At 39.0% G+C, this 269,530-nt stretch overlaps 4 protein-coding genes across 8 annotated transcripts; 2 read left to right on the top strand and 2 right to left on the bottom strand.

Annotated features, from left to right (window-relative positions):
* Positions 1-49,578: 49,578 nt before the first annotated feature.
* Positions 49,579-111,978, top strand: LOC146004984 (uncharacterized). 3 transcript variants are annotated; one of them, XM_083144075.1, is made up of 7 exons: positions 49,579-49,735; positions 59,782-63,875; positions 66,882-67,093; positions 69,731-69,906; positions 71,240-71,450; positions 73,184-73,327; positions 104,830-111,978. In XM_083144075.1, exons 2-7 carry the CDS (start codon positions 59,987-59,989, stop codon positions 105,007-105,009), a joined length of 4,812 nt encoding a protein of 1,603 aa, XP_083000201.1. In that variant the 5' UTR covers positions 49,579-49,735; positions 59,782-59,986; the 3' UTR covers positions 105,010-111,978. The 3 variants fall into 3 exon arrangements, with proteins under 3 accessions (XP_083000201.1, XP_083000203.1, XP_083000202.1); XM_083144076.1 differs by lacking the exon at positions 49,579-49,735 and adding an exon at positions 49,858-49,876; XM_083144077.1 differs by lacking the exons at positions 73,184-73,327; positions 104,830-111,978 and having other exon boundaries at positions 69,731-69,910; positions 71,244-71,372.
* LOC146004566 (uncharacterized) lies at positions 80,936-100,711 on the bottom strand. Its single transcript, XM_083143435.1, has 4 exons — positions 100,583-100,711; positions 91,874-92,068; positions 85,684-85,926; positions 80,936-81,986 (listed from the first exon to the last, which is right to left on the bottom strand). Exons 1-4 carry the CDS (start codon positions 100,691-100,693, stop codon positions 81,807-81,809), a joined length of 729 nt encoding a protein of 242 aa, XP_082999561.1. The 5' UTR covers positions 100,694-100,711; the 3' UTR covers positions 80,936-81,806.
* A 12,901-nt stretch (positions 111,979-124,879) lies between the features above and the next one.
* LOC146004986 (small integral membrane protein 13) lies at positions 124,880-137,100 on the top strand. The gene is made up of 2 exons (XM_083144078.1): positions 124,880-125,481; positions 136,300-137,100. Exons 1-2 carry the CDS (start codon positions 125,412-125,414, stop codon positions 136,434-136,436), a joined length of 207 nt encoding a protein of 68 aa, XP_083000204.1. The 5' UTR covers positions 124,880-125,411; the 3' UTR covers positions 136,437-137,100.
* Positions 137,101-152,185: 15,085 nt separating this feature from the next.
* p130CAS (Serine_rich_CAS and FAT-like_CAS_C domain-containing protein p130CAS) lies at positions 152,186-266,243 on the bottom strand. 3 transcript variants are annotated; one of them, XM_083143973.1, is made up of 5 exons: positions 265,967-266,243; positions 183,024-183,167; positions 179,694-179,846; positions 162,243-162,372; positions 152,186-157,488 (listed from the first exon to the last, which is right to left on the bottom strand). In XM_083143973.1, exons 1-5 carry the CDS (start codon positions 265,994-265,996, stop codon positions 155,693-155,695), a joined length of 2,253 nt encoding a protein of 750 aa, XP_083000099.1. In that variant the 5' UTR covers positions 265,997-266,243; the 3' UTR covers positions 152,186-155,692. The 3 variants fall into 3 exon arrangements, with proteins under 3 accessions (XP_083000099.1, XP_083000098.1, XP_083000100.1); XM_083143972.1 differs by lacking the exon at positions 265,967-266,243 and adding an exon at positions 231,618-231,901; XM_083143974.1 differs by lacking the exons at positions 183,024-183,167; positions 265,967-266,243 and adding an exon at positions 231,618-231,901.
* Between the last annotated feature and the right edge of the window lie 3,287 nt (positions 266,244-269,530).

Genomic DNA, 269,530 nt, shown 5'->3' with positions numbered 1-269,530 from the left:
AACTAAAATCTAAAAATCAAGACAACAATGACAAAACAAGACAAAATATTAATGGTGGGGTGTAAATTGAACCCGCCTTCTGAATATAGAAAAATATTATTTTTAGAAATGTCTTTCTAATATTCGTGTTTAATTTCTCTATATATTTTTTGACGTTTCTGCAACTCTTGTTTAATCGCGACGATTGGGGTGGGTGATGATTAGATGAAATTGATGAAGAGACTATCAGAAAGAACTCTTCATGTCCAGATCGGGATTCGAACATGGGAACTTCGGTGGCGAGGTCACTTAACGTACTCGGTCACCTAAATCTCCAGTCAACAATATGTCATCCGGTCCCCTCAGCTAAGAGTCAATCCTTTGGTGCTGTAAATAGGTTTTCACAAAATAACTTTTTGGGGAATAGAGAGGAGAAACGAAAAGTAAGAGAAGGGAAATAAATACGAGAGAGAGAGAGAGAGAGAGAGAAATAGAGAGAGAGAAGGTATAGTAAGATTAGAGGGAGAAAAGGAAAGAGTGGGATATGTTAAGAAAGTGAGAGAATGTAATATGAAATTGAAATAGAGAGAAAATGGTAAACAAGAGGGAGAGAGAGATTGATTGATTTGCTATATTTTACTTCGCTTTTTGTGCCACTTTTGGCTAATTTACGAAGATGGGGATGAGTGATGACATGATGAAATTGATGAATGGACATAATAATTCCCTTTATTACATTATTACACTACATTACATATTGAATTTGCATTATCATATAACTATAGACAATTATCAACCATAAGAAACCAATATACACGTATCACAGCTATTCAATACATGTTATAAGGGGAAAACCCCCGAAGTAAGCCCGCCTCCTCCCGCATACGTTCGAGGGTATGCTCTTATTGTCCTGGTTCCTAAAAATATACCAGGACGTCAGTTGCTCCGAATTTGACGGTTCCCCCGACTTAATTTTCTCTATTTGATTGCATTTCAAAATAGGTATAATAATAAATTGTAATGCTATACAAAGGAATATATACATCACATAATTGATGTAGACAATACTAACTAACTAACTCCCTAGCCTTCTTAAACCCGAAGGTTCATGGCTGCAGCAACACAGGCCTTCCATCTGTCCCTATCTTGAGCAAGTTCTATATATTCTTTTCCATCTCTACCGATTTCCCTTAGGTCCATCTCAACGTTGTCCCTCCTCTGTTCTGGGATCCAGAACAGAGGACATGAACCTCGTGAGTGACATTACATTACATGTACACATTTTTTTAAAAACCAATTGTGAATAGTGTGAATATAACATTTTCCATTATTGTATTGTTTCTGATTTCGACTCTTATGTTTACAGGACAGTATTAACAATATTAATAATAATATTTATAATAACATTATCAATAACTTCTTCAATAACATTCTCATTAACACTTCCCGGGCAGTGAGAGAGTCATGCATAATCTCTGAGTCGCAGTGGATTCCGTTCCGGCATTCCAGAGCGGTTTGATATACAAGATCATTTTCTTCATGAAACTCACAGAACCCAACTCACAAGTCGTGGACAGTCATAAACATCCATGTCCAGGCCAGGATTCGAACCCGTGACCCTTGGCGTCGTAGAGTGATGTGCTAACCACTCCACCACGGGGGCCGGGAGAGAGTGAGAGAGATATGGAAATGGTAAACAAGAGAAAGAGAGAGAAGTGAGACAGAACAGATAAGGATGAAGAATCAGGCCAGAAGAGAAGGAGAGTGGTATTAAGTAATTAATTCTGCCTCTGCGTACCCTGAATACCCTGAATTTCGCTGTGGAGACAGTCCTAATTAATAAATAGGGAGCGGAAGTTGATGAAATGTCATTTTTTTTTCTGACGTCTCGGACACGATGCCCATTAAATATACACAATATTACACTTCGTCTAGAACCCAAAAAAAGGTAATTTTAACGTGCATTTTTTTTGCATTTTTTGTCAATTTTCAGGTTTTTAGGTCATTTCCCCCGATTTTCGGCATTTTTTCGTCATTTTTTGCAATATTCGGTGTATTGGTTCGTCATATTTTGTCACTTCCTTCATTTTGGTAATATTCTTGAGTCTTTTCACCAAAGTTTGCAATTTACGAGCAAGAGAAGTGCTAAACTGGTGACAGTCTTTGTTGTGTCGGGAGAAACTACCTTTGTTTTTTTTTTGAAAGCAAGATTTCATTTTGTTCAATTTCCTTTTCATTTCAATTAACCTGAAACTAACAAATTTAATGGTAATTTTTTGCATTTCTTACGTTATTTTTTCCATTTTTTAGGACATTCTATAGGTCATATACTTTTAGGTCATCAACTTCCGCTCCCTATTAATAAACAAGATTCCCTCACATCTCAGATCCCATCGCTAACTGGAGGCCTCTGGGGCAGCCGTTTACAACAAAGTTTGGCGATTGTTCCGCGATCAATATCGCCGTCCGCTCCCAGGTGATCCCCTTGCACCGGCCCTGTTTGTGCCTGAAGCGAGACTTCACACGAGCCGATACGAGAACGAGATTCGCAATTTCCAAAAGTTAAGCTAACTTACAAAGCAATGTAATCAGTAGAGCAGCACCTTCAGGTGCTGCACCTACAAGAAAATAATATTGGGCGCTTCCATATGTGGAGTCTTCTTCGTCGGGTTCCAACATCCACTTTCTGTACACTTTTCGGTCCAAGGCTGGTTTTCGGACTTCAGGCATTGTTTTCCCTTTCTTCTTTCCTATCTTTTCCACATACTCTTCCCATTGAACTCTTGGTCTTCCTCTTCCCCTCTTGCCTTCTGGTCTGGCCTCCAGCACCTGTCTCCTCCATTCTTGTAACGTGTCCAAACCATTGCAGTGCCTTTCTCTCTATTGTTTCCAATAGTGGTATTTCTAATCCTATCTCTTCCAGTCTTTCCTACTACTTTTCGTAGGTATCTCATCTCTGCTGCTTGAAATCTGCTATTCTGTTTTGGTAATAATGTTAAACTCTCTGTTCCATACAACAATGTGGGAATGTCTTGTAAATCATCATCTTCCTTTGTTCACTTATTTCCTGTTTACCAATTAAAGTGTTGTTGAGTTGATAGTACACTTGGTTTGCCCTTTGTACCCTATTATTCACTTCTTCATCCATTCTTCCATCTGACGTTATGATTGTTCCTAGGTATGTGTATCTGTTTACTTGTTCCAGCTGCTTCTCTTTCCACTGTATAATTAGGGGTGCACTTTCTCTTTCTCTTGTCACCGCCATCAGTTTACTCTTATCTATGTTCATGCTAATTCCCACTAATTTGCACCTAAAACACCCCTCTGCACCTGGACATGACTTTTGCACCTATTCTGCCCTTACAATGTACGATTATATGTGACGTTCTGTAAATCGAGGGAATTTTGGGAAGAAATGGGAAATTTTTGCCTTGTGGGAGGGAAATTCTTCCTGACGATAAAAGATTAAGCTTTGAGTTCACCAACATAAAAAGATACAGCGTAATTCACTACAACTCATTCCTTTTGTCTTCAGAAACCAGTGACAGGGATGAGTGAAGGTAAAGACTGAAGGATTTTGTACTGGTGGGTGTAAAGTATATCTTCATTTCTCACAATACTTTCTTTGTAATGTTTAAAATGAAAGATGTATTTGAGGATTTCTTCATTTTTTTTGCACCTATTTTGTTTTTGATTTCTTGCACCTTTCTTTGCACCTAAACGGTCAAAAGTTTGCACCTGAAGATCCGGGCTCTAGTAATCAGTAATGTAACTGAATGAGAGCAAAATATGCTTTGTGTGTGTGGAAATTAATATGGATGTTCTTCTTAAAGAGAGAAATAGGAAGCCGTATGAGATTTTATGGAGAATGCTTGCACAGACGTTGTTACAAGTACTTTCACTGACTGATTTCTGCGTGCTAGGGAACTACAAGTCCATGGACGTATTCAGCAGGGGGGGGATGAGGCACTTGCACCCCCCTTGAAAACGAGTGGTGGAGAATTTAATTCGGTTCATTCTGCTTTTTTATATAGCGGAAGTAAAATAAATGTTATTCCCTTTTCAAATATTTGAAAATGAAGCTTTGCCATAATTTCGAATTACATAGAGTCACTCGGGGGGATATGCCCATCCGGGTTAAATGCCCACCCCATCGTATCTCGCGCAACGTTAATGTTATGGCAACTCTGCAACTCTTGTTCGAAAGCGCCCTCCGTGGTTAGACGAGGCAGCAGGTTTGGAGCTTGTGAGGAGAATCTGAAGCCATCCAGGGTTAATTTTTGAGGTAATAGTTTTTAGGACGTTGCTGTATTAACAGTGTGCAATAATATTCCCAAGAGAGAAAGAAAATGAATTATATTGGTGTAAAGATCAAGAGTCAGGGAAACATGTCTGCAGAGTGAAACTGCCGCATGGTGCTCAGAGTTGCCAACCCAGTGATTCAATTTTCTGCTTGTAGCTGTGGGGTGATATACCCACAGAAATTAAGTACAATATGCCCAAGGGCATTGTTATGATAAGAAAGGACCACAATGTGACTGGATCCAGTGTATTCGTTGTAGTATGTGGATGCATGAAATATGTACCAAATTCACGTCAATGTGTCCAAAGTGAAATGCAATTTCTCACAAATGAAAACAGTAAAAGAGGCTATGGTAAATTCAAAATAAATGTTGTTAGAAACGCTATGTTCTGTTTACGAAACAAACTTGAATAATCTTCCAGATAATGCTGTGTATTATTTTCCTTTAAATATGTCATGTCAAGTATTACAACACTTGTTTCTTGTATTGGGCATTTTACTCTGAACACGGGGTGATTTGCCCAAATTTGACGTTCATCTGTTTAATTTTCTATGGTTATTTTGCTATAAGACTTACAGTAATAAAACGTATAGGTAACAATAACAAAGCATGTAGCTTTCATTTGACATCCTTTTCATTGCGACACTCCTTCATTTCGCGAAGCCATAAACCGCCCAAAAAAAAAAGTTGGGCGTATTCCCCCGAGTGACTACATACCTTGCCCTCTCTGGGAAACTTGTCTTTCCCTATTCCCCTAGATATAAGTCTGGGTACGCCCTTGTGCAGAATACCTAACTTATACTCCGTGTGCGCCTACAAGTAAATGTGCCAACGTCTAATGGCACATGTAACATGCGGGATGGCAATTAACGAATCCATGTAAACGAGGAAACTTCTCTCTCTCTCTCTCTCTCTCGGAACCAAAGATTTACCTCCATTCTATACGCTTTCACTTTTCCGTGCCCGTATATACATACCGTTTCTGCTCTGAGATTTGTAGAGAGGCAAACCAAATTGTATTCGGAAAGTTCAAAAGAAACTGAGTTACCGTTACAGGTATTCTGCTAAAATAGTAACCCACTTACTTTCTTCGGGGTAACAAGTAACTCCTCTTAGAACTCCTTGCGCGAATGAACTGCTCGTCCCCCCTCTCCTTCCCTCGAATAGAACCTTAAGGGGTTCCTTAGTTCTTCATGTATACAACTTAAATTCTGTTCAGTTTGTGCTTAAAAGGCCTTTCTCTTATTTGTTGAGGCCATCTTCACGTCGAGTGAAACTCCCCTATACTCACCAGTGTTTGGAACTAACTAGTTATTTGTAACTCATTTACAAGTAACGGGTACTTTTTGAGGAATTGTAACTGCAACTAGTTACTTTTAGAATCAAGTAACTACTGAGCTACTTTTTTTGCAATATAAGTAATGTTAACAAGAGTTACTTTGACGACATCTAAATTGTTATCTTAAATACTTGTGAGAAGAACTGATGTACTCAAGTCTCAACTTTCGTCCTGATTTACGTCCTCACTTGTGTCATGACTTACGTCGTGAATTTTATTCTAATTTATCCCCGCTTTAGTCCCGAATTCAACTCTGAATTCCGTTCTGAATTCAATTTTGAATTCAATCCGGATTTTCGCCATGAATTCAGTTGTGAATTGAGGATTGAATTCAGGACTGAATCCTCGATTTGGTTCTGAATTCATCCCTGAATTCCGTTCTGAATTCAATCTTGAATTCCATCCTGAATTCCAACCTGAATTCATATCCTCAATTCCGTCCTGAATCCAGCCCTGAATTCAATCCTCAATTCAGTAGATAAAATTTGCATATGGCATATTTATAGGGAATATTGGGCTTGAGAGTCTCCAAAATGCTATCACCCTGAAGAATGTTTTTTTGAAGCACGGAAATTCTCACGAGTATTTTAATTTTGGATGTCAATATTCCTAAGTCATAAATGCGATATATGGCTAGGGTGACCAGACGTCCTCTTTTATCCGGACATGTCCTACTTTTTAGGTGTGTGTCCGCTGTCCGGGCGGATTTTTTAGAAATCGGTAAATGTCCTCCTTTTTTGGAAAGAGTATACCATTGACCATAGCAAATGTGCTACGCAGAGAATGCTTCCACATAAAACGATCATGATTTAAGGCTTATCACTTGGGGAACGTTAAGTATTTCAACAATGGTCACCTAGCATCTGGGAGCTGAACACGATCACTGACTTGAGTCATTAGTAGGGTGCGGATTTATAGGCAGTAAGAAAGCACCCTAAAATTTAAAAAAAAAATACATTAAAATAGGCAATGAATGTGAACTTATTTCAATTTTCTTCTTACAATGCACAGTTATGCTGTATTAGCACTTCAGTTTATACACAAAAGTGCGCTAACGATTAACAAACTATTAATACTCTCTTGATCGATATACACATTTGCGGGGAATCGTCAGTTAATTAATTCTCACAAAAGAGCTTGCGTTAACGACTGTACGAATTTGAACAAATCATGAAAAAACGATTTGCACCATTGTAACGAAAAAAAATATTTTACATCAATGTTCCAATTGAGACCCTCAAATCTGGCGAATACCAGATATCAGTCGGTACAACAGCAACAAAGCCTTCTTTAATGTAGAGAATGCCAAAGGCATGTAAAAAAATAGGCATTTGTAGGCACTATAAAAATGCGTTTTTTGATTACCATGAAACGAACTTTAAACATTAAAGCCTATGTGTTACTACAAAGGAATTAAAAAGGCAAAATTCCACACCCTAGTCATTCCTATTATTCTAAGTTCTAACTCGTTGCTTCGCCCTCTGAGACTGCTGGAACGTATGTAGTCTGGGCAGTTTCTTTTCGATTGATTCATTTGCTTTATTTTACTTCGCTTTTCATCCACTTTTGGCTAATCGCGAAGATGGGTATGAGCGATGATATGATGATTTTGATGAAGGGGCACTCACAAAGAACACCCATGCCCAGGTAGGGATTCGAATCCGGGACCGCTGGCGTTGTAGCGCGGTGTGCTAACCACTCCACAACTGAAGTCGGTCAGTTCCTTTTCGAGTTATCCATAGGCAATACAGAAACGGGAAGTGAAAATTTTGATTATTAAGTAATATTTACTTTCATGAAATAACGAAGCGAAAGTGTAAATTCAACAATGATCTTGCAAGAAAATATATGCAGAAACGAATATGAGGTAAAGTGTAAAGTGGCTGTCACTTTCCCCTGCTGTTGAAAGAGTGCTAGAAATGTTCGGGGCATTAAAATCATATTTCTCTAACCAATCTAAACTACCTAAAAATTTAATTCGGTTTTTGGAAATAAGTTAAAGCAAATCTTAATTGTTACATATTCTTTGTCATTTGTTAAATAACTGATTACATTAGGAGATTGCTTTCGTTGCTTAAAGGTAAGAATAAGTTATTGAAAGAGATCACCTGAAAAGTATCTGTGAACAAAATGTTGGTGAGATTTTTTTATATTGCTTAAATTATAAGTAACAGCAAATGTGTTGCAATATTTTGCTATGTCCTCTTTTTTATGACTTTGTCCTTCTTTTTCGCCGTGCTCTGTCCTCTTTTTTCAATGTATGTGTCTGGTCACCCTATATATGGCGACAGTATTCGTGTTCCAAACACTGACACTCGAATCGAACCTCCGCACGCCAGTCAAAGTCCCATTAAAGCGGCAGAAATCCTCGCCAATATAAAACAAAAAGAGATGAACAGCGTCAAAAGCTTATTTGCAACGTTTTATCATATCTAAATAGGATATCCAATACTAAATCTACGTAATTACTTTGTCTTCGCACCTCACTGGCGACATTACGACGAGACTCGCAAATCTCGAGTGGAAGAAGTACCTTGCAGCTTCGCAATCCGACGCCGCCTGCTAGAAATACATGAACGACTTCCTTTTCAATTTACCTCAACAAAAGACAGTCTATTTCCAGTTCCCTACCCAAGTATTCTACGTATACTCGTTGGACTGATCCTTATTGATCCAGAGAGCGAGAGAGAGAGATAAGGAGATACCCCACGTGGGAATCAAAGGAGGTACCATATTCGGCCACGTGGCTCTTTGAACGAGGTGGAGAAAAGGAGGCTTTAAGGTGAAATCCAGTGTCCTCTTATTTATCTCTATGTGTTTAATGATTGTGCACTGCTAGAAGTAACTCATCAGTAAAATTATTATTAGTATTGTCTTATTATGAACGTCTCCTTTTAAATTGCCCGTACAGCTTGACCAATATGAGGAAAACCACGGCAAACTCACGAACTAAGGTGCACAGTCATTTGTTTTCTTCTCTCGCCCGTGTTCAGTTGTACAGAGCGTTTACCTTCACTCAACCATACACATAAGCACGGAGGATATATGAACGAACACCTACTTCTCATATACCAATTCTCAAACTGTGATGTTCAATGTTAATGTTATTAATGTTGCTTTAACTTATGCATGCTTGTTTTTATATATATATTGTTATATTGCTCTTATCGCGCTGTATACAAGACTTTGTATCTAAAAAGGAAAAAGAGGGAAACAAATTGTAACAATACCAACGAAAATGAACAAGTACAAAAATGGTGATGGAAGTGGTGAGATTTCCTAAGCCATGTACCGTATTTGTTTTTAATGTAACGATTATCGATAATTACATCAATATTATTTGCATTGGTAATCGTTCTGTAAGTTTAAGCGCAGCGGCGGTTATCTGATACACACACTACACTCATACAAGTCATAGCACGTTGAAAATAGTACATGAGATATTATCATTCACGTATCATTTACGTATAGCTTTCAATCTGCAAGACAAGAGAAGATCTAACGAATGTTGTGTTGATTCTAATAAAGTTATCATCTGTGCAAGAAATCAAGTGACATTTTGGCACTTTTCAGGTAGCTGTCTGTTGATTGGGAGTGGCATCAAGGCCCCCAAATAACCTACAAAAGAAATTTTCAGAATCGTTTGGTTTTGTAAGGCTGTTCACACGTCTAGCTGGACAAAAGACAATTTTCGCATTTGTCTACATGGGTTAAATACTTGTTAATTTGCAAAGGAGTTGAACCATATTACATGAAACTAGGCTCTGTATTCCAAGAAATCACACTGAACAATAGAAAAAAAGGGTCTCACTAGCCGACTACCTGAGTTCCGCCTGCCAAGTTGTGCAAGCGATCGCGTCATTCGTCTGAGTTTGCTCGATGAATGCGGTCTCTTTCTGTGTGCTAGTGGTGATTGTGTGGTGTTCGTATTTGCTTTCGTGTTTCAACGTAAGGTTACATTTGTTGGTGTATTATTATATGTATTAGTTTAAGCATGAGCACCATCAGAAAAAGTCACGTTTATTTCTGTATGAGAAAACGTATAAGTCAGTTTGGACTAGAGTTTTAGTACATTATATCGCATTATACAGATCTGTTAGCCTAGTTTTCTGAAAGAGTTACTTGTTACCTACACAAATGATGTTAATTTGTTTGCGAATGTTTACGACACTCGTACACTTTTTTTAAATTACAGAATGACTACGCAAATTTCACGGCGGAATTTTTTCGACGTGTGGTATACCTTTGGTGCGTGTGGTATATATTTGTTGTACCTCTATATATTTGTACGACTATGTAGGTTCTTGTTTTTATATCTGTGCTTTGATTCATTGATATTCTTAACCGATTTAACGCCAATCATTGTCATATATGTTATTATTAGTATGAGATATTTTCTTGAAATATATGTCTCAACCCTTGTCAGTGCTTTTGTATTTCATCTACAACACTCTACGGCATATATAACTTACATATTGAAGGCTAAATAATTTTGTCCAGCTAGATTACGAAAATACCACACTGTGCGTCGAGGGGAAATTTAGGCGAAGGAAGGAGGAGAGACGGAAATAAAGAGAGAAGGAGATATGGAAAGATAAGAAGAGAAAGAAAGGCAATGTAGAGAAACGGCGGGAGAATGAAGATAAAAAAGAAAACGATGAATATAGAAAGATGAAGAAAGGAAGGACGATCTGAAGAAGTAAAAACAGAAACAGAGTAAGAAGGAAAAGAGGGGAAATATGCTCAGAAATAGGATAAAGAAAAAAGACCGAGAAACAGAGGAGAGGAAAGAGGCAGAAAGAAAGAGGAAGAGCGAAGAGAAGAAGGAAAGGCGAAAAACAATCTTAGTGACCATCATAACTCGAACGAATTTCCCCAGTGACGGTGCTACCTCTCGGTTTCATGCAATGTTTCCGATTTGCATAATAATGTGAAAGATGGCTCAGAGATTGGTAAAATCGGTGAGAACACAAGTCACCGTACAGAAATGTTAACATTTGACAGACCGGCCTCCGTGTCAGAGTGATTTTCACAGCTCGCTTCGATGCCAGAGGTCATGGGTTCGAATCCCGGCCTGAGCATGGGTGTTATTTGTGATTGTTCCTTCATCAATTTCATCATATCATCACTCATACTGGGCCTCCCCGATGGCCAGGGGCGGCGCCAGAAATTTTCGACCGGGTGGGCAGAAGCTCCTTATTGATAGATTAGGGTGGGCAGTATAAATGTAAGAACATACGTATATTGTATATATGTGTATGTAAGACGTATGTATCCCCCTCTCTCTTACACTTCCGATTTTCCTCTTACTTCTTTTCCCTTTCCTTTTCTTGTTTTTATCTTTTCTAATCTATTGTCGCATCTTAATCCATTTCCTTTCGCTTTGTCTCTGATGGACACAATTATTTCAAGGAAGTGTTTACCCATGCGCAGCCATACATTGTAATCAGTCACAGTCTTTCATGCATGTTAATACAGTGAAATAAATGTGAATTAGGTTTAAGCTTGTGTTGCAAATACAAGGCACATACTTGATTTTATGTATTCGGCGTCAATGATAGAAAGTGCGATGGTAGACAATCGTGAAGTTTCTCGTAATTTAAATGCATGTTCCTGAGCATAGTATTTTCATCGTATGAGTTTTTGACTGAAAGAGTTTTCTTACTCCTTGGGGGTCACGTTTCTTAGCTTACAAGGTTTGTACAACTGACAAATCTATCTGAATGTTTGTAGTAGCGGCGATCGGGCGCCAACATTTGAGGGGCAAGGACAATATACTTTTTCTTGGTAGAAAAGGTTTAGCATAAAGAGGCCATAGTGGGGGGGGGGGGGCAAAAAGAGGCAAAACGCGGCGGGGGAACTGCATCCCCCACTTCCCGCTCCTCCTTTGTTCATTGTTTATGAAGTATTCCTAGGCTAATGAAAGGCTATTTTCACAAAATATCACTCATAAGTAATAAACAAGTAAGATTGAAAAATTTGTTCAGAATTGAAGAGATTATTAGCTAAGTTGCTATTCGTTTTCTCAACTGTCATGTTACTAATGCGGGAGAAGCAATACACGTATGGTTGGTTACATGAACATATTTTTTGAGGTGACAAAATTATTTAGGACACAAGGAATTCATGGAAGTTAATCACCGTACCAGTAATAATTCATCTATTTTTCATAGATGACTTAGGTTGTATGGTGTGACCATTTCGAACACACTAGAATGTCAACCTCTACCCTGTGCAGCATACCCTGGAAACTTTCTTCTTTCAGTCCCTAGCACTTGGAACCATTGTCAAAGTAATAATTTATGGGGGTTTGTATTTTGAGTGTCAGCATGTGTTTGTTTTCGCCCCTTCGTTACTTTCATGTAATCACCATTGAACCTTATCGTCGTCATTATCAAAATTAGCAGAAAAATGACTTTAAATAAAACAAATCAATTACAGCTTACTCTTCCAAAAATGGAGTTTCATTAGCCCATAGCTCTTAGAAAGTTGAGGTGGTAGTTTCAATTGCACAGCGTTTCATTAGTGGATCGAGGCAGCTAATTCCGTGAACAATGACGTTGTTTTCCGAAAGTCTCAAATATTTGTCTCAGGGAATCACCCTCTTAAAATGGACGCATCTTCTGTGGTGATAAAATGCCACGTTTGGTGCGAGTTCTTTCTGTATACTTTTCCCTAATGGCATAACGCTGTCGCATTATAATGAAGAAGTCCTGTGTTCGACTCCCCCCCTCCTTTGGTGGAAGCACAATGCACACTGGTTCGGACTACACGGTAAACTGTAGGTTTAGTCCCGATTAGCCTATCTGAGCATAAAAGTGGGCTTAAAAACAAACTAACAAAATCGTCTTCTGGATACTTCGTGACATAACGTTTTTCCTTTACTTCAGCTGCGTGTACAGATTCTGTTGATATTTTCGGTTGATTAATGTGGCCAAATTTATGTGTGGGCCGAGGATTTCTAAATAGGATAAGCCACTCATTAGTAGATAATTGAATAATTCTGTATAATAATTTTTCCATACATAACTGGTTTATTAAAATTTATTCACTGCAGTATTGTAGTGATTATTGTGATTCCTTCTTATTAGTAGAATGAATATAAAGTTGATATTTCGCATACCATATTGATATTTGAAGATAACAGGTATATAAAAATTGTAATGCAATAAGAAAAGGGACACTTCTGGAATTTCAATGCAGAGCTAATTAAAACTATATTATACTCTCTAGCATACTTAAACCCAAAGGTTTATGGCTGCAGCAACACAAGTCTCCAATCTGTCCCTATTCGGGGCAAGATCAATCTAATCTTTCCCATCCTTGCCGATTTCTTTTAGGTCCATCTCAACGTTATCCCTCCATCCTTGTCTTGGCCTTCCCACTGGTCTCATACCATCAGGTTTACCAACAAGAATCCTGTAAACTATTCTTTCCTCTTCCATTCGTGTCACATGGCCTGCCAATCTAAGTCTTCGTGATTAAATTATTCTAATAATAATTTTAAAAAGTCGAAATAAACAATAGTGTTGCCGGAGGAAGTATCGCTAAGATGATGTTTTTATTTGTTTTTCTTGGAGATTATTTTAACCATACCCAGGCTGGGATTTATATACGTATGTGGAGGCCTGGAGCTGCAGTCCTCAAGTTCAACCTAAATGCTGATCTAATCTTGATTTTACCCTGCATAATTTTGAGCCTCCTAAGCCTACTAACTGCTTTTAATCATGGAAGTATTCATTTGATCACAGTTTTTGTTTCAATAGCTCTAGTATTTACTTTCACTTTCTAATGACAAAATTAGCTTTTTATGGGTTGATAATATGTGAACATTTCTAACATAGATAATATTCACAAATAAAATATCGAAACATTCATATAGCTATCTCCAAGTATATGTACTTATTGAATTTGATTGGGTGGGCAATCGGGTGGGCACAGGAATTTTTTGGGTGGGCGCTTGCCCACCCGTGCCCACCCCTGTCGCTGTCCCTGTCGCTGTCCCTGCCGATGGCGCAGTGGTAGCGTCGTCGCCTTGTAATCAAGGGGTCTCGGGGTCGATACCCGGTGGAGGTACAAGTGGTTCGGATCCCACTTTAAACTGTAGGTCCAGTCCAGATTAGCTTTACTGTGCATAAAGTGGACTTAAAACACCAAATCAATAAATCATCACTCATCCTCATCTTCGTGATTTGACAAAAGTGGCAGAAAAGCGAAGTAAAATAAATCAATTAACATTTGACATTTACATAGAAATCATGTATAAAAGTATAGAATTTTCGGTGTCGGGTGCTAATTTTCAAGAACTAGTTTGAGCGTAGTTCGTAACTTTTCTTGGTTGTTTTTAGACCGCTGTAATTGCCCAGTTGCGTTCTCAACAAACAAACAAATGCTGAGCAGGGCTTGTTCTTGACAACACCAATTTCCTGCCTATTAGCCGTCCAAGGTACGCCACTATAGCAAAATCTCTTGACCGTGTATCTCAAGTGTGTTGTTCATTTTCTTCACTAGTGTAAGTACAGCTTTATATGTCGATTGTTCCATTTGGAATGCAGGCGCTGATAACGAACTGGTGTAATGAGAAAGGCATGTGATTGTGTTGTCAAACCCCTGTTTACCTCATAACTTCTGTTGGAGTCAGTCAGCCTGTTGTTGATATCAGAGTGGTGGCCTTCCTCATAGCAGCCACACCCTCGGAAGGGGAGCTCGTTGTTTGTAAACCTTCGCTTGCACAAGCACAGGAACGATAGCTTACGTCTTATCTCTTCCTCGCTGCTTCTGAATGACTAACTTTGTCTTCCCCCGCCCCCTTTCGTGGAATTGCTTCTGACTCTCACGTGGTGTGGTGTCCATTGTCCTGCGGAATTCCTCGACTTCATTGCTTACGGAGTCTTGTAGATTATGACCAGGGAATGGATTTATGTGCTAATCCATATTATATTTAGTTATTTTAATGTAACTAGGGTGTTCGGGGAAAAAGCACAAGACAAAATATGACAATTTTACAGCAGGTAATTTTTTATTATTCTTTTAATAGTAAACATTACATGTTGGATCATAGTGTTTAGAGAGTGCCTCCCCGATGGTGCAGTGGTAGCGTCGTCGCCTTGTAATCAAGGGGTCCCGGGTTCTATACCCGGTGGAGGCACAAGTGGTTCGGATCCCACTTTAAACTGTAGGTCCAGTCCCGATTAGCCTTACTGTGCATATAAAGTGGACTTAAAACACCAAATCAATCAATCAATCAATCATAGTGTTTAGAATCTTTACACATGCCCAATATCAAATTATACATAGAATATGCACCTTAATTGGTTGACAGACAAAAGAAAGCCTTTTCCAAAATATCCTAGAAATATGTCACAATTGTGAAAACTGAAAAAAAGCAATTTTCATTAAGGAAGCGGCTCACCTAGCTAAATAAAACACATTAGCCTTACGTGACATTACTTTAAATGCAAGATTCAAACACATTTTTTTTTACCAAAACAATGCTGTTGTTGTTCATTTGCTTTATTTTACTTCGCATTTTGTGCCACTCTTGGCTAATTGCGAAGATGGGGATGTGTGATGACATGATGAAATTAATGAATGAACACTCACAAACATCTATGCCCAGGCCGGGATTCGAACCCTAACCCCTGGCGTTGTAGTGAGATGTGCTAACCACTCCACCACTGGGACAGGCATCAAAACAATGCATATCTGAAGTTTCTTTTAAGTGCTGAAACGTGAATCTCCTGTTCACCCAAAGACATATTTACATTGACTGAAACTGCGTTGAGCATCGCATGAAATAATGGGAGTATATTATTTAAAATATGCAATGGATTTCATAAATATAATATATTAACAAACTAACCAACTCTTTAACTTTCTTAAACCCGAAGATTCATGGCTGCAGCAACACAGGCCTTCCATTTGTCCCTATCCTGGGCAAGATAAATCCAATCTTTTCCATCCTTACCGATTTCCTTCAGGACCATCTCAACGTTGTCCCTCCATCTTCGTCTTGGCCTTCCTACAGGTCCCTTACCATCAGGTTTCCCAACAAGAATCCCGTAAACTCCTCTTTCCTCTCCCATTCGTGCCACATGGCCTGCCCACCTAAGTCTTCTTGATTTAATTATTCTAATAATATCTGGACATGAATACAAATTATGTACTTCTAAATTATGTAACCTTCTCCACTCACCTGTCTCCTCATCCATTTTAGGTCCAAATATTTTCCTAAGGATCTTATTTTCAAATACTCTCAATTTATGTTCCTCTCTCAATTTCAGGGACCAAGTTTCACACCCATATAATACTACAGGCAAAATTACTGTTTTGTATATTTTAACTTTTAGTTTCTTAGATACGAGAAGACAAAAGTTTATGAAGAGAGAAGTAACATGCATATCCTGAATTAAGCCTACTTTTTATTTCCTCCTTAATATAATTTTCATTTGTTAATATTACTCCTAAGTATTTGAATTTCGAAACTGGTTCAAACGAGTTGTTATCAATAATTAGATTTTGATTATTACCTAACACTTGGTTTCGGCCTGTAAGCATATATTTAGTTTTCTCTTTGTTAACCTTAACAAAGGCTATTTGTTATAAATATAATATATATGTAGGTTAATATTTGAAAATATGAAAGTTATATGTAATAGTAAATAAAACATGTGTCAAAAGCAAAGAGCTATGTAAAAATTATATGGTAAATAAGAGTAGTATTTTTTGAGCTTACCTGTACACACCACGATTCTCAAACTTAATGCAGGGGCCTCCCCGATAGCGTAGTGGTAACGTCGTTGCCTTGTAATCAGGGGGTCCAGGGTTCGATACCCCTGTGGCAAATAGCACAGTGGTTTGGATCCCACTTTAAACTGTAGGTCAGGCCCCAAATAACCTCTCTGGGCGTAAAGTGGACTTTAAACAACAAATCAAGCAAACATTATACAAGTTAATATTGATTTTAGCATTATATGAAGATATGTATTTACACTTGACATAAATCCGTTCCGCTTGTTAAGGGACGTGGCAACCCCATCGCACAGTGGCTTGTTCACTGCAGTTAGTCAACCAACAGAGTGAAATGGTCAACATTTTGCTTTGTTGGGATTTACAGAGCTGTCCTGTCATGGTTCTATGAGCGTCCCACAATCGGCAGAGGTAGGGTACGATTGGTGGACTACTATGTGGTCTTCCCAGCTAGAACAGCGGGATTCGCTGACCAATGACAAGTGCGGTCCTCAATTAATATTGGGGGTTTGGCGTAGAGCTGACAACTCTAAGAGTTATGTCAAGAAACAGTAGCATGACTCCATGGCTGTCCCTAAGGTAAAATGTTCCGGAGGAAAAATAGTTCCCCATTCGGATCTCCGGGCGGGGACTACTTTGGGAGGTCCCTGGACTAAGGATAAGATCTACATTAGGAATAAGGATATTAAATTAGGCACCTGGAATATTCTGAGCCTTTACCGGCCTGGGGGCATTTCGGTCTACAGTGAATGAGATGGTTACGTATGAATTCCTGTCCAGTTATTATTAGAATGATTAAATCAAGACGACTTAGGTGGACAGGCCATGTGGCACAAATGGGAGAAGAAAGAAGAGTTTACAGGATTCTTGTTGGGAAGCCTGATGGTAAGAGACCAGTAGGAAGGCCAAGACGAAGATGGAGGGATAACGTTGAGATGGACCTAAAGGAAATCGGTAATGATGGAAAAGATTGGATTGACCTTGCCCAGGATGGGGACAGATGGAAGGCTTGTGTTGCTGCAGCCATGAACCTTCGGGTTTAAGGAGGATAGAGAGTTGTTTAGTTAGTTCTTAGAAATGTATTTTGTTATAGACCCAAATTAGTATTAAGCCGTTAGTATACGATTCATTTGTCATTGAAATAGATAGTAGTGTATATTGATTGTTTCAAAGTCATACTTAGTAGGTATTGTTTTTTTTTATCAATTGAATATTATTTTTTGACATATTTTGACAATTTTTTGTCGATGTTTTAGCGTTTGACGATTTTTTAGTGCAATTTTCATCGCTTCTCATTTTTTTCCCACTCATACTTGGTAGGTATGCATTTGTAGCTTTTTTTTTATCAATTGAAAATCAGTTTTTGACATATTTTGACAAATTTTTGTCGATGTTTTAGCGTTTAGCGATGTTTTTGTAAAATTTCCTATTTTTTTTTCCTACTCGTACTTGGTACGAATGCCACGATCTTACGTGATATAACTTAATTTATTTATTTTTTTTTGTGCTAAACTACACGAGAGCCTCTACGTGCTTTGACCTACTTTAGAGTAGAACCATAAAGACAGAGCTGCAACCGAAAGTGAGGCTCGAAGTGAGGCTTGGTGAGGCTGGATTTAATAGTTTGCTTTTGTAAGACATAAGCTTTATTTTTTTGCAGTGCTGCCAATATTTTACTCGAAATAAAATCACCAAGGTTTTTTTCTTGGTCTAACCTATGTTATTGAACTGCGTCGTCACGTCCAAACCTGCATGACTTCCGAACACTATTGGTTGTATTCATATTTTTTCTTACGTATAGGTGTATATGATGAATCCCCAAACAGATTTTTCCTAAGTCTTACTGTTTCCAAGATAACCCCACTTCCGGTTGCTATTTTGGATTTCTGAACATAGGTTCTATTCATGCTTTTTCTCACGTATAGGTGTACCTGACGAATCCGCAAACAGATTTTTTCTAAGTTTTACCGCTTCCAAGATAACCTCATTTCCGGTCGCTATTTTGGATTTCCGAGCATAGGTTCTATTCATATTTTACTTACATATAGGCGTATGTGACGAATCCGCAAACAGATTTTTTCTAAGTTTTACTGTTTCAAAGATAACCTCACTTCCGGTCGCCATTTTGGATTTCCGAGCATAGGTTCTATTCATATTTTACTTACATATAGGCGTACATGACGAATCCGCAAACAGATTTTTCCTAAGTCTTACTGTTTCAAAGATAACCTCACTTCCGGTCGCCATTTTGGATTTCCGAGCATAGGTTCTATTCATATTTTACTTACATATAGGCGTACATGACGAATCCGCAAACAGATTTTTCCTAAGTCTTACTGTTTCTAAGATAACTAGTAGTGCAGGTTGGGGAGTTGAACGTCCTCTTGTGGTGAGCTGAAGTGGTGAGCTTGCCTTAATGGATTTCTATCGTAAGGCATGAGCTCTATTTGATAGCGCAGTGTTGCTAGCTTCTTACTCGAAAAAATCACCAAGGTTTTTGGGGTAACCTAACCTAAAACAAGGAGCTGGCAATTTTTTTCTCGCAGTGTTGCCAACTCCTCACTCGAAAAAATCACCAAGGTTTTTTTTCTTGGTCTAACGTAACCTAAAGCAAGGAGCTGGCAATTTTTTTCTCGCAGTGTTGGCAACACAATGTTTTTTTGCAACAAGTTATTACGTAACATTGTGATGACTCATATCTAATGTTTTTTGTTGTATTAACTATAAGGGAGTAAATTATTACACAACATATTACAACAAGTTATGATGTAATGTGATGAGTCATATCTAATGTGACGTCTTCTGATTGGTTAATTATTACAGGTGTTTTCAATACGGTCTGCGCTTTTATTATATAAGACGGCATACACTGCAGATCAGTCAGTCTCGTGAGAGCAGCCGAAGAGTACGGACGTCCTGTTGCAGTGCTTCTTGTTTTTGTAAAAAAAATAGGTATTTAATTTTTTTTGAAGCTACATACCATCTATTATTTCAAGTTCAAAGGTGTTTCACGTGGTTTTTCATAGTAATTTCGACCAGATTGAATTTTGACGTGATCGTGCATTTTCTATTTCACCTCAAGAAATTCTATATAAATAACATACCTGAAAATTGTATCGCTATATACTAGATTTTTTGATTTCTGTGATTTTCGAAAAAGCAATGGCATCCACCACCAGTTTCAATTGTAAAAATGATAAAACTGAATGTGTTACTTGTGGGAAGCTAATCTCAAGGAACAATTTATCGGTACACAGGGCAAGATGTGGCGAAACAGGTTCGAGAATTAATCGTTCGTTACCTTCTAAGCCTTGTGCTCGATGCGGAAAGATGATTAGCATTGCAAATTTAAGTAAACACCTCAAAATTTGCAAACCATCGACCGGACAAGCATCGAAAAGAAAAATCGATAATGCAGATACGGAAGCTTCTACTTCCAAGCAAATTAAATTATCCAATGAAGGCAAACCAATTAGATCTGCATTCAACGACCAACTCCAGGATTTTTCAATTAAGTCAGAACCAGGCCGTGACATCCTTAGTTTCTTGGACGAAACGAAAACACCTGTACTAAATATTTTGAAAGATAAACTTGAAAACAACTCTATAAAAGTATATGTTGTTCTGTTTTCCGAATACGAGAAAGTCGATGGCACAACGAGTATTTTTTATCATTGTACAAAAAATCAGACTCTTCATTTTGCTGACGTTGAAAATTTGGACAACTTTTATTATAAAGTTTCCAACGAGCTGGTTAAGAAACACGACGATTTCGAGGCTAAAGGGTCGGGATGGTCTCTGTGTGGAAGTCCTCACACGTTAACTGTTTACGTGAATCGATTCTCGCCTCTTCGAGCTTCCAGCTACGTTCCTCTTCCACCGAACATTCAACACAAGAGGGCTGTGTTAAATATACAGAACAGCGATAACAAGTGTTTTCTCTGGTGTGTGTTGGCTGCACTGCATCCTGTTTATTGCAAAAATAATCCAGAACGGATTTATCATTACAAGCAATACGAGTCCGAATTTGAAAGTGTAATGTCTGACATCGAATACCCGGTGACATTGTCGGATATAACAAAGTTCGAAAATCGTACAGGAAAACGCATCGCTATTAATGTGTATTCCTTCACGTCAGATAAATATCTCGTGCACCCTGTCAGGATAAGCGATATCGACGATGACGATGCTTGTGTAATAAATCTCCTTCTTATTTCCAACGAGGATGATCATCACTACACGCTAATTCGTTCTCTATCACGTTTGGTCAGAAGTCAAACTACCAAGTATGCAAACAACATCGAAGTTTGCCCGAGATGCCTAACCACGTTCGACGATCGAAAACAACTCAATTATCGAAATTACACCGGACGTCAAATTGCTATCGAGAAACTTGCCGAACATAAAATTTATTGCGGTGACAACAGACCGGCTAGAATGTTGATGCCCGAAACGAACGAAGTCGAAGAATTCAAAATGCACAAGGCATTGTTGGAACATCCCGCAATCATCGTCGCAGATTTCGAGGCGTTCCTCAAACCACTCTCCTACTGCGAACCGGATCCTGAAATTTCCTCCACAACGCCGTACCAGCTTCATCAACCTAATAGTTTCGGCTATGTTGTTGTGCGACGTGATAAAATGAATGAAGCATATATATACCGCGGGCCAAATGCAATCGAACACTTCCTGGAAAAAATGGTGGAGGAGGTTGAGGTAATTGGTAGCGTACTGCTTACATCAAAACCGATGGCACCTTTAACTGAAAATGAACTTCAAAATTACAATTCCACTGAGGTGTGTCCGGTATGTGATCAAAGTTTCACTGATGAGAACAAAAAAATATTCCACCACGATCATTTCAGCGGAAACTACATAGGTGGAATTTGCAATACGTGCAATCTTAAAATCCAGAAACCTAAATTCATCCTCATATTCTTTCACAACGGAAGCGGATATGATTTTCACCACCTGGTGAGACATCTTGGCTACGATCCGAAACGTATAGCTGTCTTGGCCGAGAATGAAGAACGCTATATTAGTCTCAGCAAGCAAGTGTCGATTCCGGGAACGAAAAATACAATCGAGATGCGCTTCCTGGATTCGTATAGATTTCTCTCTGCAAGTCTGGATGCTTTAGCGAACAAACTCACCGACGATCAATTTAAAATAACTGGAGCTAGTTTTCCTAACGTAGACATAGAACTCGTTAGACGTAAAGGGATTTATCCTTACGAATACGTTAGTGATAATTCTAAATTTAACGACGACGCTCTTCCACTTCCAAGAGAATTTTACAGCAGACTCAGAGAGAAAGGAATCACGGACGAAGAATACCAACATGCGCAACTCATGTGGGAGAAATTAGGATGTAGGACACTCGGAGACTACCACGATGCCTATTTAAAATTAGACGTGACGATACTCGCGGATGTTTTTCAAGCGTTCAGGAAAACGGCAACGAATATTTATAAATTAGATCCAGCGTATTTCTACAGTCTACCGGGATTAGCGTGGTCGGCAATGTTATTCCAGACAAAGGTCAAGCTGGAACTGATATCGGACGTTGACATGTTGCTATTTATCGAAAGAGGGATACGAGGTGGAATGGTGCAATGCGTACAGAGACATGCAAAAGCTAATAACGTACACATGAAAAAAGATTACGATTCAAATCGAGCATCGAATTACATCTTCTACTCTGACGTTAATAATCTCTACGGACATGCCATGGTACAGAAACTTCCTTACGGGGGATTCGAATGGTTAGATCCCACTTCGATAGACATTATTCATTTCGACGATAGCGAGTGTGGTTTCTTCGCAGAGGTAGATCTCCAATTCTCCGACCACCTGCACGACACGTTTTCGGATTTGCCTCCGACTCCCGAAATCAAATGTCCACCCGACTCGGTTCAAGACAAGCTTTTGTTAACATTGGACCCTAAACAGAGATACGTCGTCCACTACAAGAATCTCCGGTTTTTGATTGCGAAGGGTGTTCAGATAGTGAATGTTAGACGAATACTAAAGTTTAAACATTCCACGTGGTTAAGACCTTACATAGAAATTAACACACAACATAGAACAGCTGCCACTTCTGATTTAGACAAGGACTTCTTTAAATTAATGAACAATGCGGTGTACGGAAAGACCATGGAGAATGTTAGAAAGCACGTAGACGTGAAATTAATTTCCGATAAGAATAAATGTCGGAAGTGGATAGCCGATCCTAGATTCAAGTCGAGAAAAATTTACAACGAGAATTTGGTACTTTTCAACCTAGATATAAAATTGATGAAATTTAGAAAACCAATTTACGTTGGTGCAACGGTTCTCGACTTGTCGAAACTTTACATGTTCGAATTTCATTACGACGTGATGAAACCCTTCTACAATGATAAGATATCACTTTTGTACACGGACACCGACAGCTTGTGTTTCTTAACCAGCTCGTTGGAAACTTTATAATAAAAGTTGTCCAAATTTTCAACGTCAGCAAAATGAAGAGTCTGATTTTTTGTACAATGATAAAAAATACTCGTTGTGCCATCGACTTTCTCGTATTCGGAAAACAGAACAACATATACTTTTATAGAGTTGTTTTCAAGTTTATCTTTCAAAATATTTAGTACAGGTGTTTTCGTTTCGTCCAAGAAACTAAGGATGTCACGGCCTGGTTCTGACTTAATTGAAAAATCCTGGAGTTGGTCGTTGAATGCAGATCTAATTGGTTTGCCTTCATTGGATAATTTAATTTGCTTGGAAGTAGAAGCTTCCGTATCTGCATTATCGATTTTTCTTTTCGATGCTTGTCCGGTCGATGGTTTGCAAATTTTGAGGTGTTTACTTAAATTTGCAATGCTAATCATCTTTCCGCATCGAGCACAAGGCTTAGAAGGTAACGAACGATTAATTCTCGAACCTGTTTCGCCACATCTTGCCCTGTGTACCGATAAATTGTTCCTTGAGATTAGCTTCCCACAAGTAACACATTCAGTTTTATCATTTTTACAATTGAAACTGGTGGTGGATGCCATTGCTTTTTCGAAAATCACAGAAATCAAAAAATCTAGTATATAGCGATACAATTTTCAGGTATGTTATTTATATAGAATTTCTTGAGGTGAAATAGAAAATGCACGATCACGTCAAAATTCAATCTGGTCGAAATTACTATGAAAAACCACGTGAAACACCTTTGAACTTGAAATAATAGATGGTATGTAGCTTCAAAAAAAATTAAATACCTATTTTTTTTACAAAAACAAGAAGCACTGCAACAGGACGTCCGTACTCTTCGGCTGCTCTCACGAGACTGACTGATCTGCAGTGTATGCCGTCTTATATAATAAAAGCGCAGACCGTATTGAAAACACCTGTAATAATTAACCAATCAGAAGACGTCACATTAGATATGACTCATCACATTACATCATAACTTGTTGTAATATGTTGTGTAATAATTTACTCCCTTATAGTTAATACAACAAAAAACATTAGATATGAGTCATCACAATGTTACGTAATAACTTGTTGCAAAAAAACATTGTGTTGCCAACACTGCGAGAAAAAAATTGCCAGCTCCTTGCTTTAGGTTACGTTAGACCAAGAAAAAAAACCTTGGTGATTTTTTCGAGTGAGGAGTTGGCAACACTGCGAGAAAAAGGTTGCCAGCTCCTTGTTTTAGGTTAGGTTACCCCAAAAACCTTGGTGATTTTTTCGAGTAAGAAGCTAGCAACACTGCGCTATCAAATAGAGCTCATGCCTTACGATAGAAATCCATTAAGGCAAGCTCACCACTTCAGCTCACCACAAGAGGACGTTCAACTCCCCAACCTGCACTACTAGTTATCTTAGAAACAGTAAGACTTAGGAAAAATCTGTTTGCGGATTCGTCATGTACGCCTATATGTAAGTAAAATATGAATAGAACCTATGCTCGGAAATCCAAAATGGCGACCGGAAGTGAGGTTATCTTTGAAACAGTAAGACTTAGGAAAAATCTGTTTGCGGATTCGTCATGTACGCCTATATGTAAGTAAAATATGAATAGAACCTATGCTCGGAAATCCAAAATGGCGACCGGAAGTGAGGTTATCTTTGAAACGGTAAAACTTAGAAAAAATCTGTTTGCGGATTCGTCACATACGCCTATATGTAAGTAAAATATGAATAGAACCTATGCTCGGAAATCCAAAATGGCGACCGGAAATGAGGTTATCTTGGAAGCAGTAAAACTTAGAAGAAATCTGTTTGCGGATTCGTCAGGTACACCTATACGTGAGAAAAAGCATGAATAGAACCTATGTTCAGAAATCCAAAATAGCAACCGGAAGTGGGGTTATCTTGGAAACAGTAAGACTTAGGAAAAATCTGTTTGGGGATTCATCATATACACCTATACGTAAGAAAAAATATGAATACAACCAATAGTGTTCGGAAGTCATGCAGGTTTGGACGTGACGACGCAGTTCAATAACATAGGTTAGACCAAGAAAAAAACCTTGGTGATTTTATTTCGAGTAAAATATTGGCAGCACTGCAAAAAAATAAAGCTTATGTCTTACAAAAGCAAACTATTAAATCCAGCCTCACCGAGCCTCACTTCGAGCCTCACTTTCGGTTGCAGCTCTGTCTTTATGGTTCTACTCTAAAGTAGGTCAAAGCACGTAGAGGCTCTCGTGTAGTTTAGCACAAAAAAAAATAAATAGGTTAAGTTATATCACGTAAGATCGTGGCATTCGTACCAAGTACGAGTAGGAAAAAAAAATAGGAAATTTTACAAAAACATCGCTAAACGCTAAAACATCGACAAAAATTTGTCAAAATATGTCAAAAACTGATTTTCAATTGATAAAAAAAAAGCTACAAATGCATATCTACCAAGTATGAGTGGGAAAAAAATGAGAAGCGATGAAAATTGCACTAAAAAATCGTCAAACGCTAAAACATCGACAAAAAATTGTCAAAATATGTCAAAAAATAATATTCAATTGATAAAAAAAAACAATACCTACTAAGTATGACTTTGAAACAATCAATATACACTACTATAGATCGTTCGAGACAAATGAAATGCGTTGAACAACGTTCTTGTTGGAAATCTTGAAAGGTGTGAAGTTCCACTCGTACACTGCCAAACAAAAACTTCACGTCCGAGTCCAAGTTATCAATTTAGCACAGGTTTTTCTGTCATCGTAACGATATTTAAAATAGTGAAAGTACACAATTAGAAATCGTTATTAGTAAAGAATAAGCAACTCTAGCAAATATAATTCAGTACAACGCTATATATGTACAGGTATTATCAGCTGAATCCCTATCATTAAATAAATCTGTAGGTTCAATTTTTCCACGTTTTGTAATGCCCAGTACTTCGTAAAATATATTGTACCTGGTCTGTTGATAGTTACAATTTACTGCATGATTACTTATTGTTACAATGAACAATATCACATTGTTTTGTAGAGAGTGAGAGGGCATCTGAAATGAAAAGAAATTCCTTACTTTTGTTTAACATGGATATATTTTTTATTATTTTAATGGTAGTTTCTACATTTGTTTTGACGACACATTAGGAGTTCGAGCTGCCCAGCCCCCCCCCCCTCCGCCGTGCGCACGTCTATGCCAATGGACCACAATCGAATCATTTCGAAGTTTATGTATTACTCACAAACCACTTCAGACACTAAGTTAAAATTTGAAGTTCTGAAAGGCATCTGAAACAATACTTGGTTACGAAATAGATTATAATCTCATTGGGCAGTTCCTTCGAGAGTCAGCAACCAATGAAAACCTCTGGCCGTGGAGGGGTTACGTAGTGAAAGCTTCTATTTACCCTCCATACTCGTACTCACAGAATACTGCTGGTCACTGCATCCCGTATCATTGCAGTTGACTGACGTAGGTTTGAAACCTGCCAAACGATACGGCCTCATTTTTGTTTACACGCTCCCTAAGCACCACACGCGCCGCAGCCCAAGTGGCACGCTGCTGAAGTCATACGAGTAATGAACATGATGACGAAACAAGAAAAGAAAGGGTTACCATCCTTCTACATCTGCCACACATTGCTCCGGTTTTAATTGGTTCGAAGTTGTGACGTCACCAGAGAATTTCTGTCGGGTGGACGAAATATTTGCAGGTGGGGTTTGCTTCGGTGGTCATAGCTGCTAAGATCAATATTTTTCCGTATCTATTTCCTTCCCTTTTTGTTGCTCTCTCTCTCTCTCTATTTCTATTCCAATCTCTCTTTGTCTTTTCCTTCTCTTTCGTTATTTGTTTATATGTCTTCAGGGTGTGAAATCAATGAAAACTGGTGGGGGAGAAAGTTCTTCATCTTCAAACCCCCTCCCCTACAAACATATGTGTATATTATACGATATACATATTTTTATTGTTATTAAAAGTAAAAATAAATTATATAATAATAATAATAATCCGTCGCGTAACAGCCCATGAAGGGCCTAGGCATACCTAAATTACTCAATTAAAATATATTATTATTATTAATAATAATAATACTATAATTATTAATTACATAAAGGAAATTAATTTGTTACTTTTATACATATCAGATATTGCAAAGAAGCTAATTTCTTTACTAAGTGGTTAAATATATTAAATAAATTATGAAATAGTTCTACTGGTTTTGTTTTGTAAGTTTTGCTTTAGTTCTTGTTTATGTTAATATAAATCAATTAGATTTCATAGTTATTGTTGTTTTGCATTCTTGTCTTATTTTTATTGTGCGTATTGATGTAGATTTGTTAACGATTTCTTGAAAGATAATGCATTCAATACTCACAACTACACTAATTTGTGTGCGTTTTCGATATTATTCTTAGTAAAGTATATTTGAAATTAAAATTAATTGCTTATATTTTGTTTGTTATAACAAAAAATCTCCCCCCGGAAATTTTTGATGGGGGGGATTTTTGAGGCGAATATTGTTGGTGGGGGGAAATCCACCCCGCCCCCCAGGATTTCGCTCCCTGTATAATGTCTTCCTTTCTTTCCCTATCGTTCCTGCACTTTCTCTTTCTTCCCCTCTTTGTTTCTTACTTTGTTTTCAGCTTTGTGTCGATCTCCATTTTTCTTTTTACCTCTTCATGCTATCACTTTATCATTATATCTCTCTGTCTCTGTTCCTATATTTTCCTGCGCTTCTGCAGGATTATTTTTGTGTATCACGTATACCTCTTGGCTGACCTGATTATATCACACTTGGCCAGAGCTTTATCTGTTACGAAATTACTAGTTTAAAAAATATATATCTTAAAAACAACCATAAGATTCTAAAAACAAACATTCATACCGGAGAGCACTGAAGTACCCCACGCACATGCTCTATTAAAATGAAACTAATTTCATTGGAAATGAGGCGTAGGGATGTCATGCTTTTTTATGTTTCGAGACATGCAGGGAACGTTTTCCCTGAAGCATCTCGTTGGTTCTTTCGTGAGAGGCGACCCTGATCCCTTCCTTTGTGGCAGGCACGCCGAGATGACGAGAAACTCGCAACCAGGCAGCCCCACCGCCCAGAGAAGCGACGGCGACTGGCCGGCGAGCCTCGGCTGCGAAACGAATCCACTACGTAATCTCCTTTGCTGAGTGTCGGCGAGGTCGTTACGAAGTGCGTACCAGCCTGTTGCTCTACCTGCGCCGTTCCCCCTCCTCCAACCACCCACTCTCATTCCTCGAAGACGCCCAGGGAGAGGAGGTGAGCCAGCGGGACGAACATAGACCCTACTCCTGGCAGATGGGCAACCCTTGTCCAAGAGACATCTTTTGCACGCACCGAAATATCAGAATGATATAACTATTACATTTAAAAAAAACAACAAAACTAAACGCCATCGCCGCTGTTTCCTGGTTTCCTTTCCAAACAGCTCTCGAATTATCCTCACGATGCGGGATCACCCGGGAATCGAACCCGGAACCACTCTCATCAAAGGCGAGAGCTCTAACCATTTAGCCACGCGGGTGCCCCGACGTACGATGCAATGTTTGTTCCATTTTCTGACATTACACGAAATCGGGACCTCCCCGATGGCGCAGTGGTAGCCTCGTCGTCTTGCAATCAAGAGGTCCCGGGTTCGATACCTGGTGGAGGCCCATAGTGGTTCGGATCCCACTAAACTGCACATCCAGTCCCGATTAACCTTGCTGTGCATAAAGTGGACTTAAAACACCAACTCGACATTACATGAAATCAAGAGGCATTCAGCCCATAGCAAATTCCAAGCACCACAAGGACTGTTTCGGTTTGTTTAGAACAGTAGAATTTTGGTAAAAAGAAAAATTGGGAGTGGGGAGCCCGACAACTTCATGACTGGGTACGCCAATGGAAGAACATAACACAAACCCCACCGACGAATAAACTATTCTTCATCAGCGGAAAGAACGTAATCAATGTAAAGAAAAACACGTGACGTATATTTGCTTACCTATTGGTTAATTTTTAACTCGTCCATAGATAAAAGCAGCACAACTCCATTACAACAGCAATTCAGCCTAAGTTATCGCAAATTAATAAAACTTAGAAATGTTACTCATACCTGCTTCCTTCCCTTAATCATCTTTGTAAATTATCCCCCCCCCACCACAGGTCCACCTGTGTATTTCTACTTTATTTAGTTCTATTTTAAATATAAAATATAGTAATGTAAAAAATAGTGGCGCCTAGGTGGCGCTAGGAAATTTCAACGAAACATTGTTCTCGCTATTGTTTGTAACAATTTGTAAGCTTCGTCTCTGCCACTGGAAATGTGTTTGTGAAATACAGATAAGATTTTTTTTCTTTTTTTAATCGTGTGTGATAAGATAATGTGGCAAGTTTCGCTGCTATTGCGTCTCAATCTCCATGTTTTTCCATAGCATTTTTATCACATGTGTTGGTTGTGTCATCGTTCATTAAGAAAAAAATAATTATTCCTGCCAGCTTTTGCAATATAGTTCATGCAAAGATTGATTGATTGAGTTGGTGTTTTAAGTCCACTTTATGCACAGTAAGGCTAATCGGGACTGAGTTCATGCAATGACAATGCAGTGGTCATCAGATATGACCATGGGCGTCCGGAAGGGGGAGCAAGGTGGGCCGTGGCCCCCCTGTGAAATAAAGTCAACCAAAAATTATATATTGCACACATACAATTTCATTTCAGCCACAATAATATGTGTTAATTATTGTACGAACATGATACATTCCAATTTAGGCAATATTTTTTTAGGGAACAATAGGTATTGGGGAAAATGTGCTTTGCCCCCCCCCCCCTGGGAAAAAAATCCTGCGGACGTCCATGGATATGACTGATAATCACCAGCTTGCAATTGTACATGGTCTATTTCAGATTCTGCAACCATGTTGCTTGTTTTAATTTACGATAGACAAACAGGCCGATGTCTTTTCCACGCACGTCACGTCAGCAGTTTCTCAGGGCGACTTGCGAACTGTAGATCTGTGGATCGCCCTCACATTTATAGTTGCGAGAGAGGACATGTGTATTCTCCTACAGGCTTGCGTACATGCACAGCGTAGTTTATGGTAAACAGCCATATTTACCAAACGAAAAACTCAATATGCTGACAAAGGCAGAAATTTATTTTATTATAAAACATAAACTAAACGTAACGTTTCAACCTTCTAGCAAAGTCTTCTTCAGACTCTGCACCAAGTACAAATGTAACAAGGTACACAACAGGACGATATATATACACAAACATTACTCCCTTCCAGACTATTAGAAAGTAGTTCTGGAACAATCTAGCAGGTGGCTTTCCCTTGTCAACTGTACTTTCACCTGAAAGAGAATGTGGTTGGACTCTTTATCTCACGCTCTTTTTCCTTCATTGTTCTTCCTTCTTCTCTCCTCTTTCTCGCTTGTCCTTTCCACTCTTTCTAACACCTTCATCCATTCTTTGTTTATCTTCAGTCCCCCATTCCAGTTCATTGTGTCTTCTTCACCTTTCTTCTCTATTTCCTTGGCCTTCTTCCATTTTCTCACTAGTATTCTCTTCTCCCTTCCTATCTGCTTAGCCTCATCCCACTCTATGTCATGTCCTGTTTCTCTCGTGTGTTTAAATATCGTATTTCTCTCTCTCGCTCTTAAGTCATACATCATCCCTATGTTGTTTCAACCAGTCTTTCAGCCTCTTTTTCGTTTCTCCTATGTACACACTCTGAGACATTCTTTACATTTCACTTTGTAGATAATCCCTTCCTCTTCCTCTTCTCTGTTTTCCTTTTTCTTGTTTGCATTCTTCTTACCAAACGTTATACATGTAATACATATTGAGTGCTTGTTTAATTAACAAGATTTTGTTGCCTGTTCGTACGGTCACTTGTATTTTTTTATCTGTATTTTGGTTATTTAGCACCGCTTTTCTTCCTATTTTGGCTAATCGCGACGACGAGGATAAGCTATGATTGGATAAAATTGATATCATGGAAAGGAGACCACGGACTAGGCCTCTGAGCCTGCCACGACCTCTCGAATAGTCGCTCTTTTATCCTGACACTATTGGAAATACAAATATTTATGTATTGTGCATTTGAGTTAAGCTGGTCACATTTTTATCATTTCTCAATTTGAATTTATTACTTTATAAAAACCGTATACCGAAAACTGTAAGATATAGTCATACCAGTAGAAATCCATAATAAAATGAATACCATAATTATTAACTACTATAGTTGTAACAAACTATTAAACACTAGCAATTTTATAATAAAAAATAATTCAAAAACTAAATACTGAGAATGATAACAAGATTATTCTCATCATTTGACCCAACATCATCAATTATGAATTTATCACTAAATTGAACAAGAACATTCCTGGGATTATTAATAATTCCTACTCCGTTTTGATTAATACAATCACGAACCTCTATAATATATTATATAATGATACTACAGTTACATGATATTAATGTTTAGAGTTCCCAGCAAACTAAAGAATATATAATACAACAGAAAAAAATGTATAGGTTTACATCTAGAATTTTCTACACACGCATAACAAATACTCCCGGATTTCTTTGGGAACCTTACATTGCAGTATATGGCATATTCGAACAGTAGGATTTTATTTGTTACCATCGAACCTAATTGAGAATTTGTAGTCAGCACCTTCCAATTGTTAAAATTCAAGTAATTTGGTTTCGGTATCCTTTCAGCTGGAGACCAGTGTAATCTGCCTTCTACTTTGAAAGTGCACCCTAGTTCTTTTCTCAAATGGCAGGTGTTTAAATATTACATAAATACAATCACAAATGTATAATAAAGAATAAAAAAATGTATAAATATAGCTATATGAATAGGGAAAGAATGCACAGAGAAAATATTTTGTTTGAAATAACCAAAGAATAATTTCTGGCAATCAAATGATTGTTTACCAGTAACAAATTCCTTTATTTGTCGTGCATATTTTTTCAGAGTTATCAAAAACTTTAGTTAAAATTATAAAATGTAGTGAAGGCAGTGGCGTGCCCAGGATTTTCGAAAGGGAGGTGTTATGTACTTTTTTTATGTAGTTAGTCCTCATTTTGCCACATTTTCCTGCCTTTGACATTATTTTTTGTAGAAATGCTGGGCCGAAAGAGGGGGTTATAACCCCCACCAACCTTTCCTTGGGCACGCCACTGAGTGAAGGCTACATTTTTCTTTACGGTTAGTGTTTTGTTAATACAAACAAATCACTTTTTCACTGCTTGAACTTTCAATTGTTGCTTTAAGTCCACTTTATGTACAGAAAGGCTAATCGGGACTGGATTCGAACCACTGTGTCATATGCCTCCACTGTTCTTTTTCTGTGTGTATAATATATGTGTTACTATAGTTTCGTGACGCAGCGTCTTACTGCCCTTACAATCTATGGATTTGTTGATTTTTAACGCATTTTATACGTATTTTACACGTCACGTAGAAAACCTATTTATGCGGCGTAAATATCCAACCCTGGTGGGAGTCGTTATTTATTTATTTAATTTATTTATTTAATAGAAGATTCCAAATACAGCGTTAGCCATTTTACATTGGAACGATTTTATAAAAAAAGGACAAAAATAATAACATAATACAACAAAAATAATAACATAGAAAAATTACATGTGGTTAAGAGACTTACATATTTTTAGTTAACTTTCTTCTAAAACGGTCCAGATTTTCAAAAATGTCTATTTGGCTTCCTAGATTAGTATATTGACTGGGCAGTCTATAGAACAGAGAGCGCTGGATGAGGCACAATCTCGGCTTCTGAGAAGCAAAAAGTTGACTGCTTCTTGTTGAGCGGGCAGGCACACGAAAGTGAATTTCCTGAAGAAGGCGGTCACTTCTGATGTTGCCATTCACTATGTTATGTAGAAATATATGGTCAGCCAGGAGGATGGACTTTTGCAAATGTTTTGTGGACGGAATTCGGTGTCGAACAATGGCCAGGAAGAAATTTAGGACGGAATTAAGTCTATCTGAATTTGAGGGGCATGCCATAGACCAGATCGGAAAACAGTATTCAATTTTAGGTGACACAAAAGATTTGTAAAAGGTGCTGAGGGCAGACAAGTTGTTTATTTCCGTGAAACGATAGAGAAGACCCAGCATACGCATTGAACCCCTTGTGACTGCAGAGATGTGCTCAGAAAAGGAAAGTTTCTCGTCAAATATGACGCCCAGGTCCTTTTGTGCGGCAACTCTTTGAACACAATTATTTTTTATGAAATATTTAGTATACATAGTGGTACGCATTTTCCAAAATAGGTCCAGATTTCACGTTCTGAAAATGTGAGTTCGCAGTGAGGTTTTTATCTATCTTGTCTTCAGAGACCGATGACGTAACTCGCCCTCATGAGTCACGCTTCAACGCCAAAATACCCCGTTGTGATGTCGCAGCGCGGTCTGTCATTTCACAACTCCGCGCAACTTCTAGTCCCGGATAGAACACTCACACACATCACCAGGGTTGTTAAAGGTTCTGGGTTTCGCTTTTGGACCGAAATCTTTTTTCTCGCACTATTTAAATTCTGTACAAGTTGCGCATTGTTTCATTGAGAAAAGGTTCGTAGACAGACAGTATTTAAATTGATCCGGAAGAAAGGTTTCTGGACCGGATTTAAATTGAGTCGAAAAAAGATTCCTGGACCGGATTGAAATACTTTACAAATAAAAAGGTTCTTTACGGTCCAGAACCCATTTACGCTTGCTGATTTTCTCTCCTGGACCGGAATTGAATTTATTTAAAATCGCTGGACATTTAACAACCCACCACTTCCCTTCAGACAAAGGGCAATTGAGGGGTCAGCTGGTAGAAGGACATAACTCGAATTACGGCGTTTGTCCGTAAAACGGCTGTACTACATACTCTGTGGTGACGTAGGCCCGTAGCGAGGGGTAGAGGGGGCTGAAGCCTACGGGACCATTCAAAGCTCTTTTCTTTAAAAATACAACAAAGTCGGAATGTGCGACTGAGAAATTTACACTTTACAGGGAAGGGGGACGAAAGAACATACAAGGTGTTACTCGACCCTTGTTTCCATTGGAGATTTTCAAGTGATGAATCGACCACTAGATATTTCTTTTATGGGGTCACCGCGTGAAAATAGGTGTCACCATTCAACTCTATATATGACGTATACTCTGTACGATCACGTCACAAGGTGATCTCTATCAGAAATCCTTTTCGATTTTTGAGATTGAGCAGAGATTGATTTAGATTTGTTTCTACTCGGAACACACTGCAGATTGTATTATTTACTTTCATTATTATTCTTAACCTTTTTTAATATTTTACTTGTAGACTTGTATTCTGGTAACACACTGCTGGAATTTTCTGTTTCCCACAGTAGTAGGAATAACAGATTTTAACGATGTTCTTCAGACACTAAAACATATCTGAAATAGACTTAAATGTGCTAATTTTTTTTCTAAATCAGAAATACAAACTACAAATCTTTAAATATAACCTATATTATTTTTTAATGAGTTCTTCTTTTCCTCATGCAAAAATTTGTAGGATGTAAATATCGCAAACCATGCCATAAGAAGAAAATATCGAAGGATGCACACAAAATGTCGGCGCTAAACCACAATCCTGCCTAGGGCGCCAAAATATCTAGCTAGAGGGCTGCCTAAGAACCACAAAAATATTATGTCGGGGGGGAGGTACTCTTGAGATGCGTCCATCTTCCATCCCAGTGCTGTCAATAGCAGGACGGGCGTTGTTAGTTAAAATGGCGGCCGTGTTACGATCTAACAAATATATCGCCTAATAGGAGTGAATGCAATGGCGGTGGAAATTAATTGCATAAGGAAAAGAACGAATATTTGATTTGTGTTATTTAGCGTCGCTTCTCTTCTCCTTTTGGCTAACCGCGATGAGGATGGGTGATGATATGATGGAATTGATGAAGGAACACTCACAACGAACACTCATGCCCAGGTCGGGATTTGAACCCAGGACTCCTGGCGCCAAAGAGAGCTGTGCTAACCATGGACGTCCGCAGGATTTTTTCCATGGAGGGGCAAGAGAGATTTTTTTTCCAGGGGGGCAAACAAGGCATATTTTCCCCAATAATAGTGTTGTTTCCTCAAAAACATTGCTTAAATTTGAATTTACCATATTCATGCAATAATTAACACATATTGTTGTGGCTGAAATGAAGTTATATGTGAAAAATATATAATTTTTGAAAAACTCAATATGCTGACCAAGGCAGAAATTTATTTTATTATAAAAAAATATAAACTAAACGTAACGTTTCAACCTTCTAGCAAGGTCTTCATCAGACTCTGCACCAAGTACAAATGTTACAAGGTACAAGAACAGGACGATATATATATATACACAAAAATACTCCCATCCAGACTATTAGAAAGTTGTTCTGGAACAATCTAGCAGGTGGCTTTCCCTTGTCAACTGTACTTTCACCTGAAAGAGAATGTGGTTGGACTCTTTATCTCACGCTCTTTTTCCTTCCTTCTTCTTCCTTCTTCTCTCCTCTTTCTCTCTTGTCCTTTCCACTCTTTGTAACACCTTCCTCCATTCTTTGTTTATCATCAGTCCCCCATTCCAGTTCATTCCAGTATTTTTTATAATAAAATACATTTCTGCCTTGGTCAGCATATTGAGTTTTTCATATCATGGAAACAAGGCTTAATGGTGTTATACTTTTTGGTTAACTTTGATTTTCCAGATGGGGCACGCCCCCTTGCCCCCCTTCCGGACGTCCATGGTGCTAGCCACTCCTCCACTGAGGTCGGCAAGAGGAACAAAGGTAGAAACCGGGAATGTTTTAACATACAATCGAGGAAAGAGTATATCAAGCTGTGCTTACATAAGCACTTCTGGAAGAAAGATGAGTAAAATACCATATTGCTGTGAGAATGGATATCGGGTACATGGTCATTCCCAGAGGGTGGAACTCTCAAAGCTTCAGAAACATACAAAACAACAACTAGCTATGATTTTACTTTGTGGAAGTCCACGACATTGATAGAGACAGGAAGAAAGAAATCATTCCAAGAGCAGTAAGTTTACTTAATACCAGAAATAATTGAAGATGTCAAGAAACTTCCGAAATTTGTCAACGATGATGAAAAATGTTGGTTTATTAAGATTTTTTGAGAAGCAGAATCTAGTGGTATGGCACTCACCAATTGATTACAAGAATAACGAATGAATCTTACCACACTTTTGTTGGAGCTATATTTAACAATGACATTGAGATATGTCCAGGATGCTTCAAGTTAAAATGATAGCGTGAAACTACATGGGATTATTTAGTTTAAATTTTGTGATAGCAATCTAGTAAAATTCATATTTTTTGTAAAACAAACGTTTTAATTATCTTCATTCAGGGTAAATAAAAATCATGATTTTTATTGTGTTTTCTTTATTTAAATCGATTTTTTAAAAAAACACGCTTAAAATTGATTGTTTGATTTTTGGCCCCATTCATATAGATATATGTTTTATATAGAAAGGCTTTGTCTAGTAAACGGCCCTGTAAAATATTTGAACAGTCTGATTAAAGCAAATAAAAAATATACGTAAATATTCACTTTTCTGTTTCTGATATGGAAATGTTTCTTGAGTGTGTTAATGAAACTAATAGTAATTAAACAATGAAAATATAACATTCTGGATGTACTCTATAATTGTAATTTAAAATATTAACTTAAATATTTTTATAGTCTTTGTAGCGGAATTTTGGAGATTTTTTAATGATAGTTTGAAAAATATCAGCTGCCATGTTTATTTACAGTTTAGTGATAATGACACTATTTTTTGTTTAACATGATTAGTAGTTTGTATATTTTTCTACACAAAATGTTTGCTATTTTTGCCTATAAAAATTATTGAATTTTAAATCAAGAGAAATGTGTTTACATTTTCTTTCGTATGAGCTTCACACCATCAGTTCATATATTTTGTTTATTTTATTTTCCTTTCTTAGAGCCTAAAAAACACCATTAAATGATTAGGAGATTATTGCACTTTCACCAAAATTGATTCTGATATCTACATAATCCTTATGTACATTATTCTATAAATGATTTCTTTAAAGTGATTGAAATCAATCCACCTTGTTGTGAAGTAAGCAGGAATGTAGCTTTCCGTATGGAAATATTAATTGTAAATATAGAAAATCCACAAAGTTATCAAATATATTTGTTGTTTTTCTGGCATCTTTTCTAGAAAGGGGGTGTAATTCAAAATTTTGCAACGTTCATTTCTCGTACGATATTAAAAAGTTAACTATGAAAGTCATTGCAATCACAAGAGGTTGTGTGTACCTACAATGTGCAGGAATATTGTTATATTCCAACAAGAGATGCAGCATGCAGATAGCTTACGTTGAATGTCTCCAAACTATGTCATTTCATTTGCACCCTTCTTCGGCTAACACTTCAATTTCGGATGTTATCCTGGTCGAATTGTGCCCGATTTCGGATATGTTTACGTCCAAGCCTTAAATACAACTTGAAAAATTTGCTACGTTTTCACCCCCACTAAAAGGAATATCTATGCTTGAGTTATGGACGAAACTTAGAGTTCTCGGGAGTGGAAACTAAGAGATTCGTGTTGCCTCGGCAAAAATGCAGAATCCGTTGAAATGAGTTTAAAAAATGTGTGAAACAAATGAACAAATATGAGGGTTTACATTTACATTGCCGCTCCTAATTCAACGAAACACTCAGAAACAGTCTAAAAATGCAATCCCTAATCATGATTACAACGAATGAAGGCCCCTGTCCACGTAAACCCTGTGAAATTTCTTGTAGATCGTGAAACCCGCCGGCAACAACGTGGCGAGTGGCAGCGAGCGCCTGTGCGTTATGCAACCCATACTAGCGCCACGTTCGTCTGGTGGAATGACGACGAGGTTTGGGCGCGAGTCGGGCTTTCGGCGTGGCGAGCGAGCCTCTCTCTCCGCGCTGTATGTTATAGTATTTACTTACTGCAGTATTCAACGCCGTGTATTTCTCCTTACACGCTAACCGCAGCGATGAGTGTAGTGGGAAAATGTAAGGAAAAAATGTAGGGACATAAATTCCACTGTTTATGTTTTGGCGTGAGGAACATCTATTTGCAAGGGTACACTGTCTAGAATGTCGTATTTTCTTAACATGTCATTATTTTAGTATGGTTATTGTTACTAATGCAATAGAGGGAAATTCCTTGCAAATATATCCATTTCCTTTTAATACCTGACTTTACGCTGTAAAAAAATTGTCTGGATAAATGACAGTGTAAGATCGTTTTTAAAGTATTACTTAACGACCATTATTTAGTCATGCAATATTAATGATTCAGTTTTTAAAAATATATTTGTGGTGTACTCAACTGCAATTTATAATCATTCTGTATCTTTGTTTATGATGATACAATATTGAAATTTAAATAAAATATAGTTGCGTATACTCTAGCGGTATACCGTTTTTGTAAATTAACTAATTAGTTTAGCCGGTTCCCGATGATGGCGTAAGAAAGTAAAATTGAATTAAGTCATTTAACATGTACCTTACCAATCTCTCCCCGCAGGATGTAAATTATCTCTAGTTCAGACGGTTCCCGATGGTGGCGTTAAAAAAGCAATATTGAATTCAGGTTTTTATCTATATCTTACCAATCTTTCCCCGCACAGACAGTTCGTTCTTAAAGTATTAACGGCCATTACTTAGTCATGTACTTTTAACGATTCAGTTAAATAATGTTGGACTCAAAGTGCAATTTATAATGATTCTGTATTTTTCTGCATGATGAAAATAAATAACTGTTACGTACGTTTTTGTAAAGCAGGAAAATTATCGACATTAACGATAGACTATTGTACATTTTACGCTAACTTCTAACAGAGTGGCAGTGTATGGCATCTAAAACTAAAAACTAAACTCAGTGACGCAACAAGCCTGTGACACCCAAGGCCTGACAAGAGGAGCTTTTTCATTGGGTGATGCGTGGTCAGCGGATCGAGTCCCATCACTGCTGTTTCCTGGCTATCGAAGCTGGGTCAACGCCGAAATATTTGGCGCTCCCAGGACTCGAACCCGAGACCTCTCGCACCAAAGTTGAGAGCGCTGTCTATTTGACTTAATTCTCTACTTCATAAGTCAGGACAAACACAAATATCCATGTTTTGCTCGGTATTCGAACCCAGGAGCACCATGCTAAACCCAGCGCCACGAGGTCTATTACACGTGCCTCCCGGAAATTCTAACTATGCCTCCTCCCCCCAAAATAATTTCGTACACTGGAAATAAGCGAACAGAACCTAAAATGATAAATTCACTGGCCCAACAAATTCTCTCCCAGAGTCCAAGTTTAAAGCTCAGACCTTCTCACGTGACCCATACGTTAGCAGTTCCTTGTCCTGCTGACAAAAGAGCTTGCTATTCCGCTTCTACCAACGCATGTGTATGCATGACGGGCTGGCATGTTTAAACATAAGGCGAACTTTCTCTACGCATCTCTGTGTAGAGCGAAGCATTGTTTCTGCAGCCCTTCGTGTATTTTGTCGTTATGGCTATAGAAGGTACCCAGAAGAACTGTAGATAAAGATTCGATTCGAATGAATCAGTTTAGCATTGACAGGGCCTATAGTAAGAAAAAAGAATCCACAATAATAATATGCACAAAAATAATAATGAGCGACTTCGTTTTTCATCAGCCAGAACTAACGTCCCGTATAACTAATTTGCAATTTTCTATTCACGCGTATTTCGACATAATTTGCCCTTGTAGAACATGTGTTTCTATGCAAATTAATTAGAAATAAAGTAGATAATGAATGCATGTTTTTTCCTTTTCATGTAATAATAAAATAATACCGTTATTATTATTATTATTTCCTTTATTTGACCCAACTTACATATTGATCAGTGATTTTATCCACACACACCCAACACTCCTTTAAGACGCCCAAAATTTCATGAATACCCCTAAAATGTTTCACAAAGATCTTATTTATGGTTGCTTTGTCTCTAAATGTACTCTTACACACCTTCCCCACCCGGATGGACATTTCTGTATAAATCCCTGATCAGCAAACATCTGAACTACAGACAATAAAGTGTACGAACATGCTGATGGACAATTTACACGGTAATACTCATGGATCCCATGAGTATTACCGTGCAAATTGTCCATGACTATTTTCATTCATATTTCTCTTGCATTTTATGTGTTTTTAAGCGATGGTTGTTTTTATGTATGCTGGTGCAGAAGTTGTCAACAGCTTGTTTTGAGTGTTCTTTTAATTCTTGAAGCTTTTAATGGGTCAAATAAAGTGCACGAACATGCTGATGGACAATTTGCGCGGTAATACTCAAGGATCCCACTGTACGTGGATCACCTCTTTAAATGCAAACGTATTAGATATTCACATGCAATCACCTACACCATACATTTGCATGTAAGAACGTCATATTTCCTATTTTCTTTAATAATAATAAATAACAATAATAAATTTTCTTTAATCAGTACGCTTTGCAGTATACCTCGTATTCCATCCTGTAAAAGCAAAGTATCATGCATATATGTAACGTGTAGGTGATGTTGTGGTATTATGTTTCATATTTATTAATGTTTTATTCTATCTCTTTTTCTTTCTTGCAAATATTTTCACAGGTCTTTGTCTAAGTACACAGTACTGTACTTATATAATGGATAGAATGTCGTCGGTGTTACATAGGCAGTGCCTCTAAGAATCCAATGGGCAAAACATAAAAAATAACGTTATTATGTCGCCCATAATAATAATTGAAAATTTTAATGTAGGACTCAACACAAGTTATACAAATTCCAATGTTACATTGAAATTTAGGTTCAGATCTCCATGATCCAGGTGTTATTAGAGTGTGCTCGAAAACCAGAAGTCCTGGATTCGAAAATTCTAAGTTTCTCATCATGTTCATTATTACCTGTTCACTTTTATTTATTTTATTACGAAAAATGCCTCTTGTATTGCGACAGGGCGGGCCATTGTCCCCTCTACCCCGTCTTTGGCGGCGCCCCTGCAGAGTAATTTGGCAAAAATTTCCAGAACATATCTGTGGATAATATAATCAATGAAACTTTCTGTAGGTTCTCAGTTGACACCTTTGAAGCGTATCCTGATCCATCATATTTCTTAATTTAGCAGTTATCAAAACAAACTATTATTTAAATTAGTTCATTATTTTGATTTGTAATTATAAATAGGACTGAATCAGTGTTTATTACTACGAAAAGGAAGTCAAATCGTTGTCAATTTCCTTAGCTATGGTTCGAATGGTCTGCCATGTAACTGAAATTTTCGAAGTTAATCCTCCCCCACCCCATCCCCTGAATTCATCACAGAAGCTACTCCAATTATATCCACGACGCAACGTGAGACAATCTTCAACTTTCTACGCGATCAATTCTTGTCAATTGACGAATGAGCGTGTTAATTTTTACAATGAAAAAAATATCTCTCTTTGTCGGCGATGCCTACCAGTGGAGGAGGTATTCTCAGGTGAACTCTGATTCGTTAGGTTCCCTTCCTCTTTCCTGTTCCCTTTTTGTTTCTCAAAATTCCTTTCTTTCTCAATTATCCTTTGAGTCGTTCTATATTAATTTTTTCTTCTCCCTCTGTCTTTTTTCTACGTTTGTCTTGCTTTTCTCTCCCTTTCTTTTCTTCTTTTTCTCTCTCTCTCTCTCTCACCTTCTCCTCTTTCTCTTCTTTTCCCTTTTCATTTGTCCTTCCTTCCCATCTTTTTCCTTTGTCCCCCCTCTCTCTTTCTTTTTTCTTCTTTACTATTCTGTTTCTTTCTTCCCCTCTCTATCCTTATTTATCTGTTTCTCTTCCTTTCTCTCTCCCCTTCTTTCTCTGTTCATTTTTCCATCTCTCTCTCTTTCTTATTCTGCTTCTCTTTGTTTTCCTTTCTCACTCTGTTCCTATCTCCCTCTATTCCCCCTTCCTGTTTTTATTTCACCTTAAATGATTCTGAAACCCGTATGCTATTTCGGTCGGCATGAGAGTGTGCTGAGGGTAGTTAAATGTGGGCTACAACCAGTGATGTGCGTCTACGCTTAAACAACGATTGTCTACATTCTACGTGTAGACAATGTAGACTATGTAAACTATGTAATCTACGTAATCAACGTAGACAACATGGCGCTCGTGCAAGGTAGAGGGAGATTATTTCCGTAACATCTTTGGCAGTTTTGCATTTGAAGCTTCGGAACTAGTCACAACTCTCGAAGCAGCCAATTAACCAAGCGTGCCGCTGACGTCATCTCAACCCAGAACCTATCGCTAGGCCCCTTGCTCACGTTCTACACGCCCACTAGGCTCGCTAGACAGACTCGCGCAGTCCGCTGATGTTCCGAAAGTAATTCGACTCTACGCGCATCGTTCTAGAAGCAGCAACCAGCATCAGCAGGTGGACATAGAGAGCGTGAAGCATTCCTCTGTACAGAAATAAGTGTTTTAAGTACTTACTTACGTTCAACCAATTCACTAAGTATTAATTGAACTGCAAAATGAACTTGTCGTGAAATGCGATGTCCGTAGAATGACAAGATTTGTTTTACTTCTATTTCCATCCTTTCACACGTGGAAAAATCTGCTTTAGAGACATACACTTTCCTATGCAGTAATAAGACAAATAAATATTTTTAGCCTTTCCTTTTGTCAGTGTAAAAAATAATGTCAATTTTCACTATGGCTGTCATTTGATTTTCTTCCGGTAGTCCCTTTTTACCTCGTTAGTGAAGATTCGATAAATTTGATTACGTCGGATGGTCTTTAAGTTGGTTATAGGCCCAGATTATCGACATCTTTGAAGAAAAAATACTCTTTCAAAGACCACTCGGATTTCTTTCTTCCCTGTTGTTTGCATTGTCTACAGTAGACTATGTAAACTATAAGTCAATGTAATCTTCGTGTAGATTACGCGTAGACAACGTATGTAGACGTAAACGTATAGTCTACGGCACATCACTGGCTACAACCCACCTTCGGTGACGACCCCCCTCCCCAGACGCCCATTTATATTTAAGGTGTAAATTTGAAATAAATATAAAATGCCCGTATTTGAAAGGGAATTGTGAGACAATATGAATGCTATCATTCTTAACAATAACAAGAAGAAAATTAAAATATATTAAAATAAACTAAGAGGTGGGGGAATATAAGAGATTTTATATTTACAAATATATGTAATCTCTCTCTTTCATGTGAAAGAATATGGGGCAGAAAATACCCTCCCACCTCCTTTAAGTCGTTGTCTATGTTCCCGAGGCCTCCCCCATGGCGCAGTGGTAGCGTTATTGCCTTGTAATCAAGGGGTCCCGGGTTCGATACCCGGTGGAGGCACAAGTGGTTCGGATCCCACTTTAAACTGTAGGTCCAGTCCCGATTAGCCATACTGTGCATAAAGTGGACTTAAAACACCAACTCAAACAAACAAACAACTCTATGTTCCCGACAATTCCACGTTTCACGAATACTTTCTGAATCTTAGAATAGGCATATTTTCAATTTCCTCTTGCTTTAAAACAGGTTGGATGGTTTATGTGGAACCATTATTTAAATTAAATCAACAGTTGTTTGCGAAGTTCACCAACTGCTCCTTCTTGTTTGTTTTCTTTTGTCATTTCTGTGGCTCTGTCTTTTTCTGTGTGTCCCTTTACCTGTTACTACGTATTTGCCTCCCTTATTCTCACTTTTCCCTCTATTTTTCATTCTCAGTCTACGTCTTTACCTATCCTTCGCCATTCTGACATGATTAAATTGATGAATGGACACTCACAAACATCCATGCCCAGGCCGGGATTCGAACCCGGGACCCCTGGCGTCGTAAGTCTTGTTTCCATGATATGAAAAACTCAATATGCTGACCAAGGCAGAAATTTATTTTATTATAAAACATAAACTAAACGTAACGTTTCAACTTTCTAGCAAGGTCTTATTCAGACTCTCCACCAAGTACAAATGTAACAAGGTACAAAGGGATAAGAAATTATAGGAGAATGTGATAGTGAAAGGGTAGTGAAGGTGCTGGAAACCATTTGGAATAACGGTTACAGTATAATGGGGGATAAAATAATGTTAATGAGTGAAGTTCTAGCCTAAGCCCAGCATTGGCTGAATTGGTTATGAATGAATGGGAAAAGAAAGTGATAGAAAAAGGAGGTGACAAAATAATTCTGTTATGCAGATATGTGGACGATTGTTTTGGCATATGGAAGGGAACGAAGAGGCAGCTCGACATATTTTCCAAAGAAATACAAGATGAGGAAAGAGGGATATTATTGGAACTTGAAATAGAAGAAGAAGACAAGTTAAGCTACCTTGATATATTGATGAAAAGGAAGAGAGGACAAGAAATTGAAACCGCTTGGCATCAGAAGAAGTGTGCAGCAGGGGTAATCTGCCACAAAAGAAGTGATGTAACTGAGGTGACAAAAATAAATTTTATAAAGAATATGGAGGACAGAATCAAGAAAATATGCACAAAAGAATGTGAAAAAGATGGCAAAATAAATAGCCTATGGAAACAGCTGGAAAAGAATGGCTATGAGAAGGAGGATAGACTGGACATAAACAGAAGAAGGAAGAAAAGAGGAAGGGGAGAATTGGAAGAGAAAGAAAAAGAGGAAGAGAAAGAGAGAAGGTTTTGAATAAGGAGTATGGGGAAGACAACAGAAAATATATGCAAAGTGCTTAGGAAAGCGGGCATTAAAACTTACGGGAAGGGAGATAGAAGCATCTTGAGAAGAGAAGAGGAAGCGATTATCTACGAAGTAAAATATAAAGAATGTCAGAGTGTGTACATAGGAGAAACGAAAAGGAGGCTGAAAACAGGTTGAAACAACATAGGGATGATGTATGACTTAAGAAAGAGAGAAATGCGATATTTAAACACACGAGAGAAACAGGACATGACATAGAGTGGGATGAGGCTAAGCAGATAGGAAGGGAGAAGAGAATACTAGTGAGAAAATGGAAGGAGTCCAAGGAAATAGAGAAGAAATGTGAAGAAGACACAATGAACTGGAATGGTGCACTGAAGTTAAACAAAGAATGGAAGAAGGTGTTAGAAAGAGTGGAAAGGACAAGAGAGAAGGAGGAGAGAAGAAGGAAGAAGATTGAAGAAAGGAAAAGAGCGTGAGATAAAGAGTTCAACCACATTCCAGATGAAAGAAAAAAGTTTAGCTATATCGCCTGTCAGGTGAAAGTACAGGTGACAAGGGAAGACCACCTGCTGGAATGTTCCAGGAAAACAACTTTCTAATAGTCTGGAGGGGAGTAATGTTTGTGTATATATATCGTCCTTTTTTGTACCTTGTTACATTTGTACTTGGTGCAGAGTCTGAAGAAGACCTTGCTAGAAGGTTGAAACGTTACGTTTAGTTTATGTTTTATAATAAAATAATTTCTGCCTTGGTCAGCATATTGAGTTTTTCGTATAGGGATGTGCTAACCACTATGCCACGGGAACCCGCTCTGGGTGCGAAATCATTGAAGACTGGTGGGGGGAGAAAGATCTTAATCTAGAACCCCCACCCCCTCCCCACAAACATGCATATAAATTATACGATATACATATTTATAATGTTATTGAAAGTAAAAATAAATTACTAAATTAAAAATATATTATATTTAATTACACAAAAATAAATAAATTTGTTAGTTTTAAATATGTATATCAGATATTATAAAGTAGCAAACTAAGTCCTTTACTAACTGGTTGAAGATGCTAATAAATTATGAAATAGTTGAAGTTTATTATGTGTAAGTTTATATTAAGTTTTTGCTTTATGTTATTATAAATCAATTAGATTCCATAGTTATTATTATTGTCTTGCATTCTTGTTTTACTTTTATTGTTCGTATTGATGTAGATTTGTTAATGATCTTTTGAGAGAGAAAAAGCATTGAACAGTCACAACTACACTAATTTGTGTGTTTTCGATATTACTCTTAGTACAGTATATTTGAAATTAAAAGTAATTGTTTATGTTTTGTTTGTTGTAACAAAAACTCTCCCGCCGAAAATTTTTGGTGGGGGGGATTTTTGAGGCAAAGGTTGTTGGTGGGGGGAATCCCCCGTCCCCCCCGGATTTCGCACCCTGCCACTCTCTCTCAATCGGTCTATCTATTCTCTGTCTCTCTTACCAATAGGAAACGGATTTATACGTATCAAAAAAGTGGTGGATATGTAAATATATATTTAGTTATTTTAATGAAAATATGGAATTAAATATGGACGTACATTAAGGAAGAACATTTTCATCCTGTTAGATATTATTTTGGATTTATCAATTGAATTTCAAACGGTTGCTACAATGATCAACATAATTATTTGCAGAGAATTCAGTATCAAGTGCTGTGGTAAGGATCTGCCAAAATATGTAAAACGGAAACTGAAATTGCAAATGCTTACATCAAAATACGGAGGTTGTTCGCTTTATATCCGACCATTTTCGATTCGGTGCTGCCACCTGGCGTGTCATGCTGGAACTATGGGTCTGCTGGCGGGAGTAGTGTTGTGTCTGACCTTGTAGGTGCGTGAGTGTTGGTAGTGAATGTTATCAAATGGCGCCGAAAATCAACCGGTATTGGGAGGGTTACGTAATGGCCCTTTTCCATGCTAAGTTTTCATACGTACGCATTGTGAAACAGTGTCGGGAGAATGGGTTAACACTCGGGGTGACTACTGCGAAAGCTATTGTGGCCCATTACACACAACAGGCTCTCCTTGCGAAACATTCACCGACGAAAACCACCAGGAGAAGGGTTGCAAGCCGTCTACACCAGGGGTTTCCAACTGGCGGCCCGCGGGCCGCATGCGGCCCCCGTTGCCTTTTTTGCGGCCCGCGAAGCCAGTTTGCAAGAAACATTAATTTTATTTATTTTTATTAAAATACGTTCTATTTTTACTGAAGGAACGAAAGCTCTGTGAGAAAGACAATATCACAGGTAGAATTTATTTGGCAGTCAATAATGATCATCAGAAGAATCTAAAGTGACGTAACTTTCTCTTCACACCATGCATTCCACCCTTTCGCTATGCGGAATGAACTCCACAGTTTCCGCGAATGCTTCATTCACTCTTTGTATTTAGAAACAAACTGCAGAGCGGCGCTATAGAGATCTGTTTTACTACGTACGAAGTACGAAGAGATTTCCAGTGTTCCTCGGATTGTACTGCGACTGATTGTTCAAGTTTGTGCAAATATCGAAATGAGCAATATCTCCAAGAAACGTAAGATTGAAAATGAAAATAGCTTCTCTCCAATTTGAATTGTGTGATTTGCAAGGCGACGTGTTCCTTCAAACTAGGCAAGAAAAGCGGCCAGAGATTTTCAAATACCTTTCAAAGGAACGCTTTGCAAACCTTCGTAGTTTTGGACAAAAAATGACATCGATGTTCGGCAGCACATGCACGTGTGAAAGTGTTTTTTCTTCAATGAAGTTCATTAAGGACCGCTACAGTTGCCGACTAGCAGATTCTTCACTGTTTCGCCTTCTGAGACTTTCAAAAACAGAAATTAAAGTGGACATTCCAACTTTAATAAAAGAAGCACATCTACCACAATTTTCACATTGAACACTTACTATGAAGGATTCTTATTTGTATGGTGTGTTTTTCATTTCTTTCAATTCATCCATAAGTATTGGGTTTTTGTGAAATAAATTGTAATTATACAATTTTGATTTGCGATTCCATTGTTTTTATTGCCTCATTTTAGAAATTTAGGTCATGCGAAAGTACTACATTTTCAGTTCAGTACTTACAATTTCTGTAATTTTTAATCCCCCCCCCCAAAAGAAATGCGGCCCGCCAATCAACTGTTGGATATAATTTTGGCCCTCGGACCTCTTGAAGTTGGAAACCACTGGTCTACACCACCTTCTACCGCGTCACATTGCCGAACGTAAGACGAACTGCAGGAAACTGTATGAAAAGTACATGGCGGTTTCCAAATGGAAGAAAGTTGTCACAATGGATGAATCATATGTCTATCTCACTGCTGGTGGTCACATTCGGGCGATCACATACCGTGACATTGACGGCACGGGGCGCAGCAACTTTGTTCGTCAGTGCAGGGAAAGTGTCCCTCGTGGCTTTATGGTTGTGACGGGATTCGGATATGAGGGTAAGTTGATGATACGCAAGGTGGACAAAAACGTGAAGGTGAATGCCAGATACTTCCAAGACTCCATTCTGACACCTATCTATCGGAGAAACATCCCCAAATTGTATGGAATGGACGCGAACCAGGTGATGATCCATATAGACAAGGCTTCGAGTCATGCCGCTAGAACATCACTACTTTTTTATCAGGAAATGCCAGAGGAATTAGGAATTCGTGTCATTCCGTTTGAAGACATTCCTGTGAAAAGCCCAGATGCCAGTCCAATGGAATTTTGCGCATTTGGACTGTTGAAACGACGTCTTCAACATCGCCGCCCGCGCACCCTGGATGGTCTATGGAAAGCTTGCAGGGAGGAGTGGGACAGAATTCCCATGCCTGTCCTGCGCCGGAGCTTGCTGCAATGGAAACTGCGATGCCGGGCGATAGTCCACAATGCTGGGGGGTCCAATAGAACACGATCGGTGGTGGGGGCGCGGTATCTCTTAGGTGAGTACCCGTCAAAAATGGTCGGATATAAAGCGAACAACCTCTGTACTCATTATTTCACTAATGCCAATAGATTTATTTATTAATTTCAAATTTTGATTTTCTCCCATGTACTACAGCAAACATGAATAGATTTTATGGTAAACCTGTACAATATCTTTATTTCACGGGCAGGCAAGCGAAAAGTTCTGGATTCCAAAAGTAACATGATTTCATATTATTTTTCTTCATTGATCATCATCATCCATGAATATCCCTGCGACTATCCTAAAATCAATTATTTTCTAAGGAGAAGTTGCCTCTGATTAACTAAAAACTGTACTTAGTTTACAGTGTGTTCCTCTTTAGATTTTTGTTTTTATGTTTTTTTGGTGTCATTGATTATTTCTAATTTTTGTTCACTACTACAAGGTGGGCTCATAAAATAGTTTATTTTTTATGACTTTAGTATTTAATGTTTTAAAAAAGAACATGCGTGCTATTTCTTCGTCATAAACTGTGAATAAATTCAATTCTAAAAGGTCTGAATAAACCGATTAAATTAATTTCAACGGTTATTATTATTATTATTATTTTGGATAAACGGATTGTGCTCGTTTTGGCTGTAATTCTAAATTGCCCTTAATATTTTGAAAACCTTGCGAAAGGATATATCACAGGGAAATCTAGCATTCCAAGTGTTGAACATGAGGAGCTCCTCGTGCCATTTCATTGCTTAGTACAGACATGTTAAGGAAATGTCAAAAGACACGTATTCAGTGTTTACCGGCAAGAATTTCTAAATGAGACTTCCTGTAAATAAATGTACGAAGTGTATTATGATGAAAACCGTTAAATATTGCTACAGCATGGATAACCACTGATGCTCTGTTTATACGAAAAAATATCCCATTTACTGAGAAAAATTGAAGTGTATGTTATTTTGATTTAAGATATTGTTAACTCTGTCACTCTTTTAATATAATCGCCCACTAAAGTCACCGAATATTTCTCATGCAGTTGACTCGCTCAGGCCGGCGCCGGAAGCCAGCCAGCGTCGAGAATCTCACATCCTTACCTAGCGCGCATGCGCAGTTGGCAACAGCCACACTCCCTGTAGAAACAGGTTGGCGTTTATCCGGATTTTGTGATCTGTAATGCGCATTTTTGATAGTAATTTGCATATTGGTAGCGACATTACGTCGTTACCTGATTACACGAGTTAACAAGCAATCACTTGGAAGAGGACAAAACTCCGGAGTGATGTGAGTATTCTGGGTCATATCTTGGTACCATTTCGTTCTCCTTGCAAGACCAACATGAAGTTTACGTCTTGGGATAGAAGCGACTGTCACGTCAGACCGAAGCAAAGCTGACGCTTATGGACAATTGCGATTTAAAGAGCTGTAAGACTATTTACTTTGTCGTGTGACTGGGTTATTGAATTTCGTGGTAAAGGAATTCAATGAAGTGGTTCTTCGCACAGGTTAGGCGTTTGCGAATTAGTCCATTATAACGTTGTTCCGAGTCACGAGGTAGTATACGACCTGCTGAAATAGTTTTACCATGTAGTTATAGTAATTAGTTAATTTGCCTCTGCTGGCCTTGTGTTTTTTCGGGTAGTTCCTCTGTTAAACACCAGAGAATGCTAACATTAGTGTGCTAAATAATTTAAACATTAATTCTGTTTGCAAATATTGACGATGAATTTACAGGCTTCGGTGCACATTGCCAATACGGTCATGAACTTTTGTTTTGATTCCAAAAATTTAATGCTAAGGTCGTCTTTATTACGTTGATAACTTTTGGTATTAATTAAATGATTAAAACTTGACCTGAACTACTATTGGAACTCAAAGTGTTCAATTCATATTGCCTCGTGATCAAGTAAATACTTAGTGTGCATCGTGTTTCAGGTTACCTACAAATAAATCAACTCCAGACAGATAAATTGTACAGCTTATGATATGAAGGAGTGAAGTAGAAATTGTTATAATTGGATTGTGATGAAATATCGTGTGTATTTTTGTTGTTTTTGTAGTTGTGATGTGTGGTGACGAAAACTTGTGAATTCCTGACCGGTAGGCAACACACCTTACAGTCCCTCGGCAGTGTACTTCCCCTGTCGCTCTCAATTATTTAGCAACTTTTCAGTTTTTTTCGAAAGTGATTAATTTTTTTTTCTGTGTTCTGAAGTTATTTTGCGTACCCGTAATTGTGTGACTAGGAAGTAGCGAGAGTCTATGCAAATGTGTAAACGATGCGCTGTGAATTTCCAACTACAATGGCGAGTTTTGGATTTTTATTAACTGATGACCAAGAAATGTAAACAGTGCAATATACTATTGTTACTTTGTTACGAGTGTGGTGCTTAGGTTGTGAATATTTCGTCTATTCGTTCTGCATGTAAATAGAACACTATGGAAATGAATACATAACATGGAAGTACATTTTTTTTTAAAGTGCAAGGTGTCAGTGTGATATTGTGCAAGTGCATATTTTTTTGACCGTAACATGAGAAATAATAATAAGAAAATACGGTTATTTTAGTACAGGATGAAATACATTTTTGTGAAAGGTGACGTTTTGAGATGGAAGCTTGATCGTAATTAATAATTGAGCAAGTGAATGAAAAAATGAAGTGCACGTGTAAAAATGTTTGTGCTCAAATGAAGTGGAATGAAACAAGCCACGTGAAACTAAGAAATGGCAGTGCATGTGTGAAGGAAAAGTAGGTGATTGATGTTTCTTGCATATGTGCAGAAGGAATCTCTTGGTTGCAGAAATTGGTGCCAAGTTGAGGTATTTAAGTGATTGTGCGAATGTAAAGTATTTATTATTTTTAATTTAGCATTCGTCAGGCTGCTTTAATTACTCATACCAAATAGGTTTTGGTGTTCAAGGGGCATAAAGTGATAGTTTTACTTGATGTAGGGTGATCCGGGGTAAATATTGGACAAAAATCAAACTTTTACCATAGCTCCCACATTTATGTGCTTTTCTAGCCAGCAATTTTTTTGGTAATGCCTATTGGATATATCTGTCGGGTACCATTGTTGAAATTTACTAATTCCTTTCAGGGGTAGAAAAAAAGGTAACGGTTCCGAGACTAATTGTTGTAGAATTTTGGAAATCATTGTCACACGAAATTTGAACCTTCCTTAAAGTAATGAGCACTGTCTGGACTCAAAAAAAAAAAAAAGTTATGTTGAAAAAAAAAACTTGAAAATTACCGTACGCACTTCTTATGAACAAAATATTCTCCGTCAACAAGCGACAGTAAATATCTTAGAAGCATGGGAATGAATGTAGAAGTAAATCGGAACCTTAGTAGAATGCATTTACGGACCTTATGTTAATGCTAAGGGAACCAAACCTAACCTGCCTAACCTAACCACAAAAGCATATATTGAACAAAATCTTAAGTAATCGCTAAAACTCCGAAGTATGTGTTAACAGACGTAAATCGAAATCTAACCATGTAAAAATTGCATTCGTAGCATGATCAAATCGCAATAAAACAAAAGGAACTTGAGCCGAAAAAAATAAATAAAACTGTGTCCAAAAATTACCCCTCCCTTGGGGCAATTGTTGGACACAGCAGTGTAAATATTGGACAGTAATTTTCAAGCTGTTCGGCACAGTACAGAGATGAGCTACAGGGGCTAAATGCTGGGCAATGGTGTGTACTATAGGTGCTGTGTGTGGGATAATTATTGAACATTACATACTGCTGTAAAAAATGTATAACAGTGAATCTAGTAAAAATTAGCAAGACTTTTAATTACTTGGGCAATGTTTTAATAATTTCTGCTTTGTTCAAGTACAAACATTGCACATATGGTGTTTTTTAATCACACAAACTATAACAAGTAAATTTAAGCATATGGAGGTGCCGTCTGTCACCAAATTCCAACTAACTGATTAGAACTAAATACAGTTATATCTAAAAACTAAATACATAACTTTTCAAAACTTGAAACTGTTTAGACAGCTTCTTTGTTCAAGTGAGCCTACAAACATTGCACAAATGTCTTTTAATCAAACACACTGCAACAAAGCATATTGAGATGCTATAGGCTTACACTAGGTTGTCACTTTCCATATCATCTTCAATAATTACACGATCAGATGGCAGAGTAGGGAATATTTCGTTCCTAAGTCTAGAGATACTTTGAAACATTGACTTTACTTCATCGTTACGTTATTTGAAATGAATTAACTGATACGGTTTGCACAGGACCGTGTTTTCACAATCTCAGTTTTTGGTTGTGGTGGCCACCATTACCTGTTGCCTCCAAACCATTTGAGAAATTTCATTTCAACGCTAAGCAATTTGTGTGAGGTTTCTTCTTTGTCTTCATAAAGCATATTTTGTACTTTTCCATAATAGCAACTTGTATCATAGTACAGAATATACAATCTTCTTCAATATGTTCACGCACACACTGAATGTGAACTTTCAGTTGTCAAACACTTCTTGGTGTGTGTTTCCCATATTATTCTAGTACACTGGTTTCATCATCAGACTCACCAAAAGAAATATCTGTCGAGTCCTGTAATTCAATTTCATCCATGTCTCCACTCGCAGAATTTGAAGAAATTGTTGTATGTAGGGCTGACTTCTTTTTCTTTTTGATTTGTTCGGAACGCTTTTTCTTTTTGATTTGTTCAGAACGCTTGGGGTTATTTTGGAGCGAATTTAGAATACCAGACCCCTCCCCGATTTTTGTAATATTTCGCATATTCACTAATTGAGGCCTCCTAATCACAAATTTGAAGTTAAAATTGGGGGTCCCGCGTAGAAATTGCAAAATAAGGGGGTTCATGATCACAATCGACAATGCACGATTGCTCATTATTTATCGCAAGTTTTTGCATTTTGAATATTTAACGAACAAAACATATATTCCTGACATTACTATGACCCCAAATTTTAACTATGCTTGCCTAACCTAACCTTACCATGAATGGTTCGTGGGGTTACCTGTGCATGGTTTTACGACCCCAAATTTTAAATTAACTCTTTGCTTAACCTAACCTAACCTTACCAGGAATGGTCAGTGGGGCTATCCGTGAATGGTTTGCGCTAATTGTGATAACGAACCAATAAAAAAACATTCATCGAAGATGCCATTTTCGTATTCTGCAATTTTACGATCAATGTTAATCTTACCTGTAATCAATTCAGTCCACATTCCACATGCTCTTCTACTTCGTGATTGTCACTGTTACTGTCGTCGTCTTAGTCATCCTCGACACAATTCTGTGTGGGATCGTACAGCAAAATCAATGAAAAACTAAATATGCTGACCAAGGCAGTAATTTATTTTATTAAAAACATAAACTAACGTAACGTTTCAACCTTCTAGCAAGGTCTTCTTCAGACTCTGTATCAAGTACAAAAGTAACCAGATACAACAAAAGGGCAATATATATACACAAACATTACTCCCTCCAGACTATTTAGAAAGTTGCCCAGCATTGCCCAGTCTAAGCCCAGCATTGGCTGAATTGGTTATGAATGAATGGGAAAGGAAAGTGATAGAAAAGGGAGGTGACAAAATGATTCTGTTTTGCAGATATGTGGACGACTGTTTTGGCATATGGAAGGGAACGAAGAGGCAGCTTGACATTTTTGCCAAAGAAATTCAAGATGAAGAAAGAGGGATATTATTGGAACTTGAAATAGAAGAAGAAGACAAGTTAAGCTATCTAGATATATTGATGAAAAGGAAAAGAGGACAAGAAATTGAAACTGCTTGGCATCAGAAGAAGTGTGCAGCAGGAGTATTCTGCCACAAAAGAAGTGATGTAAGTGAGGCGACAAAAATAAATTTTATAAAGAATATGGAGGACAGAATCAAGAAAATATGCATGAAAGAATGTGAAAAAGAAGGCAAAATAAATAGCCTATGGAAACAGCTGGAAAAGAATGGCTATGAGAAGGAGGATAGACTGGACATAAACAGAAGAAGGAAGAAAAGAGGAAGGGGAGAATTGGAAGAGAAAGAAAAAGAGGAAGAGAAAGAGAGAAGGTTTTGAATAAGGAGTATGGGGAAGACCACAGAAAAGATATGCAAAGTGCTTAGGAAAGCGGGAATTAAAACTTACAGGAAGGGAGGGAGAAGCATCTTAGGAATAGCGAGGAATGCTAACAAGAAAAAGGAAAACAGAGAAGAAGAAGAGGAAGGGATTATCTACGAAGTAAAATGTAAAGAATGTCAGAGTGTGTACATAGGAGAAACGAAAAAAAGGCTGAAAGACAGGTTGAAACAACATAGGGATGATGTACGACTTAAGAGAGAGAGAAATGCAACATTTAAACACACGAGAGAAACAGGACATGACATAGAGTGGGATGAGGCTAAGCAGATAGGAAGGGAGAAGAGAATGCTAGTTAGAAAATGGAAGGAAGCCAAGGAAATAGAGAAGAAAGGTGAAGAAGACACTATGAACTGGAATGGGGGACTGAAGTTAAACAAAGAATGGAAGAAGATGTTGGAAAGAGTGGAAAGGACAAGAGAAAAAGAGGAGAGGAGAAGGAAGAAAAATGAAGGGAAAAGAGCGTGAGATTAAAAAGTCCAACCACATTCTATGGAAGTAATTGTGTTTAGCCTTTTAGGTGAAAGTAAAGTTGGGAAGTGAAAGTCATCTGCTAGAAAGTTCCAAACAACTTTCTAAATAGTCTGGAGGGAGTAATGTTTGTGTATATATATTGCCCTTTTGTTGTATCTGGTTACTTTTGTACTTGATACAGAGTCTGAAGAAGACCTTGCTAGAAGGTTGAAACGTTACGTTAGTTTATGTTTTTAATAAAATAAATTACTGCCTTGGTCAGCATATTTAGTTTTTCATAATCATGGAAACAAGGCTTAATGGTGTTATAAGCAAAATCAACAGTGTGGCAATGCTGTAGACAGCGTAACTAATTGCGAACGTCAGTTGTTCTTATCAACAAATATGGTTCCCATACTTGTATACAGAGAATCATTGCGAGAATAGAAAAGCTCATTTTACAATTTCTACACCTCACCCCAACATGTTAACCTCAGATAAATCATCACGACTAATTATTTCATGAGTATAAGCAGTAGCATAGAAATTACAGAAGGATCCGGTATTGTAAATTCTTGCCATTATTTTTCGCATTCTTCTTACATAAAGCTTTCTCTTGAGCTTTCTTTACCTGTTCTGCTTTCTTTTTTTCCAATGCAGTCGACCTTTGCTTTTTCGCTTCTTCTCGAAGTTTTCGTTTTTCTTTTTCAAGCTGTTTTTCCTTAATTTCTTTTTCTTGGATTTTCCTGTCGTATACTTTTGATGTAATGACAGCTGCTTTCTGATCAAGTTTTCGTTTACGAGATGGAATATGCAATATGCAATCCAATAATCAAGCTGTCCAATAATTACCCCATAACTAAACATGCATGTCATACTGTTACTGTTCATCCTACAATGGTGTTTTTGAGCACAAACCACCGTCACACACATATCCAAGACTGTGCATTACAAAATTCAAGATGAAGTAAAAGAAAACGAACATATACACAATTTTGTTTCATTTGAAAAAAGTAAACCATTTTTTGAAGCGCTTTGTTTTATTAATATATTTTTTGAGAAATGTACTAATCTCATCCCAATAATTAATCAGAGCATTGCTGGCTGGATATGCAATTAACAAATGTTGGTTGGTTAGATGTAACAAATTATGTTACAACATGGTTTTTGGTCCGTGTCCAATATTTACCCCGATATTGTGTGTCCAATAATTACCTGGTCACCCTAATGCAGGCATAAAATATAGTGTATGTGAAGTTAGCAAAATATAGTAAAATAACATTCTGGGCCACTGACCAGCGGTACACCATTGAGACTTGCCACACTTTTATTAACATGTTGATGTTTTATGTAACATATTTGATTGAGGGTACAGAAACCTCAAATAACAGAGATATTTGATCCCAAAGTATGGCCCCTTGTAATTAAAAACCTTTCACTGTTTTCAATTTTTTTATTGGTAAAGATTGGTTGTATGCATTCTCCAAAAGTGAGAAAGATGTTGAATTGTCATCAAACCTAGTGCTTCTTTTGTAGAGATAAAAAAATAATATCAGTATTAAATGCAACAGTCCTAACTTGTAACAAATGCAAAAATATTAATACTCTTAATGGAATTTTCAGACTGAAGCAAAGAGTGCCAGACGACAAGCAACACGGTCCCCTTCAGTCTAAAATTAAAAAGGGAACAACATACCAAAATGACATGATGCATGGTATTGAGAAAACAACCCAGTGAATGACATGCGCAGCTTGTTCTGTTGCTTTGGTTCAGAAAGTTGCATTTATTTCTGAAGGGTGGTTTCCAAGAGAGACATGTCGCTTATTGCTTCGATCTTAAAGGTCACTGTCACTCTTAACGAGTGGAAGAAGACTATAGTCATAAGTATGTTGAAAATTTGCATCTTCCTATGAGGTTGCAGGTGATATGTCGAGTGGCACATGAGTGACAAGCCACTTTCACCCAGTGGTGTATTTTCCCATGCTGCCTTGTTTATTGCTGCTAAATCAACATTTTGTATAGGCCTACATGTAGATATTGCTGGAAAATTTGAAGTTGTCAGACTTTGGTTTTTGATTTACTTTGGTGTTTTATTTCTATTACATCTAATTAATATTAACAAATATGCAAAAAAATAAAATACGTGCAGTATACCAGGTCAAATGTTGAGAATACACCACTGCTTTTTATGTGTGCCTACATAAAATCTGTTTCAGAGTAAAGAAACAAGCAATATTAGAGATATTTGATTCCTGGTGTAAAAAGTAAAGTGCTCCCTTGTACTTAGCACCATGCACCATGCCATGAAGGCGTATAGGGGGTGTGGGGGTAACGCCCCACACTTTCTTGATCCGGTCATGAGTGGGGGTGATGTGATCAGCATCACGCCCCTGACTGCCTTTACCCCCCAGGGTTTCCCCCCATTCGACGCTGGGTGGGTGCCGGGGCCGCTTACAACGTTAGAAAAGTTCCCGGATTTGAACCGGCTGGGGATCGAACCTGAGACCTTGAGCATGGTAGTCAGACGCGTTACCGACTGAGCCGCCGCAGCCTACACAAAACCATACATCTCCAGGAGCTAAAAAGATCAGTAACAATAAAATTTGTATACCATGGAAAATTGTCCACTTTTTACCAGGGCATGTAGCATGAAGTCAACACTGGGAAACATAGAAACACAAACCCAGTGACAACTTAATATTATTTTCACTTTAAGAACTAAATGTTCTGACTACCGTTCAAGAGACCCGGGTTCGATCCCCGGCAGGGGAGAAGCGGGACTTTTTCAAGCGGCTCTGGTGCCCACCCAGCATCGTATAAAGTGGGTACCTGGAGGAAACTGGGGGTAAAGGTGGTCAGGGGTGCGGTGCTGATCACATCACCCCCAGCTCAGCCGAGATCGAGAAAGTGTGGGGCCCTAATCCCACACCCCCTATACGCCGAGAAAATGTGGGCCCTAACCCCACACTCCCTATACGCCTTCATGGCATGGTGCAAAGCACAGGGGAGCACTTTACTTTACATGCAATAAAAACAGTAGCATGTGATATCAGAAAAAAATAGCATTCAGTGTTTTTCATGGTAGTGGAAATTTAGATATTGAAGCTACATTACCATGTAGATGAAATCGGGTGTTTTGGGTGCAAGGCTCAATTTAGGATTTTTTCTGTCAAAGAGAGGTGGGTACTTTAGTATTATATGGACTACCTATTATCTGGGGAAGCAAAAGAAACACTTATGGACATAGTAGGAACACTGTATTTGATTAGCTTAGGTACGTATCATAATGAATGTCGATTACACAATTACACAAAGAAGTAAATCACTTGAGCAATGCAATGAGGTAGTCCGTATAATACAAAAGTACCAAAAGGTGTCAATTTAGTAATGATTATTTCTTTAGTGGGTGGTGTTATTAACTTTAACCTTAAAAACTATTGTCACCATTTGCTAGTGTTGCATCTGTCCATTACCACAAAATTCATATTAGTATTTTTTAGTTATAGACACAAAGCTTAAAAGGGCATTTTATGACTAACAGTACTGGCATTTCATGTGGTATGTTCTGAATCAGTAACGTAAAGGATGCCATAAGTACAAAATAATGATTTAACTTAGTGTTGATGTGTGTGTGCATATCATTTGTATTGAGAAGAAGTGGTTGCAGTTTCAATTGTGTGATGATTTTTAAAGTTGTAGAGGAGCGAGTGTAGAATCCTGTCTGAAGCATTTTCACATGGAGAATGTTGTATACATGTACAGGAGAGGGCATCCCGGAAGGGGTAGTGGTAAGGTCACCTTGTAATCAAGGGGTCCTGGGTTTGATACCTGGTGGATGCACACAGTGGTTCCGATTCCATTGTAGTTCCAGTCCTGGTTGGCCCTTCTGTGCATAAAGTGGGCTTATAGAAACATAGGAGCAGTTTTGCAGAAAAATGTAATAAGTAATGAGAAAACTTGTATGCTCTTGTGGTTATGTACAGAATTCAATTCATGTACAAAAAGTGTGTTTATTATGATAGCTGAATACAGAGTTGGAACTTTGTCTGAAAACCTGCCAGGAAATGTAGATGCAGACAGTATTAATTTGTATGGAATTGTGTTGTGAAAAGTAGGCTGTGCAAGTGATTATCTAAATTCACAACTGTCTGCAACATTCTTTTCACATGAAGGAACTTTGTATATGTTCAGAAGATGAAGAAATAAAACTGAGACAACGAACCTAACCTATTCATAAGTGTAAGTGGTAGTTCTGTGAGCACTTGGGAATGCCATTATAATTCTAAGAACACCAAACCTGACTTGCTTAACTTATCTGAGTAAGCATAAATAAAAATATGTGAAAGAAAAATGCAGAAAATCTGTTCAGTATGTGTTTAGAAACATGCACAGTTTTTGCCATTTGTCAATTTTTTTTATTCTTACTCGAATAGGTTGGTCATGTCAGGTACACTCGCAAGTGCTACATGTACTCTTATGAATAGGTTAGGTTTGTCGTCTCAGTTTTACAGCACTTTTCTTCATCTGCACATATACTAAGTTTTTCCATTTTGAAAGAATACTTCGGAGTTTCTCTGAACTTGAAACCTACTCCCACCGTGATTTCCAATATTCTAAACTCATTTCACACACTCTGTACAAGTCATAAAAGCCATTACACATTCTGACCTTTCTCGTTCAATGTATCTTAGCATATTTGTTGAAAGTTATGACTAATTGGCAAATGTTATTGAAGTGCTTTTTTACTTACAGGTGCTGTAACTTCAGACATGCAACACGCTTACAGGACCTGTACTGAATGTGTGTGCCTTGCTGAGAATGAGTGCCTTTCCATGTAGTGCATTGCTGTGTTCAAGATGTCACAGACAGTTGTAGTTTGTAAATTATATTGTGACTAGACGCTTAGAAAAAGATTAAACTTGATGGAATGTCTAAAAAGTTAAGAAAGTAGCAGAGAATGGCACTACAGAGTGACTTCAGGATTGAGAATGAAAAGGTCCTGTCCACGTCACGCGTCGGAAACTACATTTATGAAGTTGTTGCTGTGCCGCGACACAACGAGCACGGCAATCATTTGAGGGAATCTGACCACATACCGGTCAAAAAGACGCAAGGGAGTCCGAGGGTGTACTCTCCAGCAAGGTCCCTCAGTCCACCGCAAGCATTGATAAGCGGAAAACAATTGCTTCCCAAAGCATCGAGGGGTTCAGAAGACACACAGGCAAATTGCAATTCACCTTCAAAACTTGCTAGGCCCACGGCTGCTGCGTCGAATTTGTTGTCAAAGTTTTCATCCGTGCCTTTGCAAATTTCATCGCACCTCACCGATTCATCAAGGAACACGCTAACAATCGGTTCATACCAGATTGTATCTCTGCCCTCGAAACAAACTGGCAGCGGACATCAGTCAATCGGCCAGTCTCAAGTTGCAGTCTCGACCTCGCCCTTTGGATCATCTTCGTCTTTAGCTGCGTTTCGCACGAGCACATCTACGTCTCAGTTTACGAGAACTACCACAACCACTCGTCTTGTGACTGGGACAGCTGCATCAGCAGCGACGGCCCCGCAGCTCACTCCCTCCTCTGATGGGTCCCCGCATCTCGTAGCTCTGCCGGAAAGGTTGTCAGCAGCAGCAACGCCTCAAGTCGTGTCTCACTCGCAAGGGAAAGCGGTCGCAGTGCCAGGCAGGGCTCAGCATCTATCCTTAAACATGCCGCAGCCTGGAGCTAGAAGGATGCAAGAGAGTGCGTCACCGAATTATGCAATTCCACCCCATCTGATGGGTCGCAGTCTAGATAATCCCATGGAGGACTCGTCGGGCAGAGGCCGCAGACCACAGAAACCACGACTAGGTGTACGAATACCTTACAGGAACCTAACGAGTCAGATTGTAACGCAAGAAGAGATAGCGCAGGAACTGCTGCAGCGATCGTTGAAAAGGAATCCAGTCACTCCCGAAGGCAATGATTACTATTTTGCCCTGAAGTTGACTCACCGCTTGGCAAACAGGATAACCCCATCGGGTCAACCAGACGGTGGAGCTATGAAGATCCACTCTTCGTTACTGAACAGCGGTTTCCATCAAGGTTTGCTTGACGGGCAGGAGACGTACATTCCACTGTCAATGATACCAGATCCTTTGGCAGCTCCTGATATGGATACTCTGTATTCGGACCAGCTCTGGAGAGACGGGCAGTTCGAATTGGACATGACGCATCATTACGGGACCCCTCAGAAGCTTGATCCCGAAATGGAAAAGGAATTGGCCTTGAAACAGCTCATGGAATTGCCGAAGAGACAACCAAAGACGGCCAGGAGGGAGGGAGCAGTGAAGCGTGTGCCGAGGAGAGCCAAGAAGGATGGCACGGAGAATGGTGAGAATGGAGTGGATGGAAAGACAGAGGGTGATAAAAGTGCCTTAAATGCGACCGAGGACCAACCAAAGGTGAAAAGGAAAAGGTCTGATCAGAAGCGGAAAGTGGATACGGCTGAGAAGAAAACAAAAGCTAAAGGAGCTAAGAAGAACGTTCCTTCTGCTAGCGAAAATGGCATTCCAGGGACTGAAGGCGAGGGCGAGGTAAAGTTGAGCAACGGCGATGCCCACCCTCAACGGAAGATACCAAAGAGATCTCCAAGCACGAAGAAACTTGGTCCAGAGAAAGATGCTGCGGCTCAAGAAACTGATGCGGCGGGAACTGAAACGGCAAAAGGAAAGAAGAAACAAGGAGCAACAAATCTGAAGATGCAAAACGAGAAGGAGAAAGTGTTGGGAACGCAGCGCAGGCGAAGGCTACTATTTGCTGCTGCCAAGAAAGATGCGGAAGTGAGCGAGAGCAAGGAACAAGCTGCTGGTGGTCAGAAGCCAGAAGGTGGGAGGAAGATAGTGAAAGGGAGGGGTGTAAAGAGAAAGATAGACGCTTCCGTCGATGATGAAGACAAGGTGACAGGCATTGATGCTAAGGAAGCTAGCATTGAGGAAAATCAAGTCAATGGATCAAGCGAAATGAAAGCTGGAAATGTGAGAGTAGCCACAAGAAATGTTATGGCAAATAGGACCAATCAGGTTGCAGAAAACAGTAAACCTGCTGATTTGCCTACCAGGGTTGCAAGACGTAAGAAAGATGATGACACAAACGTAACACGGTGTAATACACTAAGGAGCCAGAGAATTATGAGGGTTTCGAAAGTCAGTGCCAAAGTTTCTTCAAATGATACTGCAGTAAGTTCAAATGCGCAGCAGAATTCCATAAAACCTCCTGTTTTGGTGCAAAGTGAGAACGCTACCAGAAAAGAACTGATGGGCAAAGCAAGTGCAGAGGTAACAAATGAAGGTGGTGGCCAAGCTGCCAAAGAACAGAAGGTGAACAGAAGTCCAACAAGATTGCCAAATGTCACAAGCAAGCAGGTAAATGGTCAAGCGGAGGAAAGTGTCACGACGACTGTGCAACACTCTACTTCAAATAAAGAGGACGTTCTAACCCAAGAGAATTCCGATAAACGTGCTGATGTTTTTAAGTCCATCATAACGTTCAATAGCTCTCACAAAACAACACCAAGTGTTTCCAGCTTTGAGACATTTGATGCATCGGCATCTGAAGATTCCACAAAGAGACGCCGGACAAAAATGAGAGAGTTGGACACACTGTTCATCGACGAAGGAGCCGTGAACCTTCTGTTGGATGGAAGCCAGAGAGTGAGGAGAAGCACGTCAAGCCTATCGAAGCCTGGTGCAAAATGGGCATTGGGAAGGCAGGTCAGGCATCAGAACCAGCAAGAGCTGAACTTGAAGTCAAGATTGGTTAAGAATGCCGTCATGCGGTTAAGCACGACGACGGTTCCTCGGCAACTGTCAATGCGTGCTAATCGAAGAGTTGCTTCGACACAGAGGTACCCGATCATGGAACAGAACCAAACCAGCACCAAACTGACTGATTTTGCCGAGACCAAACTTGCTGAATTTGGCGAGGAGGACAAGTCTCCGCCTAGCATCACTCCGATCGATTCCCCGTCTCCATCGCAGTCCTTCGTGTTCCCATCAAGGCTACCGGCGGAAGCTTCTAGAATCATTCACAGGCATTCCTCGAGTAGCTCGTTCTCAAGTCGAAGCACCAGTCCAACAAGGAGACCCAGTTTCGACAACGAGCGTCCGTCGACGTCTCGTTCCGGTGCCTACGGTCAGCAGTTGAAGATCAACGTCGATACGTTGCATGGTAGCACGTTATCTGGTCTTCACATGGAGCTTGCGGGTAAACTGAAAGACTTAAATAGCAAGTCGGCGTTCGTCATGAAAAAGCCTAGGAAAATGTCTCTTCTTAAGGACAAGAAGAAGAAAGAAGGGGTCACGAAGATGATGCCTTACGGAACTGCTAGCAGCTCCGATCACAGCCCCGAGAAGCTGCTGGAGCTAAGATGTAAAGAGCTTGGAATCAGCACCAAATTGGCAAAGAAAGCAATATTCGACAAGAAAAGGAACTTTGGGAATCAACCTGCCTTACAGAAGAAGATCAGCGCAGCTGTGAAGATGAAATTGAAGACCGAGATGTCGAAGAATTTCAGGAAAGGCCTGCTTCTTGGCACGATGGCAAAGAAGGGCCAAAAGGTGAAAAAATCAAAAGACGATGCTGCATCGGGGGCTCAAGAAACTTCACCCTTGTGGATTGGAGTTGAAAATACAAACGACGATGCACAAAGCTCATCTTTAAATGTGGATCCGAAAGCAAAGAAGAAAGGTAGCTCGTTGGGTGTGACACCGTCACCAAGTCGAGGTTCCAAGAGTCCCACACCAATTCGACATCCAACGAAGAAGGATGCGAAGATGGTAGCTCCATTGAGTCCCAACGCTGCCAGTAAGTAATGCATTTGATTGTTTTGTTTTCTTGCATAATAAGCCGTACATGTATAAAGGCCAGTCAAATGAAAACTGGTCACCATACATAGAACTAGCAGCATGCAAATGTTGGTAACACTTGTTTACGATTGATACTGTCATCTGTGGGAAAGAAGGAAAGCACATTGATAACTCGCTCGTACACACTCGTTGTTTGTTGTGTAGGAAGTGGGATTAGAGATGCATGAATTAGACTCCGTGATAATGCTTGCCCCCCCACACTTCCAGTCTGGTGGTGTAAGGGGTGACCTTCCATATAGTACACCCAAATATCAACCTTACTTCCACACAGTACACCCTGGTCAAACGAGGCTCTGGCGACTGGCACTCTGGCCAGTATAATTTTGTGTGTGTTGTCCTGTTTTTTGTCCTTGTGTGTGCTGAGTGCCCGTTTACAGCCTCAGCTTTTAACCTTTTGGATCCCAAGCATCTCGAATGAGATACCCAACTGTAACCCTCACGGTCCCAAGCGTCTCGATCGAGACGCTGTGTCAAGGTCATAGTTTTTACGTTATAACTTTTCTATTTTTGGCTAGAATTTCGATTTTTTTCTTTTATATTGTTCCTAACACATGTATTTAACAGAAATGTTTTTTGCACTTTTTTTTTTCTTCATGAAAATAGAGGTGAAAAGGCGGGAAAAGGGACTTCTCTTTTCAAGGGAAAATATAAATTTCAAACATTTCAACAATTTTTAAAAATAATTTTTGGGGGTTTTCTCCCTTCCCCCTCCATATATACGCCAAATTTGCATAAATTTTGCATTTCGTGCATTTTGAAATTTTTTTTGGGGGGGCAGGGGGAAACGCCATTTTTTTAAGAAAAGTATTTTTGATGGGATTTCCCTCCTTTCCCCCTCCATATGTACGCCGAATGTGCATAAAATATATATCGTCTGAATCTGTGATTCATTCTGCGTACAACGGTATATCTTTCATATCTCTAAGGCATTTAGTTTCTGAGCTATAGTCATTTCAAGGTACCGCTGCATTTTGAAGCTTGAATCAGTGGCGTGCCCACCATTCCTTTTGGGAATTTCCCCCTCCATATATATTCGCCGAATTTGCATAAATTTCATATAGTCTGAATCTCTGGTTCATTCCGCGTACAACGGTATATCACTCATCTCTCTAGGGCAATTAGTCTCCGATCTACACTCATTTAATTGAAACTCTGCATTTTGCTCAAAATCGGCTCGGGACCGAGAGGCTTACTTGTGAAAATGGCCTTGGGACTCAAAAGGTTAACGAAAGTTAGAATATTTTAATATTTTAGTAACACGACACTGCAATTATGCTTTTTTAGTTATGGTAAGGGGCTGGACCCCGTATAATGTGACGTGTTCAAAATAGCCTAAGTGCTGATGCTCCCAACATTTTTAAATTCAAATCAAAAAATCAAACTTCCAGTCTGGTTAGACATGCTTCAAGCATTTGGTCGGGAAACGCTTCAGTATCCTCCCAGATACTTCCCCATGCGATTGTCACATTTTTTGGCGACCTGAAGAGACACATTTGTCACCATCGGTTTCACTGGGATAAACATGTTAACAGTTATGGGGATTACTTTGAAGGGAATACATTTTCAATGAAACTTTTTGGTGATTGGCCTATTTTCATATGACTGACCCTTATAATTGGTTGCTCATGTAGCGTCAGGAACTTTTTATAGAATTATAAGGATAGTGGATAGCTATGGATTCAGGGGTCTGAATTTTCTACGGGTAATCTTGTGTATTTGAAAGGCAAAGCTCTCCTGTCAGCATGATACTGTGCCACGAAGGGACATACTGGATGTGGCATTAGTTCTCCACACATTCTCTATTTTGTGATTTTGTGGCTATGTAAGTCTATTAAACTATTGATAATATCTAGACAAGGAGAAAGGCAAACCTCATGAAGATTTACTAGAGTGCTCTAGTAGGAATTCTAAGCAGATAGATGACAAGCAGATGTCATTTTCCAAATTTTGCAAAATCATAACATTTTTCAGAAAAGAGGAAAATTTGTGGCGACGGCCAAAGATCCAGCCAAGCCCTATCTGTTGACATTGAGCATGAAGCGAACTTTGAAAACAAAGTAGGAATTATTTTCCTGTAGTTTACGGTTATTACAAGCATAAGAAAACAGTTTTTCGTTGTGACGTTTCAGGAGAACACACGCTCCCTTCATCAGACATTTATTTTCATTTTGACTAAAGATACAGTTATAACAATGGTTAGCAATTTTTTAAACAAAAAGAATCAGTTATATAATGGATGTTCAGGTTTGTCAGCTCACATCATCGAAGAGATGCATTTCATTAAAAAGATAAGGGTTTTAAAAAGATTGACGGGAAACATAGAGTTGAATGTCTGGGAAGCTCGTTCATTGCAGAAGAACACTGGAATAAATTAAATAATGAAAATTGTAACATAGATCCAGTATGGAGTTTTCTTTTTCACAAATGGAGTAAGCCACCATCTTTAAAATTTAATATAACAGAAAACATCAAGAGACTTTGTGAAAACAATGATGACTTTGAATTACCTGATGATATTTGGGATTCATAATTTTAAATAAAAAAATATTTTTTTATCTGAAATAAAAATAAAACAGACTGCTTCTTTTCACAGTTAAGTTGCTATATTACAATAATGTAACATTGACAACATACATTATATAACGGATTATTTTTGTTTAAAAATTTCTAACCATTGTTATAACTGTATATTTAGTCAAAATGAAAATAAATGTCTGATGAAGGGAGCGTGTGTTCTCCTGAAACGTCACAACGAAAAACTGTTTTCTTATGCTTGTAATAATTGTAAACTACAGGAAAATATTTCTACAATGCAAGCAATGCGTACATACAAGAAAAACGAAAGTAGGAATTGTTTGATGATTGCTGAATTGGCAACTAACAATGGTTATCATACGTTTGTGTGTCGGCCGTTTCCTGTTGCATCATGTCATTCTTCTTGCAGGCTATTCTAATCTGGTGAAGACCCTGGAGAACGAAAACCTGAAGAAGAGGAAAGGCTTGGAGGGAGAGGAGTTCGCCAAGCAGAGATCAAGTATACGGCAATGTGCGGGCACATTCATTTACAGAGACATTAACCTACGTCGCTACGAGAATTTGGTACAAATCATCCTCACTCCTGCATCTACGAAGATGAAGAACAGCTTCAACGTGCAGGTAATTCAGAATTAGAATATTCGTTATCGGCTGAATAATTTTTCAGATCTAAGTTGATCCTTCCTTGGGAATGGATTGATTGATTTAGTGTATCTTACTTCACATTTCTGCCATTTTTTGTCTAATTGAGAAGATGAGCACAAGTTTTGTGATGAAATGGATGCAGGAACACTTGCAAAGAACACTCCCCAGGCTGTGGTTCAAACCTGGAACCCCCGACATTATAGTATGCTGTGCCCACCACTCTGCTGCGGATGCTGGCCCGAATCCTTTTCAGCAAGACTTAGTGAATTAGCCCACAAAGACTTTTCCATCCCTGAGAGAGGATCTAGTTGGATTAAAGGATTTGGTGTACTCTGTACTCTGGTAGAATAAATAGAACTTTGCAAGTAAAATTTTTTAAAAATGTCAAAATGCTGCATTCAGTTCATGTTTTGTATCCCAAGATATGAGCACATTTTACCTTTCGTAAATAATAATTAGGGGTATGCATATTTTGTTTTTGAGGGAAACACTAAATGTGAGATAACACATTGTAGTGTTAATTTTTCATGTTTTGAAAGGTGTGAGGTGCTTTTTGTTAGTATGTTTTGTCATGAAATGATGCGAAATAAACTCTTAAACACTAAATGGGTTTATTTACCAACACGACACCTTCTGAGGTCTGAATTACCCTGTGGTTTATGCAAATCGCAGAAAATTGATTAATTCTGCTGTAAATATTTGAGAGACAAAAATGAACTCCTTTATAAAGGAATAAATTTAATAACTATATAAATGTGCTGTTTGAAGTGAAATGTTAATTTTGTGTAATCACTATAGTTTTTAAATGATATTTTGGTTTTTATTCATCATTTTAACAGCGAAATGCCATTTTATATACCACTTTTGATCCCGAAATATGCCAAGTTTTTGTACCGAAATTTTATTCACCACAAATATGTGGCTCTAATAATAATAATATCGTGAATATGTACCTTAGGCTACTACTGCATACATATTGCCTTGCATATAAATTTATTATTAAATCTAGTAGTCTTCATATTTGGCAGACTTGTTGATCCCTCGCACCAGTGTGCACAATCACCATTCAAGAACCAAATTAAAATGTAATCCTCCTTGCTGCAACACACAGCCATATCAGTCGTTTTCATTTATGGCTGCAAAAACCTATAATACCTTATATGATAGCATATCAAATGGAATGTTTTTCGCAGAGAAGAGTTTGTGTTCAAATACTATAACGTAACTTGGAAGCTTTTGTTATGGTTTTTATGTATATCTTGTTTGTTTTAACTTATTTCTTTGAACAATTTCTTAGAAAGCATTTTTCATAAAAATGTACTCTGATATGAAATTGCATGTTACACCAGAATGTCAATTTCAATTAATCTAGAAATGGTTTAGATCTAAATTTATAAGACCTGCTCACAACGTTTTAAAATGTTGAAATATCCAGGTTTTGGTGTCAACAGTAGTGCAAAATTGCACTTAGTATACTTACTTACTTCTCTAGCAATCTTAAACCCGAAAGGGCAAGATCAATCCAATCTTCTCCATCCTTATGTTTTCCCTCAATCTTTGCCTTGGCGTTCCTACAGGTCCCTTACCATCAGGTTTCCCAAAAATCCTGTAAACTCTTCTTTCCTCCCATTCATGCCACATGGCCTGCCCACTTCAGTTCTATATTATGTAACCTTCTCCACTCACCTGTCTCATCCCTTTTAGGTCCAAATATTTTCCTAAGGGTTTTATTTTCAAACTCGCTTATGTTCCTCTTTTAACCCATCCGCATACCATTTAAATGCCAAATTTTTTGCCATGAAATATCATTGAAATTTGGCTATCTCCCGTGAAGGTTGCACAGCAAGGCAAGATGTCAAATATTGTGAAAACTATTCAAGCAATTTACGTGAAAATTTTATATATTGAAGTGGAAGTATAGTAATAAGTATGCACATATGCAGTTTACTTTGAAAGATAATTAGAAACTCACCTAATAATTTTGATCACACACATCTTTCCATTCCATTTCCATTCCTCAACCTTTCGTTTTGTTCCTGCCACAGCCACCTCTTCCTCACTTTCACTACATTCTTCAATTTCACTAACACAAAATGAACCCTCGTGTTCATCTCCACTTCCAAAATCCACATTTTCTTCTTCATCGGTATCGAAATGCAACTTTTCAATCGCAGAATCTTCTACAACATTCTTACGCAACATGTTTGCAAGACGTAACAAATGAAGATTTGTTTACATGAGAAATTACTGAACGAAACACGCTTGAAATGGTATGAAAATCTTAGCAGCACAAACATACACGTCATAGATTTGAAAGATCATACAACCTCTGCCATCTAGTGACAGAAAAAGAAACTACGTGATGGAAATCGGGAACCCGTCGATTCAAGGACTAGGTACGGCAAGCGAACGTCCAGACATCCAGACAGGCAGTCGATTCGACGACTAGGTAAGCGGATGGGGTTAATGTAATTGATCAAGTTTAGTTTTTGTAACTAGTATGGAGTGTTGATAAGCAGAGCATATTTAATTGTGTTGCTTTTATTTTTTTAAATAAGAAACAATGCTCGAAATCGTTAGTTGGTAATTCTGGAATTTCTTTGTGTCAATCAGGTATTACGTGAACTTCGAGAGGCCCTGCACCAGTGTCGCAAGGACGAAACCTGCCGTGTTGTGCTTCTGTCTTCCACTGGAAGTTCATTTTGTCAAGGCATTGACCTCCATCAGTTGCTCTACAACAACACTGACAAGAGGAGAAAGGCTGCCCAGGAACTAGCACAGGCTGTGAAGTAAGTATTGTTACTGTTGTGGAACGGTAATTACTTCTATTTATCCTTCTTTTAGGCAATTGGTAAAACCAAACAAATAATATCCTGATGCCATGGTTGTGTCAACTGTCAGTATCTGGCCAAGTGCCAGAGCTGTAATGGTGAAACTTGATGGGACCAGAAGACTCGGGGTTTGCCAGGTTCTCAAGATTAAGATACAGGACTAAATGACAATCACAAGTTGAAAATTGCAAAAACGCAGTAGATTATATTCCATAGAATAGTGACAACCCCTGTGAAATTTAGAGCCTGTATGTCTTATCAATAATATAAATTCAGTTTTACTTAACGTTTTTTGCGAGTATAGTTCGTACTTCAATTACGACATTTTGAGAGATAACTTCTCTCTTCTTCAGGTTATAAGCAATTCATAGGGTCTTAGCTTCATCAAAATATCACATTTCACCTAATCCTTAATCCTGTTGACTATGGAAGAAATAATTTGACGAAGCTAAGACCCTATGAATTGCTTATAACCTGAAGAAGAGAGAAGTTATCTCTCAAAATGTCGTAATTGAAGAACGAACTATACTCGCAAAAAACGTAAGTAAAACTGAATTTATATTGTTAATCTTGTGAGTAATTCACACATAGTACATATGAATGTCTTATCAATGAAGAAAATATGTTACTTTGTTTTTCTTAAGCCCCCTTTTTTTTTTACACCCTGTGCTTAGGTATATTGTGTATTTGCGATTAAAATTACCACCTTCGCATTAGTGTTGCTTCCATTATGGCTGCTGTATGTAAGATACATCCCTTGTTATGTTCAGTTAGGAGTAGGTAGTATCATGTGGCCATGGCTGTTATGAAAGAAACGAAGTTATGTGGATTTTTTAAATATTGCGAATATCATGTGACTACCAGGAACTATAATGATGGTGAAGCTGTGCTGCGAAGGAAGCATTTAATTGTGATTGGCAAAAATAACTGAGATAACTAATATATTCCCAGTGATCTCCCTCTCCCTCTCCCTCTCCCTCTCCCTCTCCCTCTCCCTCTCTCTCTCTGTCTCTGTCTCTCTCTCTCTCTCTCTCTCTGTCTCTGTCTCTCTCTCTCTCTCCCTCCCTCTCCCTCTCTCCCTCCCTCCCCCCTCTCCTAGAAGTACACCAGTAATACTTTGAAAAGGCAACTTTAAATTCAATAATGCAACTGTCTTTTGTTAGCTCAATGTTTCATTGCTGTCTTTTTGAAGTCTCTTTTAGATGTATAAATGTAGAGAAAATAATATGTAAAGCAGCTAAAACTATAGTAAGACAAGAGATTCATTATTTGCTTCTTTCTTTGCTTGCAGGGAGTTTATCAAAGCACTTGCCATGTTCAACAAACCGCTCGTAGCAGGTGTGCACGGAGCTGCTATAGGTTTGGGTGTCACTATGCTCCCTTTCTTCGATATGGTGTATGCGAGCGACAAGGCAACATTTTATGCACCCTATGCAAAACTGGGACAAGTACCTGAAGGGGCTGCAACCCTTACTCTTCCACATATGCTGGGGAATGCAGCGGTAAGTTCATTTGTCAAGTAACTGGGTATTTTTCTGCTTGGTTTCAGTGTTGCCAACAATACCTTCAATGCAGTGTGTTTTAAAAGTCATGCAGGATTCTATAAAGCTATAACTTTAAATTAATAGGTGCATTACGACATTTTTTTTATACAGTAAAATTTTGTTCTGCCCACACTGCTGAATGACATGTGTGCAGGTGCTCACGTGGTTCCAAGATTGCATTGATGCAGGAAAAAGCTCAATGCGTGTTATGGCTTACCGAGTTAGAATCTTTTGTTTTGAAGGTTGGAAACAATGTTTGGAAAAACACCTCCAGTGGAGACAAGTATCCAGAAATGGTATGAAATGTTTAAGGCTACAGGATGCAAGCACCGTCAGAACGCAATTCTCAGATTCACATGAAGATTGCAAGTGTGTTTGGACTTGAATGGTGCCCAGCTGGACATCTGGCAATGAACCAAACCACATCAGACATTAATTTTAAAGTTTCCTCTGTGTAACAAACAATATTTCGTTGTAATGCACGTATTACTTTAAAAGTTATAGGTTTTTAGAATCCTGCAGGACTTTTAAAACACCTTGTATACAACAGTGGGACAGTTCACTGCAAAATGTTTCCTGTGGTGCTGCCACCTGTTGTCTGAAGATAAATTTAGTTTGGCAGTCCTAAACTTTACATCGGAGGAGATGCTGGCTAGTATTCAATGATATATTCACTGAAATATACAATCACTAATCTAAATCGACGCTAAAAATGTGTTTCCTACCTTTTAGATAAAGTGGCAAGTCCGAAAATTATGTTCTTGTGCATCTAAGAAATAATATATGAAAGTGCAATGCAGGGTAGCTGTATCATCTGTATCATTAAATCGGAATAATACACAAGCCATTATAAATTTTTGCACTTGGCTAGCCGAATTTTAAAATCTGCAGTGATATGGTAGAGTCAGCCATACATATATTAGAATATGTTGCATATTCAAGCTGTTACCGGTTGAGCCTTTTTTAGGAAAGCCACTCCGGTCAAATAGTTAATTACTTTTAATCTAATTTTGTATTAATTAATAAATTAAATGTTTTAAGATCACATTTCTTAGCTTATCTTGGTTAGAATCATGGCTTTCTTAGCCCATGTTTTTAAAAAAAGAAAGAAAAATGTGCTCGTGCCTGAATTATTTTTAGTTTTATCTACCCCTGGCTATAACATATTTGTATAAATTTCTTAATGTTCAAGTGAATCCATCATAATGAATTACTGTATTTTCCAGGGTGTTTGACATTTTGTACACATTTTTGAGGAAAAGGCTTTATCACTGAATTTGTAATTAATTTACAGTATTTCAAATATAAAGTAATTTGTAGGTCTACTTTCAACAAATAACTTACCTAATTTAACTAGGAAAGAATACATTTTAATCCTCTTTGCCACACACAAGCAAGCAAGGAATTGTCTAACTCAGAACAGAGAAAATTTCCAGATATGAAGGTAATGAAAAACTGAGTATCGCCTTATAAGACGCACCGTGTTCTTCAGACCTATTTTTAAAGGTAAAAAGTGCATCTTATATGTCGGCAGATACAGTAATTATATTAATTACAAGGGAGAATAATTTAGGCAGGTTCTCGTGCATCCGGTGAGGGTTATCGTGTTGATATAGACCTAGTAGAAGTTTGATGTAAGTTCCAGACGTGTCTCGTGCATGGACCTGACCCTCGTTCCTTGTGAATTGCAGACTAGTGAGCTTCTGTTCGCTTGCCGGAAACTCACCGCCAGTGAGGCCCTAAATTTTGGTTTGGTCACGAGGATATTGTGGCCAGCCCGCTTTCAGGAAGAGCTTATTCCAACAGTCAGAAGCATGGCCTCGCAGTCATCTCAGGTAAGGCAGTGCCTTTCTTTTGATATGCATGTGTTGAACAATTGACCATTTTCAATGTGCAGCCCTGTAAAAGTGCCTAAAACAAGTGTTCAAATTCTGGAACATTTATGAAAGTAGATGTATGTTTTGACCAGAAATTCCAGTAATTAACATGCATTTTTCACGTGTACCAGGTGTTTCAGAAATAATTGAGGGGGTTAAAAAAATTTATTGCAAGTAAACTATTGAACTTAATACGTTAATGAAACCAGTCCAGAATCATTGAGGAATGCCATAAGTTTGGGCATGTATGTTTTGTTAAGCTGAGAGTTCACATCCCTTCCGCTAGGCGATGCTCAAATCACCTTCAACACTCAGTTTTTTGTTCAATGTTTCGGTCCACAAGATCACAGACTTTACACTGTGTCATTTCTTTTGGTGGGTTTCATCAAAGACTGGGTATTCGTCCCACTGATGCAGCATAATATTGCATACCTACAGGAACGTATCATCGCAGCGATAGACACTATCGACAGTCCCATGTTGATGCAAGCGTTGCAAGAAGTAGACTATCGTGTTGATGCGTGCCGTGTGACCCGTGGTGCATACATTGAACATTTGTAGGTGTTAAATGGAAACTGCGAATTTCTCGTTGGTTCTGGACTGGTTTCATTAATGCAAGTAGTTCAATACTTGCAATATGTTTTTATAACCCATCAATTATTTCTGAATTAATCAATTATTTTTAAAAGTTTGTGGTTCCCTGAAGTCAATCAAAATTGTTCAAACTAAGAGAGTCACATCATCATGTACCTTGGTTTTGTTGCTGTTTGTAACTTTTGTATCAACTTAAATCGTGGTTTGAAATGAATTGAGATAGGTGAAAAGGTTGAAAAATTTGATCCCACGATCATGTTGATGGAATGGCCAACTGAGTAGCTACTCCTGGTTTTAGAACAGTAGATGCACATTTCGGTGGTTAGGATGCCAGTTTATAGGTCTACAAGCCCAACCCGTCCATTAACCCATCCGTGTACCATTTAAATGCCAAATGTGCTATGAAATACCATTTAAATTTGGCCATCTCCCGTGATGGTTGCACAGCAAGACAAAATGTCAAATATTGTAAAAATTAGCAGCACAAACATACACGCCATAGATTTGAAAGATCATACAACCTCTGCTATCTATTGAATGAAAAAGAAACTACGTGATGAAAATCGGGAACCTGCAGATTCGACGACTAGGTATGGCAAGTGAATGTCCAGACAGGCCGTCGATTCGACGATTATGTATGCAGATGGGTTAAGTCAGCATTAAAAAGATAATAATGTCACACAAAACTATTAAGGTTCTTAACAGCTTTGAAGTTGTTTTTTTTTAAAGAATAACTACTTGTGCTGGAAATAAATAATTTTATAACTACAGTAGAGCGTCGATTATCCGAACGTCGGTCAACCGAACGACTGCTTAACCGAACTGTGTACTCGCTCACTTTCAGATATCTGTAATGAAAAAAGTACGTGACTTAGCTGCTCGTAAGCGTGTAGGCTTGCTTAGACAGACCAAAATAAAGGATTTTTTTAAACGTTAATTTTGTGTACTGTGTGTATTGTTCATGCAAAATGCGTATGTAATATGTACATATTTTTGTTTAATAAACTGTACCACATACTATATATTCCTACTAAAGTTGCCTTTGTACGTTACTTTGTAATACATACTTAAAGAGATGCCTGTTTTTATGAATAAATTTACTGTACAGTACTTCTTTTTGGCAAATAAACATGTACAGTTCAATTATCCGAACAAACCAGTTTTCCGAACACCCATGTCCCCCAATTACTTCGGATAACCGACGCTCTACTGTACTTTAAATCCATGGTTTCTACTGTCCTAGAAATCGTGGAGAACTTGGAAAAGTCAAGAACATCAATATGCGAATGAAAAAGTTGGAAATTTCTTAGAATGTAGCTGAGAATCAGAAGATTCGGGGAAAATTAAACGTTCTGTGTACTTGCCAAGATGTAGGAGTAGAAAAATTCTAGTTTTTCTTGAGTGAGCTTCTTAGTGGGAGACACGACACTTCATGTAAAAGAAAAGCTTAAAGTTTGCTTAATTTATTTTGAACAATGTTGAATACACTTTATTCTCTTGAATAGCAAATCTCTTGTGTTAGAACGTTGCATTGTTTACAACATGTCCAAGATGATGGTATCGTGCAGTAATGCCAGTCGTTGAAATAAACAAAACTCGTGTTTAGGACAAAAGAACTATGTAATGATAGAACTGTGGTTATATCTTTATTCTATTCACACAAAGCAAAGAGCATGTTAAAATACACTATAAAATTCTATCCGAACTTTTGCCTCCATACCGGAGTCGTCATCAAGGTTGGTCAAGAGACAGAGAGGAAGAAGCACTTCATAATTTGGGCTTCATTATCTATCTACTCTACTTTTTATGCACATCATCATAGATAATGTTATAGTGTCACCTGCTGCATGTATTGATGTGGGGTGATATAACAAATTATTTTCTTCTTCCTTTTGCTATTGTTATTGTTAATAGTGTTGCTACGCATCTGAAAAACTGGGAAATGTCAGAGAATTTGGCTTGTCAGTGAAAAATCAGGGAAATGTCAGGAAATTTTGCAGATCGTTTGGAATTTATGTGAATTTTGGAGTCTGCAAGAGAAAAAGTTGTAAAATGAACAAGCCGACCACCACTTCTGGATTCGGTTCTTTTGATTCCATTCCCAAAAAGGATTCAGGTTAGAAACTTGTTTCTTTCGTCCTTGTGATTCTCAGTCTTGTGCAAACTTATGGTTCCTTCGAATTTCTCTAATAAATTTTCACTATATATCTTATTGATAACTAAAGTATATTGATAATATGATCAAAATTATCGGAAAGGTTGGTGAAGATGAGGTTATTGTCTATTATTTTATAGATCTTAGTCGTCTTGGCATTTGCTATAGAATTCCTAGATGCAACAAAAATTTCTCCAGATGCTGTGTACATATAAATGTAAGCAAAGAAGTAGCATTTTGTACAACACTAAGTCCATCAGAAAATGAAAAATTGGGTATGGTTTATGAACTGTTTCTGTTGTGTTTATATTGTGGAGATCTATTATGGTGAAATAATGTAGCTCTGTTACCTTAGCCTGAAGGCTAGATGCACTTGATTGTAGCACCCAATACATTTGATGTCGATTGTAATTTTACATTTTACTCTTCGAATTTTCACGTGTTCTTGTGTGTGTGTAGAATGAAATTTGCTAAAAAAAAAAGTGAAAGTGAATATTCATAATAATTAACAGATTATATATTTAATTGAAAAACACAGGGTTCAAAAGCAAAAATCATGATGATAAACATGTCTGGAGAAATTTAATTTTTGGACTGGAAAACCTTGAAATATTATTGAATTTCATAATCAAAATATCATAGCAACCCTGGTTAAGAAAGGTTAGTTTTTTTTGTTCTCGGTTTTTCACATACAGAATTATCTTGGATCCAGTCCAGATTAGCCTTTCTGTGCATAAAGTAGACCTAAAGTCAAACTCAATATAAACCCATCCCTTCACACCCCTCAATGCAATAGACTGCGCCCCTGATCTTCAGATATGATGCTCCATAGAGTGATTGTGTGTATTAGAACCATATACTCAGTTAAACAGCTCCTGCTTATTCAGGCTGGCCCCCATCATGCTACGATGCAAGGGTTCCTGGGTTCAAATCCCGGCCTAGGCATGGATGTTTCATCAATTTCATCATGTCATAACTCATCCCTATCTTCACAAATTAGCCACAAGTGGCACAAGAAGCGAACTAAAATATAGGAAATCAATCAATCTTGCTTTTTCATGAATACTGGTGAACATGTTCATTTAAACAATGTGAAATGACATACAGGGATATGTGTGTATAGCAAGGAAGTGTAGCATCAAAATGCAGTATTCACAAATAGGTGAAAAATTGGAGACAACAGATAATGTGTTAGATCAACACACGAGATACTGGAAAGTGTCTGATCACATGATGCAGTATGTAGTGATGGGTGGATATGAGAATTTGGCCGATACTGATAAAGTGCTGATATAAAATTTACAATACCAATAACTGATATTCTACCGATCCAATATGAAACTCCAGTTGGTTGATTGAGCTTTTTAATAAATATATACTACTGATTGAACCAAGCTTTTGCAATACGCAGGAAGCTGCATATTAAGACAATTACTTTTTAAAAAAGTAGACATTGTAGATTATATGTTTATATCCACAAAAGTTTAAACCAAATAACAGCATATTGCAAGATATTTATAGATATATATATATATCAGATCATTAAAATTATCAGTAATGTTACTGATAAACTGATATTCCTATATTAGCCAATACTGATGGAGCAACAATTAATCTGACCCATCCCTAGCAGGGTGTGTATTTGAAACAGGTGGCCTTCATGCAGCATAGAAGAATGTTACCTTTATACCCAATAACTGCAGAATGTACTAGTATGAATATAAGAACAGTTGTGTTTATGAAAGTTTTTTTTTATTAATCTTACAATAATTTTGAAATCTATAAATATGAAAGTCTAGATAAATCAAAATATTAACTATAAAAAGATTGCAAAATTATTATTCTTGACAAGTTGTTCCGTTAATGTAGGTTAGCAGTCTTAACATTGAAATTGTAAAGTTCCGTGTAGCGCCGTGCCATGAAGTCATATTTAGGGGATGTAGGGTAGGGTCCCACACATTCTCGATCTTGGCCATTTTAGAGGTGCTGTATCAGCACTATGCTCCGTCTGCCTTTACCCCTCAGGGTTACCCACAGGTACTCATTGATTTGAGGCTGAGCGAGTCCCAGAGCCGCTTTATGCAGGGACAAGGCTGGAAAAATTCCTACCTTGGATCACCCACCCTGGGAATCAAACTTTGCTCTCCTGTGTGGCACTGAGATACCCTACCGACTAGAACACAGCAGCTCTTTTTAATATGTGTAGTATAGAAATCAATGTAGAACATGTATTTTGTATGTATATTGCATTTTAAGTTATGTATTTTTTACATGGAGAGGGCAGAAAAATTCAAAAACTTTACAAGTTTGAATTGATGACATATTATAGAAATCAAACAGTGGGTCAAACTTGAAGCACTGCCAGGCGCGTCCAATCCTGTAGCTATTCCACTCTTGAAATGTATGCTGCTTGTTGCACTCCCAAAGTAAACTATAACAAATTTCATGAAAATATCAGAGTTCTTGATTAAACAAAACTGTATTGACAACCCATTCTTGTGTCTCGTAAATATGACATACAGGAAGAAGATGTGAATCACCAGAAGTTGAATATGAGATGGAAGGAACATTTTCCTTAAATGTGTAAAGGTAAAGGTGGTAAGAAGTTGGCCTCCCCGATGGCGCAGTGGTAGCATCGTTGCCTTGTAATCAAGGGGTCCCGGGTTTGATACCTGGTGGAGGCACATAGTGGTTCAGATTCCACTTTAAATTGTAGGTCCAGTCACAATTAGCCTTACTGTGCCTAAAGTGGACTTAAAACCTCAACTCAACTCTAGGTAAGAAGTTTTCCATTTCATCTTGAATTTAACATTCCATTTGCCTTACTAGAAAGTGACCCAATAGCATAGTTTTCATGTTATTGCCTGGTAAGAAAGTAGTTCCATCTCCATTCTCAGTGGAGGAACATCTCACTGAAACTGTCGTTCCTTAGTACAAACTCGGATATGAAGTTTTACCAGAAAATGAATGTAAACTCACATCATTTTCCACAGTCAATGGAATTACATCTGCAACATAAGCACAAGGAACATTGCATGTAACAATTAGACCGTGGGTTCCTACACTAAAAACTACCAAAAACTGATCACATCATCCCAATTATGGCCAAGATCAAGAATATGTGCACCTCTATCCCTCCATATCACCCCATATGCCTTTATGCATACCCACAGGGGTACCTTTACCTTTTATATGAACCTGCTGAGTATATTTTTCTAATTAGTGCCATTAGATTACATGTAGTCATGAGCATTCACAGTTTTTTTTTAATTTTGGGAGGGAAGGTTGGGGGGGAGGTGCAACCAATTCATTTTTTTCTTAAAAGACTGCTTCAGTTTGAAGTTAATGTTTTACTGCTATTCAGCTACAGTACTGAATGACCATTTAATACAAGGTTCGTTGACGGTGTTTGCCGCTGCCTCATATGCGGTGGAAACTCATAGTGGTTCGGATTCCACTTTAAACTGTAGGTCCAGTCCCAATTAGCCTATCTGTGCATAAAAGTGGACAAAAACTCAAAACTCTTTTCTTGTATCCATATATTTCCAGTTATTTGTTATGCGATTCATATTATAGTGATGATAATGTCTCACTGTGTTGTAAGTGCATGTCTGCAATCTCTCAAGAAAACTAAAAGTACTCTTATAGCAACATTTGGAGGCGGGTTATGACATGAGCGAGGAAGTCTATAGAAAACAGACAGCTGTAGAAGGAAGATCCTTGTAGTGCGATTGTGATAAAACTTCACGTTGCGGGTCGGCCATGTGGATACTCGTAGTTGAAATTGGTTTATTAGAAATTTGTATATAATTTTGCCATTGATTGTGGTGGTTGAATATTTAAGTCAAGATATTATCTCTTTTTTTTATAGAGGTGTCTCGGGCAAGATATTCTATGGCAAGGAAAGTACCAGTCTTACTTGCTGTTATAAATTAATGCAAAGTACTGTGACTAAAATGAAATTATATGTGTGAAATATGTAATTTAGGCTGACAATCATCTTTAAGGGGGCTATGCCCCCCTCGCACTCTCCTTGTAATCCTCATGCTTGTATTTTAATTTTCAATCTGTGCTAAATACTAAAGAAGTGCACAATGCTTTGTCACTTGATATTTTTTTTTTAACAAAAGTAATTTGTCTAATGTTGATATAATATATCCTGAAAAGTTGGATTTGTACTTGAATTTTGTCTTCTTTCTGTAGGGAACCTGTTTCATTATGAATCTTATTTGGATACGGATAACATGTAACAATGCCTTCTGGGATATATGCATTAAACTTGGCTTTACTTACGAACATAATGTGTGTATGATAACGTTCCAGATATTTGTTTGCATTAATACACAAGCTTTAGAGTATGTGCGAGTAATTTGATTGTTGTCATGCTTATGTGACATAATAGGAGATGAGGTAGTCCCGAGACATTAAAGCATGCTTTGTTTTGGTACATGTGAGATGTGATCTCTTACATTCAAAAAACAATATACCAGTCAAGAATTTGGCACCATTTTGAACATGTAAGTTCTGACCACTTCTTGTGAGAGGCCTCAATTAATTTTCTCGAGTTTTCTAACTTGAAAGGTATACATATCCCACGCTCCCTTTAAAAAACCTGATGGCCTGAATGACACTCATGAAAACAAGGTTCATTCAAATCGTCATTAGTTTCTGAAATGTAGACGTTTCATTAGGAGCAGTATATAATTTCAAATTTCACCCCAAATAAACCAGGCATTGAGGCTAATACTGCAGAAATCCTGCCATCGAAGGGTTAAGTATGTTCAGAGTGCAGTGCTGATAGAAATAATAATCCCATATTACTAGTGAAAAATATATTTTTATTTGCCTATGATTTCATTGACTGCCACTATTAAAAAAGAGGCTTTCTTTGTTGTAGCCCTCATTAATTGATTAAACAATGTCTTAGTATATTATGTACACAGGCATTGCACAAAATATTTAGAATATTTATATAGCATATAAATTCATAGGTTCACATACATGTTAATCTGAATAGCTGTAATTTGATAATGAAATCAATTTTTAGTACACAATATTTTTTCAGAATTAATAAAACACTGCATGCTCATTCTGCATAGTGCTATTAACAACACCAAGATAGATGGATGCCTACCAACAAATAAGTAAAAACAAATGCATTTTTATGCATTTATTCCCTCTGTCTCGATTTGTTTTTACCATTACTGCATAATCCACACAATATTTGTGTTGACGTGTCCCCAAGCTCACTTGATATTGGCCTTTGAATTCAGATTATGGATAACAAAGAAATCTTGATTTCAGACCAATTCCTTACACTGGCAGTAAGTTAGTTATTTGATTTTCTTAAAATAGGTAATGGCCTCCCCGATGGCGTAGTAGTAACATCGTCATCTTGTAATCAAGGGGTCCCGCGTTCGATACCTGGGGGCACAGTGGTTTGGATCCCACTTTTTTAAACTGTAGGTTTAGTCCCGATTAGCCTATCTGTACAATTTTCTGTTAGGTTCAGTGTAATATCAAGCAGCACATTTCTGTAAGATATTCTTTGTCTGGCCATCGTCCGTGTGATTTCAATCATCTGCATTTGCACCACCTTACCACTTAGTTCCAACTACTGTACATGAGAATTTGTTTAAGAGTACTTGTCTATTAAGTCATGCGCCATTTCCCTCCCATCTATGTGCTTCACAGAGGGAAACACATTCCTCGATATGCCTTTCCTCGGAATAGCAACTCGTTGACGTGCTGAGCTCTCCGATCGTGAAACACGCACATGTGCCCTGTGGGGCAGGAGCACCTGTAATAGGACGAGTAGTAGTCTGCTCGGATGTGCCCGCAGAATTGTTGAGGCTTGCATTTCTCTAACTGGAAAGTAAAGAAAAGGAATTCTTACAACTCTATAACCAATTTCCTTTCTTGTTTTTTTCTTGTAAAATTTGAAACAACATGATATACGAGGATCATTTCCAAAAAAGTGAATACTCAACAATGTGTCCACTGTTCGTTACTGGTAGCAACAATTAATCCTGGATTCAGATTATGGCCTTATTCCTGCCTCTACATGTGAAATGTTACAGTTCCACAGATTGGCGTTTGGTGGCAGCACTGTACTTAGTGTAGCCATATTGAGTAGTGCGCTCTAAAACAATATTCTCGTGAACAAATTGCATTCGTCAAAATACAAGTTGCAGGCGAATGAAATACTGTTAAGTGCCACAGATAACTTGTGCAAGCTTTTGGTGATGAGGCACTTTAATAACCAACAGTGGTTAAGCTGTTCGCCATATTGATTCACCAAGACCACAAAAGTTCCAACAAGCACCCAGCAACATTAAGGTGATGTGAACGAAGTCATTTTCCTTTGTCACAGTACCAAAGGGAGTTTCCGTGAACACTGAGTATTACAGTAACCTCATGGAGAATCACCTTCATCCAGCTATTAAAACAAGAACAAAAAAAACGACCAATTCTTCTGGCGAGATGCGATTGTTCTATACCGTAATGCAATAATTCAGTTCGGTAACTGTTTGAGCCGTGAGATTAGGAAGTGATAAGGCACCCCCTCTGTAGTCTGGACATGAGTTCGTGTGATTATGACTTATTTCGGAAGCTACAATATCCTCTATGAGGACATCTCTCCAAGACCAAAGTGCAGTCCTTGGGGCGGTCCTTCAGTGATATAGAGAAAACAGTTCCGCTGGCGACATGAGAAAATGGCCAGAAATTAGGAAGCATGTGCTATACTCGGCCAGGGAGTATTGCGAAGGAATGCAGTATAACCTTGTTCTCCATAATTATATAAGTAGAAAGTTATGGACACCCTGACAACTTTTTTTTAATGATCCTCGTATTTGTTTTATGTGAGAAAAATCAAAAGTGCCAGCCTTAAGCTTCGTTGTGAAATTTCATTGTTAAGCCTCTATCCATAGGTTGGATTTAAAATGTCACCTCCCCTATGTCCACGATTGTGAAGGTGCTGTATGCATTATTAGAGAAGTGCATCTCTCACTCTCCCATTAACTATAATTCCTATTACATTCAACTGCATTTTACATGCATAATGAAATTTTTGCAACAGTATTGCATCACTGTTGGAATTAGTACTTTTTTATTTTATTAGTTAGTTTCTACAGTAACCACTTCTTCATCTAAAAACATACAACATTTCTTCCCAAAACACAGACATCTTATTTACAGTTGCTAAGAAATTCAAACATGTTCTATTCTTGTTTGAGAAGTATTTCTGTATTTCCATGTTAGGTGTAGAACATATCAGTTTCTCTGCCAGCAGTGACAAAACCCACAGATTGGATAGTAAACAGCAATGTTGAAAATTGTCAAAACAAGAGAAAGCACCTGTATATGATAAGGCAATTTTGCCACCCCAAATTCGTGTGCCCATAGGCGTAATTCTGGCCCTGTTTGTACTACAAGCATTAGCTCTGCAGTGCAGAAAGATTGTCCCTGATAGCCATGTGAAAGAAAGGTGATTGTGTAATACAGCACTTGGTACCAGCATTCAAAATTTTGTTTCTATTTTCCTGGTATGTTGATGTCTTGCACATACTTGCGGTAATGTGAAGCACGTAGCCAGAATTTTATTTCAGCAAGCACCATCTAAAGGCAAAAAAATGGAGGGATAGAAGCCCTGAAGATGAATTTCTCAGTACATTACAACTTATTAGACAAGATGTTTAAACTTACTAAAAAAGTAAAATTAATTGCCACTATATACTATTTAAATTAGGTATTTGTAGGATTTCTGAGGAGTCTTCAGCCCCAGAGTCCCCCTCCTGGCTATGTGCCTGGGTAATGGTGGTGTGTGTTAGCAGAGAGCCACACACACCTAAAGAATATATTTAAAAAAGACTAAGCCTGAGAAAGATGTGAGGCCAACGTTGACTAGAAATTGAAAGTAACATCCTGAATGGTTTTGGAAGATATCAGTTGTCCATATGGATTGCATATAATGTTCTTGATTATGATAACTGGCTACATGGTTGACTTCGTACCATATTTCATCTTTTTATCACCCCAGTTACTTTGAAAAGACAAGAACAGTAAGGGGCCTAGAGTCGTTTTCACGTTCAGAAGAGACAACGGGGCTTATGGAGAAACCGCACAGTGTTGCCAATACAGCGCTAGCTCGTGTCGCCGGGAAATGATGACCTTCCTTCACAATGAAGGTGTTACATATTTTGTATATATAATGATAATTATATGTAATTATTAACATTAATATTATACTGTGAACGTTACAGTTACCCTTTTTACTATGATCCATTGCGATCACAACACACGCGAGTGTAATGCAAGAATATGACACTTCAGAAATCACTTGAAAAAGTAAAAATCACTGAGAGCTCACTCAACTGAAAACACTTTTTCGGGAGAGGGAAAAAGTCTAAACAGACCAAAGCAGATCTCTCACTCAAGTAAGGGGACTCTGGCACATGGGTTAGATTCAAGTTGCAACCCAAACAAACAAATGAGTTATGGCCCACGTGAACTGATAAGACGTGAATGACTCAAGCAAGGCATGTCATATTTCTATCTTGAAGCCCCATATTTTGTCACGTGTTGGAAAGCCTTTCAAAGGTTAATATGGTGTCTATTAATTTATGTGAAAGGTGATCTTCATTTCAGCATTAATGTCGACAGTAATATAAACGAAAACAAGTGTATTTGCGACAGCACTAATGTTGCTCACAACAGCAGCATTAGAAATAATTGTCAATTATTAAATTTAAGTAATTTCAATTCTATTATAACAAACTGCATGAAGTTCATATTTTTACTGAATGGAAATAAAATAACAACTGGAAAACTTGGTGGTGATTAGCCGGAATGCTGCGGTGAGTCGGCTCAAGATGGCCAGACAACGGCTCCTTACTTCGCGCGCGGTTCGGGTTAAAAAGAAACTCCAAATGCATGGAAGTAATATTTCTGGGAACCTTTGAGTGGTTATAAAAAATAATTTCATTATTTTCTCCACAACTTTGTCGCTGGAAGTTTTTACTTGGAATTACAGAACAAAAAATGGCCAGCGACGACATTTTCTACTGCACGAATATAAAAAATCTCCACATACTTTATTTGAATATTTTTTAATGCAAATATGCTTTAAAGTATTGATAAATTCTGAGTACCACCGTCACCTATGACAATTAAAAAACAGTCAATTTTTTTCATAATGAAAGCTTCAATCTTACGGCATGTTTCAACGTTAGGAATGAAAACAATGTAAAAATTGTGTTTTCACAGAAAATTTGCGTTTTTAATTTATCTAAAATTATGTAAGCAAGTTACCAGTTTTTTGTGTTCACCATCGTATTCTCTACAAAATTTCCTGCAAAACTGCAGGTACCGATTTTACTTAAGCTAAATTTGTAAATCCAGAAATTTGACAACAGCGCGATTGTATTTCCCATAAGAAAAGCATTGCCCATAAGAGCCCATTGTGTCTTCTGAACGTGAAAACGACTCTAGTATAATGCTCCATCCTAAACGACACCCACGGTTTCTGATGTCACGATACGTTGATCTCCAAACCCAGAATTACCTTACTGCAGCTGTATATATCGCTCCTCTCGACCGTTCCGTTGTTGAAGTCGTTGTCCAGGGACCGTAGATGCTTCCAGTATCTGTTCTTGTGGCAGAAACAGGATGCCGTGACCATAGTGTGCATAAGAAGCCGCGTGGTTCCATCTGGTGAAGGCTGAGAAGCAGGCTCCGTGCGATTGGTCTCCGTCAGGGCAGGCTTGTGCGATGAGCATGGTGGCAGTTGCCGGACATTTTGGCAAAACTACAATGAAGAAATGGCTAATGATCAAGCGTTGTGTTTGAAACCAAACACTGATGACTTATTTCACAACATTTAGTCACTAAATCACACAACTTACTTGTGAAATGCGATTCAATAGCTAACAGTCAAATACCAAAACTAGTGTGCCGCGACACCCTGAGGCACTGTGGTTGGCTTACAAAGACACCGCGAAATGTTCCAATATTTTCACTGAAATGATATGATTGTTCCAAGTGTGTGTTTATTTTTTAAATTTAAGGCAAGCAACATAACCACACTGAGCATTGCAAGTGTTACATAGGCCTACATTCTGACTAGGGTGCCGTGGAAAATCTTGAAACACTAAGGGCACCGTGAAACGAAAAGGTTTGGGAGCCCTTGGTGCATGGTGTATGTTTGTATGATTTTTTTTTAAAGAACCAGATGACAAGGAATTAATTTAAAATCATATCTACTTCTCGCACTGAAACATTTCATACTAGGAGAAATCTTTCGACCGGTGTTTCAAAAACCAGTGGGTCACACTTCAATGTGTAAGGAATATACATTGTTGTGCTGTGAAGGTCTTTTGTCTTTGATACAAATGCAGTCTTTGTAATTATTACCCTCAAATGCTTCTCCACAAGTATTCACGTATACACACACAGTTGTGATTTAACTAGCAAAATATAACATTTACGTGTTAAAGAAATGTAAGAACACTGGACTTTATCTTGACATCTTAAACAGCTCCATCTGCTTTAAGCTGATATCTTATTCAAGTCATGGACGTTGCGAGAGGGGGATTGAACTGGTGAGTCAATCCCGCCTGAAAATTAACATCATCCATTATTTTGAGACAAGAGAAATCCATTCAGTTTATTGTTGAAGCGAATAACAAAACAAAAACTACATTAGACTGGAAAATTTGCATTTAAAATGCAGGAACAAAGTTATAACTTCATGTTTCTACAACTTACTCCACACCATAATGGTTTTCAAAATTCCAACAATGAGATTCTTATGTGAGAGGTCATACATGGTATATAGTTCACAACTAAAATTTCCCTCTGGCTGTGAAAAGATTTTTTTTTTTGTAGAATGAGGTCCATAAAAGTAAAATACAAAATAAAATAACTATGCATTTCACCTTTTAACTATATGAAATGGATAAAGAAAAACAGTTGTGTTGGATAATCAATCACAATAGTAATAAATTGGCAACAAATAATGGTTTATTATTATTGGGCATGATAATTATTTGACTTTTATTATTTCTAATATTCAATTTTGTTAACTTCCTGGCAATACCCATGATTCATGTTAGTGTCTCATTGTTGAACAATCTAAAAATGTGAAATAATCGATGATCCTGCATCTAAAAGATTCAAACTTGAAGGAATATGTGAGGTGCCAGACTAAAAATTATGGTCACATTTTGCAACTTGCGATTCATAATTTTCGACATTGGTTCAACGAATGGCTATTACATTAGAAGTAGATAATGTTAGCATGTGGCATTGATATGGAATGGTATCGTTTGAATTAGTTGTTGATACCAGGTGAATGTCCTACAGCATATGAAAATGCATAATTTATCCGCATTCATTAGCATTAAAGTGCTTTGGAACTGTGCATTTTGGGTTCACATCTTGTGTGTAGTTTTGTTCATTCTTAACAACACCAGAGGTGCAACCACAAATTGTCGGGGGGGGGGGGGGGAGCAAGTACCAGGATAAATGTACCAATAATAATATTATTGTTATTATTGATTTGATTTATTTTACTTCGCTTCTTGTGCCACGTTTGGCTAATTTGCGAAGATGGGGATGAGTGATGATATGTGAAATTAATGAATGGACACTCACAAACATACATGCCCAAGCCGGGATTCGAACCTGGGACCAACATTATTATTATTATTAGTAGTAGTAGTAGTAGTTTCAAAGACGTTATTACCCTTGTAAATTATGCAAAAAGGGGTAGAAGTTGGTGCTAAAGCATTTGCATTTGAACAAACGATTTGAATTAATTTTTCAACTAGTTCAATTTCACATTGATAATGGAAAACAAGCACAGAAACTATTTTTGAAAGACAGAAAATGCTTGATAAATGCATTCCAAATATAATCTTTTTTACATTAACATGTATAACTTTCGTGCACAATATATTTCACATATATGCGACATGGACACTAAATTGTGTACGTTCCTTTTCCTCAAATCAATTGTTCATGCATTTAAAACAAAATCAATTAAGACAAGTCTTATTTCTCTCTGTGGAAATTTATAATGCATTACAGAGAACAATGATATATTTCGAGCAAGAAAATTTTTGGATCCAATTTTTTTGCAGGCTGTAATCAATATTGATTTAATAGGGCGCAAATGATTTCACAGGACGTCAATTCATTCTCTCTTTTACAACTTTTGTGCCTCCCCGATGGTGTAGTTAGTGGTAACATTGTTGCCTTGTGATCAAGGGGTCCCAGTGGAGGCACATGGCACAGTGGTTCGGATCCCACTTTAAACTTTAAATGTCCAGTCCCGATTAGCCTTTTTGCACGTAAAGTGGACTTAAAACAAAAAATCAATCAATTAATGTTACAACTTATTTTCATTCATTTAAGTCGTTCAGCGCCCAGGGCCGACTCCCGCCGCCCCCCTAGCTACGGTCCTGAACTTGATAAGATTAAGAAAATTTTATCAAAAGTAATTTTATTTGCATAAAATTTGAAGTTTGGGGGTAAATGCCCCCTGCAGGTGCACTTGGCCATCGATGTTTGTCCCCCCCCCCCCCCCGTGGTTGTGCCACTGGACAACACATATACAATGCCCATAAAGGTGTTTAAAGAAGACATATTACATTACAAACTATTGTATGTGTTACGAAGGTTTGAGAAAATTAGCCTGTCAAATTATTAAATAAACCCATTTGAATACCAAATGTATAGCAGGTCTTGCTTTAATAAAAACTGACAATATCTTCATCAATTTTATTAATATTAGAAAATGTTTTGATAGAGAACTTCTTAATATGAAAATCCACGTTTTTGGATTAGTCACAACCTTTGATGTAAAAACAAAACGGAAATATACCGTGTTCGTTAGAACCTGTCCCTTTTCCTGTGCTAACGATCGTTCGACAGTTTCGGTGCCAATGAGAAATGAGGAAAAAAAGTCTGCTGGGCAGCGAGGAGAGAATGGAAGGAAGAAGAAAGGTGCTTACATAGACACTGTTGCCACGTAGCAGTCTAACTCAGGTGTTTTGTTTGTGTCGTGTTGAAGAAGCTTGTTTTGTAAGTGTGCAGGTTGCGCCATTGAAATGTTTTGGGGGGGGGGAATTTTTTTCCCCTTCAAATAAATAACATTTATATGTAGTTACCAAAATATATGTAAAAATTTTACACCTTAAATGCACCATATTGAATCCATTAGATGAAGAAGAGAAAGTGTTTAAGGATGTTATCGAAGCAAGGGGAGTAGGAGAAATATCCACCTAGAAAATATTAGGCCTTATTTTACATGTATGTTTTGGGGGTGATTCTGAATTAAACGTTGGGGGGGGGGGGGACAGTATCCAACTCTAGGTCATAGGTTATGGTGGGCATTTTAGTTCGAGGGATTGAGCATTAAATTGAGGGGAATATCCAATTCTTGGGTATTACTATTGTTATAGACTGTTGAGAAATGGAGACAGAATTAATTTTTTAGAGAAGGCAATATCCACTTTTCAATATCAACAGTAAGCCTAAAATTGGCTTGGAAATTATGTTTGTAGGATTGAGTATTAAATTTAAAGGGGGAGATAGGAAGCTTTTGATAAAGTGTTAAATATTAACTTGTCAAGGAATTTCTGTAGTGGAGAGAGAGTTCGAACATTAAATTTTGAAGACTGTATTTAGCGACGTTTAGACCCCAAACTTGCCAAAAGAGAAGCTGGAAAGACTAATTAATTATCTCAGGGCTCCTAAGAAAGTATTAACATCCCATTAAATTAATATTCTTGAAAGCCTGCAAATAGATGGATTTAACATTTTCTTGCTCGCGATGCTGTGTTGCAAGGATGTGTGTGTCTTTGGCGCTTTGCTGAGATGAATGTGAAGTTTTATACTATAGGTGCATTACAAGACATAAGTGATATTCTCGAAATTCATTAATAACATCACTTAATGCTTAGTGTTGGTATGCTGCTTAATTTAGAGCAGGTTCATCATTTGGAACAAAAATATATCTAATCTGCATTTCTAACTTCACGTCACAGAAAAAATTACTTTAACAAGTTAAATTTGCACTGAAGATAAAATCCACGTAATTATTGTTATGGGTTACTAAAATAATTATATTTACCCCAAGAAAAGGGGGGGGGGGTTCTTTGAAAGAGGAACCGTATTATATTTTCGTCTTGAGTTTTACTTTGTGGGGATTATTACTATATGGTTTGAGTACGTGAATAATATAATTTGGGGAGACGCATGACATGATTTGGGGGGGGGGGATTTGCACCATTGGCCTTGTGGGGATGGGCACCCCTGCTGATTAGTGTGCGTTTTAAAATATCCAGGATGGAATTTATTCTGGTGATATTTACTTGTGTCCTTTTTGTGTTTAGTGTCATCTTAACTGGAACATTCAGGAAGGGAATTGTGTAATTGTGCATTTCAGCGTATTTTATACACAGCCTGGCTTCGGCTTTCCCCAGCACGGGGTTCACGCGGTCTGCAGCGGCAATGCCGCGTGGTTTCTGCTAGAAAAGCCAGCCATCGGCAAGCGCGGGAAGCGGGACAGGTTGTAACAAATGCGTTTTTTTTATATAGGTTACAACCAAACGCGTTGCTTTTTCATGAATTTATTATTACAATAAAAATATTGTAGTAAAATTGTATTTGGAATAAAAGATGCTTGATGAGCAACTGTAAATGCACTTTAGAACATCAAATGTCAAGTGAAATAATAATAATATATTCTTTATTTCCGTAGACCCATATCCAAGGGTGTGAAAAACGTCATACAATACTAAATGGAGTAGGATTACAATGAAAAGAACAATGGGTTAAACAGTTATAAGTGTCACATACTAAACTTGTAAAGGAGAAAATCCAAATATAAGAGACATACAATGTCAAAGTAATTTACATGCTGTAGTTTACTAATCCAGTTTAACTATTTAAATTCATTGAGATTATAGAGGTATATCTGTTAAATACTGTTTAATTGCTTCCAGTTTCTTGGAAGTTTCTGTAATTTTTTGAGGTGTGTTGGAAGATTGTTATGGTATTTTATTCCTGCAACATGAGGTGATTTGTCTGAAAGAGCAAATCTGTGTGCTTGCATGTGGAAGTTCTCTTTTTGACGTGTGTTGTGGTGATGCACGGTCGAATTTTTTATCTAATTTGCGGTGTTTTAGTACATATTCAGTTACTTTATAAATATATAGGGAATATATGGTCATAATTTTATTTTCTCTACATAATTCTCTACATGAGTTTCTAATTGGTATTTTGAACATATACCGTATTGCTCTTTTCTGGAGAGTAAGCAGTCTTTGGGTGTATTCCTGTGCAGCTCCTCCCCATGCTATTATGCAATATTCTAGGTATGGATATACAAGTCCATAGTATATAGTTGTGTTTATTTCAGACACATGATATTGTGTTAGGAGTTTTAGGAGATATAACTTTTTCCCTACTTTTTTGCATACCTGGTCAATATGATATGCCCATCTTATTTTGTCATCAATAACTAAACCTCAAAATCCTGGGGAACCATAGCCATAGAACATTTAAGGCAGTCTGTATGAAATGAAATATGAAGAACTGCTGCAATAGAAAATTAATGACTTACCTAATTAAAGCATAGCTTATGTCTTTTGCCAACCTGCTTATGAGGTTATTTTTACTCTTACTTTATTGGTTTCCTGGCACGTATTCAGTTTGAACGCAATATTTCAAGTGTTTCAAACTCTTACCTTCAGTTGTGATCGGTTGTCAAGCGGCATGGTCCGTTGGTCTCTGTCCCTGGCGTCGCTCCATCCCATGGGACACTCCATCCTCTCGGGACACCTGCATATTCTCTGCACGATGGGAGGCATCCAGAACCTCTTGTGGATGACGTTGCAAGCACCCATCGGAGGGCATGTCGGGAGATCCCTCTCGTTCCTAGCCTGGAGCCAGAACAAGAGATAAATCATTACTGGCTTGCTTGTAAATATTACTCCCATGAACTGGATTTGCCACACTGTGGGCAGCGAAGACGGTGTGGACATTATCTCGCATAAGAAAATTAATAAGTCCTTCATTTTGTTTATCGTAATAATAGGGCCTATAAAACTAAAATATGTATGCAATTATGTCATATGAATTGGAAAATATGTCATGAAAAATTACAAATATGTCAGAAAAATGCAGAAATATTCCCAGTAAAGTAAAAAATATGTACAACAGTACTCTCGAATTTCTCCCATACCCGATAGAGTAGAGTAGGGGCTGTAATGTACCGAATGTTATTTTTACTTTTGACTGATTTTTGTGAAAAGCCAAAAAGGCAAAGAAATGAAAACGAAACTTCTTTACTTCCCGTGCAACAATCAGAGAGAACATTTTGCCTCAATAATGTTTGCATGGCTATCAATAATCGGCAGGATAAAAAAAAAAAGTGGGGTATTATTGTTCTGTACTAAGAAAAGACTGTACCTTTCCATATCCTGCCATCGACAAAACGAACTATCCGTTGTGCTACAGCTACAAAGAAAAAAATATGAAATAACCGATTATGTGCGAGAGAATTACGAAATTATACAGAAATATGTCTTATTACAACAAAATTGAAGAAATATGTTGTAAAAACGCGAAATTGGTGAAATATGTCCAAATATGTTTTTTCAAGTTTATCTATTTCGGCTGATTTTCATCAGATATGTAAAGATCTCACCCCAATATTAGATCCGAAACCAAATGAAATATATGTTATTACATAAAGTCACGGTCCCTAGTAATCAACAACTTCAGTTGGGAGCCTGTCTCGTCTAAGGGCTAGGTTTTTCATTGGGTGGGACGTGGTCATGGCATCTAGTCAAATCGCCACTTTTGTCTTTCGACAAGAAACGCCCCAATTGTCCACACGATGCTGGGTCAATGCCGAAATTTTGGGGGCTCCTACTGTGAATCGAACCCGGGACCCAATGGAATAAAGCCGGCAGCTCCTGGTTCTTGCAAAGCTGTTGCTACATGGAGTTTTAGTTTAAGTTGGAATAATAGCGAAGAAGAAGGTTTATATGCTTTTTCTACAAGTCCTCTTCGGATTCACTCCGCTGTAAACCCAACAGGGAAGCCAAGGTCACGAAGCAGATTCCTTGCTTCCCGTACACTCCCCGTGGGCAGCTACAGGACGGGTCAAGGGGGTCCGCCCTGGAGAAAGGAAAAATTGCCTGGCTCTTATTAATTTTCATCTATTTTTATTGCATTTCCATTCGCGCCTCTATATCTTCAACTTACTCTCCCTCCCTCTCTTTCTTGCTTTTTATTTCCCATTCTCAGTCGTTTCTTGTTATATTTTCCCCTTCTTTCTCTCTCTATCGTTTCTTTTACTTCTCTATTTATTTCTGTTCCCTTTTCTCGCAGTTGAAACGTTTCTTTCTTCATGACCTGTAAACATGACGTCACGTGATTTTAATATGGGTGTAACATAGAGCACACCTTTTTTTGTTAGCCAGTTTTGTCTTCCCCGTTTCTGAAACATCACTTATCGCCCACTTCCATCATCATAAGCCATCGACGCCACGACCTTTGAACAACCACACGTCTTCACTGAAACAGATTGTTGGTGAAGCAAGTCGCAATTAGCAACCGCAAACACAACTCCAGACATATTCTCAAGCAGCGCACAGTATCCGCTGTGCATTTGCGTGTTTGGTTTCGATATCTCGAGCTCTCGGCCGAGTGGCGCACGTGTTTATAGAGGAACGATCTGCATAAGTGAGGGAGAAGAGCTTAACACGATAATGGGCCGTGTGTTTGTTGGCCTTGGTGGCCCTTGCGAGGAGCCTTCCTGCTCCTTCACGCACCAGGTACTCGCTGCGTCTGCTCGTAGGTTTCTTGTTGTTACACAAAACACTGGAGCTTCAAAAGCTCTTCGCAGATCGGCTGCGAAAGGCTGTTGTTAGCACTTGGGTGTTGGTGTATTTGATGCAGGGTGGTTTCGTTTAAATACACTTGAAGCACTTTGTCGCGAAACAGTTCCATTCTATATTTTAGGAGTGCATTCTTATTCGTGTTGGGAACGACAAAAAACAAGACGAAAGTATGAATTGAAAATGCAAGAAATTACTTGTATAAGGAAAGAAGCTCAAATTATTTTGTGTCCGTTGTAAGAACGAAGTCAACGTAAAAACACACACGTGACTTGCGGGAAATTCTGTTGCTCATCGGAATATAATGCGTATGGTAAATCCATAGGGCCGCGGCATCTCAGTTAGTAGGACCAGGAGATTTTCCAGTCATGTCACTGTTTCTGCGGGGCCCTGAGGCAAGCTCAGCTTCGTATCAATGGGTACCGGGGGGGTTAAAGGCGGCCAGGCGTGATGCTGATCACATCATCCCAACTACGGCGGAGATCAAGAATATGTGGAGCTTTACCTCCACATCACCCCATCTGCTTTCATACCTTTATCTTTACTTACCCTTTTCAAATATTTCAAAATAAATCATTGCCATAATTTCGAAGTATGTGCCCCTTGAAAACAGCCAGGCTACACTCATGATATTCACTTCTTGTTTCCACCTGTATCTAGCAGTGTACGAGGGCCACTATTTATATTTTGAGCCTTGGCAACACTGATTGAAGTTAGGCGCGATTTGACGTTTGCACGGAATCGTCTGGAATTATTGACCATAACGTACTTCAAATGTTTTGTCAATAGCTGGATTTGTGTTGTTTATGTTGCATTGGAGATTGCGCGACAACAATAAAATGGAATTAACTCGTGAACATTTTCGTGCGGTGATTTTTTACGATTTTCGACGTGGATTATCAAGACAAGAGTGCATCGATCAACTTACTTCCACATTTGGCGATGAAGCCCCATCCTTTGCCACTGTGAAACGCTGGTATAACGAATTTAATCGTGGCCGCCATTCGCTCACCGACGAGATTCGCGAAGGTCGTCCAAAATCAGTTGTTGTTCAAGAAAACATTGATGCTGTGCAAAACGTAATACTGCAAGATCGTCATGTGACATACTGTGAGATTAAGGCAACCATAGGCATTAGTTCCACCAGCATATATAAAATATTACATGATCATTTAGCTGTGAGAAAGGTATGTTCTCGTTGGATCCCACACAATTTGACAAAAACTCAAAAAGACGCTCGCGTCAATTGGTGCAAACAAATGCTCAATAAATACAATCGTGGTGCTTCAAAGACGTATATAAGATTGTAACAGGAGACGAATCATGGATATATGCATATGAGCCGGAACGTAAACAGCAGTCGACTGTATGGGTGTTTCAAGATGAACCCAATCCAACAAAAGTTGTTCGCGCTCGAAGCATATCGAAACAAATGGTCGCCTGTTTTTTCGGGGAAACTGGTCATGAGGCAACTGTGCCTTTAGAGGAACGTAGAACGGTCAACTCTGAATGGTACACAACAATTTGTTTGCCAGAGGTTTTCGGTCAAATACGGAAAACAAACAAACGCCGTCGGATCATTCTTCATCAAGACAATGCCAGCTGTCACACATCTCGTCTAACAACCGACTTTATGAACAGTCAAAAAATCGAATTGATGGGTCATCCGCCGTACAGTCCTGATTTGGCACCCAATGACTTCTTCTTGTTCCCGAATGTCAAGAATAAATTGCGTGGACAACGATTTTCGTCGGCGGAAGACGCCGTTTATGCGTTCAAAAACCATATTATGTAGGTGTCTCAAGAAGATTGGAAAAACTGCTTTGACAAATGGTTCGAACGAATGCAAAAGTGTATTGACCATAAAGGAGAATACTTCGAAAAACAATCAAGCAGTTTTCAATGCCAAATTCCTGTTTTTTCATTGTTAGGCTCAAAATATAAATTGTGACCCTCGTATCCTCCCGCCGAATCAATCGTAAACCCCCTCTGTTCCCGTGCATTGATGCCGAACACCACTTGGCGACCGAAAACAGGAAAAGCGCGAAATTCGCGAAGTGCTCGGGAGGCAGCTGAGCCAACGTCCCGGCCCTTCACTCCATTAACGTCATCTCGAGAGCATCGGGCGACGGAGTGAAGTGCTTCAAGGTGGAATCCTTGACATGAACACAAAAAAAGCCCTGGCGGTTAAATGTGTGTCATACTTTTTTGATGCGAGGCTATAAATAGCCTACCTGGCAACATGATTGCCGAGTGTCAGGTCTAGACGGAAAAAACACCTGTGTTTCGTTCACACTTGTCTTTTCTGACGAGTGCTTGGGGAGAGGAGGCGGTTTCTTTACAACAGAGATCGCTGGGAATAGAAGTTGGTTTGCAAGATCTTAGCGTGGCACAGTCAGTAGGATGAATCCGGAACATGGTAATGCGGCAAACATAAGGGAAGCAGCCCTTATTTGGACCTTTAGGTTACTCGCGACGAAGTGGGAAGGAAGTGAATAAGCTTAACTGAAGGTACAGTGGGATCCATGACTATTACCGTGCAAATTGTCCATGACTATTTTCATTAATTTTTCTCTTACGTCCCCTGTTTTTAAGCGATGAATTTTTATGTATGTTGGTGCAGGAGTTGTCAACAGCCTGTTTTAAGTTTTCTTTTAATTCTTGAAGCTCTTATTTGGTCAAATAAAGTGCACGAACATGATGATTGACAATTTACACGGTAATGCTCGTGGATCCCACTGTACCACCGACGACGATGAACTAGCAAGACGTCTGTGTGCGCTTTATTCATAATATCAAATGTTTTGACCACTTTACCCCAGCTATCGAGGAACTAAAGCCCGAACGACCAAAGAACGAACTCAGGATACCCAGACTTTTCGCCTCCAGTTGTGGGTGAAAAGCGGTGTTGCTACGCGGCGGCAACCATTAGGCTTCCAAAACTACTCGAAACGAAACATTTGGCAACGCAGAATACCACGAGAATATCCCCTCACCACGGCCGATTGGTTAAGCGGTTCATGTGACCCTTCCTGGCTTTCGACGGAAAAGACAAAAATAGAATTTTCAAGTTTGTTCTTTCGCCGAATAGGCTTTAGGCTGGTTCGACCTTTTCACACGTCGCTTTCACGATCTTACAGCGCTCTACAAATTGTACATTCACGAGAACCCCCCACTTTCAGGATTTCAGCACACTCCTTTGCCACCTGTTCGCGAGACAGATATGCTGACCATCCCCTCCCACAAGACAACATTGTACGGAAATTCCTTCATGGTCACCGCTACCAGAGCGTGGAACGACCTCCCAAATGACATAACAACACACTCTTCTCCTATCGGCCAATTTAAATCAAAATTAAGGAATCATCATGTGGAGTAAACAAACTTACCAGTACTGAAAACAGGGAAATACAATAGACAATCTTCTTTGGTTTCCTTGAATTGCGATTTTCAAAATGTTGCTGTTTTAGCTCAACACGCTGTGCTATTTCCTCAATAAATTGTCATTTTTATTATGGTGGTCAACATACCTATATATTGTCAGTCAGAGGAGTCTCGTGAACACATGCGGTGCATGCTACGCTTGCGTCAATTGTGGGAAAAAGGACAGCTTGCTCTGCGACGACATTCATGAGCATTTCTACATTCTAATTTCTTCATATATGAGAAGTATTTATTTTACACGAGAGCGCTGAACTAAGCTTATATTACATTTCTTGGATCTGATGTGACGCATGCATCAATTGTGGGAAAAGAATTATTACTTTCTTTCACTTCAGATCCAAGAAATGTAATATAACCTTTAGTTGAGCGCTCTCGTGTAAAATAAATACTTCTCCTAGATGAAGAAATTAAAATGTAGAAATGCTCATGAATGTCGTCGCAGAGCAAGCTGTCCTTTTTCCCACAATTGACGCATGCGTTCACGAGACGCCTCGTCCATAGTCGGTTGCAAGCGTGTTCGATAGCACAGATGTCAACCTTTCAACACTTCTAAAGCGTATACGTAAGTCGAGTAGCCGTCCGGAAGCAGTGGCGTGCTCAAGGGGGGTTGGTGGGGGTTATAACCATCCCGTTGGCCCAGTATTCCTAAAAAAAGTAAAAGGTAGCAAAAGATGGTGAAATGTGGGCTGACTCCCAGAAAAAGTGTACATAACCCCTCCCTTTCGAAGATCCTGGGCACGGAAGCCCACCCTCCTGGAAAATGAATGTCCACCTGAAAATTATGTATTTCACACATAATTTCATTTCGGCCACAGTAATTTATGTTCATTATTATAAATACGTTCAAGGAACATGATAATTTCAGACTGAAATAGTGTTTTTTGAGGGGGCGTCACTATTAAGGGGAAAATATGCCTCCTTTGCCCCCCTGGAAAAAATTACCTTGCTTGCCCTTCCCTGGAAAGAAATCCTTCGGACGTCCATGAGTAGACCTGATTTTTGTCTCTTGGACGTGCATTTGGATTTTTGTAATACCCCCCCCCCCCTAAAGACATTCATTATTGATATATATATATATATATATATATATATATATATATATATATATATATTGGAGTTATCGGGAATTACTAATACTTATTCACAGTAGCAGAATTAAAAGTTTAATGCAGTTTAATATTGGCCTACCGTGGCTAATTATTTTCAATGTACCTAATTTCTCAGAAGGACCAAACGGGTTGCCAACAAACTGAAGCTTTTCGCCAGTGATCGCCAAAATCACTGTGATTTCTCGAATCGCCGGTAAAGCATAGAGGCCAATGCAATCACCAGTTCTAGCTGTACGATCACCCATGGCTATATCTCCTCGTGTGCAGATGAGGTATCATGACAAATGTGTTGCCATGTTTGGAGGAAAGTCTCAAATGACTGACCTCCGACGCAAATGAAAGGCTTTTATTTTTAGTTGTCATCGTAATTCATTCTTTGTTTAGCCTAGCAAGGGCAGTTGTCTTAAATCTGGTGTGTGTCATTTTCTGCTTTTTTATCGTGGCCATATGGGATTGAAGGCCAGATATTATTCTCTGTGCATCAGTGACGTAATCAACTGGTTTCCGTGGCGCATTTAGAAAGTGCGTTTGCGCGTGTGTTTGGGGGAAGGGGGAGGGGCTGCATTTCCTTGTTGTGGATATTGTATTGACGGAAATACGCTCCGTATAAATGAGTGCTAAATTATTTTTTTTCAAAATGAGGCAAGAGTGACTTGTTTACTTTTAAAATTATTTTATTTCTTATACTGCCGATTAAGAAGACATTTAAAAATCCAACATTGTATATTCATAGCGAATATTGTATTTTTTATTTTGCGTCGAGTTTTTTCCTCCTTTGGCTAATCGCGACGATGAAAATGATCCACAACAAAGAAAATCCACGCTCAAGACTACTCGAACGCGGAATCTTGGGAAGCAAGATCGTGAGAGAACGCTCACACAGGGTGTCTAAAATGGGACATGTGAGATTTTGAACGTCTGTTGTGCCCAAGGAATAAAGATGTTCGAGAGACGCTTTTGTTTTCATTGACAGTTTTGGAATGGCAGCCCAAAAATTGGTTTTCGGTTTCAGTTAATTTAACTGACGTTTTCGAGACGAAAGACAAATCGTAAAAGTCTTTCCACGTCAACACAAGAAAACACATGGATTTATCGTGGTACTCTTATTATCGACAGCAGGATTTGGAATCTTGGGGTGTATATATGGGGCGCGGACCACACTGTGACGATTGCGACGTTTATAAGAGCTTAAGCAACACCACAGTGGCGGTGTTCAGTCACCTTTCATCCACGCCGGCTCGATGTCTGGGCAGAGTTCATGACGATCTTAATTAACTTTTGATTCCGCTACGGTCTTGTTTCATTACCTACATAGCAATGTCTTAAACCAAAAATAAATTTTAAAATTAAAATTGATGGTGTATCCCGTCCCCTCCCGTAGAACAGTTATGCAATATTTACAAGTTCAGCCGCTTCGGAAAAATTGTGCGTGATAGTACAAGAAATTGCTTTTTATAATCAATTTAGCTTTATGATATATAAATACTGTATTCTAATTCTTGTAAAAAAAAACAAACTACGTGCCCTGTTTTTGAGAATTGATTGATTTTTCTTAGCTTTTCTGCCATTTTTGGCAAATCGCGAAGATGAACATGCGTGATGATATGATTTATGAAGGGACAGTCACACAGAACATCCATGCCCTGGCCGGGATTCGAACCAGGGACCTCTGGAATTATAGCGCGCCACGGAGGACGGTTGTTTTTGTAAATGAACAAGCAGACTGTTAATGTTAATGGTAAGATATTGCCAGTGTTGGGCGATATATCGTCACGATATTTAGCGATATATATGGTGGAGACGATATATCGCCGATATCACGGTAGGAAAAAATATCGTATCGTCTGTGACGATATATCATTTCCGATATCCTCCATCCTTAGATAAATATTACGGTAATTTCTCGCGGTGCTCTCAGAAAACTCAGTTCCTTGACAAAGAGGTTAAACTTCGACAACGAACGAAAGCCTAGATGGTGTTACTTTAGCCAACGTACCTCCCCTATGTAGATGAAGACCGCCTCGGGAAGCTGCGTGTTGAATCCGGAGAAGTAGGCGCTTGCAGTGTGAAGGGCAGCGGCGAGCGTCAACCAGCTGACTGCAGACATGGCTGCCGGGGAACTGAGTGTCCCCGCGTCGCCAACTTCCCTTTAAACGCCTGCGAAGGCCACGGAGAATCACGCCCGTATTTTCGGCGACGTTGCGTCGCTTCTGGGGCAGTATGCGCGCTTGCCCTAAGCCGACGCTACGTTTCTCACCGGAAACGCCACTTTGGCGAAACGTTTTGATTGATAAGAGTGATTAATTTGGTTCGCTTTTCTGCCATTTTTGGCTAATCGAGAATATGGGGAATAGTGATGGCTTGATGAAGAGACGGACACTCGCAAAGAACACACGCGCCCAGTTCGGGAATCGAACCCGGGACCCCTGGTGTTGTAGTGCGATGTGATAACCACTCCGCCACGGAGGCCGGCTGTTTTGAAACGTGTTTCGCAGTGGCGTGCGAGCTTCTCGTGGACGTAACTTGGAACCTAAATTTTGGGGGAGCGGACAGAGTCGAACTTGGGATTTAAATTTTGGAGAGGCAAAATCGATTTTTTTTTCTCCATAAAAATTGTAATACTATTTTTTGATAATACTTTACTATTTTTAAATATAATTATTTTTTTTACTATATTTTTAACAGCAGTAATGTTTTGATAACTTTTACATTTGTGAAATTACAAACTTTGCTCCTCTTATCCCAGGATGTTAACAAAAGCACCATTATGTTCTAATTATTAATGAACCTGAAAATTGGGAGGCAATTTACGTGTGTATGCTTCTTTTTTACTATAAATTCCTACATTTTGCAATTTCTGCATCTCCCTACTAGCGCCCGTACTATATTTTAGATGCAGCCATTTGGGGGTGTGGGAGCCCCCGCTTATTTGGAGAGCCACAACACTAAATTTTCTTGCTTTTTAGCTACAATTCGATTGACATAAACTGATATCAAATATTATTATACTTTTTAATGTACGAAGGAAAGAATAACCAATTACCTTTTCTTTCTCTTATTACAGAAGAAAACTAAGAAATAACTTCACAAAAAAAGTAAAGGTTCTTGGTTTACATGAGTAAACCCAATACAAGAGTTGACCCCAGTGCTTTACATTATCTTGGTAAAAGAAATATAAGAAAAAAATCACTCTCATATATTTATAAAAATAACAAGATTAACATTTGTAGTTACAATTACCTTGCGGGTCAATCCATATAAAGTCATACAACCTGGTTGCTTGACCATTTTTAAAGGAGTTTATTTTTTGTGTGGTGTGAGCCTCGTATGTTGACAGTTCAGAACCACTGTTATTTTATTTTTACTATCACCGATTTGAAGATGGCGGACATTTTTTATCATGGCGCGCGTCCTTTTCTCCATTCGTAAGCATCAGCGGCAACTTTTTTTCTCAGCTCTGGTAAGTCCTACGACAATGAGACAAGATCTGTAATGTTAAGCACATTATAGGCTACAATTATATTTCTGTGTAATTTTCTAAATAATATTCCTTCATAATAAATTTTAAGGTTAAAATTGTGTATTTTAATCGCTCAAGATGACATTTTCGGACATTTTTTTGGGGGGGGGGAGGCAGTTTGTTTGACACTGAATTTTTTTGTGCAAGTACCTGTGTACCAATAGAGTATGTCAAAATTATTTGAAGCTTGAGACTTTAATCCTTTATTTTCTACAGGGTCATAATCATGTACTTTTTGTTAAAAAAATTCAAGTTCAGGGTTAAATATCTCTGGTGGGCAGTTGTTTAAAAATCTGAAATTTGTACACAATACAGTACTCCATGATAAGTAACTTCAGTAAAAATTTTGAGTTTGAGATTCAATTGGTTTAAGAGATACAAAATCGTGAAAAATTCAACATTTTGCATTAAATATGGCATGCCTAATTTCATTTCTTATTAACATTTTGTGTTAAAATTCTGCAAATTGTAATTTGGAATGTCAATCAACAACATTACAATCCTGAAATGGATCTACAATAAAGTATATATACGAGCGCGTGCTGAAAAGTAAAGCTTCCTACGTTTTTATTTTCTTTGTTACCTTGTAAACGCATTTTGGATTTTGAGCAACCATACATTGCACTTATAAGACTTTCCCGCTTCTCCATTGAAGGTTTCGAACTTCTAATGCCAGGGGGTGCCGAACTATTGCGAGGAAAATGGCAGCATGTAACCATGCAATGTTGGTGAAGCGCCTGAAGTAGCGTGCAGATCGAGTTTCTAACCGCAGAAAATGTGCTACAAATTGACATTCATCTGAGACTGAAGACATATTATGGGGATGAATGAGTAGACACCAGCACTTTGCGATCTTGAGTTTATCATGCTCTTAAAGAAAACCCCAGCTGAAGAAATCTCAGCTATGTGAGAGAATGGAGTGAAAAGCCGCGAACTGCAACTGATGGAGGTCATCGGAATCGTGTTCAGCTTGGGTTTTCTTTGCGAACATGAACACATGTAGAAAATAAAGGATTAAAGTCTCAAGCTTCAAATAATTTTGACACACAGTATTGGTACACAGGTACTTGCACAAAAAAATTCAAGTGTCAAACAAACTGCTTTCCCGTCCGAAAATGTCATTTTGAGCGATTTAAATACACAATTTTAACCTTAAAATTTATTATGAAGGAATAATATTTAGAAAATTACACTGAAATATAATTGTAGCCTATAATGTGCTTAACATTACAGATTTTGTCTCATTGTCGTAGGACTTCCGCCATCTTCAAATCGGTGATAGTAAAAATAAAATAACAGTGGTTCTGAACTGTCAAAACATGAGGCTCACACCACACAAAAAATAAACTTTTTTAAAAATGGTCAAGCAACCAGGTTGTATGACTTCATATGGATTGACCCTTGCCGGCCTTTAGAAAGATTTAGCACTTTCAAACTTTAGTGGGATTTTTCATCAGAAGGTCAAGCTTGTGGGGATTAAAACATGAGAGCTCTCAACACTAGGGACCACTTCACTAAAATCCTCATTGCTCAGTCTTCTTTTTCCAACGATCCTCGGTGTCTTGTCGCTGGAGAAAATTCCTCTGCAACCTCGGCTTCACTGACTGAAAATCTACAAAACTGCTGCAGACAGAGTTCACTCTCGCACGATCTCTCTTCCGGAGAGCCTTAATGCCAATTTAACATTTCTAGTGCTTCTGGAAACAACGGCCAACTAGCATGGTCTTCCGACTGAAGACTCTACTATACCACTTCGCCAGAAGAAAATGTCCATGGAGGTCTGCAAAACTCAACAGACAGAGCACTAACTTGCGTGACCACCTTCCTGTCAAAATCTCCGCGTCAACTCCTGCATGTAAACTTTTGCAGCCAACACACGAAGTAACGAGGCCTTACACTCAAAGGCTCAACAAACTGTGTATTAAGGACAGTTCATTTTGCCAGAGTGGTGTTAATCTATCTGTCCTCCTTCTCGGAAGAAATCATCAGTGTTGAATATAATCTGTTAATATAGTGGCACATATTATCTGGTTGAACAGTTGAAATATGTGCAACTTTTTGTGAGCAGGAGGGTACAAATATTTCCTTGTTTTCTTTGTAGTGTTTTCTTCTTTCCCCTGAACAATCATAATATCGACTCGACTCCATATTTACCATTTGAAGAAAGAATAATAAATTGAATTTTATTTTATGTTTTTATTATTATTGGATTCAGTCTCCTCCTCCTTTCACTGCAAACAAGGTCAAATGGATATTACACCTTGAATGCATTTTATAGAGGTTAAGTACATATTTATTTCAATTATGTGCATATTCCAAGGTTATGAAGTGCTACTACTATACAGTTTGAATGTCAGATATTCCACAATGTAATCATACCACACAAGTGGAACACAGGTATGATATCCCAATTTACTTCAGGTATAAAGTACTATGTTGCCACATGTTTATTTGCTGTATGAAAGAAAAGAGGATCATAAAGAGAATTTTATTGGTTATTCGTAATGTTTGAATTGAACAGATCAAATTAGTAAATGTAGTCATCGTGGCACTCCACATGGCATCTATAATAAAAGTATAAAGGTGTGTGATGTAAATACGATAAATGTGCTTTCTCCCACCTTGTTGTCCCTTTCTTTCTGCCATCTTTCACCTTCCTGTCGCAGTTAACCTAATGGCACATATAAGGAGAGTTGATTTCTAACATTTCTCTGTTTCCGTAGGCAATGCAGGCAACCAAAGCTTTACTAAGACATAGTCTGCGTGCCAAGCTCGATGCGGCACTTGAAAGCGAGTCTCACCTGCTGATCCAGCATTGGTGCAGCCCCGAATGCCAGCGCAGCTTCCGACGCTTGCTAGAGACTGAAGACTTGGGTCTGCAGCGACAGAGGCTGGATGCCTGACAAAGTGAGCGAGGCATCCTGCAATTTCCCAGCTCCTGTACGTGGGACGAGATTCTCGTCCCGTCCCACGAGATTTGTTACTGTGATGGTATTAGCAAGAGCCAGGTTGACGTGCGCGTTGCGCAGGTGGTACGCTGTGATTTGAGTGTGTGCGTGTGTTGAGAATCAGAGTCTGAGGAGGACGAGGATCGTAGTGCAGAGACTCCCTGCGACGTAGAGGAAGAGATCCGGTAGATGTGTCCTATGAGAATTCTTGAGTGACCTTAGTCAAAAGTATACTTGCTTGCTGCAGGGAAGGTGGGTTATTTTTCAGGGATTGAGATAAAGATTGTTTCGTGAGCTCTGTATACCCTAGTGGTGCTTTGTTGCGGATGAAGAATGCTGATACTATATTGCGTGTACATATTTTACAAGTATTTTTATTCTAACAAGACACCTTGCAGAACATTTTACGAGATAATAAATTTCATTTGTGAGGAGGCATCTGAAATTTACATTGCTCTCGCCACCTGTACAAGCTCGTAGCTGTAACTGGAATGCATTCCTTGTAGGAGCTTGCAGGAAAGGCTGGCGAGGTAGCTACATAGGGTGAAGGAAAAGCTGCTGCTTTTGTTGCCTTTATGTACATTTTTATGTAGATTTTATTTTTTCTTTCATTTATTGTCATATTTATTTAATAAATTACCACAGTAGCAACAACTGATATGCAATCAGTCAAAAAACATATCTCAAAAAAGTTGTGAACTGCATTATGTAATTTATTTCACGGTCCTTCCATAGTCTTCCCTTATTGTGCTGTAATTATTATTTCTGATAATATTCTGTATTATTAATACTGAAAATCAGAAAACACTTTTCTGGCTATGATACGAGGCATTAACACTCTTTGATACGTGGAACACCAAGTCTTACCTGTTATCTGTCTATTAAAAGAAATGAGTGTTCGCAATGGCCCTCCTCCTACAAGCAATATTGTGTGTCTAAGAGACAATGTTAGACCTAGCTTACAAGTGAAGTTTTGTTTTTTAACTTTGCTGACAGCTGTAGCACCGTGGAAAGCTCGAGTCTGCTGAATCTGGGGTTCCATGCCAGTATGAGGAAATTATTTTTTTACATATATTGCTGTGCTGAAAATAATGTTAATTTTTGTGTTACGAGTCCACATTGAATTGTGTTGGAAATACCATTTGGAATAGTATGTAAAGGTATTTTAAATAATCTGTTAATGTGAAATAGCAGGTGATTGAATGCCATTTGTGCTAACAGAGTAGTAGAAGAAAGATTCTAGAATTGTATTAACTTTTCTTTTCAGATGCACTAAATCTAAATATGGTCTTTTTTTATGGTTAAATGTGAAAAATGCTCCTGTAGAATGTGAAAATCCCAGTCCCATAAATTGTATTGAGATATGTCGATCTGCAAACAGAAACACACCATTAGTCATTGTCAATAATATAATCGATTCATTTGGTCTATTTCTTCAGCATTACATAGTGATGAGTTAGAACTTTGAAGCAATTATTAGGATTTTTAATACTAATTCATAAACCTTCTCTCTTCTGTGGAATGTTTGGAATGAAATGACATACTCTTTTGTAAAATATTTGTGAAATACACTAAAATAGATATCGAGGAACTTAGATATTTCTCTGGCTTATTATGGCATCTTGAAGTAAAAGAGAGACAGACACAAGCAGGTTAATAAAACAAAGATTTTTTTTACTAATTTTTTGAGTTTTGGTTTATATGCAGTTATTTTATTATCTCAATGTTTCGATGCCACAAACAATCATAATTTTAAACAAATGTTTAACTCTTGGTTAGGGTAGTTCGTGGAAGAGATTCTTCAGATTTCAGTCTGTTCCTTTAATCTTTCAAGATATTTTATTTCGTCTTACGCATGCATTTTCAGAGTTATAGAACTAGGTATCAGGATACGTCCTCAATTTCCTTGTAAATGTTCTATTAAATTCGGTTCGGCGCATGGACATTAGTTTCTTCAAAGCATGTGACGTTTTCCCAAAGTTCATTCAGTGGAACAGCTTTTATTGACTCTTCGGTTGCAGCCTTGTGTGTTCAGACGGTGGACTTTCGTCCAGCAGTGCAGTAGTTTTCTTCTTGTCCTAGACTTCCTTGTTGCCCTGGAAGAGTGTGTGTCTCATCACAGGGAGTGTCACAGCTGTCTTGAAGTTGAAGCCTCTGCGACCTGTTCATTGTCAGCATTATCCGACTTGCCTCCCTTGCACTTCCGCAGCTCATGTTGTAATCTCTCTATCTTTTCATTTTTCTTTTCCAAGTCTTCCTTTAGTTGGCATACTTGTTCGAACCTCATTTTAAGTTTCTCCAGGGCGACAGTTAGTTCTTCGTCCTTCCCTTGACTGGAACTTCCCTATTGTTCCTGCTTATCCATGAGTGTGTACCGGTGGAAACGTAGTGTATGTACAGGCTCAACAATCGGTTATGGCTGCAAGAGAGCTTCCTGTGTTTCATTCATCCTTTTCTCATGTATATGGATTGTATCATGCATCATGTGTATTTTCAAACACCCATGTTACGTACAATCCATATATGAGAATGAAATATATGAAAGGGGAGGGGGAGGAGGGCAAGAAGATCTTGAGGATAAAATGAAATATGTTGATGTAACTTTTTTAACAGCTTTTAACAATCTATAGCTGCATGTTAATTGTAAATTTCTAGGAGAAACAAAATCGTGATTGTGGCATCTAAACATTGAAAAATTAAGAAAATTATGTACCACAGTGAATATTATGTATATATAAATCAAGGTTAAAGAAAACACACTTCACTTTCATCAACTATTTATTTGCAATAATCTCGAGAAACATTGCCAAAACAGTGTTTGTAAAAGCTGAACCTCAATACAAATATTTTTATTTTTTTACATTAATACAAACAGTTTATTCATAGAAGAGTAACTAATGCCCTCTGCCTGCTTGTATGCCTCCCATTGAACTCCTAAGAAATAGACTGAATCAATGTTAAATCTTTTTTGTTGTGAATTTCAATATGCTGATTGCATTTTAATTTGATTTGATAACCAAGAAAATGCCCTGAGAAATGAATAGCGCAAGAGAAATGTGTGAAAAACTGTACGCTAATTATAAGCTCTATGTGAGTATTCTCCTTCTTAAACATCATTGAGGTTGTGCATGAAATTATCTTGTTAAATTAAAAATACACAGTGTGTGCCATTCTTGCATAAACAGTTTTCAGTATTACACTGAAAAAGGATTTTAAGACATTTGTAGACAAAAAAAACTTATCGTTTCTTCTTGATGAGTTGCATGTACAGTAATTACTATCCTCCCGACGTAATAACTCTACGATTAAGGAACTTCAATTGTTACGTGTTTCTAAATGCCAAGAGTAGAATATGTAACACAGTGCATTAAGGTGAAATTTTTGTTACTGTGTTTTCATGTAACTTGTTTACGTGACAGTTTGGTCAGGAATTATTTATTAGTGTTTCACATTATCTGACAAATTATATTTTTAAAAATGAGTAATTGTAATATAAACCACGTTTTCATCTATTAACTGACAAACCATCTGGAAAGTGTATAGAGTTTTGAAATATTTTGAGCTATAGTGTTCATTGAATGATTCCATTGCATTTATGGAATAATTGCACAGTGCAGAATTGTTTTTAGGGCTTTCTTCAGCTCAAGTAATCATTTTTCAGTAATTTTATATTACCGTTACTTCTTTCTTGAACAAAAATAAACTTCCATAATTTATCATTGCTTTTTGCAAAAAACTGGGATGTAATTTTAATTTCTTGTAAGCTGGTTCAAGGTTATATCATAGTTTTCGTATGTAGCAGTGTTTTATGCTTCAAGTATTTCTTGTACGGCTCATAACTATTTGCTTTGGTGCCTGATGTTTACAACCATCCAGCAACAGGTGCATCGGAAGTGCTTACTTTATATCTGTATAAGATGAAGCTATATTTTTGTGTCTTAATGCATTATGAAATTGGTTTTTGTTGTAAATATTGGAATGTAAAGAAAAATGTTGAACAGTACTGTATCGTTCAGGAAATTTACAGAAACCTTGTGTTTAGCTGTAATTGTATGAGTTTTAATATTATTATTATTTATTTAGTGTTCTTGACACGTGCAAGAGGGTCTTGTTGAAAATGGTAAATTAGTTACCTAATTTGTGTACATGGTATGTACTGAAAAGTGGAGATGAAAGCGTAGATTGAAATGTAACGTGATTCTAATTCGTATAAGGAGCTCCTCACAAAAAAAATGGTTGCTTGATGGTATTAGCGTATATTTTTATGCTGCATTTTGGTGAAAAATTAGTGATTGTAGTAATTGTATTCCATACGCTGATGAACTTTATGTGAGTGAATTAGTAAGAGAGTTGTATTTAATTACCGAGGTTTAAATCATGCTCTGTTATTATTTATCATTATACACCAAGGGATTATGTGAAGAAGATTGTGCAAAGAACGGTAGAGAATTGTTGCAGGAAATATTCATAAATGACAAATTTGTTACAATCTGGTTCTGGTAGAATGATTTGATCATCTTTTCTAATTTTTCACTAGTTTGTTTGTTTTCAGAAAGTAAAAGTTTTTTTCTGTTTGCTTTCTCTTCTAGTCAAGCATTGCAGAACACCCTGATCAATATCACCAAACAACTTCTAAATTTTGTCAATATAGTTTATTTTCAAATCTACATCCATGGATTCAATATTTATATAAATTTAGTTTGTTTGAAACAATGTCAAATAAAATGGTGGTTGAAAGTAATTAATTAATATTTACGCACTGAGAAAAAAATAATCAGGTGGACGAAATATCATGTTGATTAGAATATTTTTATTAAGTTTTAAATTTCTTCAAAATTTTGTTGTAGTTCACAACTGCATATGGTCATTTGCTATTAAAATTAACAGAGGAAAAAGAGTAGGGGATGTGTGTAGAATAGTCTAGGTAGAACATACAGGTTAGTTGTTGCAAAAGAACCATGAAAAGGGAGGATGCAGTGCACAATATTGGACAATTTTGTCCCCTCCATCTTGAAATTTAGTTAGTAGCGTCTGAAGTGCGATAGGGAACAGTCATTGTTTGCAATTGATTTGGTATGTACGTTAATTAATGCAGTACTGATAATTGTGTATGTGAATAATTATGAGTATGGGTCAGTTTTTAATAGAGGAGGATGAAGTGTTAGTAGCAAGGGAATTTTTTTTGGGAAGGGAGGGTAGAAATTCGTGACAGAAATTTTACTAATTAGGAACATACTGATTTGAAATCATTTAGATTTTTTTTAGGACAATAGAAATACTATTTTATGATACTATAGTTTAGCTGAATTTGCTTCACAATATTTTTTAAAATGGCCGTAGGTTGGGTCAAATGGTGTGAAAATATAATTTCATTCTGAATTTCCTATCCGACTGGTTCAAAATTTTCAGCTTTCCTGCTTTCAAATGTAGTTTTCTTTATCCCTGTTAACTTTCTAAACAATGTACTTCTGCTGGAAGGAAAATGATTGCTCTTTGAATGTGGAAAGAGAAAACTGGAATTCTTTTCTCTGTGGCCACTCTTACATTCATTTGAAAATTTAGGTTTAGAATTTCTTTTGGAGCATTCTTACTATTCTCCTGAATGCCCTGAAAGTTCTAAACAAATTGAATTCTTCACAGTTTAGAATGCAAGTGTTCTTATGATTGGGAGACATTTGCAAAAATAAAGTTGTGGCTAAGCTAAAGCTCGGAAAAAGAAAGTAGATGTGTATGATTTCTGTAAGGTATGAGTCAAAGTTTGTGAAATATTATAAGAGATAGCAATACAGGTAGTGCTTTTGCACTAGCAGAATGTTGATGACAAGGTGTTGGTCGTTGGAAGCAGATGTACCACTAGGCTCTTCCTACTGAACGCCCTGTAATGAAAACTTTTCGTTGGTGCTTTAATTTTCACATGAATGAACTTATTTTTGTATAGCATTTTATGTGGTAGACGTATGTTATGATCGACATGATGAAATAACAGATTGTGTGGTATTGTTCTTGTGGATGGAGTACAGTACGTACGTACAGTGCGAAAGGATCGGTTCGCAAATGCTTTAGGAATGTGTTGATTTCAGCAATAAACAGTCCAGTTTAGGTTTTGAAGGACTTGAGTGAACAGTTGAACAAGTTTCATTGTGATTGTTGGAGAAGTTTGTGTGGTGCTACAGGAACTGTCTCACCTTTGGTAGACATTTCGTGAAAGAGGCCGTCGCAACATGGGAGGTTTCACCTGTTGTAGTTGATGATTCCTATGCAGAAAATTCATTGATATGTAGTCTTAATACATGTAGAATTTGTATAATTATTTAGTTTATTTTGCAAATATTAAAGAACAATGTGTGTGTGTATATATCATCGTTGGTTTGTAGTGGGCAGAATGATGCAACACATTTTCTTCAATAGGTGAGTTAGAGTGTGCAACACTAATGCAGAAGAGCGTATGCATTTTATGGAAGAGCACAGCTGATACTGGTGTGGTTTACTGAAGTTGGACAGTCAGTGTGATACTATCAGCTTTAAAGCAACTGTTGTCCATTGCTGATTATATTTTAAAAAGCAAATGTATGTGTTAAGTGTTGTACCAGTTACTTTGTAACCCTGGTGAAGAAAAAAGGAAATGTCGTCGGCTGTGTTGTAATCACACAGAGCTCGTTATTCATGTTTCCTTCATTGTTGCACAGCTTCTATTCCTTTGTGTCACAATGATACGTAATGATGATATGGACCAACGGATCTGTCCAATGTTTGTATACTTTGATTTTGGTCTTGATATAGGACATATCAGCTGTTTAATTCCTGAGTTTCTTTTTTGATTGTTAAAAGTGGCCTTCTTCCTGCATATGCCTCCATCATTCAATGAAGTCAAAAGAGTGTACATACGTAATTGTGTTATTTAATAAAAGAATATAGTGAAATCTTTCACAAGTGGTTCTCTTTGTGATTTTTGACCTGCTTTACATCTGCTAGATATCAGAATCTTTTCGTTAAGTACATGGTACATTTGATAATCTACATACCTAAATTCTCGTATTCTATTTAATATACAGGGGATGGACAAAAATATGGAAACACCTGCAAAGAAAAGCCGGAATGCTGTAGCTAATAAGGTGCAGGACTGCCTTTAGCTTCCAAAATGGCCTGCAGTCTCCGATGAATGGACAAATACAAGTTCTGGATGGTGGATAATGGGATCTTACACCTTTCTTCATGCAAAACATGGTCACATTCCTCCTCACTATCCTCCTGTCTCTGTCACTCGATGTACATTTTCGTCCATGCAGGTGTTTATATGATGATGTCTTTCCAGACACACTATTATGTCGTCATGATCTTGGACAGAGTCCCTCTCGATGCACCAAATAACATGGCTACTTTGGTAATGGAGGCGCCTGCAAGGCGGGCATCAACAATTTGCCCTCTTTGAAACACTGCCAGCTTGGACATGATTCAGTATCAACTGCACTGCACGCTGTCTACAGCGCAACTGTCGACTCCTACCAGTCCGACAGGGTCCTATCTCACGGTGCAAAACAAAAGAATGTCTCATCGCATCCGATTTCAAGTGGAAAAATTATGTCGATATCACCCGTTCTGATGTTTCCATATTTTTGTCCATCCCCTGTATATGCGTGAAGAATTTAGATAAATGTATGATGTGGGTGATCACCCCTTCCAACTGCCCAAATTCTGGTTTTTGTTTATGCAGGGTCTGGCAATATGTATCTACCACTTTCAAAGGTTGGTGTAGGGGTGAAACCCAGCATGCTAGGTGAGAGCACAAGGGATGCCATTTATGTAGCAGAGGAGCATTGGACCCCTAAACACCCTGCTTTTGTGGTAGAGCCGTATTTTAAAAGTAATGTATGATACATTGTATGGTAGGTGCACAGCACACACTGACTCTGCGATTTCTTTCTATTCCACCCACAATGCTGGTGTCTGTAATGGATAATTTTGTTTGTGGACTCCGTGAGTGTAGCTACAATATGGAATGGTGGCTATCTACCTGATGTGATTTTCAAAAAAAAAAAAAAAAAAAAAAAAATAAGTGAACATTGTTGTTATTGTTTAACAAAGGGCACTATGTCATCTTTCAATTACAACTATCTTGCTTTACATTAGATGTATTGTGTTACTATTTAAATATAATAAAATGGTAGATATACGTATATTGCCAGGCCCTATATAATAATATTGACAATTCGGGTGATCTACGCTTGTTCCTTTTATATTTTTCAGGCACGACACGATTTGTTGAAATTCAATTCTTGTCAATTTGTTTCCATTTTATGTTGCATATTTATATCATTAGGCTTATCACAACAATAGGATGAAAGATAATGTTTGCCTTACCCAAAATTCAGAGTCAGAGTTACCATATTTTGTAAAGTAAAAAGAGAAGTAGGACATTGTTTTTTAAATTTTAAGAAAATAAAATGTTCATCAGTAACCTTACATTTTGATTATAATAATAATAACCCGTGGCTCTACAGGCCGTAAGGGCCTTGGCTTATCTCCCGACTGCCAGTCTCCCTCCCACAGTCCTACTTAGAAGTGTGGAGTTCTTCAACCGGTAATGGGGCGACGTGGGGTCAGCACGTCAAACCCTCGGTGGTTGTAGTAGATTTTTTATGACCAGGTTACGCTACTCACTCGCAGCTCCCAAAGTTCCTCACTATGGTGGGTTGCCACCGGTCCCATACACAGACCGAAAACCCAGACGGACTCGAACCCATAGCATCCCGCAGTCTGAGCCCTATAGCAACTGAATCGACTAGATGTCGCATGATACCATGTTCAAATGAGTAGAGAGAAGAGTCCCGAGTTCCCCCGAGATGAAACAACACACAAGATGGTTTGTGTAGATTTCTGATATCGACCTCTCTCCCTACTGAATGTGTTCGAGTATCTATTTTTGGGGTGATCATGTTCACACTCAAACTAGAAAGTATGTTGTGACTTTCTATGCTTATTTGCAATGTGTTAATTTTTTGGGGTAAGGATTTGTAACAAATCTTGACATTTATACCCTGAAAAGAAAATTGTCCAGATGCCCCTTTTTTATCTACAAAGGGGACATGTCTGGGGCAGGGTGCGAAATCACTGCGGATGGGGGGGAAGGAACACACACACTATATATATATATATATATATATATATACATACATACATATACTGTCAATAAATGTCTATTATTAAATATACAATATATTATATGGACTGTCCTTCATTGAAAATTCGATTGCAAATTGAAGATTTTAATTTTCTACTAATGCTATGAACGGTGATTTGTGTGACTAGGGGGAGGGGCAAAAATTAAGGTGTATTAAGTTTCCGATATCAAATTCACATCTAAATGCTATTACATTTTTTTATTTATAAATGTATATACTTTGCGGTAGCTCACGAAAGGTGATGAGAAATGGAGAAGAATTGAGAAGCCGGACTAATTTCAGTGTTCTGGATTTTAGTGGCCTCGGTGTCCTCTTTGTTGTTTGTGTGTTTTCAATATTGTTCCAGTAAAGTTTATTAAACTGCATAAATAATTGTGTTAGAAGAAAAACTCTCCCCCCCCCCCGGAAGATTTGGGATGGGAAATTTCCCCCTGTCCCCCCTGGGATTTCGCACCCCGGTGGGGGGGGGCGGAAGAGGGTGGGTGGTAATCCTGAACAGAGTCCAATGTGATTTGCTCATCTCTAGACATGGAGGCCAGATTTGCTCCTCCCAAGTGCCCTTCCTGAATCTGCTACTGCATGTCTACCTATTTATTTTGGACAAGAACTGATTTATTATGAATATCTTCACAAAAGCAAATGCAATTAGAAAAATAATTATTTTCAAAGCCCTAGTAAAGGATCTGGGCAGATCAGCTTTATAAGAATGTAGAAATACATCTGCAATCAGGGTTCGAAATCCTGGGGGGATGGGGGATTTCCCCCCCACCAACAATCTTGGCCTGAAAAATCCCCCCCCCCACCAAAAATGTCCAGGAGGGGACAACTACAAATTAGTGTAGTTGTGAGTATTGAATGCATTCTCTCTCAAGAGATCATGAACAAATCTACATCAATACGTACAATAAAAGTAAAACAATAATAACTATGAAATCTAATTGATTTAATGTTAACATAAAACACAAACTAAACAAAAACTTACACATAAAAAACCACTTGAACTATTTCATAATTTTTTAACATCTTTAACCAGTTTGTAAAGAAATTAGATTCTTTGCAATATCTGATATGTATAAAAGTAATACATTAATTTCTAATAATAATAATAATAATATATTTTTAATTGAGTAATTTATTTTTGCTTTTACTAACATTACAAATATGTATATCCTATAATATACACATGTTTGGGGGAGGGGGTTGAAAGATGAAGAACTTTCTCCCCCCACCAGTTTTCAATGATTTCACACCCTGTCTACAATGTTCAATCTCTGTAATACTTATTATAAAGATACAGTGAATTTAAACTCTTCACGTTTAGGTTCATCTAAAAGAACAAAACATGAGGAAAGTACTTTGTATGACATAGTAGCCAGTGATGTGCCGTAGACTATAAGTTTACGTCTACATGCGTTGGCTACGCGTAATCTACACGAAGATTACATTGGCTTATAGTTTACATAATCTACCGTAGACAATGCAAACAACAGGGAAGAAAGGAATCCCAGTATTTTTTTCTTCGCACATGTCGATAATCTGGGCCTACAACCAACTTAAGACCATCGGACGTAATCAGTTACTGAAGAGGGGAAAAGGGACTACCGGAAGAAAAACAAATGACAGCCATAGTGAAAACTGACATCATCTTTTAACTGACAAAAGGGAAGGCTACAAATATTTTTTGTCTTATTACTGCACACTGGACAGGAAAGTGCATGTGTGTTTAAAACAGATTTTTCCACGTCTGAATTGGTGGAAATAGAAGTAAAACAAATCTTATTCTATAGACATTGCATTTGGGGGGGGGGGGGGTATGTCGCAGTAAGTTTATTTTGTCGTTCAGTTAATACCTAGTGAATTGGTTGAACGTAAATAAATACTTACAACACTTATTTCTGAATACTTCACGCTCTCTATTTCCACCTGCGGATGCTTGTTGCTGCTTAGAACGATGCACGTGCCTTGCACGAAGAACGCCGAGCGCCATGTTGTCTACGTTGATTACATATGTAGTTTACATTGTCTACACGTAGAATGTAGACAATCGTTGTTTACGCGTAGACGCACATCACTGCGTGTAGCTCTATATGGTGCGGAAACATGGAGCAAGTGATAAAAAGCGACTGAAAGCTGTGGAAATGTGGTTATGGAACGGGTGAAATGGACAGAAAATTGAGAAATGAAACAGTGCTAGAAAGAGTTGGGGGAAAGAGATCAATGCTGGAGATAATCATCAAGAGAAAAAGGAATTGCTTGGGTCACTGGATGAAGAAATTGTATCCTAAGGGATGCTATTGAAGGAATGGTCGAGGGAAAGAAAATCCAGGGAAGAAGATTCCAAATGATTAACAACATCAAAATAAATGCTGCTACAAAGCGAAAGATCGAACAGCACGGAGGTTGCAAGGAAAGACCTGCCCCTGGGCAGAAAACAATGAATGAATATTAATTAGCCAGGTAAAAGATAATGTTGAAGCTTTGAAACATCCGTGAGAAATTTAATTATTGTTCAAAATCTATCTAATTAATCATGAAGTATAGTTGTCTAATATCACCAGATTACGGCTGTGGCTGGTGGATCCGAATTAGTTGAAGGGCTAGCAGGAAAAAATGAGATCATAGATCAATGCTTATTAGAAACCCCATTTTGTAATTATGTCCTAACTATGATTAATTTTCTCTATTACGTTTTTTCTTACTATAATGGAACCACAAACAGAAATGCCTGCGCAGACCGGCGGCTCCTGTGCACCGTACTCCCGCGGGGAGGGGAGAGACAGAGTGAAGCATGCTTTTTTTGGCCCGAGCTGAAAGGAGGTGCGCGGAGACTTTTCGCCGAAGGTTCTTTTGTTTGTTCGTCGCTCTCATGGGCGTCCGGAAGGCGGGGGCAAGGGGGGCCGTGCCCCCTCCCCTGGAAAATGAAAGTCAACCAAAAATTATATACCTATTTTTCACATATAATTTCATTACAGCCACAATAATAGGCTATGTGTTAATTATTGCATGAATATGATAAATTCAAATTTAAGCATTGTGTTTTGAGGGAACAACACTATTATTGAGGAAAATGTGCTTTGTTTGCCCCCCCTGGAAAAAACACCTTTCTTGCCCCTCCCTGGAAAAAACCCTGCGGACGTCCATGGTCGCTCTATAGCCTTCTAATTCGGACCCACCCGCCATGGCTGCCAGATTAACACACAGCACTTACCGTTTTCTGGTCTGCATCACAATGCACACACGGTTGATTTGATTGATTTGGTGTTTTAGTCCACTTTATGCACAGTAAGGCTAATCGGGACTGGACCTACAGCTTAAAGTGGGATCCGAACCACTATGAGCCTCCACCGCCACAAACGGTTGAACTCTCATCTTGTCATCTTGTTTTCTTCTTTACCAGATGTTTACAAATGAGGAATTAAATGCTTGGAAAGCCTAGCATTCCCTTTACCATAATCACGGTGGTGCTAATAAATATTAATAGGAAGATGCCCGTCTTCAAGTTTGTTTTTTTACATACAACACTGTGAACTACTTTGCCAATTATAGTAGATGTGAGGTCTATCGCGCTGGACTTACTATTCCTCAATGCACGTCACTGGAAACACTAGATAGAGGAATGGTTACGATGGTGGAAATAAAACGAACCTCTAGGAACGCTAGTTTGTAGCACCTCTCAAGAACTTTACGTATAAAATATACCTTATTGTTAAACTCTACCCCGGGATCTGTGGACTAGTGACGCACATAGCGGCAGACAGGGGAAAGGGGGGCGATCGAGTGGGCAGCAGGAAGCAGTAAAAGCTGCTGAGAAGGCTAGTAACTGCAGTCGCTTTTCCCCTTCACGCAATCCCATTCCCTCTCACGTGTTCATTGGTGGAGCCGTCTCGCGTCACTACTTGCGCAGAGACTCGTTTTCCTTCGCTTATACTGGGACAGAGTATAGAAGACATAACAGAATCGCCTAAGAAGGAACCTTCAGTTGCACCTGTATTCGCCAAAAAGAAAAAGAAAAATTATCTTATCTTCTTATTTCGAAGTTCAATTACAAAATTTTCCCAAACATATTGATAAAGTAAAAAAAAGTAAAGTGCACCACGCTATGAAGGCGTATAGGGTATGTGAAGTTAGGGCCCCACACTTTCTTGATCACGACCGAAGGTGGGGATGATGTGATCAGCACCACGCCCCTGGCCGCCTTTGCCTCCCAGAGTTTCCTCTAGGTACCCACGACGCTGGGAGGGCACCGAAGCCGCTTGAACAGGTGGAATAATGTGCTTTAAATATTGATAGTAAAATTATTTTATTTCTGAGCGGGTGTCCTGGCAACACCTTTAAGATTTTCCTATTAAATTGGACAGCACCTGATTCCCTCGGTTTTTGCTATTACCAGACTGAAAACGGATATCTGTGTCTCGGGCGATCATAGCACAAGTTTTGTTGTAAATCCAAATGGACCAAAGACGAAAGAAGCCACCGAAAGCTACTCGAGTGTTATTGTAGAAATAGCAATTTGTTTCTTGTGACACGGGAACAGGTGGTGATGTCATAGCCATGATGCAAAAGGAAGTCTATTGGAGATGTGATTTTTAATGACCTTGGTTTGGAAGGGGGATCTGGCGTCGAGCCAATGATTTCGTGCGATCACTTTGACTTTCTTGGTGCGACTTCCTTGCTTAGGATTTGAAGCAATTTAACTAGCACTGGAATTCGGCATTTCATTTTGAACACCATGCGACTCCCAAATAGCCTTTATGAGAGATTAACAGGACAAGAATCGCACACACACAGCAAGAGCATAGATGGTGCCGGACGGGACGAAGTCCGCACCTCCTCCCATCTCATTAGTGATAATAATCTGTGGCATTCCCCCCACCGCATTATGGTAAACCTTATGTACGAAGGGAAAGTAAGCTGCCCTTGCTCCAACCCCCAGTTTTAGAACCCAATCGCCGCCACTGATAAAATAATAATAAAGGCCGAGTCTGCTGCCACGCACGTGTCAGCAGTAAGATTAAGCGTCAAATTTGCTGCTGCCACGTAATTTGTCTGCTAAGAGTATGTTATAAATCTTAAGAACTGATTAAGACGAGAGAAATGCAAATTTATGATTAGTGGGAATGAATGTACAGGCAATTTAGAATATTTTTCTTTAGAAAGCATTTAGCGATATTATTTTAATGCTAAAGCCTGAATCACACGGAACTGGATATCCAGTAGGAATGCTCTAGTTGACGCTGGACTGGCTACCCATTTGCTAGTTTTCGCCTCACACGGTACTTGTTACACCGTACTTGTCGATAGTCTTTCGTTCCCATAATGGCGGCCGCGCTAGATGTAAATAACTTATCACTTCACACTTTTCAAATACGATAACTATTCAACCGAGAGGCATATCGCTTCATATTAAATGGTTTTAGGCAGAGAAAAACTGCGCTGATAAAATACATACTGTACAACATTTACTATACACGTATGGAAGAATATTTTAGCTTTTTCAATTGTAAACATTCCTTTCGTGCTGTATGCACTCGGAAACCACAGACAAAAAACGCTGCTTTGCGAACTCACAGATTATCTTTCACATGGCCAAACTTTGTTCTGATTGGCTGTTCCACAGAATCTGGTCTAGAAAGTTAGTAGCAATTAGAACATGTCCTATTCCTCAAAACCAGTCAAGCAGTCAGCCAGGCGGCCATGATTTCTACGTAGAAAGTCAGTTCATCGCCAACTAGGGCTTTCCGACTAGATATCCAGTTCCGTGTGATAGGGGCTTAACAGAACCTAACCTAACTACGAGAGCATTTAGGTTTATTATTATAAGAATGCTGAGGGACCTAATCTTAAAACATTTTTGTGGAAGTAATCGCTACAACTTCACAGTATGTGTTACAGACGTAATTGCATACATAACATGATGAAATCACGATAAAACATAGACCGAGTCTATTGCCACGCGCATCTTTTTTGAGATTCCAGCAGAAAAAGAACGTGGCAGCAGACACTGCCAATAATAAAATAAGGTAGAGTCTGCTGCCACGCACGTGTCAGCAGTAAGAATAAGCTTCAAATTTGCTCCTGCCACGTAATTCGTCTGCTAAGAGGATGTTAAAAATCTTAAGAACAGATGAAGACGAGAGAAATGCAAGTTTATGATTAGTAGGAATGAACGTACAGGTAATTTAGAACCTTTTTCTTTAGAAAGCATTTTGCGATATTATTGTAATGCAAACAGAACCTAACCTAACTACGCGAGCATTTAGGTTTATTATTAAAAGAATGCTGAGGGACCTAATCTTAAAACATTTTTGTGAAAGTAATCGCTACAACTTCACAGTATGAGTTACAGACGTAATTGCATACATAGCATGATGAAATCACGATAAAACAAAGACTGAGTCTACTGCAACGCGCATCTTTTTTGAGGTTCGAGCAGAAAAAGAACGTGGCAGCAGACACTACCATAAAATAAACATATTAATCCATCGTTCTTTGTCTTGGTAGTATTTTCACTGCAACCAGCCTACCCCCGTCGCGGAGTGGTTAGCACATCGGCATCGCGCTACGACACCAGGAGTCCCGGGTTCGAATACCGACCTGGGCATGGGTGTTTGTGAGTGTCCATTCATCATTCATCCCCGTCTTCACAATTAGCCAAAAGTGGCAGAAAAGCGAAGTAAAATAAATATATAAATCAATTTCACTGGAGCCTACAGTATTTCCGATGTTACGTCTTTCGCTTCATGTTAGCATGGGATCAACATCATCCACCATCTGATATATTTCCCCCCAGTGTCTTAAACAGTCTTAGCCAGGGCCGTATTAAGGTGGATGCTATTGATGCTGCAGCATTAGGCCCATTCCTGAAATAGGCCCAGATGAAAACAGGCGAGAATTTTCCGAAAGCTGAACAGTTTTCTTTTGCTATATTAACCTGAAAATAAATGTTAGAATGCAATTTGGATACCCAATGTCGGACGCCTAGACACAGCGTTACTTATTATACAGTTACTATTATTCTTTGCGCTGTGACGTAATTATAACGTCGTTGTGTTTATTGTTCACCGAAGATTTCAAGCATCAGGCCCAATTTCGTCTTAATCCGGCCCTGGTCTTAGCCAATGACCCACCATTTTTTCCTTTCCTAATCACTTCCGGCATTGCTCTTATTTCACCAACTTTTTCGAAGACAGATTTATTTCGTACTTTGTCCATTTCTTCGCCATAGCCACATTTCCAATCACTTTTCCTCACTTCGTAACGTCCAGGTTTCTGCGCCACACAACGCTACATTTTGGACACATGTTAATACATAATTTCATTAAAGTACATGTTGCAATAATCCTGGGTTCGATTGTTCCTCAAGAGCACTTGCAGGTTTTTTCTCATTGGACTCAAAGTAGAGGGGGCGTGGTGGATGCTATCCCTCCAGTTAAGAAAATTCTCATAAAGCGTCTGCCACCCACTGCATTTTCTCCATATCGATCCATACAATCATCCTCCCCCCTGTCCGCAAACTGGCCAAAGTATCCTTATTATTACACATGCACAGGGTGGAGCAAAAAAATGTTATAGTCGAATTACTTTCGGAACATCTCCAGCGGACTACGTGAGTCTGTCTAGCGAGCCTAGTGGGCGTGTAGAGCGTGAGCAGGGACCTTAGCGATAGGTTCTGTGTTGAGATGACGTCAGCGGCTCGCTTTGTTGATTGGCTGCTTCGAGAGTTATGACTCGTTCCGAAGCTTCAAATGCATAACAGCCAAAGATGTTACGGAAATGATATCCCTCTACCACCGAAAGGGAAACATACATATTTCAACCAGTGAACCAGAAATGTGAACACATTTGAGCATTCTGTCAACCATTGAGTCCATGACCCTTGAACACACGTCTTGGGGTATAGAGCGTATCACTGTAGAAATTCTTTGTTTAAGGTCTTGTATGTCCCGCGGTTTTGTTGCGTAAACACGTTCCTTTACCATCCCCCATAACCAGAAATCGCACGGGCTGAGGTCTGGTGATCTTGCCGCCCATGGTAGTGGACCACGCCGATCAATCCATCGTTGCCCCACCGAAACACCATATAAGTGGTAACATTATTTTGCCCCACCCTGTATATTACAAATTATAAAATTCTAACTGAATTGAAAATAGGCATTGTTGTCAAGTTCAGACTTGAGTCAACTATTGAAATTCAAACTGGATTCACCTTGCTTCATTTTTCATAAACATCTATGTATTTTTCACGACTTACAGATATAAAACAGCTATCTTTCATGCCACTCCTCATCCATGTTTTCCACACTACAATTACATGAAGTTTTCCCAGATATCTCAGGGGGAGGGGGCACTCCCTCTGCAGGCGCCCTTGTTCCTTGATTGATTTGCTTTATTTAACTTGACTTTTTCTGCCACTTTTGTCTAATCGATTTGGTGGAGTCCATATTTTTCATCAAAAGAATCATACCGCTGGCAGATGTAATTATCAGAATGATGTCATCGTCGTGTGCAATCATAGAAGTTTCTCGGCCGCTGTTATGTAATAATATGGTCTTTGAGAACAGCGATATGAAGCGTCTAATAGTGCTCTGCTCCGTTGCTTGATGATAAGAAAACTTGTGTATGGATATCATTGACCCAATAGACAGACGCTCTCTCAATATACAAGGTGTCCCATAAGTCTGGAACCATAGTAGAAGAACAAAAGTTAATGTTATACAGCACAGTTAAAGAATGTGTTCAAAGTCCCCACCAACAAAATAACTTGGATTCTCTCCTCTTTAGTCAGTGCCATGGTTTACCTGTAACAGAAAAAAAGGGTAATATGAAAAATACCTATGGTTCAAGACTTATGGGACACCCTGTACACTAACACATTGTAGTACGATCGTTAATAAACTGAAGAAATGATAATAGCGTACGAGTATCTACGGTTTAACAGAGGCATCATCGAATCGTGGGCTATCATCTTAAAACAGGCCCACCTAAAATAGATAAAAATAATAAACCTAATATACCTTTAAATCTACCTCAACCTCATACATCTGAATGGACTGAAGTCGAAATGTTACACCACTATAAAATTTGCCAACTAAATAATAATTTAACCAAAAACTATATGATATGGTTATGCCAGCAGAAATCCACAATGAAATAAATATACTATCAAATTCAAAAAAGATATATTCAATACTTCGAATAAAATCCAGCTAAAAATGTTATTTCACATAAGGCAAGACTAGAAATACTTATACAAGAAATAGTTATAGGTATTTTATCAATTAATCCACTTATGCAACGAATATCTTGAACATCTACAACATGAATCACTGCCCCTGCACATAAAAATAGCATGTGTTAATAAATGAAAAATGCCAACCACAGGTGCCAACTCCTTAAGTCCTATGGATAATGTCAATATTATTAATCCAAGCTGTCTTAATGTAGATAGTGCAATAATTTTCTTCAAATCATATTCAAAATTAGCTCCAACTCCAGCCATAAACATCGTCAACCCAGATAATCCCTACGCAAGACATATTTAGAGTGGAGTAAGTGCCTTTTGGGGACTTCCACCAGGCAAACCATGCTGTCCAGTTGTTTCTGTTCTGCTATATCATATTTTTCTATCTACTCTGGATCTCCATCCAAAGGCGCCCACGAGGGGAGCACTTGCCCCACTGAGATATCTGGCAAAGTTCATGTAATTCGAATAGTGAAGTTGTAGCAATATTGAATTATAATTAATAATAAAATAATCATAACAATAATAATGATAATAAAACTCTATACTGAAGGGCAAGATAAGAAATCTTACTCTGCCCCCCATGAGAAAAATCCTGCGCCCTTGTCTCCATCATGTGCATCGGGGGGGATTTAAACATGTCCGTCGACACCCTCTTCCCCTCTCCCCTCTGCAAATTGGCATCGTTCATTTCAAGTTACAAAAAGCAGAACGGTTCTTACTTGTATAGTTAATAACAGAAATATAGTTCAGTGGAAGATTCAGGCTGCTTTAATGCTTTAATGCTGCTTCACCAAATGCTAAGAATTAATGGCTCCACAGTTTTCAAAAATCCAAAAAAATAGAGTTTTATGTCCATTTCGAACATCGAAAGGTTCCAATTAATTAGAATATTTCTACTTCAATATATCTGTTCATGAAAATTGCTGTTCGGGGCTGCAAGTCGCTTCACCTTTTGCGGCTTTAACTCAAGAAAAGCCCAACCGTTAAAGTTTTGATTTTGGGGGCTGTGCTCGTGAAAGACCCCTCCCAGCGGCTTTGATTTCTCACCCGGAGAAACACTGGTACATTTTTTAATTTTTTTTTCTTTGCGAGAGCCAGTGCAGTGCAACACTGACACATTTTAAATCCCTATTGCACGGCCTCCAGTAATCAGCGTTTCTAACTACTTAAGTTAGAACCAAATTTCGAAAACTGGTTTGTATGAGTAATTTATTGTTAAATATAATTTCAGATGATATTTTCGAGCTGAATATGGGTTTATACTACTTACCTGCACTAAATGAAGAAATTTATAGGATAATGGAAGAAATAGTACAATGCAAATCAAGTGTCTAAATTGTACGATTTATTTATAGTGATGTTGTCAACACTGCATTGTAAGCTTGTTGCAGGGCCTCTGAAAAACATGGTTGTGAATCAGAAAATTAGTAGTCACGATGATGGTTCTTCATTCGTTTTAAGTTTTCCTGCGGCAAATTTTTAGCATTTAATTATACTTTTCCCAGATTTCGAGACAGTGCTCATATTTGTCGCGAATTGTGTGTTACCTCTTGCGTATTGTGTACTGGTGTTAAATATTTTTTTCTAAAACAGCTGGCTATGAACCAGGGTGAAGGCCACAGCTGACACAGTAAAATTTTTAAATAGAATTTGGAATTGATATAAGGATATCGTTCAAGGAAATGCGTGCATCTATGAAGATGGTATTGTGTAAAAGTTCAGTAAGCGTGGGCTGAGGTTGCCATATATACAAAGTTGATTACAAGAGATGGAATGGTTATAAGTATAGTTTATAATTGAATATAGTGCAACATGAGGAACTAGTTTGTTTCACATTTTTTCAGATGCCACTGAACTTCTTATATAAACTGTGGTGTGTATATGTACTATCTTCTTAACTGTATATATACCTAAAAGTACAAGGAAGGTGTAAGATGGAGATACTACTAGCAGCGTTTTCCATTATATCTTCCTTTATCCTAGTGCTAATTCTAGTTGGTTTTGGTAAGTATCAAAATAGCGTTTAGAGTATTTACTGTAAACGTATATTATTGTGTTTGTGTTTTCACGTTGTTCAGTATCATTCATATGAAGGAGTAATTTTCAGATTTTCAATCAATATCCACTCTGTTGAATCTCTACCATAATCATACACTGAATTGCAATTGGTCGATTCGCAAAAAAAGATCTGGAAGGTAGTATTTTATGTTTGTAATAATCTAAAAGTTGGTGAAAGGTTATGTTAAGGAAGGTAATTTCAATAGTTTAATTGACTGATTTTATTATTAGTAACATGATGACGTTTTACATTTTGTAAGCACACTAATTTTACTAAATACCAGAGACTAAAATAATATTGGTATTGCGTATTTTGTGATGGGCAAATTACATTCGCCAGGTGGTGAGTACAGTAGAGTGCTAATTTTACTGCAAAAATCTACTACTACTACTTATATACTAACTACTTAGCATATTCAGAAGGTTAATTGGTCATTAATGTGGAATATATGTTCTCATATTTTCAAGGAATATGATAAATTGCAACTGCAAATTTTGGTACCAGTTCCCTATATCGGAAAATCGGATATTTTGTGTTTCGCATGGTTTGTACTTACCAATTGTGCATTGCGGAACATAGTTCAAGGTGCCATTATGCTTTTTACGTGAAAACAAACACAATATTTCACATAAAGAGTAATTTTTCTTATTCCTTCTTTCGCTTCCTTAACACACAATATGGCGGACACATCTTGACTACTGTAGTGGGTATGCAGTGTTTCCAACATTCTTCATTGAAAATACCTACTATTGTGTTCGTCACGTGTGCAAATTGTACATTATGCACGGGTAGCTGATGGATAGCTCCACGAACCATTTCCGATAAGGTTAGGTTTGGTTAGTTTAGGCAAGCATAGTTAAAGAAAAGGGGGGGGGGGGTTGGAAACACCGACAGGGTGTTGCATCATCAAACGTATGTAGCATCCGGTTCACGTACCGAAAGCAATTTCACTTGTGCGTTGGTGAGATATTTCTCTTGAAAAATTACACGATTTCTTGGTCAAATAGATTCCATGATGAAAGAAACCTTTGGAAACCTTAGATAAACTCATTACCGTAAGTAGTTTCTTCTGTAGAAATGAAGAAACTACTTAAATGAGTTTATCTAAGGTTTATAACGTTCGTCGAGGTATTTTATTTCATCGTGGAATCTATTTGACCGGGAAATCATGTATTTTGCAACAGATGTATCTCACCGATGCACATTTGATATTGCTTTCCTACATGAACTGGAAGCTCCATACGTTTGATGACGTAACCCTCTGTCAGTGTTTCCAACCCCCCTTTTTTTAACTATGCTTGCCTAACCTAACCTTATCGGAAATGGTTCATGGGGCTATCTGTCAGCTACCTGTGCATAATGTAAAATTTTTAGACGTGACAAAAACAATAGTAGATAGTTTTCGGTGAAGAAGGTTGGAAACACTGCATACCCACAACATGAGTCAAAATGTGCCCGCCATAACGTGTGTTATGGAAGCGAAGAAAGGAATCAAAAGAATCACTCTGTATGTGAAAAATTGTGTTTGTTTTCGTGTAAAAAGCATAATGGCACCTTGAACTATGTTCCGCAATACACAATTGGTAAGTACGAACCTTGCGAAACACAAAATATCCGATTTAAATGTGTCTCCAATATACCGAACTTTTACCAAAGATTTTTACATGCTAAATCAACTTAACTTTATATATTTAAAAACCATATCATTTTTATATTTACAAAAGCATTCAAATGTTTTAAACTGGTTTGAATGACACATTTTGCAAACTTTTTTAAACTTTTTTTTTTTTGTTTGTTTGTTAATGCTATGATGTTCATTCAAATATGGTGCTACATGCATCATTTTAGATCAAGGGGTGAGATTATCTTTTTGAGAGTTTGAATAAACTTTATGCTCAAGTAAGCTAATTGGGACATCAACTACAGTTTAATGCAGGGTGCAAACCACTGCAATGTTCCTCTAGCAGGTATTAACCCCCAGAACCTCTAGCTTATACCCGTCTAGTTCGCTGCACTTTTTAACACTCTGTGCAGTACAGGTGTATCCAGTGTAAGGGTGGTGCAAGAAAATGATGTTCGAGCAGCTAGATGGAAAGTGGTGTTCAAGTTCAGAAGATTCAACAAATGCCTGTCAGCTGCTTTAAACACTCATTTGATTAGTTAGTACTCACCATGTGACCATACACCACACATACACTGGTCTGGAAGGTAGTGCAAATGGTGCAGACACCAAATATATTACTTGACTCCAACGAACTAGATGACTCTGTGTTGCACCGTGTAACCAACTAGACGCTTCGGTGCAAAGAGAGGCAGAAAGTGCAGAGAACAAGACCTCAGAATTACCACTTCACCACCAGGAAGACCTTATTGTCATTACATTTGATTGTTTCTTTTGCAAAAAATATATATATACACATAATTTCCATGTTTTTCGTTTTATGGCATGCACATATGATATACCATATACCATACATCATATCTGCAATATCAGCCCAACTCATGTCCTGGACATGCACAGTTTAAAACACTGTTTTCTTATTTTTAATATCTAATTTAAAAGTAAAATTTATTTATTTAACCTAAAGGGGAGGATCTAATTGTCAAAACTGAAAACTTATTTGCCTAATCAATACCAAATAACGGGGTGTAAGGGGTGACCTTCCACGTAGGCGCCCAAAAGTCAACCTCACTTCCACGTTAGTGGACCCTGGACTGAAGACTAACGAGGCTCTGGCGACTGGCCACATGGCCAGTATAATTTTGTTTCTATTGTCCTGTTCTTTTGTCCTTATGTGTGCTGAGACCCCTTTACAGCCTCAGCTTTTAACAGAAGTCAGAACATTTTAATTTTTTTGTTATGCAACGTTAGAGTTGTTCTTTGTAAAGATCAGGGGCTGGACCCCGTATCATGTGACGGGTGCAAAATAGCCTAAGTGCTGACGCTCCCAAAATTTTAATTTCAACTGAACTCAATACCAAATAACATTTAGGAAACACATGGAGCCTATGCATATACAGGGTGACTGGTAATTAGATGTATTCCCTGAAAGGGGTTAAAGTAGAGACAATTTGCAATAAATTTGACCATATGATACCCCGTCTGAAAATTAGTAGTTGTCGAGATAATCGAATTTCTATTGTTTTTTTTAAAAATGACTATTTTCCACATAAAAAGATGAATTGAGAAAAGAAACTGCTCATTGTATGGAACTTATTTCAGCGTTTTCTGATAGCTAACAAATAAGTGGTTCGTTAAAAAGTTTTTCCCAAATAACAATCACATGTAAGTAACGGGTGGGTCTAAACTTACAAGTGATGATAAAAAATGCACTCTTAGTTTACTTGGCAACGTATTAATAACAAAAATGGTATGACACGAAGCGTACAAATTACTTAAATTACTTCCTTGTGTCATCTGCTATCCAACAAGGTACAAATGTTGCTAACATTCACATTTGTGTGCAAGAAATAATACTTCATTCATCTTCACGTGAATGGAATCAATGAACAATACAATTAAAGAACATTACACGTCTTGCTCAAAGTGGGCACCTCCGTTACGAATGCAGGCACATAATTTTTTACAGACATTTGGTCTCTTAACTCGTGATGTGATGGTGTCCTTGAAATGTTGACCAACCGTTAAGATCGTTTCCCTGAGCTCTTCTTGCAAGTTTACTGGTGTCTTGTCATGTGGCTCCAAATGTAAAAGTCTCAAGGCGTCAAATCGATTGGGGGATCGAGCTGGGCAGTCATCATGCTGATAAATCATGTCACGTCTTGTAGCTAGAGGCACATCCTCCAACATTGCCATCCCGTTTCTCAAAAAATGTTCATAAGTGATGCCATTTAAGATTTGGGGCAGGAAAAATGGCTTGATCAAATCATTGTTGATGATGCCCATCCATACTTCTACCTGGACATGCGACAGTGGCTGGATGAAAATTACCCAAAGAAATGGATTGGCCGAGGCGACCAGATTCCCTGGCTGGCTTGATCCCCCGATTTGACACCTTGCGACTTCTACATTCGGAGCCACATGACAAGACACCAGTAAACTCACAAGAAGAGCTCAGGGAGAGGATCTTAACATCTGGTCAACACATCAAGGACACCATCACATCACGAGTTAAGAGACCAAATGTCCGTAAAAAACTGCGTGCCTGCATTCGTAAGGGAGGTGCCCACTTTGAGCAAGACGTGTAATGTTCTTTAATTGTATTGTTCATTGATTCCATTCACGTGAAGATGAATGAAGTATTATTTCTTGCACACAAATGTGAATGTTAGCAACATTTGTACCTTGTTGGATAGCAGATGACACAAGGAAGTAATTTAAGTAATTTGTACGCTTCGTGTCATACAATTTTTGTTATTAATACGTTGCCAAGTAAACTAAGTGTGCATTTTTTATCATCACTTGTAAATTTAGACCCACCCGTTACTTACATGTGATTGTTATTTGGGAAAAACTTTTTAACGAACCACTTATTTGTTAGCTATCAGAAAACGCTGAAATAAGTTCCATACAATGAGCAGTTTCTTTTCTCAATTCATCTTTTTATGTGGAAAATTGTCATTTTTTTAAAAAAAACAATAGAAATTTGATTATCTCGAAAACTACTAATTTTCGGACTGGGTATCATGGTCAAATTTATTGCAAATTGTCTCTACTTTAACCCCTTTCAGGGAATACACAGTGTCGTGCACTGAGGAGTAGCTAGTCTAGCAGAGATAGATTAATCAATCTCACACACTAATTATTTTAAAATCACAATATGTATTGTCTTGTTAAAGCCACAGTTCATATGCAACACTTTCTTTTTCACGCGCTTCTCGTCCCTCGGTGTGATCCACGGTCAAAACTGGCCTAGCTCCCTCTTCTTCCGCCATACCAGTTCCATTTAGAAACGGTTGCCCGAAGGAAAAGGGAAGATTACTGCCTCTACCTCCCTTGTCCCCTCGCCTCTGCTGAAATGGTTGCAAGCCCGTGCTTTCAGGTCACCCAGTCTGTCTCCTATAGGACAGATAGGGGATTGGTTTCCCTTGATCCTTTGTAAATCCTCTAAAGAACTCAAGGGAAAATTTTCTGCAGTGCCTACGTATGTTCTCTGTATTTACAGAACCTTATGGGATGTAGTTTTATTATTTATGAAATGGGAACGTGTTATGTGCAGACAATAATATTATGCTTTATTTTTTTTCAAATATGGAATATATAATGATTAAATTGCAAATATTTGTTCAAGCTCTCTCTCATTTTAGTAGTGTTTTATTTAAATATACTAATCTTTTGCCCTCCAATGGATGTATCGTATTTGGGCAAGAGAACGCACGTTCATACTGTTGTTGGTTTGGTTTATTTTACTTTGCTTTTCTGCCACATTTGGTTATCGCGAAAATGAGGATGAGTGATGATATGATGAAATTGATGAAGGGACCTCATATGAACAATCCAGGCTGGGATTCGAACCTGTGATGAGCATGCATTCTTGTCCTATGTGTTGCAGTGAATAATGAAATAATTTGAAATGAAAAATGTATCTCAGAACTCAAGAAGCCAAATGAATATTATTGAAGAAAGTACAAAAAAGTGTGTTTTGTTTCTGTGCATAAAGTGGACTTAAAACACCAAATCAACCAACCGTGGGGGGAGTGGTTATCACAACACGCTACGACACCAGGAGTTTCGGGTTCGAATCCTGACCTGGGCATGGGTGGTATTTGTGTTTGTCCCTTCATTAATTTATCGTATCATCTTCGCAATTAACCAAATATGAGACAAAAGTGGCGCTAAGTAACAAATATCAAGTCAAATCATTGATTAATTGTTTGATTTGGTTTATTTTACTTCACTTCTCCGCCACTTTTGGCTAATCGTGAGGATGTTACAATATAATTGATGAAGGAACATACTCAAAGAATATCCATGGTCAAGCCGAGATTCGAACCCAGGATCTTTGGCTTAGTAGTCAAATCAAATCTTTTTATTTTCGAATGGTGGTGGAGGTTACGTGTACTTTTTTTTAGTACTCATTCATCATTTTGCAATGTTTTCCTGTTATTGACGTTCTATTTTTAGGAACACTGTGTCCTAAAGGGGGAAGGGGTATGACCCACCCCAACCCCTTGAGCACGCCACTTATTGCTACCCCAAGTGTCGACGTCACCGCACGTCACTGGGAATACATCAGTTTTCGTTCTTATGATTCTCAGTCTTGTGCAAACTTATGGTTCCTTCGAATTTCTCTAATAAATTTTCACTTTTATAATACTAGATATTAGAAGGAATATCAAAGTAAAACTTGCAGTCCAGATGTCTGATTGATAACTAAAGTACTTTGCAATATGATCCTAATTATCGGAAAGTAGGGTGACCAGACATACTCTTTTTAAGAGTATTATACTCTTTTAGAGGTTCATATACTCTATACTCTTTTCAATTTGCAAAAATCCCCAAATATACTCTTTTCCTTGCTATTTAATTTCATTCATTATTTTACGCGTAAAAATGCCTAAAAATCCACAGAACGGAAAAAGTCAAGATGTCAACAAACTGAAATATTTACTCCTTGACTCAAGAATTTCCTATGAACAATTTCAAGAGTCATTTTCATATTCCATCAACAAGCAAAACATATTTCAAATTCATTGGAATTTAATGATAATGATTAGGGTTGAACCGAATACCGATGCCGATACTCTTACTGATTCCCACCGATACAGATACCGATACTTGAAAATTGCAATAATTAAAATTTGTTCAAAATATTGATCAATATTGGTGTGTAAATATTCTCCTCCAATTATATGCATCAACATACCAAGAAATTTGTTTTAGAATATTCAAGAATTGCATCAGAATATTAAAATAGATATTACGTAGTCACAAAATATAGTTTTTCGTGCAAAATTAGTGTAAAATAAAAAGCAAGTTTTAATTTTGCATAATTTCCAGGATAATTAGACTGTCAAGAAGTCGTGCGGGATTTTTGCGGACCCCGTGAAAGATCAAAATGCCGGAAAGTATTGGCTGGTACCGGTAGCTGAATTCCAACAGATACTCTCCGATACCGATACCACGGTATCGGCTCAGCCCTATTAATGATATTTTTTAAACTTACTGTGCATTTTCAAAAGCCGTTGAAAAACATCTTGTAGATTGGGGGGAAAGAAAAGAATCAATGATGGGTAAGTGAAGGTCAGTGTGCAAAGATTTAGTACAGGCTGGGTCAAATTTAAAAGTGATTGTGCCTCTTATAAAATTCTTGTTTACTCTGCCTGGTACAAATGTTGGTTGTGAAAGACTCTTCAGTGTTATTAAAACTTATTGGCGAGAGGAAAAAAGTACACTCCTGGTGTCAACACTCGAACAAGTAATGAAAGTGAAATTCAATGTGGGCATGACCTGTGAAGAGTTTGGACTGGCAATAAAATACGATTTAAACATACTCAAGAAAGCAAAATCATCCCAGAAGTATGAACGATGGTGCCATTGGTGAGTAAGTATTTGTAATTAGCTAATTACATTAGACCCACTATTTTGTAGGGGCTATAATAGAAGCAATAACAAATCGCCACCTTTATTTTCGTTTTCTTTTCAAGTTTTGTGAATGCACACCTTGAACCTATAGACTATACTCTTTTTGGTCAACAAATATCTGGTCACCCTATCGGAAAGGTTGGTGAAGATGAGGTTATTGTCTATTATTTTATAGATCTTACTCTTGTTGGCATTTCCTATAGAATTCCTATATGCAACAAAAATTTCTCTAGCTGTGTACTTATAAGCAGGGCATGAAATTTCAAGTTTGAAGTCAGTCGCCGGAATAAAATCTTTGGTCGCCACTATTTTATATTGATAAATAATAAAAATATGAGCAATTATTAAAAAGTTAGGAATTAATGTTTGTGTATTGCTGTCGTTCTGCACTGAAGTACCACTTATCAATCGCAGCTGCTGGGTCAAACTCTGACAGAGAGGATGGGGTCAGCCACAACTGAAATACAGTGTTCAATTCTTATTTTCAGAGATGAAATCAAAAGATTCTTATATTGTAGTGCCACGCTTAAAGGGTTCAATTGCCCGTAGAAATCCAAAAGGAAGTACAGAAGCTTAACAAATTTAAATTGCTTCAAACTTTTCAGCAAATCCTTAGCCTTAGCGCCATCATTGTCTCTTCTATGGGCCAACTGTTCAAGATGGGACATAACAGCTTTCCATGCTTGCAAGAGAGCTCTTATTGCACGTTCTTTGCTGGCTAACCACCTAATAGTGTGGATATCACTCAGTTTTAGAATTTCTTCTATAACTTCTGCCGTTTCTCTCAAGAGGTGAAGTCTTGAAGCATGTTTGACACACATTTGAAACAACGAAATTTTAGTCGCCAGCCCAAAACGTTTGGTCGCCAATGGCGACCTGAAATTTCGCGCCCTGCTTATAAGTGTAAGCAAAAAAGCATCATTTTCTACGACACTATAAATCCTCCACAAAATGGCAAATTGTGTATGATTGGTAAACTTTTTCTGTTGTTCTTATGTTCTGGAGATCTGTTATGGAGAAATAATGTACCGGAACGACTTAAGATGACTGGACCCCGCTCAGATTTTCTTCATATTTGGCATACTCAGTAATTGAGGCCTCTTAATCACGAATCTGAAGTTAAAAGTTGCTGGAAACGTCTAGAAATTGGAAAATAAGGCGTTAGTTTTCTGATTGAAAACAGTCTATTTTTGCGAAATTTTTTGTTTCACAGGCAAATATATATATATATTCCTGGTACTACCATGACAGCAAATTTTAACTATGTTTGCCTAACCTAACCGAAACTAATCTAACCACACGTCAATGGTTCGTGGGGCTAGGGCAAATGGTTCGCAATTATTTTGCAGTTTCTAGATCCTGATACTACCACGACACGAAATTTTAACTATGTTTCCTAACCTAACCACATGTCAATGGTTCACAATTATTTTGCATTTCTACATGTTTCCAACAAATTTTAACTTCAGATTCGTCATTAGCAGGCCTCAATTAGTAAGTATGCCAAATATGAAGAAAATCGGAGAGGGGTCCGGTCATCGTAACTCATACCAATGTACCTCTGTTACCTTAGCCTTCAGGCTAGATGCACGTGATTGTAGCACCCAATACATTTCATGCCGATGGTAATTTTACTCTTCGAATTTTCACGTGTTCGTGTGTGTGTAGAATGAATTTTGCTAGAAAAAAAAGTTGGGAAAGTGAATATTCATAATAATTAACAGATTATATATTCAATTGAAAAACACAAGGTTCAAAAGCAAAAATCATGATGATAAACATGTCTGGAGAAATTAAATTTTTGGACTGGAAAACCTCGAAATGTCAGGGAATTTCATAATAAAGTTGTAGCAACCCTGAGATGTTTGAAACAATTAAATACAAGCAGAATGAAACCATTCATGAGTGAAATTGTCAACTTTCAATCGAGGTGTGTTGAGAAATGAGCATTTAACTGCATGGTCATATTTCCAATTCAGATTTTAAGGATAGTGATTTAGTTTTTTAAATGTCACTGATCTATGTTTTCCATTTTTTGTGCAAACTGCGTTTCTGTTTTTCTGTCTCATGGACATTGATGATTTTTTAGTGAAATTAATCCCTTGCTTTTCAGAACCATCATAACACACACTTCACAAGATAAAGACAATGTGCACTTGTAAAACAATGAGTTGCAACACTTTGGTATAAGTGGTACATGAGAAGTACATAAATATGTCAAACTACCATGAAATTATTGCAACTGCTAATGAACATTACATTTTGCCTATTAATGCAACACTGTTACCTACAGATTCCAGGATTTTTTTTCCATCACACCTGGCTGTTATTCATAGCAGCATAACTTCGAGCCTAACTTTGGGAGCAAAGTTCCCCTAACTTGTAAATTTTAAAATTATACATATGGTTATTCATAATGGATAGTGGAGTATAAATTTCAGTGTCCACATGTGTTGTTGATAAGTTTCTTGTATACATACTCCATGTGTTTCTGCTGGAGAATTTAAAATATCTGTTATTTAGACTTATAACCGTGCACTTTACACCAAAATTGAAGTCATTCTAGTATAATTTACGGTAAAACTTCGATAGCGTCCCAACGGATTTCTTCATTTTTACACAAGAAACTACTTACTGAAATGAGTTTCTGTAGCATTTAGAAGTTCTTGTTGGTATTTTCTTTGATCGAGAAAAACCGTTGTCCATATATGCTAAATTGAACGAAATGAGTGCTAATGGAACCTAACCTAACAGGCCTAACCTAACCTCGTAGGCATACCTCGTCCCCGTGATGGTTCGTGGGGCTAACGTCAATGGTTTAATAATTACTCTTTGTCAAAAATTGAACTCTTTTTTGTGTAAAAACCAAAATAGCACCTTGAAGAATCTTTCGCAATGCAGAATAGGTAAGTATGAATGTTTAAAATGACGAAATAACTGAGTGAGAGGTGTTGGGACGCTATCGAAGTTTTACCTAATTTACTTGCTCATATCTCTCTGATTTCAGCTGGCCTGGTGGTCAGGTATATTAAGGGGTTGACTTTCGATCTCAACTACAAAATTCATGGGTTTGAACCCCAGCATGGGTAGGGGTGTTCTTTGTGAGTGTTCCTTGATCAGTTGCATCTAATCGTCACTCATTGTCGCAATTAAAGAAAAAATAAGTAACAAAAATACAAATTCTTCCTTGGGGTTGAATGTCATTTTTCACTTTCAGGTTGGTACTTGGTATGGAAGTTCTTCCTGTCGAGGTTTCGCTTTGTGCGAGAGCTGCTTGGAGGTATGTCCGAGTCCCCGTCCGTGCACGATTTGAAGAGTGCGAGGGCACGTAGTAAGCGGGCAAGGCTGGACTAGGATGGTCAAAATCTGGTTGAGAGGAGTAGGCCATGCCACCCGGCATAAGCTAGAGTTTACGTGGATAAGATTGCGGAATGCAAGTGAAGGGGTGGTTATGCTCTAGTTGGTAGCTGTGGATTGTGTCGTTCCTATTCTGAGGGTGTTTGCATTAATCAGAATGGAGGCAGGGCGTATCTTTTTTGGAGATACGATGCATTTTCAGACCATCTTGCACAGGTATAGAGTGGAATACTTTTGAGTTGGTGCATTTCATGCCCACTTGCACGGTAACACCCTGTGTACTAATTGTTAAAAAAGATACTAAGAACTTTTGGGTTGTGGTGATGCTGCTTCATTATTGTCCCTTTACCTATAAATCAAGTATTTTTACTTGTTTATACTTCATTTTCCTAGGCTAATAGTCTGATACAATTTTGTGACACTCACACTCACATGCAGAACCATTGCTCATTTAATTTTACGAAACTTCGTGCACTTCACAAAGTGCCGAAAGCAGCTTTTTGTTGCCTCTACAAATGTTCACGAAAGAAAATGGACACTTCGAGTACAATACTGATTTTCAAGGGGGGGAAAACATGATCAAGTATGTTTGTAAACAGTTTTTCGTCACCCATTATGGATATGTTTGTTGTTTTGTGTTGTACCAAGTAGTACCTGGTGTACTGAGGGAACATTTTGTTCACGCACTGCTCAAGTTCTGTGATCACTTGTGTTCAACTCTGCATATTGATTGCATGACACTTGCTGTGTCGTGGCACTATTGAAAGCCTATTTTGTATTTCCTATTTGTGAAATTTCTATTTTTTACTCGCTGGTAGAGAGAAATAACTTTTTCAATCAAGAATTGTATCTGAGAGTTTGGAGGGGAATAAGCAATGCACACGTCACATGCAGCTATATACTGTGGCACTTTAATCGTCATTTTGAATGTTTCCTTTGGTTTTTCTCAGCATACTGTATTTGTTACTGTTTTTGAAATGGTGATGTGATTATTGTTATTCCCTTTGTACACTGTTAGTATTGTTGTGTGATTGTTGGTGATTTTTTAAGGCTCTTTTGGTGACTGGAAAATATTTTACTTTATTTGGATAAAACATTCTTGATTTTGTGGAAGAAGTTGTCATTTTTGTGTATTGGCAACATTTTTTTTCATATTACTGACTGATGTATGTATATATTTTTGTGTATGTAATTATGAAAGTTTATGTATGAGCCAACTACACATGTAGGCATACTTCTCATATAATAGAGAGGCTTAAGCACGATGTATAAGCACTTAATACAAGTGTGCTGTGGATAACCACACACACATATATATTTTTTAAACCAATATCAACTCCTTTTGCCCTGCAACATCAAATAACAGCTATGTAGGGTGTATCTTAATAAAGTAAACAACTTGCAGAATTTGACTAAACTATGTATCCATCAGTAAGACTTCAAGTTTCCATGAATGGCTACAAATGTTCAATGTGGTTTCCACCCATTATGCAACACATATCTCATCAAAATTCGAGTTTTTGCCACACTTTTCTCCAAGAACTCCTCGTCCATCAAAGCAAGGGCGTTTCTTATTCTCTCGTTTTGCTGTTGGACATTCTCCGACATAGGCGGCACATAGACTTTGTCTTTCGCAAAGTCCAAAATGCAGAAAGAAGTCTGGGGACCTGTGAAAGTCACCATTTTCTTCAGTGCCACACTGACAGTGTTTACAAAAGCCTTGGGCATGAAAAGAAAACTTGAAGATTTTCTCATTGCTGTTTCAGATACTTTTTTAGCAATAAATGTGATAAGTTGTATACTCTATTATGATACACGCTGTATTTATTTCCTAGTAATCAGAGTCACCTTGTAATCAATGGGTCCCGGGTTCGATACCCGGTGGAGGCTCATAGTGGTTCAGATCCCACTTTAAACTGTAGGTCCAGTCCCGTTTAGCCTTACTGTGTATAAAGTGGACTTAAAACACCATAATCAAACCTAGTAATTAGAGTTTTGTGCGTTCAGTTCCACTGGAATGTAACTTCAGATCGTATTCTAGTCCTGATTAGGCCCTGAACAAGGGAACTTGAAGTAATTGGAAAGTAATAAACTTGCACATGTGAAAATGAGAGTTCTGTCTTTTGTTTCATGTAAATAGTGTGCCGTCAAAATAGACATTTCTGCAGCTCAATGCAGAACTTTTGTTTTTCGTGTGTGTTATTGGTAATCATGATTATATATGTATATCCGTAGGCATAAGATATAAACTCTTATCAAATACTTAACTGTCAAACCCCTGTAAGACTTCGGCATTTCGATCTGCTTTGACAAATCTTCTGGATGTTTGAAGTAGATACGATAAATATTCCATGATTCACCTTTCACTATATCTAAAGCTTACTGTCTTGTTATTCCAGTGTAAATCTATTTTCAGAACTCAGTTTGCTCTTATAATATTTATACTAAAAGAAATGACATATTTGTTTTTATATAAAATACATCTCAAACATGTCATTGAATAATATGTATATTCAGTCATTTTGGGTAAGAAAATGTGTGAGTGTTGTGGTAAAAAGTATAATTATTTTTCATAATCATGGTATCTGACAAGAAAATTTAAAGTACCTGACATTGTCCACAGTTGATTTGTTCAAATTGAAACATCTACTAGTAATTACAGTGAAGATTGAAGTTTCAAATATTGCTAAATTTATCATCACTACAGTGTAAGTGTGTTTCAAGATACGTTATGTATGAAATGGACTTCTAGGGTGTATGTTTAAGATTGTAAAAGCTAATGCATAGTTTATTTAAACCACAGTAGTGCAAAATTGCAGGAAGTCTCCTTGTGCAATAATAACTCTACATATGCATGCTAATTCCTTTGATTTGCTTTCTTCATTAATATTATTATTGTTTTATTATTATTATTAGTGTGAACACTGTAGAGCATTGGCCTGATACGTTTTGCTTCAAATCACTGTAGTTTGCTTCTCTTCTTTTCGCCTATTACTCACAAAAAAATATATAGTGTGTTAGTAAAAGGTGGAGACAGATTTAAGCTGTATGAAGGTTCTGTGTTTCTACTTGGGAAGTTAATTGTGTTGAGATGTTAACTAGTGGAAATATAGAATTAGCTATTTTTGTATTCTGTACTTAGGATATGTCAAGTGCACCAACTTTTTGGAATCATAATTCTTGTTTTTGCTTAATTTATGTTTTCTTTATTTTGCTTGAAAGAACACACTTTTGTCTTCTTCATCTTGCTGAAGGAATTTCTCTTGGTGTTTGTTGTCAACTTTTAGTATCATCCTGTATATGTCAGAAGTGTAATATTGATTTTGGCAAGTTCTTCAACAATCCTGAATGAAATTTGTGCACATGTAGAGCAAGAAAACATGCTTGAAAGTATGAATGGGGCAGTAATGGATCATGGAGGAATTGATAATTACAAAAATTGAAAGAATCAACACTTATTGTTTACGAGAAATTTTGTGTTTCCGCATTGCTAATTTGATACTTTTATTTTAAAATTAATTTCGAAGTCTCACTTTGAGGGTATGGCTTCTTGGAAACAAAATTTCTCGTACACAATAGTAAAACTTGTTTACCGCATCCACCATGATCAACACTTACTCTGGACCCAAGTTAGAAATCAGAAATTATTTTTACGAGAAGCAAGTGGCAAGTTGTCCAGTGTAATGATAACTTTGGTGTCACTAAACAGTCACAAATACGCAGGTAATATGACTGTATGTTCTAGGCAAATGTGTCTAACACATTGTCCAAGGTCCAAGCTGAGCCTTAACAATGCATGTTGTCTTCCAGCTTGTGGGTCATGGATCAAATTGTGGGACCAGCTTTGGATGCAGCAGCTCGTAACTTTAGCGTTTTGACTATGTAACTTCTAGGCAGTGATTGTTCTTTGGTAGGGCCCTTTATGTACTTGCTAGAAGCGTGAATGAGCGAGTTCAAAGAATAGCCATATCATGAAGCACCGTTTAATCCCATGCAGTAATGAGACATGTTGTGAGTACTCAGTATGCTTGAGTAGTTTTATGGGAAACCGGAAATAAGATACAGTACTCTTTGGTAACACTATAGTATAGGGGTGACGGATTTCTTCGAATTTACGGGAGAAAGTTCTTACGGAAATCATTTTCTGTAGCGCTGTGGAAGTTCGTGAATGTAGTTTTGATCCTTTTTAATGTGAATACATGTTGTTTTCTCTGAAAATCTCTGTCCATTTCTCTCTCTAGACATGCTGTTTCTGCTGCCGCCATTTGCTTTCTGCACGAGAGCACAAGGTTCCGTGTGTTAGATGATGTAAACCCCATAGTGAGTGTTTCAAACTCGCCGTGTTTTCACTAGAACATGAAATGAAGTGTCGAGTATTTTTAATTTTTTTTAACTATGCTTGCCTAACCTAACTTTAAAATTGTTTTTGGGGCTAACGTCAATGGTTTGTGAGGCTAACGTCAATGGTTTGCGAGGTATTAGCATAATTTCAAATCCGGGCACGAAAGTAGGTATTTTCCGGTGAACGAGGTTGCAACACTGCATAAATCGACAAAACACTTGCACAACGCGCGATGAAACAAACCAGTACACTGTCGCCATAATGTGTGTTACAGAATCGAAATAACAAGTAACAGTAACTACTCGTAAATGTAAGAAATAGACATTATCATAGTTAGAAATGCATTATTTCACCTTAGGAAATGTTCCGCATTCCAAATGTAAAAAAGTGTGAAATATATGATTTATAGGTGTCACCCCCATACTATAGTAATACGTACTCTTCCTACAGTGTTGATCCAGCAACATGAGGACATTTGGTGGCTACGAGAAGCAGAAGTAGCTGACTCTGATAGCTGAGGGCACAGAGTTTACTTTGCCGTAGACTCTTCCAAATCTGACCATTCATCGTACTGTTGTCAGATTATAAACGACTTTAGTATTTGAGAAAAGTTTGAGTTTTAAAGTCCAATTTGTGCACAGACAGGCTAATTGGAACGGAGCCTACAGTTTAAAGTAGGATGCGAACCACTATGTGCTTCCACTGGGTACCGAACATGGGACTCCTCGGTTACAAGGCAAAAACATTACCAACTTGCCATCGGGAAGACTATTCAATAAAAGTAGACAGGCAAATTGTAATGGTGAAACACATGATCAGTACATTCTGTCTCATTTACTTATCTCATGGTGGTCGCTTTGTAAACTATGAGACCATCACAGTGCCAACTGGTCTAAAACTAAGGTTCCTCCGGTATAGGTGTAGTATAACAATATAAATTACAATTTTACTTACGTTTTGTGCCAGTATAATACATTTTCTTCAATTACGATGTTTCGAGAGATAACTTCTCTCTTCTTCAGGTTTCAGTGTTTTATAAGCAATTCATAAAGTCATAGCTTCGTCAAAATATTTCTTTCATAGTCATCAGGATTAAGGGTTAGGTGAAGATGGATGGATGACTATGGAAGAAATATTTTGACGAAGCTATGACTTTATGAATTGCTTATAAAACACCGAAAACTGAAGAAGAGAGAAGTTATCTCTCGAAACGTCGTAATTGAAGAAAACGTATTATACTTGCAAAAAACGTAAGTAAAATTGTAATTTATATTGTTAATCTTGTGAGTAATTCACACATAGTAAATATGAACATTGGTGTAGTATGTCTCCACATTTAGTCACGGCAGTATGTATCCACATTCTTGATGTTAGGTTAGGAGTGTTCACTTATGATAACTTTTCTAAGTCATGTTTCCTCTTAGTCATGTTCTTTGCAAACATTTTCATCATTTTTCTAAAAGTCCTGATTGAGTCAGTTTTCTGATTTGCAGTGTTCACTGAACACCCCTACCCTAACCTACGTGAAACTAATGTAAAGAAAACATACAAAAATGAAGAACTTCCTACCTAGTCAAATGTGAAGACATACTACACTTATTGTCTTTCTTCTTCTCCTCCATCAATCACTTTTTCCCCACCACTCACTCCGGAGAAGGATCAGACGTTCCAAAGGAATGTAGCAAGGGTTTTAATGTATTTAAAATTAGTACAGCAAAATAAAAGCTGATTTAGCGTTCTGACCAAACTCTTTCTATTTTCTCTTAGCATAATTTTAGCACTTGTTAAGGTGTTTTCGTCAGGTGAATGATTAATGATCGATTTAGAAAGAAATAGTGTTCCAATATGAAATGTAGGCTTTTGAATATTTGGTATCAGTTCGTTATACCGGTGACACTTTAAAATCTGATATTTTGTGTTTCGTATGGTTCGTACTTACCAATTGTGTATTGCGGAACATATTTGAAGGTGCCATTAAGGTTTTCACACGATTAGAAAAATTTTTTACACTGAAATAAGCCATTTCTCGAAGTCTTACAGAACGCACGTCATGGTGCAAGCCCCACAAACCATTCACGGACAGGCCCATGAACCATTCACAGAAGGTTAAGTTAGGTTAGGCAAACATAGTTAATAAACGGTATGGTTACGTTTTCGGTTAAATTGAAGCAACGGGAATTGATTTCCGGCTGAAATAGATTGAAAGATGAAAGAAAATACCTCGAAGAACTTTGGCAATGCTACAGAAACTTATTTCCGTAAGTAGTTTCTCATGTAAATTTGAAGAAAAGTGTCCCTGATATAACGAACTGTTACCAAATATTTTTCTTCATGGCTGAAACTTCACAAGGCTACTTCTTTAGTTCCGTTTGTGCATTGTTTCTGTGGTATTTGTGTAGCACCATCAATCATATATATATATATATATATATATATATATATATATATATATAATATGAGCTATTTTGATTTGCTTTGTTAGCTTAGTGTTTGCAAGGAATGTTTACATGATTGTGGGTACTTATATTGTAAATATTTTCTTGTTCAAAGAATTTGATTGACTGCAATATGTGAAAGAATGTGTTGGTTCCTCTAAAAAGACATCTGCCAGGCCTTGGCTTTTCATCGTCATTGAAGCAGCCTCTCTGGTAGACAGAGGGTGAATGAGGAAATTATGCGTGGGATAATTCCAAGAAGTGTACAGTAAGTAGTTATTAATTTAGTGTCTGTTGCATGTGGTAATGCTTGAGTGGGTGAGTCTGTGTGTGTGCGTGTATGTATATATGTACATAACATATATTTTCTAGATGAAATTTGCTATATAAGGGTTGATCAGAATTTGTTCAGACTTTGCACAGTGATCATTTGTTTTTATAGTAATTGATGTCACAAGTGAATAATTTTGTTAATAAATATTTATGTAAAATAAAACAGTTGGGTACTTGTAGTTATTGGAAGATTAGAAGCCTTTCATGCCTGCTCCTTGTCTTATAATATTAGACATCCAGATTTCCATTGACTTTTTTTTTTTTTTTTCAAATACTAGTTTCTGAGTAAGAGTATGCATCAGGCAACATGGATGTCTGCAGAAATTTTGTCCAATTTTTTAAAGAAGAAAAAGCAAAATTTCAAATTTTAGAATTTTTTCTCCTTTCCTTCATGAAAAAATTGTGTTGAAAATTGTTCTCTTATTCTTTCATATTTCAAAAAATTAAAAATACAAAATTATTTATTACTTACGTAAAATAGATACTCATTTTACATAAGTAATGTAATGGCCCCGGTGGCTCAGTCAGTAACACGTCTGACTATCATGCTAAAGGTCCCGCGTTCGATCCCCGGCCGGTTCAAATCCGGGAACGTTTCTAATGTTGGAAGCGGCCCCGGTGCCCACCCAGCGTCGAATAACATGGGTACCTGGGGGAAACCCTGGGGGGTAAAGGCAGTCAGGGGCGTGATGCTGATCACATCATCCCCACTCACGACCGGATCAAGAAAGTGTGGGGTGTTACCCCCACACACCCTATACGCCTTCATGGCATGGTGCTATGCACAGGGGAGCACTTTACCTTTTTTTTTTACGTAAGTAATAAATAATTTTGTATTTTTAATTTTTAGAAATATGTAAGAATATATATAAAAGTGAGTAATGCCTGCATCTGCACACTGCCTCGCCGTTCTTCAATTACACACTATCTTGCTCCCAAGCCAAACTGAATTCAATTTATAATAATAATTTTTTCATGGTGAACAAAGGTGTTTCACCGTTCAAACACTTGCATAACTTCTGCAAATCCTGTAGTGTGTGGATTCTCTGTTGGGTGAACAAGTGAAATTTGGTACCATTTATGGTTACAAAATGTGTTGAATTAGCATGGATATTACACAGAATAACAATTTGAAGATGTGAAAATACCACAACAAGTAGCTGCACCCACGCTGCCTCTTGCCACACCAAGATAAGTTCTCTTACATCGTACACATGAGGTTAGTAATTAAAACACATTTTTCTTGCGAATACTTACCACACAGTTGTAAGAGCATTTTCTTTGATTACCACATTATGAAATAATTGATTTTTCCCCTAGAACAGGAACCCTAAAAGTGTACGTATGGTGTTAGTGTTAGCTAAAACCAATACTTCTTAGCAACATAATTTCCGAATTCTCATTGCCTGAATAGGGGCCTCTCCGATTGCGTAGTGGTTGCATCATTGCCTTGTAATCAAAGGGTTCCGAGTTTGATACCCGGTGGAGGCACATAGTGGTTCACATCCCGCTTTTAACTGTAGGTTATCACCACAACATTTCATAGCTGTACGATAGACTTGGCAACACTACATCACATGCTCTGATGTCATGCTACATAATATCGAGGCCTCGTGTCTGAGCTAGGAGGATCGCTCGCCCACTCGGGTAGCGAAGCTACACACACACACTGGGGAAAAGTTCTACTGCAGTTAAGTATTTAGTAAACAGGGGGGTGAACACTCAATTTAGGTGCTAAGAAGTCAAGGTTATTTACTGGTTGTTTATCTAAATATTTGAATTCTTGTCATTAGTAATGACTATTTACTTGTCAATGCTTTTGTTATAATAAGCATGAAATTGAAAAGATACCTTTGCTTGTAATTTACTATTATTTGATATGGTCTAATGCTCTCACTACTAGGTGCATAGTTGTATAACTAGGAAATTGGGGGCCCAATCTAACTATACACTGCGGGGTACGATGTTGGCACGTAATTTGCTTCCTTCTTCTTTGTAGCTAATCAGTGGTGATTTATTCATTCTAGTTTTTTGGACTTTTAACCACTGTTATTGTTTAAAAGAGATTTACCTACGTTTCGGAGGCCTTGGAGGATTATTCTTGGTGGCCTAGGCTCCACCCCGTCTGTCGGTCACAAGGACCTCTATATACAAAATAATTGCCAGGTAAGATTATGAGTGGCCCAGGCTCCACTTGTCAGATGACCACGTCAAGGTCACGATCAAGGCTTCGTGTGGCACCGTTAGGTTTCCACCTTGATCTCCGGGGACCAAGAATAATCCTCCTAGGCAACCATTTATGTGACCTAACAGACTACACGCTACCCTGAAGACGGAGGCAGATTCAGCCTCCGAAACGTAGGTAAATCTCTTTTAAAAAATAACTGGTTAAAAGTCCAAAAAACTAGAATGAATAGAGGCAAAATATGTGGGGATGTCATAAGGTCCAGTCCTGTGCATAAAGTGTACTTAAAACACCAACTCAATCAATGAATCAATCATTGCCTGTAAAAATACAATTTTGCTCTGACCGGAGTATAGATGATGTTGGGATCTGCGGCCTCTTCTCTGGGTGAAAAGGGGGCTCTGTAGTGTGAAATTTTGAGAACCGCTCTTCTACATCATAGCTTTGATACTGTTCAGTCAGTTTGGACCAAAGGGAAAACAATCACATTAGGAGGGACCAACTATTTGTTCAGTGCAGTGATATTTTTTTACCAAACAGCTTTCAATTTCTGTCAACTCTTCCTGGTACCCCTCCTATAAAATGGAGGCCTGTTTAAGAAGCACGTGCTGTGAAGAATATCTTAATTGACTAACACCAATAACTGTGCCCAACATCCTATATGTCACACCAGAAGAAGTGCTAAATGTTTTTGCATATCAGTGTAATGGACAGAATTTGGAAAGACTGAAAACAATAATTGAAAAAATATAATCAGAAATAGTATTTAGAAATACAGTAGTCACAACATACTTAGTGGCAGGTGAGTACTGGTTCAATACAGCTCAGGCAGTGGTGTGCCAATGGAGGGGGTGAGGGGTCCTGGACAACTTGCCTAGGATTCCTTACAAAATGAATGTCAAGTGAGATTTTTTTATGATTTTGCAAATGCAACAGTTATTTTGCAAAATATTGGACTATATATGTTTCGGTAGATTGAAAAACTTTTGATTCTACCTCCCCAAACATAATAACAAATGGCTCTACAGCCCTCGAAGGCCTTGACCTATCTCCAGACTGCCAGTCTCCCTCCCACAATCCTACCTAGAGGTGGAGATCTTCACAACCAGTAATGGGGTGATGTGGGGCCAGCCGTTATAGGAGATTTCCAAGACCGGGTTAAAGCTAAGCCCCAAGTACGATTCTGCCCCTCCCCGTCCCTCACAAAAATCCTAGGCACATCTCTGAACTTTGAGCATTACCACAGAATATTTCTGATCATTTTGTGTGAATAATTGTTGACATTGCTTGCAAACTCATTGGGCATTGGAAACTTAATTCAGTTAATTCTGAAAAAGTCACAAGATAAGAACAATTGTTCTTAAAGTGAATTCAACAATTGCAGGAATCTTATCAGATGTTTTCCCTCATGATTTATTCTGAAGTATTCACAGTTGTCCATTTTAGCACATTTAATCTCATATCAATGTTAAGCAGCGATGAATGGTGGGTGTTTTTTCTTTTGTTTTGCACATTTCAATTTTATTTTCAGCTGCAATTGAACTTGGAATACAAAAACTGGAAATTGATTTCAGCAAAATAGGTTTAAATTTCTTTCATTTGCATTCTAGAAGTGAAGTGAATGTAAAACATATGCCACCATTTGTTCCTGTTTCATCATGTTCAACTAACTGCAGAAAATCTGAAACTTCTTCACCTATGTTCAATCCACGCAGATACCTGTGCTGAAATGAGTGGTATTTTCAGACATGGAGCTCCAAAAATTGTATCTTTCATGATAACGGTATTCAGTAGAATGTAAACAACCCATTAGTTTTGTAAATATGGCTAATTTTGTAATTATACTTGAGAAATACTGTACCAAAAGTAAGTTTCAAGATTTGTAACTCAATTTCCATGAGAATTGTCTACACTGTTAGGTATGTCAAAGTGTCATATAACTGTTTGTTGTTAATGATTTTGTAATTCTGTTTTTTTGAATTGAAGCTGTTATTTCTGACGTCAGTTGTCACTGAAAGGTTTTTTTATATATGATCGATCATGTGTTACAAACTGTATATTTTTATAGGATTTTATTATACATCTACTGATTCAAAGTTTAATTTATGTAATTTTGAATGTTTATTTTTGCTTTGGCAGCGATTGAAACATGAAAAGCTTTTGTTTGAGAGATGTGTGTGTGTTGATGAATTGTTTGGACTTTTAACCCCTTATAATGTGCACCAGTCAGGTAGTGTAATTGCTATGTGGTTGGTCACATTGGGGTGATCCCTAAACAAGGATGTGTTTCGCCAGCTGAATGCTGTATTGCCATCTCCACTTGTCATCAGATGTGAGGTAATCTCTTGATCACCTTCATACATGTTAATGCATCATGTTCTAAATTGACTTGTCTCGTCTGGTGCTGTGAATTATCAACAATAATAAAATGTTTATGTAAATCTTGTAGTGTATTCCAAGTCCACATAAATCTAACTTTAATCAGCTCTTCTGTGAAGTCAGTGCAAATGGACATAGGACACAGGGCTGTTTGATGACTACCAACATGTGACTATATATCAAATACACTACACAGAACAAGCCTCTGAAACAATGTATGTATATGAAACCAAGTATGGTGGTTACGAGTGCAAATAATTCATTATGTGTTTGTGTATATGTGGCAATAATTGCGAGATCAGCCAATGTTTCATATCATTTGATAGATTTGTTTAGGTTATTTGTTTTTGAGGTACCAGCAACTAGGGAGGTAGGGTGGATAACAGTTGAGTCCTGTTGTCAATTCTTCACCCCCCTCCCCCCATTTACTGCAAGGAAGGGAGAAAGGGATAGAAGGAAGAGACCATAGTTCTTGAATCATTTTTCTCCTTTACGGCTCCCAAAGCATGGAATGCATTGCCTGCGAACGTTGCAAGTGTAAACAACCCATCAAACTTCAAAGGTAAAGTAAAAGATCTGCTGGTAATGGAACAATGGCAGAGTCAGGGCACATACTGAAGGTATCAAGTAACTCGGGACCGGAGGCTGGACCTACCATAATATATTTATCTATTATGAACTATTTTATTACTTATAATTTCATTAAACGACGCTTAATAAAAGAAAACTGAAATTCTAGGTCTTCCGATAATTACTGCGAGTTTCCAACCCTGTCTGAAACTCGACCTGTGCATTCAGCGAGGCCCGCCTGAGAATGCATTAGTTGGTCCCATAACAACCTAGCATTAGTTGTTCCCATAACAACCTATGTAATTCGTGCGGGAAAACATAATTTCAGGGGCGCATTCGCCTGTAACGTATTACATGGTGAGACCGGCCTCATCGGCGAAGAGTGACGAAGCAGGCAGTGGACGCACAAAGCTTGTTGAAGCAGCGTTTCCATGGAAGATTCAGAGCGTGCCGGAGCGGGACACACCCTCCTGCTAACACGTCGCGAAAATGTGTTGCTAACACCTCTAAACCTGGCCTCCTAACCTATCAACGTATGCATTTTTAGAATTGTAACTGCAAATAATGCATGTAAGTTGGTTACCAGTGTTAAGTTTGGTGCTTTCAGCTTTTTTGAGGAACTGCTTTTCGCGAAGTGTTAGCTGCTGTATGTGTCCCCACACCAATCTCGATTCAGATTTTAAAATTATTACTTTGAGGAAAGGAATATTGAGGCAATTTTTTTTTTCATGATTAGTGACATAACTGAAAACGCGCTACTTTTAAAAGGGGGCGAAGTACAGTGCAAACGTATTGAGAGAATCCATGTTTCCGACATGTTCTGATCGGTATGTTACACAGAAAAGTGTCCGTGTTCTCATTTAGCATTTCATCATTTTCTAAATCGTATTATAATTTGAAGAAAAGTCGCGTGTTAAAGAAGAATTATAGTTTTTCTTGTATGTACGTATTGCTTGCATTGTAGAATTATTTTCCTGTAGTTTACGGTTATTACAAGCATAAGAAACAGTCCTGAAACGTCACAAAGAAAAACTGTTTTCTTATGCTTGTAATAACCGTAAACTACAGGAAAATAAAGAAGAATTATATGCATAAAATAGTTTTAAAAAAAATAATTGATTGATAGATTTAGTTTATTTTACTTGGTTTTTCTGTCATTTTTGGCTAATTGGGAAGATGAGGATGAGCGATGATATGATGACATTGACGAAGGGACACTTGCAAAGAGCAAGTATGCCCAGGTGGGGATTCGAACCTGAGGCACTTGTCGTAGCATGCTGTTATAACCAATCCGCCGTGGAGTGATCAATTTCTTTAATGCGAGAAACAATTACAATACTGTTATTGAAGTAGCAAATAATTTTTACAAGCAGCTTTAATATAACAAATGTAAGAAGACTAGGGCCTGAACATAGATTCCCGTCGTCACTGTTTTCTGACCTTCGAGACAGAGGCACCTTTATTCTCAGATATCTAATCGAGACCAGATTAAAGTAGAATCTGAACCAATGCCTCCATAGGGAATCGAACATTATTGATTAAAGGCAAGAGCGTTAATCACTAGATTATCCTTTTCAATCCCTATCCCGACTTTTTCGAACAGCAGGAGATGAGATTCAGGCAATATGTTATATTTTATTTTTTAGGGGCTATATTTTAACATACTACTTTTTAAAAAATTCACTTCTCCCCCTCCCCTGCTCCATCCTGTGCCTACCCTTCCAGAGACAGCATGCTTCGCCACTGTGTATTATTATATTACTACTATTGTCTTTTGTATTTATAGCTACACTTTATTTTGTATGCAACTAATTTCAATGTATTTTTTTGTATCTGTGTTTATTTTACATTTAGCTTACTGCTCCATACGCAGTTTATCTCATCTTATACGTATTATCATATTGACAAGGGTTAGGTGGCAGAGCAGCCCTTGGCTGGACCTCGCCCGCTTAATAAAAGAAAATGTAATATTATTAATTTATTAAGGGCCCGTTTGCTTGATGCTCGGTTTGGTGACAGTGTACTTGTTGTCAACCACCTTCCTACAGCTGCACTGGTTCAGGAACTGGTGTGGGACTGCCTTTATGGCAGCCGAAGTATAGTTGCTGTTCCGTAACGCAATGTAGCAAGTGAAGAGAGAGAGAGAGGTGTTGCTAGTGTTTCCACTTCCAAATCTTGCAAGATGCTTGCATGGCATGTTGACCCTTAGACATTTCTTCAGGATAATGAAAGAACCAATATACTCCCTCCGTTCCATAATATGGTATAGAAACAGGCCTTTTATGTTGTTCCACAATATGGTATAGATATGTTACATTGTAAAGCATTAGAGGGTTAGGCTGTATGTTAGGTATAGGCTACAATGTGGTTTACAATTTCATACTCATAATAATGCATTTTATTCCACATTATTTATTCCATTTTCCTTGAATTGGAGTGGGAATTGTAGAATAGCACTATGACATTCGGCTGTTAATTGTTTTGCTTTGGTGTTTCTACTCACATTTGCCTCGGTTACTGGTGTGTTTCCTCGTCCTGGAATGCCACAACGGGTGCCCACTTGACTGACATCCATACTCAGCTCTGTATCTGTTTCCTTTGCACGGCTTGTAGTATGCTCTGCACAGTGAACGTCTGACTGGATGAAGGATCGCTTCACTACTGCACACACAATCATATCCAACCACTACTCGCATGTGCAATAAATCAGTGCATTCATCCTGTGTCTATACCATATTACGGAACAGAGGGAGTATTTCACTTAAAAATATTATCTGGCCTACACATCCTCAGAGCAATCTTTGCAATTTTTTTGTTGAACACATAACTAATGTTTTTATTAACATTAAGTTGTGTTTTTGTTGTTGTACAAAAATATTTAAGTTAAATTATATTCCCTTTTAAAAACAAAGCAATCATTACGAGAACAAAATTGTATTTATTTTGCTTTGTTTTTTATGAAAAAAAGGGAGTTATTAAGGAACTCTTGTAACTTCTCGACAGTTTTCTGCAATGTTCCTCCACTTTTCTAGTCCTCCTTTTCTCCTATTGATATCTCCACCCCTAACACAAACTGGACCGTACCATGTCAACTCCCTGTACATTATCTGCAAACACAGATCACTCCAGGAAGGAGCTGAAACTCATGACCAATTTCAATGCCCCTTTCATTGTGCTGTTTTTGTGTTGGGTAGTTTTTTTAACAAAATAATGTTATTTTAATTGGCAGCCATAGTTGTGTATTTGGAACATTCTCAAACTTTGAGTGCAAGGGCTTCTCGAATGCTCTGTAGTTACGATTAGTTGTAGATCATAGTACATTTTATTGTCTCAAAATAGATTAGGTTTTATTAACCACAGTGGCTGCTTTGTAAGTGTAGGTGGTTCATGCGATGACACAGAGTGTAGGCATTGTTTGCAACTTGGTTCACTCTTAATCTGGGGAATTGACATTAGGAAACTCAGTTACTGTACTCGAGAAACATTCTTTTAAAATTTGTATATATTTGGATAAATACACGTACACACATACACTCATACACACAAAACAGGTACAATTTTCTTAAAACATCAAAGCATTCTTGCATTCTACATAAAATGGTCCTGTACCATTTTGCACAACCATACATCCATTTATGTACAGCTGGTACTAGCTTATTTCAATGGTCGGTCTCGCGAGACTTCAACCAATGTTTATTTGTATGCAAGCTAATATTTACATTATAAACATTTTTCTGTAATAATTTCATCTGTACAATTAAAAACATTACAAACTTCTCAACAAAAGACATTGTACAAAAATTAACAAAATCCTATTTCCTTGTACAAAATGCAAGCTGCACATGCGAAACTATGTAAAAAATGCCAAGTAGCTGATTTGTTTATTTTTTTACTTATCACTTGTTTTGCTTCCATCTGTATACAAGCCCTTCCATGTAAGAGTAATCCATATGTATATATATATATGTATGTGTATATTGTACTTTCAAACAATAGCCTGTGAAAGACTGTTTAAACACAAATACAGCTTTATTTTTTATATATGCTACTAGTGTATTTAGCAATGTTCAAACTGTATTTGTACAGTTGTACATTACAGCTAGGTAAAGCATGGCTTGTGTACAACACTCAATATTTTTCTTTAAAAAAGTGAGAAAGACTTGGGGAAAAAATTATAGCATTTTAAAAATTATCTAGCACTGTGTGATCCTCCTTTCATCACTACTTTCACACCATTATATTAGCATTAGCAGCATTTCATTTACATTCAAGTTTGGTTATCACTGTTCAGTCTCATAACATATTAACCTAAAAAAATTACAAATGTACTTGAACATTGCTTTATGTCTCATGGTCATGATAGAAAAATTGCAAATTCCTTTTAATTTCTTTATTTCATTAGCTAATGCTGCAGTAATGCAGTATAATTTCCAATTTTTTAGTTGATATTTTTGTGAATAAACTCTGAAGTAGAAAATAACACCATATATTTAAGATTTCTTTAAAATAAAAAATAACGCCTAGTGTACTTGTAGAAATTTTGTTACATGTTACTACTCTCAAGTTATTCTTTACAAAGTTATAAAGAGAGACCCAGAGTACTTACATTTTTCAAACATTAATTAATTATGCTTGTATCCACAAGTATTATTCTTAAATACTGAATAAATATGTAGTTTCATTTCTGTCATTCTAATGATGTTTCTGTTACACTTTTCACAAAGCACTGGTTTCAATTTGCAATTGCTTAAGTACACATGCTGGAGGTGTATGCATGTCTACATTTTCCACTTTTGTGTAAACAAAATAAAACCCAAGTCTCAAATCTGTATTGAGTTATATAAAAGCTAATAGTATGGAATAGTTTTCTAATACATGGAAAAACCTGATGCTTTGGGTCTCTTTAACATTAATATGAACAAAAGGGTCATGTTTGAAAGTTGGAAGTTTCTTGGTAAACTGGTATTTCAAGTGTAAATTTTTAAAAATTATATATTTTAATTTTAGTAATAGTACTTAAGTTTCTCTCAACTTATCAAAATAATAGAAATGCTTGTACTTGTGACATAATTGCATGCTTGTGTTCAAGGCCCTTAGTTGCTAGTGGGTTGCAAAATGGATAGAATTATGTCATATGTTTCTGTACCAATGAATAAGTGCCTTGGGGGAAAAAAAGCAGTTATGGTGAATAATGTCTGAAGTACAGTGCATTCAATTTAAAATTGTACCCACTGGAAAAGCATCATGCCAGTTTCTTAAAATTTAGATGAATGTTTGATTTGATTTGATTTAATTTGATTTAGTTTATTTTACTTCGCGTTTTGTGCCTCTTGGCTAATTTGCGAAGATGGGGATGAGTGATGAAATGATGAAATTGATGAATGGACATTCACAAACAACCAAGCCCGACCGGGATTCGAACCCGGGACCCTTGGCGTCGCAGCGCGATGTGCTAACCACTCGGCCACAGGGTCGGGCTTAGATGAATGTGACTCCTAACCTACTTCGGTAAATATAGTTTCATAAAAATGGGTATTTTTTTATTATTAACAACTTTAACTATAATTTACTGGGAGAAGGTTGACTCTTTTGTTCAAAACATTTTTTTTCATGTACGGAGTGCGGTACAATTTTAAATTGAACACACTGGAAAAGCAGTGGCACCTTGTGTACATTCATTAATTTCAAAGTAAGATCAGTAATAGTTGACATACATCACTGCCGAACAGAGCTTTCTTGTAGTTAGAAGAGACCAAGAAAGGACAACTAGTGCACATATAAATACACACATGAAATGGCTAAATGGGAAACATAACATTTTTATATTGTACCTTGTTTGTTTCATTGAGTGTCTGACCATGTGTGTACTTCAAAAATATCTGTACGTGACACATTTGAGGTCTCCATCTTAAAAATGGAAATTCTGAACATTGTTTGGTTCAGTTTTAGGAATGTTTGAAAAAAAAAAAATGGTTCAAAAATATGATACTGAGCCACAGAGAAAAATACTGGATGTAGATTGAAGCTATACATAAATAAATATTATTTCATTTTAAAACAACTTGTAAACAAAAAATAAATGTGCAATATGGAATGAGGAACTTGCAATGAATTCCTGTCTGGAAAATTATGTTCCGTGTATTTGGTGTAATCACTGGTACACAAGTGTGTGTGTTTGTTGCAAAATGCACTTTTTAACTCTTAAAAACCAGTGCATTCATCATAACAAGTGCTAAAAAAAAATTATATGCAGCTACTTGGAGTGTAAAAATTCCATGGATCAAAAATTTACCACAGATACAATCATGATACATAACACTATAACCCATTGCAATATGTACCTCTAAATCAATGTTTCGAATCAGTCTTTACACAATTAAATACAATCAATACATTACAATACATTATTTCACTGTTTGTACACACTGGACACAATGGGAATGCAACACATCGTATAATACCAAAGCGTTACAGCTTCTCATCATCACAGCCTTCTGGAATCCATTACATTCTCACTTGCGTAGTGTTCTTGTAGTTATATCTGCCACATCCCACATTTGACCACCAGTTTGTTTCATGATCACTGCTTCCAATGCAACTGCCACGTGAACCCAACATATTTAAGACCTTAAGTTTTGTTCCCAAGTGTCAAAGTACAGAGTGAGCTTTTATTTAGAATCCTAAATATTTATTCAGTAAATAGAATCACCATTGCAATAGGGAATGAGAACACTGGAGAAATATGATAATGCAGAACCTACTGTACATTATATTAACAGGAAATCTATTTACGTCTAGTAGATACATTGGTTCTAGGATAGGTTTAGAATATTATCTTTCTATGTAGCTACTTACTTTTGGCCTTGTTGGTTCCCGTCCACTATCTCCATGCAAAAATTATAAATATGACAGTGCAAATTGGCAGTGGTCATAGTGCAAATTATCTCAACGTAATTGTTATTATTTCTTTGGGCTAAAAATGTGCTGTGGAACGTACAAAATACCATATTTAATACTGAGCAGCCTGAACGATATTTACTTTTAAATCCCTAGCTAGATGGGAAATATCGACAACCGAGTCCACCATTTCTTGTACTGCCGTCACACTGGGAAACTGAAGAGCTGCTTTCTTGGTTTTCTGAACCGTGGCGTTTAGGGCTTCTGACAGTCTATTGGCACAGTGTAGTACTTTGTTTCTCACTTCTTGCTGCACCACATTCCGAAACACAGTATCACCAATATTCACCAACTTGTGAGCACTGAGTACTACAAATTTGCTGTGGGCAAGGAATATTTTCGGAGGTTGGTTGTGTTCGATCGTGAGGAGAAAGGCATCGATTGCATTCGTGAGGTAGTTTACGTGATTCACTGTTTGCGCTGCATAAAACTGTAGAACCTGCTTGTCGTTAGGATCGAGGCATGTTGGACCAACCACTTCAACATGTCGAATTTTTGTGTGGTCTCCATCCACTGGTACTTCCGATTCCTTTATCAAAGTGTCATACGATTTGCGTAGGTCGGCAGGGAGAGCATCTCTGATCTCTGCATGCTGCTTCGCAACACTTTCTCGTGATTCAAGATTAACATAGTCATAGTCTTCCATAGTTTCTTTACCTATGATATGTTGCTCGTGCTCAGGTTTCATGCCTAAAGGTGTTTGTATGATCTGTTCTTGGCCTGCCTTCTTTGGTGGTGTTTCCGGCATGGGAGAAGATGTTGAACGTTTGAAGAGAAGAGTCGAATTGCCCTGAATGAACGATGACGTCTGACGAACATCTTCCGTGAGTGCTCGGGCACAAGCAACCAGTTGGTCCAGAGAATCTGGGGTTCCAGAATCGTCAGGTCGGGCCAAAGCTGTGATGGACCATTCCTGAGCATCTAAAGCAGAAGCTGCTTCTTGAACAAGCTTGTTGGAATCCTGAAGCATCTGGATTAGATGTTGCAGTTTTGGGGCAAGGGTTTTATCTGCTGCACGCCTTGCATTGCCCAAAGAGCCCTCTGCAAATTCAACAAAGTCTTGCAGCGATGTTCGCATGCGAACAACGGCTAGTTTCACTTCATACACTTTGCCTTCAAACTTTTCCCGACATCTCCAGTTTGGACTTACAAAACCAAGAAGACGTGTTATGGAACTGTGCACCTCCTGCTGCAGGCGAACTAACGTGTCCACTGCCGATCCTAACTCTAAAGGTAACTCGCGAGTTACGGTTGTCTCGCTGCTGGTCGTAACTACACCAACAGCCACGCGAGGTGTCACCGGTTCAGTGTGTGATGGAACGACCGAAGTGACGTCCCGAGTAACTTGCGGTGGAACATCGTAAACAACATCTTGTGCAACTCTACGAGGCTGGTCGTACATATCAAGAGGAACGTTTCCTACCGGCCTGGGAATGTCATACTGCGAAGAGTCTGCGATAAACTGACCCACACGACGCTTGTCAGTACTTGGAGCTACGTAAACAGGGTGTTCAAGACTAGAACGATTAGAACCTCCCGCACTGGATAGAGATAGGGATACCGAATCGGATGCAGCCGTTAGGGAGCTGGCGGAACTCGATGGCGTCAACCGTGGAACATCATATTCTTGCTTGCCTTCTGTAGTCGCAGCTTCCCCTATGATAGCAGGGTGTGGTCGTGGCACGTCGTAGCTGTCTATGGAATCGCGTGCATGGTGTTGACCTGGCTTCCAGGAACGTGGTGTGTCGTAACTAGCCAAGATATTCTGTGAACGAGGAACATCGTATGATTCACCGCTGCCTGCTGATTCTGCTCCATCTCCTATGGTTCGTGGAACATCATAGCTGCCTGAAATAGATTCAAGATGCACTGAGTTCATGTTATCAATTGTCAGCTGTGTAAAAAATAAGTCACATTGGTCTATTAAAAAAAAACTGAGTAGTAACATTTAATATCAAAGCAGTGTAGTTACCAACATCATCTGCAGATTGTGCTATTAGAACTGACAAGAATAAGAATCGCAGCTGCTCTCAATTTCTTATTTACATTTTAGAGTCCCTAAAATTGCATTTCTGGAGGTGTTTAGGATCTGAAACTAATTTCAAGCCAAGTGAAAACTCCCAAGTTGCATAACACTTATAAAGTTACAGTTAAAACATCTTTGTTGACCTAATAATAACTAAATATTTTAGAAGTAGAATTCAAATGGTCTGGAAGGGGTGGAAACACTTGACATCCAACACTGGTCAGGTGCATATATATTCTCAGGTTTCCAGCCATCTCTGTTGAATACAGCCAAGTGTCAACAAGCGGTAGATTTGGCAGCACCAAATATTCAGGGCTGCACACACACCTATGGCTGTAGCAATTGCCTGGAGAGTATTTATTTAAGTTAATTCTCCAGCCTGTGTACAACTTGTTACAGTTATCAAATTTTTAGCTGGGGTGTAAGGGATGACTTTTTGGGAAGGCACCCATGCCAACCTCACTTCCATATTGTGCACCCTCGTAACTGCTCCTTGCAGGCCGACGACGCTCTGGCATCTGGACCTGCGGCCAGTATAATCCTCCGCAGGGCTGTGTGCTGAGTGTCCCTTTACAGCCTCCGCTTTCAATAGGCAAGGATATTGTAGTACTCGCAGACAATATAGTTTTAGATCGTCTTAAGCAATGAATGAAATAATTAGTTTTAAAATATGAATACTGAAGTTTTTAATAGAGATGTTTTATTTTCTTACTGGAGATATGTCCTCAATTTTGTTTTAGGTAAGGGGCATATCCTTGTATCACGTGACAGGCAATATATGCCTATGTGCTGAATCAATCAAATTTTTAAGCTGCTTTTATGTATGCATCGTGGCAAAAATACATCCCACAATGTATTAATGTCAATGTAAGAATTTGATATTACTTCATGTCAAATATTTCTATTCTTGCACCATCAAACATTAACAAATATGCATTTACGTGTACATGTGTGTGTGCCTATATATATATATATATATACACACACACTTAAAATTGTATTTAGAATTTAGTTGTATGTGTATACATATACTCATTAATTGTATCTTTACAGTTCTTATTTGATTTCAAATTGTCCATACGTTTTTCTTTCATCTTTCTTACTTATTTATTATTATTATTATTATTGCGTAACAGATAGCCCGTTACACAAACCGCTTGTTTTGTAATGTTTCCACTTTTCACAATTATAGTTACAATTACAACTTAAATAAGCACGTACCTTGCCGCAAGGATGCTGGAAAAGGTGTCCTCTAAAATACAAATATTTCTGGCACTTTATTTCTGCCCATATCGCTTCTGACAGCAATGACTCATCCAACATAAAGGATTCAATTTTTCATTCTTGTCTTGCCTTCGAATAAACAAAACCGTGACTCTTATTTTGCAGATAACACAAGATTAATCCTTTTGAACACTAGAGTCAGTGGCGTGCCCAAGATTTTCGAGGGCGGAGGTTACGTATACATTATTATGCAAAACGAAAGCGCAGATAAACGAATTATTTAACAGTGTCACTTAATTTTAACGTGTGAATATTTTTGAAGTAAAGTAGCGATCATACACTGTGTGCGTTTTTCTTTCTGAGAGCGCCATTTGAAATAAGCACTTTTCCCCTTTTGCTACTATGGGATAAACTGAATATAAAAGGCTATAACTGCTCAACAACTGCATCTTTTTAAGAAATTTAAATTCTAAATGTAAGAATGAACAAAAAGCAACATTTTATGTAAATTCCGACAATTGTGAGTCCAGGGGGAAACGGGGGCCAAATCCCAAAGTTCTATTTTCCCCGTAATTACGCAAAATTTCTGAACGTCGTAATTTCCATATTTTTTTTTTTTCAAAGTTGCGGCAGGAGCATTACATATCCTCATAGAGTAGTCTTTTGTTGTGCTTCCCTCAAAATTTGGTCCATCCAGTGTCTATAGATCCGACGCTAGAAGCGAAATTCCTCAGATGTCGCAAGAGCGTCAGCGGCTTATCGGAGTAGTGGTAAGCCGCGAGAAGCCTCTCGATACTACGCGAATGCGACAGCTGTCGGCTACCAGTTGTTTAGACGTGTTCACTTCGGTTTGCGTTTATCAGTACTCGTGTTGTTTATACTGTGTTATTGGTGTGCTATTAAGTGCTAGTGCTTTATCGTGTGTTAATTGTTATTCATTCATTAGTTATGCCGCCAAACAAATATAGCCTTGAACAAAGAGTTTTTATGTACGATACTTACGTGAAAACGAACTCTTGCAGAAAAGTAGTCAGGCGATTCGCAAGAAAATTTCCTGGCAATCCTGTTCCGGACAGACATACTGTTTACAACCTCGTTAAAAGATTACGAGAGACAGGATCTCTTGAACCTAAGAAACGTGTTTCCAGACGACGTGTTCTTACGGAAGAAAAGCTAGACGAAATTGGTGAACTACTTGAACATACTCCAAAAAAATCCCTCCGTCGGCTTGCTCAGGAAACAGGCATTTCAAAATCCTCAGCACGAAATGCCACTAAATTACTTAGATTAAAACCCTACAAAATTACAGTGGTTCATGAATTGCAACCGCGCGATCACGCGACTAGAGTTCGATTCTGTAACTGGATGCTGGATAATATTGTTGCTGGCAGAGTAAATCCAGAATTAATCATATTTTCAGACGAAGCTTGGTTCGAATTGAATGGCCGAGTTATTTCACAAAACAATCGCTATTGGAGCGCAGAAAAACCTGACCTTGTGCATGAAGTTCCGCTCCATCCTGCAAAAATTGGTGTGTGGTGTGGTTTGAATGCGCACAGAATAATAGGGCCTATTTTTTATGAAGGTACTATCAATGGTGAAAGGTATCGAAGAGACATACTACAACCTTTTTTCGAACAATTAACGGACATTGAATGCCAGCAGTCATTTTTTCAGCAGGACTCTGCTACTGCTCACACTGCTTATGAATCACTTAATTTTATTGCCGAGATTTTTGAGGACAGAATTATCAGTACTGAGTTGTGGCCCTCTCGTAGCCCCGATCTTACTCCTTGTGATTATTATTTATGGGGAACATTAAAAAACAAAGTGTATCAGAATAACCCGCGTACAATAGAGGACTTAAAAGAAAATATGAGAAGAGAAATTGCCAGAATCACACCTGAGGAGCTTATGGATGTTCAGAGGAATTTCATACGCAGATGCCGGAAATGTATTGGTGTTGAAGGAGGTCATTTTCAACATCATTTATAACACAGAAGGTTAGTGATCATCATTATTATTAGTTTTAAATATAATTTTACACTTTCGGTTTGCTTTATGCGCCGCGATGCTGTCTTCCCTTTCTGTCAACCGAGGATAAAGTAGAGATGTCTAAGAAAGATTAGATGTCTGAAATAAGGTTGTAATTGTAACTGTAATTGTGAAAAGTGGAAACATTACAAAACAAGCGGTTTCTGTTACGGACTATCTGTTACGCAATTTGGCGGCACCTGATGCATGACAAGGCCGGTAAGCAGCCGACGCTCTCGCGGTGTCTAAGAAAGATTACATGTCAAAAATAAAGTGCCAGAAATATTTGTATTTTAGAGGACACCTTTTCCAGCATCCTTACGACAAGGTACGTGCTTATTTAAGTTGTAATTGTAACTATAATTGTGAAAAGTGGAAACATTACAAAACAAGCGGTTTGTGTAACGGGCTATCTGTTACGCAATTTGCCGGCACCTGTTGCATGACTGGGCCGGCAAGCGGCCGAAGCTCTTGCGGTGGCATGCTGCAATAACCTCCCTGTATATACCGTTTGTAACTGTAGACTGTATTCTGACAAGGGTTAGGTGGGAGAACAGCGTACGCTGAACCTCGCCCGCTCAATAAAGATATATTATTATTATGCCACTGATAGAATTTGAATAGTAGAAATAATACTTATATATTTTTTCATGATTATGATTGTTATTATAAAATAATAGCTATTACAAAAAATTAATATAAACCAATTTTATTTCTACTCATGACAAGTCAATATCCATAGCACTACTGGATTGCATTATTTTTTTAACATTTCATACAGTTAGTGTACTGAAATGCATAATTATTCGATTTTGTTACTAACTTTTAGACCTCGTTCAACAAAAGGCTTTAAAAGTTAGAGGGAAATTTTAGTTATAAAGTTTATGTACTTTGGCCTGTCACATGAAACTATTTTGTTGGAATTTTGAAATCTGTCAAACCCTTTGAATTAAGTGCTAGAATGTGAAGAAACATATCCTGGTTCCTGTATTTGACTGTTTACTTTGGTTATTCTGTTAGAATAGTAAGTAACTGAACTTTATTTGTTATTAACAGTAAAAATAACTAAACTTCTGCTTTCTTTGAAACTTGAAATAAACTATGCCAATTTCCTGGGGGTGTCGAAGGATTAGGTATAAATACAACAGTCCACTCTTACTTTTCAGTGAAGTCTGTATTGTTTACAAATTAAATTACTTAACTATTCATTTAGTAACCCTGCTATTTTCCCAGGTGTGTCAGAATATAAGATTATACTGAGCATTTTCCTTAGCAAACAATATGCATTATATTATTTATATAAATGAAACATTATTACCTTGACCAGCATCCACCACTGAGATGTGGGTCGTTGGAGGAACATCATATTTTGGTTGCTGAGAAGGAGACCCTCTGTTCGGGGGCAAGTCATACAAGTATACGTCTCCAACCTTCTGAGGTGTTATCACCTGTGAAGAAATATGAGTGTGAATAACTATCAATACATAAGAGCCTAAATTTAGATTACGTCATGACTTGAACAATATGCTGTTGCAGAATTACAGTATGAATCCTAAACGTTTAAAAACTTTCATACTTTTCTCAGAATGATATAGTGATTTATTAGATACTTGTGACATTTTTTAGGTTACAAGTTTGTATGGTTATTGGAGAAACAGTGCGGAACGGTTCTGGGTTTAAGTCCTGGCCAGGAGAGAGGATGTTCAGTCTTAAACAAAGTTTTATTTATGAAGATCTTACATAATTTCCCAGCAGGAAGCTGCTATATTATACTCTGTTCCATCTCTCTCTGAAGCAAGGCTGCACATAGCGGCAGAAAAGGGGGTAGAATGGGCAGAGCGAAGCAGTACAAACTGTTGCAAAGGCTAGTAACTGCAGTCGCTTTCCCCCTCCATGCAATCCCGATCCCTCTCACATTTTCAATGGTGGAGCCATCTTGCGTCACTACTTGCACAGAGATTTGTTTCCCTTCGCTTGCTCCAGATATGTTAATTATTATGATGTAATTTTGCACCTGTAGCCATTCAAAAGTGGTTTAGGTACAATTTTAACGCGGTAGATCAAGATCGGACTAAATTCCAATAACTACCCCTTCGAAGTAACTGCCCTCCCAGGAACATGAAAGGTCTAGAATCGAGAATTGACTATACCTAGCTACTAGATTATTTCTGTACATATTTCATTCTAATCGGATTTTGTTTTATTAACAGTCTAATGGTATTATCGTTATACTAGTAAATATCATCGCCGACCCCTTTGCCACTAATGAACATAATGCCGAGGTCCAATACATAAAAAGCTGGCAAGGAGAATAGTAAAGAAAAGGAAGAAAGCCATAACCATCTGCAACGGTAATTTCTCAAGAAATTTATGGATATTTATTCAGCATAAAAAGAAAAGGTACGGGATGTCCAAAAAGTGATGCATCATAGAGAAATTTCAAGATATATCCTATTTCAAGTTCAAGACTGGTGTGCAGATGGAACCTCATGTTCCCCAGGATATGGAAAAACCTTGTCCAGTGGTATGAGACGTTTGAACTTGAAGGCTGGCACATTGAGCAGATCTTGTAATTTTTCTATGATGCGTGATTTTTCTGAAGTTTGAAATTTTCAACCATCATGTGTGAACGGATAATTATCAAGGAGAGGGTATAGGTGTCGCGGTAAGGATAAATCATTCTATGCGGCCGATACAGTTAATGTGATCACCAAAACAGGCACGTGGTAGGGAAACGGACGATTCGTGTTCTTGCCTAGTTTTAGACAAGTCTCCCGGACTTTGACAAAACCCGGAAGACGACGGGGATCAGGGACCCCGGTAGACTCGGACGCCCGAAGCATGCGGTTGCCATGACGACCGAAGTTGGTCCTGCAGTATCGATTCAACCTCCACGCAACGTTGCCAAATTTTCGTTTTGACATATTTCACGCAACTCTTATCAGCAATCGCTTCATTGTTCTTTCACAAAGGATTAAGACAAGGCGAGACGGGGATGTCACGATCAAGGGAGGCTGGATGACACGTTTCTAGATAGTAACAGCTGGTCGAAAACGTGAGGACAAGGGTCTTGAAACTCTTGACAGTATCTACCCACAAGCGGATGACATAGTATTCGCGAGAGACTGGAGGGAAAAAACGTAACAAATAGAACAAGTTTCAGTTCAAACTCCTGGAGAGGAACTTTCAGTTTGTAAACTTTCGGCATCATCGTGTACGCTGTAAAAATTCACAATGAGATAAACCTAATAAATATACGTTATCACGAAAGTATCAGGGTGCGAATTATGTTTGTAATTTTAAGCCTGCTGATACAAATATTCCACTCTAGTTCTTTGCGAAATAGATATACACTACCAAATACTTCTTCTTAACGTTTTCAGAAATGTGCCTTTCCTTTCTTTCATGGGTGATCGTTGTTTTTTGCTTATGCTTTTCTAATCCTTAAATATCCAAACTTGGTATCTTTCTATTTTGAGGTGAACGATTAAGTTTGAAGCAGTGGCGGCGATTTGGTTCGAATACTGGAAGGGGGGGGGGGGCTGGGGGAGTTGGCAAGGACAGTTTACTTCGCTTTGTAGATAAGGTTTAGCTTTGTGTGGGGGAAAGTGTCCCCTCACCCTTAATCGCAATCACTGGTTTGAAGAATGGAACTGTGGCCATGTTTGCACAAGATAAGTGATTGATTGATTTGTTGTTTTAAGTCCACTTTATGCACAGTAAGGCTAATCGGGACTGGACCTACAGTTTTAAAGTGGGATCCGAACCACTATGTGCCTCCACCGGGGATCGAACCCGGGACCCCTTGATTACATGGTAAAATACGTGAAAATTAGTGTAACAGCGCTGTAAATAAATGTGAAAATAAAAAATTTTCTTTTTAAAAAATGTCAGAAATTCATCCAAACAGTACGCAGCAATGGCGGCCACCATTTCTCAGTGATTAACCCTCGCACACCCTTAAATTATAATATAATTATTTGCAACACCTCCCTCCCTTTGTTATTAGTTATTTATTATAAAAGACAAATGTATTGTCATTTGGGCGCTACAAATGAACTTGTGCTTTTTTCAGAGAATTCTGAACAAAACCCTGACCGTTACTATTAACATCTAAACAGCCAATGGTAGTTCTTCGTACACGTTCTGCTCAGCCAATTGACCACCCCATTTCGCGAGCATTGATGAAGACAAATTTCAATGCTTCAGACCCTACTTTAAACTGTAGGTCAGGTCCCAGTTAGCCATTATGTGTGTGCACTTAAACTTGTCACGCTTTTTTTCTTTTTTTGCATGATATTCCGTTCACTTCACCCAGTGCTCCAGCTCCACAACCAATGTATTTTATGCTGCTGCATGGCACATGACAATACATTGCTTTCCAATCCTTTAATCTTACTCATAAGTGAATGGCTGATCGATCATGCTCAGCAGCTGGATGACGTTACATTACTTTCCATCTCGCTGACCTGATTGAGAAATATGGAGCGCACGTAATACATAGAGCTCGGCAAGCGACCTTGCGATATATCACTCGGGCACTTTCCAAGTCGGGAACAAGCATGTCTAATCCAGATTTTCCTCCTACTTATGGCTTGCTGAGCTGGTAATTACTAAGAACGGTTCTGGGTTCGATCTCGCGTGGAAAGACCACAGTTTCGGTGTTGACCCAGCATCGTGAGAATAATTTAGTACCTAATTTAAAAAGAAGTCTGTAGACATACAAGCGGTGAGATTCGACGCGATGACCACGAACCAATGTCAGATAGGTACGTTAATATGAGCAGTACCAGATATTCTTCTCCAGTGGCGAAGTATGACTATTTGAGCATACCTGACATGTGAAATAGCACAGTTGTCGCCACTGATTTATTGTGCAGCGATTAGGAACAAGCATGCCACACCAAGCCCCCACAAGTATACAAGTCTCTGCGGAGACTAGTCATTTGTCCATGGTCGCTTTTTATAACACCCTGTGAAAGTAGAGAGCTTCCGGAGATCCATAGCTCGCGATCCGTGGTGACAACACTATTGTAGTGTGTAGACACAGAATTGACGTAATAATCAACTTACAAACAAGAAAATTATTTCTGAAAGGATTTTTTGGCGTTGCTGTTTGCGTGTGTTTACAAATCCATGGAATGATTTACAGTCAAAAGTGATAGTGACTTGCTGAGCATGACATATGTATAAATATATATATATAATATATATTGAAGGCGACGAGGACATTTTGGACAAGACAAACTAAATAACCAGCCCATTACTGAAAGGTACACTTTCAACTGCAACTAGCGCCAGCATGGCAAAATTTGTAACCTACAGATAGGTCAGTCATACTACACGATGGTCTAGGTTGGTTATCCTGTAAGGGGTTACATAATTAAATCCAAGGACAGCACAGTTTGTAATTTGGAGTTTTGCGTGTTCTAACACGTAGATACAATGTATTTTATTCTTGGTATACTGATGCTACAAATAGAAAGCTTTCCATGAAGCCTGTTTACAATGTTTCCACAGAAGGTAAGTGCATTCAAACCACATTCAAAGTATATTTAATTAATGTTCCTTTTTTCAGTTAATTTAAATAGCCAGGAAAAAGCAGCTGCTAACCTTGGAAACTACACGAATGCTTATGCACATAAGCTGCAGACTGTTCAGTTACAGATCATCATTAGTCTTATCTGGTTCAGCTATTTAAAATGTCCGCGTAGCATAATGTAACAAGTTACTCCTTATAAAGTTCGCAAAACTAGCGAACATGTAATTTTATCGTTGATGTTGACTGTCTGGTTCACTGCCTACTTATTGCACGGCACGCTTCGAGTTCGAACAGTCCGCAACACAAGCTGTTCCCCACTGATTGTCAGTCTGAAAATGCATGTAAATGGATACAATGCAGCGGCTGGTGCATGAGATGATTCATTCGCTGTGAGCTTATTGTCTTGACTGACTCACGTGGGATATACTGTTCTCGTTCCAATCAAACAGAAATTGCAATGAAAATACGCAACAGCACGATTTCTGGCGTGTGATTTCACCCCTAATAAAGCACGGCATGAATCAGTGCTGGTTAATGCAGTTACAAGCAATCAGAACACTCGTAAGGCAACCCACATTGATCAAGAGTTTACAAATGGTGTGCTGGCTGGAAACGTCCAGGATCCGCCAGGCTCCGTGATGTAGTGGGTGTAGCATAGACATTTGATTATGTTTGTTTATGTATCATTTCGGCAATTCACCATTCACCCTTATCGTAGCGACTAATCTAGAGCAAAGACGTATTTAGGGCGTCTGGACCTATGAAAGACTTACTTACCAAGTATGAAAATATATTTGATTAGCAATTGTTGAATAATCGAGGGTTATTTATTTCCGCCGAACTTATTGGAATGTAAGGATTAAATTGGGATCAAACAGCTTCGAATGACAGTACTAAATAAGATTTATGCACACTACTAATTATAATAACATGCATAAAATATTAATCAGGAACTTTACTTTTCGTTAACTGGATCTAAAATATTTTTTTGTTATTCAATAAATATTCAATTCTTTTATCTTTTTGACATTAATTCCCTCCCCAGGACAATTGTTTTTATACAGATTGTGGCTACACGTACAGGGTCAACGAAGTTAGTAATAAGTGTGTTTTATACAGCGTATATTGGTACACTTGTATGTTGAATTGTAGGTATCTTCTACAAATATGCTGTATAAAGAAACAAACTGCCGGAGTACTAATTGAGGCCAGTGTACGCTAGCCTAGATAATGAATACTTTACATTATCATACAGTAGCAGCAATACAAAATTAATTTACATATGAGTAGACCTAGAAATCATATTAACTTATTCACCGACTAACCTCTGCTTGTTTTTCAACTAGAATCTCGTTTGTACAGGATGATTCAAATGTGGAAACACTCATTGAAAACAAATGCGGAAGGGAAAACACGAATCAAACGTGTTAATTAAAAAAAGCGGCAATTTTTTCGGATATGTTATTATCAGCATGGCGGGCCCTCTTCGTGAAGACTTTATGTTCTTAAATAAAAACGGCCATACGAAATTCCAGATAAAGCTAGAATTTCACGAGAAACATGTCGGTATGTACAATTGCAGCATATCGTGTTAGCCAGTGTGGAAACACGGACGTTGTTAGCTGGGAAGGACGTGTCTCCCCAATAAATTCAGAATATGTATTATATACAGTTACAATGTTGTTCGTACAGGGCAAACGTATCGACAGAGTCGGATTTGCTAAGGAGCATTTACATAAGGATCAGGAGTTTTGGTCCGATTAAACCAAAATAAACCTGCACGGATCAGATCGTGTGACCAGAGAGAGTGGGTGAAAACAAATACGCAAGAAAATGTAGCCAATAAAACGACTACGGTGAAACATGGAGGATCCATTATGATCTGGGCCTGTATGTCGACTAAAGGAGTTGGGAAAATGCAAGTCATTGGTGGAATCATGGACAAACATGTCTGTAATAATATCCTGAAGAATAACGTGAAAAACGTGCCCAGCAAATGATAACGACAGCAAACATACTGCTCAACTCAACAGGGACTGGTTGATTTTGAATGCACCAAAGCAGTTGAAAACACTAATTCAAAGTTCAGATCTGATTCCGATTGAGCATTTATGGATATCTTTGAAGAAACGTGTCCATAAACATGAGTGGAAGTCAAAAGAAGATCTAAAGAGGGCCGTTGCTGTAGAGTGGGAGGGAATCAGTTCACTGCAAGATCTTGGTCTCTTCTATGCACAGGGGATACCAAGCAGGCTAAGGGTTGTGATTCTGCCTATTAAATTGTCTCATTTTGTAACATTTTTATGTCTCTTTTTCTGTTTTCATTGCAACTTAACGAACAGAAATGTGACATCAAAACAGCATGTTTGTGCTAAAATATGTTCTTTCGTTATTAATAAAGTTTGTGGGGGAACAAACTGTTGTAAATAAATCACCATACGTGTTATAATTATATATAGGGAGAATACCTAATGTACTAAGGCTTATTGTGATTTTTGCGTACGTTTACTTCTCACACTTCATTTGTACGAACAACATTGTGAGTAACCCCTTACTATCTCAAAGGTATCAAGGATTACGTTCAAAATAAAGGCATAGAGTAGTACACTTAATAAGTTAGAGCCATTTTATTAGCCTATTTGCAAAACAACAACTACACAACAACCATTTAATTACATTGAAACGTAGTCCATCGCGCTGCCTTATTCTTATTTGTTTCGAACTGCATTCCCTTCAGTGACATTTCAAAATGAGCTAGAATTTAACGAGAAACACGATGATGTGCTTAATTCCAGTGCAAATTTAATTTTTATTTCCCATATTTTCTGTCGCTTTTCTGCCAGTTTTGGTTTAATCGCGACGATGACGATTAACATGATGAGGGGTTACCCCCAAGTACTGACACCAAGACTCGAACCCGAAACTTTCGGTAGCGGCGGCCACGAAGATTGTTCTATTCCGTGACGAAAGATAATAAAAAGTGGGCGTGTCACGATACTCTCTCCGCTGAATAAAAGAGTAGTAGCGGCAATGCACGTGCTCATCTCCGATTATCCTAGTGTAATACATCTCAGTCTTGCGCCAATTAGCAGCGAAAGGTGTGTGTACATGTGCGTATGCGAGGGCGTGGAGGTCGGTGACCCCTCTTCGTGCCCGGACTGCACCATCGATCGCGTCTGCAGGGAGTCCCAGGGAATCCCCACACTTGCACAGCTGGCAACGCTGCGAGTGTCTCCCGTGCGGGAGATGTGGGGGCGAATGAGTCAGACGGCGTAATCAGTGTTGCCATATTCACGGGACTTACTTCCCACACATAATTTTTCTACTTTCTTACAGACATGGAGAAAGTTGTTGCAAAAGCAAGAAAATAAATATTGGCAGTGTGAACGCAAAGTCACTATTATTATCATCGGCTTGTACAATGGGATCTATGAGTATTACCGTGCAAATTGCCCATCACCATGTTCGTGCACTTTATTCGACCCAATAAGGGCTTCAAGAATTAATAGAAAACTCAAAACAAGCTGTTGACAATTTCTGCACCAGCATACATACAAATCCATCGCTTCAAAACACGCAGGATGTAAGAGAAAAAATAATGAAAATAGTCATGGACAATTTGCACGGTGGTGAAACGAAATTTCTGGGTTCGAGGTTTCGTCGGGGCATGTTTCTGGCAGGTAAAAACAACAAATAAACAACTAAATTGGCTCGTAGTCCTGGGTTCCCATCCCGTTCCTCACCAGAGCGCTCGGAACCAAAGAATCAATTCACAGGCAAGAACTTACTGATTTAATGTTGCAGGGTGATTTTGAAAACTCGCAGAAATGGGCTTTGTACATTTATTTACAATTCAACAAAACAAGGTTCGGATTCTTCCATTAATTCTCTAATTTACATTATTTACATTTCTCTAATTTGAGCCCCACTGCAGAACCGCGGCGGCGTGGAGCCGCTTCGGGATGATTTTTCTGATGGGAGGGCGCGGAAGACCGAAAGTAAACTCTCCCTTCTGCTATCCGCTTCACACAAACTGATCTCCACTCTGTCAGAGAGGACTGCAAGTTCAAATCTTATTGGCTCTTTTAAATTACACTGAACCATGGAAGAAATCCAAGCATACAGAATTATGTACAAACACAAAAGAAAGCAAATACTGTTTGTAACAGGCATGTTTAAAGCATTTTCATCGTATCAACATTCATCCCCATTGTCCAATTAACCAAGAGGCAGAGAAATGGCCTGACCCAAATTACAAACACAACGAAAGAATCAGGCACTTTAAATATTATGTTCCATATCTGAATAGTGTTGTTGTTACTTTACTTCCTAGACCAGGATAATCCTCTGTAGGAATTTTGTCGTCCTTATGTGTTTGTCTCTTGATCCATCTCATCCCCAACCAGCGACTAGCCAAAAGTAGCATTAAAAGAACGTAACATAAATTAATCAATCAACCAATCACAGTTCAGATGTTCAGATGAGAACATCATGTCGGATGCCACTTGCTTTTGTTGTAAGTAGCAGATGTGACAAATATTTTACCATTCTGTTGTGATCTTAACGTATCGCAGCTTTGTTCCAGCATGGCTGAGTGCTGGACAACACACGATTCCGCTGCCGAAGGTTCGTTCCCCAAAATCACCCCTGAGTCTCATCATCGCCGATAAGTGACATAAAAATAGAAAAAAATATGAATGAAAAATACCGGTCGAAATTCCACTGGGCCTGGAGAGATTTCTTTTGATATAGCAACACTGAGGAACCACCAGACAGAAACCATCCGAAGTTTATGACGGGAGGGGAAGGAATCATTGAGGAAGACAAATGCCGGCGAGGGACGTGGGAAGCCGAGGACTCCAATTAGTGCGATGCATGTTCGTATCAGCAGTCTCTTTCGGCCACTCCCCGTTCGCCCCTGATCTGCAGGTCGTAACGTCCACTGCGAACCCAGGACCATGTGGCTTGAAACTTGTTACGCTAACCACGCATTGCGCTGGCAGGCAATTGCTAAGCCCCAGGGGAACCAGGAATTGTTTCTGGGAGGGGTGATATCCATTTTATAAATATTTATGTTCCATACAATGTTAATTGGACATTCTCAATTGGCCAGTGTTTTTACAGTTGCTTATTTTAACACTACGATTCGAGAGAGCACATCTTCTCTCGTTTTCAGGTGTCGGCCTCCGTGGCAGAGTGGCTATCGCACCGCGCTACACGCCAAGGGTCCCGGGTTCGAATCCTGGCCTGGACACAGGGGTGCCCACAGGGGGGATTTTTTCCTCTTCAAATAATATAAAATTTAACATTTATATCTTTTTACAACATACGTATAAGTAAACATTTTACACCTTAAATGCACCATAATCCATTAGATGAAGAACAGAAAAGTGTTTAAGGGTATTATCGAAGGGGGGAGAGAAATATCCAACTCTTACATATTAGGCCTTAATTGACACAAGGGTTCTGGGGGGATTCTGAATTAAATGTGGGGGGCAGTATCCAACTCTAGGCTGGCATTTTAGTTAGAGGGGGATTGAACATTAAATTGAGGGGGTATCCAATTCTTGTGTATTACTATTGTCTTAGACTTTTGCGGAAATTCTGGTGTGGAGACTGAGAATTATCTTTTTGGAGGAGGCAATATCCACTCTTCAATATCAACAGTAATGAAAATTTTGGTGGTAGGATTGAGTATGAAATTTAAAGGGGGAGATCGGAAGCTCTTAATAGTGTTAAATCTTAGATTGTCAAGGGATTTCTGTAGAGGAGAGAGAGAGTTCGAACATTACATTTTGGAGACTGTATTTAGCGATATTGTATCCACACGTTTTCGACCCCGAACGTGCCAAAAGAGAAGTTGGAAAAGAGTAAATATCTCGGGATCCTAAGAAAGTACTGACACCCCAAGCCTGCAAAGAAATGGATGTTTCTTGCTCGCTTCGCTCTCAAAGATGTGTTGCTAGGAAGCGTATTTGGTGTTTTAATGAGGTTAATGTGAAGTTTTTATACTACAGCTGCATTACAAGACAAGCGATATTCTCGATTATGATCAACGATTTGAGGTGTGGTCATGAGTGATGAGCACCCCTGTTTAGGGAGGAGGGGCAGATTAGAAAAAGTTACTTTCGGTAGACACGCTGTCATAATTAAATCCTTTGTGGGGATTACGATATGGTTTGAAGGCGCGAATCATATAATTTGGGGGGACGCATGACATGATTTTGGGGGGATGCGCCATTGGCCTTGGGGGGGGGGGATGGGCACCCCTGCCTGGACATGGGTGTTCTTTGCGAGTGGACCTTCATCAATTTAATCATATCATCGGCCATCCGCATCGCGATTAGCGAAAAGAGGCAGGAATGCGAAGTAATATAAACTCAATCAATCATTTTCAGGCGAACGAATTCCTTTTTGCTAGTGGTGGGGATCGAACCTACAAATCCAGTGCGCCAACCAACTACTCCAAGACGGCCGCCGGAATTCTATACAGCGTTTTGCTGCATTTATGCTACTATTTCTATTTCTGAGGAGAAGGAACCAAGATTTGATTGTGTTCTACACTGTGAGGGATTTCGGCTGAAGGCCCCTTTAATTTTCCTGTTTTCAATTTGATTATTTTTGTAGTACTGTATGGTGTTCCACTGAATTCTATGCCAGGGAATTGTTAAGCATTTTCAGTTTTTACACTAAAAGAAAAATCTAGCGCCGCCACAATTCTCCTTGCATGATGGCTGAAGCTTGTCTTCGCGAAAAACAAAAGTTGCACTTTGGTAGAAGCGTGATGCGAAGGGAAGTAAGCGTTGTTAGGGTCTTAACAAAATGGAAACGAAGTTAGCGAAGTTCTCCGGCGGATTCCATTACGAAGACGCTGGTGGGAAACGCATTAAGGATGGCACGGGGACTTGGTGGCGGGAGGTGCTCAAGGAACTTCACGGATCTCCTCAATGGGTCGGGTCTTAACTTCTAACGATCCCTCAAGCGTACCACAAAAGCACCTTTCCTCTGCTTGGATCACCAGTTTCTAAATGTGTGCACGAAAAGCCAGGTTTTGGTGGAAATGATATGTTTTTTTAAGGTTCAAGGAGCAGCGTTATTTCTCTTGTTGTTTTTTGTAAAGTAAAATGTCTCGTTTCAAAGCCTCGCTACAGAACGGAGCTGCGGCATATTTTAGGTGGATTTGAATCTCACGGTGGAATCCGAGACTTTTAATGCGATCATTAGAACTCGGGTACGTGGCGTTTGAAATGCTCCTGTGCCATTTGTGGAGGTGATGCGTTCAGCAGCAAATCCGCCGGGATTTATCCTCAGAAACCCATTTATTAAAGGTTGGGTGAACACCAGAGCCGTTCCATTCAGGGATATTGCTCAAAAAATTATCATTAGGAATCAGCCGCGCCTTCCACGTGGCAGTCAAATCCATACCGACTCGCCCACCGCAAACGAATATTCATATTTAATTTCTCAGACGTAAAAAATATAGCGGTTACATGAAAGTGAATGCATTCATACACACACACACAGGGCCGGATTAAGACGAAATTGGGCCTGATGCTGTCACGTCAAAACCTAACAATGAAAAACCGTCGATATTTTTTGTACAACTAACTTTCAAGGTCAAAAATTTACTACGTCGCACTTACCGAACAATCATAAAGATATTGATATTAAAGATATTGTAAGATATTGTAAACAACGCAGCTAAATTACTAAGTAAACTATTTAACGTAAAATAGATAGCATTAACTTGAAATCTTCGGTTAGCAATAAACACAACGAAGTTATAGTTAGTACGTCACAGCGCAATAGGAACTATAATACAAGGCACGTCCAGAAAGTAAGTTCCGTTTGGTAATAAAATTAAATTGTGTACAGATACAGAAAAGTTATTTATTGCACAAAATTCTACAACTCTTAAACTACTTTTCCACATAACTGCCGAAATTTTGCAGGCATTTGTCATAGCGTGGCACAAGTTTTTGTATACCTTCTTCATAGAAATTTGCCGCCTGTGTCTTCAACCAGTTGGAAACAGTTTCTTTCAGCTCGTCGTCATTGTTGAAGTGTTGACCGCCAAGGAAAGACTTGAGATGTAAGAACAGATGAAAGTCGCTAACGCTGCGTCTAGGCGTCCGAAATTGGGGCTCCAAATTTCATTCTAAGATTTATTTTCAGGTTAATATATAAAAATAAAACTGTTCAGCTTTCGAAAATTCTCGTCTGTTTTCATCTGGGCCTATTTCAGGAATGGGCCTAATGCTGCAGCATCAATAGCACCCACTGCACACACATGCACAGACAGACTGTATTTTCCCCCTGGTACGACGCAACGAAACGCCGCGCCAGCACTTTTTTTAATAGCGAGTAATAGCAACCAATACGTAGGAATGCAATGTTCATTTATGAACATGCCATAACATAACTATTAGACATAATGACTGACCTTGCAGAATTAATGTGCATTATCATAGCTAACCGGCTTTTGTAGAGTACCCTCCCCCCCCCCCATTCTGTGAAATTCAGTAACGAATGCGGCGTAACTATAATTTGACAATAAAGTCCTTGTTATTGAGTTCAGGTCGAAAATGGGGGCAAGTTACCAATATTGTCACAACGGTAATTGCGGGCCTCCCCGATGGCGCAATGGTAGCGTCGTCGCCTTCTAATCAAGGGGTCCCGGGTTCGATACCCGGTGGAGGCACATAGTGGTTCGGATCCCACTTTAAGCTGTAGGTCCAGTCCCGATTAGCCTTACTGCGCATAAAGTGGACTTAAAACACCAACTCAATCACTCAATCAATCACAACGGTAATTGAGGCAGTATAGATGTGTTGGTCAACGAATTTCAAGATGGCGGAATTAGAACATATAAAACTTTAGACAGTGTTTTGGTCAGTTTAATGTGCAGTAGATGTACCTCAACAAATGGTGGGGAGTGAAATGATATCGTAGCATCTAAAGCGCAATTCTGAAGGTCAAGAATCAACACTATACTCGGTTGCTGTGCGATATCCAGATTCCAGCACTGGAGACGGCTGGAAGAGGCGAGGGTGGCTCAGACAGACAACCCCTTCACAGCCAATTCGTCCTAATCTGTTTTACAGGACGCAGCTGTGAGCGGCCGTCTTCACTACTTGTCCCTTTATCCGGCAATTAACAAAAAAAATGGGTTCTGCTCCATGCATTACAGCCATTTTAGTGGTAGACACACTGTTCTTCTCGCAGTGCTACCAACTATGTTGATTTTTTTTAAAATATAGTTTGATTAAGTTATTTTTTGGTGCAACGCGGCGTTAAGTTTACGCTGACTGGCAGATTTAAGCTGTCTCATGGGGGGCGAATGGTCGAATTTGAACACTGGCGTACACGGTTATCGGCAGAACCAATAACTAACCTAACTGACTCTCTAGCCTTCTTAAACCCGAAGATTTATGGCTGCAGCAACATCTGTTCCCATCCTGAGCAAGATCTATCCACTCTTTTACATCCTTATTAATTTCCTTTAGGTCCATCTCAACGTTATCCCTCCACCTTCGTCTTGGCCTTCCTACAGTGGCTGGATTGAGCACTGTCGAAAACCGTTCTGTGCTTCCGCAGGGGAATTTGTGTCTCTCCAATTCTACATGTGAAGAAGTTCCCGGGGGCGTTATGCTAATGTGCACTTTCATTACGATGCTCGGCGAAGCAGGTAGCCTTGAACAGGTGACAGCGCCGTCGCCGCGGAATAAAATTATGACGTCAGCGGGGAAATTATCAGGCATTCGCAAGGGAGATTGGAATTCCTGCGAAGAGGAGGCAGGGCGCTTTGCATTCTGGGAGAGGAAGCTACGTGGGCTGGAAGAATGCGAACCGGTGCCTTACAGCAGCCATCAGCTGTTGGTAATGCAGGCAGAACCTTCATCATGGAAATCGTTTTCATTCTGAGCGCGAATTTCTACCACTTCATTAAGGTTTCCCCTCTGTTCAACAGTAAGGTTGGCCAGACATATCCTCATTCGAGATACACTTGGGTACACAGATAGGGATTTTTTTTTTTTTGGGGGGGGGGGGGTTGAGATGAAACTGAACAGTAGAAATAATAACACTAGTGAAACAATATTTTCTATAAACTGATACCAATAAACGGTTATTTTATTGGCAATTTATTATTATTACATCTTTGGAGAAACAGCTACTAAATTCACCTAATGAGTAATTATTTCATTATTATTTTATATTTCGGCAGCAAATGTACTGAAATGAGTTACGTTTATTCTCTTTTGTTATTAACTTCTATGAACACACTTTCTTTGTATACAAGCATGGTCATGTATCCACGATGTTGAACTTTGTTTGCAAAAAGCTTACAAGTTTATCTGTGTTTTCATGTCACTGAACTTAATTCATAAACAGGTTTTTGCAAGCATACTTCCTTGAAGAAACGGTGCCTACCACCATGGGCGGGGGGGGGGGGGGGGTTCGAACGGGTCGGTAGACCCCCTGGAAATTGACATCGTTCATTTAAAGATACAAGAAAGCCGAAAGTTTGTTACTCTTATTGTTAAGAACAGATATAAAGATAATTTAGTTAGTATTCGAAGAGAATAATCAAAGTAAAAATGCATTGGATCGAAAACATTGGATGAAAATTACAGGAAGAAGGTTACATTCTACCATTTCATCCAAAGAACAAATGGTTACACAGTTTTCAAAATTCTAATAATTACGGTTGCAGGTGAGAGGTCACATAACAAACTTTATGAAAAAAAGAATCTCCTATAATTTAAAGCCTTTTCTTGAATGAGACGTGCAAAAGTTAATATCAAAATGCATACCAGATACTAACTGCATAAAATGCAAAAGAAATAATGAAAAATAGTTGTGCTGGTATTCACTCGTTTTGTGGATCGAGTCTCCACATTTATATAATAATAATAATTATTATTATTATTATTTCGAATAAAATTTATTTTTATTAGTTTATAATATTTTATTGTATATTGAAATTAATAACCGTGGTAATAATACTCATTGTTATTTTTTTCTGCTATTCAACTTTTATTATTTGCCCCCCCAACCCTTCCAAAAAATTCTGGCGACGCCCATGTCTTCCACGATATAATCTCGGTGCGAGAGACATTCGTTTGCTCTTGGATTCCATTTTTACATGAACTGAAATCAGGGCAATGAGTGCAGGGGCGTTTGATGTTCGGAACCCGTTACGCCAAGGTTTTACGAAACGTTATCGAATATTCACAGACGGAATCATAAACGAAACAGCTTCCGAGAAGAGATTACTCATTCACAAAGTGTGATAAAGCCTCGATTTTGTAATGGCGATTATATGCAGCTCGTTTAGCTGGAAACGGGAGGCTTTTCCCCAGAAAATCTAAAACGGACGGAAGGGCTTGTCTTTGGGAGTGGTTTCTTCCTGAGGAAACATTATTTTGCAATAATTTTTCTAATTTGGTTCTCCACTTGTTTAAGGAAATTCAGGTACTGCGTATACAGTAACTTTCCCAGGAGGGAAGTCGGTGAAAAAGCGAAGAGTGCGGTGTATTAAAAACTAATATTTAGAGTATAAGTTAGATTAATTACCAATTTTTTTGAGGTGGAAGGAACAGCCGAGGTGGATACGACCCCTGCTCCCCTTTGGCATCGTCGTTGTTTATATATACGTAATTGTATAACTTTTTCACTAAGGGCCATTATGATACCAGCAGGGGGTGCAAAAAAGCCCGCGTTCTAAGGAGGGGGAATTTTAACCATTTTGTCAGTGCTGTAACGTCCTGAAACGTCTCCACCACAATAGTTAAAAACAGATGCTCTGCTCTTGCAAACCTTTCTAAATATGACATTCGATCCAATCTTCAAATTCAAACTCTTTCCATTTTTCCATATACAGATCCCGCGGACCAATAGTAAATGGAACCTCTTTGACAGAAACGCCCGAAGGCTATTCTTGGAACAAAATTCACGTCTTTACATCCCTCTAAAATGCATTAAATGAAGGCCCCATAATACTGGTTATTTTGTGGTTTTCTTATACCTGCAACTTATCACGTAATTTTTTTATTTTTCAGTTTTGATATTCTGATATAAAATAGATTCATTCTATACTCAGGTTTTTTAAATAAATAAATATACAGATACAATGCATTTTCATTAATTGTTCTCTTCCCAGGGTAAAAAGGTAAAGTGCTCTCCTGTACATAGCACCACGCTATGAAGGCGTATAGGGGGTGTGGGGGTAACGCCCCACACTTTCTTGATCCGGACGTGAGTGGGGGTGATGTGATCAGCATCACGCCCCTGACCGCCTTTACCCCCCCAGGGTTTCCCCCAGGTACCCATGTTATTCGACGCTGGGTGGGCGCCGGGGCCGCTTCCATCGTTAGAAAAGTTGCCGGATTTGAACCGACCGGGGATCGAACCCGGGACCTTTAGCATGGTAGTCAGACGCGTTACCGACTTTTTTTTAAAAAAGGAAATACCCCCTACACGGGGGGTATTTACACTTTTCAATTCTTACATTTTTCTTTGTTTCTTATCAACTGGACGAACACAAATACCCATGCCTTACCCGGGACTCGAACCCAGAACCCCTAGCGTTGTAGCGCGCTCTGCTAACCACTTTTTTTTTTTTTTTTTTTTCCAAAGGAAATACCTCCTACACGGAGGTATCCCCCACCATTCACTCTTTTTCTCACTTTTACGCTTTTCAATTCTTACATTTTTCCTTTTGTTTCTTATCAACTGGACGAACACAAATACCCATGCCTTACCCGGGACTCGAACCCAGAACCCCTGGCGTTGCAGCGCGCTCTGCTAACCACTTCGCCACGGAGGTCGACATTACTTCGCCACGGAGGTCGACACCGACTGAGCAACCGCGGCCACCTGGGGGCGGATCTGATCTTTACTTGCAACCTCCATGCTTTTTGATCTTCAGCTCATCGCTTTGTCGTCAATCATTTTGGTATTTCTTCTTCCCGGATTTTCTTTCCCTTGACCATTCCTTCAATAGCAGTTTCTTCTCATCCATTGACCCAAGCAGTTTCCTTTCTCCTCGATTATCTCCAGCATTGATCTCTTTTCACCAACTCTTTCTATTTCGAAAAATGAATGACGGATGGTTGCTATTGATCGTAACGAAACCGTTGTTACAGACTTGTGAAGTATTGTTAGATAAATCATAAAACTTCAAAACATGTGGAATGTGTTCGATTGGAGACACGTGTCGCTTACCTTGTTGGGCTGCACGTGCCAGCTCCTCCTCTTGCCCTGCCGCTGGAGAAGGTTGATCTCTGCGTCGGGGCCCATCGATTCCAGGGTGGTGAGGCCCTGCTCGGTGCGGTACACGCCGGCCAGAAGGCGAAGCCGGTTGCCTGGGCAGATCCCCTGAAACATGAAAGCTTATCAATATTTACGTTTTGTGCCAGTGTACCTGGTAATTGCCCGTACTTTGTGGGAAAAAATGTTCCTTCTAATCCAATAACTTTCCTACATTCTCTACGTATGCACAGGATATAGATCGGATTAGCATCGGAACGCCGAGGAAATAATGCAATAATTTGCCATCGAAAGAACCGTATTTATTTACATTGGTGCAACAGCCTTTTGAGAGCCAAGACCTGCGACGCGTGGTCAGCGCTTCGAATCCCATCGTCGCTGTTATGTGGCTTTCTCGCTGAAATCATTCTAAAGGCCGAACGACACGGAACTGGATTTCCAGTACGAATGCCCAAGTTGGCGCTGGACTTGCTACCTGGCTGGAAATGATGGCTGCTGGACTGGTTTTCACGACTAGACAGTGTTCTAATTGCAACTGGCTTTCTGTGCTATAGATTCTGTGGAACAGCCAACCAGCGAAAGTTTGGTCACGTGAAGATAATCTGTGAGTTTGGCGAGAGATAGTTTCTGGTCTGTGGTTTTCGAGTGTTTCCGATGTGCATTCGTATTCAGTTCATTAATATTTAGGAATTTATCCAAAGCGATGATAATTTGTACACGACAAATGTGATTAGCCGATAATGAAAATCATTATTACCAGTGTATTAAATGTTTGATCTATTTAGTTGAACACCATATTTTCTTTCGAGCCAATTTCTAACCCATACTTTTCTTTTTAATTTTAATATATAATATACCTATTCTCCGACAATGTTCTTCAAATCACTCGTCTTTTTTTTTTAGCTTGTCTGCTCTGCGTAATGTCTTGAGCAGGGGTTCGTTGGAGAATTTCAGGGGAGGCGTGGTGAGCAATGAAAAATATATACATGAATTACCCCCCCCCCCCAAAAAAAAAGTTGTGGCAAACACAAACCCCTTGTGTAGGTCTCAGAAAAGAAACTTCTGCAAATCGTTATCTCTGTCACTCATTAATTGTGTTCTTAAGAAATAAAACCAAATGATTTAGCTTGAAATTTTAACTGCAGTGAGGGCAGAATGCTTTGTAATGTAGGCCTATTAAGCACTTTTATTAATTAATGAAAACGTTCCATCAACAAAAGAAGTATTAGTATTTTTTAATATCTGTAATAATAAAAACATTGTAAAATATTCTTTGAGATAGATTTATTAACCCTAACAGCACAGTTTTGTACATCAATAATTCATTACGCCTAGAGGGAGGGGGCGTGGACTAATTTGAGGACGCAAAGGGGGCGCAGGCCCAAAAAGGTTGAGAACCCCTGGTCTTGAGGGAACAAAAGTAGACCGACAAGTACGGCAACGAGTAACTAGCAGGTGAGCCAGTGCCACAAAACTAAGTCCAACTAGGAAATCTAGCCTCGTGTGATTCAGGCATAACTGACGTTTCCTTAGACTCTTTGGGAGAATGCTGAGATGGTAACGTTAACTTGTACCACGGAAATTTCCTTCTCGCTTCCTCGTTGCGGTTAAACAAATGGTACAATTAAGCGGAATTAATTAAAGAATGAACCAGAACAGATTGCTATTAGTAACGTTGCATTGCTTGCGGCTGTCCGGGCAATTTGTGGAATATCTCTCATCCAGATCATATCTTCTCATTGCACCTTTGACTTACTGAATCACACTTTCCGATATATCTATACACAAGTTAATTCCACATAAATTCCAGGTTCTGTGCGTGAATCATCTTTGTCGGTTGTCCCGAACTTTGCCCTGCAGGAAAAGTGGGAAGGTCGTCGATCTGGACTCTGGCGCCGGTCAGAGCTCTTCCGTGACAAGTAGCCAGGGCTTGGAATTGAAACTGTGAACGTAGCCACATGCGGGCGTTTGCATTACGTTGCGTCAATGCTGCTGATTGGTAAATGACCGGGGCATCTGGTCATCGGTGTCACTTTATGTTGATTCTTTCTGCTGTTAAGTAACCTTGGGCAATTGGATGATGAGTTTGGTAATGACTAATGGTTAGGGGGCGTGTCTGATGGGGCCGAAGGGAACCCGTGCGAGATGCAGGTTGACTTCGATCATGTTTCCCTTCAAGCGGTCATCTAGCTTTGATTGTCCAATGCTCCGGCACTAGCCGAACTGTCTCGAGAGAATTATAAGTACTAAAAGTGTTCAAATAGATACGAGGGACATTCCGAAAGTAGGTTTCATTTTTTTTCACAGGGAAGCTGTATTACAAAGTGAGAAAACACTGCCATAACAAAAGACAATCTTTCCTGAATTCACGACGAGAGGAGCGAGAGCAGCGGAGCGATGGCGCATGCGCAGAGTGCCGAAAATTAGATATAAGCAGCAGACCGACGTGCCTGAGCTCATTCGAGTGCAAACCAGTATGGTAGAAAGACGTGTGCTGGAAACGCGATCACAAATGGAAGTGCGGCACGCTATTGCCACACACTAAGCAAATTGAAGTCCGCCATTCGACGCAAGAGACCAGGGCTCTTAAGTCGAGGGGTTATGTTCTTGGACGACAATGAGAGGCCCCACACAGCAAGGGTCCTGCAGAACATATTCGTCGTCTGGGATGGGAGAGATTGAATTACCCGATCTTGCCCCATCACACTTCCACCCTTTTTGCTGCGTTGAAGTCAGCACTATCGGGACGTCACTTCGGAAGCAACGAAGAGGTGCGACAGGCTGTGAAGAACTTCCTTAAATCGCTGAGCACCGGTTTTTATCAGCAGGGTTTCTTGAAATTGATTTCGCAGTACGACAAATGTAACAATGTCGGTGGCGACTATGTGAAAAAATAGCCAAAGGATTGTATTTTGTTATGACATTTTATTCTTCTGTTTGTAATGAAGCTTCCCTGTGAAAAAAAAATGACGAAACTTGCTTTCGGAACGTCCCTCGTAGACTATGTAAAAATTGGGAAAGAAGATAGGCTAATGGCAGGGTTGTTACTGAAGTTGAAATCCTGAAAACATTAGGGAATTAAACTTATGACGGAAAAGGCAGGGAATTGTACATTTGGTGAATATTAATTCGTCATGTGTTTGTAAACACTACTTTACTACGGCAGGTGTTTTGTTTTTGAATGCAAATTTCTTTATCGGCTAGAGTCAGTGCTTTTCTATTTTCATTTTTGCGTGACACAAGACTACAGAGAATTTCACTGCCCTTGGAAGCTAACGCCCTCACCTGTCGGCCACGCAGCGAGCACAGCCACCAGCCTTCGATGCCTCCGGTGTTCTGCTCCAGGACAGTCAGGAGGTCCCCTTTCCTGAAGGCCAGCTCGTCCGGAGACTCTGCGATGTTGTCGTAGAGAGCACGGGCAACGCAATTCTGCAAAGATCAAACGAAGGACATTTAGTGACGGGACAACGACGATTATACATTCATATCTAAACAATGCTGTAAGATTCATAGGTTCTAAAACTTGACTTAAATTTTTGTTCTACTGAATTTTTTAAGTTTTTGATACGTCGCTTTTCTATTACTATAAACTAATCATAACGCTGATAACGGATGCGGTCGTTTAACATTCTCCTGAAAATTCCCTCGACACCCCCTAAAAGTTTTCACAAAGGCCCAATTTATAGTCATTTTGGTTCTAAATTTCCCTCACACCTCCTAGACACGGATTTGGATGGAAAATTCTGGATAAATCCTGGACGGGTGAATGGTTGCTGGATAAAATATGCAGTAGTATACTAAATGCATTAACACTGAAACAGTTCTTCTGGATATTCGCTCATCTAGGGGTCTAGTAGAAAAGTCTCCTCAATGATAGAATCGTGATAATTGAAATGAAATGGTTCGTTAGTTATTAGTTTTATAATAATAACAATTATTATTGTTTCTAGTATCCAACTTATATCAACAACCTGACTCCCCCCTCTCCTTACGAAAGTTTCCGGCAATGCCCATAATGCAAGGCAAATTGTGCATGGCTAATTCAGGGCGCGATAAAAGACTGAGAGGGTTGTGACGCAAGTTGCTCTCGAAGGAAGACGTTCCCACGGCTGTTAGCGCCAAACAACAGCTGGGAAAGTTCGCACACTCCGAAGGAACGAGACCAACAAACAGCTGGCGGACGGAAGCTACTTCCGCGACTGGCTCGACCTTGCCCTGAATAAACTCTCTCCGAACACCTTCTGCACTGGACACTCGGAATCAGCGCAGCGGAACCCTTACGTCACTAGGTGCAGGTCAGTACACGTCAGTTGTGCGTTTACAAGACCTGATGACCAAGGCTTCATGACTTTAGGCGGATTTCGTTTCAAGATGTAACGAAAACTCATGGAACTGTGATCGAAACTTCACCACATTACAAGGAGCTAATAAATAAATCTCCGGTGAGAAAATTCTCAAGCGAACATTTTAATTTCATTTTATTTTAGATTATTTAGCGTCGCTTTTCTGCCGCGTTTGAGTAATCGCGGTGATCAGGATGAGGAAAGGTAAAAAGGTAAAGTTCCCCGTGCATATAGCATCGAGCCATTCTCGATTTCTGCCATTTTTGGAGGTGACGTGATCCGCTCCGGCCGCCTTTACCCTCGCAGGTACCCATTGATTTGAGGCTGGGTGAGCCCCAGAGCCGCTTTATGCAGGGACAAGGCCGGAAATATTCCAACCTTAGATCGCCCACCCCGGGAATCAAACCCGGGTCTCAAAAATTCCCTTGGACTGGTACGATATTACGAGGACTAACTTTGGCTTCATGTATCGAGTCTTTGAGAAACGCACAGTTCATAAGCTTCGGCTTGCCTTGTGTTCACGTAAGTCACTTGTTCTTCCGTAGACCTTCCCCGTGACAAAAATAAAGGTGAATCAATTAGACATGAAAGTAACACCCGAAGAGTTGCCATAAAAGAGTGTCTTGATAAATCACAGGGGCAGGTCAGGCCGTCTGGACGAAAATGGAGGCGCAAGGAAACAAGACAATTTGCCACGCCCCGGTTCGGCAAACGTTTTCGCGACGAAATTGGCGATGCGGAGAGATTCGCAGAGGAGATTACTAAGAGCCGTGACGAATATCAGGAGGGACCCTTTAGCGAGGGCGCCATTTTTGGAAAGGTCAGGGGCGGACGAACACCTCCACGCCAGACATACTTAGAAGTCGGTGCAAAAGAAAGCTGGACTCAACAATAGGAAGAAAAGGCCTTGGACGGGTGATGATAAGGTACTAAACAGGCTGGCAATGCACGAATTGTGCCTTTTAAAAAAAATACTGGCACAACAGTTTTAAACAATGTGATTGGCAGAAAGAAAGTGCCTTGCTTCCTAGAGTCAGCACCTGTGATGTATAACTTGTTAGTCATACTATATTTTAGTACTTCTATTTTCGTTATTTACACAGAAAAAACTGGTTTGTTTGGAATTACCAAAAAAGTTTAGTTGAGCTGTTTGGTTATGCTTTTTGTTTCCGATAAACCAAATTTTGCTTGTAATTACTAAATAATTTTGTTTCAGAATACCAAGAAATTTGGTCAGACGAAATATGGTACTCGTAAACAAAATGATACATTAACTAAAGAAAAACAAAACGTTTGGTTAAATTTACTATATGTGCGTGAGCGTGCTTTCGAATTTGAAGTAACGATTGTCCAGTTTCATCGAGTGTAGTATGGAAATCCTTTGTCGAAAATTGAAACTCATGTAGATAGATAATTACTCGAAGCGAGTCTTTATGTTGTTGGGTAACCTAATATTCTGAAAAAAAGCTCAGAATATACTTACTTTATACTGAGTTTCCTACACCGGCCGCTAGATAATTCTTTCAAAATGTGTAGAAGAAACATAAGTTTTTGGACAACAAATAATGGTACGTTTGATTGTAATCATAGTGAAAAATTGTGCTTTAACACACTTCGAAAGATATGTGAACATTAAAGCTACAAATTAAAGAAAAAAATGTACTGCAGTGAATAAAAGTGAATCTCCCATGAGCAACCTTTTTGATTCTGGACATGTAAGTAGAAGCTAAGTTTGGCACACGACATTATCTACAATTTTATCTTCCGCACAGGACACTACCCGACAGACTGGAAGATTTCAAAGGTTCTAATGTTCCCAAAACCAAACAAAGATAGTACCAACCCAACAAACTATCGACCTATTCAGCTCACATCAACCTTTAGCAAAATATTCGAACGCATCATTGTTCGACGCATACACATGCACTTACAAGCACACAGTTTACTTCCGTCGCACCAAGCAGGCTTTAGACCTCAACACAGTGTCCTTGATAATTTATTAAAACTAACGACTCGCATCACAAATCATTTCAACACATCCAAACCATCCTGCCTAGTACTATTCGACCTGGAGAAAGCATTTGACAAAGTATGGCATACTGGACTCATTTACAAGCTCCATAAATTCCAACTACCGCTTTGCTATGTCAGATTAGTACACAGCTTTCTAACAAATAGGGTCGCTTATGTCACTGTAAATGGAGCGATGTCATACCCCATTTTCCCTTACTCTGGCGTTCCACAGGGTGCTGCTTTATCACCATTACTCTACATACTATACGTTGCCGATATGCCAAAACCCCCACAAGTTTCTATCTACCAATTCGCTGACGACACCGCATTTCTCGCCTGTTGTTCAACCATCCAAGCTATAAACAAAACTCTCCAACCAGCTATAAACTCCTTCCAAAGATGGTGTGACACATGGCGTCTCACAATTAATGCTCTCAAAACACAAGCATTGGTGTTTCTGCAGACAGGCTGTCGCTCGAAGATCCAAAGGAACCCAACATTATTAAACATCAAAATACGGGGAACTCCAATTCTGCCTGCCACCACTGCAAAATATCTGGGAGTCATATTTGACTCCAAGCTAACCTGGAAACCTCAATTGCTCAACATCGTCCAAAAAGCTACAAATCGTCTGAGCTTGCTCAAACGGCTAATTGGAACATCCTGGGGACTCAACTCCCAGGTTGTCCTACATACCTACAAGGCTTTCCTTCGACCAGCAATTACTTACGGCCACACTGCATGGATATCAGCCCCAGACTCATTCTATCACAAACTACAAGTTCTGGAAAGACATGCTCTTCGTTTGGCCTTCAGAGTAGTCCTACCAAGTCCTACACGACTACTGTACGAGCGAATAACCTTTCCCGAAATCACAACCCACATCGAAGCCATCCGTCACAAATATATAACTGGTCGAATGAACTCGCACCATCCACAACTTCTTAGCACAATGTACGAAGATGCTCTACACGACTGCCTTCCCACATACCACTGCACACCATTACAGCATCTCTTAACCATGTACACCTTCCTGATAGATCCACAGCATCCTGACTACCAGCTGTATAATATCCATCATCCTCCGGAACTACGGCACGTGATATATCCAACACATGCCGCACCATAGCAAATTATTACTTTCCTAACAGAAGTAATTTTCCCACTACTGCATAAATAAGATCTAAGTGAACTACCCTCAGAATAAGTAAATATGTACCACTTCATTACTGAAAACACTTAGACCATCACCTTGCAAGGGAAAACATTTATGGAAACAATTCACTTACCAAAGAGAAGGTGTACCCTTCTAAATGGAAAACGAGGACAAAAAAAAAAAAAAAAAAAAAAAAAAAAAATTGGCACACGAAAACAAACGCTTGAAAAATGTGTAGTTCACGTGAACTTTCTATTCTGAATGTGTATTTTGAGATCAGTTAGTTTCTTAAAACTATCCTATCCACCCTAGTTAAAATTAGCCAGATCAGATTATAACATAAATTATTTAACAAATCGTTTGGTAATGTTGACTACATTATTTGGTTTTCCTAAACAAATTGGCTACATTTTGTTAGATTTACCAAAGTAATTTTTGGTTTTGGTAACCAAAAAATTGTTTACGACAAACAAATAGAACTTGACCAAATCTTTTGGTACTGGTGAACAATTGTTTGGTTGATGCCTATGTTGGAGATTTATCTATAAAAGTAACCATGTTTATTCTTTCTTTATATATTTTATATTGCATATAGCTTCAATTGTTTATTTGTGTATTTCAAATGCCTTAAGTAACCTGCACTCCCATTGGCTAATTCAATGTTAGCGCGGTGTCTAGTTGCCGCCATCTTAGTGCGGTAGTTACTTCCAGCCAGTGTGCGTAGAGAGGCCACTCGGGACACAGCCAGAAACCGTCGCGGACAATTATGGATAGCGTAAGCCCAACGTGGCTACGTTTCATTAGTGGCGCGTTGTTGTAACACCAGCTGCAACTTCGTGTAAACAGTTTCCCCTAGACAGGAGTGCATGGGAAGTGTAATCAAGTGTTATGTACATATACCTTATAATACATAGTTATAGTTATCAGTGTGTGTGCCTGTGTTTTCTTTACAACTACCAAGAGGATCGCGGTGAACTTTGCCCTGTAGCGACACAATCCATACCAGAGAGATGTAAGTGGTACCTACAATTTCACTTACATTTAGATCCTACCGGTTCGGATCATCATTCATTTCTGGTCCTTCACAGCCGGACAGGTTCTACATTCAGTTTTGGTCCTGTACGGTCCGGAACGCAAACATTTTGGTCCTCCGCAGGCCGCGATCTCCTTTGTATTGAACATGAGGTACGTTACTATCAGTGATTTTAGTGACATTGTGTTGTGCAAACATTATTTTCAAGTACAGTAACTACAAGTTATTGATAGCATTACGTCATTCGTTGTAGCGCGCGAAATATTTTCCACGTGGCTGAAGGACGATCGGGACTTCCCCGACCGCCAGCGCTCTCGTTGTTCGCTTGTCAGTGACGTTTCACACTCCGCTCCCTTCGCCCCTCGCGCTGTACGAGGACTTTCGGTCGGCGACCAGTGACATGACGTCATACACCGGTGGTGTGTCCCTGAGTTATTTTTAGATTGCAGTTTTCTGTTCCTTCACGGGACTGGCTTTTCGTTCGTTTTCGTGCGGGAGCGAGGAGAAACGTATCGCGGAGAGTTGCATCAAGCAGCCCACGCGTGCAGACGTGACATCACCATAGCAACCGTGCATCAGCTGTTCCAGTACACGTCAGTGTCAACGACTACCCGCAGTGTTGCAGCCTAACCAGGATTTCAGATGCCCAGATGGTCCAGTGAATGCCAGATCGGTGAGTACAACAGTGTTTGGTTCAATATTTCCTCATTTTTTCCTTTCATTTCAATACACATTGCTTTGTCCTTCCCACCTTGAGGCATGGCAGACTTAGCACATCTTCTAAAGCAACGTGCCGCCTACAGGGGGCAAATAACGAGATTGCAGTCGTATATTAGCAGTGTTGATCCAGAGGCGCCGAACGTTCAACAGATCAAGGTTCGGCTGGAGCAACTGAACACATTATGGCCCAAGATAGAAGAAATTCAGGATTGCATTGAATTTGAAGCCACAGACGATGAACACACGGCAGTTCGAGAGACAATCGAACTTTCATATTTCGATCTCAAGTCGCAGATGCTAACATTAATTGAGGGAAATCATTCAAATACAGACGGCGCGGAAAATGAACACAGGGCTTCGTGCAAGTCTCAAGTCAAGTTGCCATTAATAGAGCTTCCGCATTTCAGTGGAAATTACACTCAGTGGGTATCGTTCAAAGACACATTTTCTTCGCTCATACATGATAATTCGGATATTTCAGATATTCAGAAATTCCAGTATTTACGTGTCGCACTGAAGGGTGAGGCATTGCAAATCATTGAAAGCATACCAATTACAGCATCCAACTACGGTGTAGCGTGGAAACAACTCCAAGAGCGTTTTGACAACAAGCGTCTCATAGCTGCTTCACACGTCAATGATATTTTGCATATAAAACCAGTGTCGAGAGAAAATGCAGAAGAGTTGCGAGCGTTTACAAACACAGCAATCAGTTCCATCTCAGCGTTAAAATTATTAGCAGGAGATAGTTCACTATCAGATATAGTGTTAGTTCAACATCTTACTTCTCAGCTTGATGCCACCACACGAAAAGCTTTTGAATTAGAAGTGAATGATTCTGAATTCACCACTCTTGACAGTTTGTTTCAATTTCTAGAGCACAGAACCAAGGCTTTGGAGAAATTCAAACCAATTTCCAATGAAAAATCAACATTCAAACCACAGTTTAGTGGCAACGCCAAACAACAAAGTCACAAACCTGCGCATCCTTCCCCTTCAAGATCGTATGTTTCTACTGTATCTCCTTCATGCCTGTATTGCAAGGATACTATGAAGAATAATAAGCATCCGCTGTTTGCGTGCAGTTCTTTCAAAGCAGCTACTATAGCTCAGAAGTACAAATTTCTTCGAGAAAACCAGATCTGTTTCAATTGTCTTGGACAGTCAGATCACCAGGGATTTAGGTCAGGATGCAAGGCAGGATCTTGCAAGTATTGCGGCGAGAAACATAATTCCCTTCTTCATGAAGATAAGAACAGCAGAGAACGTCAAACACAGAAGCAGCCCAGTAAATCCAGAAGTAAATCGGCAGTAGGCGATGATACTCGTTTTCAGGATAATGATGCCCAGGCTAAAGCAACATATTGTTCTGTCAAGAACAGAGAAACTTCGCAAGTTCTCCTAGCCACAGCAGTCATAAAAATCAAGAACGCATACGGCGAGTGGCTCCCATGTCGTGCACTTTTGGATGGAGCCTCGCAGAGTAACATTATGACAGAGAACCTTGCTCAGCAGCTACGCATCAAGAAACAAAAACGCCGAATACCTATCCAAGGGATAAATGAAGCTACAGTCCAAGCCTTTCACACCATGGAGACGCAGATTAAATCCAGCATAAGTGGATTCACCATGGATATATCTTGTTCCATCTTGCCAAACATCACAGGTTCGATGCCAGCGCAGAGGCTCGAAACTTCCACATGGGGAATTCCGAGTGACATACATTTAGCAGACCCTAGCTTCCATACACCTGGCAACATTGACCTACTTCTGTCTGCAGATGTGTTCTACACGATTCTCAAGCCAGAAAAACTTTCAAGAACAGGAAACTATCCAGAGTTGCAAAACACTGAATTTGGATGGATTGTAGCAGGAAGGATTCCCAATGCACCATCTAATAACGGACCTTCGAAGTCATTCTTTGTTCGCACAGAAGATACAGTCAATTTCCATTTACAGAGATTTTGGGATTTGGAGGAATTCCATGATAAGTTGCCTTCGCCAGAAGAAATCGCCTGTGAAAGACATTTCCAGGAAACTACATCTCGTGATCGAGAAGGTCGATACACAGTCAAGCTACCCTTGAAGAAGGACAGATCCGTTCTTGGGGATTCTCTGCAAACAGCGATTTCACGATTTAACCAATTAGAAAGAAGACTGGATCGGAACATGGAATTGAAAAGAGAGTACACAGAATTCATGGTCGAGTACCAACAACTCAAACACATGCAACCAATTGGGACATTGGAAGATATATCCAGAGACAAGGAGACAAGGTACTACATTCCACATCACTGTGTGATCAAGGAATCAAGCAAAACTACACGTTTAAGAGTGGTTTTTGATGGAAGCTCGCCCACAACTACGGGGGAATCGTTGAACAGTATACAAATGATTGGTCCCACGATACAAGAAGAATTGTTTTCAATCCTGCTCAGGTTTCGTAGTCACAAAATCGCACTGACTGCAGACACGGCTAAAATGTATAGGCAAATTAACATGCATTCAGAAGACAGACCACTTCAATGCATCTTATGGAGAGCATCACGTGACGAACCAATCCATGTTTACAGTTTGAACACAGTCACTTATGGATTAACTTCAAGTTCATTCTTGGCCACAAGATGCCTCAAGCAGTTGGCAGAAGATGAATCATCAAATTTCACAGTAGCCACTCATGTCTTGAGACATGACTTCTACGTTGACGATTTTCTGGGAGGAAATCATTGCATTGAAGGTGCAATAAAGCTGCGTGAAAGTCTCACAGAATTACTCCAGAAGGGAGGATTCAATCTACGTAAATGGTGCTCCAATAGCAAGGCAGTGTTGCAATCTATTCCAGAAGAATTGAAGGCAGTACAGGATCTAGTGCAATTCGACACAGAAGGCACAAAAACATTGGGAATTTCATGGCGCCCATCCACGGACGAATTTCTCATGGACAGCAAGGTCGCCACAACAGTGGATGTAGGCTCGTTGAAGATCTTCTCAAAGCGCCAAGTTGCCAGCATAATTGCACAAGTGTTCGATCCAATCGGACTAATATCGCCAGTGGTGATAACATACAAGTCATTCCTGCAGCAGTTATGGCTCCACAATGTAGGATGGGATGATCCGCTTCCTATAGATTTGCAGAAAACGTGGCGTCGTCTTCATTCGCAGCTCACATGTATTAACGAAGTAAAAGTACCACGGTTCGTTTTGGCTCCAGGAGACATACGTAAAGTTCAAATTCACGGTTTCTCTGATGCATCAGAGAGAAACTATGGCAGCGTTCTCTTCGTAAGATCAATTGATTCGGAGGGTCACATAAATGTGAACTTATTGTGTTCAAAGTCCAAGGTGGCTCCGGTGAAGAGAACCACTCTTCCGCGTTTGGAATTATGTGCGGCAGTTCTACTAGCCAAACTGGTACACAAAGCATTGTCCATACTGCGTCTATGTATAGACACCATTCACCTATGGACCGACTCAAAAATCGTCCTAGCTTGGCTGGCGTCACCAGCCAGTAAATGGAAACCTTTTGTTGCCAACCGGGTTGCTATGGTACAGGAACTCACACAGGTCAGTGATTGGAAGCACGTTCCGTCAAAAGACAATCCTGCAGATCTGATCTCACGAGGAGTCGATGCAAAAACTATCAGATCACTTCAGCTTTGGTGGCACGGACCCACCTGGCTCCAAGAAGACGAGACACAGTGGCCATCATCCAGTTTAGCATTCCGTCCAGACGACAACACTATTCCAGAGCAGCGTAAGGTAGCAGCTACCACATTGGTCACTCATGTAACAACTGAAGAAGAAATCATATCTAGATATTCAACTTTATCCAAGCTACTGAGAGTAGTGTCACTCTGCAAAAGGTTCATCAGCAATTGCAGAAACTCAATAGAGAAAAGGAGTGAAGACCTTACCACCTTTGAAATTCAAGGCGCCACACTTGCCTGCATCAAGATAACACAACGCGCATTCTTCTCTCAGGAAATCAACGATTTGTCTGACAAGCAGCAAGTACACAACAAAAGCATTTTGAGGAACCTTCATCCATTTCTCGACAATGAAAAAGTAATTCGTGTCGGAGGAAGATTGGAAAACAGTGAACTGGAATTCCAAAGCAAGCATCAAATTATTCTTCATCCGAAGAGTCATTTCGCGAAAATTCTGATAGCATCAGAACACAAGAGACTTATGCATGCTGGTCCACAGCTTCTCATATCATCACTTCGTGAGAAATACTGGATACCTCGCATACGACAAGTGGTCAAACAGATCATTCATCAGTGCAACATATGCTATCGTTTGAAGGCTTCAGCCGCCCAGCAGCTGATGGGGCAGTTACCCTCCAGTAGAGTGAGACCCAGCAAGGCATTCCATCACGTAGGCGTTGATTACGCAGGGCCATACCACATCAAGACCGGAGCCGCTAGAAGCAGATCCACAAGAAAATGCTACATTGCAGTTTTCACTTGTCTTGCCACAAGGGCAATTCATCTAGAGATTGTCTCAGACTTGACATCACAAGCCTTCATCGCAGCTCTACTACGCTTCACCGCGAGAAGAGGAAAGTGTGCAAGTATTTTTAGCGACAATGCTACGACGTTCCATGGTGCTAAAAATGAATTGCAGGAATTACGTAAACTCTTTCAATCACAAGAATTCAACAAGGACATTAACAGATTTGCAGCAGAAGAGAATTTCCAATGGAAGTATTCTCCACCACGCAGTCCATCATTCGGCGGGATTTTTGAAAGTGCAGTGAAGTCTATGAAATACCATCTTCGCAGAGTAGCAGGAAACGCCGTGCTAACATACGAAGAACTAGTAACTCTGCTATGCCAAATAGAGGCCTGCCTCAACTCCCGTCCTCTTTCCACACTCCCTGATTCTCATGATGAATTCAGCTACATTACCCCTGGTCATTTTCTTATTGGAGGTCCTCTAACCTCATTTCCTGAACCAAACATTACAGATCTGGCTGCCAACAGATTATCCAGATGGCAGCGCATACAGCAGTTCCAGCAGCGAGTATGGAGGAAGTGGTCTCAGGACTACCTGCATAGCCTGCAGCAGCGACAGAAATGGACAGCCGTCCAGTCGAATTTGAAGCCTGGCACACCAGTGCTATTAAAGGAGGACAATCTTCCACCACTCTCGTGGAGAGTCGGCGTCATCCAAGAAGTGTTTCCGGGAAGGGATAACCTAGTGCGCGTAGTCACCGTTCGTACTAGAGACGGAGTCTACAAGAGAGCATTAAGCAAAATTGTGCCTTTACCACATTGGGGAGAAGACGCTCCATGAGCTAAAACATTGACAATGTATCCCCTAGTGTTAGGTTGGATGTGAACATTCCAACGGGGGGGAGTATGTTGGAGATTTATCTATAAAAGTAACCATGTTTATTCTTTCTTTATATATTTTATATTGCATATAGCTTCAATTGTTTATTTGTGTATTTCAAATGCCTTAAGTAACCTGCACTCCCATTGGCTAATTCAATGTTAGCGCGGTGTCTAGTTGCCGCCATCTTAGTGCGGTAGTTACTTCCAGCCAGTGTGCGTAGAGAGGCCACTCGGGACACAGCCAGAAACCGTCGCGGACAATTATGGATAGCGTAAGCCCAACGTGGCTACGTTTCATTAGTGGCGCGTTGTTGTAACACCAGCTGCAACTTCGTGTAAACAGTTTCCCCTAGACAGGAGTGCATGGGAAGTGTAATCAAGTGTTATGTACATATACCTTATAATACATAGTTATAGTTATCAGTGTGTGTGCCTGTGTTTTCTTTACAACTACCAAGAGGATCGCGGTGAACTTTGCCCTGTAGCGACACAATCCATACCAGAGAGATGTAAGTGGTACCTACAATTTCACTTACATTTAGATCCTACCGGTTCGGATCATCATTCATTTCTGGTCCTTCACAGCCGGACAGGTTCTACATTCAGTTTTGGTCCTGTACGGTCCGGAACGCAAACAGCCTATTTAAACAAACGATTTGTTCACCACTACCATTTTTTTTGGATATTCCAAACAAACACTTTTCTCTGTGTAGCATCACTTTTCTAACACTTTTGTCCAATCGCGACGATGCCGATGAATGCAATTGATGAACTTGCAAATAACGCCAATTACTACATAAGATCATAAATGGAAACCTAAGATGTGGTATCCCCACTCCACGAACTTTCACTCAGAGTGCCTAGACATAAAACACGGAGCAAGGAAACTTTCCACACTGCAACTCCCAGACTATCACTCAGACAACGTTCATTATTCCATAGGCTACCGAACCAATTCAATATCATCTCAAACCAAGTAGATATTTTCACTTCATATTCGTCTTTTATCACCAACTTAGAAAAAAATTGTACATTACTGTTGTTTCTTCCCGGTTTAAAATGGATTCTGCTATACTGGAAATTTCAATAAGTAAATAAATAAATAAATGTCAGGCCGGGAGTCGAAACCGGGAACTTCGGTGGCGAGATCGAAAGTCGACCACTTTACGCGCCTTGCCAACGACCTGGCATATGTATGTTTTCGATCAACAGCATAATGAATTTAAAGATTCTAACTTATCCGTGTAATCTGCCCATACTAACTTGTATGAGCGCGTGGGTCGAGCCCATTCAATAATTCGCCCACTGCTATTATTATTGGTGAGTTACTGTTTAGTTTTTACTTTAGAAATAAAGGAAAGTCCCCATAGCATAGCTATAAACTTGTAATTGTTTATTTATTTGCTTTATTTTACTTCGCTTTTTGCACCACTTTTGGCTAATTTGCGAAGATGGGGATGAGTGATGATATGATGAAATTGATGAACGGACACTCACAAACATCCATGCTCAGGCCACGATTCGAACCACTGACCCCTTATAAACTTGATTTGCGTTAGGCTTGACATATATATTTCTCTTTCTGAAGCGTTTCAAAATCATTGTATTTGATTCTATACAATTTCAGTGGCCCACATATATTATGAAATTTATTCACGACGATGCCTGTAAGGGTTACGGACTGTATTTTATGCATAAAATTATAAAACAAATTTTTACGTTGAGTAAACTCTTTTCCAAAAGTACACAGGAGTGTGTTGTGCACATTATCTTCATCAAGAACATCGTGTGCCAACTAAAATCATCCACCTAGTTGCAAAGGGTTTCAAGGTGGTAACACTGCCCTTCGGCAGCAGTTTAGAAAACCGAAAACGTCACGAAGCCGATGTAAAACAGATTTACGATTGGCAACGCTATCATTTGGCCGAACGGGCTGGGAGGAAGGGGCTGTATCTCATCGGGCATCTCCAAAGGTCGGAGGTGAGCATCGTCAGAGCGTGGCACGTTCGGGGAACACGAAATGCAATAGATTCTGAAGATTATCCAATAAGATCAGTTCAGAGTAAAATTCGATGCATCCCAACATAAGAATGTATACTACAACTCAGAGTGCGAATTAACGAGGGGGATGCTGGGGAAAAAATGTTATCCCCGGTAGGAAATTATTTTTACCCTTGCGTTGCCAGCAATGTTTTTATCCCCCGCAACGAAAATTGAACTGAAGAACATGTAGTATATGTTTAGCTATATAACAAACACAGTCATCAAACATTTCCCTTGAAGCGGAAGTCCTTTCCGGTGTATAGACATTTGTACAACTGTCCCATCTTTTATTGAATCCGTTGCCAAGGCAAATAAATGTCGGAAGATTGTTCGATTCAGGAGATAATGTGAATTTTGTGAAAAACGCTGTTATAAAAGGAAACGCCGCATCGTATTATAATGCGATCGTATTTGCAAGTATAGTTGTGTTATTTTCCAGCGAATGTTTAAAGTTAAAAGATTTTATTAAACTTGTACAATGGCAAGGAGGTACTCATTTTTCTAATTGCACGTCTTGAGGATGCTCAGTCTAGCTATAATGTACAGGAGAGTCTCATAACTCCGCCGCACAGGGAGATTGGGTATCTACCGTGACGTAGTAATCCAGTGGCGAACACCCAAAAGGAACGTCACACCCTCTCGAAAAGTATACAGTCTTGTGGATTAAAGGAGGATACCATTCTGCAACTTAACAACTCACCGAGCTTACTGCTCATATTTTACATGCATTACAGTTTGTTTGAAGTTGACAATAGAAATGTGGTCAAGTTTTCGGCGTTACTATTTCGATAGTTCTTTTGTGTATGAGTTTTGGTTTTCTTAGGATGTAAATGCATGAACCATGGAGGAGGAGTAAGCCTAGCGCGATTTTCCTGAAGCCGGGTCACGTGACAGAACCGGAGAAGACGCCGTAAGAAAGCATGTAATTTTGTGTACTTTTGAATAAGACTTAGGAAGCAATGGTGCCTGCTCAACACACGGCTGTACTAACAGAAGCGACAGAAAACCTGAAGGAATAATATTCCATAAGCAAATAAAGCTAGTTATAGTTTGCTTTGTAGTATTCAAGTCTAAAGTAGACTTCCAGTTTTCAATTGTAGTTGGACCTTCCAGCCCGCGCGCGCTTGCAGCAGCCGATGCGATGTTCTTCTGTTTGTTAACCCTAGCAGGACCAAGGTCTGATCTGTTACATGCTGGACTAAGGGTGGCATTTTGTGCCACTTTACTATTCCGCTACATTTGTTAGTTATGTTGCACTACTAGTATGTTTTGTTTAATATAAGTCATAGTTTGTATAATTTTAATGTTTGTTAATTTATTTTTTTACTTTGAAATGTAAGTAAGTCATATTTTGTATATTTAATGTATGTTAAATATTTTTTTATTTGGAAATGTACATCTGCATATTTATTATTAACAATAATAGAAAAATACATTATAACACATTTCAGTTCTACATTGTCAGTAAATTACAGTTCCTCAGTATTACTCACTATTATTAGAAATAACACAGTTGTCACAGATCTGAACTTTCATGCAGTGTCTTCCACAGACACATTTACCACAGTCATTGAATGAAATTGTAGTTCGTGAGAGTTTGTTTCTTCTTTCTCCATTGGAAATGCAAATGTAACACCTATTTCCTTTTCTCGAAGCAGTTGCATATGTAGATATATCTATGGGATTGTCAACCGTTGACCTAATTTTCCTTTGAAGCACGTTTTCCATTGCCGTAACTGTATTTGCATTCAATCCCTCAATGTTTTTTGCCCTATCTGCTACATGTGGCTCAATCAACTTCAGTTTAAAAATTAAAATGGAGATAAAATTTTCTCTTGAATTTTAGCAAATATGAAAATACACATCTGAATTGACAATAAACAGGATTTTTAATTCAATTGCTCAAGGCAGTTTCGATTACCAACACAAAAACTTCAAAAGTGGTACTTTATGCCACACCTTGGTCCTGCTAGGGTTAAGTCATTGGTTGAAGTACATGCGGCCATCTTACGCAGACAAACTTAAGCTCCGCCCACTGGCTTCAAAACGAAAGCAAGGAGTGATACGAGACTGCAGGCTCCTGGCATGAACAGTGGGATCCGTGAATATTATATAACAAATTGTCCATCACCAAGCTCGTGCACTTTATTTGACTATAAGAGCTTCAAGAATTAAAAGAAAACTCAAAACAATCTGTTGACAACTTCTGCACAAGCATACATAAAAATCCATCGCTTAGAAACACACAGGATGTAAGAGAAAAAATAATGAAAACGGTCATGGACAATTTGCACGGTAATACTCATGGACCCCACTGAACTAAGTGTTCATAAATTACTTTTAAATGTTATCATAAGATTAATGGCCTAGGTCATATACCCAATGTTCTAAGGTATTTATAACCACCAGGCAAAAGTTTAATCTACTGACTGGTAACATATACAAATTTGCGTACCCCCAAAAAAACCTACCTTCCGAAACACTGAATGGGCATCCCCCCCTCCGAAGCAAGAAGCTTAATTCGCACATTGCTACAACTTGAAAAGTTAAAAGTTACGTGAAAATTATCACCGATCTACCATGCCAACTTCTGGCCTCCCCAAAAATCTCAGAACTTATTACAAATGTCATAACAATAATAATATTATATCAATATCCGAGCGTGACTTTTGACCCATCCTGTATTTGAAAATGTGTGTGTCTCCCCTGGCGATCTCTTGAGAATGGAATCGACCACTCGATGGGTTTGTTTCGTGTATTAATAAGACTTTGAAGTGAAACTAACGCTATGCACTGTATGACAAAACTATGAAAAGTAAGTTTTATTTGAATTCTTGGAAATCCTCATTGCATAAAACAAAGAGAATAACCATGGTGCTGGACAATTTGCTTGATAATGTTTGTGCATCCCCGCTCTACGTATGCTCTCTAGACATCTTCACACGGGGAAAAACTGTTCTTTATCAACCCCGTTTCGACCTTTTGGAGTCGTGATAAGATACGAAGCCACAAACAATGTTATCTCTCCCTCTCTTACCTCGCAGGTGGAGAAGAAGCGAGATCTGCGTCTCCTTCACGCATGCTAATCACATGTGCATCAGTGTTGCCAAATGCATGGACATTTCCCTGCGTGCACGGATGTCGTCTGTTCATATTTTGCTAGCCGTGTTAGCCGTATTGTACAGACATTTTTAAATATTGGACAAAATCTTATTGTTGTTGAGCCAAATGGTTGGAATGGTTTTCATCTTGTGATTTAACAATTTCTCGTCTTTTGGTATTCTTCATGTATTCACTCACACGTACACGGGTGTTCGAGATGGAACTGAAAAGATGTAAAGGACTTAAGAACTTTTCTTTTTCCATATTTATTTATATACAGCAGAGTTTCGATAATCCGATGTTACTATAAATGCAGACAAAAAAACTCGACTTCTATTCTTGCTAAGACAAGTGGGGAAAAAATGCAACGCTCTGAAGCAGACGACAGTCGAATCTTTCTATAAAGTGTACGTTCATTATTGTTTAACTTTTTATTTCCTATCATCATTGTTAATGAGCAGTGTAAGTGCAATATTCATAATAATACTGTACATCCAATCTTTCACATATGGACTACATAATAAAATCGAATCCAATTACATTAACAATAGTAACAAAATGTATTGTTTCTGATGGATGAGTTGCAAAATGTAGTCCTTAGAGTTTCCACTTTGTTCACACATTTAACATGCAAAGGTGAAGTTATCATTGTTCGACTTTAAAGTTGCGTCACAATATGGAAAATTAGCGAATGATTAAAGCATGATCTCAAAGTGGAGATAATTTTCTTCCCTGCCTTCCTTTCAATTACAACACACGCACACGTCGAAGTTTATCAAAATTTGTTTTAGGTACCCCAAATGATAGCTGAACGGGCTATCGGGATTGGAACTACAGTTTAAAGACTGGGACCCGAAAAGAGAGTAGTGAGGGGGAGACGCTCTCGCTAAAGCTGGACGAGCTAAAATGGTTTTCGAATGACGAGGGCACGGGGGGAAAAAAACCTAAACAGAAAAAGTACTACTGTAATTTTGGGTGTTTTGTGCATACAAGCCACATTTTAGCTTGCGGTTGGCAACACTGTTGCTTATTCGAGTTATGTGAAGTGCTGTAATTGTCACAGTTTTTACGTCACGTACCGAAAGCATTTGTCATTCACGTGCAGTCTGACACTCGGTCGGTCACGAAGAGCGTGAGGTTGGAATGCAAGCGCCGAGGCGGGGAAGCTGGGTGGGTGATCCACCTGCATGCATCCACGTCGTCAGGGAGCCAACAAAGACAGCACAACGCGAGATGACAAATCCTTTGGCGTGGTTTCAGGTTGGGAGTCAGAAGCACGGAGATAACACGGTCTTTTGTCATCGCCACGGGGGGTGATCGTCACGGCTCTAAGGGCGGGTATACACGGAACCATATCACTCCAGTACTTGTATTCACGTTCCCGCATGTCTGCATGCCGTGTTTTTTTTCACTGCAATGTATTTGTTTGTTGATTTGGTTTATTTTACCAAATCATTAGGAAGATGGTAAGTAAATGAATTACAAACGTTGCCGGATACCTTCGTGGACAAAGGTGTGTAAACAGAGGCCGATTCTTTCAAAGCCTGTCTCCCGCGGTTGGACCACCGCCGGGTTTTTTTTAGTGGTAATAACTGGTGCCGAGGCGTCGAGGAAAAAGTTCGGCTGTCAAAATGGTGGGTGCCGAGGCGTCGAGGAAAAAGTTCGGCTGTCAAAATGGTGGGAGGGGCGACTCCCGCAGTAAAAATCCAGCGTCTGGTTGTTCCGCAGTTAATAAATTCCGGCGGCGGCCTCGGGTGGCAGATACTTAGGCAAATCTCGCTTCGCCACGCCCCCCGGAGCGCCGAGGAGGAAAACAATGAATCTTCGGTGTCAGAGCGTTCTCACTGTTCCACATAATTTCATCTGTTGTTGCACACAAGCTGCTCACTTTACGACGCGTGGCTGACCGTGGAAATACACGTGCAGTTTTATAGTTCAGTGAAATAGGTTTTGGAATGAAAGAATGTCTCCAATTTCTTTCCTACTTCTTATACTCACTAAATATGCAGTCCTGGTAATGTATCTGGAGTTAAGATTTGGGGGTTACGTGTAAAAATCGTACACTTACGTCTATATATGTTGCAAAATTACGTTCATTACCGCGATCATTCTCCATACATACACATAAAAACCATGTTTGATGATATGAACAAGTGACGTTCGGCATTCGTTGTGCTGTCTACAGCGTTGCCACACTGTTTCTTCGTTACTTGCAGAGCATTAGTTGTCGCTTCGTTAGGTAGAAGAGCATGTGGAATGCGGACTTTGATTAGAGGTAGGTTTGGCAACGGTGTTCGAGCGTTCTTTTAGTTTAAAATTTTGGTTGTAAAACGATGCGATACAGCATTCGAAAAAAAAATCAATTACATCAGCTTTTTTCACCATTTCCAGACGTGACCCCCGCATTTTAACAACAGATTCGTGATTAGAAGGTCAAATTTAGTTGGTGTACCAAATATTAACGAAATTGGAGATATTCTTTATATTCTACATTCGCTCCTAGGTTTTGACCAGGGATAGCCAAAAAATCCATAAACAGTTGTCCGGATTTCAAATTATCCGATATCCGTTTCGGATGCAACGGATAATACGAATATCCGGAGATTACAGATTTGATGAAGAATTTGTAGAAATCCGTACAGTGAAATACTTATTAACATAATAAAAGAATATGAGGATAGCCCATGAAATGGATAACGATAAAACTGCCCGGATAATGCACACATTCGGATATCTGGACATTTAGGATAATCCGAAACATCTGAGTAATTCTGATATCGGAATAATCCAGATAATTCTGATTCGCATAATCCGTACAGCGGATATCAGAATATCCGATATCCGGAGAGAAAATTATCCGATATTCAGTTTTGTTTAAGTCCACTTTTATGCACATGTAGGCTAAATGGGGCAGGACCTACAGCGTAAAGTGGGATCCGAACCACCATGGGCCTCCATCGGGTATCGAATCCCTGACCATATTAAGCAAGGAGTCTCGGATTCGATCCCGGCCTGGCAAGGGTGTTCTTCGTGAGTGTCAGATCATCAATTTCACCACAACATCCTCATCGTCGCGATTAGCCAAAGGTGGAAGAAAAGCGACATAAAATAAGCTAATTCAATCAATCGCTCGATCCATTCCCGGAGTTTAAACCGTATATCCAGTTCCGATTATCCTATCTGAGTATAAATTGAATACAAAACTGACTTCTGTTTATCTAAATTATATTTATACAATAAATTAGAAGTTAGGCTGCCTCTGCGTGTAACTTTTAACGTAACTAATTTCGAAATAGTCTATTGTAGGAAAAAGAACATCCTTAACTGTATGCAATCCTAAGCGCAGCCATGTTCGCCGGGTCACATAACACGCAGGATGTCAGGGACAGGATGATTGACCGAGATGACAACACAAGGGTGTAGCTTTGGGTGGAGGATGTTAACGATGCCTGAATGTGACAGGTGACATGCACTCAATGCATTACATGCTCGCCTAATAAATTCAAGCACATTGGCATGTGAAACACACTTTCCTTTCTTCCGCCAGTCGGAACAATCCATAACTTCCCGTTATCGTTCATGTAAACCTGATATTTATGAATTTCCTTATTTGTTGCATTTTTCGCAAAACGTGCACCGTGCGCTATAAGTAATCTCTATTATCAATTGTTCTCTTTTTATTTTCATCCATTCAGTCAACTCTTCATATTTCTGTTAATTAAGCTTTGCTACGAGTGCATGATATTAATTCTTCTTGTTGTTGTTTTTCTTCTATGTATTAGCCGACCTGGACGTGGGTATTCTTTGTATGTGTCCCTTCATCAATTTCATCATATTGTCACTCATTCTCATCTTCGCGATTGGTCAAAAGTGGATGAAAAGTGAAGTAAAATGAATCAAATAATAACATCAATCACACAGAAAAACTGATTTGTCTGATTTAACAAAACGCATTTGCTTAAGCTTTTTGGTGACAGTAAACTATAAATTTAGCAGTCTTTACTAAACATAATAATTTTGGACTAAAGCTTTTGGTAGCACTAAGCAAACGTGCACGATTATTGAAAAAGAAATATTCTGGTGAACAATTGTTTGTTTATCGCCTATTTATACAAATGTTTGGTTACGAGAAACTATTTTTTGGCTGTTCCAAACAAACTTTTTTCTGTAGCTATGCATTTCTTCTTCTACTACTACTACGAATAATAATAATAACCGATTTGTTTGTTTGTGATCACTAAGGCTAAGATTTTCATGACAACATATTTTTTTGGGTAAGGGTGATGTGTTCCCTACACATATCGAAATTCATATGCCTCTTAAGGGCATATTTTGGCACATTTGGCCATTTCTACGTGATAGAGCATATTTTGATGGATTTTCGGTCATATTCAGCATATTTTTGCATTTTCAAGAAATATACAGTCATTTTCGAAGTGGATTAGTTCGTACTCCCACTTTTACTCTAGAGTTTTTTTGCACTGTAGCAAAATCTTTTCATTTTTATTTGAAAATTTACAGAAAGTATTCATTGTGCATTGCAACTCAGGACCCATAGAGTGAACTAAAAATAGTAAATATGTGAAAATATATCAGCATTTAGGTATTGATGTTTGAAAAAGTCCAGTTATAAGAGCATATTTTTGGTGATTTTTAGGTCAAAAAAATCCTAGCCCTAGTGATCACGATTTGAATGTTTCAACGACTAATGAAAAAATTGGGTCAAAAGGGAAGTTTGAAAAGTAAATTTCTGATTGTGGCACCGACGGGCCCAAGTTCGAATCGTGGCGTGGGCGTTCCTTTGTAAGCAAAACTTCCTCTATTTAATCTATCCATCCTCACTGTCGCCGTCACGTATCCGGGAGGGACGGAAGAGAGACGTCAGCTAAGAAAGTTAGGAAGCTGCGTCTTCTGTTGACCGCTTCAGGTAGCTGCTTCCGAAGGAGGCTCCGTGTAATTTTCGCGGAGTGTAATTACTGGTTGCTGAAGGTCACGAGATTACGATGCGACCGCTGAGTGTATTCAGCATGAACGGAAGATCTGCGTGCACGAGGAAATAGTCCCTCTGCTCTGAGAGGAAAGGAATGCGGCCTCCTTAATCTCTGCATTGCATGCCGGGAGATCATTAAGCGGAATGCTATCGGTGTTACCAAGCTATTCGGTCTAAATTAATCTCGAGGCCAGGCCTACCGGATCATTTGTTTATTTATGGCATTATTTGTTGTTGATGTTAAGACGTTTCGGGGATGATCACTATTTCTTTTACTTTGCGTTTCTGCCACTTTTGGCTATTTGCAAAGATGAAATACGAGATGAAGGGGCCATGACAAACACGCATGGATAGCAGACAGCACATGGCCATGCGTCTGGACGCCAGGGCCTCGCTAGTTTGCAAAATGCAGTCCAGAGTGTATTACGTGGAAGGGTGATTGGCATTTGGCTGTCTTCGCACAGATTGGGGATACGCAGCAGCTGCCGTGGAGTATGTATCGTCTCGTTGAGATAATGGTTTGACTTGCTCTTTCTGGAAACGCCAATTTCAAGGCCACACCACCACCCAATGACTACAAGGGTGTTTATAATCGCAGGGGATTGAATCGTTTATTTCAGAAACCCCTATCGATCAATTAATGGCGAAAATGATGCTTGTACAGTTTCATATAGTCCTTGCCAAGACGCATCGTTTGATACAGAAATCGACCATCTAATCGCGTACCTATGTACCTTAGGTACACGGTTACATGATCGACTTCTGTACAAGCATCGTTTTCGCCAGAAGTTGTCGATACGTGGTCTGAAATAAACGATTAATTTGTGAACACCCTGTTTAACGTTAGCCTCAGTTTCGCCTCCAATGTTCATACCGAACAAGTTCATGTGATCCTCCGAGGCAAAGCAGGAGTGCATTAATCCAATTACATTCATCGGCGCGAGAAAGCGATTGGGATCGCGAGGCGTGTGGCGCCCAGATAAGGCGGAGAGAGAGACACAAAAGCCTCGCGTGACTCTGTATCGCCCTTCGACGGATGTGGCCATGGGAAAAGGATGAGGCAGAAACCACGCCGCTGTTCTCTTTTATCGCCGTTTACTCCATCCCGCTGAAGGAAGTCGTGACGATAAGGTACAGAAATTTCTCCTTGCTGCTTTATTCTTTGTTCCTACCATTCCTTTGTCGTTGGGAATGCAAGACTTGTTCGACATTGGTTGCGGCAATTGTCGACGCCACATTCAACGATGCTTTGGAGAAAAGTAGTATTCGGATTTCTCTTATTTTTTTGTCTCCTGGGTTCGAATCCCGGCCGGGGCATGGCTGTTCTTTGTGAGTGTTCCCTTCATCAAGTTCATCATATTTCCATCATCGTGATTAGCCAAAACAGGGAGGGAAGCGGCGTAAAATAACTCAATTAAATCTATCACTTAGTCTTAATTTTTTGTCGCTGTTCTAGTAATTGTGGCTTAGTCGCCCATCTAATAATGAAATAAACAATATATACCTCTTTTGAATTTGCTGTATATTGAGGTTTACCTGGAATTTACCCAAAGCCAAGAATTAGATTAGAATCATATGGCTTTCAATTGACAGTGCCTAAGATTTATGCACACTACTACTTTAATACTAATTGGGAACCTTACTTTTCGTCAACTGGAATTAACATCCTTTTTGTTATTCAATAAATATTCAATTCTTTATCTTTGTGACATTAATTTCCTTGCTAGGGCACTTGTTTAAATAGAAAATTTGGCGATCTTAACTACGCGTAAGCTAGATAAAATAGTGCTGTTATATCCCTATTCTTATACGGTATTTTAACGTATTCATGTAATAATAACAATACTAGTTAATTTATATACTGTTATGAATAGACCGATAAATTATATTAACATATAAATTCAAACATTTATGTTATTATTATTATTATTTCTGAAGCACTTGCTTCGGACCCACCCACCCACCCCCGGAATATATTTATATATACGTGCCTGCAGGCCATGACTCAAAACCAGAACATAACGAGGCCAAAATTTGTTAGACAGATGTAGATTTTCAATTAGATAGATGGATGATATTTTTTTTTTAAAAAAATGCCGAAAAGCCTGTACAAGTCTCCTTCGGAGATGCCAAATTTAGAGAATTAGAAGAAAGTAGTTCTAGAATTTGAGCATTCAAGGGTAAAAGTCCCTTATTTCAAAGAATTACGTTGATATTCTGAGCCCCACTTGCCTTACCGGGAGACAGAACCCTGGACCTCCCGATTACAATGCAACGTCATCAGGAAACCTCTTCAGTCTTCACGAAAAGGTGATGGAAACAAGAAGCTTCAAGGGTCGATACTCCTCTTGCAATGAAAACTTTTATCAACGTCCGACAAGAAAGGAAGCTCGGTGACTCAGAGGGCTTTTCTATACGCACCCACGCCCACGTAACACGAACGCACCTCTCGGCCTTTTGTTCAGGTGAGCGAAGAAGCTTGTTCGTCCGCCCATCCTTTTAAACGCTCCGCCGGCCAACCTTTGCCAACACCTGTTGACGAAGGGATTTCCACCTCCTCGTGACGTCACGTACGCCCACGCTTCGTGACGTCACGCGAACTGGGGATCCGGCCTGTCTGTCTATCGCGAGGATTTGGGGAAGGGGATCTCGTGAAGCGACAGGGGTTCTTCCACGAAATGAGAGCTGTACGAATGAGCTCGATTAGTTGCCAAACTGCACGTTGATTCTGTATGGAACTTTCTTCTCCGAAATATTTCTAGCTTTCAAGATTTTTTCCTTGTTATGCCTTTTGACAGTTTGTATAGACTGTGCTTGAGATGATCACATTTCCATTTAAAAACGAATCCGAATCCAAAATGGCTGACAAGATGGCCACCATGTTGATACTGCACCGTAACAAGCTTTCCCCCTGCCCTGTACCATGGATCGGAACGTTTGATTTAGCGTCGCTTTTCTTCCACTTTTAGACATTCATGACGATGATGCGATGAATACAAGAAATTGATGAAGGGCTGTCGAAACGCAGGTCAGAACTCGAACCCTGGAACTTTGGTGGCGAGATCGAAAGTCGACGACCGAATCTGCAGGTTTGTATTACTTATGGACCACCCTGTATTCATATACATGTAATTGCATCCTACGCGTTTTTGAGATATTAAACTTTATTGATGCGGTGGAGAGGTTTTATATCATTCCTTGAACCTCACATTACGTAAAAGAAAGATTTACTTCGTATTATTTATGCATTTATTAATTTTATCCGGATTTCAACATCCCTTAAAAAAAAAAATAGGTTAAACCTTCTAGCCTTTAGTATATACCCGCCATGCCCTTGCAATAGCCAAGGTGTTGTGAATGTCTCACTTTCTCTCGGGAGCTTCTGAGGTAACCAGTGCCTTGTAGCAACAAAACAAGCGGCTCTCCGTGCGCTTTGTAAATGCTAAAGATCACGAACGGCCGGGGAGCATGCGCGCGTAAAAACAAGTCGATATTTAACCTCGTGGGAAGCGTTTCCCTCGCCTTGCAGTTTCTGTTCCCGCACTCACGCAACGAGGGTGGTGCAAAGGCCGCCGCTGATGTTGCTTCTTTTGTTCGGAAAACGTTGCTTGTTTCAAGCGCTCGTGAAATATCGAAAGAAAAATCGAGAGCTCAAGAATGTCGATTGCATGTACTTACTCAACAGAGTTTTCTCGTGATATTTTATTGCTACTGATTCTACATCTTCCAAATACCTTTTACGTTATACTTTTTTGTATGCTAAAATATATTTATTGTGTTTTCCGGCAGCGTGAAAATTACAGTTGCCATATTACTATATTGCAACGGGAGATCAACAAGTAAGGCCAGTTAGTGTGCAAACCAACAATATGATAACTAGACCTCGGATTTCAGATTTTTAACCTATATATTTTTTCCTTTACAGGTGTGTAAGAAATAATAAGTTATGTCAGAGTTTCGTTAAAAGACGCAACAACTGATGAAGTTTTATAGTGCCTAAAAAACCTATTTTGCTTGTTAGAAACTATTTTAGTTTTATGCGCCTAAATCAAGCCTTTTTTTAGGTTTTAATATATTTTTAAAGGTTTTTACAGGATTTGTATCTCACACAGAGGCATTTGTTTTGTTTTATCACGAAAAACATTCAATGACGAACGTGTTTCAAACTTACTTTCTGTCGATTTCCCTTCCTCCAAGTCCATGGTGATTTTTCAAAGCTCTAAACAAAGCAAAATGTCTGGTGCCACTGTTACCTGAACAATACAAAATGGTCTGATCTGTGTGGTCTTGCTCACTTACGCGTCACTTCGGTGCTTTGTGGCATTCACGCCTTCCAAACTAACATTTCAGCATTGAAGTTTGCACCACTGATTATGTTTTTGTTGAAATATTATTTTCAGCGTAGGCTATACGATGATCCTCACAGACAAAATTGCGGAGTTTGACTGTGGATAACATGAAAAAAGATTGTTGCCTAACTATACGGCGAAGAGTGGATTTTAATAGCAAATTTCCAATGGTAAGTTCTGCCATCGCCGTAGGGTTAGGCAACACACATGCAAGATAGTGAATATTTCAGGATATAGGTGTCCCATTTTCATTGCCGGTGACTATACCTAATCAGCATTTTTCAGGAATTTTGAACTATTTTAAGTTTTTTTCAACCTGCTTCAGAATTTTACGAGCCTAACTTAAGATTTTTAGAATCTATTTTAGGGTTTTTAGAGCCTAAAAAGTGTGCTAAAACCTAAAAATCCGAGGTCTAATGATAACATAGGATTTGGTGCGTGTGTATGTATCACTCACTCACTCTCTAGCCTTCTTAAACCCGAAGGTTTATGGCTGCAGCAACACAAACCTTCCATCTGTCCCTATCCTGGGCAAGATCAATCCAATCTTTTCCATCCTTACCGATTTCCTTTAGGTCCAACTCAACGTTATCCCTTGAGTGGAAACTTTGTAAAGCCATGCATGGATTTCTGCCATTCGTTCACATCGCCACAACACGAAATAAGAAAACTAACAATAGGTTACAGTGATGCTACAGTTTGTGTAGCTGGCGAAGAAACAAGCTTCCTTAATTGTGGCTCGTCTAATTGTTCTAAACGAGGTAATAAATACATTTTGCGAATACAAATACTTGTTAGGAGAGATGAAAAAGTATTGGCAAGTTTGGTTTGGCAAGTGATAGATGCATATATACAGTGTGTTATTTGAAAACTTTCCAGTGAGAGGAAATTATAGTAATGCCCCTGAAGCACCTGAATAGCATCTAATTATATAAGGGTTTCCCCCTCCAAGAGTAAAAGACTGGCAAGCAGAGGGGGAGGTACAGAAACCCCTCATTCGCCCCTTTAAATACCACCCTGCGCACAAACACACACACACATTCGAGCGAGTAATCACAGTATGGATAAAGTGGAAAAATACCTTCCGGGATCAAAATACTGCATACCAGTACGGGTAATGACTAGACGCACATATTTTTGGTAAATAAAAAAAGCAAAATTTCGGTACAAAAACTGAGTCAATTTCAGGTTCAAAAGCGGTAAATAAAATAAATATCTGTGTTATACCGGTGAAAAATTGGATGAAAAGTGGTATATAAAAAGACATTTTGGTTTTAAAATTGTGAATATAATCCTAAATTTGATTTAAAAACTTCACTTATTACACAAAATTAACATTTCACTTCTAATAGCACATTTATTTAGTTATCAGAGTATTAAGTTTATTTCTGTGTAAAGGAGTCTATTTTTGCTTCTCCAATATTCGCACCAGAATTAATCAATTTTCCGTGAATTGCATAACTCTCAGGATAATTCAGACCTCGAAGGAGTCGCATCGGTAACTAAACCCTAAATTTCATGTTTAAGAGTTAATTTCGCATTTTGCATTATTTCGTGACAAAACATAGTAGCAAAATGCATCTCACACCTTTCAAAAACATGAAAAATTAACACTACAATGTGTTTTTTGGCATTTCATTTTTTCGTCAAAAACGAAAAATGCATGCCCCTAGTAATGACCAATGATGCTGTGTGTGTGTGTGTGTGTGTGTGTGTGTGTGTGTGTGTGTGTGTGTGTGTGTGTGTGTGTGTGTGTGTGTGTGTGTGTGTGTGTGTGTGTGTGTGTGTGTGTGTGTGTGTGTGTGTGTGTGAGAGAGAGAGAGAGCTTCACCGTTGGGGTGATGGTAACGTTGTCAGGCCCGTAGCTAGAGGGGGGCAGGGGGGGCAACTGCCCCCCTGAGAGCCTGCTTTGCCCCCCTGTGAAAAATACAGAACACATTCCTACCTGGAATTCTCACAAATCTTTACAATTATATCACGTGTTACTCTAACAACATAACAAAGACACTTATTGATTTTGTGATTTATTAGGGTGTATGGGATTCCGTATAATGTCGTATCAGAATTGGGGGAAAAAATTCCCTTCCAAATTCAGACTTCGGGTAATGATTTCGCAATTTTCAGTATCTAGAACAGTTGTGACATTTTGAGTAGTCTTGTATTAAAGGTAACCTAATGTGTTCGGATGTTTTTCTTGAATGTGTTGCCCTGAACTTGGAACTGCTTACATTTTTATTTCCAAAGTCTACCTTTTGGTAATAGTGATTCATGTGGTAGAGAGAGGGAGTGGATATTTGATTTTTGTTACTTAGCGTTGCTTTTCTGCCTCATCTAGCTTATCGTAACAATGAGTGATGACGTGAAATTGATGAAGACACTCATATACAGTGCCGCAACTACAGGGGGCAGGGGGCATTGTCCCCTTCCCCCGACATTGGACGGAAGTCCATTCAAGGGGAAGCAAACATTGAAGTAAAAAAACAAGACTAGGAGAATCTAAGAATAGCAGGACAATTGGATACTCATGATGGAATTAGTTTTTACGTGTTCCTTGCATTTTTCTTTCAAATTTTATACAAATAAGAATACATTTCGTAAAATTTTCTTGATCGCTTCGCTCGCAATGTCTGCTTTTCTCATAGAACAAGTTCAGAGCCATAAATAGCTGTGGGGCGACGGGAGTCGGCCCTGGCAGCCAAACGATACATATGAAAAAAAAAGAAATCTTAAAGAGAATACCATGGCGCACCGCCCTATTAAAACAATTTCTTTCTATGAAACTTAATATGAAATATTAATGATGACACTGTAATCCAAGAAGTCATTGATCAATCGAGAGATTCCTATTTGTTTGTCAGGTGTCAAAACGTATATTTCAAATAGCAATATAATACTGAACAATTCACACAATATTTTGCAAAATGGTTAACGTAACCAGTAGGCAAACATTGTCTGTAGTGATGCAAGAGTCTCCCCTTTGAAGGAAATAGAGTCCGTGGTGAACTAAGGGACCCATGTTTTAATGTTTTAGCAAGTACAAAAATGTATTACAAATTTTTACAGAATTCATCAAAGTGTAGATAATAACAGTTGGGCTGAAAAATTCGTAGGCTGACTCATAGATGGCGTTACTAGAATTAAATCCATGTGATTTTTACTTAGTACTAACCTTCAAAAGATACGTGTATAAATTTCACAGCTGCCGGATAATTAGTTCGTGAGATATAGCATTGTGAGTGAAGCAGATTTTGTTATTGTGAAAAAATGGATAAAAAAAGAACTTCGTGTGTTAATAAAGCATTGCTTTTTGGCAAAAAAAATACTGTTGAAGCCAAGGCTTGGCTTGATAAACATTATTCGGACTCTGCACCACGAAAATCAACCGTTGAGAAGTGGTTTGCTAAACTTAAACGAGGCGAAATGAGCATCGAAGACGATGCACGCAGTGGACGCCCCAAAGAGGCTGTTACCGACGAAAACATCAAAAAAGTCCACAAAATAATTTTAAATGATCGTAAAGTGAAGTTGATCGAGATAGCTGAGACTTTAAAAATATCAAAGGAACGTGTTGGACATATTGTGCATGAATATTTGAACATGCGAAAGCTGTGTGCAAAATGGGTGCCGCGCGTGCTCACAATCGATCAAAAGCAACAATGTTTTGATGATTCGGAGCAATGTTTAGCGATATTCAACCGTAATAAAATTGCTTCCCCATCCACCATATTCTCCAGATCTGGCCCCCAGTGACTTTTTCCTGTTTGCAGACCTTAAAAGAATGTTCGCTGGAAAGAAATTTAGCACTGATGAAGAGGTAATCGCCGAAACTGAGGCCTATTTTGAGGCTAAAGAGAAATCGTACTATAAAAATGGCATCGAAAAATTGTATGACCGCTATAATCGTTGTATCGCCCTCGAAGGCAACTATATTGAATAATAAAATCGAATTTTGTCAAAAAAATATTTTTTACTATGTTAGCCTACGAACTTTTCAGCCCAACTGTTATGTAACAATTATTATTTAATTAATTCGATTCTTCTTGCATAACACAACACAATGGTGTTGTTGGATTCTCGTTAGATTCCTTTGTGCGTAAAGATCTTGCATACTGGAAACTAGAGGAAATCATTATGAAGCATGATTTATAAAGGGCTCCCTTAATCAGTTCTGCAGAGAGGCCCAAAGCTGTTGGTACATATTAATCATCTATTAACATTATCGACCTGTAAATATCAAATAGATACAGTCCCTATTAGCCTATTTATGTTAAACTTTATATTCTTTGGCAATCTGGAAAAGTCATTATCGTAATATTGCTATTTGATGTTGCTCGAAGTTTTTTTTTTGTTCGTTGCAGTTTCAAGATATCATCCCTTTTCTGTTACTATCTCTTTTGGGGGAGGGGGCAAGTGCTTCTATGTACCCTGTCAATGCGACACAATATATTAAAAATTTGCCCCCTCTAGGATTGACTTCGCCCCCCATACAAAGAATTCCTGGCTACGGGCCTGAACGTTGTCTCCATGTAATCAATGGGTCTCAGGTTCGATACCCGCTGGCGGGACATAGTGGCTCGGATCCCACCTTTAACTGCAGATCCGGTCCCGATTAGCTTATCTGTGCGAAAACTATTTATATGGAGGTGACAGCCAGCACGCAGCTGAGACCTGCAGGTGAAAAGTCTCTGATGAAGTTTGTAACATGGGAATGAATACATGCAACAACGTAAATACTATTTGTATCCTTACTCGAACAGACTCACCCCTACCTTGGTGTTCTTTACGAAGGATCAGTTTAGTGTCTGCTTTTTTAGCGGACAAGAACCGACCGACACGAGGGAGAACTGTAACTTCCCCGAGGGCAGCTGCTCGCCGCTTCGTAAAAAAGTTCCCGTTTGTTAGAAGAATAAATCCTCTGAAAGCAAAGGCACGCCCGTGGCCTTTGCCTCGCTTCCGGCTGCCAAGCCTTTCTGCCATGTTCCCTCTTGAATGGAGGGCGGAGGATACACACCCAAAAGGGCCCCAAAACCTCTTCTTTTGGTTTTCCGGACGCCGATGTTTTTTACCCGTAATAATAGCGACGGGACTCGACTAGGCTGAACTCGGGTCTCTAATAAGTGGGTACCTTGGTGGTGGTGATAAAGGCTACCGGAGAGTGGTGCTGATCACAACACGTTCGTGTACGTGTGGAACCTACGCCATGTTGCAATTCTGCAGCGGGCGGCTTTAACTTTTAATAACTGGCTAATCATCTTGCGCTACGAGTTGCTTCAAAAATTCGCCATTTATTCTCAACGTCGCGATCAGCCGGCCCCGTGGCGGAGTGGTTAGCACATCGCGCTACAACGTCAGGGGTCCCGGGTTCGAATCCTGGCCTGGACATGGATGTTTGTGAGTCTCCATTCATCACTCATCCCCATCTTCGCAAATTAGCCAAAAGTGGCACAAAAAGCGAAGTAAAATAAACCAAATCAAATCAACGTCGCGATCAGCTTTAGAGAGGTAGAAAAACGGCGTGAAATGAACACTGCAAATAATGAAAGAATAAACGTGTTTCCCTTGAAATTCCAGTCCATCATATTAGTAACGTACCGTCTGACTGCCACGCGGGAGACCCGGGTTCGACAGCCTTACCCCCCCATAAAACGACCCTGAGGCTCAATGGGAATCTGGAGGCAACCCTGGGAATAAAGGCATCCGGAGCGTGGTGCTGATCACATAACCTCCAAAATGGCGAAGATCGAGAATCCCCTAAGTGTGCATTCATGGCACGGTGCTATGGGGAACTTTACCTTTTTATTAGTCGCTTAGAATGCTGTTTCCACACTCATAAACCACCCCATATTGTAAAACAGTAAACCTAAGGCTGAGTTTTACTTTGAAATACGATAACTTTATCAGTAATACTATCTACGTATTTCGTGGCAGGACATATCTCCTTGCCTTGGAAGATATCTAATCTATGTAGAACACTTTTTGTGGTAACTCGCACCGGAAGTGTCTTCGGTGACTGCGGGACATGTCATGCACCACACATGGCCAGTACGAGTGGAGACGATGCGAGAGAACTTTGATCAAATATAATATAACAAGAGATTAACATCTTAATCGTGGGGTTTTCTTGTCAATATATTCTTCTGAGAAATGAAGCCGCCACAATGGTGATTAGCTTCTTTTTACTTTTCAAGAAATTGCCCGATTTTCTATCACGACATGCGATAAAATCAAGAACGAAATGGTGATCTAGTTGCTAAGTGAAAACGAAAGAGTATCAACATCGTAATGCTTCTGCTTCATTATTATTATTACTGAAGTAAAAAGAACAAAATTGTCCCTTGGCCACAAACCGTGCACCCCACATAGTAGAGTTGTGACATCATGAAAAGGTCAATGTTTGCACAGATTGTAACAGGTTAATTGATTTCGCCTGTTTTGGATACTCTGATGAATTAGTAGTTGTACTTCCTGAAAAATAATACATAATTATTTTAATGTAATTTGGGCATATTTTTTTCACATTTAACTACAAAATTATACGTTATTGGTGATTTTATTTAGTGCAATACATCACAACATATTTGTTTCCATTGCAAATACGTTCAATGAGTTATTCATCAATATATTAATTATCATTTATATCTTGTCTGGTGAATTATCTTACACAATATTTCTTATAATCTTTTAAAGGTGTGTTTTAATATTTCTTATGTATATTTTGGCTTTGTCATATATATTTTGCCATTTTAGTGATATTAGACCACTGTATGTAAATATATAATATGGATTTGCACCATACAGAAAGGTTTCTCGACTACATCTCCTGGACGTGAGGTCGATGGCGCCACGGTACGCCACATCTAAACCTGATTGCTATAATCAAGAACTCGGCGATGTCGCAACACGTTTCATTCCGTTACATCACAGCCGCTTCTGAAAGGATCCGTGTTGCGAAAACGATAAGCTACGGCGGGTTTTACCGCCTTTCCTACAGAAGGCCCGACCCCGAATTCCACGTCTCATCTGTTCCGTACCTCTTGTTACTTGTGAGGTTGGAAACATTGACTCACTAGGAATTTCATGACTCGGAATCACATCGATTTCGCATTGAAAAATACTGTAACGAACTGTTTACTGACAACAGTTCATTTGTATTTTTGGCTATTTTGTGTCGCTTTTCTGCCTCTGTGGGTTAATTACGACGATGAGAATGAATGAATTATGATTAGAAGATGAGATGGATTAACGATCAGTCACAAGGACACATGAATGAGACAAAAACTCTGCACAGGAAAATAGTGGCTCTTGGGCCAGGCCTCAGAGCTCAGGCATATTCTTGTTGATTGATTTATTGCTTTTTTTTTACTTCGCTTTTCTGCCACTTTTGGCTAATCGCGAAGAGGAGGATGAGTGAAGATATGATGAACCCCATGTTTACGCCGGGATTCGAACCTCTAGCGCGCGGTGCTAACCACTCCGTCACGGAGGCCGGTCTAGGTTTTGAATTCTCTCTCTCTTGATTTAAACAAATAGGTGCTTGTGTGTAAACATTACTCCAAAGCTCAGAGCCTTGTAATCAAGGAGTTCCGGGTTCCGCAGTGGATGCACATACTTGTTCGGATTCCACTTTAAACTGGAGGTCCAGTCCCGATTAGCCTTGCTGTGTATAAAGTTGATTTAAGAACAAACTCGATACTCTCAAAGCTAAACTTTACAACATCGATGTGCTCAGTGCAACGGGAATCATAATGCAGTCTGAGAATATCTCCCAAGTCATTTTCTCTCGTTCTGTTTACCACCTAGGGGTGAGCTGGGCTCTATATTTAGTCACCTGCAGCTCCTCACCAAACAACCAGGGTCAAGGGTGCTGGGGTGTTCGCTACAGATGAACACATGGTGTAGGTAAACCCCCAAAGAAACGTGTTTCCCTACATCACCTTCTCGACCTTTTTCTCGTGCCACGTTACCACTCTTTGTGTTGCGTTGGCTTGTAAATTCATGCTTTTCTGAGCATACGAAACCATAATAATTTTCGTATATTTATATTGTTCTTGTATAATTTCATGTGGATTTATGATCCGCATGCAATTGGAACTTTTCCCCATTGTTGAAGAAATATAAAGGAACCTATAAATTTATCATCCATATTTATGGAGCATTATCTAAGGTCCTAAATCAGCTATTTGTGATAACGTATCAATTTGTATTGCAGGCAACAAAGTGTATCGCCGACCTGGTGGCCGAACGCGTTAGACTGTCGACTTTCGTTCTCGCCACCCAAGTTTCCGTTTTGATTCCCGGCCTGGTTATTTCTGAATATCCTTTCATCAATCTGATCTAGTCATCGTAGCGATTAGCCAAAGGTGGCAGAAAAGCAGTGATAAATAACATGAAGATGACGGGAATAAATGGATAAATGCAACAAAGCCAGAAGAGCGTAATATAAATTGGAGGCGAGCATTGGATGGAAAAGAGAATTTTTCGTAAGGGTAAGAAGAGAGCTTCAGGGTCGAGGACTTTGACAACCGAGGGCTTAATTTTAGGGAACACAGGACACAGCTGTACTGAAAAGGAAGAACGAACATCTTCGTTTTTTTAAAACATCAATCGGGATCCGCTCGCAGACTGGTTCTTCTTTCCATTAACTTCCCGCTGGATCAATGGAAGGGGTATTGAGATGACGGCGCCCTCCTTGCGTTTGACAAAGGCAGCTGAGATCAATAACTTCCTCGGCCGACTCAAGAGAAGATTGAAATAGAAATGTCTTTGTTGAACGTCCGCCGAATCACGAACCAAATGTACGAGAGTTTTATTACTTCCGAGTTTCGACTGTGATTCTCGGCTCGTTTCATTAATATTCGTAACAGAAAAATCACTTCTTTTGCACAAAATGTCCGTAACCGAATCGTTAGTGTGTATTATTAGGGACCATTCCTCATTGAGAACCGTGAAAACAAAACACCGTGGCACGACAGCCCTCGGAGGACCAGGGCCTGCCAAAGTGGCTTTTTCATTACATGACGCGTGTCCCATCGCCGCTGTTTTCTGGCTTTCGAGACCGGAAAACAATATATTTCTTCTCTCCGATTGTTCTGGGTCAACGCCGACATTTTCGGGACTCAAACCTGGAATCGAAGCTAAGGCGAGAACTGTGACCATTTGACTGCGGGGAACACATTTTTGAATAATTACAAGGTTTATACATGAAGTCCTGATTCGAACACCACTTTACTTCAAAGAAAGTTCAGAAAGATTAGTTCCTCCTCTTACAGAAGTAAACAACCATCCGTGGAGCTCAGTATATCCTCCCTCAAACCTTTCCCACCAATAACGTCCGTTTTAGGAACGGTCACGTCCAAGTGGGGTAAATAAGATGTTGCCAACTCAGTTTCTTTAAAGATTTCATAACATGAGGTTGCGGTTAACTTTGCTAGGTTGTGTTATTGTGTTGTGCTATTCTTTTTGATCCAATGTAATGTTGCAGTGAATAAATGGATGTCTAAACACTGAAGGTAAAAGAGACAACAGCGCTTTTCAGAAATAAAAAAAAACAGTTGCTGGCTCGAAACCAGATAGGCGTCCGGTCGCTTTCTTCTCGAGCTATGTCAAAGATACAGAACTGGCGTTCGAATCAGGACCTCTACTATAATTTAGGGGAAGTGTTGAAGTAGTTCTTTATAAGAGGGGTAAAAAAGGTAAAGTGCTCCCCTGTGCTTAGCACCACGCCATGAAGGCGTATAGGGGGTGTGGGGGTAACGCCCCACACTTTCTTGATCCGGTCATGAGTGGGGATGATGTGATCAGCATCACGCCCCTGACCGCCTTTACCCCCCAGGGTTTCCCCCAGGTACCCATGTTATTCGACGCTGGGTGGGCGCCGGGGCCGCTTCCATCGTTAGCAAAGTTCCCGGATTTGAACCGGCCGGGGATCGAACCCGGGACCTTGAGCATGGTAGTCAGACGCGTTACCGACTGAGCCACCGCGGCCAATTTAATAAGAAAATATAAGAGGGGTTCTTTTTTTTTTTTTTTTTTTTTTTTTTTTACTAACTTCGTGGAGTTGAAATACGGCAAATAAATTGTCCGTATCGTTGGAGTTAATTTACAAATAATTTTATTGGGACTTTGATAATTCGTCAATACGTGAAGAACATGTTCACCTTCGTGTGTTTAAAATACATTGTAGGGCCTCGCCGGTGTCGTATCGGTTACGTCATCGCCGTGATTATAATCAAGGGATCTCAGGCTCGATACCTGATGGAGGCACATAGTGCTTCGGATCCTCTCTTTTAAACTGTAGGTCCAGTCCCGATTAGCATATCCGTGCGTTGGACAAATTAAAACTAAAATATATTGTAATCATTTGATTCCAGAAAAGTAATTGCCATACAAGGAAAGTTAAATCGTCTTATTTTTCGCACTCGATGTCTCGGAGTTATATTAACAACTGACAGGTAGTCAATTGCAAAACATAAACTAGGCAACGGATACGATGGCATTGTACAAATGTCAAATGCAGGAAATGAAGCAATGTAAATTTTCCCTCACTCTCACAAGGGAACGAGGACCGTAGAACAATGCACAATTCTACACTTTCTAATGCACAAGTGTCATCGTTAATGAATGAAGACCCTTGACGTTCAGGCACGGCTGGTGTAAGGGCAAAGGTAGCCTTTTCTCGCAACCACGCAGAACAACAAACAGCTCGGGAGGCAGTGAATATGATTACTCGAAACTCGACTTTGGATTAGGGATAGTGTCGAGGGGACGCATTCTCGTGTTGCCAATGGTCCTGACAACATTCACCTGGCGATTCCGTAAATAAAAATAAAATTGCGGAGACAATCGTGAATATGACGGGAACACACGACCTCTGGTTTCGGAGCGCACTCTACAAACCCCTGGACCGTGGAGATCTGAATGCATTTTCAATGCAACATTGGAATCTCTGTGTTTGAGTGGAAGTTATAGCAACGTGAGTATCAAATCCGTTTCGATTTAAAGATATGGCCCGTTTACTTCTTCTTTGACGTTCGTCCAGTGGCCACCCACAGCACAGAATCTGTCGACGCCGCTGCGTATTGCAAATACCTGCTTCCGTTTTATCTCGAAGTAACAGATCCCTCTCGATAAAAAAAAAAAAATTAAAATGTAATCAAAATTTCGGGTTAACGAAAATTACTTTGCTTTATGACTCTTTTCGGACATATCGAAAGGCGAGGCTATTTGTTATTTTCTTGAAGTTTCCACCCCCCCCTTCCTCCTCTGGAAAGCGACATAGTTCAAGTTACAACCCCCCCCCAAAAATTTGTTGGATCGAAAAAGAATTGAATGTGAAATGTAGAACTTGGGTTATGTGTTTCTCATGTCATATCCTACAACTTAACCCAAACGACATATTGTTTCACGAATTTGAAAATTCCAAAAATAACACTTTCATTATGACAAAAAATATCCCCCAACGTGTTCTTGCATGAAATTATAAAAACTAGTGAAAACAATTACACAGGATACTCACTCATTAGGTGGATCTACTCGAAGTCTCCTTCAAGGATATAATGATGATGATGATGATAATAATAATAATGTTAATAATACAGTGGTAATAATAATATATTTGGAATTAATTTATAAGTTATTATTGTATCACTGTAATCATCATCATAATATAATCATTAATGTCGCAGATAAGGACTGGAACTTGCAATACATTCTTGTGTCTAGACTGTGCTGTTTGTATATCTTCCTGTGTGAACTTTACTTCATTTTTAGTTTGGTTTTAAATCTGAGGAAGACACTCATAGAGGGTTGAAACGTCACGTTGTGAAGTGTTTTTCTTTTATTATTTACTGAAATATAGACTGCCTTGGTCAGCATATCATTATTATTTGGTTTTAACAACAGCCTGACCAATATAAACCAGGATGGTAGTCTTAGAGTATGTGCGACATTTGAAGATTTCCGAAGGACGATGCAGAAAGAGAAAACACGAATGGCACAATGCATGGCCGCAGAAACGCGAGGTGCTCCAGGAATTCACAACAAAAGCGAGTGACGACGTAATAACGCGAGTGTTTGTTCTTGCATTCCTGCTTCGAGTGGCACGGTGACTTACATCTCGGCGGCTGACTCGGCACGATGCGCAAGTAGGCCGCGATGCTCTCCAAGCTGCAGCGTGAAAAAACGCTTGCCAGAACAAAACTTTGGTTTTTGCGGAAACTCGGACGTAAATATGAAGTTTCAAACATTGATCGAGTTTGAGTCCACTTTATGCACAGTAAGGCTAATCGGGACTGGATCTACGGTTCAAAGTTGGAACCACTGTATGTGCCCCCACACACAGGGTATCGAACCCGGGCATCGGAGAGGCCCAGAAGTTTGAAATAAATCATGATTTACTACCATTATTAACTAGGTCACAGGCAACCAATATTACTTGTAAGCACTGTGAATTTTTAATATTGAGTTGATGTGCATTAATTCTATTGTCCATAAAAATATCCACTTTACAATTATTTTTTCCTTCAATTAAGTTCCTTGTCGAAATAGTTATGTGATCATATATTTTTTAATGAGATTGCGAAAAAACCATACATGTTCTTGAATTGAATGAATAAAGTTTATAGCATCTTTTTAATTTGAGGGAGTAAAATATAAATTTGAAATTAGCCCTAATTTGGATGAAATATACGTAATACAACGTAAGTCAAAATGATGTTCCCGATTTCAGTGTCTATTTATTTCATTGTAATGATACGTAAAAGACTGATATTACACACACAGATTGAAAAACTCAAAATGTTTTTTCCTGGCGTATTATAAATGTTCTCTGTGTGATCCACGTGTTACACGACACACATCTAGTCTATAATCAAGTTCCTGCCACACTCTTCCTAGCATGTCAGGGTCCACGTCGGCTATGGCTGCAGTGATGCGCTCACGCAATTCCACCAATGTTGTAGCATTTTCTAATGGACTTGCAGAAGGCGGTTCAACCACAAATCTTGTTCGGAAATGCCGCTGAACGAGAATACAGAACGCTTTCTGGTATCCAGTGGTAGCCATTTTCCTCACTGCTACTAAACTGCCTTCTGGTGGCCGACAGCGCAACCACGCGTCTTCAATAGAAAGAAAAAAAATACTTTTTGAGATTTTGAAATGAACGAAATCGGGAACATCATTTTGTCTTGAAGCTGTATGTCCAAGACTTGACCAGATACTGTACATAAACCTTTCACAATTACTTCAAACCTCTCTCTCTAAGACAGTGCGCGAAATTTTCGGTCGCCAGGTCGCCATTGGCGACCAAAAGTTTGGGGCTGGCGACTAAAATTTTGTTGTTTCAAATGTGTGTCAAACACGCCCGAACATCTCAATCCAACATTCATACATGGTTTTGGAAAGCGAGCCGATTGAAAACCCCGTTTCCACTCAATGCCGACCCCATCTTACAAATTTATTTAATGTAGCATACTATGTAGCTAAACATGAGAAGCCATTTAAATACTTTGCAGATCTGCTGTGTTTGGCAGGACAATTAAGTGTGAGTGTTCTACCTAAGTATGGCAATGAAAAGCAATGAGGAGAATTTATTCATTTCATAGCTGACACTTTGAAGTTAGATCTAGTGGAGAAAATAAATAAAAGTACATACATCAGCCTTCTGTTGATGGATCCACAGATAGATAGTCAGTCGAGCATGCACATGTGTATGTTCGATACGTGGATGCAATTAATGGTCACATCAAAGAGAACATTTTAGGAGTAATAGAGCTCCCAAACGCTACTTCTGCTGGTCACTTCACAGCCATAACTGATTATTTAGATTGGGCAATAGGTTGAGAGTTTCAGACTGTTAGAGGAAACTTAATTAACAATGCAAAGGTGTACATCACAGAAAGATTGCAATCTATATAAACAGATGTGATTGCATCTCTGCATGTTTTCGACACCTTGGGTTGGCCTCCCAACGAAAATGTTCTTCAGTGTGGGATAGAAGAAATAAAGAAGCTCTACATACACTTGAACCCGAGCCTTTATAATAAGAAAATGGATATTCTGTTAGCAGAGTGGACAGAATACAAACTTTTGTTTCCTTCTCTGACTTTGAATCAGATGCTGACGAAGATTCACAGTGAGGAGTGTTCAGCAAGATTCACCAATTTGCTCCAGATTTTGACATTTTGTGCTGTTTACCAGTGTGCACAGCATCATGTGAGAGAGGTTTCAGCTGTCACAACAGACTCAAGACTATTTACAGGAACTCTCTAAAGACTGAGATACTGGATGATTTGCTCAGAGTTTCCGTAAATGCCCCCCCACCCCCCGGTCAGTGTTTGGCCCACCAGTTGCGATTGATAAGTGGTACTTCAGTGCAGAACGACAGCGCTACATAAACATTAATTTCTAAGGTATGTTCTTTTTAATAATTGCTCATATTTTTATTATTTATCAATATAAAATAGTGGCGACCAAAGATTTTAGTCTGGCGACTGACCTCAAACTTGAAATTTCATGCCCTGCTCTAAGAAACAAAGATAGACGTGCCTTGTCCATTTTTTATATTATTGACTATTTCTTATATTTATGCAAAATGTTTACAAACTTACGGGAGCGGTCTGTACCCGCTAGGACCCCATTGCATTCATTAGTGACATACTCTCAACATAACGGACAAGAAGGTTGGAACGAAGTATCCATGATCTGAAGAGATGGAAAGGATTTGAAGTTACCGAAGGTCGTGTAGCAAAACCTATTTGGGTCCATCTATATGCTCTGACCTTTCTCGAATTTGGAATCCACCTCGCCCACGCGAAATTTCATTTCAATGATCACGGGGGTGCCGAATTTCAAATGCAGGCAGTGTTTGCAAATTGCAAGGCATTGCCTCTCCTTGGAAGAATCCTGCGAACCGAAGGGATAATCCATTTCGTGTGACGGCAAACATGCTGAAACCTGATCCTTCTCCCCGTCTTGCCCTTATTACCCTCGTTCCCCTGAATAATGGGGAAGAAAAGCAGGCATCCAGCTTCACACAATGCAGACCCCGTCGCTCTCCACAAAGAAGGAAACCCTGCGTTCGGGCTCCTATGGAGTGACCTAACAACATTATGGCATCAAAAATTCCGCCAGTGTTGCCTACTCATTGTGCCTTCAACTCTCTTCATCGACTATTCTGCATCCACTGCAAGAAGTTGCCGCAAACAAACCGCGACTTCTGAAATAGTTTCCTTCCTATATAAGTATAAATGATTATTCAATTTTAGTATTTGGTAAGTCTTTGATTTGGGCCCGTACCCTGGACCTCCCCTTTAATTACGTCATTGCTTCCTGCAATTATTATTATCAGCACTGGAAGCACTGGCTACGCAGAGAGGAGCTGACGGGGCTACAGCCCTCTCCGAACTTTTGAGAAAATCAACATTTTTACATAAAAGCAATGAAGAACGCGGGGAAAAAACACTGATAAATGCAAAGACCCGTGACTTCCACTTTCAGAGAAAAAATCTAAAAATATTAAATATCTTATTGTGTATGCAGGCCCCCCCCCCTCTCCACCTTTACAATTCCAGCTCCTCCCGAAAAAAAATCGTGCGTACGCCTGTGACTGGAAATGCCAGAAAGTCTTGTGAATATCCTCAATGCAACGACCAATATGGCCCGACCCTGTGGCCGAGGGGTTCGATTCCCGGTCGGGCTTGGTTGTTTGTGAATGTCCATTCATCAATTTCATCATTTCATCACTCATCCCCATCTTCGCAAATTAGCCAAGAGGCACAAAACGCGAAGTAAAATAAACGAAATCAATCAATCAATCAACGACCAATATATTTTTAGATAATTTAACAATATGACACAGGAGGAAGCGTTGACAACATGGCAGACGTTTCTGGATCTGGAAGCGATATTTGGGGCAGGAGAGGACAGGTTCCAGCAGGTTGTTGCTTCCGACAGAGGAGCAGCTGGCTGGGGGCGGCAGGAAATGGCCCTGCAGAACCACTCCCTCCCCCGGCTAGGCACTTGACACCGTGGGAAAGGAATGGAATGCCTCGCAAACAACGCCCGCCGTTTCGCCAAAAGAAAAAAATCCCTCGCGGCACGCCAAAATATCCCTTTACTATTAAAAAACCCTTTTAAACCCGAAATTTCCCTCGAACGAAGCAACAAACGCATTTTAAAAAGTGTAGACGCTGTAATAGTATTATTATTATTATTATATATAACATAATACAGGACTAAATCTAGTAAAAAAAAAAACAAGGATAGAATATGTATGATGTAGGCAGGGGCGCCGACTTGTCAAAATTATTTGGGGGGGGCTCTGATCACTGAAATAAATTAATGAATGACTCATTTTCTCCCTTTTGTAAGTTTTGGCCTCAGAGTTCGGAATCTCATAAAAGCCCACGAATTCCTCCAAAATATCAATTTTTTTATTCACAGTTCTAATACAGAATATTAATTGTCCACGGATGGATATGTCACAAGTTTCGTCAACCATAATAGCAAAATATTCCCGACTTTTAATATCTGCTACCACGGAGCGCAAAACAGATCTCCCTAATATATCAATGATCTTGTTCTGAATGTCATGTTAGAGCCATTTGTAGCAACGTCCCATCCACTACCCTAGTTCATGCACATCGTCTCTTGAAACTCTTTTTTGTCAAAATTTTAACAATACTCATAATTACATACTTAGTATATAGTAATAAGTCATGTGTTTTGCTGTCTCTGGTCATAGCCCCCCCCCCCCCCCCCCAACATTTCAAATGTGTATTTAAAGTTAAGTTCATGTGGCACAATTCAGAGTAAACTTTACAAGAGAAGCAAAATAATACATTACATCCTCTAAAGCAAAATTATTTGGGGGCTCTGCCCCCACAATGTTAACATTGGGGGGGGGGGGCTCGAGCCTTTCCACGCCCCATGGAGTCGGCGCCTATGGATGTAGGATAATACATTCATAGTAACATTACATTTCGTTCTTTTTATACAAGATCTTCTACTATACCTCTAATAATTAAACAACGCTGAGCACATCAACGGCCATGCAATAATAATAATAATACGTCGTCGAGAGGGGGCGGTGGTTTTTCTCCCTTTGAAATTGGAAATTTCCCTCCCAAGCGACGGAGGAGGTCGATGTCTTATTTGCACAACATGCATCAGTCGCAAAAACTGGAACAGCCGGAGTCTGCTTTCGTGCTGAGAAAACCAGCCATTGGTAGAACCAGTTTAGGGACGTTGTCTAATAGCTCCTACGTGTTGTTTGGCTACAGGTTGCTTGACATACTCCCACACTGCGTTGTGCTTTCCCCTCTGCGATTACCAATCCGTCAGATCACACCACCTTCGAGGAGCAATGTTCTTCTAAACAGGAAGTGTTTAGTGCCCCTTGCTTAGTTGCATTTCAGACTTATTTGTTTTTTAGATTCCTGTTCCTGGGGAACATAAATTAAGAGTATTTGAAAATAAAATCCTTAGAAAAATATTTGACCCAAAAGGGTTGAGGAGACAGATGAACGGAGAAGGTTACATAATTTAGAACTGCATACTATGCATTCATGTCAGGATATTAATTAGAATAATTAAATCAAGAAGACTTAGGTAAGCAGGGCATGTGACGAATGGGAGAGGAAAAAAGAGTTTACAGGATTCTTGTTGGGAAACCTGATGGTAAGAGGCCTGTAGGAAGGCCAAGACGAAGATGGAGGGACAACGTTCAGATGGGAGGATGGAAAAGATTGGATTGATCTTGCCCAGGATAGGGACAGATGGAAGGTTTGCGTTGCTGCAGGCTTAAGCCTTCGGGTTTAAGAAGGCTAGAGAGTTAGTGGTTAGATTCCCGTTCTTCCCATAATTCACGCTCTAGGTACACCACGTAGTAGAGGTTTTGGTGTGTTCTTATTTCAGTGCACATTATATGCGTACTGCACAGAGAAACATCAGTGGGTGACGGTTACACAAGAATCGCCCGGAAGTGAAGATCTGCGATACCCACATAACACTCGCATGACCCACGAAATGCCTTTCCCTTTGCCAATCTCTGCATGGGACACGCATACGTAATGCGTTTCCCCAAGAGACTCGCCTACATACACAGGTTGCGTGACATTTCGCTCCAGCGATATCGATTTCTCATTCTCTGCACAAACATGGCAGTAATATACATAGAAGACGGAGCTTCCAGCCTTTCTAGGGTGTGAGGAAAGAGGAACGGCTTTAGAGCGTTTTCAGTTTCATAAATATCCTTGGTCATCTTTCAGGACCAAGGCGTACAGAGGGATGAAGCGTTCCGTCGGTATTGTCATCTGGTGTTCGAGACCGCAGTCCACTACTTCTTATAGCCATCGTAGCGATTAGCAAAACGTGGCAGAAAAGAGACGTACAAAAATCACAATTGAGTAGCTTCCAAAATTGTCCTCACGATGCTCGCTGAAAACCGAAATTTTGGAGTTCACATTGGGGATTAAACCCGGGACCTCTCGCAGCAAAGACAGGAGCGTTAACTGTTCGCTAGGCGGGAGGTCATTACATGTGTTATTATGGATTCGTATGGTTCATACTATATTACATATTTCCTTGGTCACATAGTAAGAAATGGATTTACTGTTTCATAAGATTTGTCAAGAATTTTCGATGTACAGAGTGTCAGGTGGTTTTAGGGGCGTAAAAATAAACTGCCAAAATGACTTCAAATACAGTATTTTAAAATTTTATGTCGATATCTAATAAAACTGGTGAGTATGGGAACTGGAAGGATGTGGTAAAATCAAATAGCTAGGGACATTGAATTTTCGCGATGAGCGAAATCGCGAAATGTGAAAAAAAAAGATGCAATTTTGAACATTCTGCACGTAACTACACCCCCAATGATGAAATATGCACGAGTTTCATTCGCGAAGTAATGCGAAATGTGTGCTTTTCCACGAAATGAACGCTTTTTTCCCGAAATAACCGGGAAATATCATCAAATTAAGTAGAAAACACGCAAAAACTGGCAATCGAGGTTGTGCGCGCAAACTGTCGATTTATAACGAAATGTTTGCTTAAAGTTTCCTACCACTTGCAGCTGAAGAACGTTTTATCTTCGATCACATCAGGAAGAAGCTGCAAATTGGGATTTCCCATGCACATAATCTCAGTTCGAAAACTTCGCTCCCTGTCAAGCTGCATTCCTTTCTTCCCCCGAATGTCTACTCAACTTCCAGTTGCATTGAACCTGCTAGCTGTAGCAGCGATAAGATTAGTCTGTTCCCGCACATCAAGGGAGACAATGGTGTCATTTGTGTTCAGTCATGAATGAATTTTGTTTATCATCATGTGATTTTCAACATGTGTTTGTGTATGTGCAGTAGTGATTATTTTATTTGTTGGACAGCAAGGATATCCTTTAAATACATACAATGAATAAATCGCTTGAGATATGCAATTTAGAAATGAAGTTATTTTGTGTTGATGTCTTCTTTTTGGTTGGACAGCTAAGTACTTGTGTATGTGTACAGTACATAAAAATGAAGTAGTTTATCAATTTATAGCTCTTTTGTATGTTGTTTCCTCTCATAATGAAAAAGTGTGTGCCAATTTTTATTTTTTTCCACCGCTGGTATATACCGCTGATCTAACATTTTATTTACCGCTCTCCTCAGTTTTTATTTACCATAAATTTGTCTCCCTACAATAGCGAACGGATATACACCATAATATGTTGCAATTGTATGTAATGAATTAAAAAACAAGATGCGACGATATGCAAAATATATAAAAATATAGACTGTTTCGAGGTTTTTGGATCAGTCGCGGATAAACGCTTCCAGTTGTCGGCCGCCGAGTTCTTTTGTGCTCAGTAACGGGCTATTTTATCGTCTTAATTAACGATTTATTGTTCATTTTATGTCTCTGGGTGAAGGGGGGAGTCAACACCCCCGCCCTTCGCTTTGTCCGCCCACGTCTGGGATGAAATTCTCGTGCACACACGACTCCCACGCGTCTTGTGACGGAAAATTTGTTCCGATGCTTGTGTGCATGCGTGTTGGGGACAATGAGGCTATGGAAGCGTGAAAACGACAGGCTCTTTCGCAACTGTGCCACGGCCGACAAGTAGGAAGAAAGTTGTCTCCGGTGGAACGGAATATAGGACGGCGTTGCCCTCCCCTTCCGCCACACAATGCGCCACGAAGGAGCATTATTATGCTGAGTAAAAGGGGCGTTCCAGGTTCAAGGATGTGCGAGCGTTGTGTCCTTCCGTGCTCATCCTTCGACGAAGGTCAAGGACGTTTTTCTTCCTTCCTCTCCCGTCAAGGTAGAAGAACCTTGAGGTACCACGGACTTTAGTGCGCTAACATTCCGACCCTTACGTAAAAATTATGTATCCTTGCTGACTTGACTTTACTTCGGGTATTTTTATCTCCACTGATCTGCCAGCATGTTTGTAGCGCTCATCTGGAAGCATTGCTTCATTGAGTTGGTGTTTTAAGTCCACTTTATGCACAGTATGGCTAATCGGGACTGGGCCTACTGTTTGAAGTGGGATCCGAACCACTATGTGCCTCCACCGGGAATCGAACCCGGGACCTGGAAGCAGTGCCGTGCCCAAGGTGGGGGTTGAAGTAAAAAAAAAAAAAAGGGTCTGTATTCTTTAAAAAACAATAACATCAAAGTCAGGAAAATATGGCGAAATGAGGACTGACTACTAAAGAAGCATACGTATACCCTAAGTCTTCTAAGTATCACCAGTTCGGTATCTTTGACACAACCCCAGAGGAAGCCGACCGGAACCGTATCTGGTTTCGAGCCACCACCTATTTTTCGGCAAAGATCAGTTGTCGCTTTTGCGTGCAGTGTTTATACATCCATTCATTCACTGCGACGTTTTACTCCCATGGTCTTTATATTATATATATATATATATATATATATATATATATATATATATATATATATATATATATAAAAATAGCACAGCACCATAACACAACCTAGCAAAGATAAAGAATCGCAACGTCGCGTTCAAAAACCTCTACAAAAACTGAATTAGCAACATCTCATTTAGTCCACGTGGAGTTGACGAGAGCTGTCATTTCTTGGACGGACGCTATTGGTTGGAAAAGGTTTCAGGGGAGGATTTACTGGACTCCACGTGGACCTGATATATGATTGTAAAGGGGAAAACCGACCTTTCGGAACTTTCTTTGAAGTAAAGTGAGGTTGCTTTGGGGACCAGCACTTTAACATCCTCCCTTCAAAAATTCTGGGCACGCCACTGCCTGGAAGAAGTGGAGCTAGTCTGGAGCTGGAATTGGGCCGTTTTCGAAAATTCCTCTCCATTCGAGGAATCGCGACGATATTGGCAATTCTGACAATTACATCTACACAGAGATCCTTCTAGACTGTAGAGTAATCCCGTAAATCTCCATGCCGTTTGTTTTTGTTGTCTAATAAATTCGCAATAGTATATCAGCTACGAAAACTTATTTTCCATCACAGATATCGCAGTGACTATTCCAACATCTCCCAATTTTCCTCAACACCCAGTGAAATGTTTCACACAGGCCCAATTTATTGTCATCTTGGCTCTAAACATTCCCTAGCACCCTCTCGCTCCTCCTTGCGTGGTCGAACGCATTTCATAGTCTCCTCGCGATCTCCCTTCCGCAGATAACAGGTTCGAGTCCTGGACTGTGCGAGTGTCTCCTCATCAATTTGATCCACTACCATTCACCCTCATCGTCACGATCAGCTGATAAAGGCACACAACCGAAGTGAAATACAAACGATCGTCATTTAATGAATATCAATTGGCAGATATTATTATTAGTAGCAGACTCAGAGAAGTTGGGGGCAAACCTACCCTGCACTTCTCCTTATTTGCCCATGTCTGAAATGCAATCAATTTTCGCTCACCATGGGCGTAACTTAGGGTAGGGAGGTCCATGATGCTCTTCACTACTCTAAGAGGAATCCCCAATTTATAGCTTGACCAATATAATAATGCCCCTGTGGCGCTGTAGTCGCAGAGCTCACAGGCGCGAGACGAGAAAACAAATGACTGTGTACACTTTAGTCCGCTGGTTTGTAGGGGTGGGCATTGCTATCTTGGTTAATGTGTATGAATTTTTTAGCCACTCTACTAGTCTCGTCTACAATGAAGAATCTGAAAGAATCGCTGTGTTGTTTCATAGGTGAGGTCTGCTTCGGTGCATGGTCATGGGAAACTTCAATAGTTTTCCTATTTTACGTCGCTTTTGTGTGTCTAAGCTCATCGCGGCGATAAGGATGAATGATGATTATGTGGAAATAATAGAGACTCGCACCTAATTTCTTGGTAGGACGGCTGTTTTTATACAAATGTTCGTGATCTTAACTACACATAAGCCAGATAATGAATACGTTTTTTTTATCTGTTCATGCTATAATAATAACAATAATTATTATTCATTTACTTATTATTTTAATCTGATTAACATATTCATTATAAACGTTATTACTATTATTGCATGTGAGACACGTGACTCGGACCCCCTCAAATACGACTATAGATGCGTGCCTGACTCGCACCCCTATCCAGGCTGGGATTCGAACTCGTAACCTTCGGTGGTGATGATTCCCCTTGTTAACCTAACCTCATCTAATGATGATGAATTCCATGCTTTCACTGCCTTTCTCTCTCTAAAAAAACAGACTCTGTGTAAAATAAACATTCACATATGGCCAAGACACCCCGAAATGCCGTCTGGTTCTCGGTTAACATTCCAAAGCCTTTCTCTTTCCTTCTTCACTCCGAATCCTTACCTGCGGAGTCACAAACACAGCCGATCCGCTGGGCTCCTGCTGAGGCATCATTATCTTCGAAATGTGACGTCACACAGGTAAACACCGGCTGCTGCAGATGGACCAGACGCTCAGAGCGCCATCTCCGCTTTTCTCTCGGCGCTCGCACGAAAGATCTCGCGTGACGTAACGTTTCTGAACTTCACACGACAATGTTGATGAACAAATATGCACAGAGCTTGCTGCAAACTTGTCACAAACACCGCATCACAGCGCCATCCTCGAGATTCACTTCCAACGCCAACACCGACTGAACTGAATGTGAAATGAGAATTTTATCGGCACGGCACTCCTCCCTTCTGCCTTCATCAGTGTTGCCAACTTCCGGCACCGAAAATTCCCTTTGTCATATGAAAAAAAAACCTTTCTTAATTGCGGTGATGTCGCGTGACCATAAGGTGTGGGTGATGAGAGAGTTTCATTCCCTATTGGCTAATCCTCCCTAAACAATCGTCGGAAATGTGGAAAGATGGCCACACTTTCCACATCATAAATATTAATCATATAACACCATGACAATCCACAGAATACCCCCTCCCCCCAAAGGAAAGGCAAGTTTTTTTTTTCAGCACGATGGGCAAGCAAGTAATTAATTTATTCCATCCCCCTAAACATTAATAATGCGGCCCGCTAAAAAAAAATGGACTACTTCATTTTGAAATTATCACATCCTGCGAAATTTCGCACCATTCTTGTAATATCGATCCCTTATAATATATAACAATTTGCTATGGCTGGATTGAAATCATACGTGTGAAATTTATAATTTGAGACAAACTTTCAGTTTTCAAGGAGGGGGCATACCTCCATCTTGCTTCGTACTTGGGCTATTTCATGGGCAGCATTGCGGATTTAATATTTCCTTATGAACGCTGTTCCGAGATGTAAACTAAAAAACACAGGTGGGGCAGGGGGCATTGCCCTGAACGTTGGACGGAAATCAATTTAAAGGGGGAGGGGGCAAACATTGAAGAAAGAAAAAAGACAAGGCTAGCAGAATGAGAATCTAAGAGAAGCAGGACAAAAGGAGACTCAAGATGAAAGATGAAAGACGGGTAAATCTGCACCATGTCATGAAGGTACATAGTGGTAAGAAACTTCTCGATCTTGACCAAAGCGGTAGGTGTGATCAGCATCGCGCTCGGGTCGCTTTTACCTCCGCCTCCTCGTGGCCGGTTTGCCCCAGGAAGTTGGGTAATCCCCGCAGTCATTTTATGCAGAAACATTGTCAGAAGAAATCGGAAATCGAAGCAGGGTCTCGCAGTCACGTTCAACCAGCTTGACCACTGGCGTACCCAGATGGGGACTGATGGGGTTACAGCCCTCACCGAAATTTTGAGGAAATGAACATTTTCAAATAAAAGCACTGAAGAACTCGGGGAAAACAAGAGTGGTAAATGCAAACCCCCTAAAATTACCCTCAATTGCCATTTCTGGGAGCGGACAGTTCTAAATGTACGAAATATCTTATTGTGTTGCCAGGATCGCCAACTTTTGAAAAACACTGAGTTCTTACAAGTCAAAAAATCTCATAAATCCTCCCGTCTATGTGTCATGATATTAATGCACATCCTTACTTGTTTAAATATGTTATTTGCTGATTTCAATAAGCAAATAAGAAATATAATAATAATAAAAATCATTATGACACGACAAATTATTGAGTGGGCTCGTGCCTCACGGGTCCACATGAGTTAAAGCCACTTGAAGCAGCTATGTACAGTGGGATCCATGAGTATTACCGTGCAAATTGTCCATCACCATGTTCGTGCACTTTATTTGACCCAATAAGATCTTCAAGATTTAATAGAAAACTCATAAAAAGGTTTTGACAACTTCTGCATCAGCATACATAAAAATCCATCACTTAAAAACACATAGGATGCAGGAGAAAAATTAATGAAAATAGTCATGGACAATTTGCACGGTAATACTCATGGATCCCACTGTACTATGTATCTATACAATACCACCCTCTCCCGAAAAAATATCCTGCGTACGCCAGTGAACTTCACCAATGCAGCTTTCGAACAACTGCGACAAATTCTCCATCATTTCGTTGTTCACCTCTCGACAGTAGAGACTGGGTCATCCACGTGCTACCGTTCTGTCAGATCTGTATGAGACGCAAGAGAACGAGTGTTTGAAACCATACGCTTTTTAAAATAAGAAAAACCTCTTCGAAATGGAGAAATTGTTAATCACTTATGCACAGAAAATATTATCCATCAATGGTCTTGCCAGCAATCTTTCGATTGGGAGCAGTATTTCCCTTTTCCCATTCAAATTCCCCTTCACGTGCGAAAATTTTCCCGCGAGTAGTAACACTGACTATGATTAGATAACCTGCGCATGCGCTCATCCAAAGTGGGGCTCGTGAGGAGCGCGCTCCCTTCCTTGTATCGCTGTTGCAGCAGCATTCGTGTTCGCGGAATACGGTGCGTGTCTTCAGCTAAGAATTTCTTATCTTCTCTTTTTCTTTTTTTTTGTGGATGGTTTCTGATCCTGTAATTTTTTTGTGTGCAGAATGCAATGTCTCCATTCGTAGTGTAACAAGTTATCCTTGCTGTCATTTCTTTATTTACTTTAATAATGTTTTTGTAATGCACAACATTGTTTATTCAATGCGATAATTTTTTGAACTCTCTTTTCTTATCACACACAGTGTGGTATTTGAAAAGGTTCCCATGGGGACAATTCTACCAACTACTCTTGAAGCACGAGGATCGTATGTTGTAATCAGTGGCGCAGGAACGGGGGGTACAGGGGTACATTGTACCCCCGCAAATTTTTGAAGGGGGGTACTGTACCCCCCTAAATCCGTAAATCGAGTTGTACCCCCTGTACCCCCCTTTGGTAATTTGACAGCAGACGGAAGGTGCTACTGTTAAAATTACCTATTATCAATTCGCCCAATAAAAAATGTATTATTGTTTATAAATTTTAAGCATTATAGTCCTTACCACAGAAATTCAAAACATTTAATTGTAAACTTATTCTACTACATTGTGCTTGCTACTAGTTAGTTCATTGACCTAAGTTCTTGGAAACCTCTTTAAGGAGATGAAAATTGTTTAAATTGTGTGTGGAAGGATGGAATCAGATTGACTGTCAGACAATTACGCTGCAGACGATTGCTGCTTTGCGTAAGGGGGGGGGGGGGTACACATTTCTAAAGCAGTGGTCGCGTCGATTCGAAGATAAGGTACAAATCTTCATCAGAAGAGTATATGACTGACCCCATTTTCTTTTGAATATTTATAATGGAATTTTCCGAAAGGGAACATTTACACGAACGAGACGAGACACGACAGACCAACTGGGGGGGGGGGGGAGGGTGTTACAATACACTCATGCACCTCACCCATATTTTTCATAAATTTGTAAGAGGGTGTTGGGAAAACTATACTTAAACCTATATATTAAGATATATATATATATTTTAAAAAATAGAGTGCCGATTAGCCTATCTGAGAATGAGGTGAATTTGGAATAAATTTTCATAACTTCAGAGTGGAAACCGAAAGAAAAATAAGCACAAACAAGAACGAGAAGGACCTCACCACACAGGAGACGAGATGAGGCTGTGACAATTCTCGACTCATCGCATCGCGATATCATTCCTAGGTGAAATGAAATCTTTCCTAGACATTTAAACAGGGTGCAATTTGCGATTTTATCAGAGGGGGGACTATTTTTTACCTATGTATTAGGTATTCTTATAATTGGACATAAATTGCTTAAAATCTAATTGTGATATCGAATGCAACATAAACACAACGCCATTTTATGTTAAACTCTAAAGTCAAATTGTAGGACATTACATTAGTCAGATGAATGCACGAGATAAATGAGACTCACTGCAGGTTCTATTGGTAGATTTTGGATTGGATTTACAAGGTATCTGGGAGTACGATGGGAATATTTGATTGATTGATTTGATTTATTTTACTTCGCATTTTGCCACTTTTGGCTAATCGCGAAGATGAGGATGAGTGATGATGATATGATTAAATTGATGGACACTCAAAAATAACACCCATGAGCAGGCCAGGATTCGAACCTGGGACCTCAGGCGTCATAGCGCGCTATGCTAACCTATCTTTTTTTAATATTTTTTTAAAAAAGGAAATACCCTCTACACGGAGGTATCCCCCACCATTCACTCTTTTTCTCACTTTTACACTTTTCAATTCTTACATTTTCTTTGTTTCTTATCAACTGGACGAACACAAATACCCATGCCTTACCCGGGACTCGAACCCAGAACCCCTGGCGTTGTAGCGCGCTCTGCTAACCACTTCGCCACGGAGGTCGACAACCCCTCCGCCACGGAGTACGGCGAGGTGGGAATGTGTTTTGGATTTTCTTTGTAGATGCGAAAATCTTTAACTGTGACGCGCACATGCTTCTGCTTACATTAAAGTTTACATTTTCACATGAACGAGAAATTGACATGTCATCCTAAAACACACGCATGTATCTGCATTTAATACCACTACATACGAAAATAAATCTTGGCCGGCTCTTCACATTGTCCACCAAAAATTGAAAAGAAAGAATAAACTTTTGAGTGTTTGGCTTTCCTTGCTACTTCTGAGAGCTGAAGAATTTCGGTTTTGTAAATGTACCGAATGATACGTATTACTTTCAGTACTTGAAGAGCGTCATTAGGTACAGCTAATTATATTACAAATAAATGATTTGTCAAATTTTTCACAAATATTTCAAAGTTAGACTTCTTGCGAGTTGATTGGGAACCATCTGAACTCATTTTTTCTTTTTTAATACAACACCCTATAGATGTCTGAGAAAATACCAAATACATGGCTTCTAAAAGGCATTGGATGTGGTACACATCTGCCATAAATTGTTTAGATATTTTTATGCGTAGCTATGGGACTTTTAAAATGAGAATGAACGGAACTGAAGTGGAACTCTATATAATGTAGTTTCTATATCCAGTGGGTGGGAGATGATTATTCCTGGTTGGGGTGGCTCAAGATCCCCCTCACTCCTGATTTTCCGTTCAGACCCACCGGAGCAGCCAGTGTTGTCACATCGGATTGGCAGAAAAGAGCTAAATCCCGCCTAAATAGGAATACAATTTCTGCGAAGCAAATAGAGGCAGAGCCAAGGCTGGATTGAACTACAACTGAGACCAGTTAGGTAATGGACGAAAGTATAGTTCCTTTGTGTGATTCGTGATTTGGACAAACCTTGCTCCAAAATACTAAGTTGGCAACAGTAGCACGTACAGCTGGGCTTCACTTCCACGAAGGAGCGGAGATCTGCCGTCTGCTCAGTGCTCACCACACAAACGTCAAACTGACCCGAGAAAAGTGTGGTTCTCCTTCTTCCCCTTCGCACCTTATTGCAAAGAAACAGAGACAGATGAAGAATTGACAAGGGTCTATCACCATTCATTGGATTTTCGTGGTAACTGTCTCATGAGTGGTAGTTCTTTCTAGGAGTGTTTGTGGCTAAATCACTGTGCTGATTGCAAGACAAGAACGAAATGAACAAATATCTAGCTCCAATAAATGTTTTCTTTACCGAAAGGGGGGGGGGGGGTTGTAATAACGTCTAGCAGGCATAAATGTCGTACTGATAGCCGGTAACACTTTTTAAAAAGTCACGCCACGCCACTGGCCTTATATGTTTCAGAATTGTTATCTGATTTTAAAATCTGTTTTTTTTTGTTTTTTTAAAAAACTTAAATTCTAACAAAAACAATTAAAAATATTTATGCATATTTTGCATTAAATAACAGGACATTCGTGTGTGCTGTTCTAAAAGAGAATATTTCTCATGGCTTCACATTATACCTAGGTATCAAGGACGTTTTTGTGGGGGTCCAGGGGGTCCGGACCCCTTCCCCCCAAAAGACTTACCAAGTAGTAAAAGTAATTTATCAAAATATAATTGTTTAGCATTTGTTATACTCAATTTCCATCAATGCCAATACCATGCTTGAACAGCGTAACAATTAAAAGTTAGGGTGCGGCAGAAATATCTCCCGAATTTCATTTGTGAATAACAAAGCAACGATAGATGTTATGCAAAACTTTATTGCACAGTTGGAAAGAACAAGGTTTACCATTTTATTGCACATTTGCAAAGAACAAAATGTTCCAATTATTTTTTACAAAATTGCCACAAGTCACCATTTTGGGTGACATAGTTGACTTTGTTTTAAAATGATATCGTTCAAATGCCGATCTGCACGGTGTACGCATTTCTGAAGTCTCGCCCTGAAGTTCTGCATTACCCTCCTAGTTATGTCTGGTCGGTATTGCCGCTCTTTCCTGTCTGATACCATCTTTCAGATCATTGGCTGTTCTCGGCCTTCCTTGGTAAACTTTAGCCTGCAGGTACTCCCACAGAAAGAAGTCGCAGGGTGCGAGCTCGGGGGAACGAGTTGGCAATGGAAGGTGACTTCGAAGTGAGATCAGACGCCCTGGAAACATTTCACGTAGCACGTTCATCGATACGCGTGCTGTGGCACCATCCTGTTGGAACCACACAGCCAATTTGCCACGTTCGTTCGATTGCGGCTGCAGGAAGTTGCGTAACATCCATACATAACAGTCAGACGTTACATTAACTGCATGCTGTCTTCCTCAAAAAAGTAGGGGCGTTCATGGAGTTGTCTCGGTACATATGGGAAACAAAATGGTAATTCTTGTTCTTTCCAACTGTGAAATAAAATTTTGCATAACATCTGTCGTTGCTTTGTTATTCACGAATGAAATCCGGGAGTTATTTCTGCTGCACCCTGTATACTCGATGGTTTTATCCGCTGAACTTATTAGAAGGCAAGGAATTTGTCTCATACGGCTTTGAAGGATTCCAAAGATTTATGCACACTACTAATGATAATATCCATAAAATATTAATCAGGAACTTTACTTTTCGTTAATTGGATCTAACTCCTTTTTTTTGTTATTCAATAAATATTCAATTATTTTTCTATCTGACATTAAATTCCTTGCCAGGGCAGTTGTTTTGTGCAAATCTTGGCGATCTTAACTACACGTAAGCTAGATAATGAATACTTGCTGTTATATTTCTATTCTTTTACTATATTTTACCTATTCATGTAATAATAACAATACAATATTAATTAATGTACATATTTAATAAATTAATATATTAATTTAATTAAATATAATTATCCTAATTATTATTATTGCGACACTTGATTGGACATATATATATATGGGAGGCTGAATTTTGTACCCCCCCAAATGAAAAACGTTCCTGCGCCACTGGTTGTAATATATGGATGTCGATATATATATATATATATATATATATATATATATATATATATATATATATATATATATATATATATATATTCCAATATTCGGTTGAAATCTATGACTCACTTTCAACCAAATGGTAATTTGTACAGCTAGGATTTTTATGACCTAAAAATCACTAAAATATGCAAAATAAAATATGCTCTTATGACCTAAAATTTTATAAAATATGCACTACTTTTAGTTCACTTTCTGGGCCCTGAGTTGCAATGCCCAATGAATACTAAATACTTTCTGTAAATTTTCAAATAAAAATGAAAAAGACTTTGCTGCAATCAAAAAAATAAACTCGAATGAACAAGGGAGCAAGAACGAATCCACTTTGAAAATGACTGTATATTTCTTGAAAAAGCGAAAGTATGCTGAATATGACCGAAAATTCATCACAATATGCTGTATCACGTAGAAATGGCCAAATATGCCAAAATATGCAGCACCTTAATTCAATTAGTTTCTTCATAATGTGAATTTCTATAAATTTAGGGAACACATCACACTTACTAAAAAAAAAAAAATATGCTAACTGAAAATCCTAGCGCTAGTAATTTGTATGTTATATAAAATGTGCAGTTTCAGAACACAAAAGGTTTAATGGATTAAGAGTGCATCATAGTATCATAAAAATGTCGAAATGATCGTGATATACGTATCATGGTGAGGTTCACTATATACCCTTGTACCCTTCCAGGTTGAAGACTGTACCGTCCCGAACGTAACTGAAGAAACGTTACGGACAAGGGCAGTGGCGAACGGTATTCGGCAGGTGAGTAGCGTATGATGTGGCTGTGATGTGTTCAAGAATTTCGTTAAAGGATTGATAATCATAAAAGGAGTTTCGTTGTCAATGCCCTACTTTTCGCCTTTTCAAGAATCTACATATCCCCCTGAAACCCGACTCCAAGTTCTCTACCGCACCTCCTGGGAACATTCCACTGGAGCTGTTTGGAAGAATGTCGGTCTAAGACGGTCAATTTTCGCTCCCATTCAACTACCGCTACATAGTTTACAGTAATTAATGCAACCGTAATGAATCAGAATATTCTTCTTTAAACTCGAAAGTTTTTTTCTTGTATTCAATGCTGTATTGTGGAGCCGATATATACAAGACTCGCGCACTTTCGACGTGGCCTGTGGCCACGTCTCGTGCGCTCGCCGACGTGGTTCGCTTATTTGGAAAGTTTTGAACGTAAATTTATTTGTGTATGCGCTGTAATATGTACAAATAATCAAAATATTATTGGTTTCTTTCTTAATAATAAGCTGGGTAAGTAATAACAGTTTCAGGATAGTTAGTTAGATGTTTTATGTAAACGAATTCAATAGCGACACTAAATTGGAAAAGTAACATTTTACTTCTGTAGTCAGTTTTACATTTTTAAACATAATTGAAATAAAGAAATGTTTTCCTTCATTCTTCGCAAATTTCTATCTCTCCTCTGCAATGAATTCTGATGCTCACATTTTAAAATTCGAAAACTCTAATACTGTGCACAAAGTGGACCTAAAACACCAAATCAATCAATCAATCGAAAACTCTAGCATAATTCCCTTGCAGTAGCATTCGGGGTGAAAATAAACTTTCTTTAAGTTCCCTAGCAACAAGCACGGCAAGCTCTAAGGAATTGCATGTCATTATACCCCCTAAACATTTAGTTGAAACAAGCACGATGCAGATATTTACGCATTGTAAAGTGTTCCCCTGTGCTTAGCACCACGCCATGAAGGCGTATAGGGGGTGTGGAGGTAACGCCCCACACTTTCTTGATCCGGTCGTGAGTGGGGGTGATGTGATCAGCATCACGCCCCTGACCGCCTTTACCCCCCAGGGTTTCCCCCAGGTACCCATGTTATTCGACGCTGGGTGGGCGCCGGGGCCGCTTCCATCGTTAGAAAAGTTCCCGGATTTGAACCGGCCGGGGATCGAACCCGGGACCTTGAGCATGGTAGTCAGACGCGTTACCGACTGAGCCACCGCGGCCACTATACCCCCTAAACATTTAGTTGAAACAAGCACGATGCAGATATTTACGCATTGAGTATAACAATATATACGTAATTGTATCTGGGCTGAAACTCCTTATTATGTAGATGTCACCCTTGTTTCAGGCACCTTTTCAAAGCCAGGAGTTGATTCATCTGTGTGTTACTTATCTGTGAGAAATATAATGTAGCTGGACAATTAAGAATTGAAGGAAACAATGTGTGCAAAAGAAATGCCCGTGGCAACGGTTGCTAAGGACGTGAGAAAAGGGCATTTTCACCCTTAAGGAAGGGCCGATTGAGAGATTTTTTAATTTTCTCGGCCTTTTGGGACGATTTCATGGGGGGTCGTAATCGGGCGTTTTTCGCCTCCGGGGCTTCCTTCATGGAGAACATTTATGTCAGTGAGTGAGTGAGTGAGTGGTGGGATTGGGGCTATATATATATTGGACACGGGGGTAGAAAAAACAAAAACTAATTCAGACGCCAGCCCCCTTTTTTCAGGAGCCGGTTTTTTCGTAACATTGAATTTATTAATTAATACAATATTGGATTAAAAGTTATTACTTGTTGCACCAGAGTGACCTTCCTAATAAACGCTCAACTGAATAACTATGCAATCGCCCGCATATTTTAAATCTCGGCTAGCAACACTGAAAAAAAAATAATGTTTATTATGCTCATTTAATGATACACGTGGTGCAGAAATCACACCAACATTAAAAGATAATGGAAATTTACATGGGCGAATATTGAAATATTAAAGAAAATCTCTTTTTTTTGCTGAATTTGAAAATTCACGCGTCTGTGTTTGATACAGCAAGGGGTTACGCCTCCCCGATGGCGCAGTGGTAGCGTCATCGCCTTATAATCAAGGGGTCCCGGGTTCGATACCGGGTGGAGGCACATTGTGGTTCGGATTCTACTTTAAACTGTAGGTCTAGTCCTGATTAGGCTTTCTGTGCACCAAGTGGACGTAAAGCAACCAAACAAACAAACCAGGAGGTTACTGGCGCAGTATTTACTTCTCACTGAATTGCACAGAAAGGTCGCGACGCGGACACGCAAGCTTTAACGGGGGAAAACGGTTGCACCCCTTTTTTGTAAATTAACAGGCAAACTTTAATGTCAACGCTAGAATATTGCAAAATTTACGGTAAGTCCCACCAGCGTGCCTGCAAACGTATTTACCCGTGGCCGTGCAGTCCAAAGCGCTGTGCTTTGGGCTCCGACTGCGGGACGGTATGGGTTCGAGTCCGCCTGGGTTCTGTCTCTGGGTTCTCGGACCGGTGGCAACCCACCATCGTGAGGAAATTGGGGAGCTACGAGTGAGTAGCGTAATCCGGTCTCGGAAATCTCCTATAACGGCTGGGGGTTCGACGTGCTGACCCTGCGTCCATTACTGGTTGAAGATCTCCACACCTCTGGGTAGGATTGTGGAGGGAGACTGGCAGTCGGGAGAGAGGCACAGGCCCTTTCGAGGGCTGTCGAGCCACCGGTTATTATTATTATTATTATATTGTTAAGTACATATGCTCACATGTTTCTGAAAAGAACCGCCAATGAATAGCTGGAAAATTGAATTAGCGCATGCTTAGCGAGTACTTAACATTTGTTTGGGAAGCCAGCATCTTTTTGTAGCGTAAACCGAGCCCGCAGAGTTGGCAGATCTTGCAAATTTTCTACTTTTTAGGAAATCCACAGTTCTCTTCCAAGTACACAAAATACTATAACGTTGTGCCAAAATTTCTAGGTACTCGTATGCTCTTCTTCGCGTCTCGATTATCATGAAGCGAGCTCTGCATATTCTCTACAAAACCGGGCCTGATTTATGGGGAGTTTTCCAGGTGATCTTCCAAGAACATCTTAGAGTGTTTTTTAATGAACATGGCAACCCTGCGCGAACATTACCTGCCGATTCTCCTCCAAATATGCATCCAGAGAAAGGACGACCAACGACCTGTTGAATATCGCGAGGTGAGGGTTCAAGGAGCCGGAAGCAGCGGCATTCCTCCTCCCGACGCAGGCGCCAATTCCACAAGGCGCCATCCGTCTTCTCCTTCGGATTGTTCCTCCTGAAGCGTCGAAAGATATAAAAAGTCAGCCAGCACAATGGAATTGTGGGCAGAGCGAAAAGGTTACGGACAATGCCTGCTGACCTCGCTTCATTTAACAATTCTAGTTTATGATGATATGTACAGCTTGGTAGCCAGTAGCACCCCTGCGAAGTTGACCCGACTCATTTTGATTTCGCGCAGTGTTTGCAACTTTCAGGAATTTCAACTGTGAGTAGCTACTTTTAAGAGCAAATAAGACAGTTACTTTTTGCAATAGAAGTAACGTTATCAACAAATTTGTAACTTGGGGGAAGAGCTAAATTTGGCAACACCTGTTTCCAACTCTGGATGCTAAGGTGAAAGGATTTTCGTGGAATCGGAAAAGAAGCTAGACTTAGTTGCAAAATTTCCAACAGAAGGTAACTGCAAGAGTAACTTACAGTTACTACTGAAGTTCCATTAACTTGTCTTTCCCTTTCCTTAGAAAAGAATAGAAGAAGAGAATAAATTGAAAAGGAGAGAAGATTTAATACCTACACAGCGGAAATAAGGTAAGATAATAGAGAATCGACTTTGAAGAGAGTAGGGAAGTGGAGTGAGGGAGATATAGACTATAAAAGGACAGGTTTAAAATGGATGAAGAGAACATTGTTTTTTTAAAAATATGACAATGCTGAAATTAAAATAGCCCACCCAAGAAGCATAAGATTTCACCATGAGGTGTGAATTTCCCAGAAACTGAAATAAGAAAAATTCACATTAAATGCATTAAATGTATTTCAGCGTGTAAATGTAACGAACGCAGTAAGATTGTACGAATTTAAGTGGACCCGTAAAATGTATAACAACGCATATTTTCCTGTTTCGATACATGCTTTTCACAAATGCAATTATAAATTTGTCTATATGGCAAGTTGATCTCTACAATATGATTACTGATCCACAAAAACTGGGAACTTAATTTTGAATTAGTTTGTACGAGTATCAAGGCAGATACATTAACCGTTCTTTTCTTGCTGGTTTAGTTTTTAATTCGGTGTATTTCGTTCAGATGGAGCGAGAGTATAATTTTCTCCTCAATCGACCGAATTAAGCCATCTGCCGAATGGTAATCTGTGGCGCAAAATTAATCGAAACGAGAACACGTTTCTCGTGGTTGATAACTCCTTTCCTAAAGATACAATCGTGCCGTTGTTCTTGCGAAATGTCCACTGCCTCGCGAAAGATAAGATTTGAATCCAGCAACAGCGCGAGTGGATTGTTTCGTTCCAATTATCGCAGAAGAGGACGGGTGTTTTTTTTTTCCTTTTTTTCGTTATGCCACCCAAAAGCGACAGAGATAATGAACGGTGCCAGAGATGAAATATTGCACCGTTCGCGAAAGTGGAAGAACGGGCCGGATCAGACCGCTTAATTCTGCCTTTCGCCGAAAGAGGTCACCTGGAGAACGAAAAGAGAGGAAATTATTCGACTCGGTGGTCGCAAATCGTCTCGTATCCATAGACTTCGTGAGACCGAGCGCTGGAAAGTGTTGCCTCAGAAAAGGTGGAGCAACACATTCGATCTCGCCATGGAAGTTCATGATTCGAGTCCTGGCCTAGATATCGGTGTTGTTTGTGAGTGTTTTTCATCAATTTCATTCAGTCATCATACATAAGTATCATCGCGATTAGCCAAAATTGGCAGAATATAACAAAAATACTTAACAAAGGCAAGACACTCGTCAATTTTTTGATATCTTAAAAACTTCTAGAACTTGGGCGAAGTGAAAAGCGTTGTCCAATTTTAAGGCTTCCAGGCGGCAATTGAAGACGTCACTCGGGTTACTGGATAGGTGAGCCAACACCAGACACTTCTTTGAAGATTGATATAATAACTTTTTCTGCTAAGTATATATATTTTTAGTTACAACAAACGTACAAGTCTTGTTTCTAATTTATGCACTTACCAGGTGAGTTTAATAGCGCATGGAAGAAATATTTTCCGGCGTACTTGGAAGAATAGTGATTATATTTAAAAAGAAAAAAAAAAGTCTAGATCCGTAGTTATATTGGAAACTAGAGAGATAAAGCTAGGACCAATATCTCAAGCCGATCCTCTTGAATTCCTCTCAAGTGAAGCATTCAACCGTGAAATGCGTTTAATTCCCACCTGACAACTGCTAACGTTGAAAAAGAGTCTACACATGTATTTTTTCCTATTCCATTACTTGTTCAAAACGTGCACGAACGTGATTTCGATTCGCTCCCGCGTTGGATTCCTAATGAACCGGTCCTATCTTCCCTGCATCAAGGTGTTCTCATGAATCATTCTATCGGGAAAAGGAAAAGAGCCCCCCCCCTCCCCCCGATGTATAACCTTGGTATCCCACTGGCCCCCAGGCAAGGACGCGGCCCTCGCCTATCCACCCAAATATGGAGCTATTCGCCCTCTTCTCTTCGCCCGATGCGAGATGCCCTCGCCAATCGCGCACGATGAGATTCCAGGAATCGACACCGGCGTCGCCACTTAACGCTTTCGGAAGTAGAGACCTCTAGTGCATTGGGATTCACGATTACTGTTCGGCAAATTATCCTATTTACATGAATTTTTCTCATCTGTCCCATTCCACGTATGTTGGTGCAGAGGTTGTTAACAGGTTGTTTGCACCACACTCTCTCTACAAGGTTTGGTTCGAGGCGATCGGTTTCGTATCATTTATAGTGCAAACTGCGCTTTGTGAAATCGAATCTAAAAAAATAGAACACAATATGCAAAAATAAATACAGATTCATGCAGTGCAAGGGTTAACAATTGCCTATTGTTGCTGTTTGCATGGGCATCCGGAAGGGGGGCAAGGGGGGCCATGTCCCGCCCGGAAAATAAAAGTCAACCAAAAATTATATATTTTTCACATATAATTTCTTTACAGCCACAATAATATGTGCTAATCATTGCATGAATATTATAAATTCAAATTTAAGCAATGTTTTTTGAGGGAACAACACTATTATTGAGGAAAATGGGCCTTGTTTGCCCCCCTGAAAAAAAACACCTTCCTTGCCCCTTCCTGGAAAAAATCCTGCGGACGTCCATGGCTGTTTGTAACAAATTATTTTTTATCAAAGAGCGTTTTGAAACCACTCCATCTAATACACAAATGTTAAACTAAGATCCGTGAGCGTCCGAAGATTCGGTCGACAATGCTCGTCAAGTGAGAAAGTAAGGAAAAGTAAGGCGATTTTCTGCACATGGTTTTAGAATCGGACCATAGTATCAATCCAAATATGTGTTTATTTAGTACTTTTTACATGTAAAATGTGATTTTATTTTTTAACTTAATGCAAGCCACCTAACCACACTAACTGAGCATTACAAGTGTTAGAAGGGCCTAAATTCTGATTTGGGCGCCGCAGAAAAATCTTGAAACACTAAAACTATTATTATTATAATGGCGCATGGAACAATTATGCCAGGAACCCCAGATTCAACTCTTGGGTAAGGCATGGGTGCGAAATCCCAAGGGGACAGGAGAGTTTCTTCTCCATAAAGATCTTGTTCTACATAAATTCCCTCACTAAAATCTTCCGGGAAGAGAGCTCAATGCTATAACATAACAACAAAGATAAGGAATTAGAGTTGATTTCAAATATACTTTACTCAGGATACTGTCAAACACAGCGAAGGCTAATGTCAATAAAGGCGTTGTCGCCTCTCTACCCATATCTCTGTCTCTCTCTCTGTCTGTCTCTCTTTCTGTATAGAGTACATTAAAAAATTTACCCAAATTGGACTGATAAGGAGAAATTTCCTTTTACGTCAACAGCATTATATGCAGAATAAAAGTAAAACACAAAAATGATACAATGAAAAGCTCATTCACTAATAGGGATATAAACCAAAAATTAAACCAATGAAAAATAACCATTATTCAATTAATAAACTATGCATTTCGTATTATTACCTAAGAGCAATAAGCAGAACGTGGTCAAGAATTATGGGAACCTAATAAATGATTCTAACGTTTTAACGTTTTTGGCTTTTGGTTATTGCAATTTAAACCAATTCGAGAAGGAATTTAATTGCCTCATGTATGTACACTCACAGGCAATAAAAATGGGACACCTATATCCTGAAGTATTCGCTTCCCTGCAAGGCTTTAGTGGATTTTAACAGCAACTACTGCCACCGGCCTTGAGTTAGGCAACACACATAACACCTTGCCGGGAAGTGAGTATTTCAGGATCTAGGTGTCCCATTTTTATTGTTCGTGACTGTACATTAAAACATATTCATATTTAAAATTTTCATATTATAAACAATATAATATTGTTGAGCTGCAGTAGCTCAGTGTTGGCCTCCGTGGCGGAGTGATCAGCGCAGCGCGCTACGAAGCCAGATATCCCGGGTTCGAATCCCGGTTAGGACATGGATGTTTGTGTTTGTCGGGGGATACTACCGCATAGGGTTATTTATTTATCCCAATCTTGTATTAGACAGGAAAATAATGATTTGTAACTATAGTGTAAAATGTAACTAATTTTAAATGTGACTCCGAAAACTATGGGCTCGACACTAATCTAGGTCATTTGTGGCATTTTATTTTTCACCCCCTCTCACCCCCTCCCCCATGCCGATAGGTGATAAACTTGAAGTTGAACCGCATTGGGAGTGTCACGAAAACTATGGATTCCAAACTAATATCGGTCGTTTTCGCAACACAGCCTGAATGTTAGACAACCCGAGAAACACTATCGTTGTGCTGGATTGCATAGTCACGGATGTCTGACTGTGCGGAATTTATTATCGGTCGTTTTGGATTATTTTTACACGCCACCCATTCCCACCCCACCCCTAGGGGTGCCAGGGGTGTCTTACCCCCACAGTATTGCTTTCCATATTGGAAGTGATACGTGTACCAAGTTTGGTTGAAATTGCTCCAGGCGTTCGAGAGTTATGCCGGAACAAACATACACACACACACACACACACACACGCACAGCCACACAAATACATCCATTTTTTATATATAGATAAAAAAAAAGTCGTTTAAGGTGCCTGACTAACGTGCGAGCGATCCGGGTTCGATCCTTGGCGGGGGAACCGGTACTTTTTCCACCTGTTGAAGGAGCTTCGGCGCCCACTCAGCGTCGTATAAAGTGGGTACCTGGAGGAAACTCTGTGGGGTAAAGGAGGCCAGGGGCGTGGTGCTGATCACATCATCCCCACCTTCGGCCGTTATCAAGAAAGTGTGGGGCCCTAACTGCACACTCCCTATAGGCCTTCTTGGCGTGATGCAAGGCACAAGGGAGCACTTTACTTTTTTTTACTTTTATAAACAATATACAGTAACATATAATAATTCATACACACATACATGTAGTGCATATAAATAGGCATATATGTGTTAAAGGGCAGGCATCCTTTCCCCACCAATGTTTAACGATTTCGCACCCTGTTTTGGATGTAGGCCCTACTGTGTATTGGCTACTTTCATCATGCATCCACAGCGTCACGGTTAACCTTGAAAGATAGAAAAGCTATGTGAAATAATGAAAATAGTACTTTTCATTATCATTGTAGTAATAATGTAAAGAGCGCCACAGAGCTTCAATTAGAGACGGGGGGACCCATCAGTTTGAATTAACTTAGAGTTACAGATTTGGAAAAAACAACAGCGTAAAAAGAACATGGCGGATCGTGACTCGTACCTCTGTTTCGCTGGGCACCTCGGGAAGCGGTCGCGCGGGCGGGGGCGTCAGAAGCTTTTGGGGGTATTCCACCCTCTGCACCACCTCTTCGACCACTACACTCGCGCGGTTGGCCTTCCTGCTCCTCTTCACCTGCGACGCCAGGTGATCCAGCGCCTTCCACTTCTTCTTCACCAGACTCCACATCGCGAGGTGATGGAAGTTTTTCGCACTCGGGAACGAAAGCAGATTACCTGCTATCAGGCAAGGCTTTCGGAGATAGCGAGGCTGATAAGGAAGCTATATCAACAGTAGCAGGGAGATAGAAATATTGCTGGGAGGCAAGGACCTGCGCCCTGGATTTTCTAAAGGGGGCGGGGGTACGTATACCTTTTAGTAGTCACCACTCATTTACCATCTTGTCCTGCCTCTGATGTTCTTTTTTTAGGAGTACTGAGCCAAAAAGGGTTATGATCCCACCCCACCCCTTGAGTACGCCACTGTCGCGCCTCAAATGGTGTGCTGCAGTCAGGGACTGTACATTTGTATTTGGGGGGTGTAATTATAAATTTGTAAGTAACTGATTACATATAATGCAGTTAAAGTGTCAGTTAGAAATTCCAAATGCAGCAGTAGCGGCTTCTGCCTATTCGCACCTGCACACCCAAATAAATCTGTAATGCAAAACATTATTATTATACTTACTGATTGAACTCTATCTCCTTCGAAACATCAAGTGTTCCCACGCCGCTCCACCAAGAGAAAAGGTTGGAGAAGCATGCGATCAGTGCTATCAACCCGCGTAGACCGAGCCGCGCTTGGGGCTTGAACGCAATGTTAGTTTCGCTCCCTATGACGCTGTTGAAGCAGTCGCGTAGAGGACGCTGATTGGGTCTTTTGGCTTGAGCGCCGTGTGAGGGGAGGTTGCTTCATTTCCGAAAGCTGTGAACGCAGCGATCTGTGTGCGAGCAAATGTAGTGCTGCAAACCCATTCCATTAGAGATCGTGTGACAGAGTCGAGCCATCACTGAAAATTTAGGGATTTTTTTTTTTAGAAAAGGGAAATTTCGATGGTATATTGTCCCTCCAATTGCGTCCCGTGCATGATAGGGGAAGAAAAGGGTGAAGGTGAGGAGGGCAACTGAAAGCTAGACGGGTGTTTTAAACAAGCCTGATATTGCCTTTGCTTAGTGCATCTTGGCCAAACTAAACTGTCTGTGGCGCAGTAGCCGAAATATCAACCCACGCGGAGGGAGCGTACATCAATCAGCCAGCTGTTTTGCATTGTGTGCTTCTGTTACTGAGTTGCAAAATTGTTTAGCGCTGTCAAAAGCTCGTACCTGTTTCAGTGCAAACTGTTTGATTTCATGATGAATAGGGAAACTGTACATATAGCGAAAGCAGACTTAATATTTAACGTTGTTGAATTTTTGGAGGGAAGTTAGCTACAAAGCCTGTAGCAACTACAGCAATATACAGATACGGCGAAAGGGAAGGAAAAATTCTGAAGTACGAAGCAGGGCAGTGTGAACTGAGTGAGTACTGTAATTTTCTTTAAGATTTATTATTCTCTTGATTTCGCTTGATTTGCTTGGTTCGATCAGTCTGTCATTAGAAATAAATGACAGCCAGATAGATTACAATTGATTTTCTTCATGTGGTAGTTGGATCGGCTTCTTTGGTGTACGCCAATGTTATTATTCTCCTTGTTCATTAATATCAGCGGAGCGGAGGAGGAAGTTTTTATGTTATATTTAGCAAATAGACAATAGTATTGATATTGTAGATCGGTATTTCTAGGTATTCAGTGATTTTGTCAGATTATCAAATGCCGAATTACATATTGCACAATAACATCGCTCTTCTCGTGATTGGTTGGATAATTTCCGAAATATTTGAAATTTGTAAAAAAATCCGTTTTAAAAAAAATCATGAAATATAACTATCATAGCCTCATTTTCAGTGAAAGTTGATCAAAACTTGGGTTGCCAATATATTAAGCATCAATATGTGCTCAAAAACAGGTGCTAGTATTTGACAGGGGTGACGCGAGACTAAAGTGCACACCTATAGAGCCAGACCACGAGCCGCCACTGAACTGTAGTACTTTTAAAAGTAGCTGCAACTGTCACAAAGATTTACTTTTGTGCATTATAAGTAACGTTATCAACAGTTACTTTCACGACACTTAAATTGTTAGCTCGAAAATTTGCAACGTGGAGAACAGCTAATTTAGCAACACTGTTTCCAACTACGTGTCTTCTCTTGATGCCAAGGTGGAAGAATTGTAATGGAATCGCCTAAGGCAAGGAAACTAGACTTTGTTACATGCTAAATTTAGAACATCCACGCTTTCTTGCAAATCGTTATTTCTATTTGTATTTGACAACTTCGTTCCAGCTTTTCTTGTAATAAATGTCGACAATATTCATTAGAGGAGAAGGTCTAAATATGGGCAAAGGTTTAAATATGGGTTTTGGAGTTATCAGCGCCGCTGGGTGCTGCAGCCTGGCAGAGGCTATGGGAACTGGTTATCTGTCAAGGACAAAGGTTGCGGCGCCAATTCGCAAGAGAAAGTGGTGGTTAGTTTCGGCCATGGACGTTGTTAGTAGAATTGCGACCTCCGAAAACTTTTTGCAGGTATGTTTTAACTCAGCGTTTTCTGAATTCTGATCTGCTTTGTATATGTTATAATATTTGTGGTAAATAAAACAAATGTGGGCTTTTATAATGGCATGATTTGTTTGTGAAATATGTACCACAGAGAGCGAAAATAAATTGAAGAAGAAAAATAGCGTGATGGTCTAAATATGGGCTATGACAAGAGGTCCAATGCTGAGATCACATTTTCAACAAATATTTGGATGTTTTTCTTAATTTCGATTTTTCCTATTCCGCGTGATTTTCAAAACAACAGATTATTCATAAAAATGAATTTTATAATGTTTTAGCGATAAATGACTGTTTTTTTTTAAATTTTAATTGCTTTTTGTGATATTGTCACTAGTAGCCCATATTTAGACCACAATTTTGAAATACGTCATTTTACAATTTTTTGGAAATTGCCTTTTTTTTAAAAAATGGAGACCTATACTTTAGCATGCTATTACATTTAAGTATATTTCATAGATATGCATTTTAAAGGCAGGTGCTTGATATATTATATTTTTTCCTCCGAAAATGACAAAATAAAAAGGGGCCCATGTTTAGACCTTTTTCTCTATTAGGGCTACGATTTTCATGACTTAGCATGTTTTTTTGATAAGGGTGATGTGTTCCCTAAATATATAGAAATTCATATTGTGGAGAAAGTAATTGAATTAAGATGCTTTTTAAGGGCATATTTGGCCATTTATACGTAATAAAGCATATTTTGATGGATTTTCGGTTATATTCAGCATATTTTCGCTTTTTCAAGAAATATACAGTCATTTTCGAAGTGGATTCGTTTTTACTCTCATCTTCACTCGAGGTTTTTTTTTTTTTGTTTTGGACTGCAGCAAAATCTTTTTAATTTTTATTTGAAAATTTACAGAAAGTATTTATTGTGCATTGTAACTCAAGACCTATACAGTGAACTAAAAATAGTGAAAATATCTCAGCATTTAAGTATTGATGTTTGAAACAGTCCAGTTATAATTTTGTAAAATTTTAGGCCATAAGAGCATATTTTATTTTGCATATTTTGGTGATTTTAAGCTCATAAAAATCCTAGCCCTATTCATTATATTTCCAGCAGAAAGTAACTGTAATAGTAACTTACAGTTAGGTTTTGTTTGAACCAAGTAAATGCAACTCTAACTCAGTTACTTTAAAAAGTAACTTTCCGAACACTGAGAATCAGACATCCTTGTTGTGTTCACAGAAGATTGCTACAAGGGCGTTCGCAGATTCAATATCAAATTTTTACATCAACAGTTTTTTTTAATTGGTTCTTGCTAAATTACGCAAGAATGTCTGCATTCTTATGCGAACTTCTATCTTTGCAGCTTATCAAGTGGATGATTTCTTTATCGTGTTATCTTTCCTTGTTTCTACGTCATCAGCAAACAAGATGGGATTATTTCAATGCGTTCTCCCGCGTCTTCCCAGATAAATAAAACAAGGAAAACACTTCCGATTTGTTTTGGTTCAAGGATTCTTTCACGAAACAGCTAAATAGATCAATGAACTTATTGCAGGAAGTTGGGTAGCAGCAAACACTTGGAACTGCACTTACGCCTTCAACGGACACTTGTGTCACGTGATGACGCATTTGATTCCCAGATGGGTTGGATGTGCGGTTACGTCTGAGCAGACCCGTAGCTAGAATTGATCTCCATGGAGGGCTCATGCGTTAACCAAGCCTATTTTTCAAAAGTTTAAAAGTCTTAAATGAAGGTAAATTATGTGTGTGGGGGGAGGGGGTCATTTAGTTACATAAAGTTTATAAATATCACACAAATACTACATTTTTCTATATCTTTTAAATTATCACTTGAAGTGTTGTGATACCTTACTACACACTCCATATTACGTTTGATGGTAGATATTTATATCACACAAGAGAATAGGACACAAGAAAATATGGACAATATTCAATCATAGTGCCTACCTTACATACCCAGTCCCCAGCCAAAACAATAAAACTGCCCTTTGTTCCCAAAACTTGGGAGCACCTTTGACGTAGATGCGGGGGGAATTTTCATAATGACATCAAAGTCACAGATTTCTGTATAAATGGGAGGTTGCAACAGGAGAACGAAGGTACAGATAAAGAAGCTCCCCTGTGAAGGAACTTTCTGAAGTCTAGAGAAGAGAATCTCTTAAATACTTGCCGCTACTAGACTTCTTATAAATAAGATGAACGAATGCAATAGCTGCTGTTCATGCTCCCTGAATTTATCCTTCACCAAAGTTGTGAGCAAAATAATATCTGCTGTCTACATATTCACTCTTCACTGCAAACAAATTACCCAGATTAGTTTTACCTAATATCAAGGGGGCTGCCCTCAGTGCCAGGGGGCTGAACCCCCCTGGCCCCTGTCTGGCTACGGTCCTGCGTCTGAGGACTGACGGAGTCCTGGGATTGACCCAGTGGTTCGTATCTACTCTCACTGAGGTCCTGAATTTGTGTCCCGGATTGGGCATGGATGTTTGTGAGTGTCCATTCATCAATTTCATGATATCATCACTCATTCCCATCTTCGCAAATTATTCAAAAGTGGCACGAAAAGCGAAGTAAAATAAAGCAAATCAATCAATCATTCACGGAGAGATCCCATCTCAATTAACCTTCACCCGGGGCGCCAAACCGGAACGTCCTCATTGATTAGTGCCAAACTCTTATTTCTGATTTCATATTTGTTTCTTTACTCGAGTTTATTTGTAACTCTATTTTAAGAATAGACCTACAGTTTTAAGTGGGATCCGAACCACTATCTGCCTCCACCGGGTGCGTGGCTATTTGTTTTAAAAGAGTTGGATTTATGGCTGACAATAAATAAGTGAAGTTATTGCTGCATAACATAATAAGTATATCGCAAAGTCATGTAGCAATTTAAGTTAAAAATTACAGTTATTTTTATGTGATTATGTATGTATTAAATAAAACAGTAACAGTTAAAGTATTTTTAAAGTAAGGCAATTATTTTTCGTCATTAAAATCGTAAATATAAAACATGATCATGTTTCTTATTGAAGGAAGGTGGAAAGCAGGAGGACCAGTGTCGAGGGTGGGGGGTAAAATTTTGTCTTGAGCCACCCCTGACCTTCAGAGCCCCTCCGATTGTGTATTGGCTTGTAATCAAAGGATCTCGGGTTGGATCGCGTTACACGCATTCACAGTAGCTTTGATGGAAGATAGGAAAAACAGAGAGAGAGAGAGAGGGAGAGAGAGAATAGCTTTTGACGTACGATGAGAGAAATAGGAATAGGGGTGGAAGAGAGAGAGAGAGAGATATATATAAAATGTACCAAAGAAATAAATATCTTAGGTTCAAGTAAGATAACAGAGGCGAAGATATAGTACAGGCAATGCAAGCACTGCTTGCATAATTCGAATATCATTTAATGTACTTAATGTTCTAACCGTATTTAGTTTCCATCGCACTCGATTTCGCGAAAAAATGCGGCCGCAAACTCCCCCAGCAGCTCTGTAGCAAGCACCAGCCTCAATGCTTGCAGCCGTTCTGCGGGAAAATAAGGCCTCCGAAGGAGTCACATGGCGAAGCGTGAAATTCTGGTGGAACCCGTCCACAAAGCTTCTACAAAAAGCTGTGCTTTCCGAGCTTGCGTGATTCCCGAAAATAGCCGAGTTCAACCGAAAGCAGAAGGATTCATCTATGGGTACGTTGCCAGCAAGAACTAGTAACGAATATTTGTCTTCATGAACACGTAAACAAGATCGCAAATATAATAATAATTGTTAGTCATAAAATAACTAAAAGAAGTTATTATCACTGTTCTAAATTCCATATATATCATATTATATTACAAATTATTTTAGATTTCGCGAAATGTAAAACGCGTAAAAAAAGTTGACATTGGGAGTTGGGGCAGTGGAATTTCTGCACCCCCGTGAAGAGTTTTCTTAGGGAGGGAGGGAAGATTGGACGGACCTTGGTCCTGCACCCTGCTTCCTGGTCGGTCCAGCTCAAATTACGCCAGAAGTGTTGACCGCTACCAGTGTTTGCAACTGCCAAATTATTTACGCAGTAATTCAAGTGAGCTCTTTCACAAATTTTACAATCAATAAATTGACTGCTTTTGAATAAAACTTGGGGTGAAAATAAAGCTATCTGAGAAAGAACTATCTACTGATATTTGTACATGGCATAGAAGTAAATCGTATACATTCTGCATATTATGAGCACAAGGATATGTTTTAATGATTGATTGATTGATTTGTTGTTTTAAGTCCACTTTATGCACAGTAAGGCTAATCGGGACTGAACCTACAGTTTAAAATGGGATCTGAAACACTTGTGCCTCCACCGGGTATCGAACCCGGAACCCCTTGATTACAAGGCGACGACACTACCACTGCGCCATCGGGGAGGCCCAAATATGTTTTAAGTTCTATTATTATGACGCAAGTGGTGTTCCCAGGGTCTTTTTACGGTCCCCATTTTGTCATCTTTTCCTTCCTTTGACGTTTTTTCTTAGATATACTGGGCCAAAAGGGGGTTATGTCTACCATCCACCCCCCCCCCCTTCGCCCCGGGCACGCCATTGAATGACACTTTATTACTTAAATATTAATGTACATACTCGTTCTGCTGAAATGATTCTGATTCCTCCGCGTAATTTTTATCTCCAAACTGATATATCTTTCCTTTGTGACGGATAAAATTAAGGAAATAGGTTGGTATCACTTTCTGTTCTTTCAGAGATTTTCAAAGTGATCTTGTGTGGATGCTTGCATTTGCAGTTGTGGAAAGCGCGTGGGATAGTGTGAGTGTTTGTTGCTTCGTGTTTTGTGCTGTGAATTTATCGGAATGAACGCGTATTTAGGAACGGTTGATGTGAAGTGCGGGTGTATTATTGAGCAATTGAAAATTGCTTCGTTTAGCTCGAGAGAGATAAGTGTTAAAATGAAAATCGTGGAAGGGGGGTCGATCAACACCAAGAGTTTGAAATTTATTGTGGTGAGTACATCGTCTATGCATGTGTTTCTTTGCTTTGAAATGAATTTTTTATTGTTTGTGTTTAACTTTTTATTTAGTGTTTAAGTTACTCCAATGCGGTTTTTAGGGTGCCCAAAAATACTAAATTACATCATGCAGCGTAAAATAAACAAATGATTCCCATTTTTTTAAATCTAAATCGGTTTGGTCACCGTTTGACCATATTAAATAATAATGAACAAATAAAGGTACTAATAAGTAAGTAAGAAATTCCGTCTCCCTTTAGTCGTATGCGGAAAGTTCGCATATGCAAAACGTTTAATATCATATGAATAACGTTACCTGGATTTTTTTTAAAAAGTAAATGTGACGTTTGCGGATCATATGGTTTATTTTTAGTACAGTCACTTTATTACGATATTTTGACAAATCCAGCGACTGGGTAAATGAGGCTATAAACCTTGAATCTTTCCCCTCGGCATGTCGTTGTACTACATGTTTTGTTGTACTGAAACATTGCTTGCCTCCTTCGTAAGACTACGCTTCGCTACTGTAAGATAACAAGACGTATTTTTATATAAAATAAGAAAGGGAGAGAAGGCAACAGAGGTAGAAACATCTTTGTTTCACGTAAGATACGAAAGATAGAAAGAAGGGACGAGACGTAAGAGAGAGAAAGAAAGAGTTGGAAAATGAGCTTTGTTTTGACGTATGGAGAAAGTGTGTGTGTGAGAGAAAGATTTCGTTTGAAGAAAGATAGGAGAAAATGAAAGAGAGAATAGCAGAACAATAGGAAGAAAGAAAAATAAAATATAGGTAGAGACAGCTGCTATGGCCACCATACCACAGCCTACCTGACCTCAAAATATCTCGTCCACAAAGAAAATATTCCCTCTCAATGCCACTGTTGCATAGCTGCCATTCGAACACTGGCTCTGTGCATGAGTAAACTTCGTCAAGGAAACTTCCTCAAACTTTAAAATTCGTGGGGTGCTTGAGTAAAGCCTCAATCACACGGAACTGGATTTCTAGTATAGGAATGCCCTAGTTGGCGCTGAACTAACTTTCTAGGTAGCAATCATGGCCGCCTGGCTGACTGCTTGACTGGTTTGGAGGAATAGGACATGTTCTAATTGCTACTTGCTTTCCTCGACTGGATTCTGTGGGAACAGCCAATCAGAGCAAAGTTTCGCCATGTGAAGATAATCTGTGAATGCAAAGGAGCGCTTTTGTCTGTGATTTCCGAGTGTTACTCTAGCAATGTATAACGTATACAGTATGAAAGGCGCGTTGAGTTACACCATCTATGCTGAGTACACGGTGTTTACATTTGACTCAACTAAAATATTCTTCCATACGTGTACAGTAAACGTTGTAAAGTATGTATTTAAGCAGTGCCATTGCTTTTGTACCTAATAACGTTTTATAGGAAACGTTATTCCTCTCGGTTGAATAGTTATCGGCTTTTAAAAATGTGAAGTGATACATTGTTTACATCTCACGCGGCCGCCATTACAACTTCCCTCGAATGGGAACAAAAGTCTATCGACAAGTACGCTGATAAGTATCGTGTGAGGCGAAAACTAGCAAATTGGTAGCCAGTCCAGCGCCAACTAGGGCATACCTACTGGAAATCCAGTTCCGTGTGATGCGGGCTTTATTCAGCGTTCGTATTTGCTGTAATGCAGTCATTTACACCTTGCAGCATTATCGAATTACAACTAACGACCGTATCGAGTTACAAAAACAACATCGAATCCCCATCTTCCATGATCGAACATGCATATTTGCGTACCAGTTACCGCACCTCCTTGTGACTTTTTGCCTCCATAAATAACCGAAGCTGTTAGCCTCTTTGTGCGAGGGGAACCTGTCTTTGAGATGCGGCTTCTTTGCTCTGCAATCATTGCTTACAAATTACACACGTGATTCCGTCCGTTTGTTGGGCCGAACGCTCGAGCCATCGGAAATTGAAAATTGAACGTCAAAATGCTTTTTTGTTTGCTTTTTCGCCCTCGGCAGCCGCTGCCTGCTCGACAGGGCGTTCACCTCACGGGCAATGCAAAGGAAAGCGCATTAGCAATGAGAGAACGGTACTCGAAGTGATTGTGGCTCCCGGCTGCTGTAGCGTGTGAACGATATCTCGGGGGACCGGATTTAAAGCATTGAGAGGCAATGTGGAAATGCCATCTCCTCGGGGGAATAAAGAATCACTCAGTAATTGTTCCCATGGGCGACGCCAGAAATTTTAGTAATAGACATAACAGCCTAACAATAATAATGTTATAATAATAATTAAAATTTCATAGCACACTAATTTTATTCCAAAATCATTATTATTAATAATATCAACTGGTGACAGCCACCAGTCACCTTCAAAATGTTGAATCAGTTCAAAAACGTTTTATCAGGTTATTATGCACAAAGTTTAAAAAAAAATATTATGGCCAACATTACTCTCAATGGTTAACACAATTGAACATATCTACCTTAGAAGAAAGAAGAAAAATGAAACGGATAAATTTTGTAGAAATGATCTTAACTTTCCAGATTGACAGTGAATATTTTTTTGAATAATATAGCTTATAAAATTTGCAGATATTCCTAGAGGTTTATCTCAGTTCTTACATGTCTAAATAAGGCCAGAGGTTTCTTGTTGAAACCTTCAATTTGAATTTATGATGATGCATTAGATTGTAGGATCCACTCTATTATTTTATAATTATGTATTCAATTCTGTAATTTTGTATAACCAATTTTGACATAGTGATGTACCTGGTTGTCAAATCGTGCTCATCACTTAAATAATAATACGCGTAATAATAATTATTATTATTGCTGTTGTTATATCCTTCAGGAGACTTACTCAATCCAGTAGATGAGTGAATGTTCAATATTCAGCACAATATTTTTTTAAACGTTTCATGCAGTGTGTACTGAAATGCACAGTTATTATACTTTGTTATTAGATTTTAGATACCTTCAAGAAAAAAGCTTTAGAAGTTAGATGGAAAGTTGAGTGATTAAGTCACATAAAACTTAATTTTGAAATCTGTGGAACCAGTTATAATTTAAATAAAAAAACAGCCTGGTGCATGTATTGTAACCACAATTTTTTAATCTAACGCACTTTTCCTTTGGTTACTCTGTTCGAATACTAACTAATTGAACTTTATTTCTGTTGATAACAATAAAAATAACAAATGTTCTGTTATTTTGTAACTTCAATAAACACTGGATCAGTACGATCCACCCAGTGGTGGATCCACGGGGAGGGCCCCTCCCAACTGCCATATTTTTGGAAATATTATTATGCCTAATTTTTTGAGGGGCCTCCCCCATGGCGCAGTGGTAGCGTCGTCGCCTTGTAATCAAGGGGTCCCGGGTTCGATACCCGATGGAGGCACAAGTGGTTCGGATCCCACTTTAAACTGTAGGTCCAGTCCCGATTAGCCTTACTGTGCATAAAGTGGACTTAAAACAACAACTCAAACTCAAACCTAATTTTTTGAAGACTCGACTCTTTTTTTATCACCAAGTTTAACAAGTTTGAATATTTTTTTAAAAGTTTGATTTAAGCCCTCTTTTTGCTATACTCTGTCCGGGGAATCTCTGGCGCAAGGGAACGATAACAAGTCTCTGCGCAAGTTGTGAGTAGAGAGGGCTCAACCAATGGACGCCTGAGAGGGAACGGGATTGAGTGGAGGAGAGAAAGCCACTGCAGTTACCAGAAATTAGCAGCATCGTGTACTTCTTCGCTCCGCCCACTAGCTTTCTCCCCTTCTCTCCTGTTATGCCCGGCATTGCTGCAGAGATTCCTGAGATAGAATATGGAGTTCAAATTTGAGTCCGAATCACTCTGCAGATGCCTCAAAAGGGGATCGAACCTGACACCACTGCAGAAATGGCTTTTTGTTTCTTTGTTTATTAATTTTACACCTCATAGCTGATCGTTCAGTTTTCCGTGGCAATGGGAGCAATTATAATAATAACGACGCACAGTACTAACCAGTGGCGTACTCAAGGGGGGGGTTACCGGGTTTAAACCCTCCCTTGAGCTTTTGAAATATTATGGAAAATGTTGTAGAAAAAATTAAAAATGGCTAATTTATCACAGTCAAAGATCTGCGACAGTAATAATAATAATAATTTGAATTATTATTCCCATGCAGCATGAAGAAAAACACAACATTCGAAACACAATCTAATCGGACGCAAAGTTCAATTTTGCAATTTTTTTGCAAAGTCGCGCAGTGACTCTCGCGAGAATTGTAAGAATTCCTTGCTTCGTCGCAGTGTGCCGACCTTATTGCAAACGTTCTTCCCGGTACTGATTTCACATCCCCTTGTGAACTCTCAAGTTATGCATAATTAAATAATGTTGAAGAAGTGCTTTGTGAATCACCTAGAAGTGATAAATGTGTTGGAATGTCTATAAACTTACTTTTCAACGAAAACATAGACTCAGTGGAATTTAGCAACACGTATTCTCGCGCTTCATCATCATCCTGGGGGAGTTCCATAAATGTAAATTTCCCCGTGCATATAGCACCGTGCCATGAAGGCACACGTAGTGGTGTGGTGGGCCCCAAAGATTCTCGATCTCGAACTATTTTTGCAGGTGATGTGATCAGCACCATGCTCCGGCAGCCTTCATCCCCCAGGGTTGCATTGGTACCCATTGCTATGAAGCTGGGTGCGGAGACAAGGCTGGATAAATTCCAACCAATTCCGGGAATCGAACCCGGATATCCCACGAAGTTGTCAAACTAGACCAGCGTGGCTCCTTGAATGAGTTTCATATTTCGATTATTTCAATAAATCCAATATATTTGCTTGTTTTTATGGATTTTCTTCACACTTAAAATGTCTCACTTATCATATACAAATAACCGTTGACTAGACAATTATTTTGTAAAAAGAAACAAAAGAAATGTAATTTTGTTCTATTTCTTTCATAAATAGCAGCTGCATTAGTAGTAATTATTATTAGTAATTAAACTAATTAATTAATTAATTATAAGAATTATTAATTAATTATTATTATTTAATAATTAATTAATTAATTAAAGTATAATAAAACAATGGTAATGTGAATTTGTAGAAAGTTTTCGAAATAACACCCCCCTTGATGAAATCCTACGTACGCTACTGGTACTAACCGTCTATTCCAGTCCATGCCCTCTATTTGTGCCCCCAAAAAGATAAGACTGAAATTCGCTCCTCCCAACTGTAATTTCTGGATCCGCCACTGGATCCACCTCCCGACGCTTATAATTCTTCCGATACTTACCAAACAGCATTATGCACAACCACTATGCACTACGTTATGGTGCGGACTGCGCCATCCATTTGGGGGGGGGGGGTATTTTCCTTACAATAATATAAAATTCAACATGTATATATTTTTCTAAAATATATGTAAGGAAAAATTTATACCTTGGCACCATGTTGCAATAGGCGCTGTGAGGCGGGGGAATCAGGATGTAGATTCGTGTAGCTGGTTCAAGTCACTTGTCACTTGTCACTTGTTCCTTCGCTTTTCTTCCACTTTTGGCTAATCTCGAAGTTGAGGATGATTCGATGAGACTGATGAAAGGACACCCATGCCAAGGCCGGGATTCGAACCCGTAACCCTGGCATCGTAGCGTGCTGTGCTAACCACTCCGCCACGAAGGCCGGCTATGATGAGATGGTAGTAGACACTGGCGTACGTAGGATTTCTTTTCGTGAGTGGCTGGAATTGTAAAGGCAGATAGACCTAGTACTATGCATAGTCTTGTTCTAGGGGGACGGGATACACTATGAAATATTTAGCATATTTGGAGTTTTTCATGCTATAAACATTGTATTCGAAGACAAGAATGGTAATCATTTGTTTGCATTTACACCTTTCTTTTTGTTTTTTAAGTTCTAAACTGATTTTCAATTGAAAATGTTGATTTTTCTAAAAATTTCGGGAATGGCAGTAGCTCCATCAGCTCCCTCCTGTGTTCGCCAGTGGTGCCAGACACGCTGTCGTAATTAAATCGTGCGCCATTGCCTTGGTGAGGGCACCGCTGCTTTCAGTACACATTATATGGAGAAAAGTTCACTAAATGTGTGAAAAATGCTATTTTTTTATAGTGTGCGCAAGTTAACGTTGTGTAACAACAGACGATATACCGTTTACGTCACATGTTACTCGATTACTGTAACATGTAATAGATCCTTTCTAAATACAGTACTTGAGTTCTTGAACTCCCCAAAACAAGAATGGATAAGTGTTTCTCCGTTAATTACCATAGAAAATGATGTAGTTCCACGCCACTCAGCATTCTAATTGGCCAGAAAACCAGATGCCAGAAGTTGCCGCCTTTTACTGCGACCGACCTCCTACGAGTTTGGTGCTCGAAGGACTACAGACGTCTTGTTAGGAGCCAGCGACTTTTCATTTGGGGAAGAGGAAACGTAAAAACAATGCACGCGGATGTAAAAAACAAGGTAAGAATGGAAATCTAGAGTCAACGCACGTAAGACGAATTTACGAAGACGGGAGGGAAAATATATACACAGAAGGAACGGCTACCGATTTGAATAACCCAATCCTAAAATGGAATCGAAGCGAGTTTGACTTCTCCGCGGCGGCCAGAGAGGTAAGAAAAAGTGCTAGACGCTCTCTGGCGTAAATGTCGACGAAGAAGCTGGCTGTTGTTTTACGCCGCAGCGGAGGAGCGGGAATGGGAAGTTATTGTTGCGTAAATAAAACGACCAGGAGAGAATTGTGGTGATAAAATATGGCGATGAAGACCTTCACCAAGCATAGTGTCACGATTTCTCTGGCATTTTTATAACTGGCAAGAGGTTTCTTTATATGCATCGGTCTTTCGAGATAAGGTTGTGTTTTTCGGATGAAAAAAAAAGTATTTCTCGTAAAAAATGTCCATGATCATTTTCATTAATTTTCTCTTGCATCCTACCTGTTTTTAAGGAATGAATTTTTATGTATTCTGGTGCAGAGGTTGTAAGCAGCTTGTCTGGCGTTTTCTTTCAATTCTTGAAGCTCATAGCTACAATTTGGTTGGTAATACTTATACATCCCACGGTACACTAAGATTTATTATCACTCAAGGGGGATACATACAGATGAATAAATAAGGTGTTACGTCAGCCCCGAAGGTTTCATTTTGTGAGAAAGATTGAGGCTACTTTACACACGAGATCATTGTCGTTTTAAAGAAATTTTGGGTGTTCGTCATTTCTTGTTGAATGTGTCGATTTTGGTTTCCTTAGGCGAACTTTTAATCTTCCCAGCTGTTTGTGATCCCTGTTCGGAGATGACGGCAGTGTTTTGTCAAATGTTTTTGGCTCTCTGCGAAGAGCTGGGCTCTTCCGCTCTCTGTGAGGAAGCTTTTAGTGTGTTGTGTTTGTCTTGTGCAAGTCCGCTTACAACCTTCCACTTTTAACTTTTCTCAAGGGTCTTTTTACACCCCTTGCTTTAAATTTTTAAGTAAGAATTTTAGATAAGGGGAGATTTCCCCGTATACATAGAAGGGTGCTAAATGGCAATATGTGCCGACGCGCCCAACAATTTTAATCAAATCAATCAATCAATCAAGAATAAGTAACTGACTTTAACAGTCTTTTATTTATTTATTTGAGAAATCCTGAATACAGATATCAAGAGAGAGAAAAATAGAAATTAACAAATGAGAGGCACGCACACATACACAAACCAAACACACACACACACACACACACACACACACACACACATATATATATATATATTTATATATTATATATTATATTTATATATATATATATATAACAAGAATAAAACAATAACTAGAGTATAACAAATATTAATTACTCTTGAGCTGCTTCATGCACGCCTTTCTGAAAGCCTGCTTAGATGGAGAATTAACAGTATACCTGTCCTCTATTAAATCAGTGAGCTGTCGAAAGGTCCTGTCATTATATACACGAACATCAAATTCAAGGCTGCTTATGCAATGTGCTACATTATCACGGTCAATGTTTGTGCCTGTACGTGGCTCAAACTGCTTATTTCAAATATCTCATGGTTAAAAATGATAGCTATTCCTCTTTGGGGGTGATTCATGTTGTAATACAAAGCATCTCTTTCCACTGGCAGACTTGCAAACTGTTGTCTTGATCCAGGGATTTATTTCCAAAAGTGTCTCCAACATCCTGCAGTCAATTAATGTTCTGTCCGTGCCACTGGCAAAATATATCTTTCATCAGAACCTTTGTTCGTTTTTTCCTGATGCTTTACACAGTACAAATTGCTGTGTTGAATTATGAATATATCCCACAAGAGAAGTTATCTTCTTTTTAGAAATCGGTCCCATGTGTGTCAACTATCGGGACCGAAGAGGAGTTGTGCGTTTTTGAAGATTAAGGATTCTGCAATATGATCCATAATTCGGAGTAATGTAATCTGTAACTTTAGGATAAATGTGGGTCAGGATTCGAACACCGATCCTTTGCTATGCCCCCACACCAATTTCCATTGGCAACGGCACTGGTTGCAGAGAACGGCTTTGCAAAACATCCACCAGTAAGGAACTGTTCTGGATGCTTTTGAGATAAGACCGTCGGGGGCTTTTACGTAAACGATTATGCTTCGACAAGCGTGGCCTTTCGCCCCGGGAGAATAATTCTCCCCTGTTTGTGGCCGGAGCAGTTGTCTCCCGCCGGCATGTCAAGGTGTGTGTCGGCGGCGGCTCCCAAAGGATTCCTCCTCGTTTATAATGCGGGAACGTCACCCTCGGAAATGTCGCCGCTTTTTCTTCAGGTAACGACAACATGCTGTGCCCGCAGCATGTAAACTTGGAAGTGATTCACTGTCGTTTTGTCTTCCACTTTCTTTTCCTTTTTTTATCGTTTGTAAACAAACCAGCCGCAGAGGGAGGGGATGATGGAAGGGTCTCGTGGCGCCAGCGTTGCGGAGCGGAAATGACTGATGTAACCGTTGGCATTATTTTACACTGCTTTTTACGGCTTCACCAAGATTTGATTTGATTTGATTTGATTTTTTTTATTTTGTTTATTTCTGCCACTTTTGGATAATCGCGTCGCGAAGATGAGGATGACTAATGATATGATGAGGAACAGCCATGTGCCCGGGATTCGAACCCGGGACTCCTAGCGCCGTAGCGTTTTCTCATTTTGCATGATCTAGCAGAAGACGGAAGGGCCGATCCGATCCAGTGATTTATCCACCACACACCCCTAACGCCCTCCCCAAAATTTCAACACCCCTTTAAAATTTTCATAAAGAGCCAATTTATGGTCATTTTGACTGCAAATTAACCCTTACGCCCCTGCCAGGAGAAATGCCAAGATTGCATGCAGGATTTTTTTCTCAAGGGGGGCAGAGTAAAATTTTATATATATTGGTGAAAGCATCCTCACATGGCAGTTAATTGCTCTAACAGCCTGAAAATCAAAGATAACAACGTGATTTGTAATAAAATATCGATGCAATTTCACCATTCGAATGACATGAACGTTTCTCGGTTATCTCGGGGGGGAGGGCAAACGCCCCCATGGCCCCCTTCTGCGGGCGTCTTTTGGTTTGGCGGAATTTGTCTTCGGAGAGAAACATAGACAAAAAAAAAGTTCGAGAGGAGATCAGGAAGAATAAAGAAGAGAACTACTTACCACCCCTTCCCATCTGTCACTGTTCCTCATCTTCTTCGGTTACCTTTGCAGCTGGAAACACTGATAACTACTCATAGCAGATAACTTTGCAAGCGAAACTCTTTTGAGAAAACTATTCCCAAATTGGAGCCAACGAAATCACTCGATGCCTTCCGCAACTTCCCACTTGATCACCGCACCGACTTGAAACGTAGAAACATTCGCGTGCTGAGACGTTAACTGGACCGGCTCCACAATCTTCTGGGAACCAGTTTTTTCCCAGTCCGCGCGGTCCTCGTTCAAGGCGAATGCTGTTTCACCTTCGAACGTGAGTCCGCATCTCCTTCCTACTGCCTGACCACGCCGTGTCCTCCCACAAACGAATCCGTGGATCGGTCACTTCTCGGATTTGCCCGCGCGGTGCTGACGTACGGACGAGCGCGCTTCGAAGCAAAAAAGGCTGCGGACCTCCCCCTCGAACCAGCTGCCGCAACATGTGCGTACACTTGTGTGTGCGGTTGGTGCCTGCCTGCAACGAGATGATGACGCGTGCATCTTTGAAGAAATCGCATCGGGAATCTTTTGAGTCATCTTAGCAACTGGCGCTGTTCTCGTTTCGTCCAAGGAAAAAGCAGCCTCCCGCAAGCTCTCCCGTGGTGGGTCATGACGAGAGATGGATTGCTCGTTGAAAGCTCGGATGAGTACCCCCTTCCTCAGAGATTTATCCCGGATTTTCGTCTTGGGAAGGTGTACGATTATTTTACGAGGTGTTGGACCAGAAAAGCCATTTCCGAAATTTCATTTCCTTCCGAAAAATCACTAACTAACTAACGAACTCTCTAGCCTTCTTAAACCCGAAGGTTCATGGCTGCAGCAACACAGGCCTTCCATCTGTCCCTATCTTGAGCAAGATCTATATACTCTTTTCCATCCCTACCGATTTCCCTTAGGTCCATCTCGACGTTGTCCCTCCATCTTCGTCTTGGCCTTCCTACTGGTCTCTTACCATCAGGTTTCCCAACAAGAATCCTGAAAACTCCTCTTTCCTCTCCCATTCGTGCCACATGGCCTGCCCACCTAAGTCTTCTAGATTTAATTATTCTAATAATGTCTGGACATGAATACAAATTATGTAGTTCTAAATTATGTAACCTTCTCCACTCACCTGTCTCCTCATCCCTTTTAGGTCCAAATATTTTCCTAAGGATCTTATTTTCAAATACTCTCAATTTATGTTCCTCTTTCAATGTAAGGGACCAAGTTTCACACCCATATAATACTACAGGCAAAATTACGGTTTTGTATATTTTAACTTTTAGATTCTTAGATATTAAACGAGAAGACAAAAGTTTATGAAGAGAGAAGTAACATGCATTTCCTGAATTAAGCCTACTTTTTATTTCCTCTTTAATATAATTTTCATTTGTTAATATTACTCCCAAGTATTTGAATTTGGAAACTGTTTCGAACGAGTTGTTATCAATAATTAGATTTTGATTATTACCTAACACTTGGTTTCGGCCTGTAAGCATATATTTAGTTTTCTCTTTGTTAACTTCCAAACCTATCTCTTTAGCAGTTTTGAAAAATATTTTAGCATTATTCTTAATTGTATTCACATCATCCCCCAGTAAGTCTACATCATCTGCATATGCTAACAACTGAGTCACACCATTTAATTTTAGTCCTTCTTTAGTTTCGTTTACCTTCCTTACAGCATATTCTAAGGCAAAATTAAAGAGCAATGGAGATAATGCATCTCCTTGTTTTAACCCATCATGAATTGTAAATTTGTCAGACATATTAATACCCACACGAATTTTACTTTCTGTTTCACTGGTGCATATTTTTATCATACTAACAAGCTTCTTAGGTATTCCAAACTCTACTAATATATTATATAATTTATCTCTTTTGACCGAATCATATGCTTTTTTGAAATCAATGAATAGCTGATGGACATTTTGATTATATTCCCACTTTTTTTCAAGTGTCTGTCTGATGTGAAAAATTTGATCTGTAGTTGATCTGTTACGTTTAAATCCACATTGATAATCACCTATAATTTCATTAGCATATGGGGTTAGTCTTGTTAAAAGAATGTTAGATAATATTTTATATGTTGTTGAGAGTAGAGAAATTCCACGGTAATTATTGCAGTTCATTTTATCACCTTTTTTAAACACAGGAACAATTATGGATTCTTTCCACTGTTGAGGGATTTCTTCTTTATTCCATATTAAACAAATTAGTTTATGAATTTGACAAATTAATGAATTTCCACCATATTTAATTAACTCAGCTGGTATTAAATCAATGCCAGGTGCTTTGTTATTCTTTAGCCTTTTAATAGCATCTTTAACTTCAGTCAAGTTAGGTTCTGGGACTAAAGGTTCTGCTGTGTGTACTTCATTCACTTCTGATTTATCTCCTATATGGACATTTAAAAGGTCATTAAAGTAGTTCTTCCATCTATTTAGAATATCGCTTGGGTCAGCTAGAAAATCACCGTCTTTATCTTTTATCAAGTTTACTTTAGGTTGCCACCCCTTTCTAAACTCATTTACACCTTTATATAAATCTCTGATATTTTTATTTTTGCTGTTTGTTTCAATTTCGTTAATTTTGCTTTTCAAGTAATCTCTTTTTTTACTTCTAAACGTGCGGTTAACTTCTCGCTTTATTCTATTATAATTGTTTAGATTTGTATCATCAGAGTTATTTAACCACCTAAGTCTAGCCTGATTTCTTATTTCTATTAGATTATGACATTCATTATCAAACCATGGCTTACTTTTTCTCGGTTTATGGTATCCTATACTTTCTTTAGCTTCTGATTCTATTGCATTACGTATGTGCTCCCAATTCTTATTTACGTCTGTTTCATTTATATTTTCATCATCATTTAAATCCTGCAAAACATCAAATCTATTTGACAGTTTAATTTGGTAATCTTTCTTAATTCTTTCATCAGTAAACTTTCCTGTATCAAATTTTAGAACTTTTAGATTTTGTTGCTTATGATTTATCACTGAGAGTCTTTCTCTTAATTTAGCAATTACTAAATAATGGTCGTTGGCACAGTCAGCACTATGATAATAAAAATTCTGAAACAATAACGGTATATCTGCTTGCAGACCTACGTGGCGGAGTAGTTAGCACATCGCACCACGACGCCAGGGGTCCCGGGTTCGAATCCCGGCCTGGGCATGGATGTCTGCGAGTGTCTATTCATCAATTTCATCATATCATCACTCATGCACACAAAACTGATACATGTAAACCTCTTTTTTTTAAAAAAAATCGCATATTAACACTTCCAAGTTTGTGCATACTTGAAACACTTACTTTCATCACGAAGCAAAGTCGAACTATCCAAAGAACATAGGCACTCACAATTACAATACCAAACGAAAAAAATAACTTCCACATTCCCAAAGTGCGGCTAACCGCATACCAAACAGGGCCTATTTACATTGGCATTCAGTTATACAATATGTTGTCAAATAGTTACAAAAATTTTGAAAGAACCACGGCTTTTAAGAGTAAGGTGAAAAAATTGCTATTGGAATATATATTATATTC

Source organism: Lepisma saccharinum, chromosome 22 (assembly GCF_977018435.1).
Source record: "Lepisma saccharinum chromosome 22, izLepSacc3.1, whole genome shotgun sequence".
NCBI classification, from domain to species: domain Eukaryota; kingdom Metazoa; phylum Arthropoda; class Insecta; order Zygentoma; family Lepismatidae; genus Lepisma; species Lepisma saccharinum.
This window is presented reverse-complemented; position numbering and strand designations above follow the sequence as displayed.

What these genes read in the sequence shown, in the direction of transcription:
- LOC146004566 (XM_083143435.1), bottom strand. Translation starts at nt 100,693, where the DNA reads ATGTCTGCAGTCAGCTGGTTGACGCTCGCCGCTGCCCTTCACACTGCA. An exon ending in TCTTCATCTACATAGGGGAG is followed by an intron (nt 92,069 to 100,582) that starts GTACGTTGGCTA and finishes TTCTGGCTCCAG; the next exon opens with GCTAGGAACGAGAGGGATCT. An exon ending in ACAACCGATCACAACTGAAG is followed by an intron (nt 85,927 to 91,873) that starts GTAAGAGTTTGA and finishes TCTTCATTGTAG; the next exon opens with TTTTGCCAAAATGTCCGGCA.
- p130CAS (XM_083143972.1), bottom strand. Translation starts at nt 231,668, where the DNA reads ATGATGCCTCAGCAGGAGCCCAGCGGATCGGCTGTGTTTGTGACTCCG. An exon ending in CTGTGTTTGTGACTCCGCAG is followed by an intron (nt 183,168 to 231,617) that starts GTAAGGATTCGG and finishes TGATCTTTGCAG; the next exon opens with AATTGCGTTGCCCGTGCTCT. An exon ending in GCTCGCTGCGTGGCCGACAG is followed by an intron (nt 179,847 to 183,023) that starts GTGAGGGCGTTA and finishes TTCATGTTTCAG; the next exon opens with GGGATCTGCCCAGGCAACCG.
- LOC146004984 (XM_083144075.1), top strand. Translation starts at nt 59,987, where the DNA reads ATGGCACTACAGAGTGACTTCAGGATTGAGAATGAAAAGGTCCTGTCC. An exon ending in ATATGCTGGGGAATGCAGCG is followed by an intron (nt 71,451 to 73,183) that starts GTAAGTTCATTT and finishes TGTGAATTGCAG; the next exon opens with ACTAGTGAGCTTCTGTTCGC. An exon ending in TGGCCTCGCAGTCATCTCAG is followed by an intron (nt 73,328 to 104,829) that starts GTAAGGCAGTGC and finishes CTGTTTCCGTAG; the next exon opens with GCAATGCAGGCAACCAAAGC.
- LOC146004986 (XM_083144078.1), top strand. Translation starts at nt 125,412, where the DNA reads ATGGAGATACTACTAGCAGCGTTTTCCATTATATCTTCCTTTATCCTA. An exon ending in GCTAATTCTAGTTGGTTTTG is followed by an intron (nt 125,482 to 136,299) that starts GTAAGTATCAAA and finishes TTTCACTTTCAG; the next exon opens with GTTGGTACTTGGTATGGAAG.